Consider the following 256,947-nt stretch of genomic DNA (forward strand, 5'->3'; position numbering starts at 1 on the left):
TTATTTTCCAATGAGCTTTGTGTAAGAAAGAGCACGTTCATCATGCTCATGTTCATCAGACATGCCCTGCAGCAAGTTAGATGCAAGACCCTTGCAGAAAGGAGTTCAAAGACTTACACCAGGTAGGACCAGCCCTGCCACTGCCCACAAGCCAAGGCCAAAATGCAAGCAAAAATATCTGTCACTAATACTCTAGAAACCCCCTCCTCCCAAACCAGCTGCACAGGGACTGCACTATAAATGAAAATCTAAAATTCCATTACAGCCTCTACCCTTTACTGCCAGCACAGCACACTCCAGAACTTGTTTTAGATAGGAAAAAAAAAAGTGCTTCAAGTTTCAACAGGCCATAGGCAAAGTGCATTAGCACAACCTATCTGAAAGAGTCCTTTTTAATGTCAAGGGAGAGAAACACCTCCAGATGAATCATAAATGACTTCATTGTAGTCAGGATAAAGGCTTTGCTGGAAGAACATGCCTAGTCTGTTTTCTTTGTCAAAATGAGAATGGAAAGAGAAAGAAAACAGAGTGTCATCTCCCTTCTGATGTCTCTTGGGAGCACAGCTCAATGTTTTGAACTGGAATTTTGAGAACAGGAAAACAGGGATGAAAGATACACAATAAATCTCAGGAAGATGTTTTCTCATCTGAGCTGTGCAACGTAAAAACCCTGTGAGTGACTCTTCAAGCCACAATCACATTTGAAAAAGGGCATGGTGGAAATAAAATGAGTGTGAACTGATATATTATGCATGTCATTTATCACAAGGGAATTCTGTATTTTCATATAAATCTGACTCAACTAATCTGTAGCAGTGGTTGATTCATATGTGTATGAATATTCATAATTCTTTCGAAATTAATTGAGATATGTATTATTAATCAATTAATTTCTATTAATTAAGAAAAAGATTGCTGAAGATAGTTAAATAAAGAAGTAGCTGCATTTTATCTGGTCACATATCTGTATAATGCTAACTATTTATGCAGAAGACTGGTAATATTGATATATTTACACTGAATATATATACAACATTTGATTGCATTTTCTTAAATCTGTATTTTTTTTTAAACTCTTAAGATAAAACAGTTAGGTAATATATTTCACAATTTGCTACAGCTATATCAGATAGTTTAAAGGAGGCAAAGTCATGTCATTAAGGTTAATAAGTGATAACATTAAATTCACCAATGCAATATAACTCTGCTCAGAAGCACACACATTCTCTTAAATTCCTAAATTACATGACCATGTACCACTTTTCCCAAATTGCATAAGACAACCCTTTCCTTAAAATGACTCAGAGTTGTGGAGCTGAAACCTTTCTGCCAGATGTTATGAAGCACAGCAGTGTTCCAGGTTTCAAAAAATTACCATTTAAAACAGGCTTGACTGGCTTGTCTTCCCCCAGGAAGTTGGGGAAAAACTTTTTTTTCCCAAGTTCTTAAGAAAAGCCACACACATCTCCATCTGGAAACACTGAGTCAGAGCATTGAAAAAAAGGGCATAAACATCAAAAGAGAAAACAACACTAACTAAGTGAACTGAGGGAATATAAGTGGCAGGGAATCAAGGATATAGAAGTAAGAGGTAAAATATCCTCAATTTACCAAAACCTTAGCAGTAATTTGCCTGTTTCCCATTCTGGCAATAAAGAGTTTTGTGGGTTTCCTGCACCCTGCACTTCCCACCTCCCTCTTGTGACCCAGGCCGACATTTTTGCCAGTCATTAAACTGGGAGTCTTTGATAAACCCCAGGAAAACGTGGCAGTGCAGGTGTGTTCTGAACTGTTCAATACAATTCCCTGATTTCCACCTCTGCAAATTGTACCAGGGGGATTTTCACCAGAATCTGTTCACCTCTTTTATTCCCTTCATCACCGAGTCTCATTGCAAAGCTTCCACCATCTCCCAGTAAAATCTGGGGCTTGGGAACACTTTGCTCAGCGCACTGAGATGCCTGCTGCCTTCTGACTTCCTTCCTCTACACCCCTGGGTGTTTCATCCATTACAGTAAAATATTCCTAAATACTTGTGCTTTCTTTCACTGAATTATGAAATGGTTTGGATTGGAGGTGACCTTCAAGGTCATCTAGTTCCAACCCCCCTGCTATAGGCAGGGATATTTCCATGGACCATGGAGAGGCTCAGAGCTCCATCCAGCCTATCCTTGAACACTCCCAGGGATGGGGCATCCACAGCTTCTCTGGGCAACCTGTGCCAGTGCCTCACTATTGTCACAGGCAAAGAATTGGCTCCTAATATCCATTCTAAACCTATTTTTGTTCAGGTTAAGGCCATTCCACCTCGTCCTGTCACTATTTGCCCTTTCCAGCTCCCCTGTAGCCTATTTAGGGGCTGTAAAGTACTATGGGGAGGAAGGACCCTTCTCTTCCTCAGGCTAGGCAACCTCAATTCTCTCAGCCTCGATGCCGCTTGACTGTGAACTGCCGTGGCGACATTCCCGCGGCAGGAGAAGCCGCCGGTTCTCCCGGACTGAATCCCGCCTCGCCGGTCCCGGCGGCACCGAGAGGCGGCAGCAGAGACCGACGGGCCCCGCGGAGTCCCGGCCCCGGAGTGCCCCGCCCGGCCGCAGAACGGGTGTCGGGGGGGATTCCCCGGACCCGCCCTGGGTGACAAATCCTGGTCCCGGCACGGAGTGTCCGAGCCCACCCGCCGCCACCGGGGACACGAGCTGCGGCTCTGCGGAGCGGGGCTGGGGAACGGAGCCCGCGGCGCCCGAGAAACGGGGTCTGGCGGCGCACAGGACAAGAGAAGGCGGCCTCAGGCTCGCCGAGGTTTAGGCTGGATACTAGGAGTAATTTCTTCTCTGAAAGAGTGATCGAGCATTGGAACAGCTTGCCCAGGGAAATACTGGGATCACCATCCCTGGAAGTGGGCAGAAAGTGTGTAGGTGTGGTGCTTCGGGACATGGTTTAGCAGTGCACTTGGCAGTGACGGGTTAATGGCTGGACTCAATGTTCCTAGAGGCTTTCTCCAGCCCTAATGCTTCTATGATTTATTTGTTCAGTAACTTTCACACTGAAAAGGTGGCATGACTTCAAGCATACTATTCCTTTCCTGCCTCCAACATCCACCAAATTCCAGTTTCTCCATCTCTCTGGTTTATCATTCACCCATTCCTAGCTTTTTTTTCCCCCTCTGGCTCTATGGCCACCAATTCAATTCCATTCTTCTAATGAAAACTTATTTTCATGTCCTTCCCTGCCTGTTATTCCAAGGAATCTCTCTTCTCCCTCTATACTTCATCTCTTCCTAATGGTTGTTTCTCTCCCCACCCTTTCTGTGCTTTTCCCTTGACACGGTTGTTGACAACAGCAGACTTCTGTCATATTTAATTTTATTCTGGCTCTGGCTTTTCCAGCATCTTCCTCCTCCCCATCAGTGTTCAGCCCTAATCCCGCTGCCCAGACAGACACCTTGCCCCAAGTAGCCAGCTCCTCTCCCATGGCCATTTTGATTAGGATAGGCTCCCGTGCCTGCTGGGAGAAGAGGCACTGTCAAGGCAGGGCACAACATTCCTGTTCCAGCTCCTCAGCACACAAAAAATGGTCCTGGAAGGAAGTCTTGAAGAAGGGTCTTGTGGCTCTGGTGAGTGGGAAAGCTGCACGGAGCCACTGGAACACAGTCAGTGGAACTGGATTTTCAGAAGCTTCAGCAGCTGCATTCCCACTGTGCCTCATGGAGCTCATGTGAACCTCGAGCTTCACATTAATGCCCGCGTCATGTTACGAAATTATGGTATATCTAAAGGACAGTAAATCAAGAGTTATGGCTGCAACCCCTCCTCCCAAGGACAACACTGCCCTGATTATCAAAATAATAATAATACTGCTGAAAAGTACTGGTGCACTCATCGTGTTCTGACACTTAAAACCTCCTCTCAGAGCTACTGTGCTCTGCCTCCGAGTGACTATCAAGCCTTTAATCTAAACAGGTCAAATATAGCAACATTTCAAGCAACTGGAAACAATCTTGCAATGGAAATTGTTGGGCAACCTCAGGAACAGATGCTGCTTCTGAAACTCTTCTCTGACAGCAGTAAATTACAGGACTAAGCAGATCATTTCTTGTCAAACGTCCCTTTAGCAGGGTCAGACAGCTGTCACACTCACATAGAACTGATTTACTTGGGAAAGTGGCCTAAACACCATAAACACACAACTGAGTGGGGAAGTGAGAGACAGACACGCCTTGAAAAGCCAGTCCTCGGGCTTTGCAAAAAATTTGGCAAATTTGTCCACTAGTTAGGGTGGACAAATACAGCAACCTGTTTGTGGAGTCTAACCTGACGGAGTCAGCTACCCAGGAGGGTTTTTAAACCCTTGTTATTCATCTTGTCCTGCTACTCTGCACCTTACTCTGCCTTCAGGGGACTTCTGGAGGAGAAGGCCAGGCTCTCCCCTTCTTCACACACTTCTTCAGTCCCCAGTGCAAGAGAGGTGTGAACCAAATGGAAAGAGCCCAGTGGATAGGTGACTAGAACTTCGTTATTCAGAAACCTGGATTTGTTTAGCTTGGAAAAGAGAAGGGCAAGGTGAGGCAAGGTCTTTAGCCTGGTCTCCTGAGTAAATGGAGTCTATGTGGCCGTGCTGCCAATCAGTCCCTTTCCCAGCCAGATTTGATAAGAAATGGCATCTAGCAGGTGCTGGTGCTGCTACCTAAAGGGTGGTGATAAGGAGAATGGATCAGGATAAAGAGGATGATTCAGCATTGGTTCAGGAGCCCAGAAAGGCTGGGAGCTTTCCAACCATGAAAATGTACAGCAATTACCCAGGCACTGCCCTGAGCAAATGGCTCCAGCCTTGACTTCTGCTTGCGAGCTGCAGTTTGGATCAGAGAACTCCAGAGGTCTCTTTTCATGTGAACCTTTGTGCGAGCCTGTGTTTGCCCCTCAGCTGAATTTGTACACCCAAGTGACCCAGCAGGAAAATAGGAACACAAGCAAGGGAAGAGGATCACATCCATTGCACCTAAAACTTCAGCTGGGGAGAACTTGGGGTGCACACATGGGCAGCTGCATGAGGGGACACACCTCAGAAAAGGCCATCCAGCAGCTGAGTTATGGGGAGTCTGTGTGGGCCCAGCTGCTGAGTGACCAGAGAGTCACAGAATCCCAGAATTGCTAGGGCTGGGAGGAACCTCTGGTTATCCAGTCAGGGTCACTTAGAGCACGTGACACAGGAATGCATCCACGCAGGCTTTGAAGGTCTCCAGAGAGGGAGACTCCACAACCTCCCTGGGCAGCACGTTCAGCGCTCTGCCACCCTCAGTGTAAAGAAGTTCTCCATCATGGAGGTGGAACTTTTTGTGGTTTGGTTCATGGCCGCTGAGCACCACTGACACGGTGCCTGCTGCTGTGGCACACTGAGGGGCAGGGCACAGCACGGCTGCTGCCATAATGCCCGTGAGGGAAGCAGGTCCTTCCCGTGCTGGGCCACGGGAGCCAAGGAGCGGGGATGTGTCCTGTGGGAGCCCCTGGGGCAGCGGGACCTGGCAGGGCCGGGGAGCTCCAGCAGCGCTGAAGATGAAGCTGAGGCAGAGGCTGAGGCCAAGGACAGGGACGGGGCTGTGGCCAAGGCCACGACTGAGGTCGGGGCCAAAGCCACAGCCAGTACCCAGGAGCCAGAGCCATGCAGCACAGCTAGACTCAGAGTTAGGCTCAGGCTTACACCCAGACCCAGAGCTAAGCTCAGCTTACACCCAGACTCAGAGCCGGGCTCGGACTCACACCCAGACCCAGAGCTAGTTTCGGGCTCACACCCAGACCCAGAGCTGGGCTCGGACTCACACCCAGACCCAGAGCTAAGCTCAGCTTACATCCAGACCCAGAACCGGGCTTGGGCTTACATCAGGACCCAGAACCAGGCTCAGGCTCGGGCCCGGACCCGGGCCCGGACCCAGACCCGGACCCAGACCCTGGCTGAGGGCCCCGCGCGCGGCCCACGCGCCGCCGCCACTCCCGCCCTCCCCGCGCGCGCCTCGTGTCCGCGAATAACCCCCGGCCCGCCCCGCCGCTCTCCTGTCCCGCCGCAGCCAATCGGGAACCGCGCCCCGCCCCGCCCTCCCGGCCCCGCCCCGCCGGGCCCCCGGCCCCGCCCCCGGCCGCCGTTCCCCCAATCATTGGCCGGCGAGGCCAGCCCGCGTCACCGCCCACTCGCGGGGTAACCTTTGCCTTAGTGCGCGCAGGGCCCTGCCCCGCTGCCACCGCTGCCCAATGGCAGGCGCGGCGGGGCGGGGCCGGGCGCGCCGCAGCCAATGGGCGCGCAGGGGGCCGCGCGCGGTGCGGGGGCCGCGGTGGCTGGTGCCGCTGCCGGGTTCGGGGCGCGACCGGCCGGTGGGGCGGCCGGCGGCGAAGATGGCGGTGGCGGGGTCCGGCTGGAGCCTGGCGCGGCTGGCCGAGGCCCTGGGCTCCTCGGAGCAGGCGCTACGCCTCATCCTCTCCATCCTCATGGGTAAGGCACGGCGGGGGGAGACGAGGCTGGCGCTCCGGGCGGGGCTCCGCGCCCGCCGGGGGAACGGGCGACCCCGCCGCCGCCGTGCCGCGCTGTGGGGGGGCCGGGACCGGGCATCGCTTCGCCCGCACGGAGCCGCACCTGTCCCAGCGCCGCCGCGCCAGGCCACGTGTGCGCGCCGAGCCGGCGGGCGAGATGCCGCGGGCAGCGGCACCGCCCGTCCCGGCCGGCAGCCCGCGAAGTGCCCGCTGCGGCCGCCCCGCCAGCCCCCGCCCGCCCGGCGCGCAGGGACCCCGCTGGGTTTCCCCGCGGGAGATCGGGGTGCGGTCCTGGCAGGCCGCCTGTGGACGCGGGGCAAGGAGGAGCCTGCGAAAGACCCCTATTTGCTATTTGGGTCCGTGTCCCGGGCGCAGGAACTTTGTTTGGGATTGTCCCGCGAGTGGCCGGTGATGCGTGTGCATCCCGTGCCCCGTGAGCGGGTGTCCGCAGGGCTGTCCGCTCGGGACTCTCCGCTGCCCATCAGTGCTGCCCCGTCCGAGTGCAGGGACGTCGCTGTCCGGGGACATCACCCGTGTGTGCGGCGGTGGTGGCACCGTGCGGGAGAGGCGTGTCACCGGGGCACTACCGGGCAGGCTGGCAAAACCTTCCAGCTCCGTGCCAGGAGAACTGGGGTGATGTCCTGCGCTCCACCTGCAGCGCGAAGCGTGTTGCAAAACACAGGGTGCCTGCGCTTATGTAAACACGAGATGCTTGAGTTCCATGCGAAATGGTTAAGGCAGGGCTGGAGTTGTGATGTGGGCTGGCGATTGAGGGGGAGGTTGTAGCTCCCAAAACATTAATTCAAGTGTGTGTATACATGCTATCTGTGTAAATCTCTGCAGATCCTCAGGGAAACTTTGGGTTGTGAAAGCATTTGGTGGTGTAGTCACCTAGCAGGAAAGAAATACAAGCTTTCCTCTGAACCTGAAAGTGTATTCGAAGTGATACAGCCACAACTGTGTCATTTATCACAATAAAGTTGCTTTGGCTAACTAGAAGTACAATATTTTTAAAGGAAATGCAAGCAAGAAAAACTGTGTCACTTCATAACCGTGGTCTGCACCAGACTTATTTCTGCCTGATTTAGTTTATGATGTGTGAGATCAAACTGAGCCAAACATTCTTCCCGTGAAGGGTCGATACAGGAAACCAAACTGGTTATCGTTTAGAACTCAACGTAGAAGTTTGTTAAACCAAACTTCTACCAGGAAAAAAATGAAGAATTAGGAAACACACAGGACATGCACACAAGTCAGCGTTAATTAGTCTAGCAGCTCCCCACCTCCAAATGAGAAAAGTCCTGCTTTCCTTTCTCCCACGTCTCTCTCTGGTCCTTTAATTGTGCTCTGATTGAATTTACTTGTTTGGCAGAAGCCTAAACCAGAAAAGGCAGATAGCTCACTGCGAGGTTAGTCACCCGGATCAACCAAGGGACCAGTCTAACAAGTGCTGATGCAGAAAAGGTCCTAGAAAGTGTGTGTGGAGGCAGCCACAGCAGCAGAGATGGCTCTGCAGAATGCACCACCATCGTACTCTCCAAGTTGCTTCTTGCTAGCAGTAAGTTGGAGACACGACATTTGGGAGGGTGCTTCCTGCTCAGCGTCTTGTGGGTGTGCAGCACCAGTTCTTTGAAATGAACAGCAGATAATTATTGTCCTGATGATGATAAGAGCTGCCTGCTGCAGTCAGCAGATTAAGGAAGCGTGAGACTCCTGTGTGCTGTTACAAATGTTCAGTGTGCAGTGTCGACAGTGAGCCACTGGGATGCCACAGTGTCCCTTCCCAAGGTAGGCCACTATCTGTTTTACATAGCCTCAGTGGATCTTTAGAATTAGTATTAAAATTCTGGGGAGCAGGGTCCAGAGGACCACTCACATCTCTGCCCTGCATGCCTCAAATGGATAAACCAAAGCAGGAGGCTGGAGCTGCACTTTCCCCTGTCCTTCCTCCCTAGCTCAGTATCTTTTAATTAGATGCAGTGGCAGGCATAACTTCAGACAGAAGGCTTCAGGGCATGCAAAACAGCCTTGCCTGCAGTTTGGCACTCCTGCAGGTCATGTAGGTTGAACCACTCAGGCAGAGGGGACTGACTCCAGCTCTCCTGCTTAATGGATGGGTGAGCACTGGGTGGGAAAGCATTATACCTGTACCATGACTTTAAAAGGAAGGGCCAAACACCACTCCAGAGCAACATGAGAGTGAGAGGAGTTCCTTAGCCCCGCACAAAGAAATGTTCATTTAATTGCAGCTTAGTTTACAATCCTTTTAATCTCACTGGTAATGCAGCTAGTGCTGATGACCACTTCAGAGGATGGCATGGGGTATAAATGAAAGGCATTTCTAGAAGCTGGAAGTGGCATTAGGACGTTAAGTATGGCTTTTCCTTCGCTTCCTCCATTTCAGGTGTTTACAAAGATTCAGGAAGAAAACTATTTTTGTTGGCTGCAGTTAATACTGCTGAATTATTTCAGGACAAGGCCATGAGGGTGAAGCATAGTTCCAAAGACGGACTAAAAAGTCGTTGCCTATTTCTTCCTCTGTGATGCAGTTTCCCATCTACACGGTGCAGTTTTACTGTGACAACAGTTTCTAGGGTTTCACTTTCAGAGGATCACCACAAACAGGTAAAAATAGTCTTCTGAAAAAGAGGAAGAATCACAAAGGACTTTTCAACTTCTTACATTGATTTCTGAAGAAAGCTGAATTATTGTTGAAAAAATAGTCTGAATTTACTCTCTTGATTCAGGATAAGTGTTTGCTTAGTAATGATCTGAAATAACCAAAAGAGGTCATTTAAAGCTGTTGGCATTCTGATATGACTGAAAAAAAAATTAAATACAGGAGAGAACAAGAGAAGGCGAAAAAACATTCAAGAACTAAAACTAGAGTAGTCCTAAAGAGCACCACGTTGTTTCAGTGAACAAGTAACAGCACATTGCTGAGCAAATTATGGGGATTTTAGTCACAGTTTTGTATTTAAATCAGAGACAGGTTTATGCATGCTGCAATTTTGAAGTAGAGACTACAGCTAGAATAGAGTCCCTTACCTGGATTGTACAAGATGAAGGACTTACTGCAGACTTCCCCCACGTAAAGATTTGCATAGACAACCTTTGAAGAAAGTAATCTGCAATTTGGCAGCAGTACCAGCAGCAGGAATACCTGAAGCACAATTCTGGACCCTGCCACAATAAAAATAGTGATATATCAGTACACTTATATATATATATCAGTACACTTATACCCTGTCAATGGTGTGAGAATGTCTTTCAGAGACGAACTCCAGCTTGCACTCTTCAGTAGGTCCCAGTGTTCCCACTGGAGCTGCTCCAGTGGTGTGAAGGAGATAACAGGGTTTCTGTGCTGCTGCTCCTGTCCTCACATGAGAGGGGACACATTTCTCTCCTGCTGGCACTGCTCAAAGCATAAGCCAGGGTGCAGGAGGCCTTATGGCACTGTGTATTTAATACTTTATGTTACTCATGCTTCTTGCACGGCTGTACAATCCCAAAGAATTAAAGGTATTTATCTTACCATAATATTACACAGTGCCTTGTGAGCTACCTGCATAATATGGAGGGGAGCCAACATGCTGTTTACAGCCCTGAGCCAGAAATGACCCTGCTGGTTTGCCCAGACCTGCCAGGAAAAGCACTGGGAAAGTGTTCTTTCATTCCATGGACATAGCAGGGACCTGCAGAAAGTAACACATTCTTACCCAATGCGTGCCAGAAACCTGCTGCTTCACTTGCAAGTTGTCCTATCTCCTGCTCTTCTACCTCTCATCATTTTTATACATGCTCTGCTTCATGCTCCCTGCATCCTGAAGGTTTTTAGGCTCAGTGAAATTCTTGTGGCCACCCAAAGCTGCTGACTTATCCCAAATCAAATTCCCAGGTGGTCAGCCAAGCAGGAACCTTTCTGCAAGGCCCTGCCAAGCAACTGATTCTGATGGGTAAAGGATGGGAAAAGTTTTAAGAGGCAGCAATGTCCTGCCATAAAGCCAGCCCTGTCACAGTGTGTTTTCAGTTCAGTTTCGTGTGAAGAGAGCCCTGTTCACATGCTTTGAGACAGTTTTGTTATGCAAACTAAAGCACCAGAAGTGGACTTTCAAGGTAAACTCCTGAGCTGAATTAAAATACTCATGTTTATGCACCCAGTGTTTAACAAGGTGTGGCATTTCTGCAGTGTTAGAAACAGAAAGGAATAACTTTAGAGTTAAAATATTAGGTAAGACGGATATTTCAACACTTTTTTTTCCCCTGTTGTCCCATTCCTTTTAGTTTTAGCATTCGTATAAAAAAAATTGAGACAATTGCCCTGTTGGATGTTAACAAAGGAGGAGTTAAATGTTCAGCAAAAAAGGGAGAAGAGGAAAGCTTGAGGATGAGATAGAGCATATCAAAGGGGAAATAAAGGGAGCAGAGATGAAAAGAATCTTTCTGCTGTTCTTATTTGCAGCTTTATCTCTGGAAAAAGAGAGGCATCTTAATCACCCAGTCCAGAAGATGGCAAACTTGACAGCACTATTTTTGCTTGGGATTAGTGGAACTTTTCTCCTGCCTAATCCACCTTCTTGATGATTTAACTTCTTTTGCTCAATTAGATTCTTGCATTTGTGGACGAGCTGGGCTTTGTGCAGTGGCCCATTACTCTCCCAAATGGCCGTGGCCAAGAAGCTGAGCTTGTCCTTTCCTTCTATCTCCATGGTTCTCTTAACCAGAGATCATCCTCTTCTTCCTGTCAAGTAAAAACAAAAATAATCTCAGTTGCTAATTCCATTCTATAGAAGGTGTGTGTCTAGAGGGAAAACCCAGCTCTGTGTGCAGGCTGTTTTTCAGCTCTGTGGTGCATAGGGAAGAATGAGTTTGGATCAGAGGTTTCCTGCTGTTTTCTCCAGGAGTCTTACAGCCACTTTGCCACTCTGCTTCATCCACTCTGCTTAGGGAGCCGTGAAAGGGGAGTTTGGCAGAGTGGGAGCTGCTGGGCAGAGCCTCCTGGCAGCAAGGAGCAGGGACTCTTGTCCTGTTGCTCTGAATGGCAGAAGCAAAGCAGCGCCGCGTTTCCTGCTGCTGGCATATCCAGCTTGCCAGAAGGCAACCATAGCTCCAAAAGCTGCTCTGCTAATTCAGGCTGGTTCAGGGACGTGGTAGTAGGGCAGGAGTACTGGTGTTGTTATCAGCAGGAATTGTTTGTTGTTTAATAGATAGTTTATCAGTGTTCAGAAGGGCACGGGCTACATCAGGATGACCATTGCTACCCACTGCTGTTTGGAGGTTAAAGTTTGTATCAGCAGTATGCAACTGGCCCAGTTGTAAAACTGAGAAAATTATCCCATGCAACAAAACTGTAGGCAAACTGCAGTCCAGAGTACTGACAAGCTGCTCTAGATATCAGAAGAATTTAAGCTGATGTTGTGACTTTGGACTGGAACAGCAGCCACGTAGAGCAAGACCAGGGTTAAAGTTTATAGTTTCTAAAACCATGGATGCAGTGTGTATTATTAGTAACTCTCTATTTGCAAGGGTTCATCATTCTTTTACCTTCAGAGCAGCAGTACCCAAACCATGACATGATCTCCTTGTTAGAGCTAAAAAGGAGCACAGCTGACAAATGAGACAGGTCTCAGAAAGAGTAGGAACACTAGTTACATTGTAGTATTCAGTCATACTTTAATTATGTCTATAGAAATGGCTAGAGGGGAAAAAAATGGTAGAAATTGACTGGTTTGCAAAATATTAGTGGTTTTTAAGAGAGTGGGAGACTCTTTAAAAGGAAGGTTTTAAACCATGCATATTGATGAACAGAAGTCAATTTTGCTTTTACTGTATTTCTGATTTTTTCTCCCCTTTGCTCAGAAGGGGGAAACATTTTTCCACACTAAACCTCAGCTTTTAAACTTTTGATCTAATAAAATTTCATATTTTTTACCACTTTCCATTTCTCAAAGCCAGTTCTTCCTATGTTTTTTAAACTTCAGCAGGAAGATTGGCTCATGAACAAAGAATCCCCATTTGTATGTTTCTGAGTAAAAGGCCAGTAGAAAATACTACTTTTTTTTCTTTTTTTTCCTTAATCATGTGAATTGCTCTAATTCTTTGAGTTACTCCTGTATCCCCAGAGAGCCCGTGTGATGAACTCTCTTTGCCAATTCCCTCTTTCCCCCTCAGCTGGTGTTCAGGCCAGCAGTGGGGGTGGAAAGGGACTGAAGCAGGCTATGTAAAAAGCATGGAAGAGCGGGAAGGGAGAGGGATGGTCAGGGTAAGGCATTTTGTAGGGGAGTTTGGGACTGCTGCTTTGGAAGGGAGAGCAGGCTGGATGTGCAGGAGGGAGGTTGCCAGGCTCTGGGAGCAGAGAGCCGTGGTATGTGGGGCTGGCCAGAAAGCAGCCTGTGGCGTGGGACACAAAAGGAGGAAGGAACAGCAACAAGGAGGCAGGGAAAACCAAAAGAGGGGTGGCAGGAGACTGAGGAAATGGGGAGCAGCAGCTCGGTTTCAGGAGGCAGCAGGTACACATCTGGACGCAGCAGAACATGAGCCCAAAAGGATCTAGAAAGGAGCCCCAAAGTCCCCAACTCCAGGGCTCCCTCCCAAGGGATTTGTGGGGTTGGAGAGGGCCTTAAAATGGCTCCAGCCTGTGAGCACTGCCAGACATGTACTTAAATAACATGACAGAGTTTCTCATTTCCTCTCACAGTAGTGACTAGACTTGGCCTTGCTTGTTGGAAGCCTTCCATCCATCATACACTTCTCGGCAGAATGTGCATTTCATCACCTTTTATTACTGCTCCCTATAAAGCATGACCACCTCCTGCTACTGCTGCTCCATTAGTGCAGGTAGCAAAGCTCCATTCACTGCTCCTGATCTCAGCCAGGATGATGAGTAGTGTGGATGCCAGTATTGTGGGATGTGACGAATTTCCCCTTTTTCTGAGCAGCGTAAGAGGACACGCCTGCAAAGCAGAGCAATAAAGTTACAAGATGCCAGAATTAAAGTGGCTTCTTGTATCCCAGTTCAGCGCCTTCTGCACATGCCTTTAGAAAAGGGAATTGCAACACTTCCTGTGCCACTGTGCATTAAGACATTATATTTACTGTCTGCTATGTGGCAGTGCTTATTGCATGCTTCATGAAACTCACCTAGACAACAGAATTTAATTGAATTGTGGTGTTCTGTGTGACGCTTCTCACTGTACTACCAGAGTGCTTCACAAATATTTACTTCTCACTCGAGCCACAGATGAATAATCTGGAGGCATTCCTAACTTAGACTAGGAGCTACCTCACAGAAAATGCAAGGAAAAAAACCCTTCCACTTTTCTTAGCTGCTCCATATGAAATGCTTCTGACTGATTTTTTTTTCCAAAAATACCACATGCGTAGTACCAGTGGATTTTAGTTACAGCTTTGTGTACCCAGTAGTTCACAAATCAGATGCAAATCCAAAGTTGCAGAGTTAGAAAAGCGAGAGTATCTTACTGGAGGTCACCTGAGGAGATCTGAAATTAAAGCTGAAAGAACTCATTGAGGTGGGAGTAGGACTGAGGTTTTTTGGACATTGTAATGGTATTAACCATAAAGTTTTTCTCTTCCCCCTCCCTTTTTTTTTTTTTTTTAAATCTAGCTTCTTGCCATGTTCATTGTGTTTGTCACATAATTTGGAAATGAATCACAGGCTAAAGTGTGATTCATGTATTTAAGCATTATCCATCTCATATATTGAATGAGGCCAGAAAATGTAATCCTGTAATTTTTTGCACTTCAATGTCAGTTTTGCTATAATAATGTTCCCGTTAAAGTATTTTCTTCTGTACAGAGTAATTCATCTGGAGTCTGTCTCCCAAGATGCAAATGCAGTATCAGGAATTAACACTATGCCCTGTGTTGATAATGTGTGATGCAAAGTACATGTTCAGAAAAGCTGTAGTTTGGTTCATGACAAATACTTGTCTAAGCTTATTTACAACTCTTCCTTTTTTTTTTTTCTCTCTCAGGATATCCTTTTGCCTTGTTCCAGCGCTACTTCCTCTTCCAGAAGGAGACCTACCTCGTTCACCTCTACAACGTGTTCACAGGACTCTCAATTGCTTACTTCAATTTTGGTAAGCTGAGGTTGGGAAGAGAGAGCTGCCTGGCCCAGGGCAAGCTGCAATTTGGGAGGGAGGACCTATACATCTAATTTCTATTTCTCATCTCTCTCTTTCTTTTTCCTGCCCACAGGGACGCAGTTTTTTCACTCCCTGATATGTGTCCTAATCCAGTTCCTGATCCTGAGACTAATGGGTCGCACAATCACTGCCGTCATCACCACCTTTCTCTTTCAGATGGTAAACCCTCTTTTTTTTATTCCTTGGGTTTGTACAAGGGAGGCCTCTGCTCAGTTTAGCACTTCAGTAGCAACTGCGGGTGGAAAAGTGAAGGCAGATCAAAACCAGCTGGAGGAATTAGTTTGAATAACCCAAACAATGGTTTCTTTCAGACATACCTTATGGCTGGATATTACTTCACAGCCACAGAGCATTATGACATCAAGTGGACAATGCCACATTGTGTCTTGACACTTAAGTTGATTGGTGAGTGACACCTCTCTTCTCTTTCTTGCACTCTGCAACCTGTGCCCATCCCAGGGCTTCAAGTTTTCACTGTTTCTCATCTCTAGGTCTGGCCATTGATTACTATGATGGAGGAAAAGATCCGGTGAGTTAGCCACCATTTCTCCATCATTCCATGCTGTCCCAGTGAGCTAGAGATCAGAAAATCAAGTTCAAAGGATATGAGTTAGCAAGCTGCACTGTTAGGTAAAAGCCACAGCTGAGAGGGGAGCCTCTGGGAGTGTTTGAGGGCACTGAATTCTAGACTGGAACAGAGACAGTAGTGATTAGAGATGGACAGAAGTTGTTCCAGTTATGTCAGAATATTACTCTGCACCCTTCCAAATTTCCCACCATCTCCTTCCCCCAAATCTATTGCTTTAGATTCCCAATACCTGATGCTCTGTGTCTTGTGGGTAGCATAGCTTTAACTTGCAGACAATCAGTACTGGATCTCAGTTCCCATCTTCCTTTCCTTTGATTAATCTTACCATGTGCTTGTCAATGGTTGCCCTTTACCATTTGTTAGGACCCTGCTTTTAAGCTCAGAGAAACAGAGAATTGCACAGCACAGTGTGTGGGAGAGGGCACTACACATGCTACAGTCCCTCAAATCCTGCTCCAAGTACCTCCATTCCCCATCTCCTGTTAGAGGCCTGACCAAGTCTGTAGCATCCATAGAATCATTGCTGACTGCAGGAAAATGAGGTCAAGATGAAACTTCCTGAGCTGAAGCTTCAAGTATTTAAAAACAATTTTGGCATCAAGAAGTAGGATTTGTAGCACAATAAGGTCTTGGGAGAGTACATGGAATTGCAGTCAGAGACTGGAATAGGTCAGATACTGCAGTGCTCCTACTATGCCTACTCTGCTGCCAGGGATGCATGTCAGTGGATCCCTTCCATGCTGGGAGCTTATTTGGGAATAGACACCTGTGCAACTGGTCTCAACCATTGGATCTTGTTGCTGTTTGGAAGGGGTGGGCATAGAGAGGGGCTGGGGAGAGGAATGGACATGAAGTACAAAGTGTAAAGTTCCATGTCCCTGGGAAGCAAGAACTGAAACAAAAAAGAAACTGAAAACCAGAAAGGAGGCAGGGCGAGGACATAATACCCAGAGCTGGATGAATCCCCTGGGATAATGTTAATGCCACTCCCTTTGGTGCAGGAGTTCCTGACCCCTGAGCAGCGGCGATTTGCTGTTCGGGGGGTTCCTACCTTGCTGGAGATCTCAGGATTCTCCTATTTCTATGGTGCCTTCATGGTTGGGCCTCAGTTCTCCATGACAGACTATCAGAAACTGGCAAGGGGTGAGATGACTGACGTTCCAGGCCAGAGACCCAATAGGTAATACAAAGCTGCTTGGCTTCTCCCCTTCCTACGATCCTAGAATGCCGACTCCTCCACGTTCCCTGCAGCAGACTGCCTTCTTACCTGGACACAGAACTACCGTGGCCAGGAGTGATCTATGAGACAAGGCAGTCTTTCAAAAGTCACTCGTAACTCTGCTTAACGTCCCAGCATTGTTCCAGGGCATGAACATCAACAATCATTTGACATCTTTAGTACAGACTCAGTTCCAGCCTGGTGATGTTTGCATCCCAGCTTCCAAATGGAGGCAGCTGCTGCAGTGGAATGTGGTGACTCCCTGTCGCTGTTTCCCCCACCTCCTCCTCTCCACCTCTGTTTTTAAAACTATGAGTTTGATGGTCTCTTTCCAAGGCATTTCCTTGACCTTGGTATTTTTCTTTCTCAGTTTCGTGCCTGCTCTCAAGCGCCTGAGCCTGGGTCTCTTGTTTCTGGTAACCTACACCTTGTCGAGCCCATACATCTCTGACGAGTACCTCACCTCAGATGACTATATGGTATGCATTCACTTGGCCTTGTGGGGTGGGGAAGAATTCCACTTCTCTGGTGGGCACTGCATCTACAAGAGTGGAATTATTTTTCTATTTCTTTGTTTTTATTTTTGCCTCAATTTAAAAATAAGTCAGCAACTAGTGATAAGATTTTCCACAGCTAATTTGGCTTTACTGCCTGTTGTGATGATTCCACCTGATGGAGAACAGAAATCTGTTGAGCAGAACTGAAACAAATGAAAACTTTTACAAATAGATAATTGATCTTAAATGCTACTGTTGGTTTTCATATGTATTTTATGACCTTTTAATGACTTTCCATTTAACCATTATGTGCAAAGAATTTCACTAGAGTAAATCGTAAGGCTTACCATAATCTTTGATGTTCTTGGAAAGCTCCTAACAAATAATTCCTACTGGCAGATTATCAGCAAGCATTTTGATTATGCTAATCTCAGAGTCTTCCCAAACTCTACCTATTTCAGTATAGCTAAATATTACCAAAGGAAAGAGAATGATGTGTTAAATTTGCATAAGCCTGGCAGCCCAGCGTGTATGTCTTAACACAGATTAAACAAAAGATGGTGATGAAATACCTTGTGTCATAATGGCCACTCAACTCCAGGTTTTATTTTTACTCTGTTTCTCTCTTATCTCTGCAGGAGAAGCCTTTCTGGTTCCGTTGTGGTTACATATTGATCTGGGGCAAAGTTATACTCTACAAATACGTAACTTGCTGGCTTGTTACGGTGAGTCTAGATGTCATTCCAGAAGCAAAAGACAAATGAATAAAGGTCCCAGCCTCTTAGACTTAGCACTAAATGGAAGAAATCCAAATATCTGGGGATCAGTGCAGGTCAGTTCAGCTTGCTTTAAGTTAGCAAAGGCTAGCTAACCAAAAGGGAGTTTTTAATCCATATGTTCCATCTGTAGTGATGCTCTCAACACAGTGATAGTCAGCACTTCCTCAGCTCTGCTTCTCCAGCAAAAATAGGGCAATATTTTCATCTTGTCTTTCTTGTGCATTTTCTGACAGGAAGGTGTCTGCATCCTTGTTGGTCTGGGGTACAATGGGAAAGACCAGAATGGAAAGCCTTTGTGGAATGCCTGTGCCAACATGAAGGTCTGGCTGTATGAGACAACACCTTTGTTCACAGGGACCATTGCTTCTTTCAACATCAACACCAATGCTTGGGTGGCCCGGTGAGCAGGACAAAATTCTCCTTCTATAATGTGTCAATTCTGTTCTGTCAGCAGAACCAAGACCTAAGGCTAAGCAGGAGCACTAGAGGAAGAATCTGCCAGTTTTCAGTTTGTGCACCTTTTCCCATGTTTTGCTGCTGTGCCTTTAGAAACAGGTTATTGGGGTACTGGGTCAGAGAGATCTGTTAATTCACCTGGAATGGCAGTTCATTAATAAAGGCAAGCAGCTGATGGCAGCAGAGACTAGAATGGGACTACAGCAAGCCCTTGGGGCTGCCTGCCAGCTCAGCCAGCCAGAGCTGCTCTGACAGCTGCTTCCTGCATCATGGCTCTTGGTGCTCCCCACTCCAAACTCAGATGGGTTTTGGTTCAGCGCTTGCTGGGACCCACAACCAAATTGTATGTACTGACCCCCTTCTTCTCCCTTATAGCTGGGATTTCTTTAAGACTGTTTGGATGTAGGTTTTGCCCTGGTCATGCTGTTCCTGCCAGCACAGGGCATGCAAAGGCATTGGGTCCCCTGGGCCCTTCATCCCTGACACAGCAGGGGAGGGCAGAGGATAACCTGCAAGCACTTTGTTTCTTTTCTGCTCTAGCTACATCTTCAAGCGCCTGAAGTTCCTGGGCAACAAACTGCTGTCACAGGCCCTGGCCCTGTTCTTCCTGGCCATCTGGCACGGGTTGCACTCTGGCTACCTGGTGTGCTTTCAGATGGAGCTGCTGATAGTCATCGTGGAAAGACAGGTGTGCTTTATGTCTGACTTACCAGAACAGGGAGGCCTGTGTTAGCCTCTGCCTCTGGGTCTGGAAAGTGCCACGCTGAAGGCTTTATTTGCATCAAATATCAAAAATAGCTGCTAGCTTTGGAATTGGTTTTCAAGCATGGCAGGGTTTAGTTCTCAAGAGTTTAGTAGGTTGCTACTTTCTGCATGGGCCAACCATAAATGTATTGCAGAAGCTGACAGGGAGAGAACTGGAAAACCTGGCATGTGAGCAGAAGGCAGCTGAAGTGCTTGGCAGCTGGAAAGACTGGAGGACAAACACATGAGCTGAATGCCTCTGTTAAATCTCCTAGTACTGCAGGAACAATATCCCTTATTAAAATGTATTTTCTCAATTAAAACTTTGGCCAGGACAGGGGATTTAGCTACTTTTTTGGACTACCTGCTTACTAAAACACATTTTACACAGCTGGATAGAGAACTTTGGCCCCAGAACCTGCATATACAGCCACAGGACATCCAACTGTTGAGAATTCTGGTTTTTCTCTTTAAATTAGGCCATGAACCTTGTTCGGGATAGTCCTGCCCTAAGCACCTTGGCCTCCATCACTGTCTTGCGGCCCATCTTCTACGTGCTGCAGCAGACTAACCACTGGATGTTCATGGGTTACTCCCTGGTGCCATTCTGCCTTTTCACCTGGGACAAATGGATGAAGGTATTTAGAAGCCACAAACAGATGACCCCACATGGTCAACGCTGTTCCCTCCATCCTCTCCCCTGGGTTCTTGGCACAAAGCTGGTTGCTGATCCCCAACCCTGCCTTTCTCTTTACAGGTGTACAGGTCTATTTATTTCTTCGGCCACGTGTTGTTCTTCACCTTACTGCTGGTGTTGCCTTACATTCGCAGATCAATCGTGCCACGGAAAGAAAAGCTAAAAAGAGCAGAATAACAGCCAAACGGTAAGGCTGTACGAGGGAGAGACCAGGAGGTAAAGTGGGGCAGCAGTGCTGCAGCCCAAGGTGAAAGGCAAACACGGAATCAACCAAAGCAAATATAGGGCACCTCTGTTTTTCAGATTGTACCGCCTGTGCATTCGTAGGAGTTGATCTGACACTCCGGAAGCAAAGCATCACCTGCCAAGTTTGCTGTGTTGAAGTCTGACTATTTTTCAACGCAAGGAGGGGGAAGGAGAAAGCACAGGGTCAGAGACCCGAAAGGAGGGGATGCGAGCGAGCCTCCTTGAGCCCCTCCACCTTCTGTCCGTTGCCTTATCTCTGCCGCCCCGCGGCCGGCGCTCGACTCTCCGCTGACACCCCATGATTGTACCACACTCACGGCAGGTGCTGCGTTGGATTGGAGCCACCTTCTGACTTTTCTACGTTTGTCATCTAAGATAAAAATTGCTCCTGGTCTTTTTAACATCGGCTTCAGCTCCTTTCCTCTCGGGTGCCTCGGTGTGGGAGTGTGAACTGTCACATGCCGCCGAGCAAGGCGATTCTACAGGACCAAGTGACACCAGGGCGAGCAGGGCACAGCTAAGAATTCCACTTCTGTGTGACAAATTCGGGCCAAGTCCCTGCTATAAGGGGATCCAGCCTGCCCACACGTGAAAAATGAGAAAGTAAAATTCACGAGCGCTTTTTACTCAAAAAAGGTACCTTTAATAGGAGGAAAAAGGGTCAGTGGGGCAGTCTGTTTAAAGTCTCATTGCTTCAGAAGCTACAAGGACGAAGTTGAATTGTTTTCCAGGAGCCCAAAGATGCACCAGGTCCACACCCAAGTCAAAGAGCCCTTCCAGAATGTGAAGTCACTGTATACAAGTCCATCATGACAACAGTAGCAGCAGAAGCTCATACTATTCCCCACACTTCCTCAAAAGCAGTAGTAATTTTAGCACACGTCAGGGCAGCAGAAAGGGGATAGTTGCTGATGGAGACCATCTTTTCTGTATAGTCAACATTGACCTGGGAGAAGAGGAGGGGAAAATAGAACAAAACAAAAAATTACCAAGTTGCAAAAAGTTTTCACTGAGCCCCATCTCCATTAGTACAAGAAAGACAAAGAGCCACTGGAGAGGGACCAGCAGAGGCTAGACAGATTACTGGGACATGGAACCATCTTTATGAGGAGAGTCTGCAGGGCCTGTTTTATCTGGGGAAGGGAAGACTGAGAGGGGATCCCGTTAATGCACATAAATATCTCAAGGGTGGGTGCCTAGGGGGTGGTGCCAGACTCTTTCCTCTGGTGCCCAGCAACAGGGCAAGGAGCAGCAGCCATAAACTAAAACACAAGAACTTTCACCACAACATGAGGAAGAACTTCTTTACTCTGAGGGCGGCAGAGCACTGAACAGGCTGCCCAGGGAGGTTGTGGAGTCTCCCTCTCTGGAGACATTCAAAATCCACCTAGATGTGTTCCTCTGTCACCTGCTCCAGGTGACCCTGCCTTGATAGGGGGTTGGACTGGATGATCTCCAGAGATCTCTTCCAACACTAACAACTACAGAGGCACAGTATTTCCTCAGCAGGGAAACTGCCAGCCTTCCCTTGGGAGGGACAACAGTCCCAAGTGTTGCAGTTTGGGCCTTTTTTGACAAGCATACAGGGGAAAATAGGGGGCTGGGTGGAGGGGAAACCAAGCCAAAAAGGGCAGATAAAACCTCCATATTCAGAACAAGACTGAAACCTTTTCACAGCCCCAGGTAAGGGACACACACACTTACCGAGCCGTGGGCAAAAGCTCCCACCACAATGACAACTGGATCTGCCGCAGGAACCAGCTCACGCAGATCTGACACCTGTGATGCTGCAAAAGAGGTGCCAATCTTCATACAGCCCACGGGCAGATGGTCAGTCACTGGGTTTTTAATCACCTGCAGAAAGCAGAAAATTAATAGGGGTGTAGAGGAAACAGACCCTGACACATAGCTAGATCTACTGTTTGCTAAAAGCAACAGACAAACAGAAAATTCATCAGCTGTTTGCAGGCTGCATCAGGAGCTCATGACTGGTGCATCTGGAGCAGTCCATCCTCATTGTCCTTGGTGGTGCTGTCATTCCACAGCCAACACTTTGTACTCAGTTCGACATCACAGACTGCCCTCACCCAAAGACCAAATCCCCTTGGGGTACACATCCTGTTTCCCTGTCCCCCTGATTACCCACCAAGTACACTCAGGTCCTTGGGCAAAACCAGTCCCAGATGGGTTGAGGTATGCCCAGGATACAGGTGATGTAGAGGTAGATGAGCCTTGGCTGTGGGGAGCAGTACAATGAATAGCAGAGCTCCCCATGAGCAGCAGTGCAACTCCTGGGTAATCCAAAATCAAAAAAGTCCACGAGACCTTCTCCAAATGACAGTAGGCACTATGGAATGGCCAGGAGAAGCTGAGGCACAGCACTGCTCCCAGAAGAGCATCCCAAGCATCACCTTCTCCTGCAAAGAAGCCATGAAGGACTCACTGGGCAGCAGGGTCAGGATCCCCAGGCACAGGGACAGAACAAACCCCAGCAGGTGTGTCCAAGTGTTGCCAGTCTCAGTGTGTGGCTGGAAGATGTTCTTGAAACGGGCACAGAGGGATGGCACGGAGGACCTATAGTTCCCTTTAGGAAACTCTGTCTCATCTTGGCTAGCAAGCAGGCTGCTGCTGGGATTTAAAACCCCTCTCCTTTGGAGAGTCCAGATTTTCCACAGAAAGTTACAACACACATTTAAGTCATGGTTAGTTCTTCTTTGCTTCTGGGAGTGTTGCTGACCTGCCTGCTGACCTTTGTCCTCGGGCAGATGCACTGGCTAGGGCCAAGCCTTCTCTGCCAAGGTGACATCACCATCAGCTTCCTCAGGCTGCTGCTTTTCTGGCATTTCCAGCACCAAGGGTAGTTCTTCATGTGAGAAATCTGATATCCTGATTAATCCTTTGTCCCTGTGGTTAATCCAGTCTTCCCCTCTGTGACTGCAGAAGCCATTCCAGTTAATTACATCTTCATTTCCACCTCTCTCTGCCTTTTTAAAAGCTGTACCCGAAAAGTGTCAATGTCCAGGTGTGGCAGTCAGGTTCACTTGAGGAAACAGATCCCTCAGCTCCAAGGACAGGTGTGTTTGGGGTTTCCTTCCTGCAGCAGCAGCTCCTGGCCAGGTAGCACGTGGGAGAGCCCCCCTGGAACCAGCACCCCCAGCAAGGATGGGATAGAATTGCAGCCACACCCGCAACCAAAAAAACCCCACACCTCCCCCACAAAAAAATCCCTCCTGCATTGCCATTAGAATGTTGCAACATTAGCTGTGAGCAGTTACAGAGTATTTACCTTCAGCAGTTTCTGGGGCCCATCAGCTGCTCTAACACTGAGCTTATGCAGCAGCTGAACTGACAAAGAGAAAACAAGAAAAAAAAATCACTTAAGCTGCATGGGGATTTGCTGCACGAATCCCATGCTCTGCCTGAGCTGAGCTACACAAAAAGCCCACTTTTAGAGTTCCCATCACAGTCTGAAAATACTTATTTTGCTGACAGCACAGCCTCCTGCAGGCACTCCCCACTGTGCTAAGGAGCACACAGCTAGGGCATGCATCCTGCAACATCCCAGAAAGATGCTTTCACTTCTGTGCTCTTTTCTCACTTTCACATTTTATGGCCACGGCCAGTTTTTGACTTTTCCCTTAGTTCCCCCAGTCCTGATCACCTTCCTGCATTATTATATAGCTGGTAGAGAGTTTACCATATCAATCACATACCCATAAGTCCACAGAATCGATCAAAAGTTCTTGGGATTCTGGTTTGGGGATTGATTTCAATGAGAACATTCTTCCTGGTGTGGATGTAAACCTGCAGGAGCCCAGCCCGGTTCAGGGGGCTGTCCATCAGCATCAGGAGACTCTGAAAGCCAAAAGCACACGGTAGTGGAAATAGAAAGGCACAAGAGAGAGAATTCTAGGGAAAATGGGCGGTTAGCCCCCACAGATGCAGAAGGGACCGATGTCGAGGCTGAAAGCTCATCCCACTATGGGATGTGAGGCTATAACGCTAAGAAATCAAGCCCAGACCCAAACAGCGACTCAACCCAAAACCCACCAGCGTAGCGGGGGAGGCCAAACTCGCCCCCGGGCTCCAAGATCACAAGCGGACCCGCGGACCCTCGGGACGATGGCCCGGAGCCGCCGTGCCGGGTACCCCGGGCAGCCCGGGCCGCCGCAGGCGCGCCGCTCCCCGCGGGTACCTGGTGCGTGATGTCGGGCCGCACCTCCCCGGGGTCCCGGCCGTTCCGCAGCAGCAGCGCCTTGTGCTTGTCGCAGTTGAGCAGCTCGAACGTCTTCCCCACCTACGGGCAAAGCACCGACAGGTCAGCGGGGAGCGAGAGCATCCCCAGCGCGGCCCGGCCGGACCCGCCCCGATCTCCCGCCGCCCGCACCTTCACGGTCTCCAGGCTCGCCCCCTCCAGCACGACCAGGAGCCGGCGCTTCCCGCAGGACCGCTTGGCCTCCACCGAGCGCCCTTCATCATCTTCATCCTCCTCCCGCGCGTCCCCACGTGCCCGCCTGGGCGCCGCCATTTTGTCACGCGGCCCCGCCGGCCCCGCCCCGGCCCCGCCCTTCCCGCCGCGGCCACCCAAGATGGCGCCGGGGCGCGCCCCCTATCTAGCTCCGGCCGGACCCGCTTCCGGAGCGCCTCGGCCGCCGCGCCGGAAGGCGAGTGCTGGGGGCGGGAAGGGGCAGCGGGGGCGCTCCTGGCGCCGCGGTTTCCCGCCGGAGCGGCACGGCGGTCGCTCCTTCCGGTGTCCTTCCCGGCGGGGGCGGCGGCGGGGCGGCCATGGCGCAGAACCTGAAGGACTTGGCGGGGCGGCTGCCGACCGGGCCCCGCGGCGTCGGCACCGCGCTTAAGCTGCTGCTGGGCGCCGGTGCCCTGGCCTATGGCGTGCGAGAGTCCGTCTTCATTGGTGAGTGGAGTTCCCCCTAACCCCTCGGATCCTTCATGCCCGCCACCCGTGCTGACCGAGCCTCCGCTCTCTCCCCGCAGTGGAGGGCGGCCAGCGCGCCATCTTCTTCAACCGCATCGGCGGCGTGCAGCAGGACACCATCCTGGCCGAGGGGCTGCACTTCAGGTAGGGCCCGGCCCCCCCGGCCCCCTCCCGGGCCCGGCGGGGCCCTCGCCCCTAACGCGGCTCCGCTCCCGCAGGATCCCCTGGTTCCAGTATCCCATCATCTACGACATCCGAGCGCGGCCGCGGAAAATCTCCTCCCCCACCGGTTCCAAAGGTGAGACACAGGGGCCTCGAGGGGGGAGGCACGGGACTGGAATTCCGCCATAGTGTTGGCGCTTCTCACACAATTATGGAACGCTAAAGGCTTGGAATAGACCTTAAAAATCGTTTAGTCACAGTCTCGTGCCGCGGATAGCGACTCCTTGCACCAGACCAGGTTGCTCAAAGCCCTGTCCGACCTGGTCATGAACAGCTCCCGGGCTGGGCCATCCACAGCTTCCCTGCACAACCCGTCCCAGTGCCTCACCAGCCTCTCCGTAAAGGATTTCCTCCTAATTCCAACCAGAACGCCCCGTGGGTGCCGCTGCTCCTTGTCCTTGTCCCATCCCGGCTGAGGGCTGCGGGGGCTCTCCCTGTGCCCCAGCCCTGACCCGGCTGTGCCCGCAGACCTGCAGATGGTGAACATTTCCCTGCGGGTGCTGACGCGGCCCAACGCGGCCGAGCTGCCCAGCATGTACCAGCGCCTGGGGCTGGACTACGAGGAGCGAGTGCTGCCCTCCATCGTCAACGAGGTGCTCAAGAGCGTCGTGGCCAAGTTCAACGCCTCGCAGCTCATCACGCAGAGGGCCCAGGTGAGCCCGGCCCGGAGCTGCTGGGTGGGGGGAGCAGGGGAGGGAAGGGTGGCTGTGCTCAGCTGGGGAGTGCATCCTCATGGGAAACGTGTCCTACGTACAGTTTGATTCCAGTACAGGTATAAATACTGTGTTGGCAGCTTCCCAGGAGTAAATTGGGTGTGTTGGTGCACAGAGTGCACCAGAATGTAACATTAGGGGAGAAGGAGCCGGTTTGCTTAATTGTCCACAGGTGTCAGTGGACCAGCCTTTTAAAATACAGATCTTGCAAAGACTGTCAGAGCAAATTAAGCAGTTTTGAAAGATCTGAAAAACAATGGGAATGAGCAGTTAACAAAGCACTAACTTGTCAGTGATGGATGCTTCAGAAGGTCACAGATAACTTCTGTTCACTATCACAGAAAGGGTCAGGTTGGAAGGGACCACAGAGGGTCATCTGGTCCAGCCTCCCTGCTCAAGCAAGGTCATCCCAGAGCACATGGCACAGGATTGCATCCAGATGGTCCTGGAATGTCTCTAGTGAGGGAGACTCCACAAGCTCCTTGGGCAGCCTGTTACAGTGCTCAGTCACCTGCACAGTAAAGAAGTTATTTTTCATATTCAGGTGGAGCTTCTTGTGTCCTGGTTTCTGCCCATTGCCTCTTGTTTTATTGTTTGACATCACTGAGAAGACCCTGGCTTAGTTGTCTTGGCACCCTCCCTGCAGGCACTGATTAGAAAAGACTTGGACTGTTCTCTGGGGGAGTGTTGCAAAATATTAGAAACATCTAGCTTTAAAATGCCTGTTGTGAAAGTTTGTATTGTAATAATTTGCCAGGGATTCTGAGAGCTCTCATCCCTTTAGAGCTGGTGCAGAGAGGGTGTGCTGCTCTTGTTGTAAAAGGTGTTAGAGGAGATCCTGCAGGACCAGGACAGTGCTGAAGAGGAAAAGTTGTTAGATGAAATACAAAGCATCTCTCAGCTATCGCAGACCACATCTCTCATCCATGTCAAAAGAACCAAAGAGTAGAACTGAGTGTCTTTAGGTTTTGTTGTAAGAAATTATCTGCATCCCCCTGGTGAGGGGCTTCAGGGTTTTGTGCTCATCCACATGGAGTGCACTGCAGGGATTTGTTGGTCTTCATGTAGAAAGAGAATGCATGGAGAGGATGGGACAGCAAGGAGTATCTGTGAGGGTTTCAGCTGTGCTGGAAGCAAAAGCTGTTAAGCACCTGTGATCTCAGATGAGAATCATTCTTTGATCTCTGAAATTTTGGAACAAACTGAGTTACATTTGCCTTTTTGTCATGTATCCATCCAGTGCTTTTTATTATAAAGTTGTGTGGCATTGAAGGGATTGATAGAAAAAAAATCAGTGATTTCATGTAATTGTGCACTCACAGTTCCCTCAGGAAAGGTTTCTGCCACTCTTTAGAGTTCTGCTCATAAACTGCTGCAGTAAAAGTAAAAGCAAATGCTCTGCTGGTCAAGCATGTGATACTGTAGCAATAGTTTCTGTTTAAGTCAATATTTGGTGCAGGACTTGTCAGGCTACCTGAAAAAGGTGCTGGGAAGTAAGAGTAGAATAAATCAAAGTGCCTAACAGCAACACCCAGCCAAAGCAGCCAAAAAAAGCGGAGTAGCTACACGAGACAAGTAGCTACTGTATTAAGAGATGTGATACAGGTTAAAAAAATTATGTGGTCATTTCTTTTTTTTGTGTTGTAGTACAGTTATGAAAGCACAGCCTGCAAACAGTGGCAAAACCAGGGTGGATAAAGAAAGGCTTATTGCCAAAACTGTGGGAACTATGGAACTGGATGTAGCAGGATGTGAAAGCAAAAGATGCTTTCAAGGTTTTTTACTTTCACAGTGTTACTTGCATAGAGCAGTTTAGTAGTAACTGTAAATGAGCTGTAATAGAGTTTTGAAAATGCTTTTTGTGGCTGTGGATATGTTACTCAGAGGTGGTGTTGATGTCCATGGTTTGGAGCTGGGGTTGGGGAATGTCTCTCCCAACGCTGTGAGGAGCAGTTGTGCTTTGTTTTTGGAGTGCTCAGAAAGTGAGAGCACCCTGTGCTTGGGACTACTCTTGTTGCTGTGTGTGTGTTTCAGGTGTCTCTGCTCATTAGGAGAGAGCTGACAGAGAGAGCCAAGGATTTCAGCCTCATCCTGGATGATGTGGCTATCACAGAGCTCAGTTTCAGCCGTGAATACACAGCTGCTGTGGAGGCTAAGCAAGTGGGTGAGTTCCACTGGTGCCTGACAAGGGTGGATTGCCTTTGCCTTTTCACTGAGCTATTAAACAAGGAGGTGAAATTTGGGCTAGTGTGTCACTGCTGTGTCACTGTATAAGTTCAGGCACAGGGTTACAAATCTCTAAGCCTCCTTAGTAACAGAGCTGAACAGGTTTATTTTGTAAGTGTTACCAGAAAGCCGTAGCTAATGGGATAGACCGCAGGAGGGACTGAGTTCCCAAAACTAAGGTTCCTCTTCAGACTGGGACTCTGTCACTCACTGTGGGGGATACATGTGGAGGCTCTGGGTGCTGTGGGTTTTACTCAAGAGAAGGTAAAGTGCTCTCAGGTATGTTTTGTACTTGGATGTGGTCCCAGAATGTTACTGGTTCTTTGGGAAGCAGAGCCCCTGGTCTCAGCTGTCAGGTTCTGATGGAAGAGACAATGTGTTTCCAATGCCCGTGTCCCTTCTCCCTGCAGCCCAGCAGGAGGCACAACGTGCCCAGTTCCTGGTGGAGAAGGCCAAGCAGGAGCAGAAGCAGAAGATAGTTCAGGCTGAAGGAGAAGCGACAGCTGCCAAGATGATATCCTGCTTCAGGAGATTTTGTGGGATGTGGCTTGTGAGCTTGGCAGTGCTGAGGATCTGTCACACTGGGCTCATGCTTAGGAGACTGTGATCTGTTGATAGCTCCAGTAGGTCACTGTTCTTTTTTCCCTTCCTGCAGTCGGCTGGAGCGAGGTTTGTCTGAGGTTACAGGCCATGGGCCTGCGCTCCTTGTTGTAAAGTTTAACTTTCATTGGCTGTGTGTGACCATAATCCATAATGCTCTTACCTGCGCAGGTGAAAATATGCCTACCCAAAGGCTCATGTTACTGGGAAAGAGATTGCTTTTTACCCACTGAGATGTTCTTTAATATGGCTTAGGAAGAATTCCTTGAGGGTAGGTAGCTTCTGTTTGTGAGATTTTCCTTAACTTTGGTTCCCTTGTACCTCGGGGAAGCTCTCAGCAGGAATCCAGGCTACATCAAGCTACGTAAGATCCGAGCTGCTCAAAACATCTCAAAAACGGTGAGCATTTGGGCACAGAATTCCCTTTGTCCTTTTGCAGTCCCTGTGTCCCCCCAGCCCAGTGGCCACATGATGAATTTAAGGCGAATGTGATCTGCCCTGTCCTGATCTTTGTTCCTGCCCAGCCCTTCTCTGCTCAAGTAGAGCTTAAGACTTAGCAAGGATCTGCAATTAGATGTGAGGCTCAGAGTTCATGCCCTTCATATGACATGGCCAGATCCACATCAGATTCCATCACCCACCCTCTGCTGCAGCCACCCAAAGCTTCTGGTTAGCTGCAGCTGAGAAAGGGGGACAGATAAATGTGGGATCAAAGGTCTTTGTGACAGAGATACAGAATGAACGCTTATTTTAGAATGTCTGATGGCTCTGGGATGGGAACTCAGGAACTAGGGAGTTGTTTTGGGGAATTGCATTGATTTAAATGAGATCTTAAGTAATTAACAAGAGTGCTGTATCTGGACGGGGAGGTGGGTTCCTGGTGCTGTTCTTCCATGTCCATTTTTAGTCCTGGATGCCATGTCTGTAATGTATTTCTTTTTCAGATTGCTGCCTCGCAAAACCGTGTGTATCTCACAGCAGATAACTTGGTACTGAACCTGCAGGATGAGGCCTTCACCAGGTAAAGGGGCTGGGTGCCTGGGTTTGTCTGCATCCTACCTGGGAAGCTGCTCCCCTTTCTGGAGCTCTCTCAGGATCTTTTTCTGAGAGGACCCCAATGTCAGAGGATATAGCCAAGTAGGGAGCAGCCTCTCCTACTGTGGGAATGGGGTTGTTTGTTAAATCTCATCAATTTACTCTTGGTTTTTTTTCTTTCCCACCCTGCACCCCTTACTGCATCTGCTGACACAGAGGAAGGTAAGGCACTGCATGTTTTGATCCCTTTGTTAGTACTGGAACCAGGGTGTTGCTGTTTCCTGGTGCCTGGCATGTTTCTGGCCTGGGCCATTTTGGCCCCAGCAAGTTTATTCCAGTCCCCACCTCAATTCCCATTTGTGATGTGAAACTTGAAGTTTTCCTTGCAGGGAGCCACACAAACATGTACATGGAGTGTGCAGTAATTGGAGCTCCATGTGTGCCTCGTAGGGAGCCTTGCATGGGAAAGGCAGCAGTAACTGTGGAGCCTTCTCTGAGCTACCACATGCGCAGGGCATCCTGTGGTTATGGCAGACAGGGCTGTGAGGAGACAGGAAGATGATCTTGGGAATCTGCGGTGGTTTGGGCTGATGATCTCTAGGGAAGATGCTTTTATTATTGTCCAAAAGCTTTCCAGTTCATGTGAGACCACTCCATCTCCTGCTTTCAGAGCTGTCAGGGAATTTGGTGGCTTTGTCTAATCTGTCCAGTGTTTACTGAAAAAGGCAGTGCCAGCTGAGCTAACAGGATGCAGCTGAAAGCTTAGATTTCTCAGAACTGAGAAGGGAAACCAGACTTGGTTTCTTTTCTCTGGGATCTTTGATTATAACATCCTTTTTCCTCACTTCTGACCAGATTCTGTTACATTTGTTCCAGAAGATTTAAGGGGCTTGGGAAAAAAAAACACCTGCCTAATAGGAAGGACTTGGAAGTCCAGATCCTTTGGGTGTGACCCATACCTCAGAATCCACATTGAGGGGCTGGTACAGCTTTGCTTGTCCTTTCTGGTGACTTGTACTGATGACTCCCTTCTGTCTCCCTTTCAGTGACAGCCTCCTACCCAAAGGCAAGAAATGAAAGAAGCTGAAGATTCCTAGAACCAGCGTTGCTGACCAGCAGAAGATAAGAGTGAGGATCTTTGAACTCCCTCCACTAGTATTGTTTGTCCTCACTATGAAGTTTTTAATCCAGTAGCCAGATTTTGTCCCCATGCCTCTGCTCCATCTGTGGTGATTCAGTTACAGGAATGGGCTCTGCCTCTAGGTAGCTGCAATTCCTTCCTCATCCCACCAGTTAAATTTGGAGAGGGGGCAAAGGGGCTTACTGGTATTAACCCATGTGGATATTTGCCTCTAATCTTCATTAATATTTAGATTTCTGTAGGATATCAAATTATTTTCTGGCCAAGTGAGGGAGTTCTTCTGCCATCAGCACCAGGCTTTTTTTTCTAGTAAATTTTGATTCTCTCTCACTCTTGATCCCAAGAGAACCTGGGACTGAATTCAGGACAATGCCATTCGTTGGGTGCCTGTCACTGCTGGAATATCTTACTTGTGTCACTGTCTGCTCAGTGATGCTTTCAGATATTTGTAAAAATTAAAGAAAAAAAAACAACCAAATTTTTATTGTGTCTAAGTGTGCTTAGTGCATGGGGAAGAAAGTGGTTATTTTATGTAGTGAGAGATGGAACAGAGATTTTATTTGGTTGAAATTGGAATGAGGATGATGAAGGGAAAGGAACAAAAGAAAGAAATTCACTCCGGGTCACTGGCAGATCATCACAGTGTGGGGAGAGAGGAGAGATGTTTGGATGCTCACAGAGCTGTGTGGGTGACCAGGCTGGTTCCTTAGCTGCCTGTGAGGAGGGGCTGCAGATGAGGGTAGGTTTACCTGCTTTTCCAGGTCACAGCAGCATCTCTATGCTGTGTCCTGGCCTCCATTGTTACACCTTGGGCTTTTTCCCCTCTCTGCTTTCCTGGCTGAAAAGAGAAGGAGGAATCTTCCTCCACTGACTACACTGACTAAACTCTGCTTCTGTTTCAACAGCAAGATCTTGTGTCCTTTAGGGGGAGCTTATTTGCTGTTTCTCTGGGGTGCTCTATACCAAGATTTAAGGCTTTGAGGTTATCAAAGCCACGTAGAATCATAGAATGTCCTGAGTTGGAAGGAACTCACAAGGATGAAGTCCGGGGCAACCTAGAAGTTAAACTTCAGGTGAGAGCATTGTCTAAACACATCTTGAACAGAGACAGACTCAAGGTTATGGCTGCTCCCCTGGGGAGCTTGGCCACCCTGTAAATTATTCTTTTTTTCTGATATCCAACCTGAACTTTCCCCTGTGCAGCTTTGAGCTATTCCCTGTGTCCTGTTGCTGGACACCAAAGAAAAGAGATCAGCACCCCCCTTCTGCTGCCCCTGATGAGAAGGTGTTAGGTCAGCCCTTGGTCTTCTCCAAGCTGAATTAACTTTGTATCCTCAGCTGCTCCTTGTAAGTGACACATTTCCTTACTGTCTTTGTTGCCCTCCTTTGGACACATTATAATTATTTTTATATCCTCCTTGTATTGTGGAGCTTGAAGCTGCACCCAGTGATGGTGGGGCTGGAGCTGAGTGCAGTGGGACCCTCACTTCTTTGGCCAGCTCTGTGCTAGCACAGCCCAGCACAACACACCTGGCAGGGCCTGCCATCACTCAGAATGCCCAGAGCCTTTTCTGCAGGGCTGCACCCCAGTCTCATCCTTCAGTCTGTGTTCACATCCAGGATTGCAGCATTCTGGGTGCAGAATCTGGCATTTGCTCTTGTTCAGTTTTGTGTGGATGAAATTGTGGCTGTGTGCTGAATGCTGTCCAGAGGGATATGGTGACACTATCTAAAGCTTTGCCAAAAAAAAAAACAACAAAAAAAACCCACCCATATCTGCCTTCCCTTTGACTACTAGGTGGGTAGCCTTGTTGTGAAAGGTTATTAAATTTGTAAGGCATGACTTTGCCTTCAAGAACTTGCATGCACTTTGATCAACGACTGCGTTGTCTTTCAAGTCTTTTCCTTGATAACTTCCAGACTAATTTTCTCCACAGTTTTACCAGGCACCAAAGTGAAACTGATTGACTTGTAATTACCAAGATCTTCTTTCTTGCCCTTCTTGAAAACTGGGACAACATTTGCCAACCTCCATGTCAACTTATACATATTACCAAGGCTGCTGATTAATAACTGAGAGAGGTTTCACAGTTACATGACCACCTCTTCAGTACCCTGGGAGGAATCTCACTGGGCCCCATAGACTTAGGTGCATCCAGTTGCAGCAGCAAATCCCTTACAAGTTCCAGGTCAGCTGGGAGTTCATCATTCCCCCAGCCATGGCCAACCCCCCCATCATCAGTGTCAGAGGAAGAAGCAAAGGCAGCATTAAATGTCTCAGCTTCATCACTGTTTGGGGATGAGGTGACCCACCTCGTCAAGTGACAAACCTTTACTCTTCCTTCTGCTCTTAACATACTTTAAAATGCCTATTTTTACTCATCATAGTACCAACCAGCTTCAACTCAAGCTTGGGCTTTTTTTCCCTAGAGTGGCAAGGAGCATGTCTGTCCCCCTGCATAATCTGTCCTTTCCAAAGTCCATACACTTTCTGCTGAGTTGCAGAAGGAGCTCCTTGCTCAGCCAAGCCAGCCCTCAGCCTCACTGGCTGGACTTCAGACACATTGTAACTGCCTGTTCCTGTGTTCCTGAAAAGAGGACCCGTAAAAAGTGAGCAGCTTTTATGTACCCCACTGTCCTCTAAAGCAGATTCCATGGGGACCTTACCAACTGCTTCCCTGCAGCCTAAAGTCTGCTCTCCCCAGGTCCAGGGCAGTAGCTTTACTTAGAGTTTTTCTCCTATCTCAAGGACTTTCAACTCAGCTGTTTCATGATCATGATGGTCAAGACAGCCACCCCAGAGACCATGTCTGTTTACAACCAACCATCTCTTTTTACAAACGACTCCAACTTGAGCTCTCCAGGGAAGAAAAGAGGCCTTTAGGGACTTCTTCCTCTGGTGAAGTAGAGCACAAGATCTTTAAAGGAACAGATAAAATCTGTGGATTCCTAGTTTGAAGCTTACTGGCAATCCAAGCCATAACTAATACCTATATATTTGGACTTGCAGCATCACGGAAGCACAAATTCTTTGAACCAGCTTTGAAAATTCATTCTCAAATAGTCGCCCCAAAGTATTTGTGTGTAACAGATCCTATGTAAAGGAGAGTAAACTGCTGTACAGACAGTGCTGTATTTCTTGATGTGCAGTCAGGAAAGTCCTTGTTCAGTCTAAATTTTTTGTAGACCGGACATTATGGGCACATCAAGCTCAGGATTTGAACACAAAGAAGGTTCTCAGTAACCTTGTTCCACAAGATGTCTTCATTTTCAGGCTTCAGGTAGTGTTTAAGCTAACCCTTGGTATGCCTTGCTTTAGGCTGTGGCAGCTGTTTAAGAAGGAAGACAGTGGGTCCTGTCCTTTGAAGCTACCCAGGGGTCTCAGGCAAAGGTAGATGTTTCCTTAGGCTAGGACTTTAGCCCCTTCCCATTACTTACAAAAGGGTATCTGGCATTGTGAAACACAGCGTGTCCCTCCACCCATTTTTACTTCTGCCCCTTATTTCCCCCACTGCCCCTTTCCTGTTTCTTCCTCTAGTGGCAATGGAATGGCAGAGCCAGCTGGGAAATGCACACACAGGCCTATGGGCTCACAGGCTAAGGGAAGCTGAAGGCTGGCACACACAAAGAGGCTCTGCTCACAAAGTCTCTTCTGCCTTCCAAATGCTTCCAAGCAACTTTCTTGCCATATCAAATGACAGCAAGCAGTGTCCTTCCTCCCAATGCATTGTGTATAAATCCTGGTGGGAAGGGGGCCCTGGAAGCCTTTGAACCAGGCTGCTGCTGGCAGTGGCAGTGTTACCAGCACAAGGTCAGAGCAACTGTGGCTTTGTCTGTTCACATTTTGAAAACCCACAAGTAAAATTTAGATATAAAAGCCGTGTCAGAGCTTGTCACACCTGACTTTCCGTGCTCAGGCTTCCCTGCTGACCACCAACACTTGAGCCTCACAGCAAGAGGCCACCATAATTGGTCACAGCTTCTGTTCAGAAGCCTGAAGGCAACATGAAATCAGGAAAACTAAGCTGGAGCCACCCTTCTGAGTCTTTTCAGGTCTGCAGGTAAAATCAGAAGTACAGCTAACACTCGGAGAAGAACACCTTTTGGGACCTGGTAGCCAAACAAACACAAGTTTATTTACAAACAAAACAGAAAACATGGCCATCACATCAAATTCTGGTATATTTACAGCATTCTGGTGAAGGATGGGATAGCAAAAGGATAAGAGGGGCAGAAGGTTGGTATTAAGGTAGGAGGAAGTCTCCTGTTGAATTGCAGAGGAGCTGAGCTGAAACAGGCCCAAACCTTCATACTTGAAAAGCTGAGGCTTCAGGGAACATGAACAGGATAAACTAACTCACAGCACTGGGCAGAGATGTAGTTCCTGGAGTGACCTTCCTTAGCTCTTGGCTGAGAATTCCTCTGAAGCTGACACAGCAGAGGTGGGTTTGGGCCTGGTGCTCAGGGAGCAAGGGAAGGAGGGGTGTGACCTTTTCCTGCTAATGGATGATGAGAGGGCAGTGCTTTGCTGGCCTGCACAGGCAAGGGACCATGGAGTCGGTCAGCTGAGATACTGTCTCCATGGGTCACTGAAAGCTGGCACAGGAGAGAAGGGGAAGGCTTTGTTCCAGTCCAAGAGCAAGGAATGCAAGACAGGCCAGCTGGGATGTGAGCTCCAGTCCTGCAGCCCAGGTTCAAACCCCCATGGGCTACCTGCAATGTATGATTATTTTTTCTTTAGTGAGCCTTTCAGCTTCTTCTCTGAGGAGCGTTGTTTCCGCACCTTCTCCTCCTTTTTCCCCAAGTTCTCATACACTGTTGACTCCTCTTTCTGCCTGTAAGACCAGGGAAAAAGTGAGGAAGAGGAAAAAGCCAGCCAAGCCAGCAGGCAGACTTGCCAGGGGCAGGCAGAGCTGGGTCTCTGCTGTGGGTGAGCTCTTACTTGGAGGGTTTTCGGGAAACCTTGGGGTGTGCATTCCTCACTGCAGGGGGGTAGGCGATGTTCCCATACTCACACTCGTTTGGCTTGCCTTTCTGAGACTGCAGGAGAGGAAAAACAGGCTTAGAAGAGGGTGATCTGGAGGCACCATGGAAGAGGTCTGGTTAAAGCCCACTTTGTGCCAGGATCTCAGTGGAAGCTGGTGGATTGCTGAAGTGCCTGGGCTCAGCACACTGCCACTGCCAGAGGTGAGCAGCAGGTGCAAATGCAGCCTTGTACAGGAGGCAGCAGTGGGGCAACAAATCTCTGGAGGCACTAGAATGCCTAAAAGTCCCAAATCTCTGTTAAAGAATATTAAAACAGCAGGAGCTACAGCATGCTGCCAAAAGCTACAAGGAAAGAGAAAAGACACCACTTATGAAATAGCAGGAAAATTTTGCAGCTGCAAAACTAGGATGTGAAAGACAAAGAGGAAAGAAGAGGCAAGGAAAGTCTTTGCTTGTCCTAACAAAGTTTGTAACAAAACAGCACTTGGTGATATTATTCAGAACATAGTTAAAGTAACTGCATTAAAATTTAACTGCTGTCCAGCAGTTCAGAAGGGATTGGTACTTGAACTGCTAATGAACTTGTCCCTTGAATTTAAAAGTCTTAGAAGAGAGGAACAGGGACACAGCTCTTACTGTACCATTGTAGTCTGTGTAAGTCTCAGTGTTAGCTCAAAGCTTCTGAAACAGAACACTTGAGCTCAGAGCCAGCAGCATGCAGGGCTTAGACTGACAGGGCAGCAGAGCCCCTTTGCTCTCACCTGGATAATTTCCAGCTTTTTCTTGGTTGCCTCTATGAACTGGCAGATGGCCATGTAGATGAACTTGTACTGGGCCTCTGTCTGCACCATCCCAGATCGCTGGGCCCTCACCATCTGGATGGTCTTCTGGATGTCAATGTCGCAGTCCAGCCCTAGCAAGGAGCACCAGAAAAGCTTGTGGACATATTCACTGCCCCCTCCCCCAGTTCTCTACCAAAAGCAGCCACAGCAGAGGACAGACAAGAAGTTTCCACTCCTTCCATACTCTTTATTCCTGTATGAAGCTCCTATCTCTCCCCCCGCTCAGTATCTTTGATGTCTGGCCTTGGAGGAAAAGCCAAAGCTCAGGGAAGGCTAAAGCTGTAAGAAGTGGATATGGTACAGAGATCCAGCAGAACAACTTTCTTAAAGCTGTGGCAGGATCTTCTCCCTCTGACAGCTGATAGTTTTCATCCCTCTGCAGCTGAACTCAAAGGCAAAGCCCTACTGGGTAGCCCAGTTCATTTTGAGTCCTCTTACCCTTGGTGGAGATTGTTTCCACTATCATATCAATGACGATGATAGTCCCAGTGCGGCCAATCCCAGCGCTGCAAGGAGAGGACAAGCAGAGGTCAGAGCAAGACAGCTCCTGAAACAAGATGCAGCTGCTTCTGGGGCAGGATGTGCCTCTTGTAGCAGCTTTCAGCAATGCCACAAAAGAGTCACGTGTTCAACAGGTAGAGGGTTTGGTGTGGGGGCACCGAAGAAGAAAAAAGCAAATACTGGGACTGGCATATGCTTCACTCATAAATCCTGGGGTACAGCTGGAAGCAGCAGGACAGATTTTCTGTATCTCACCCCAGATAAGGGATAGAGGATGCTTCAAACTCCAGCCTCTGTACCAACCTGCAGTGTACCAGAATAGGCCCTGCGTTGGGGATGCTCTCTTGCTTCTGGTTTATCTGGTCAAGGAAGCTGAGGACTCCTCCCGGCTCGCTGGGTACGCCATGGTCAGGCCAGCTCAGGTACTGGTATTGCCAGATCTCACGCACAGCCTTGCCCTGAGAAGTGCAAAGCACCCCACTGGTAAAACTGCAACCCAGTCCTGTCCCTGGCCTCTGTCCCAGGGAGAGGTGAGTCTGGAGCCAGAGAGAATCTGTCTCCTGCCCACTTCTTGGTGATTCCACCAGTGTGATTCCAGCCCAAACCAGGTGGGAACACCACCCCCAAGAATGCTGAAACAGCAGCATCCAGGAGTTCCCAGGTTTGGGTGTTTGGTGGCTGTGAGACCCAGGGGTTGGATGGCAGCCCTTGGTCAGACACACTCACGTTATCCTTCGGGCACACGCAGAGGTGCCGCAGTTTGTACTCCAGCGCGTCGTGCTCCCCAGCGTTCTGCACAAGGTAGGGACCGTACTCCTTGGTGCTGCCCAGCTCTGGCCAGTAAGGCACACATTTGTTCTGTGTGGGCAGAGAGGGCAGCGTGAGGATGGGCAGAAGGCAGGAGAGACAGAAAAAGCAGAGCAATGGTTGAAAGGGAAGAGAGACACCTCCAGACTGCTTCTTACCCGGCCTTTTTCCACCTCCCGTGTTGTCATCACGATAATGCGTGTGTTCTCCTGCCACACCATTTGCCACAAGTCATTGACTGTGGCGTCCAGGCAGCCCTGGCTGGCGATGTAGGTCTTGGTGCACTCATCTGGGCTGATCAGGGTGTTCTGAGTGCAGACAGGGGAGGGTCAGGAGGGCTGCAGGAGCAGCAGACCTTGCCCTGCTTTGGCACTGTTCTGGACAGGCACACAGCCGTCTTTCAAGAATCTCACCTTGACATAGTTGGCATTGATGTAGTCAGATCCGGGTATATTTGGGTCCCTTCCCTGGAGGATGACTCTGGAGTGATCAACTGGGGTGCAGTGAAAGAATGAACAGTGCAATGAGATACTCCATGCACAGCCACACAGAGCTTCTCACTGCTCTGTGCCACCTCAGTCATGATTCCCAGGGATGCCCCATAGCCTCAGCTCTCCCTCTGGGTTCAGACCAATCTCACTCCATCCTCCCATCTCTCTGCCTCTGTGATGGACCATAGAATCTGATGCAACCCTCCCTCCTTCCTTCAAGGACAGGAAAAGGCTGTGCCCTTCCTCATCAGCTCTTAAACCATCAGTGCCATACACCTTGTAACCTGCTCTGGAGGGCAGGGATGGCTTGGAGGGAGGGATGACTTGGACAGCTCTTCATTGCCTGTCTGTCCATTTATTTTTTTTTATAGTGGAGAAGCAAGACTCACAGGGCAATATGTTCTTGTATCGGTTCTTGCTCTTATTTTCGGGTCTCTGGCCCTCATGACGGTCAAACAGGTGCTTGGCTTCCTGTTTTTGCAGGCTCTGAGAGCAGAAGAAAGAACAGTCATGGCAAGGTCACAATGTATGACAGGGGAGGTGGGCACTAGGAGGCACAGTGGTGGTGGCTCTGATGACACATGGGCACGCTGTGGGGGAGCAGAGAAGTGAAAACCAAACCTAGACTTGAGAAGTCTAAGGCTTGTGCCCTTACTGTCTTGGTGACTCACTCTCCCAACCATAAAAAAGCGCATTTCTACATCACTGGGTTCACTTAAAGATGAGACTCATTCCCCAGGGGAACTGGTTCCAAACAGACACTTCTTTCAGAAATAAATTGACAAGACACAAGAAATTTGTGTACAGGAAGAAATCGAGGATGGAGAATGAGGTGGTGCATGCAGAATTCCCAAAAAGCCAAATAATGTCCCCCCACAGTTTCTTACATCAAATTCCTCCCAGAATCCAGCCTTGGACGTCTCCTCAGACAGACTTGTCTTCTTGTTCAGTTCGTGCACTCTGTTCTCAATGTCAGCAGCATTCACCCTCGTAGCATAGTAGGGCTGGGGATGGGGAAACACAACAGGTGAGAGAGAGCGAGAGAGAGAGAGAGATGCTGCTGGAGAGCAAAGTGTCCTCTGTGCACCATGGAAAAAAGAAGGAAAGGGACATAAAGCAGAAAAAAACAACAAATCAGTCCCCCCGCAAAGGGCGTCTAAAAAACAGGAAACTGGACTTACCTGCTTCAGGTACACAAAAGAACCAGACATCTCCTCAATTCCAATCTTCTTGAAGTGCTCCACCAGATCTGTCAAACTGTCAAACATCTCAGCCCCTCCAATTGTGTAGCGTCCATTCTAAACAGAGGAAGAATGTGTAATGTCTCACTCATAACACTCAGAATCCTGGAATAGTTTGGGTTGGAAGGCATCATAAAAGGCTGCTAATTCCAAACCCCCTGCCATGGGCAGGGACACCATCCACTAGCCTGGGTTGCCCAGAGCTCCCTCCAGCCTCACCTCAAACACTTCCAAGAATGGGGCATCCATAGTTTCTCTGGGAAACCTGAGCCAGTGTTTCACCAACCTCACAGTATTTTTTCCTATTATTCCATCTAAACCTGCCCTATTTCAGTTTGAAGGCATTCCCCCTTGCTCTATCACTCCATGCCCTTGTAAAAAGTCCCTCTCCAGCTTTCCCATGAGATTCCTTTGGGTACTGGAATGTGCTGTAAGATCTCCCCAGAGCTTTCTCCAGGCTGCAAACTCCCACTCTCTCCACCTGTCCCATGAATAAAGCTGGTGAAAGGCAGGAAAAAGGCAATGCTGGGGTGCAGATCCATAGGCACCACCCTGCATCATCTAGGAAAGCACTTCCTCTGGCAGGGAGGAGAGAGAGGTTGTCCTGAGCACACGGAGTTCATGGCACTGTGCTCTCAGCGGATCAAAGCCCAGAGAAGGTGTATTGCCCTCCTATCCCATTTAAGGCCAGTTGCCTTCTCTCCATGGAATCTCATCATCCCACATGAAAAAACAGGAGAAATTGTCACCGCCATTTTGGTATCATCCATCAGACCACTGCCTCTCCTGCCCTCCCGCTGCTCACCTCACACATGATCTTGATGTGTGTGACTTTGAGCCGCGCCCCAGAGGCACCGGCTGCCCCCGCTGCAGCATCAGAGCCAGGCTTAGGCTGGTCAGTGAGCACAGACAAGACAAAGTCCCCAGGTTTGCTGAGGCTCTCCCGCACCAAAAAGGTCCAAGGGGTAGCTTTGGCCTGGAGCAGGGACTCGGCTGCAGGGCCTGACAGATGCCCATGGTACCACCTAAGGAAAAACAAGAGAGAGTTAAAAGAGAGGTGGGATGTGGAAAGTGGATGCCCTTGAGCTGATGAGTGAAAAACAGCAGCACTGGGGAGGGAGGAAGAAAGGAAGGGGGAGACAGAGAGGAAGGAAGGAGGAGCAGGATCTTGGGAAAAGCAGATGAGACAGAAAGTGGAGAGCTGGGCAGAGGAGGAAAGTGCAAGGGATGAGGTAGAGACAGAAGGGACCTAGGGAGCAGAAGGCTGGTACTGGAGGACGCAGTGGGAAAGCACCAAGCGTGACCCGTTGTGTGACACACACAAAGGCACAGGTAAGTAATACTTTCTGCCTGGAACACCAGTTGGGAGAGGGCAGTCTGTGTGTTTCAGCACCTCACAGTATTATTGGGACTCTTTGGCTCTGGAAACTCAAACACCAGGGAAACAAAAAAAAGGCCCACTGAGTCAGAAACTCTCCCATCAGATTTAGCAGCACCCAGATGGTTGTGCTGAGATCAGATCCGTTAAAGAACCATTCCAGCAACTCCTCTTTCTGAAACTCAGTCACCTCTTCACTCAAAGGACAATTCCCATTCTCTGAGCACATCACACTGCAGCAATCACCCTGGCCATTGGAGTGAGCACCAGGAGCTGATCCATGTGCACATTCCTGTCCTCAATACAAATACTCAGCAGCTCCTTCTCCTCCTAGCACAAGGTCAGGAGCATCCCCATTTGACCAAGGTGTTCCCTGCCTCGCCATCAGGATGTGGGAATGGATTTACTTCCATGGAGCAGCTAACAGGGAAGGCCTGGCCTGGTGAACTTCACACTGTTAGGGGGCTATTTGTTCCCATGAACTGAGATGGAGTTCAGGAGGCCACAGCCCAGTCACAGAGGCAACCAGGGCATTTATTCATTCTCCCCTGCCTCTCGTCAGAGCAAGGGGTTGCTCCACATACAGCCCAGTTATTACTGGGCTCAGCAAGTAACTTTTGCTGACCCTCACCTCATGCACTGCAAGAAGCAGCTGGTGACACTCAGTGCACAGCTGTCATTAATTTCTGAACCTCCTCTGAGAATTGTTCAGCCACCATGTGCTCAGGTGCCACCTTGGCATCGGTTGGCCCCTCCTGCCCATCAAAGAGGTCTCCCAGCCCCCCCTCCCCACAGAGAGGAGGGGGTTAATGGGTCCCATTCCTCCCTCCCCCAGCAAAGCCCAGCTCTTCAAAGCCACGTGACGGAAAATCACTTGGGGAGAGAGTGAGAGGAGCTTTCGTAAGAGCCCGAGGGGGGAGGGGGTAAGTTTCCAACCGCAGGAGGAAGGGAGGAAACTGCAGGGCCACGAAGCAATGGCCTTGACTGGAGAGGACAGCCAGCAGCAGACCTGACCCCGAGCAAGCTGGGGTGTTCAGCAGAGAGGCTGAAACCCCGATGTTTCAGCCTCTCTGCTCGCTGCCTCCAGGTGCCCAAGGAGGACCTGTGCAAGAAGGACTTGTCACCCCAGAGCAGGGCATGACAGCTCCCCCGAGCTGCATCAAAGGGCCTGAAAGCAAAACGCAAGGGCAAAGCCACCTGATTTGATTTAGGAACTTGGTGTCAGAGACACATGCAAAGCGGGGACAGGAAGGAGACTAAGCAGGCCAGGAATAGCAGGGGAACATGGTCCTGCTCGCAGCTACGTGAGTCACCCAGGCCTAGAATAACCAGGGAGGTTTGGGGCACAACTGAGGGCTTCCACACAACGCGTCCCTTCACAGACCACTGCAGACCCACAGCGGACACCGCAACCTTTTCTTTCAAAAACAGCGTATAAATAGCAAAAGCAACCGGAAACCAGAAGTAAAAATAGATCCCTGCTAGGTCTGCTGTGATGGATCAAGGTACACACAGCTATTCCTGGGGATGCTGCCCCCATGGACACAGAGGAGGTTAAGAAAGGCAGGAGGCATTTTTGGCAGGATTTGCTCTGGGGATGCCGGCAGGACAGAAAGAGGCCATGAAACATTTAATCACAGGCACAGCAGCTCCGTGCTGTCCCTGTACCTCTCTGTCGTGGGGTCAGAACAGTTGAGCGGGTATCTCAAGTCGATGATGGTTCCATCTTTGTCCTGCAGCGAGCCCTGTTGCTGTGTGTAGTACTCCACCAGTTCTGACAAGGTGGCGAACTTCTCCCCTCCATACAGGTCATAGAAATCCCCAGTATTCTGGATGCGGATGTGGGTTACCTGATCACCAACCCTGTGGAATAAAGCACAAGGCAGTCCAATGAGGTGGTTGGGAAAGGGGCAGGAAGGTGTTCTACACTACCTCCCACCATGGAACCAGAGCAAACCATCTCTGTGAATGAAGATGACTGGAAAGAGAAGCTCCTTGGACGACTTGAGGGAGGGTCTAGAAGACACTGGGAAGCTGAGGTCATTTTACAGCTTGAGAAGAACTCAGAGGGACAGAGGCAGGATGAAGAAGACGCCAGAGGACATGTGAGGATCTAGGCAATCTGTGTATGTAACACTGCAAAGACAGAAGCTGGGGTCCAAGTTACTGACCGGACTGAAAGGGAAAAATCCCCCTGATTCCTCCGACTAGGTCTGGCCAGGAAGCTCCCATGGACACCTCGTCCCTTCAGTAAGGCTTCAGCTTCCAGCCCACTCAGGTCACGGTGAAACCACCTAGCAGAGAAAATAACAGCAAGACCAAGTGAATAAAAAAAAGCCAGGCACTATTGTGGAGATCTGTAGGGTGCAGAATGGTCCCCAGCCAGCATCCCTATGTGAAAGCCAGCAGCAGCAGCATCCCTTCCTGCCTGATGCCTGCCCCAGCCTATGGATGGTTCCCATGAGAGATACGGCTTCCAGGGCCATCCTTGCCCTCATCCATCCTACTTCCCTGGTCCCATTCCTCACACACACAGACCTCTCAGACCCTCTTACCTCACCATTGCGGAGGGAGAAAGCAGAGGCGGCCAAGTGGCTGCCACCAAAGCAACCCAAAAAACACAGAGGAAAAATCAGTTTGCGCTGGAAGGGAAAGGGAAGTCGGAGGTCTGTGCAGGGGCACCCAACGCCACGCTGTTCCTGCGCCTCTTGGGAGCTGGCCATGTATCTCTCCAGGAGCTGACTGTCAGTCCATTCAGGCCCTCTCCATGCACCTCTCCCTGCACAGGTGCCTTGCTCCCTGGCCCGCTGTGCAGCGCTGCTGGGCAGGGGCAGGCGCGAGCCCGAACACCGCAGGGCACGCACGGCTCCGGGAACAGGAAGCGCTCTGAGCCATCCACTCCGCAGCCCCGAGCTGCTTTGCATACACTTCTGCTTCTCCTTTTGTGTCTTTCCTCCCCATAGCCCCTATTATTTTTGGGTCCCTGTCTTTAGCACCCAAGGGCTGACTCTTCGCATGCATTTTGGGTTCTGGCCACGTTCACAAAACTCAGTTCTGCTCGTCCTCTGCTCCCCTTTTCCTCCAAAAGGCCAACGAGAAACACAAATGGTCCCAAATGTCCTACACGCTCTGTACAGGCACAGGGGGAAATCTGTGTGAACCCAGAGCTGCAGACTTCAAGGTCCAGGCTAGTGCTCTGAGCACAGCAGTGCCTGCCTGAAACCAGCCTGCCACAGGATGGGACTGACATGGGCAGCGATAGCTCAAAAGGGATGGGGAGGTTGGGAGAGGGTGGTGAAGCCGCTCAGGAACGAGGCAGAGACCAGGACAAACAGCTACAGGGAGCCCACAAAGCACTGAGGGAGCTGAGCCGAGGACCTTCAAAATCCTGGCACCCCACACTGAGGCCAAAACTGACAACGTGCACAACCAGGTACAAGAAGAAGGAAAACCATTCCAGTCACCTGGCTGCTTCCAGCTGTGGCACATGACTGCCCTGCCCACAGCACTGGCTTCAAGGTCTGCAGGTCTGGTGAAAGAATGGGAGCTAAGCCGTGGCCTAAGAGTGCAATCCAGCTGGCAAAGGAGCCTGGCTTTTCCCTGGGGCCATCTCAGCTACCCTGTGCGATGTGGGCAGCAGCAACAGCAAGAGCCTTGCTCATTTCAAGCAGCAGCAGCAGCTGCAGACTTCTCCACATACCACCAGACTGGGAAATCCTGCAAAAAGATGAACAGGCTGCTAAGCTGAGACTTAGACAAAAACTCGTGGCCAAGACAGAAACCAGCAACAAAGGGAAGTACAGGAGAGACGAGTGGGAAGCTAAACTTCATTGCTAGAAAGGCAACCCAGGCACCTCCAGCAGCTTCCTTAGAAATGCTTCTGGTTTCATGCACATGGTGAGCTGGGGTGTGGTGAGCTGCAGGCAGCCAGAGGTACTGACTTAGAACTGATATTAAAAACCAAGGAGATTTTAAACGCACGGGAGCAACTCAAGGGAACAACTTCTGCACAAAGTTGTAGAAGTTGCACCAGAAAGGCGGCACCTAAATCAGTCTAGCGGGAACAGGAAATAAGTGTTGTTTATTGCCAAGGGAGAAAAGGCAGGAACTTCCAGGGAGCAGTCCTAAAAAATAATTCCTGATATCAAAATCATATTAGAGTATGCTGAGTTGATAAGAAGCCAAGGCAGACAAAAACCAAAACTTAGGCATCCCTGCACCCTACACTGAAGGAGAAAATCTGTCTGAGGAATTGAACATTAGCTGGACACAGGGGAACAGGGAAAGAACAAGGCAGCAAAGAGCCCAGACCAGGATAAGAAAGGGTGAGAGAGCACTTATCCCATGTAACTCAGCATCCTCCAGAAGGACATGCCACAGGGTGCAGTGTAATCTCTTGACAGTATTTTTGTGGACAAAAATCCCATATCACATAATTTACAGGATGAGTTTATGCTTCTGCTTGCTTTCATTTTAGGAAAGGAGTGGATGCATGCAGCTGCCCTGGTGTCTTTGATCTGGGCCATCCAAATAAAAACTATCAGTAAGAGAGGGAAATGTCACCAGAGAAGCCATCAGTCGGTATCTTCGAGGCTGCTCTCCCAAATGGCTGCAGCACAGAACAGCTGAGCCACTAAATATAATAAGACTATAATTGAGCCACTAAAACACTTTTTTAATATAATTAAGAGGTCAAGAGATTTCAGCAAAGAGACTACTCTTACACTGTTTGGCTTTCAGTACAACACAGGTGTTAGAACCTCATCTTGTAAATCCCTCGTGGAAGCAGGCCACAGCTAGCACAGTAACAAATTTACAGTAGAAGATAAATGAAATAGCTAATTAAAAACCACACATCTGGATTGCTGCAAGAAAAAAAGGCCCTGAGAAACTGGAAAGGATCCAGCATAATGCCACTAATGCAGTGAAGAGCCTGGAACACAGCAGAGAGCAAGCTGGGTTTATTCAACTTGAAGAAAAGATGCTTAAGGAGGGATTTAACACTTGTCTGAGACAAGCTAAAAGGGGCCGTGGGGGTTTAGAGCTGATAAGTCAGGTTCTTTTTTGTGGGACACAACCAAAAGACAAGAGGCAACAGGCATGACTTGCAGCAAGGGAAATTCTGATTAGGTATCAGGAAAAACTGCACACGTGCTCCCCCACAAGGGGGTTCAGCACTTGCCACAGGTCTCCAGTGCAGCAGAGGAGCCTCCACCCTGGCAGGCGTCAGGACTCGGCCAAATGGGGCCCTGAGACACCTGAGCCAGTTTTGGGCAGCAGGGGTGGGACTAGGCAGGGCAGAGGTCAAACTGGTTGTCAAAGGAAGAGCAGAGAGAAAGATTGTGTACAGAGTTTCTTTTGCCTTTGTACTTCCTAAGCCTCTGTTCGCAGCTACTTGTAGTCAGCTGTCAAATGCATAACAAATTTTGCACCCTTTGGCAAAGAGCTCCATTGCTCAGGTACAGAAACACCCCCTCCTTTGACTCACTTATAACCTGCTCCCTGCCTCTTTTTTAGCACCAGGTTGTTGTAAAGAAAGGAAAATCTGCGGTTCCTGTTTCTCTCCCCCTGCTCCAAGCTATTTGTGGTAACAGACCTGAAACTTACATATCCATCCTCAGGCTGAAGACTCCAGCCCTACTAAGGGGTTCTTTTTGTACAGAACTATTCTACACCTCTGACCACCTTTGCTGTCTCTCTCAGAGATATTTCCGATTCTGGCATTTTGATTTGGAGATAAGAGTGAAGGTGGGCACAGAAATGTGGTGTTCACAATGCTGGTGAGTCATGGACAGTGGTGATTTCTGATGTTCACTACAACCAAGAATTAAGCTAACAACCGCATGGACTTCTATAATCAAAGAGAGGTTACCATTAGTTCACAGTCATTGTTTCATATGCAATTTTTGTATTATTTTTCTGTATGAACATTGTTTTACATAAGCCTTTTCATCTGCTGTTCTACTGCCCACTCATTCACTGCCATTAGGTCTTTCTGAAATTACTCACAAGTCAACTCCCACCCTATTATCCTGAATAACTTTCTACCATCATCCAATTTTCTCACCTCACCAGTATTCCCAGGTCACTTGGGAATATACTGAACAGCCTGTATTTCAGATAAGGCCCCTGTGATCTGACCACTGATGACTTCCCTTTGCTGTAAAAATGGGATGTTAATTCCCAGTTTCCATTTACTATTCTCTAGTATTTCTTTACTCAAGAAAATCTTTATCTTCTTTTTTTTATCCTGTGATTTCAGCCTTTATTTAAAGACTTTGATGAGAGAGTCTTTGCCAAATTCTTTAAAGCCAAGCAAACTGTACTGCCCAGACCTGCCTTATCCATATGTTTCCTAAGTCCCTCAAAACCCTCCAGTTTTACAGGACCATATTTACCTTTACAAAAGCAGATGCTGGCACTTTAGTATCACATTCATTGCTCTTCCCATTATACTGTGCACCCTCCTGTTCAGATAATGACTTTATTGTTCCATGCTTCTCTCACATTTGGGGGGGAGCTAATTTGGAGCCCTTTTTGAGAATGAGCATTGCATTTGTTAATCTTCTTCTTGTAAATCTCAGCACAGAGATGATTTCAGACAGGAGGTTTTGCACTTCTGTACAGAAGTCTGCTGTAGTTCAGTCATTAGTGCAGAGCAAAGGCTGCCTGGGGGTGGGCTGATGGACCATCCTCCTGTGACCTGCCAAAGCCACACGCTCTCCATCAGGCCTTGGGGCTCCAGCACAGGGCCGGACCACTGTGGTTGCCCAAATTCTTACCAGAGAGTAATGCCAGTGTGAATCCCATTTCCTGACACCCTTCCAGAGCAGGATACCTGTTTGGACTGACTGTGAGGATGGTATGTCCTGCTTTTTGTTCCATAAAGGGCTAGGAAAGACTGCAGCAAATAAAGGAATAACCAGCATTTCAAAGGCCAGGCAGCTGACATCTCTCTCTGCAAAACCATTCAGAGACGCTGCAGCTGCAGGGTGGCAGAGGAACTGCAGCACACTGGGCATCACAAACCCTGCTTGCACGTTTATCAGAGTAAGAAGGAGCAACAGTATGTAAAGCACAGCGAGCTCCAATCCTCTGGCTACCTCTAATAGGCAGCTCCTATTAGAAACTGGGTGGTTTTCCCTTCTGTGCCTAATTCCTACTGCTGCTATTTTTATTTTTCTCACCAACAACTCTTGTTTTCTTGCCCTAACTAGCATTCACAGCACTCACCCACGGGATGGCATCAGGGTCTTGTCTCTCAGATCCCCACTGATGGAGGCCTGACAGGAGCTGGTGGAGGAAGTACCACAGCCCTCAACCAAGGGGGTCCTACTAAAGAAAATAAAGCAATATTGGAATTACCAAGAAAGGACGTTGAAACGGATTTGGGAGGGAGATCAAAGACCTGGATAGAGGAGGGGTGGCGTGGCACCCTGGCGGCGGGGCGGGATGCTCATGGCGGTGAGTGCCGGGGCGCTGGAGCAGCAGCTGGCCGTGCCTGCGGGTGCAGCACCTCCCGTGACTCACCTGAGCCCGATCCGCACAGGCGAAGCCCCGAACTCCGCCTGCTCCCAGGCAGAATAAGGAGGAGGCAGCTCCAGGTCAGGCAAACCTCAGGCCTCAAGCCGCGGGCTTAATTTTCACCATTTGCAAAGCACTTCCTGGACTGCAGTTAATGAATAATCAAAGGGGTGGGGGAAGGCCAAGGCCAGGCTCGGAGAGGTAGATGGAGACGGAAGGGACCGACTGCTCTTCCTGCCTCCCATCCACTGAGCTCACGCCCTCGCTGGCTGCATTCCTGCCCGCTTTGTAACTGGGAGCACAGAACGCCCGACGCAGCTCCCTCACACCTGGCTTGCAGCTCCCTGCTCTCCCAGGCCTGGCTCCTTCACTCTCAGCCCTTTTCCCCTGTTCCTGTCGCCAAGGTCCTCAATTCTTCCAAGGACAACAGGGACAGAGGGCAGGTGGCTACAAGCAGACATACCTGATGTCCCTCTGAATGACACTGCAAAGAAAACACTGCAAAGGAGCAAGGCTGCACCACTAGGTTGATCCCTCTGCAGCCCGAAAAAAAAGGTGAGATAAAAATTTTATGTTGTTTATGTTGTTGTAATCCAGGCTGCAGCCAAACGGGGCAAGCCCAGCCCTCCCACGCTCGGCCGCTCCCTTCTGCATCTCTCCGCTGCCTTTTTCACTAAGGATAATGTGCTGGATTGCACATTCAGCCACAAAACAAGGGAGCAGGAGTAAATTAGCACTGACCCTGCTGCGACAGGGGCCTCAATGGCACTTACAACACTTGCTGAACAGCACTAGATCATGTTGAGGGACACATTATGCTTCAAACAGCACGTCTGAAAATGCTTGCCCTTGTAAAGTGCTTAACACCTGGCTCTCTGACACCAGATCCTAGGGCTTCACACCGAGGCTCTGCACAAACCTTTTTGCAGAACATGGTGCATACCGGGCCTCCCAAAAGAGCGTCACAAGTGTCATGCAGAGAGCACTGCTGTACCTGCCTCTGCACCAGGGAGCAGCACTGCCGAGCTCACGGCCATTCATGAAACACGGGCATTTTCAACACACGCTTTATTCGGGAGCAGACACGCGAGCAGACACGGAGCATCCCATTCCTTCCAGGACCGCGTCTCGCTTGTTCAATGCCCCATTCCCAGGGCTGACAGGACGCGCACCTTGGAAGCGGGGCACCAGCCGGAGCACCGGGAGAGCTCCGCGGGCTCAGGAGGCAGCAACTCCGCCGGTGCCGGCCCCGTGCGGCGGCAGCGTCATGGGCGGCAGGAACATGGCCTTGAGCTTGCCGGACATGCTGGCGATTTCGGGGTCCTGCGACTCGTAGGACTTGATCAGCCGGGCGAATTTCAGGACGCCTGCAAGGGAAGGGGGTGGACGGGACGCCCCGCTGCCCAGGCGGGCCCGGAGCATCCCGCCCGGCGGGGGAACAACCCACCTTCGCCGTCGCTGCTGAACCCGTAGGCCTTGATCACGTCCTGCTGGATCTGGGTGGCCACGGGCAGCAGGAACTGCAGCATCTTGCCCATGTCGTTGCAGGCGTTGTCCCGAGCCTCCTCCATGCGCTGCGCGTTCTCGGGCGCCCCGAATGCCTTGATCACCTCCGCCAGCACGGCTGCGGGACACGGGCACTCAGCCGCCCGCCGGCCTCCCGCACGCAGCGGCGCGGCACGGGCCCTCGGCCGCCGGCCCGCCCGGGACACGGGCCCACCCGGGACACGGACCCGCCCGCACTCACCCTTCGCCTGCTCCGCGCTCAGCGCCGACGGCACCGGGGGCTGCGCGGAGGCCGCCATGGGGCGCGGCGGGGCGGCCGCGGCTGCTGCCCCACACCGACGGGCACCGGCTCCAGCCCGGCCCCGCCCGAGCGCGCCTGCGCCTCCCCGCCCCGATCTGTCATTGCACCGCCTGTGGGAGCGGCTTCCCGCGGGCGCGGGAAACCTGCTGGACAAATTCTAAAAGAGCTGAAATCACTGCCGGAAACGGCGCACGGGCGAGGACCCCCTCCGGGCCGACCCACCCCGAGGTGAGGGCGAGGGCCGCTCTTCTCCTGGGCAGTTTTCCCTGCGGGTCCCCGAACGGGTGCCGCCCGCCTGCCCCGCTCAAAGCCGATACCGGCGGTCTCCGGTGCCGCCAAACGGGCCAGCCGTGCCGTCCGGACCGTATGCAAATTTCTCGCTTCTCATTGGCCCGCCGCGAGCACGCCCCGCCCCTCCCGTTGTTGCCGGGCTCCCGCACGCCTTTCCCGAGGCGGTGCCCACTTCCAGCCTCTCCCACTTTTCACCGGGAGTGTGTCTGCCCTTCTCCCCCTGGCCCCACTGCAAAGAAATGAACACACCAGAGTCCCGTTTCTGAAAGGGTTTTTTTGTCTTTTTTTTTTCCTTTTTTAAGAGCTTCATATATATATTTATATATATAAATTATTAGAATGTGTGTCAGGGCTCGGGAGTGCGTGGGAAACATCTTTTGGGTGGTTGTTTTTTTTTCTTTTCCATAGCTGGGTTGTTGGTTGTTTTTTCCTTTAATGGTTAAGTAAATATATATATATATGGGGGACCAATCGAGAGATACAACTGTGAAATCAGAACACGCACGCAGGGGCAAGGGAGTCACAAGTTGCTACATAAAACTGCCACGTCTAATAGGATGTGCATGAGTTAAAGTACATCAATTAGGAGGGGTGAGGGAAAAGGGGCAGCCACCATCTTACAGACAGTCCCAGGACGCAGTGTCACCGCTGGGCCATGCCAGCTCTCCCCACGGGGCTCAGAGGGGTCACGGTGCTGATGGCAGTCTCCAAAACAGTCTGCTGGTGCTTAGCACCTCATGGCCGCGCCCCTTCCCATCAGCTGGGGACAGCACAGCCCCCATCCTGCAAACAGTCCGGCGGTGCTTTGCACCCCGATGGCTGGGACCGGACCCTCCGCAGGCAGGAGAGGCCGCTCAGCAAGGGACCTGGAACGCTTTGTTTGCATCTGAAGGGATGTTGGGAGAATGGGAAGCTGCTCTGGGTAATCTGAAAAAGTTCCACGTTGCTTTTCTGTATCGCTAAGCAGTATCTTACAGTTAAAGGGGGGGATGGGGTGTTGAGGAGGAATCTTGAAAAAAGGCTCTTTTGTGTTTGCAGTTATTTCTTGGCTGCACCTCCTCCTGCAGAAGCAGAAAAGGCAGGAGCATCCTGTACATGAAGTCCTGCAATGCTCTGCACTTTTTATTTAATGCAACTGTTCCCCCAAAACAAAGGATGGAGCTCCTGCCACCCTGACTTCATGTCAGTCTATGTCTTTCTGAGCTCTGTGCAGTGCTGATTCTCTTCTCTTCAGAGCTCAGCTGAAACCACGTACCAATCGCTTCAGGTCTATTATTGGTGCATCAGGCCCTCCCCATTTGCTCTCCTCCACTTTTCCCAGGATGCCATCCCATATTTTTTGTCATCTTCTCTTGCACTTTACTGCATGGTGGGATCAGGATGTGTCACTTTGCAGCTTCCCCTCCCCAGGATTTGGTTGATTAATTGCTCCTCTTGAGAGAAAGACATGATGATGTCACACTGACAGTGGAAGTCCATTTAAAGGGGTTTGTCACTTTCCTTCTTCAGGTGGCTAGGATAAAAAAGAGGAACAAGGTGATAGTGAAAGGAAAAAAAGGCAATTTATGCCATTCCCTGCATTTGTTCATCTGGACCCACAAAACACTGCTGGCTTGGGAGGTTTTGTAGATCCTTGGAGTAGGAGATACTGTTGAAAAGGTACAACATTCCACCTCTCTCTTTCCCAGTGTGCCTCCCCATGCACTTGGGAATTCCTAATCTTGGCAAAACCCTTATAAATGTTTTGTATTTTGGCAGGGGTATGGGTTAGTCACAACTGCATTAACATGTGTGAAACATATAAAAGTTATCTCCCCCCTCAGAGGGGAGGAGCTGAGATCTCCCAAGGGATTGAATAGCCACTTGCCAAGCAGACCTTCCTGGTGGCCAGCCACAGCTGCGCCCCGTGGCAAAGCATCCCTGTTCCCGGTGTGGGCTTGGCCACAGCCACCCGCTCCAGGGGCAATGCTTCCCTGCTCCCGCTGCCTGTGCCAGCCCCACGCCAGGGCTGGGCCTGGAGGCGTTCCTGTGAGGAGAGAGCAGCTCCACACACCTGTAGTAGTCCTCCTGCGTGGGGAGCGGCACACCGTGCAGGGGGTGGTGGGCGTGGAGCCACTGCTGCTGCTCCAGAGCCAGGCGCTGCAGCTCGGCCGACTGCGCGTGCATGGCCTGCAGCTGGTGCGCCGCCGACATGGGCGCCGACAGCGAGCCCGGCAGGTCCCTGTAGGGCGCGGCTGCAGCCACAGTGACACAGAGAAGAGCCCAGTTAATGCTCCATCCAAGGCCCCACAGCTCAGCCAAGACCCTGCTGCACCCCCATTCCCCCATTCCCACGTGCAGGACCTGCTCACCGGCCTGTCCTGACCTGTTTAACAGATCTTAGTCTGGTCCTGTGACGCCCCTGCCCCTCGGAACTCTGCTGATGCTCTCTGGAGGAGAACAGCAGTCCCTGTGAAGTTCCTTACCAAAGAGCTGGTGGCGCAGCACTTCATTCTCATGTAGAGGGTGAGGCAGGAGAGGGTTGGGGATGGTTCCAGCTGGGTATGGTATCCGGGTGAGGTGTGAACCCGAGGCAAGCGGGTCGATTAGAGGGTGAACAGAGGCTGAGGCTGGGAAGAAAAGATACCACAAGATAATTGTCCCAGGCTTTGTAGCAAGTAACACAGAGACAGGCACAAGGCCTCACAAAACAGATATGGAGGGAGGATCAGAGTGTGTTAGGGATGGGATGATTTCACAGCTAAACAACATAGTGTCATCTCCTTCTGAGTGTTACTGTTTTTGCCTGCATCGAACTGCATGTGAACTAGTCTGGCAGAGCTCTGTCCCTACACTCAGGAAGAAATACTGTTCTTTAGAAGTTCAGCAGAGTTCTGCAAGGACCTGCTCTGCAATCAGATCTGCACCCCATATCACGCCCATCTGTCACCCCCAATCGCCATTCATGTGCATACTTGTACTGGGTGCTTTCTTTTCCAGGTCTTATCCAGCACAGATTCTGTTTCTAGTGGTTTGGACTCCCAGCCAGACTAAGGTGCCCAGCCATGGATGGTAGGGAAAATGGACACTCACTTGTACCTTGTGCCATCTCTGAGCAGTTGCTCAGAGCCGGCATCTGTGACTGACACCAGACCCCACTGACCGCTCACAGCACCTGAGCAGGCACAACACTTTTTTCCTATTGCACTGTAGCTTGGGCTTTACTTCCCTGAGATTTTCATCTTTAAACATTTTATCTTGCTTTCCTGCAGGATGTGGAAATGGAAGGGACCACCCTTCAATTCTGAAGAACAGCAGCCTCCAGTTCCTTATGATTAGCCCACCTCCTATCCCATCCCATCCCATCCTACTATCTGCAGCCACTGAGAACCAGCATTTCATTAGTCCTAAGGACACTGCCAAAACTGTTCTAGCAGGGCTCCTCCTCCCTCTGCAGACTCCAGTGTAAGGAATGCAGTTCACAGCAGCACCACCCAGGCAGTCAGCGGGACTACAGCACTTGTACTGTGGCCCCACAGATCCACAACAAAAGGACACAGGGCAAACAATTTTCCTGGCCACTGATCAGCAGTGTCAGTGCCTTTGGTGGGAGGGGAGTAGGAAAAAGGAAGAATGACCATGATGTTGGGCTCTTCTGGCTGAAGATCTACGGCCTCAAAGTTTAATCTTGTCAGCTTTTAGGGTTCCCCAGGGCCAGAGGGAGGGAGCGCAAGGAAGGCACAGTAGGACAGAAATCAGGGCTTTGCGCAGGGCACCAGCACCACACAGCCCTTACCTGCGTGTATGGCATCCTGCTGGTGCAGATGGAGGTGGGAGTGGATGTGGGAATGCTGATGATGATGAGGTGTCACATTGAGCATCTGCAGCCGGGCCAGAGGGTCGTTGCTGAGCGCGGCCACCCGCTCGGCGTGCTGGCGTTCGGCCGCCAGGCGCTCGGCGTAGGACATGTCGGGACGAAGGGTGGGGCCGGCTGCCAGCGCCAGCCTCTCCCGCTCCAAGTGGCCTAGCCCTGGGTGGAAGGGAAAAGCGGGATGAAGGCCGGGGGCCGTCTGCAGACTCAGCCCGCCGTGGCGTGGGAAGGGATCCATGGCAGCGGCGGGCACGGCGTGGAGCTGCTCCAACTCGGCCGGTTTGACTTCAAAGCCAGGCTTGAGGCGTTCGCGCAGGTCCCGGTCCCTCAGGTCTCGTTCGCGGGCCTCGCGCTCGCGCAGCTCCCGCTCCCGCGTGGCCGGATCGCTGCTGTAGATGGCTGGCACGTTGTAGCCCAGCAGGCCCGGGTCCACGGCGCCCAGGGGCACGTAGAAAGGGTGGTTGCGGTTGCTGGGGGACATGACGTGGGGCCGGGCGTACTCGCTAAGGGTGCGCAGAGCCGGGGTGTCGGGGCCCAGGTATGGGGGAACAGTCGCTACAGCACTGCCCTGCTCGAAGGAGGGGCGGTGGGGAACCGGCCCGAGGGAGGAGCACTCGACCGGACGGCCCTCCTGGGCCATCTTCTGCAAAAGAGCAGAGAGACCGGCTTCAGGGTCCCAGCGGGGAGCGGCCGAGGGGGCCCTCGAGCATCCGCCCTGGCTGCGCGGCGGCAGTGGGGCTCCCAGACCTACCACACTCCTCTCCAGCTCCCGCTCCTTCTCCCGCTCCCGCTCCTTCTCCCGCTCCCGTTCCCGTTCCCGCTCCTTCTCTTCGCGGGCCTTCTGCTCAGCCTCTCGACGCACTTTCTCCACCAAGTCTGCTCTTTTCTTGGCCAGCTTAGAGCCATCAAGGGGCACAAAGTACAGGTCTGTGCGGGAGCAGGAGTTGAAGCCACGGTCCAGGTGTTTGTTGAATCTGGGGATGAGAGGGGAAGCCTGTCAGTGCTGACAGGGCTGGTGAGCCAGGGACAGCTACTGTGGGAATGTGAAGAGCATCATGAAAAAGGCAAAAGGGCACAGCTGCACCTCAGGCTTGGGGTGATTTCCTCTTCCCTGCCCCATACAGGCCCTCCCCATCCTTTGGAGAAATCAGTCTCCCCTCACCTGGCTGACTGGCTGGCATGGCTCGGCACATCCACCACCTTGGGGGGCGGCGAGGGGCTGCGAGCAGGGGGCACGGGGCTCTCCGGGGGCTCGTACTCCTCCGACGGCTCCTGCTTGATCTGAGCAGCGCTGAGGGGCAGCGGGGGTGGCGGCGGGGCCGGGGCAGCCATGCTCCCTGGCAAGGGTGGTGGGGCAGAGGGGGCGGGTGAGGGGGCTTTGTAGCCCCCCGCCACAGGGGAAGAGGCCACCCGGTAGCCAGGAGGGGTGGCTGCACGGAAAGGGGCAGCCGAGGAAGTGGGCGGTGAGCCCGGCTTGTAGGGGGCTGGGGGCTGGAAAGTGGGGACAGGGGAGGCTGCCCGCTTCCCATAGGGGGCCACAGCTGATGGGGGTACCGGGGGCGAGACCGTCTTGTAGGGGGCTGCAGAGGGGGAGGCCATGGTGGCGATGACGGTGGAGAGGGTGGTGGCAGCAGAGGTGACCGGAGGGCCGGCCCCATGAGCAGGGGACGGGGGTGGCGGCGGGGGAAAGGTGTAGGTGGCAGGACTCTGCCCCGGTGGGTGCGTGCACATGCTGGGGTAGCTTCCCTGGGAAGAGGCAGCAGAGGAGGACGAGGAAGAGGATGAGGACGAGGAGGAGGAGGAGGAAGAGGGGGCAGCGGCCGCGGTGGCGGAGGGAGCCTGGCTGTAGGCAGCCTGGCTGTGGGGAGGGTAGAGGCGCAGCCCGTAGGTGGGATGGGAAGGGTGATGGCTGCTGGACTCCAGGCCGTGGGGGTAGCCCCCGGGGGGCTGGGGAGGAGCTGTGGCTGCTGGGGACACGCCCCCGCTGCTCCCGTGACCGTGGTGGTGCTGCTGGGGAGGCTGCTGGTGATGGGGGGACTGGCCAGGGAAAGGCGCGGCGGGGTGGGAGCCGGCATTGCCCAGGGGGCGGCTGTAAGGGGGCGGCCCCTGGCTCCAGACGGGCTGCGAGGGCAGGGAGGGCTGGGTGTACTTGGGGGGCTGGCTGGAGACGGAGAGGCCGCTGGGCGGGGGGAAGGAGTGCCCGTAGGAAGCGCTGTAGCTGGGCAGGGGCTGGCCCGCCGAGGGCTGCGGGTACTGGGCAGAGGAGCTGGAGGGCGGCAGCGGTGGCGGCGCGTACGGGTAGCGGGAGGGGGCCAGGGCCGGTGCCTTGTCCTGCCCCATGCTGTGGGGCGAGGGCAGGTGGCCGCTCAGGGCCTGCCCCACCATCCCTGGGGAGCTGGAGGCGGCCACTGCGTTGTTGAGGGGGCGCAGGGCCGGCGGGGGAGGCAGGTTGGAGGAGACGTGGGGGAAGGAAGGGGCCGAGGCCGGGGGGGCGGCCGGGGGGTTGGCTGGGGGCGTCTTTTGAGGGGGGAGCCCTCCTCCCACCGACGCCAGCGAGATTGGGGTGGTAGGGGGTGGATTGTGCTTGGCGCTGAGGGGCTGCTCACGAGCCCCTGGTGCTGGGAGCCCTCCCACTCCACCTGCAATTTTGGCCCCAACCTGGACCACATTGGCCGCAGGATAAAGGGGAGTGTGGGAGGAAGAGGAGGAGGAAGAGGAAGAGGATGAGCAGGAGGCAGGCGGAGCGGAAGGGGCAGCAACAGCAGAGGAGGAGGAAGAGGAGGAGGAGGAGGCAGGTGTCTGTGGGGCCTGAGCCTGGAAAATGCGTGAGGCCTGGCCCTCCAGCTGGGAATGGTAACTCCCTGCCGGGGGTCCCTGGGGGTGCACCTCGCCCGGGAGCCCAAAGCTGGGCTCTGGCGGGCGGGCCAGGCTGTCGGGAGGGGCAGCTCCCGGCGGGCTCTCGGGGAACAGCGGGGGGTGGTGGTAGGAGTGAGACGGCCCCTGGGACAGCACGGAAGAGGAGTCAGAGTCGTTCTCCACGCTCCCAGGGCTGTAGACACTGGGCGAGGTGCTCCTGTTATCCTGGTCGATGTCCCGCGGGTCGCTGCTCATCTCATCATTGAAGCTGTGGCCGTCAAGGCTGTCAACATCGGATGGGGATGGAGGACAGGGCAACTCCTGAAGTAGGAAGGAGGAGGAAAGGGGCATTATGAGGCCTCCCAGACCACACATGACACACTTCAAGTCCCCAGAGAACTTGTTTTCTGACCTTTCTCTGCTAACCCCAGCACTAGAAAACCTCACAGAGGAAAGGAGACATTGTCTGGCAAGGTACACATAACACCAGTCCTCCTGCCTCCTTTCCAGTGCTCCCAGGTCCTTCATGAGCATTCCATGTTCAGGAAGAAGGTAACAATGGGTACCTTGTGTAAAGAGGCAGTGAGGGAGGGCAGGAACTGTTACACACAAGGCTGAGAGGGAATAGATACAACATGGGCGATGGGCTGATGGGCTGTTGGCCAGGACATGGTATTACCAGTGGCATGGAGCCGCACATGCCACAGTGTGCTGTCCCAGCACAGACCCCAGACCCAGAATTGCTCTTCTTGCCCCTGCAGAGCTCTCCCTGGTCAAGGAGACCAGCTCCCACCCAGACCCCTCTCACTGTTCCACTCCTTACTTCCAGGAGTTCCCCCTGTGCTTCCCAAGCCCTGCTCCTCCCCACCACCTGCTGCCTCAGACAATGTGCACTGGTGATTAGCAGTCATCATGGGTGAGGGGAACTAACAAGTGCCACTCTAAACAAGGGAGGCTAAGCTGAAAAAATACCACTGCTGAGCTGAACAGACTGTCCATGTGGAAAAATTACAGAAGTGGAACCAAGGTGGTTGAATTATAAGGACCTCTTAACACGAGCAAGCATCCCCATGTTTGCAGGCCTTTAAGGGCAGTTCCCTGAACAGTCTAACAGGGAATGGAGAAGCACAAGAGCTGAGTCTTCCCACCACCCAACCACCAATCCAGCCTGGTGCTGTCAGTGTTTGGAAGAGCCCTGCCACGGCTCTATGTGTGCATGAGCAGGTGTTGCATGACTGTCACCTGGAACCCACCATGACTTAAGCGCCTCCATGTCACACTGTGCTGGGGATCAGAAGGGACTGACTCCAGCCCAACCTGCGGCTGTGCATGGAGCCAGGCTCTTAGCACTAAGCTGGAAAAGGCAGGGCACATCCCCAGCTCTGACAACATAGCAGCCCCCTGAACACAAGGCAAATGAGACAGAGAGCCTCCATGTGCTCAGTCATCACTCCTGGTGCCATTTTTGTAGATGCCATTTAGGTTGGAAGAGCTGCAGTGGAAAACCCCCGAGGTGTGGAGGCTCCCAAGCAGCCAGAACCTCGAGCAGCACAGACAGGGAACTGCAGACTCCTTTGCTCTGGACTGGGCACATGCCAGCAATCACAGCAGGGAGAGCTCACCTCAGTTTTGGTTTTTTTGGGAGCGTTGGTGTCCTCCCCTTCACTCTCTGAGATCTCTTCTGTTCGGCCCTGCTTGCTGCTCTTGGGGGTGCAGGATTCCTCCAACCGGCCTTTCTGCAAGGAGACAAGGAGAACATGGAGCTGGAGGGTCGTGGGGAAATCTTCCAACCCCACAGGTCTTCAGAGACTGCAGGTAAGACACAGCTACCATGGGACATGTGTCAATGACACTAGCAGACCAACACGGACCCGGCATACGGCAAAAATGAGCACTAAAAGGGTCTGGTGAGACTGGACACCAGTTCTTGGGAAAGTGCAAGATGGTGAGGATGAGAGCAAAGAGGGATTCGGCCCATTTCAGAAAGCTAACCCAGCACGGGCTACTTGTGGATCTCTTTTGGACTGTGTCTCTGGATCCTCAAAGGGATCCCACCCAATCTGGCAGTCCTTGGCCACCCACACTTGTGTTCCAGCTGGTATTACCTTTGTCGCTTGTCGGGATTTCTCAGCCTTGCCATCACTGCTGGAGGTGCTGACACCACCGGGGGAAGCTCGGCCCCGTGACCTGAGCTCCTCTCGGGGCCCCGGAGTCTCTTTCTTCCGTCCACTCCGCATTGACATCTAAGAGAGGGATCACTGTGTCAGTCCTGCTTTGCTTCTCCCACTGCCCCTGCTCTGTGCCCAGCCTCCCAAAGCCCCTGAACCCCTTGCACTCCACTGTGCCAAACTCATGGCCACCACCTCTGCAGGGAGCCTCAGTTCCAACCCACACCTCCAGCCTGGCTCTTGTGTCCCACTCCCCTGTCCCGCCCCACGTACCGAGTCCTTGTTCTGTCGTGTCTTCATTCTTTTGGGTGTGGGACCCCCATTCTCCTTGGCCCGGTTTGATGAAAACATAAATTTTTATGACTCCACAACCCCCTTCGGCTGTTTCCGAGGAGATGGAGGTGGGCAGCTCTTCTGGAAGGGGGAATTACACCAGCCAGGCAATGAGATCCCTCTGGATCCTGAAAAGCAGACAAGCAGATGAGGGGGGAGACAGACTGAGTGAACTATAGAACACTCTTTCATGGTTTGCTATAGAAATATGACAAAATTATTATTGTTTCCATATTTAGAGACTCGAGTCTGTTCACCAAGAATGCAATAAACTCTCCCATCAGTGTGGGAAAAGATTTGCCCACTGCCATATTCGATTTCCAATTTCTGGGAGTGATATGTGCATGATGCCAGGTATTCATTTTTAATGGCTTCAAACTGAAAGAAGGCAGATTTAAATTAGATAACTAGGAAGAAACTCTTTTACTCTGAGGGTGATGAGGTACTGGAACAGGTTGCCTCAGGGATCCCCCAACCCTGTAGTGTTCAAGGCTAGTCTGGATGGGGTTTTGAATAACTCTTGTGGAAGATGCCCCTGTCCATGGCAGGGATGTTGGAAGTAGATGATCTTTAAGGCTCCTCTTAATCCAAGCCATTCTGTGATTATCTCATTCCATGATTTGGGCCCCAATAACGCTGCTTTGGAGGATGCAAGAAGGAACAGTTATCAGGATGTTATCTGTCTTCCAGAGTAATTTTAGTATTTTCCTTTCCTTGGGAAAAAAATAACAGGAAAGTGTTTAGATATGTTCCAAATTACAATTTTTCTGACTTTGTTAGGTCATCTTCACTCTTGTTGTCAGTGCAGAAAGTTCCACCACCCTTACCTGGCCATGTGCTGCCATCCGCTAGCCCTGTGTCATCTGTCATTCAGCAAAGTGGCCTTTGCTGAAGGGCACTGTACAGCCCTGCCCTCTCCAGAGCACATCCACATGCACTCGTGCACCATCACGTTATGCAGGAAATGTGACAAGTCTTGCTCGGGCTGTTCCATGCCCAAGGTACACAAATAGGTGCGAGGAAACACATTTAGCTCTGTTTTTTACTCGACACCATCACCAGCTCTGTTTAGCCTGGCGTGCCTGCCAGGGTCTCCTCCTCCTCAACACTTGATGTTTCTGTGTACCAGACCGAGTCACACCCAGGGATGCAGAGTACATCCTTACACTTTGCAGCTGCAGGAAGATTTCTGAGACCCCTCCGGAACAATTTACAGTTTTGTGCCATGTCCAAAAGCATTTTATTGTAGAATTTAACACCCTGTTGTATCACACAGTTCCTACCCTGGACTATGAAAGTACCATGTTTGTGTTAGCCTGGGAACTGGAGGAAATTATTCAGGGATACTGCTCCTGAGGTTAGCCTGCTTGAATCCAGCAAGCTAAAGACCTTTTGCACTGCTCTGCACTGCACACACATAACCAAAAAGACTTTATCCTTCCCAAGCCTGTCATCTGAGTTGCTATACTCAGCCTCTGGAATGGACAATCTGAAAGACAAGGGAATGTGTCCCATGGAAGAAGCACCAGCAGAAAAAAGCCACAACTACTGGGTTTTATTCTCTCATCTGAAAGCACAGAGGAATTTTGTGAATAAGAAGCCTATGGATTTGGGGCTCCCGAAGACCATCCCACACCTGGAAAAATCACCTTCCAGCCAAGCAGTGCAGGAGCAATCTGGATGACTTCCATTCCTCTGAGAAGGGAGCTGAAAACAGGGATCAGAGCAAAAGCACCCAACAGGAGAACTCTCAGATGTCCTGTGCAGCCCTGTTGCTGGACTGTGTGGCCCCAGGGTCACTGCTTTCCACTGTCTTCATCTGCCTGACCATGAAATGGGAGTGATGACACTGGCCTGTCTCTCCTGGGGCTCCACATCTTCCCTGACCAACGCTTACAGAAACCCATCCGGAAGGTACTTAGGAAAATCAGGGGATTGTTTGTTTTAATTCCATTAATATTTTATTTGACCTTCATCACAAGAGCCCCAGGGGGACTCATCCAGCATTAATTCCCACACACATCAATTCATTAACTGAGACCTCTTCTTTAATAGGAAAATAGCTGATGGTGGTTTGTAACTGACCTAATGGAGGCAGAGCCCACTCCCAATCCCCACCCGTTCTTGTTTACAGGCTCATGTTTCTGTCTCGCTTTGGCCTTTGGTTGCTAATTCAGCCAGTTACACTGATGCTGTTTCAGATGAACATCCAGTATCAACATTTCTTATGTGAAACAAACAACTGTCATACCTAAGGTGATCCTAATTTAACTCAACTTTGACTCATGCCATGGTGGCAACCTGCAAGCATTAGCTCAGTCTGAAGGCACAGCAGCAGCAGCAGCAGGCTACCAGTGTCACTGCTCCCTGCATTCCACAGGGATGCCACCCACGCCTCCCACACCAAAGCCAGAGTGATAATGCAGCACACAGGTCACACAATTACCATCCTCTTCCCAGAGAAGTCAGTCAGCAGGGAAATAACATGCAGCCAACCACATGAAACTTCCCTTTTTCAAAGGGATACCCACTCCGTACTTATTCCAACCGCTGAATATGCAGTAAGAAACAAAGCCAGAAACAACCAGTGGTATTTCAAGAGACATAATCAACCACTGACTGAGGCAGAAGTTTCTGTCACTTAGACAGTGAAGACTTTACTAAAATATGTAAGAGAACTGATGCACACATTATTAGTATAGCAGTATAGCAACTGTTATGGCCAGATGAGAGGATCACAAATCTATCTTCTAATTTTAACATCTATGAAATTAAAGCCTGCAATGCGAGCCTGTACAACTAGTAAGTTACACCTCACCCTTCCCATCACTGAAGATCCCTGCCATGTCTCTGAAGGGTTCTTAGGGCTCCATGGTTTTGGTTAGGAGGTGAGACGTGACAGGCCTGCTGTGGAAGGGTTAACCTTTCCCTGGCCCTGTGAAGCCTTCACAGGTTCAGCTGAGTTATGAGGCATTGCAAATTGCAATTTTCTGTTTGTGTTTCATACAGCCCAGCTTGGCTTGGCTTATTGCCAAACCCCTCCATATTCTCCTGTAAGCCCTGGTGAAGTCTCCTGCGAGCAACACACACTCAACAGGCATCCCCCACATGGCATTCAAAATGGATCCTGCTCCTCCTCCTCCTCCTCCTCAGCTCCAAGTAATTCTCCTTCCCAAAGCCTGGACTGTCCTGCACCACCAGCCAGAAGCATACAAGGTTCAGCTTTTCTTTTGTTGAAGGACACAGATGGGTTCTCTCCTCCCCAGGCTGTCATGTGGAGCAATTCTCCCAGGTTACCAAACTGGAAACAAGTCCATCTCAAATGAGAAGCACTCAGGTTTTACCTCTTAGAAAGCAAGCTGAATGTTTGTCCTTGGCTCAGGAGAGCATTTACACATTAGGCTGTGGCTTTGAGGAAATAAACTTTCCTAGACTGCAACAGAAGCAGAGGAAATGGGAACCAAGTTCCTGGGGTGGTATTTGAGGGCTTGGCCAGAAGTGTAAATGACAAACCAAAGCTCTGCACACGCTGGGGCTGCAGGCAGGGCTGCACCCAGCACATCTCCAGCAGCCAGGACACGTTTCCACTGAGACCAGGAAGACAGGGAGATGCTGCCAGAGCCATGCAGGGTTTTGACACTTCAGCAGGTGCTCAGTGGCAGAGCAAGCCTCAGGATGCACAGCCCAAGTCCAGGGCTCCAGCCTGCTTGAGAAGATCAAACACCAGCCAAGGTCCAGCTAGCCCTCTCTAGGGCCAGTGCCAGCAGAAGGGAGAGATGAAGGCTCGTGCATCAGTGTCATTTAAGAAAAAGAGCTAACATTAGCCCCTTTTTGGTTTATTTACTACAGACAAAGCCAGCTTCCACTAGATGCTAGTCCATGCAAGTAGATGCTCATCCATGGAAGTTTGGAGCAAGGAATCAGTGGAATGCCTGCTTTAACCTAAGTACAGATGTTCTGAAGTGCAAACCTCTTGTCTTCTTCATTTGGGAATTGTTTAAAGTACACAGTGACTACTCTTTAAGTCATTTTCTGAAATGTAGGAATCACATCCAAAATCCTACATGAAATCCAAGGTATTTGGTATGCAAAGGCAGGGATTCAGAAGTCAGATGTGAGAATTAAACTGAGTCTGCTTCTCTGCAATTCAATAGCTCTCTGTTCCCATCCTGTTTTTTCTCTTCCCACTTCTACAAAGAGATGGACTAGAACTGGAGGGAGGAACCAGGGTGGCAAAACGAACACAGCTGCTTTTTAACACATTGCAGATGCTGAAAAGTGTCCTGAAAATAAGCTGGAATGTTAACTGATGGATCCCTCTTGATGGGTAAAGATCACTAAGAAGAAGAGTAGTATGTGTGTATATATATATGACTGCTCAATGAATGATGGGATGATAGTCCCAAATATTTTTAACTCCTGTCTCAATCTGCCTCATTTTTTAAAATGAAGGGAATTTTTCCAGAAATGTAATCAGTTTTAATGATTGTGCACGATCCTGAAAACATTAAGTTTTGTCCCAGACACTACAATCAGACAACATGAAGTACAGCATTTCCCAATGGCTAATTACCTGATTTCATGTTTGAACCCTGGCATTTCACTATGGGGCATGATGGAGAAAGAAAGGGAAGGAAGAGGAAGGGCACCATGTTCAGTGTTGGACAGCAATGAGAAAACAGGCCAAGGTTGAGGTTGCACGTCACCATCTTTCGATACATACCTGGAGTGTGACCTTCCTGTAAAAGGGAAAATGATTCTGCAAGCAAAGGGATTAGGATGCCAAAATGGTTGAATACCATTATGGCAAACATTTGTGGCTAATACTATCTTGGGTGTGAATATTGCCATGACTGGCAAATCTTCTATATTCAGTAAATCTTGTTAAGAATAAATACACGAAGGTATACAAATGAAAGGTAGTTTTCAAACAAAGGCATTTTCCTATCTCCTACAAAGTAACTACAACACTGGGTGGATGCAGGGGCTGTGAACACAGGCTGGGAAGTGAATTAATCAAAGAACAGGACTCCTGCAGGGCACTCTCATGCAGGTCACTGCACCCAGAGACCCCAGGATCAGAGCACATGCCTTCCAGTCCTCTGCAGAGCCCTCCACAAGGGCTGGGACAGGCACATCCAACCTCCAGCAGCCATCAGGCACGGGCAGGAAGGGCTGAGACCTGCCCTGCCAGCCAGGTTTGGCAGCTCAGTGTTATGTGGCAAACTCAGGCAGAAACACCTACGACACAAGTGCAAACTCTGACTACTGCTCAAGAGGTCAAAATATAAATCCAGTATGAAAATAGTGACAGCTGTCAATTTTTGTTATTTTCCATAAAGACACAGATTTCATACTGGCAGTGTACTGGAATTTCACTGGATTCTTCTGTCTTCAAAATATAATAGCATAGAATGGGTCGCTATGTGATGTGTTAAAATAAATATTAACAATAAATGTAAATGTATGCTTTCAGAAACTCCACTCTGTGCCAGAGGGTGAATCACACACACTTTTAATACACAAGCTGAATGGACTCTCTCGATTTACATCTATCTTTCTATGTAAGAGCTGATTCACAATCCCATCTTAAGAAGTCAGGTTTGAGATCACCTGAGGAAACTGAACGTGAACAAGTCCAAGGGACCCAATGAGATGCATCCCAGGGTCTTGAGGGAGCTGGCTGACATGGTTGCCAAGCCAGTCTCCATCATATTTGATAACTGGATGGATGGCTCCATCCAGAGTTACAGTCCACAGTTCAATGTCAAATTGGAAACCTTGAACCAGTGGTGTCCCGCAAGGATCTGCGACCGATATATTTAATATCCTCATCAATGACACAGATGGTGGGATAGAGTGCACTCTCTGCAAGCTTGCAGATGACACCAAGTCAAGTGGTTGATAGGCTAAAGGGGAGAGATGCCATTCAGAGGGACCTTGACAGGATTGAGGAGTGGAAGCACGTGACACTCATGAAATTCAACAAGGTGAAGCGCAGGTCCTGCACATGGGTCAAGGCAATCACCAGGATCAGTATAGACTGGGGAATGAAGAGGCTGGGAGCAGCCCTGTGGCAAAAATCTTGCAATACAGGTGGACAAAAAATGTCCTAAGCTGCATCAAAAACAGCACTGGCAGCAGGGTGAGGGAGGGAATTCTGCCCCTTTGCTCTGCCCTGGCAAGACCCCAGCTGGAGTGCTGCAGCCAGCTCTGGGGTCTCCAGCGCAGCAAGGACAGGGATCTGGGACAATTCCCTGAAAGGAGGGGGTAGCCAGGTGGGGATCAGCCTCTTCTCCCAGGCAACAAGTAATGGGACGAGAGGAAATGGCCTCAAGCTGTGCCAGGGGAGGTTCAGGCTGGACATCAGGAAGCATTTCTTCATTGAAGGGGTGGTGAGGCCTTGGAATGGGCTGCCCAGGGCAACAGTGGAATCACCATCCTGGGAAGTGTTCAAGAAATGACCAGACATGGCACTCAGTGCTATGGCTTAGTTGACAAAGTGATGTTTGGCCAATGGTTGGATTCGATGATCATGGAAGTCTTTTCCAACCTTAATGGTTCTGTGATTCTGAGATTCTAAGCATGAAAAGGTGGCTTATAAGAAAGGTAGAGTGACAATTTTTACCAGAGCCTGCAGTGACAGGACAAGGGGCAATGGTTTTAAACTGAAAGAGGGCAGATTTAAATTGAGTATGAGGAAGAAACTCTTTTCTATGAGGGTGGTGAGACACAGGAACAGGTTTCCCAGAGAAGCTGTGGATGTTCCAACCCTGTAAGTGTTCAAGGCCAAGTTGCAAGGGACCAGGAACAACCTGGTCCAGTGGAAGGTGTCCTTGCCCATGGCAGGAGGGATGAACTGGATGATGTTTAAGGCCCCTTTCAATCCACACCAGTCCATCATTGTATAAAATATCCTAAAATTATTTTAAAATAACACCTCCCATGCAAAAAAAAAGATTCATCTTGAGGCAACAGCTTCAATCCTTCTTATATGTACTTGTTGGCAAATTCACTTATCAGGCTACCTATGTGCTCTTTCTCTGCTGTAAAATAATAAATAAAAATTAAAATGCTCCCGCTTCAGGAAAGGGTGCCAAATAAGAATACTAAAAATAACTGTGCAGAGCACTGGCAGTCTTAGGAGATAAAGCTAGTTTACATTTTATTAAGCCTATATTAATGTTTTGTTTTCTTAATTTTGCACAACCATGAGGAACAAGAATGTTATTTTGAGTATGAAAACTAATTCTGGAATCTCCATTCAAATAAAAATGTATCTGTTAAAAAAAAATTATGATTAACAGACTGAAATAATAGAGCTAAAGCAAGGTAATAAATAATAAAAATATTCATGCATTTAACAATAGCTTAATTTACAGCATAGAAGAAGATATTAATTTTTACAAAAGCAACTGAAAATAAAGTTTGATTCACTAAATGAAGGTTAGATGTACTAAAGAAGGTTATGTTAATCGTAAAACAATTCCTGAGGGCACAGTAAAATAACTGTTAAGTATGTAACAGATTTACTTAAAAATCCCAGCAGAATCATTCTGTCTCCCCAGAGGAGGGCTTCCAGATCTCTCAGAGATACAGGCTGGCAGAGCCCAGTGCTGGATCAGAAAAAAATCCACACTGGGCTCTGCCTTCTGCAAGTGGGATGGAGCCTAGAGATGCATGATCCAGAGGAAGGACACATCACATTCCCCACACTCACTATTTTATGAAGTGCAGCATCTTCTATATTTGCAACACCCGAGCACACCTTACCTGTGGAGCTGTTAGGGGCCCAGGGTCTGTGTTACACCTCACAGCCCTCTTCTGATACACAGAGGTCCCTTTGCTAAGAATGCAAAGCAAATTACTCAGAGACATCACAGGATGGTTGCCCAGAGACTCAAAGGAGGATGCCAGAGCTGGAAGGGACATCCAGACTCTGAGCTGACAGTGCAACTCACAGTGATATCCTTTGGATATAAAGTGATATAAAGTGATACCCTTTGGATATAAGAGGCAGATCCATGAAATGGCACCTCGGCATCCAGCAGCCATTGAGAAAGTAAACTGCATGCTAGAATTTCCTGAGGAGAACATCATTATGCCCCCACACAAACCTATGGCTTTCCCACATCTTGAAATGTGTGTGCAATTCTGCTTCTTCCATAGGAACCAGAAGGGGCAATGAAGAGGCATGACTGAGCGGGTTAGACATCTCTGTCCACAGAAAAGGTTACTGAAGTGAGGATGTGACTGGGGACCTAAAGCCATATATAAAAATTAGAGGTTAGGTAGGAAATATTTTTTTACTGTCTTTTCCAGTACAAATTTGATGACCCTCAAACAACACTACAAAGAAACATGTTCAAAAACAATTAAAAAGAGTAGTTCCTGAAACAGGTAGCTGCAGAATTTCCAATTAAAGGACACTATGGGTGCTAGAAGGTTCTACGTGTTTGATGGGAGACTGGAGAGTTTCATTCAAGAGAGAATCACTGGCACTTTCTGGATAGCTAGAAACAGCTGGAAGCTGTAGGAGTATCAGAGGAAAATGGCACAGGATTGGATTGGACTAGATTAGATAAGATTAGAAAATTACATTATTAGATTAATGGTTGGACTCAATGATCCCGGAGGTCTTTTCCAACCTAAGGATTCCATGACTTTGCAGCCACTGACCCAAGGGACACACTTTAGATTCTCTGTTTGCAGGGATTCATGACTGACAGCAAAGACAACACGATGAAGATGGACAGACACATCCAGAAGGAAAGAAGTGAACTAGGGACAGGGAAATGGCCAGAGGAACAGCAGTACAGCAGATATGAGTCGCTGGTAAACTTCGAGTCACTCCCAGGCTTGGGATCCCACAACTTCTCCTTGGTCTACTGGCCAAGCACTGGCCAAGTGGGATGATCCTGCTCTCATCCCTCATCTCTCATCCCAGAAGTCTGAAAAGACTTCTAAGAAGGCTTTTCTGGAATGAGTGAAATTCACCAGTGCACAGAGAAAGGAATATTTTTCAGGAGCAGGAAAAGAGAGGTGATTTTCACCTGACTGTACCCAGGATTGGTAAGGCAATTATGGGAGTAGTGCATGCCATTTTTACCTGTGTACTCCTAAAAGGATGCTGACAAATTGAGAAATGTGATTAACTCCTCCCCCTTATAACCTTAAGCTAAATAAATATGGCTTACCTGAGAAAATGTTAAAAGACTTGAAGATGGCCTATGAGCACTACAAAGGAAGATTTCTGACAGCTCTTTAACCTACACAACAAAGACCCCCATATCCAATGGATAAACCCAGACAAATCGAACAGAGGAATGGCGCAAAATTTGAAAAGCAGGAGAAATTATTCACTTGAAAAACTTGCATAGGAGTGCAAGTAGTGTATCACTGAATTTTTAAGGGTTTTCTTTTATTTTATTGTAAAATAAATGCTCTTAATATTTTCTGCACAGACCATCCAGTTGATGAGAACAGGTTTTTCAATACTAAACTCATTAGCAGTCATAGAATTTGGCCAAAAGGTGATGGGGTCTAGCTAGCTCTGGTGAAAATGGACTTTGAAGGCCATGGTCTAGCAATTTATGAGGAAAGCCTGATGGATAACCATGACTGGATAAACCATTCTTCATGGAGGGTGGGCCCTCTTTATGTGTCTGGCAAACCCTGAATAATTCTGAGGTGAATCACTTCATCTGTTGCACTGCCTGAAAGAAAAAAAAAGAGCAGTATATCCAAAATACTGTGCTATAGATACACTTTATATCCAATACACTCTGCTATATATATCAATATAAAATTTAATAACTATATAACATTATATTTTATACAAGATATATTATATTCTACAAACTACCATATATATTGTGATATACACACACACATAAATATATATACACACATAAAGTAAATCCAATTCACTATCCAAACAGAAGAAGGTTGCTCAAATGCAACCTTCACTTAAGTGATCTATAGTGCAGAAAGACCTTGTGGAAGAAACAGGCTATCACCAAGTGCACTGTACAGCAGGGAAGTACAAGACTAAAATTTTCCAGCTAAACTCTCTGTGATGAAGAATGTCACCAGGGCAAGAGACATGAAGTAAGATTGAGAGCAACCAGCTCCCCTTCTTCAGCAAAGCCCAGACAGGCCATCATTGGCTGAAATTGCCTGGAGAAGATATTGCAGTTAGCCTTTGGTTTGTAGGTGAAAATACTGCCACAACGATCAATCAAACATTGATATTTTTACAGGAGGAGACAACAACAAATCAGTGTTTGCTGCCACAACAGACACAGAAAACAGACAGTCAGAAACTTCTGCGGGATTATCATAGCTGGAAGCCAAGCATTGCTTCTGAAGGGATCGCTTCCTCACAAAGTTGACTTCTGTTGAACTTGGCCAAGTTATCCCCAAACATCTGAAGCCCAAACAGCCAACCAGACTGGTAGGGAGGTGAAGCTCAAGCCACTTGAAGTGGAAACATCCCCTTGTGTTTCACCATTCTCCATACACACCTCACTGACAACGTGGGCTGTGGGCCCACCACTGCCCAGCACGTGCCTGGAAGGACAGAAAGATTCTCCAGTGTTCATCTCAACGGGACAAAGAGCAGTGGGACATGCACCTGGCCAGCCCGGCCACACAGGCCTGGGCACTGCTGAGCCTCAGGAGGTCAGGGAAGGCACTGAGAGGGAGCACCTCATGTCCATGTTAAACCATCCGCTGCGACCAGACTCCAGCAGGGACCTCGGGAATTAATTCTGCAGAGAATATCTACCCTAGGTGTGCTCTCTTGGTTAAGAGCATGACTTCTTCAGAGATGCCTTCACTTTTGAACAGTCAGAACTTGTGTTGCCTTCTCCTTCAGCCTTTAAGAAGTTTGTAAAGCACTGCTATTTTGTACTTCACCAGACATAGTCTTCAAGAAGTACAGATGGAAGAGATAAAATGATAAACAAGAAATATATATGTCATGCTTCCAAAGCATCTCCTAATGGAGGAAGAATGAGACCAGAAAATCCAATGAAGGCAAGAAAATAGTTTATTTGTCCAAAAGACACTGGGAGAAATAAATGAACTGGGGAAGATAAAGTCTGACAGAAGAGAAAACCAGGTTCTCAAAAGAAAAGGGATTACACAAGGAGCAAAAATATAAGATGGACTAACATTCAGGTAGGTATTTAAGGAGGGGCACAGCTGAACATGTGCACAAACCAATTCCAGAGACTGCATTTGCAAACATTATTACACCCCAGACCTGGTAAATAAATAAACCTTCCCTACACAGCTCTGTATTCCACATGGACTGCTCCTCTCAACTCCACCTCCATCCCAAGAAAAACACTGATAAACATGAGAAGGCTCCAGGACAAACTGGGAAGGTGTACAAGGAGTGACAGGAGCTGAACTTTGGGAGGAGAAAAACCTGCCTGATGTTTTTCACCCACAAAATAAATCAGGATGGAATATTTCAGTTGGAAGGGACCTACAATGATCACCTGGTCTGACTGGACTAGATGCTCCTCCTCCTCCTCTTGAAGAACAAGACAGATCAGGCTGCTTTTAGTGCAGCAATCTCACCATGCTATAGAATCACAGTTCCTTGCATGACCATTATCATTTTGGAATACAAGTACATCCACAAGAAATGTCATCATAACTCCTTGTTTCAGGCAAACCTAAAGGTGAGAATGCAAGAACCTTTCAGAGGTATCCAAGGGGTACAAAACCCAGGGGAGGAGGCAAATGCACATGAAGAGAGGTAAAGGCAGGTCACTGCAGCAGGTTAAACCTGTTCATCTTGTTCATTAAGATTCACTGCACATTTAATTTTCAAATGTTTGGAGGTTTTTATAATTTCCAGCATGAACCATGGTACTACAAGTTCACTCTGGCCATGCTTGAAAAGCTCCATCATGAATCATAACGGGGAAAATCTGGTTTCAAAGATCAGGTCATTCCTAAGAAGCTGGGGAAACACACAAATGATTGGTTGTGCCATCACTAATGACAGACACAAAATAACATCAACAACTTGGCCAAGAAACAGGACAAGAGAGAACGAGAATAATTCCAAATGAACAATTTGATCATTCACATTTACAAGTGTCCCATCCATGGGTAATGGAGCTCCAGCCCCTTGGGGATGTGTGTGCAGCACAGCAGTGATTCACAACACCCTGGGGCTTAGAAGAAAAGGGAGTCCAGCTTTCAACTCAGACAGCTGTGGCATTCTCCAGTGGGAGGTCAAGGCTGAACTCTGCAGCTTTAGGCAGCTCACACCTGAAGGGCGTGTAACCGTGCTCCAGCACTCAGGTGGACACAAAATGAACGGCATTTCCAACTTCTCCTTCGCTCTCCTGCTGCACACCTCAGGATAATGGCCCACCACTTTCTCCTCACTTTTTTAAGGCTGGAAAGCATAGCAGCTCCGATTCAATCCACCCAGTACAACCAGAAATAATGACGACAGATTTGGGTGCCGAGCTCGGTAAGGGCACGCTGCTTCTCAAGGCACAGCCCAGAAAAAAAAAGACCCTGCAGACAAAAGCCCTACAAATTCTTACAGTAGCCATCCTGGCAAATGAGGAATCGGCTGCGGAACTCAAGGCAGCCACGGCACTGAGGCAAACGCAAGGAAAGACACTGCCCATCTGGAAAGCAACTTCGGGAACGTACAATAGCTATCAGGGCACAACTCTACGGCGAGCAAAGGCGGCGTGCAAAGTAATGCCACGGTGACCAAATGGCTGCCACTTCAACAGCACAGCGGCCACTCGGCAAAATACAGCCGGCAATTCGCCGGGCAACAGCAGCCGGGCCGGCCACAGGCCAGCAAGCCAGAACAGCCACCGGCTCCATGGCATAGCCAAAAGGGCGACGTGGGAATGCCACCTCTCCAGGAATCCTGAATAACAAACGGACAACCAGCCGGACACACCGAGGATCTGGGCCGTTTCAAGCGGAGCGCAGCCGCCACCGCGATGCCACCCAGCCGTAAGGGGTCTGGCCAGCGCCCCGGTCCCCGGGCGGCACCCTGGCGTGCCACAGGAGGGGCAGCGGCGAGGGGCGAATCCCACCCGCGCCCGCTGCAGCCACAGCGGGGAGAGCCGAGGCTCTTTTCGGTCCCGCGATGGAAACGCTATTCCCAGCTCCTCCTGCCCGCTCCCCGGCCGCACCTGGGCAAGCGGGGACAATACGGGCCCCCGTCGAAGGCAGGCGGGGCGGGAGCCGGTCCCGTCGGGCGCTGTGCCGCCCCGCTCCCCGCACGGCGCCGGGCCGCAAACTCCCAACTCCCGCCGCCCGCGCCCCCCGGGCCCTGCCCCCGCCGAACTTCCCGCCGCAGGGAAGGGGGGCTCCGCGGGCGCTGACGTCACGCCGGGCGCGCGGCGGGGGGTGTCCCCGCCCCGGGACCCCCGCGGCGGGCGCGGAGCCCCGCGCGACCCCCGCCCCCTGTTCCGAGGGAAGGCGCCGCGCCGCCGTCCAGCTCCAGCGCAGCGCAGCCCGGGCGGGCGGCGAGCCCCGGGCGGGCAGCGCCCCCCGGCGATGCCGGAGCGCCCCCAGCCGCGGCCGGGACCCCCGCCCCGCCGAGCCCCCGTGCCCCGCGGCGCTGTCCCGGCTCCTTGCCGGCCCCTCGGCGCATCCGCGCCGGGGCAGGGACCGCCGGGGACCCTTCCCCAGCGCTGCGGGGGTTAATCGCACTCTCGCCCCTCCTGCCCCCCCCAAGTTTGGTGCTTCCCCCCCCCGCGCCGCCTCGCTCCCCATCCCGACAGACGGACCGGAGGGCTAAAATCCAGCCGCGAAAGAATGCAGCGAGTGGGCGACAATGACAAGCGGGGCGGGAGCGGCTGGGAGCGGGCGAGGGACTCACCGGCGGCTCCTGAGGGGAGGTCGAATGAAGGGAGGAATGGAGGCGGCGAGGAGCGGGGGGCAGGGATTTAAACGCTGCCCCCCCTTCTCTTTTTTTTTTTTTCTTTTTTTTTTTTTCCCTTTTCCTCCCTCCTCCTTTTCCGCGCTCCCTCGTTTCCTCTCGCGGCTCCGGAATAACCGGTCGGTGGCAGGGACAGCGGCTCCGGGAGGGGGGGTGCGGCGGGGAGCGGGGCCCCCCCGCCCCGCGGCTGTGTCGCCCCCTCTCCCGCCGCGCTCAGGCGCCTCCGCCTGCGCCCCGCCGCCCTCCCATCGCTCCCACCGCTGCCCGCCTTAGCCACCTCCCATTTCCGAAGGGCCCAGAACGAGCCCCCTCCCCCGCCCCTCCGCTCCGCGCTCGCCGCCGCCCCTCCCCGCGAAACACCCCACACAGCCCGCACCCCCCAACCCACCCGTGGGCAGCGTGGGACGGGGGAGGAGGAGACGCGGGCGCGGGGCGAGCAACCGGCCCGGCCCCCGCCGCGGCCGCGGCCGCGCCCCGCACCGCTGGGCCCCCGGCGCCGGCACAAAGGCCGGGCGAAGCGGGGCAGAGAGAGCCCGGCGGGGCGTTTTTGGCAGGACGGGCCCGGGGCGGCCGAGGGCTGCGGGGGGGCGGCGGCCGGCCGGGGCTGCGGCGGGGCCTCCCGGGGGGCGGGGGCGGCGGCCGCCCGACGGGCGCTGCTCATCGGCGTGCGGCCGCGCGCGCATCCATGCCCCGATCCCGCTTCCCATCCCCCGCCCGGTTGCCAGGCAACGGCACAAAGGGAGCGCGAGCCTCGTGCGGGGGCCGCTCCGCACTGCCCGCACCGGGCCCGGCCCCCCCGGCACCCGCGCACGCACACACGGCGGCGGCGAGCGGGGCCCCCCGGGTGACTGGCGCACGGCAGCGGCGGGATGCGGGATCCGGCTGGCGCGGGCCTCGCCCGAGCGGCGCCACATCGCCCCCCCGCCGCCTGCCGCGGCCGCGCGGTGCGGGGGTGCGGCGGGGCTCAGCCACGGAAACGTGAAACATTCCCCCACGGCTGCTCAGAAACGCGGCTGCCTCCCCTCGCTGGCCAAGTTCATGGCGTCCATGGCCATTTTGGAGAAGCTGCTGTCGGAGGAAGGGCTTTGGGAGGGAAGGCGGGAGCCCACCGGCTCTGTCAGCCGGCCAGCCCGGCGAGGGGCTAATCCAGCTCCAGCCGCTGCCTGCTGCGGGAGGACGGCCCGCGGAGCGCGGGCTGGGGGCCGAGGAGATGCCACAAGTGCTGCCCCTCCTGCCCCTTTAGCTGCAGAAGGCACGGCAGTCGTGGGGGCAAACCTGGAGCTGTCTCACAGGCATGAACACGGCTGTGTGTTTAAATAAGGGAGCCTTAGTGTGCAGATGGGCAAGTTTCACTCTGATGGCCTTCAAGCATAATCCCAAAATATTTCCTCGGCAGGACCTCTCAGCAAGCAGGCTGGATGGCGTGCTCTCCATGGGCTTTTATTCAGCAATTCTCATTGTCCCTTACATGGCTCTGAGCACTATTTACTGTACGGCGTCCAAATTCAGCACTGAATACAGATGTGGTCCTCTCCTCGTGGGGCTTTCAGCAGTGCCATTCACCCCAAGGCTTTTAAAATCATTACGAGCAATGTCCCTTCTGAGCCGATGGCTCCCAAGTGTTCCACACCCACTTCCCAGGGGTACCCTGCCATTTCGGGGCCTCGCTATTTATCCTGGATGCAAATATCTTGGTGCCTCTCGTTCCCAAGCCAGCCCCACTGGCATGCAGCACCCTGTTGCACAACATCAGCATGTTTCATGTCTCTAGCTCTCATTCATTCTCACATCCACCCTTCTCCCCAGCCTGCCTCTTTGTCCTGCCCCTTGCAGGGAGCCTCTGCCCTGCCAGCAGTAATCCTGAAGTGCTGTGGTTCCCTAGGACTCCCTGGTTCCCACACCTGGCATGGGAGATTGAAAAAGCCATGGCTAACATTTGCAAAAATGCTCGCTGGCTTTTGTGTGGTCAGCCCAAAAGATTTCACCATCCTGTTGGAGAGGTGCCGTGTGGAAGAGAGCACCCTGTGGATGCCAAGCACAGGGGTAAGCGTTATCTCCTTCACAAAGTGCCTGGCCAAGCTGAGCCCCAGACAAGAAGACAGAACATTATTATTGCTGCTGAGGTGGTGGCATTTGCAGTTGTCACGGCTGCTTCAAACTGTCGCCTTTAGGAGCTGACAGCCTTGTGTCCTGAGCTCGCAGTGCGTGTGACCCTTAGAGGCCAGTGATGATTCATGAAGGAGGAAGATCATGTCAAGATCCTTGTTCTCGGGATGCTAAACAAAATACCCAGATCCCCAAGGTTTGTGGTTTGAGGAAAAGCCTCTGTGGCAGCTACAGTGGTTGGTATTGCTGAGATCTTCTGGATGAGTAACGTGTGACACCAAGTTTATGTAACCACAGTGTCAAGCCCCAAATGGTTTTCATGTCATCATCTTCCACAACCAGGTCAGTTGCTTCAGTTCAAAAGCCTGACTTAAATTTATTATCAAGATTTTTAGTGTCGTTTGTTATTTCAACAAGTGAAGAGGCGGAGACTTCAATACCTTATGAAAATCATACTAGGCTTTGGTTTATTCCAAGAAGCCAGCCAAAGGTGGCCTGCGCTCTTAGTTTATGAAGAGACATCAGAGGCGATTCAAAAGAGAAGCAGGACCAGGGCAACCATTCCGTTTCTCCACTTATAAATGCTCACAGCCCAATTGCTGCTAGGTCAGGCCACACTCTGCTCTGTTTCAGGGCGGTAAGCACAGGTGGGAAACAGACAAGAGAACCACGAGTGTTTGTGTGTGTTCCTGCAGCAGGACCAAGGTGGGCTGGCTGCAGAACGTGGGAAATAAGCGAACCTCACCTTTGAAATCAACAGATTGAAGGGCTTGGCAAACCAGGAGCATTATAGCTGTCTCCTCAGGATGGATATATGAGCTGGGAGTCTGTGAGCCAGGCAGGAGCCAAACTTCCTCGGGTGTAGCTGGCTCTCCCTTGGATTAGGGAGATAGGACGCGCCACCTCTCCAGCCACACCATCCCACTGCTTTCCAGTTCTACCAGGGGACAAACAGCTGCCTGCAAAAGGAGAGGCCCTGGCTGGGATGTAGCCTTCTTAGGGAAATACAGCACAAGAGAGGTGCTGATAGTCCTGTGGGGGAGGGAATGAGATAAGGTAGGTGCTGGAGCTCCTGGCATACAAGGGGAGGCTGAAAGAGCTGTTTCTTTCAGCCTGAAGTAAAGAGAAGTTAGGAGGTCACCAATTACTCTTTGGCTTTTTTTTTTTTTTTCGCTTTGGTGTGGAGGGCTACAGAGAAGTGACAGCCAAATTCTTCTGACAGATACACAGTGAAATGCCTATGAAATTTGCAAGTGACTAGATAAAGGGAAAACCTCCTCCCTAAAGGTAGTTCAGCACTGACACAGGTTTCAGGAGGGGCTGGGGAATCTCTTCACCTTGAGATGGTTAGAAACTGCCTGGCCAAGGCCCCAGACAGCCTCATCTAGGTCTGGAGCTAGCCCTGCTGTTAGCAGGGGTTTGAAGTCTAGACCTCCAAACATCTCATCTGGATCTTCCTGTGAAACTCTTAAAACTGGGGCTCTAATGGAGCTCCACTGCCCTTTTGACACACAGCATATGGTAGTCTCCTTGATGGAAGGAATAAGGAAGCAAGTTATAGCTGCTTCCACACCCAGATACACCATGCTGTAGTATGCTGATTTTTGCCTACAGAGAGAGCTTCATAATGTCCTCCTGCCAGCCTGTCCAAGCTGTCTGTATTTAGTCTTCCAGGAGCAGAGACAAATACTCTTCTTTTGATTAAGCTGCACAGCACCTCATAGGAATTACCCAGCACCCAAATTTTTGGACTTCTTGTCAGATGTTCATCAAAACGGTGTCTCTGACAGCCTCCTGTATGAAAGATATTGGTTTCTCAAGGCTGGACAACATCTCACTGTTCTTAAGACAGATGAGATCATACTGGAGAAATTCGGTAGCTCTTCATCATTAAGTCTTTTCTCTGCACCCTGCAACAAGCCTAATTCAGTGACACCTCCCCTTCCAGCTCATTTATGGGTGCACACACGTATTTAGAAAAAAAATAGAAAAATTCTGCAGGCTTTGGGGGGGGGGGGGGGGGGGCAGGGGGGAAGAGGCAGTAGCTAATGTTAAATTATCCTTTTAAGAGCTGTACATTGCTCTGCAAATGTAATTTAAACAGAGTATGATTTGAGATGTAAAAGAAAGCAAATCCCACAAATGTTTCCATTCACAGATAGCGTCATGTTGCCAGCCCATCCCCGCGCTGTTACTCGTACTCCGGCTGCGTTCACGTTACAGCACAGCAATCTGATGGAGACATCAGCTCGTACAACAGGAGTGCTCACTCAGGTGCCGGATCGGCCGAGGGCTTGGACATTCCTGCCACAAAGAAACGGGAACCAACTCTCTGCCGCTGAGCCAAAGGGAAAGCAGCATTTGCATCTTCGGATGCACTGGACGAGGACAAATATCTGCAGTGACCCAAACAAACATGCCAGCATCTCGTATTCCTTCTGTACATTGTGCTAGCAGCGACGAACTCTTTTGATTTAGAAACGGCGCCAAGGTGGGGTACTGCTATGGCGGGATGTGCTCCCGTCCCCTCAGGGCTTCCACTCACCTTCCCTGACACAGGGACGTGGTGATGCCTCCCTGGCAGAGACTCTCGCCTGACAAATTCTTCATGTACACCACTTCCCTGCTGTTGCAGCCTGGCTGCGTTTAAATGGACAACGCCGGCTACCTTGGGCGCTTAATTGCCTTCCTTGCGCAGAAAAGGACGAATGGGAGGGGCGGGGGGAAGGGGAGATGCTCTTGGGAATATGGAACGTAACAAAGTTTTGGTTTTTTTTTTTTTCCCAAAAAACCTGCCCTGATTGCTAAGCAGTAGCCATACTGTTCACAAAACCCCAGTATCTAAAACAAAGGAGCAGTGAGGTGTACAGCGGGAAAAGACAGCCCACTGGCTGTACCCAAAATGCACATTTCTGCAGGAAAAGGGCGCTGTCAGGCACAGAAGCGCTTTTGCGGGGGGCAGGACGGCGGGGAAGGGGCTGGGGGCCCACAGGAGCCGCGGGGCGGGGGAAGATGGAGCGGAGCCTTCCCGGCGGCACCGGACTACAGCTCCCAGCGAGCAGGGGCGGGAGCCGCGCTGCAGCCGGGCACCGGCAGCGATTCCTGCCGCTGGGATGTGTGCCGTGCGCTGGTGATGCCCTGGAAACCAATCCTGGCTCTAGCCTAGCATTCTCCCTCCCACCGTCTTCTCCGTTCTGGGCATGTGTGCCAAAGTCTTTGTCTTCCCTTCTTGGACTTAGTCCTTAATCTATGCTGTTTTGTAAAGGATCAGCAGTGAAATGTCAGTGGTTTAAAGTTTTGGGTTTTAAAGTCTGCGTTAGGACACAGTCCAGGGGGATTGGGACTTGCTGAGCAACCCCAGAAACAAACTCAGACAAGAGTTAAGCAAGGGTCTGGAAACTTTCTGTAGAGAGGTGGGTCGGAGCTGAGTGTGCCCAAGAATATAGTAGGGCTACTGACGTGAATATAATGGTGGGCAAGGTGGTTTTATCATTTATTCTCCAGTTGTATTTCTCACAGTAGCACCCCCAACCCCCCACCTTCCTTTGAGTCAGTGCAGAACAGAGCTGTTTATTGAGCAAGCACTGGGATTTGCTGGCACCCAGCCTGCTGGGGCACTGCCTGGAGCATGGGCAGCTTTCCCCAAGTAATGCTGAGTTGCCCCTGTGAAAAAAGATGGAGCTGAGAGAGACTACCCATCCCACCTACACCTCCAGTCACTGCCCTACAAACCCCTGCTGGGGGAGGATGACCAGCGTTTTCTCTCTCAAAGACTTGCCATTTCTCTCCACCCTCTGGGTCCTGCAGACGGCTGGGGGCCCACCCTGAGGCCTTTACATCAGTGCACAGCAGATCTTCATGCAACACGGTTTGGTGAAGATGACAGGGGTAAGTCATCACACACGCCTTCCCTTTGGTGCTTCCCAGCTGGCGGCCAACAGAGCGGTCTGGCTGTGGGACAAAGCTGTGACAGCAGGTGAGGGTAGCTGGGCCTTCTCTTCCCCTTGCCAGTCCCCTCTCCCTTTTTTTTTGTTACCTTTCTGTGTGAGCATCTCCTGCTCTGGTGGCAAAATGTCCCCACTTCCCCCACACTGGTAACTAGAGATAAACATCAGGCCAAGTCAGGCAACTCAGGTGTGAAACACATTTTAATAGAGTTTAGGGATCTGTAGTTTGTCTGTTGCTCAGCTGAGCAGGGGCTGTCCAGAAGGTGAAGCAGACATCATGGGCAGAGGGGAGGGTGAAGGAGTGCAAGAGGGAAGGGAACAGAGAGAGAAAAGTCACAAGAAGCAGATGAGAGCGTGGGTTTGTTTACGGATGTGCTTTAATCTATTGCCCCGCAGTTCTGTGTGCTGAGCCAGACACTGACAGCACGCACACACACGCAAACACACTCACACATACGCAGGGTGGGACAGCAGTGCCACAGACTGACAGCACACACACACGCAAACACACACACACCAGGGTGGGACAGCAGTGCCACAGACTGACAGCACACACACACGCAAACACACACACACCAGGGTGGGACAGCAGTGCCACCGACTGACAGCACACACACACGCAAACACACACACACCAGGGTGGGACAGCAGTGCCACAGACTGACAGCACACACACACGCAAACACACACACACCAGGGTGGGACAGCAGTGCCACAGACTGACAGCACACACACACGCAAACACACACACACCAGGGTGGGACAGCAGTGCCACCGACTGACAGCACACACACACGCAAACACACACACACCCACCAGGGTGGGACAGCAGTGCCACAGACTGACAGCACACACACACACACACACACCCACCAGGGTGGGACAGCAGTGCCACAGACTGACAGCACACACACACACACACACACACACACACACACCAGGGTGGGACAGCAGTGCACAGACTGACAGCACACACACACACACACACACACACCAGGGTGGGACAGCAGTGCCACAGACTGACAGCACACACACACACACACACCAGGGTGGGACAGCAGTGCACAGACTGACAGCACACACACACACACACACACACACACACACACCAGGGTGGGACAGCAGTGCACAGACTGACAGCACACACACACACACACACACACCAGGGTGGGACAGCAGTGCCACAGACTGACAGCACACACACCCAGGGTGGGACAGCAGTGCACCTCAACACCAAGCTGCTGGCAAGCACAGCCCAACACAGCACAGTCCAACACGACACTGGCAGGGCTCAGTGCAGACACATGCCCGGGGCACAGGGACGCTGTAGGCCAGGACACAGGCACACACCCACACACAAGCACAACGAGAGCGAGCGCTGGCAGCGCCCGGCTGGACGCGGCCGCAGTGTCCGAGCACACGGATGGTCACCGCACATGCTTCAGCACCAGGGACACGCTGGGCACCCGCTCCCGTGGTCTGGCACGGAGCAGAGAGACCCAGGTGAGGCCCTGCACAAACAACAGAGACACACAATGCCTAGGTCCAGGAATGCTTATGAGCCCACAGCAAGGGACAGGGTGTGGGCCGCTCTCTCATCCTTCGCCTGGGTACAGCTAGCCAGGGACACCTGAACTCGAGGGGTTTCGAGGTGAGAGGACACCAGGTGACAGAGTGGGGAGAAAGAGCAAAAAAGGGAGCAGTGGAGGGAAAGGGGGGTTCAGAGTCTGTGAGGTGGGAAAGAGCAGCAGGGTGGCTGTGCCCTGGGGACAATGTTCAAAGAACACTTGGGTTGCGGAAGTTGTGTCCGGCGAAGCGTGCTTCGTCGCCAAGCTCTTCCTCAATCCTGCAGGAGAGAGACAGCACACATCGGGCCCTTGCAGTGAGGGAGCATTGGAGGCACCAGGGCCCTGGAGAGGCAGCTTATCAGCAGGAAGCTGACATGTGCCCGAGAGCTCAGCTCCTGCCAGCTGCTGTGACTGCAGGGCTGCACCTCATGCCAAGGAGGAGGAAAGGAGTCTGCCCCAGAGGCCTCCCCAGGATCCTACTGTCATCTCTGTGCCTTCTCTTTGTAACATTTCACCCACAAGCTCCATCCACCCTCGGGCTTTCAGCTTCTCCCACCCAGTTGGTCACTCCCCTATTCTCTCTTCTGCATTCCCAGCCCTGGAGCCCCTTACCTCATGAGCTGGTTGTACTTAGCCAGGCGTTCAGACCTGCAGGGAGCACCCGTCTTTATCTGTAAAGCATTCCCCAAAGCAAACACTGTAAGACACTGTTATGACTTGCACCAGTTCCTCATGGCAGGGTAGGGGATTCTGTTTTGACACCCCTTGGCTTTTCTCCAGGCCTGTGCACAGCCTGGTTTCACCTACCTGCCCAGTGCACAGTCCTACGACCAGATCAGCAATGAAGGTGTCTTCGGTCTCCCCAGACCGGTGGCTTACCATCACACCCCATCCATTCTCCTGGGCCAACTTGCAGCTGCAAGGAGTGAGAAATGCAGTCAGCAGCTCCTACTCCTACAATTACCAGCTGCACAGGGTAAGATTCGGGCACACTCTGCTCCCACTCTCAGCATCCTACACTTTGGCAGAGACACAAGTCTGTTCACCCAGTGCATGGTGTGCCACCTGGCTGTGGTTCATCACCAGCCCATTCACAGGACAACAAGGGCAGTGGGCTGGACTCACGCTTGGATGGCCTCTGTGACAGATCCAATCTGGTTGACTTTGAGCAGGAGGCAGTTGCAGGCTTTCTCTTCAACAGCCCGCTCGATGCGCTTGGGGTTTGTCACTGTCAGGTCATCTCCCACTATCTGAATCCCCACATTGGCAGTGAACTTAGACCAGGCCTCCCAGTCATCCTGGTCAAAGGGATCCTCAATGGAGACCACTGAAAGGACAGCCAAAGAGGCACGAGTCACAGCTGCCTCCCTTCCCACCCCTGAAACACAGAGGGTTTGTGCCTGGTCGCTGTGCAGCACCAGTGCTGATCCCCTGCGGCCCCGCGCAGCACCTCACCTGGATAATCCCGTACAAAGCTTTGGTAGAGGTCTCCCAGCTCATCTCCAGAGATATAGCGGCTTGGGTCATCCGGGGACTTGAAGTCCAGGTCGTATTTGCCGTCCCGGTAGAACTCGGAGGCTGCCACATCCATGCCGATGACGATCTTGTCCGTGTAGCCCGCCTTGTCAATGGCTTCCTTGAGCAGCTCCAGAGCTGAGGGGAGAACCAGAGTCAGGAGAGTCAGCCCGTGCAGAGAGCTCTGCCTCTCGGTGGGAGCCTCCCTTGGGAAGGGCCCCAGAGCCACCGAGAGTCTGGTGGTGTGATGGAGAACTAGAAGGGAGCCCAGAACACAACAGAAATGCCAAGGAGCTGTAGGGGCTGTGTCCAAAGGGACAAGGAGGAATCAAAGTGCAATTCCACAGCTCAAAGACAAGTTTGTGGAAAGCTTTGTAAAAACATGCACATCATAAAAGGTTTGTATGGAGAGGCTGTGACAGATCAAGGTCACCCCAAGGAGAAGGAGCTCAGAAACATTCCCTAACACAGGAGGTCAATGACACTGAGGCATCATCTTTTGAATCAGTCCAGGGAATGCTGTGAGCTGGGCATAGGGACCCGTAGCATTGCAGGCAGGGGTACCCCATCTCTGTAGGGCTCTCACCTTCGCTATTTTCCAGGATGTTGGGAGCAAAGCCTCCCTCATCACCCACATTGGTAGCATCTTTGCCATACTTCTCCTTGATGACGCTCTTGAGGTTGTGATAGACCTCAGCCCCGATGCGCATGGCATCGCGGAAGCTTTCAGCTCCCACAGGCAGGATCATGAACTCCTGCATGGCCAGTTTGTTGCCTGCGTGGGAACCTCCATTGATCACGTTGAAAGCCTGGAAGAGTCCATGAGAGAGTCAGACCGGTCTTGGCACCCCTGAGAGGTGGCTCTCAGATGGGTCACCATGCCCACACATGCCACATCCCACAGGGTAATGTAAGCACATCAGCTTCAACCATCAGACCAAAGACACGTAAGCCTGGAGTCTTCCCTCCAGCAGTGGCTCAAACCACATGGTTAGGGAGGATTTTCCCACCTGTTTCCCTCTCAGAGATCTCCTGAGTCATGTGGGTTATCTATGCTCTGTTTATCTGCACCTGTTTATCAACAATGCTGTCAATCTCTCTTCCAGGACTTTTCTTCTTGACCCCGAGAAAATTTTAGCATCCACAATTCCCTTTGGGAAAGAGTTTCTCCAAGGCAGGTTCCCCTTGGTGTGAAGACCCATATGCCCTTGTATTGAACTGTGCCCCAGAGGGTTCACATGATGCCCTCTGCTTCTTGTGCTAAGAATGAGATCTTCAGTCAGCCCCTCACCACAACCTCTCCTCTATCCTCCTCAAGCTCCTTTTTTCCCATTGAAACTTGACAAATCTCAGGCCTTGGTTTGCTTGCCTGAAAACTGCAGTGCACTCAGCTGATGTTTCAATCCCATATCCCTTCCTTATCTACCTCCCAACACCTCTGAAGTTTCTTTTGGGAACAACACTCTTTTGGAGGTTCTGAAGGTGGATGTCAAGGAGGGAAGAGTCTTACTGGCACGGGCAGGATGAGGTCGGAGTTGCCGGCCAGGTCAGCGATGTGCCGGTACAGAGGCACATCCTTCTCTGCAGCTCCCGCCTTGCACACGGCCAGAGAAACTCCCAGGATAGCATTGGCACCAAACTTGGCTGTGGGCAAAGGAGGAGATTGACTTTTCAGGCGGCAACATCCTGCCCAGTGGGTGGGTGCCCTTGCCAGCCCAGCCTTGCTTGGGCAGTGCCCCCCACTCCAGCCCTGCAGCCTCCCATGCCCGTAATTTCCCGGCCAAAAAGAAGGATGGATTACATTTGTTCTCTGTGCCGTCCATCTCAAGCATCAGATTGTCTATCTTCTCTTGATCCACAACAGAGAGGCCCTGCAAGAAAGGAACAGCTCCTGAGAAGGGGATGACTGGAAGAGCTGCTGGGTCTGGTGTGCGGGAGAGGAGGCGTTGATGGAGAAGCTGGAGGTAAAAGGACTTTTTCAGCTTGTGGGGGAACATATACACACAAAGCTCTGGAAACTGGTGCCGTGGTATTTAGTCAGGTTAGGTAACCCTGATGGTGTTTCTGCAGTGCAGTGTGGATGTACCCATGGTGGAGAGGGGGTCAGCTGCAGCCCAGGCAAGGCCACGCATTGCTGGGGACACAGGACACCCTGGGGGGTTTCCCAGCCTTTTGGCAGCTTCCAGGGAGCTTTGTGGTGGTGCTGTGGTCACACAGAAGCTAGGCAGAACAACAGAACATGCTCAGCCTCAAGCAAGCGAATGTAGACTGGACGGAGCCATCCCCAGGAGTGAGGTGGAGAGCAAGATTAGACCCAGCACAGGCAGCTCTCCACCGTGCTGGGTATTTTTCAGCGGCAAGAGAGAACTGTGCTCTCAGCCAGAGCCAGCCATGGGCTGCATGGTGTGTAATATGTGGCTTTGGCTCAGCTCTCCTCAAAGCAGGCTCCAGGTCTTCAGGTGTAAACAGGCTGCAGATGTGACACCACTGCTCTGCAAGCTGTGCCAGACCCTGCACGGTGCAACCATTGCTCATCACACCAGGATGAGGCCACAGACGTGTGGATGTGGTTCAGTGCTTGAGGGGGAGCACAGCTGAAGGAGGGGGTGAGCTCTACAGGGAGCACCGAGGGGACGAGTTAGGTGCACAGATGCTGCGGTGGAGCAGGAAGAGTTAAATCCTTTCCTCCCAGAGAAAAGATTGCTGTGGACACACACAGGCATGGAGGGCAGGAGGGGTGTGCCTGGGTTCACAGAGAGCATCGCTGTGTCTGTTAACCCAGTGAGATGAAGGGAGCAGAGACAGAGATCGGGGGACAGAGATGGACCAGAGTAAGCGTTGGACAAGGGAGAACAAAGAGAAATCCTTACAGAGCCCACGAGAGCTGGGGCGACAGTGCTGTTGATATGATCCACGGCCTGCAGGACCCCTAAAGAAGGGAATAGGCAGAGAAAGAAAGAGAGAGAGAGAGAGAGAGAGAGAGAGTGAGGCAGAGAGAAGAGTGGAAAGAGGGAGGGAGAGGACCGATAGAGAGACAGAGAGAGGGAGACAGCAAGGGAAGATCGAGGCCTGATCTTTCACTTTACACTAGCTCTGTGCCTCTGTGGTCTCCCTGAGGGACACATCCGTGTCACACCAGTGGGTGGGCAGTGCCCTCCAGCAAGGCCCCACACAGAGGCAGCCCCGAGGATGAGCTGTGGAGCAGGCATCTCCCCACCTTTTCCAAGGAAACGTGACTTGTCATTGTCTCGCAGCTCCAGCGCTTCGTAGATACCAGTGGATGCTCCACTGGGGACTGCTGCTCGAAACATGCCTGGGAAACAGCAAAACAGGGGTGTGAAACAAGCAGAGGGTGAAGAGGAAAAGCACTCATGCACCCGTTTCTGCCCTGCTTTCATAGGAAAGGATGCAGCAACTGCTTGTGCAAATGGATGGCCTCGCTGGCTGGCTGCTCATGGCTGGTCTCCCTAGAGGGGGAGCACCTCAGGGGCAGAAATAGATGGCACCCAGGGCTTCCAGGCTGAGGAACTTGGATGTCAGGCACCCAGAGATTCACACTGATCCCAAAACTGTGTGTGATGGATGGAAGTTCTTCAGCCCTCCTCCTAGTTCGAGAAGCAGCCTGACTCACAGCCACCCTCAGCTTCCTCCCCCTCAGACTGAGGTTTCTGCCTCACTGAAGAAGGAAGACAATGGTTGCATGCCTGCTCTGGCCTCTCTCTGCTCCTCACCCCTCAGCCCAAGCAGTTTTGGGGTTCCATGCAAATGCAGCTCCTCCAGCTGAGCCCCACGTACGGACATAGCTGCACAGAGACCTCAGGAACAAAGCTTTATCCCTGCCAGAAGCATGGCCATGGATGTGCTACCAAACATCTACCGTGCCCCAGGGCTAAAAGCACAGCTGCAGCAGGGGTACCATGAGAAGATGCAGACATTTATGATAAAAAGGCCTTCAGTCCCTGCTATGGGCAAGCACGTGGCTCAGGTCACATGCAGGACAGCCAGCTGTCTTGTCATGGTTTGCCTGGCATGTGTGCAGGGTTGCTGAGCACAGGCAGAATTTTGGTCTCTGCCTCTTCTCCTGACTTGTTTGCTGGGGTCCACCTGTGAGGAGCCTCCACGCTCTTGGCATGACAGGCTGCTGCACAGCACCAGCTCTGCCGGGGTGGGCAGGGCCTGCCCTCCATCCCTTATCTCACCCTCATACCTTTGTGTGTGTAGAGGTCCACCTCAACGGTGGGGTTCCCACGGGAGTCCAGGATCTCACGGGCATGGATCCTCTCGACCGCCATGGTGAGTCTGTGGAGAGGAGAGAACAGGGTACGTTCAGCTCTGAGAGGCTCCAGGATGTGGTGCTCACCCCTTCTATGTCTAGACTGACAGAGAGAAGGGAATTCAAGGAAAAGTGACTGTAAAAATTTGGGCTAAAACTATTTGCCCCAGGAAATTTAGAAATTCACCCAGACTACAGGAATCTACGAACATTTTTCCAGGAACTGGAAAACTGGAACTATTTGAATTTGCTCTGTCCCTCTGCTGCAGCTGACAAACTAGGGGCACTCTGCCTCTCCCTGCGTCACAGCACAGCGCCCGACACAAGCCTGGATGGCAGGGATTGGGAGGGTGCCACGGCAGCAGAGAGGGAGGGATCAGCTGGCACAGCGGGGAGGTGCCCCTGGCTCTGGTGTCAAGTACGGGGCAGCAGCTCCTGGCATCTCCTGTCCCCTTGCCGGGAGGCGAGGACAGCGCCTGCCAGCCAGACAGCAAGCGGCTGCTGTGTCCCTGTGCAGCGCAGGGGAGCCAGCCCAGCGTGATGGGCAGGGCAGGGGCAGCCAGCCAGGGGGGCCCAGCCCCTCTCCAGCCCATGCAGGGGAGCCATCCCCGCCTGGCTGTCCCACACCCCAGCCTGGCTGTCCCACACCCCAGCCATGTCCCCCCTGCCATGTGCCTGCTCAGTGTCCCCATGTCCCCGTGAGCTGCGGGGTCAGGCTGTGCCAAGGCAGCGGGAGCATGGAGCCTGGCAGCCTGAGGAGCCATCTTGCTGAGGCCATGGTGCCTCAGACGTGGCAAAGAGGGCTCTGAAGGGAAGGGACACCTGACCTAGCTACCAACCCTTTGCCCTATTCCTGAGGCAGGGAAGCAGATGAGGTTGCGCTGGATCTCTGTTGGGTGGAGGGGTGAGGAAGCCTAGCATTTTGGGGCACCTGGTTAAACCTGAAGTAGAACCATTTTGGTTAAACCTGAAGTAGAAAACATGCTGGTGGGTAATGATGGCTGTTTGAAAGAGCTTCTCTTGCTGCAGTTTGCTCTCCAGGAGTTACAAATCAGCTCGTCATGCCACCTTCTCTTTCCCCTGGCTGTGAGGCTGTGCTGACGGGGTGCTGCATTGAGGTGTGTCACTTGTCATTGTCCCCCCATGCTCCCAGCGCTGACAAGTTTTTCTCCCCTGGCACCCACAGATGATTCCCTCAGCCCTGAGCAGGGCTGGCAGAGGCCAGAGTAGCCATGGAGCCCCAGCCAGGACATCCCCATGGCATGTCTGGGCAAGGGTACAGCCAGCCCAGGGCCTCAGCACCAGGGCAGGGAAAATGAGCTTGAACCAGCACATCCCAGCATCGAGGGGAGCTGAGAAGCAGGATGGGGAAACTGGAGCCAGCACCCGATGCCACTGCCCCGGGTGGGTGGAAATCACAAGGGTGTGGGGAATGGTGCTGCTGCTCTGAAGCTTCAGCCAGAGCTTCTCCTGTGGGGAGTTGTGGTCAGCGACTCCAGGGTTCCCTGGAGCCTGCACAGGGCCCTCCACCATGTCCATCTGGGCTGGGATCCCCCATCAGCCGCTTTGGCAGCGCTCCTCACGCCATCTGGCACACGCCACAGGAACTTCCTCCAGAGTCGTGCCGGCGCAGCCAGCCGTGAGCTTCCTTGCAGCAGTGTCCTGGCCGTGCCTCCACAGCCTCCACAGGGTACAGAGGGACAGGACCCCGCTTAAAGCCATCTTTGACAGCACGGCCGTGCCAGATGCTGTGGCTCTCTGCTTATCTGGTCACGTTGCCCCTGGTCACATCCCTGTGGCTACATCCACCTGCCCCTCTTGGAGCCAGATCCAAGGAAGCCAAATGACAAGCCCAAATCCAGCCTTGCCTGCCCCTCCCCATCACTTACATGACCTCCTCTCCCTTGTAGTCCTTTAAGCCTTTTCTCCACTTGTGTTTCTGCCCCGTGCCCCCTGCGTTTGCTCTCTTTTGAACAGAAGCACCCTGAAATCCCTGCTATCAGCTGCACTGGTCTGAAAGGAGGTCAGAGGCGGATAAGCTGGGATAAGGGATTGGGATGGAGCCATAGCTGGGAAGCCACAGACCACATCCAGGAAGAGAGAGGAGGCTGTGCAGCCCCCGTGAACAGGGGCTGGGCACCGTACGCTGGGAGGCTGGTGCTGCTGCAATGCCTTCCCGTGGAGCTGGCGCTGGCAGCAATTCCCTGTCCCTGCCGGGCCGGCACGGTGGAGACCCTTCCCACCAGTCCCGTGTGCCACTGCCATCCCCCGGGCTGGGCACTGCTCCCGGGAAGCCCGCACTGCTGCAGTGTCGTGACTGATGCAGCTCTTGCTTGCCTGACTGTCACTCCTCTCCGTGCTCTCCCCCTCCCCTGTGGTGTGGGGCTGTGCAAATAGGAAAACATCCCCTTTTCTCCCTCCCTCCCCGCTGTCCCTGAGCGCCCGCGTTTATGTCAACACCTCGGGGGGCTGGGGGGCCGCTCCGAGGCTGGATCCTTTCCCCAGCCGTGCCCAGACGGAGCGCTGCCTTCTCCCCATTAGCACCCCTCCCCCGGGAAAGCTCCATCCCGCAGCACCTCCCGACAGTGTCCTTGGGAGCAGCACCTATCCTCGCTGGTCGCCCCCCACTCCTGCAATTCCCTGGGCTCACGTCTGAAATGATGATTGCCGGGAGGGGAAAGGGGGGGCTTGGGAAGGAGGGAGTACCTGAAATTAAAATAGGAAAGAAAAGTCAGAAGGATGGGGGTGAGGAGACAGAGGTGGGAGGAGCAGGGGGAGGAAGCGAGGGGAGTTGAGTTGTTAATGCCGCTCGCCGTGGTCCTTCTCGGCAGGGACCCCAAAGTGCGTGTGGGGTTTGGAGGGCACAAGGGGGGCAGCAGAAACAGGCACGCAGTGAGGGGGCTGCTGGCCGTGGGGAGACACTTACCTTCCTAGGGCAGGGCTGGACGAAAAATTGAGAAAGTGCTGGTAGAAAGGAGAGAGGACGGAGCTGAGGAGGGATGCAGGACCTCAAGGGGAGATGATGTGTCCTCTAAGCCAACGGTGGCGGCAGCAGCAGGATGGAGACGCCCCTGATAGGGCCGGGACAGCAGCATGTGACCCAGAGCTGCGATGAGTCAGGATTTAGCAAAGCTTTGCAAACAGCACGTAGGGGATGGAGAGACAGAGAGAGGCAGGCAGCAAGGGATAGACGTAGACAGATGAGGGTGAGAAAGCCAGGGAATAGGAGTGGGTGTGCAGGATAAACAATCCCAGTCACTCCAGGCTCATTAATTATTTTTATTCAAATCAGAAAATCTTGCAGGGTTTTTGGGAATCAAATTGAACCACAGGACCTGTAACTCTCCCCTTTCCCCTCTCAGGCCTACTGAGAATAGAACACAGTGCAGTGACTGCAAAAACACTGCAGTGCCTCAGGGCAGCTTCCAGGACCAGGGTGGGTAGCACTCCTCTTTTCTCCAGAGGTAAAACGAGGTGAAGCTGGTACCTACAGCTCTCACTTTCTCAGCCTCACAAACGAGGAGAGGCATCACTACATCTTGACAGCCTCTGGGAACAGGTGTTAAAAACGGGTCACTCAGGCACTGTATCCTCAAGAGATTCTTGCATTTCCTGAAGAAGGGAGGAGGGAGAAGTTAATGACTTCATGCCAATGTCTCTTCCCCGTTCACCACCCTCTTTTGCGAGTGGGGTCAGGAATGGCAGCAGGGTGGCATGCTGGCAACCACAGCCAGGTTGCAAAGCCTGGTCTCTTTTTCAGCCTCTTGTGCTCTTGGGACTGACATCCCTCACCCTTCTCCTCATGTCATATGGTGGAGGAGAGCCTTTATCAGCATGCTTGGTCCTTTTTCTTTCTCTCCACCTCCTTCTAATCCCTGCACTGCGTTGTTCTCACCTTTTCTTTTTCTTTTTCTTTTTCCTTCCTTGTCTGTCGCATTTTCTCGGCCTCTTCCTGCTCCTCCTCCTCGACGGTTTCCTTGTCGAGGCGCTGCAGCCGTGGCAGCCAGGACAGGACCTGCAGCCGGTAGTCGGGTTCTTGGGCACACGGATTGTCCATCAGCACCAGCGCCTGCAGCATGGGCAGCACCTGCAGCTTTCCCACCTCCTCAAAGCTTTTGATCCCATTGTTCCTGAGGAAAAGGAAGCACAGAGAGCAGGGCAAGGAGACCCATGCGAGTAGTGAAATCCCTTTGGAACAAGAAGTGGACGTGACAGAAAAAGCAAAACTTAGCAGCATGAGGTACCTTAGGCATTAGACCACAGATCTGTTACCTAAGATGCAGATCTGTCTGCAGCTCCCCAGACTGAGGCACAAAAAGGACATCTCCTCTGGATTCCTCTGTGCTCAGCCAGCCTTTGAACCGTGTGACATCACCATGGCAAACACCGGGAACTAAAGGGCATTTGCAGGCAGAACACAGAGAACAGGATTTGAGGGACCCAACTGACTTATGGCAAGGAAGGAAAAGCCTGAGGTGGGGTATGAGAAGGACTGGAGAGGCTGATATTTTCTAAGAAGCCCAGGAAAGGCTCTGGCTGTTACAGCCTGGACAGCTGCTGAACACAAGTTAAGGACGGTAAATATCAAATACCCATCTCAACCAGGTCTTCAGCTTCCAAAACACCCCCAGAAAATCCCAAAGAGCTAAATGGCAGTGCAGTCTGATGAAGGGATCTCTGGTCCCAACACAGAGCAGGGAGGACCCACCGTAGGTTGAGGTACTGCAGGCACTTCATGCTAGCAGAGAATCCATCCAGGGCCTCCAGCTTGTTGTCACGCAGGTGCAGAATCTCCAGCTGCTCCAACTCCTCAAGGCCTTCAAGGCTGCAAATGGTGTTCTTGGCCTGAGCCAGGGAGGCAGGAAGACAGAAGGAAAATAGGGACACACAGGAGAGGGAACAGCAGTTATTTCTGGCCTTTAAATCTCTTTCTATCCTTCAGACCCCTACCAGTCATAACACAGCCTTGTCTGAAGCTCAATCAGATAGCTCAGAGTATTGGCCAAATGGGTTCTCAGAATTCAGATTCAAGGACCAAAAGTTTGCTGAAAAAGTGTTTCCTGAAGCATTGCTTGGTGCCTGAGATAAAACCATCCCATGTGAACACTCCATTGCCAGCACAGCAGGCCTTCCCAAGGCAGTGCCAAATCTGAGCCTCAGAGAGCAACAGCATGGAGGGGAAAACACAACACTGAGCCTACAATTAATGTATTTAAAGGATGAGTAACAGCCCCTCTCAGTCACACAGTCCATGTAGTCCAGGCACCTTCCAGTAGCTGCTTCTCTTGTGGGGAAAATCTATGACCAAGAAGTCCCTTCACAGAATTCACAGAATGACTGGGTTGGAAGAGACCTTAAAGATCATCGAGTTCAACCCATGCCCTAACACTTCAACTAAACCATGGCACTGAGTGCCACATCCAGTTTTTCTTAAACACATTCAGGGATGGTGACTCCACCACCTCCCTGGGCAGACCATTCCAGAACTTTATCACCCTTTCTGTAAAAAACTTCTTCCTAATATCCAGCCTATATTTCCCTTGGCACTGCTTAAGCCTGTGTCCTCTCGTTCGGTCAGCTGCTGCCTGGTGAAAGAGACAAACCCCACCTGACTACAACCACCTTTCAGAAGTTGTAGGGAGTGATAAGGTCACCTCTGAGCCTCCTTTTCTCCAGGCTAAACATCTTTCAGTCATTCCTTACAGGATTTGCGTTCCAAGCCCCTCACCAGCTTTGCTTCCCTCCTCTGGATGCGCTCAAGTGTCTCAACATCCTTCCCAAACTGAGGGGCCAGAACTGGACACAGCACTTCCACTCCTCTGGGCTGTGTCCTACCTCAGGAAAAATTCCCCATCACTGAATTTCATTCACTTCGCTGGGATGTGGATTAACGAAGCAGGGAAATGGAAGCTCTGAATTTCAGGTACTGGTTTCAGAGCAGGATTTCGGCTGGAAAAGGCCACTAGAGGTCTCCTGCCCAAGCGGAGGCTTCCCGCAGTGCCAGCACCCACGCTCTGCTCTGCTCGGTCGGGCTGCTCAGCGTCTTGTGCGGCCAAGTTTGGAGCATCCCTGGTAATTGTCGGCTCCCCGCCACGTTCTCCAGCCTGGGCTGAGCAGGGCTTTCCTTGCCGACGTGCCTCGGGGCTGCAGTCGCTAAGGATGCTGAGATCTGAATGGAAAATGGGGTGAGAGGTGCTCTTGCGCTCTCTCTTCCCCATAGGCACCCAAGCAATGACCTGGGCAATGCCTGAGACTGAAAAAGGGGCACAGGCTGAACTGGTGGGATAGGAGAACACTTCAGGGCTGAGTCATTCAGGATGCAGACATTTTGTAGTAAAGGAGGATTTTCATAGAAACTGGACAAAGAAGAAACTGGACCAGCTGGGCCAAGTAAAAGGAGTAACACCAGGACAAAAAGAGGAAAGTTGGGTACTTAGTGAAGGCCACATGAGCAGATTTATCAGACAGGAAGGATTAGGACATTGTACCTCAGTGAAAATTGTGAGCTGGTGTGGGTGGGGAGCTCACTGATCACTGGTTCACAAAAGGCATAGTAACCACCCAACACTCTCACTTTCTTCATCACTTCAGTGTGAATTGTTTTACCAGCTCTAGCCTTGCCAGCACTTGCAGGACAATGCAGAATGAATATTTTTCAGAGTTGATCCATTTTTCTCCCCTAAATCAAACAACATTCTGTCTGACACACCACCACCTTCCCATGGATACCAGTTCTTCACCCAGATGTGATGCCACTGTTCCTTATGGAAAGTTACCACACATTGCCCATGATTTCCTCTCCCCATCCTGCACACTCCCTCTTTTTCAGGTCAGCCTTCGCCACCACTGCTGCACCATGAGCAGGAGCCAACACAGCCCTACTGTGACCCTCAAAAATGATGCAAGTGCCACATGGCACATACCCAGCTTGTAGTCTTCCAAGCACATTTTTTACATATGAAATTTCATCTGTGGCTATGTCATACATTAACCAAACGCGGTTCAATTACTTACATTGAGCCCTTTGTCTTGAACCCTGTCTTGGCATGTGATCCTTGAGGAATCAGCTGCACTTACCCAAGGCTGAAATAACACCAAAGTCTTTACAGAGAAACCAAAGCATTACTGGGGGAGATTTCCCTGCAAAACAATTTAATGGGCGGGTAGACATGGGAGACAAATTCAAGCCCCACAGATTCTTGGGAGTCGGTTGTTCTAGTTTTAACAATCATCCCTTGCAACTTTCCTGTTTCACATGGGCAGCTCAGAAACCTCCCAGTCATGCCAGGAACCTTCCTTCAGCAGAGGTGCTCTGTTTGCTTCCCTGCAATAACTCACTAAAGTGAGTAGGTATGCTTTGAAATTCTGTATTGTATCTAGTGACTGATCCACTTCATCCATCCTTGGAGCACCTCCAGTCATAAAATCCCAGTTTCCCATCAGAAAATTTCAGGCAAATCTCAGCAAGCAATCTCCTCAGAGTTTTCTGCCAGGGAATCTTGATGAAAAGAAGCCACATAGTTTTTCAAAGCCTTTATCATATTTAATTGCTTTCAAGAGGTAGTGACTCAAGACATCTGTTTAGTCTTTGCAAGCTGTAGCACAGTGTGATCTGTGGGACTAAGCCATACATACTTTCTTCATTTGCATCTCTAGGAGTAAATGCTTCCTTGAAGTAATTGTTTATGATATTAAGAAACTGCTTCTCCTATCTTAGTTTCACTGCAATATTGAATCAATTTCTTTTTTGGCAGCTGTAGGTGTGAATCACCTGTAGGTGTGCTGGCTTTAAACCAGTGTTTGATTAGGCCCATCAGAGAAGAGAAAGAGGCATTGCCTCCCTTTGTCACCCAAAGGGCAAAGCTGTTGCTTTGCCCATGATCTCCAGAGGTCCCAGGGCACACGGAATACAAAGGCTGCCCAACACTGCCTAAAGGGAAAGCTGCCCTCCTGCAGGAGGGAAGAACCTGATGCACTCAACATGGACTCCTCTGAGATTCCTGGTTCATGGCCACTTCCTTTGTGCTATGTGGGCTGCAGGTGCTGGGATTTGCAGCAGCTCTGTCCCACTCCCCGGGCTGGTGATCCCTTACCAGGTAGAGCTTCTTGAGCTTGGAAACACCGAGCCCTGCTGTGGTGCTCATCTTGTTCCCTCGCAGCTCCAGGACTTGCAGGCTGAACAAATGGTCGTGACTCAGGCCCAGCACTGTCTCGATTTTATTTTCTGAGTGCCAGAGGAAAAAGAAACAAGAAAGTTAATCCCACCTTTCCAAGAGAGTGTCCCCACAAGACAGGTAGCCTGTATCACCTTTCAGGCTGAGGTTGGTTAGGAGGGGGTGAGTAATGCCCTCAAAATCCACGATGCGGTTGCGATCAAAGCTGATGACTTGGAGGTAGGGCAGCTCCTGCATGCTGGCACTGGTGAGCAGATTCCTGTCCACCTTCAGCCAAAGCAGCTGGGTTAGGCTGCTCAGGGGGGCCAAATCTTTCAGCTTGTTCTTCGACAAATCCACATACCGCAGGTGAATGAAGTGTTCGAGGAGGCTGATGTCTGTCAGGCCCCTGAGGGAGAGTGAATGTGAATAAAATATCTCTCATATTTCCCCACTACCATCTTTTTGGTAGGAGGGCAACCACCTCTCCTACTTCCCTGCTGTCCTAGGAAGCCCTGCTGAGAAAAGGAAGAAAAAGGCAGGTGATAGGGATCAGCCTGTCAGAAAAGATGAATGGTAAGATTGAATCTGCTTTCCTGACAGAGGGAGTACTTATTCCCATTGAATTCTATCTGTCAGGACAGGGCACAACCAGAGCAGAGACAAGGGTAAGTTTTGGGGAAGGGTCTGTTAGACAATAGTGTCAGGATAAAGGACTGTGTGGAAGGACTTTTCTAGTGGAAAAAATAGTGGTTGAGAGGCCAATGAGGCTGCTGAAAGAAACAGGCTTAATGGGGCCTTAGGTGGCTCTGCTGGGGAGGCTGAGGCTCCAAACTGTCCCAAGGCCATTGTGGCACAGTACTTACAGCTGTGTGCCTGTGTACTTACAGCTGCCTGCCTTAAAGGTTAGCAGCTGGGAGGACAGATGTCAACGGATATTTCTCAAAGTGCCTGTAGGGAGGTCACTCTGTTCAGCCCCCCTAGCAGAGCACAGTCCAGAGCGATGGGCAGGCTGCCCTCAGCCTTGGGGACACTGATGCTCCCAGCAGTGTGTCTGGCCGTGCTGGAGGCAGTGCCCAGCCAGGGCTGAGGATGGACAGGCTGTGCTGAGGCACGGCTGGAATCCAGGTAGCCGCAGAGCAGGGCCTGGATACGCTCCCTTCCCACATGGCCGATCACCAGCTTGTGGCACAGCGGCTCCATGGCCATGGAGTGAGGGGCTTCTGCCGGGTCAGGCATTGCACACTCACTTGTCTTTGGCTTCAAACTTCACATAGGCGTGGGCCAGCCCGTTGCCGGTCTTACAGAGGAGAGACAGGCCCTCCTTGAAGTGTTCCTCCGTCAAGGGACAGGGCGGCGGCTCCTGGGAGAGAAGGAGAGAGCACGACGCCAACGCTGGCCCAGCCACAGCCGGGCGGTGCTGAGGGGCTCCCCCTCACCTCTTCTTCCTTCTCCTTCTCCTTTTCCTCCTCTTCCTCCTCCTCCTTCTCCTCGCCCTCTTCCTTCTCCTCGCCCTCTTCCCTCTCCTCCTCGTCCTCCATGCTCCCGCGGCAGGCCGCGCTTGCCGCCTCCCGCGGCGGCCGCTCGAGGCCCGGCCGCTGCCATGGGAACGGGGGCGGGCCCGCCGCTGTGCCCAGCGCCGCGGCCCCGGGGCTGGGCAAGCTCCGAGCGTGTCCCGCCCTCACCACCGGCGCTTTGCGATCCCACTGCGCCTTCCCGGCTGGGTGACATCTGCGGGTATTAGCGTATGCCGGGAACCGAAGGTTTTTTCGGTGGGAAGGGACCTGTGTGCGCACCCAGCTCAGAACGGGGCGGGTTCAAAGTCAGGCAGGGCTGCACAGGGTGGTGGGCACTGGGGCGGTGAATGCCTAATTAACTCTTAATTTACCCTCTAGTAAATATTTAATTAACATGTTGAGCAGAATTAGCCTTGGGCTCTGCATGAAGCCTCCCCGAATATGAGCATGTGGATGCCGGGAAGGGAGTTTTGGGGTGCACTGCTCCATGTCCATCCTCCAGGCTGTGGAGCTGGGAAGGGTTGAGGTTTCCCGTGCCCAGCCGATGCCAACAGCACTGGGTGTTTACCAGCCAGGAATGCTACTCAGAGCTGATGGTCAGCAGTGGTTTGCAGTTAATCCAAAGTCCAAGGCTCTGCTCCCTTTCCCTTCATTGCCCTTTGCTCCTTTGCAGTACCTGGATAAGGTTAGTGCTGGCTAAGCTGGTCCAGGCAGAGCTGCTCACACAACCATCAGCCTGTGCTCAGGGCTGCGCGGCGAGCTGCCCCCTGCCTTGTCCTGCCAGGCTCCCTGGTGCCGAGCCCTTCTCCTGTGCTACACATCTGAATGTCAATCTGAGCTCACCCCCTGTTCATTATCACACAACCACAGGTTGGTTTGGATCGGAAGGAACCTCAAAAATGTGCTCAACTCAATACCCCTGCCACCGGCAGGGATGCCACCCACCAGACCAGGTTGCCGAGGGCTCCATCCAACCTGGCCTTGAACAGGTCCAAGGATGGAGCAGCCACAACTTCTCCAGGGAACCTGTTTCAGTACCTCATCACCCTCAGAGTAAAGAAGTAATCTACATATGAACACTTTCTTTCCTGCCTTTGCTTCCTGCTCTAAACAGTCCTAATTACAGAAGGAAACACAAAGCTTTAAACTAGAGAAATTTTATTTAGATTATATATATCCCAAACCTAATTATATTGATAATTAGGGAGAGTATGTGCTTAAAGCTGGCACACCCTCAGAGGAGCACAGGGTGAGGATGGCAGGAGAGGGAGCCCCAGCAGCACCCACCAGGCTGCTTTCAGGCCCGTCCCAGGAGCATCAGCCCAATAAAGGCCCATTTCGAGGGGCACAGGAGCACAGCGGCGGGTGGGAACCCAAATGAAGGACTCAGAGAAAGGAACACCCTGTCCAGCCCCATCCCAGGAGCCTCAGCCCCGGAGCACCTTTAGGATTAGGGGTGCAGCTGTCTGCAGGGGTGTGGGACACAGGACGAGATGCAGGGGAAGAGCATTTGGGGATTGCACAGGACTCATCAGGGAGTGGTTAGGGCAGGAGCCAGGGGTGATCTAGGGCACACAGAGAAACAAGTATCGCATACAGGAACAGAAAGGGCCAGTCATGTGTCAATGGTTTGTGATGATTTGTCCATGTCCTGCACCTGATCGGCGTAGCCTGTCGGGTCTCCTCATTAAACTCCTTTTGCACTTTGCCCTGCGTGAGGAACTCGTGGTCAGAGCACCACAGGGAGCTGCTGCTGGGGGCTGGAGAGGCCGGGATTGAGGGGCAGCCCCTGGGCACTGCCTGAGCCCAGCTGCTGGACGGAGACACCCTGTACACGTGTGTAAATACTGCTGTAATACACAGAGGCTCACTGTGCACCTCTGTCCTGCTCAGCTGGAGCAGAGAGTGGGGTGAGGCTGCCTCTGCTGAGTGGGAGGGCTCTGTGTGGGTGGATGTGTGTGGCCAGCCAGGGCCATGTTTAAGTGCAATATATTCAAAATCACAGAATATTCTGAGTTTAAAGGGATACCCACAAGGACCATTGAGTCCAACATGTGTGTGTGGTGCCTTCTGGGAATACAAGCTCAGCCTGGCTATTGTTTGGGGCTGAGGATGCGGAGCCATCGCAGCCTCTCTCAGGCTGTCACATCTGGCACAGTGCATTTTTCTCCAACAGCAACCTGTTTAACAGCCAACCACTACAATTTGCTGTGAGGATCTGGCAGTATTTCCACTCCAGAAAGCTGCAGTCCTGCCAGGAAGCAGACAAAAAGAAGAGAAACAAGATCTGGCACTCCTGCTGATATAGAAATTATTTTCCATGAGTTTATTCCTCATTAAATGAATGTTTTCATGCCCCTGCATTCTCTCAAAGCAGCAAGATCAATGGCCAGCTCCCATCTGTTTTCTTCTATATAGGTCACTCTCCTGGGCTGTTGTGCTGTGGGCAGGGCAGACAGGAGCTGACAGCAGAGCTGCAGCCGCTGGCCCAGCCCTGAGTGATTGTACCCAGTCCCTGCAACCTTAGGAGCACCGTGTGTCCCTGCTGCATCACTGCTGCTCTGGTCTGGGTGACCCAAGAGCCCCAGACTACAGCCACGGCCCACCAGCCTCACAAACATGTGCTCTGATTGTAGAAAACAGTTTTCAGATTTTTTTTTGCCTTTGAATTATCCTCCTCCTTTCTCCATCACTCCACACAAATACAGAGCAGGGAGCTGCCACCTCCTTGCTGCTGTCAGGCTCTTCCTTCTCAGAGCACCTGATATCCTGGGAAGGCGATCCCTCCCATGCAGCTGGGCAGCAGGAAGCTCTCCCAGCAGCAGTAGGGCACGAGTCCCCACAGCATCAGGCTTTTTCCTCCTGGCTCCTCAGCTCCAGCCCCTTATCCCTCAGGTGATGCTGGCACTAGCAGCTGGAACACTGCCCATAGGCTCCCAAGGATGCACCGCCTCACAAACAAGCTCCTCCTTGTGAGGCACTGCTTTTTCATCATCCTCAGTACTACCAAAAAAAAACCCCAGCATCTGGGAAGTGACATCAAGTCTTGTTTCCTCACCCACCAGCACATGGCTGAAAGCAGGCAGCAAGCACTGCCCCAACACAGGGCCTAAGCAAAATCCTTCCCTGCAGAGACTGAGCTGCTCCACTCTACATGTAATGAGCAAAGTCAATTTCCAGTACAGGCAAAGAGCAGGGGTGAGCACATTACTGAGCCTGCCAGGGAAGAGTGGCTCACTGGTGGAGCAGCCAGGTGCTCCAGCAGCCACTGGAATAGACACAGATATATCAGAATCACCACAGGCCCAAAGAAGAGCTGGTATATGACAGAAGCAAGATGCAGGTAGAACCTGTGCAGTGCCTATGGGGGCAACAGTGGGGTCTCAGACAAAAGCCCACAAAACCCTCTCTACAACCAGCCACCTCCACAAGCAGTAAGTTCTCTAGGCTGCTTGTCCCCAAGATGCTTCCAAACAAGATCCAGGACACACCTTTGCTTTTTCTGTTTTCCATTTATTGTTCAGTACGGGACACAGGTGAGGTAAGACATCTCACAAGGATCTAAGCTGACAGGTTCCTTGCTGATGGAGCTGAGGGATGCAAGACTCTGGTTCCTTTTCCTCCCCGCAGCACCAGCGGCCCCCTCTCCCTGCAGGGCTGCAGGGAAAGGGAGAGATACTGGCCAGGTGGGCTGTGGGCTCTGAACAGGTCAGGGGGAAACTGAGGGTTCAGCTCAGCCAGGAGACTGCCAAGACTCTGCTGAGACAGCTCCTGCTAACAGGACTCTGACGTGGTGGGGGTGGTTAGCAGAACATCTACAACAATGACTGTGGAGGGGGAAAGCCTCGGGGAGGCCTCCGTACTGAGACGTGTGCAACAAAAGGTCCCTTCTTGCTTCCATTCCTTAACCACAAGGGACAGCTCCTCATGGGGTGCTTCAGTGTTTGGCATTGATAATATCCACGAACTCTGGCTTGAGAGAAGCTCCGCCAACAAGGAAGCCATCCACATCGTGCTGAGAGGCCAGCTCCTTACAGTTGCTGCCAGTGACAGAGCCTAAGGAGGGAGCAGTGGTTTAAGGTCAGAGGTGCCAGCTCTAGGAAAATGGAGCCAGGGCAAAGGCAGGACTGGCAAGGTACCAGCCACCTCTTGCAGACAGCAAGCCTGTCTCCCATTTATCCAAGCAAGCTACCCAAACAAGCTAGAAGGTGATTCTTTATGCTCTCAAAGTCAAGAGTTTCCTCGCCAGGGAGAGAATGATGTACAACTTCAGCAACAGGTAGAGAAACTAAGCACTTCCTGCCCTGGAAAGTCCTCCAGACTCACTCACCTCCATAGATAATCCTAGTTGACTGAGCAACAGCATCAGACACGTGGCTTTTCAGCCACCCCCGCAGCTTCTCATGAACTTCCTGAGCCTGCAATACAACGCAGGAATCACACTGAGGCCTGAGCCATGCTGCACACAGTTCCCTTCCAAAGACAAGGGAGCAGATATTCTCTAAGTCACTAAGAATCTCCAGGAGATTCTCACTAAGAATCTTCAGGAAGGTTTCCTGAGGGGAAGGGTCAGTTGCTCATTTAATCAGCCACCTCTCCACTCATACCTGTTGGGGAGTTGCAGTTTTACCAGTTCCAATAGCCCAGACTGGCTCATAGGCAAGCACCACTTTACCCCAGTCCTTCACATTATCTAGGGAAGAGGGAGAAGGTAGAGGTGAGCACAATACCCCCATACTGGAAAACACAGGGCTGGAAAGTGGCTAAAAAAACCCCAAACCAACCATTTATTTTTCCTCTTACCAGCAATAGCCTTGGTCTGTTCAAAAACCACCTTCTCTGTTATGCCAGCTTCTCTCTCATCCAGCTTCTCTCCAATACAGGCAATGACTCCAAGGCCCTCAGCCAGAGCATGAGCCACCTTCTGCCCAATCAACTGGGAATGGAAAAGAAACAAGGCACCCAATAAAACAGGTTGGAGGTCTGTTTTAACTGCTCACTTTGCCCGTCTTTGCAGACCCATCTAAGCTGGACCATGTCTCCATTCTATGAGGGCACTCACCTCATCAGACTCTCCAAAAACATGCCTTCGCTCTGAGTGGCCTAGGATCACCCATGCAGCTCCAATATCCTTGATCATTGCCGGGCTGGGGAGAAAGGAGATGACTCACTGGAGGAAATTCACATCCCAGAGGCACCCTGACTTGACTCCGTGGCTCACCTGATCTCTCCTGTGAAAGCTCCCTTTGGTACCTTGTAACAGTTCTGTGCTGCCACACCAATCTTTGCATCGAGCTTCTGACGGGCAAAGTCTAGGTAGATGGAGGGGGCTCCACAAACCACCTCTGCAAGGCAAAGCACCCTGTTACCCTTGTGCCAGGAGAAGGGAAGAAACTGTACCCGGCCACTGATCCCGGCCCCAAGAGGTCATCCCTCTCTCCTGGGAAGGCACAACCCGCCCCCCTCACTGACATTTGGGGGCCCCTCTGCCACAGGACAATCCCTGCTATCCGATAACTCAGCAGCAGGAGGAAAGCCCTTTCCAGGGGCTGGACACGCGATACCGGGCCGACGGCCAGGTCACTGGGGTCCCTTGGAAAGTGCCCACATAAAAAATCGGGCGAGAATCACACCCTGCAGCCCGGGCCTGGCCGAACCGGGAAGAGCCGGGTTGTGCCTGGGTTCTAACCGGGCACGGCGGCAGGGCGGGGGCAGCGCAGCCCGGCTGCAGCGCGGCGCTGCGAGAGCCCCGCTCCCAGGTGCGGGGCCAGGCCGAGGGAGGCGCGGGGTCCCGGGCCCGCGGGGTCTGCGGGGATCGGCCGGGGGCGCCCCGGGGCTCGGCCGCACGTGGCGGCCGGGCCTGCGGGAACCCGGATCCGGTTTCGCGGGGATATTTAGCGCCGCTGCCGCGGGGTTATATTTAGGCCCCCGCCGCCCTCTGACATTTGCCGCTCCCCCGCGCGGGCCCGGGCCCGGTCCCCGGCTCCGCAGGGCCGTGTGGGACGTGCGCTACGTGCGGGCCGCGCCCTCACCGGTGTCGGCGGAGAGCTTGGCGCTGTTCAGCGTGTGGATGAGCTCGCCCAGGCTCTTCTTGTCGCCGTTCATCTTCCAGTTGCCCCCCACGAAGAACTTCCTGTGCGCCATGGCGGGAACGAGCGGGAGCGGGGCCGGCACCGGAGGAGACGCGAAGGTCAGCGGCGGCAGCGCGAGCGGCGACCGGCGCCCCTTTATAGGCCGGCAGCGGCCGAGGCCCTGCCCCCCGCGTGCCCCGCCCCAGACCACGCCCCGCGGCGCAGCCCCGCCCCCTGCCCCACCCGCGCTCCCGCGGCCCGCGGGGTCAGAGCGGAGCCAGGGCGGTATTTCGACTTTTATTTTGTCCCTCGTGTATTTTGGCATGGCAAGGGCACACAAGGGGAAGCGCTGCTCGTGGCCCGCCTTGCTGCCCGCCCCACGCCCCCGCCCGACAGGGCGGGCTGGAGGAACCCCCCCCCAGTCACAAGCCACACGTACACACAAGCCTCCTCCTCTCCTTCCGGACAGCAAGGAGGTGGCATCATCCCACCAAGCAGCGAAGCACTAGGGCTGTGTGTCACGGGGGTGAGGACAGTGAGGACATTTCCTATAGAAACAGATATTCCCAACCCCCCAAACTCCCTTCACTCATGTCCACAGGGGCTCCAGCCCCCAGCCGATTAGTCAGTGAACTCTTGTCTTCCCGTGTCTCCACAGAGAGGCTGTGAAGGGACTGGGGAAAGGAGCAGGGACGAGGAGGACCCTGCTCCCACCCTCACTGCCCCCACCCCTTTTCCCCCCCACACCTTCAGCCCGCTCTCCCCCCACCACACACAGCAAGAGGATGTTCTAGCTGGGAATCCGCTGGTAGAAGTAGATGTAGCCCAGGTCCTTGGGGGGCTTCTCAGAAGCACAGACTTTCTGGTCGTTGTAGATCACCCACCTGCAACAGGCACAAGAGGAGCTCAGGAATGCCATTCCATGGCTAAGACACAACTTGATTGCGCTCACCTGGTCTCAGCCCCAACCCCCCAAGACCTCCAAGGAAATGGGGCAGGATGGGGATTTAAACCAGACCCTCAGTTCCCTTACACTGTGGAAAAGCTTACCTGCCATCTTTCTTGATGTGACAAACATAATGTCCGCACATAGTTGAAGTGCCCATGTGGCTGATGAAGGCAAACAGCTGATATTCTTGAAAGAAGGAGGGAAGAGAGGATTGTCAGGGAAAGAGGAAAGATGTCTTACTCCCTAACACCCTGTGCCAGGCCCCTTCTAGAGAAGGATCCCTGAAGGAAGCTTTGCTGGGTAATAATTTAGAACTTGATCCCCATCATGTGTGACTGTGAGTGCTCTTAAGGCCAAGCACACAGGGAAATAGGAGATGCTAACTTCCATTTAGCCTTCTCCCAACTTTTTATTTGGGCCATGGGTGCTGGATGGGTAAGGCAGGGATTTCACCTCCCTACAGCATCCAGCAGCACTGGCACAAATCCTGCTTTTTGCAGTGGGAACCAAAAGGGCAAAAAAAGCCTCCTAGCACCACTGGATAAAAGCAGCACAGCCCCTCCTGTCTTTCACTTGATGGCACTTCCCCAGCCTCTCTCTTATTGGCTTCCATGTAATCCTCATCCAGCCTGAAGGGTCAAGAATACTTTGCCATTCCTTCCCTCTTCCTCCCTGCTTCCACCTCTACAACCAGACCAGCTCTGCAATAGCTGCTGCTGCTAAAACCTGCAGCACTGCATGGATCAGGAACGACAAAAAATGTTGAGTTTGCACCCCAAAATCCCCATTCCTCTGGCTTGGAACTCACTTCCAGGCCCATCGCGAACTTTGGGACCCACGGGGACGGATTCAGAGATGGACTCGGCTGCCGAGCGCCCCTCTGAGATATCCATAGCAGCTTCTGCATCGAGGTCATCAATGTGACTGAAGATCCAATCCACAGCACGCTCCAGACTGTTGTTCTGGAAGGAAAAAGAAGACAGTGAACTTGGGAATTCCTGTTCCTGGGAAAATCCTTGCGCTCTGATGTCGCCCGTGCCTCTCACCGTGGCTCTAAGCGCTTTCATCGCCTGGTCCCGGGAGAAGCCCATGGAGACAATGGTGGCCACACTGTCTTCTGAAGGAGGGTCTGGGCAGGCAATAGTTGACCCCGGCCCACTGGATCCAGGGAGAACTAACGGGTTAGCAAAGTCTGCAGCAGAAAACACAACACAGCTCAGAGTAATCGGATCTCTCCAAGAGGGGACAGCCCAAGTCCAAACTACTTCAGTTTTCCACTGTGGTAGTAGGACACAAGAACAGCCCAGAGGCAGTAAGCTTCAGCATGGCCATGGCCTCGTACCTGGATCGTCCATGTGTGACATGACCCAGTTCATGGCCGCCTCAACCCCACTGTTCCCTGTGTAATACACGGCTTTGCGGCAGGCATCCATGGGAAAGCCCATTTCCACTAGCTGGATAATCACCGACTCGTCCAGCATGGGTGCTGTGGGGAGACACACGTTAGAGCCACCCACTCCCACCCATCCCTGCTGGCTCCATTTCATCTCGTGTCACACAGCCTCCAAAGCCACCACCTCCTAGCTTTATTTCACACCAAGTTCCATCTCTTGGCTTTTCTCAGCCATCTTTCTTCTTCAGTCTCACACACAGGCAAAAAACAAAATTATTCAACCCAGGAACTCAGGAGCACTGGCTCTTCCGCAGGATCTGAACCCGACCTCCTGCTGTGGTTTGTGAAAATTAAATACCCCTACCAATTAAATCCTGTATAAATCCCAGCTCTGCCTCCTCTAAATGCAGTGGACACGCCACCCCATCTTGCACAGAACAGGAATCAACAAACCCCCTTGCATAACACCCTTGCATAACAGGCATGCAAGGGAGGCAGCTGGCAATCGCTGACAAAAGGACAGGGAAAGTCTGAGCAAGTGGGAAACTGCTAGCATGGGACACAAGGCAAGGAGAGCAAGGAAATGAGTCAGGCATCAGGAAGAGAGGAGGAGAATCACTAACATGTCGGAGAGGAGAAGTGAGGGGAGCAGAAGGAGTCGTCGTCCTCGTTGCCATAGAACCCCAGGCTACCTTTGGGCTCATCTGGTGTCACCAGTGGGGGTGCGATGTCTGGCATTTCCTCTTCTCCTTCCTGCAGCCCCGTTCCCTGCAGTGCAGAGATATCCAGCTCCTCTGGCATTTCAATGGAAACATCTGCAAGATATGGTCTTGCTCAGCCTCCATGCAGAGGCAGAAACAAAGGACTTGGCTGGGAGATCTGGAAGGGTAAGTCCCTGGGGATGCTTGCAGCAACTTTTGGGATTGTGACTTTCCTCCTAGCAGTAATGACCACAATATCCATATGTGACTCTCAGTACCTATATGCTCTGTACTTCTCATCCTCCTTACCGAGCTTTTTGGGCACCCAGTCCAGACCGAAAGTGAACTTCTTGATCTGGATGACCAGATAATCTGGGAAAGAGGCGAACCGCGTCGTTCTGGAAGAGACACGGAACATTTTTAAACACCTTGTCAGCAGAGACTGAGGGCATCTAGCTGATCCAAGAAATCAGTGAGTAGGGCAGAGACATGTCCTGAGCAAGTTGGGGGATATTCCTGTCTGTGCAGCTTGTCTGTGCTGAGCTTAAAGCTCCTCAAATACAGAACCATTTCTAAGGCAGAAGTCCTAACAAGATGAGATGGAATGCAAATCTTGGAGATGAGAAAAAATAGTACCTATTCTCTACCTTCCAATCTTGTATTTTACAAGCCTGGTCAGATTTTGTTTAATTCAAGTCTAACCCTTAAGGAATGTAGTGGAAATAACAGCTTTTATTAGACCAACAGATACACCTGCAGGAACTGTCAAGAGCACTTTTTTGGATATGAAACAGAAGCAGTGAATTTTAATAAGTTAACTGAATTTGATTAAATATTATTTAGTTAGACAATTTGAGAGAGAAACTGTTTGGAAGCTATGAAACAGAGGGGAACATTTGTGAAGGAAAAAGCACCTGTAAGTAAGACAGATACTCATTACCAGGTGATAACTGCAACGTACTGTAGAACTAAATTAAGTGACAGTAAAGTGTTTCAATACAACTCAGAAAAAATTAAAACAAAATGTTACTTTTCAGTGTGATGTTTGTTTATAGTAGCTATTGTTTAATAATGGAGTATTTGTTTAATAATTAAATTAATTAATTACCCCATTAATAATGGAGTATAGAAAAGCACTTCCAACTCTTGATGACTTTCATTGCAAAAGAACACTCAGCATCACAGCAGAAAGCTGCTTACATTTGTAGTCTTGTCACTTCAATTTTGCACTGTTGCATGTGCTACAAGCAGTGAGAAAAATTAAAGCTGTTTTTAAAACCTTGCTACTAGCATTTAAACTAGCATTCTTTTGAAGAACTCGTGCATCTGTTACACTCAGTGTTCTGCTCAAATCTTCACAGTTAAAAACTTGAAGAAATTTTAGAGATAGTGCAAGATCAGCGTCATCATACAGTCAGTACAGATTTCAAAGCTAAATTTTAAATTTACAGTAAAAGATACTATTTTCTGAAATATCACTGTGTTTTCATAGCCTCTCAGCAACTGAAATCTGATGGCTAGGACTTCACTAGCAGTGCTGTTCTGCCTACTGAAGGTAACATCCAGCACTGATGGACTGATCCCCTCTCTGCTTCAGTGTTCTATGGACCCAGGGTGTGGAGGACTACAAAGCTTCAATAATGTTCTTCCCCCAGGCCACTACAAGAGGTCCCCAGAGATGCAGCTAGCTATGGCCAGCTCATCACAGCTTAGCTAGGACACACTTACTTGAGAGCCACAGACTTGGCCTGCAAGGCTGTGCTCCAGAAATCATCCACCTGCTCTGGAGCTCCATAGGCCTCTAGGCAGGAGCTGAAAGGCACCTTGGCTCGCACCAGCTCAGGCAGCGGCTGCTTCTCCTCCTCTGCCTGCCTCTTCTTCTCCTCATACTCCAGCAGTTCATCTAGAGAATAAAGCAGGGGAGTCAAAGACCACTTCTAGGTACCTACAAAGTGACTGGTGTAAGCTACAGCCAGGGGCAGAGCAGGCCATAGATACAGGCCATGGAGAACGGAGCACAGCTTCCAGAGCACAGTTCTGCTACTGCAGTCACTCCTGTTGTGCTGCTAAATCACAGCCCAGCTTGTGGTAGCCGAGGGAGAGGCTCTAGAGGGACATCACTGTGTCACACCACCTCTGAAGATATCAGCCTGATCCCACAAAAGCAGGAGAAGGACCTGGCCTCAGAAGTGGCAAAGAAGTCCCTCTTTCATTTAAGGAGTTCTCTAAGAATAGTACAATACACAAACCCAGAGCTTGCTACTGTTGTGGTGTTGGCACATTACTGACCTTTGTTGAGTGCAGCATCCATGGGCACAGGCAGCTGCATAATGTAGTCCACACGCTGGGTATATTTCACCTTTTCTGTGGCCAGGCACTTCAGCTTCTCCTCCACCAGAAAACGGAAGACCTCGTTAGGGTTCTCCGAGCTGCGGCAGTTCCTCTGGAGAAGGAGAAATCAGAAGGACAGATGTAATAGCAGAGTGGCACAGAAAATTATCTGCAGTACCAGTCATGTCACACAGCACATGGCTGAAGAGTAGTCACTTCTGTACCCAGTACCCTGGAAAAGACAGCAAAGAGGAAACTTAAAGCCAGCTTCTGTGCTCCAGGAAGCCATGGCATTCCTGCTCCTAGAGAAGGAACTTTACACCTCCAGCTGTGCCACTCCCAAAAAGGATTTCTCCATGGAATCAGCCCTGAAAACATGGCCAAGCACCTCTCCTTCTCACCCTGGCAGGTGCTAGACAGCCCATTTCCCTGAGTTCTCTCCCTCTCTCTGCTTTGACTGCCAGCTTCTCACCTCTTGCTATGGGAAGAAAATCAAGCTGGACTTTTCCATGATTTGCCAGACAGACTCAACCATTACCTCCACCATGTTGATGAAGTGCAGAAAGAATTCCTGGGCATCCTGCTGTCGGTTAGTGGAAAATTCTGGGTGCCCCTTTCCAATGAGGGATTTGAACATGCGTGGAGCAATGCCATTTTGCACACCCTGCAAAGAACAATGTGGAAGAGGAAGGTGGTCATAATTTGCCAAGCATGTGTCCTGGCATGTAGCACTCTACTCTTAGCCATGCTTTTCTTCAGGTGACAGGCCTTGCAAGAAGCTCCAGCACATGTTTTCAGAAAGAAGACGTGGCATACACAATACCTCATGCAACACACACATCAAGAGGATGCCATGTCCAAGCCTCACCTTCTGATCAGGCTGCTGCTCCCCATCTGCAGAAGCTGGCCTTGAATACTCCCCAGAAAGCAGTCCATGGCCCAGTTTGGCTCTGGAAGGACAAAGTCCTGTCAGTATCAATGTTTCTTCAATCTCACATGCTCCAGGAGCCACATCAACCCATCCAACTTTAACACTGCCATGGGATGTCAGTCTCACAGATAAATGCTCTCTCTGCTGCACCAGGTGAGATTATCTTATCGTGGTCTGCTCTCTCTGGCCCCTGGAGACATCACTGACTTCAAAGTTATCAGGGCTTTAGGGTGCCAATCTCCACCACTGCTTGCACACTGAGCAGAACAAGAAGGAACAGCTGGTGCTGAGCCACAGAGCAGCTGTGCAAGAGCCAAGCTGAGCTGCAGCCTGACGGGGGAACGGAGCAGTGTCTGACCGTGCAGGAGACAGCAGGGCACAGAGAAATTGTCTGAGCCAGAAATAGCACTGCTCTGAGCAGACTGGTCACGTTTTCCCAGAGGAAAGATTGACTGCATCAGGCACTTAATGGACAACAGTGTGTGTTCAGTGATTTACTCCTATGCCCAGAACCTCCTGATATTCCATTTCACTCCAGTCCTTCCCATCACTATTGCCATATTGCCATTTGTCTGGAACCAAATGTTACCAATTCCTCCCTTTGCCCAAGCAATCACCTTTCTGGCTGTCTCACCTTAATCCCCTCTCGGTGAACACCTGACTCCAGGCTGCCCAAATTTAGAATCCTCCTGTACCACTGAACTCCTTGTCCACAAATGCCACCTTCCATTCCTCCACCCCAAACTTCCACATGCTTGTTTGACAGCAGCTGCAGCACAGACTAGACGTACTTGAAATGCAACCCCCTCCCAAATCTTGTTTTCCTCCTTCTGCATACTCTCCTGCACAGTACCTCTTGAGGGAAGCCTATTTAGGCACACATAAGTTATCTAGTGAGAATACAGCTGCCTAAACCTATGTCTCCCCCTTTACAATCTCCCTCCATTGAAGAAAGCAAGCCCCTTTTAACTGTTATGCAGACAGAAGCTGCCTCCCAGAAATCCCCTCAGTTTAACAGGCACAACACACATAATACATTTCAGAGCCTCTCATGAACACAGGGTGCACTCTGTCCTCTCCATCTAGGGCATTCAGCTGAACTTCCTTGGCTTAGATCCTCATTGATTATTGAGGATCAGTGTCTCTGGTGACAGGCAAGGAAAGAGAGGTGAGGCTGGAGGGAGAACCCTGGAGCAAAGGAGCACAGAGGGGATGCATCCAGGCAGTCTCAGCCTTCCTTCTCTCATCAAAATTCTACGTACACTTGTGTGCTGAAGTCCTGTGTGGGGTCCGAAGGTGCACTTTGGAATATCTTCTCCAGCTTGTCCACATACCTGCAGAGCAAAACACAGCAATCTAAGGGATAAGCAGCTTCCTCTGGTAAAGATGCAGCTCTGAGCATGATTACTGCCACAGAAGCACCCAGCCCAAGGGGACCTTTGTACTGATCCCAGCCTAGTGGAAAGGAGTGATTAAGCTCACTTACTTTCTCTGGAAGTCTGGGATACTGAACAGCACCTGCATCACAGAATTGAGGTAGCAACTGTTGCCCAGGTTACGGATACCAGTGTAGCCAGGCCCATAGAGGGGCTTGAGCTGAACACCAGACTCCTGGATGAGCTCCCACTCGCCAATGCGCTGGTTCATGTCTATTTCCAGTTCTGTCATCGTCTTGTCTGTCTGCAGAGGGAAAGAACAGGAAAATCCTCAAAGAAGGCTCAAGGCAATATCAGAGGTGTGAAAAGGGCAATGATGTAGAGAAATAGAGTCAATCCATTCTGGTTTATTCTGTAAGTAGAGGAGGAAGAAACAAGAGTTGTTTCCATATATATGAACACCTGAGACAGAAAGAGGAAGGAAAAGCAATATGGGAGAAATCTGAACCATTCCCTAGAAAGAGGCATGGAAACCACACACTAACAAAAAAAGCTCAGCACCTGAGAGCCTCCCTGCCCACACTGACACATAACCCCAGGGAAATAATCCTGAGGGACATGAAAGAAAAGCAAAATGGACAATCAAAGAAGAGAGGCAGATGAGACAACTCTGTGTGACAAAAAACCCCAGCGTTTCTTGACCAGGAATGGTTCTGCATAGACACAGAAAGTTGGGATCTAGCAAAGACACCTCAGAGCTGATTCTCTCTCCCTCTGGGCCTATGGAGGATACCACTTCCTCCTCACCTTCTGCATCTTGAGCATGTCAATCCCGAAGTGTGCCAGGTGTTCTGCCAGGTTGGGATCCAACACCATGTCATCCTCATCATAGGAGTAGACATCTATGCAGGAAAACAGAAAAAAAAAGGAACTTATAATGGCCTGTGATCTCAAATTCACAGCTGGATAAAGAAAGTGCTCAGAACTGGGAGTTTTGACAAACTGAGCCATTGGACTTTCTGCCCTTTCTCAGCAGAATAACATCAACAGACAGAATGGTGTTCTAAATCCTCCTAAACACATGACAAGACAACTTTGTCACTGATCAGGGTACAGAGGTACACTTATGCCAGGAGTAATGAAAGTGGGTTACTGTGCCATATACTCTCCGCTCAGGATTTGAACACACAATTCTTTGATGAACACCCCAACACAGAAAATCAAATGGCAACCTGGATAACTATTATAAAAGCTCCCAATTACAAGGGAGGGGCAGAGGAAGGCAAGGCCTTTTTATCAGCTCGTTCTTTGCCTCACACAAGCAGCAGGTCAGAGAGGCAAAGTTCACAGTGGGATGACACTGCGCGCTGCAGGTCACAAGATGGCCAACACCACCCTGATACCTGCAGGAGATCTGCGTCAGCCTGAGAGGTGCCTGGCCTCCCTAAGCCTGGGAGGAGCCCCGTTCTCACCAGCCCCATCAGGAGTGATTGTTCCCAGTTTCACAGCCAGCGGGTAGCCGGTTTCTCGGTAGTGCTCGACCGCGTGGTTGTTGCCGCCGCTGCCGTCGAAGTAGCGCCGACCGCAGAGGATGGCTCCGTCGGTCATGTTCAGCCACAGGTTCTCCTTCATGTCACACTTGCTGCACTTCCAGCCACTATTGACAAGGAGCACAGAAAAAGAGATCAGAGGGAAAACATCTGGGTTCTACCTCCCAAGCCCTCACCATTGCTGCCCCCTGCAATATCCGTAAGTGATCTCATTCCTCTTCTACTACAGAACACTGAGAATCCTGACATACCCTAGTGTGCCATCTCCTCAGAATCTACTGTGACAAGGAGTCAGGACTCAGGACATCCCTCTGGCTGTCCAGAGACCCTGGCACAGAGCCCAAAATGCCTGTGGTTTTGATTATGACCCGTGGAGCAACTTAGCAACCTTAGATGAAGATCTGCAAGCCACAACAAATTAGGTAGAATGACAGTGAATTTATCACGAGGTGAAAAAGTAGATTTTGGGGTTTTTTAGAATGGAGATTCAGGGGGCAAGACGGAGGAATCTGGGTATGTCCTGTCTTTCTCCTTCTTCTTCTTGGCCTCCATCTTCTGCTGTGATGTTCAGACTGGTTTAGAGTAGAAGCTCACTGTCTAACATAGGTGATAGGTATTGGAAAGTAATTGTAAACATTGTATATGTAGTTTTTAGTATAAAGACATAACACCGCTCCAGGGGCAGGCAGAATGCCTCGGACTGTCTTGCTGAGCAGACCTTGGCAGGTCAAGAGAAAGAATTTTATAGCTAAGATACAATAAACAACCTTGAGACCGAGAAATGAAGAGCCCTGACTCCTTCTTCAAGCACTGGGCTGGGAAAAGAGATTTTCTAACTTTTCTCAGGGTCACTCTGACCAGCTAGAGACCCCAACAACAAAGCACACCTGGAGACTTCCACAAGAAGCCTCATCTGCTGCTGCAGCCCAGCACAGGAGAAGGGCCTGGGACAGAGTGACACAGCAAGTTGCAGTACAATGCTCACCACGGTGGGATGCGGACGTCGTTCTGAAGCTGGTGCAGGGAAAAAGCGTGCTTGGAAACGCGGCGAACCTCCCCATCCCAGGCCTGCACCTCCTGCTTCCGTGAGGCTGAGTCTGCTGTCAGGATGGCCTCGATCGCACTGGCAATCTGCAACCAGGACAGCAGGAGAAAACATGAAGGGCTGGCCTACCAGGGTAAGGGCACAAGAAGCTTCCAGTGCCACAGCACTCCACATTTAGGGAAGTTGGCTGGGACTTTTGGGAGCCTCAGTCACAACAAGGCAGAACTCTGTAATATACATATATATACATTATGTATATACAGCACTGTGTAAGTGCAGAGCAATCCTGGTGACTGCCAGCTGAGACTTCACAGCATCTCTGCAGGATCCCCTTTACAGGGCAGTTTCCTTCTCTGTAATGGTACATTTCCTCATCAACAGTAACCACAGCCCTCCAGCCAAACATACCCTGTCTTTGACCATGTCTGGTAGTCCCTCCAGCCCATCACGCGGAATATCCAAATGGTCCGGCAAAATCACTATTTTTACATCTTCATCATATTCAAACTTTTCTTCTGTGATATCAAATCCGCCTTCTACACCTACAAGAAGAAAAATCATTGTGGTAACAGGTGAAAGCAAAGAGCTTGGAAAGCTTCTTTCCCCACAGCTTACATGAAATAAGACATTATGACTAAGACAACAATCTAAACCAGTGATCCGCAATCTTTCTCCCACTTCTGGATCCCAGAGCTTCTGCTGGTGCTGTGGACTTCACAGGAACAATTACAAGCCTAGTGACAATAGATTTTGTTTTTCCCAGCTCTTTTTACAGATGCTTAAAAACAATCTCCAGGCTCTGGCTACAAGCAGGAAGAAAACCAAACCTCCTCTAGAGAGGCATTGGCCAGAAGAGAGCCAAGATAAAGCACGGGTGTTCAACCTCAACCAGAATACTCAAGAGAATGAATGGAGATGTGCATGAAGAGATCATCTTGTAAGCCAGGGCAAAGGTCAGGTCTCTCAGCATATTTAAGAAGTCTGCCTCTCTTTCTTGCCTTTTCTAGAAAGGACAGTCTAGAGTCCTGCACTCAAGCAAGAAGAACCAGGAGCTCCTCTGGAACCAGAACATCCAGAATTGCAGAAAAAGTCTGAGCAAAGGTACAGTGATAGTGGTTTCTATGTCCACCTAGCTGTGCTCTCCAGAGGTTGCACCAGAAACTGGAGATCCATGCATAAAAGGTTATTTGCCAGTTGTACAGAGTCATCATGGATGCCCACCAAAACATCTGCAGTTTCTGCAGATTCCCTCACCTACAGTTTTTGGATTATATAGGTACTCAGAGGAAAAGCTTGGCCTTCTCTGTTCTGCAGATATTCACATCCTACATCCCAAAAGGAAACAGGCAGAAGACACATGGCTTATTAGCAGCCTAAACCCCCTGTGTTTTTAAACTGAATTTCATTTATTCCCGGAAAAATTGCACGCTGTGACTGCAATAATCTCTGCAACAAATATCTGAACATCTGCAGCTGCAACAAATCTCTGAAGGGAAGAAAAGCTTTTGCTGCTCAGTGTCTCTGCCTCAAGAATCCTGTGCGCAACACAGTTCTGATAATCACTACTGTATTTCCTTAAAACATTCTTGTCAGAAATATCCAGTCCCATGACATCTCCTGCAACTCCCTCCTTAGATACCTACAATTTTTACACTATGCACAAACTGCTATGTATGAACACAATGATTTGAGAAAACAGTCACCAGCATCATGCAACAACATACCTAGATAATCCTCTTCTGTGCCTCTCCAGCACAGCCTAGAGATTTCCTGTCACCACTTCACAGAGTAAACCAATACACAACCCTCCAGGGCATTACACAATTTCTGAACCCTAAACAAACTAAACCAGACTGGTGAGGTCCCCTCAGGTGGTTTTGTGAACCTTCTGAGGCTCCAGATGAGGAAGAGGGTCTATAGGCACCAGCTTGCCCTGAGGTACACTGCCTCCCTTTCCATGGTGCTACCTAAGCACCACACACCACAAAAGTCCATCCACAAACGTGCAGGCATAGGAGGCAAGCACTGCAGATCTTTCATTGAGAGGGGAAAGTGAGGCACAGAGAGATCAAGGGCTACATTTTGTCCACAAATCTTTCTAGTACTTTAAAAAATCTCCCGTGTCAGAATTTGCTATACCACCACAGTTCACCTAAAACAAACATAAAAAAAACTTCTCCTCAACTTGAGACCACTGTCTCACAGGGCCAATACTTTCTTTTATTCTCTCCTGCTCCATTCACACCACTAAGCTGTTATCACAGGCAGGTATTTGCCAACCCACTGACAACACTTGGTGAAAGACCTTTGTAGAATTCAGGGTGCAGAAATAACTCATAATGCAGACCAGGCCTCATCTCTCCCAAAGCAGCATAATCATACTTATACATTAAAGCACTGGTTATCTGAAGAAACAGAGACTCCACCCTCAATTTTGCTAGGAGTGATCTTTGGGGCTCTATTCAGCTCACCAGCAAAACAGGGAGCAGCTGCCAGTCTTAATAGAGGTGTTTGTGCTCTGGCAGTAGACGAGTTACTGGGCGTCTACACCAGGGAAAAAGTGAGCCAAAATCAAGACATTCGCAGTCCAGATTCTGGATTTCCCTCTAGTGGTCAGCTTCTAGCAAGCCAAGAACCTATTACTGCTACAAATGTTCCTGTTCCTTCCTTTATGTGTCTCCATAATGGCTCAGAAATTACCAGCTGAGACTGCTCCAAATAAGCAGTGTCTCCACTGATTGCCACGACAGCCCTCTCAGTCGGTGAAAGACAGTAATGGGAACACCAGCCTTGCTCTTCCAAAAAATTGAATATTTAAAGTATTTTTTATGTTTTAATGGTCATATGCATTTCCTCCAGTATCAGCCTTATAAGACCTAATGAACCAAAACACAGCATTTCTCATTAATTTCTTCACCATCTGTATCAATAATGCTAGTTCAATATCAGAGGAGTTTAAAAAGTATTTTATCTGCCAGGACCTTCAAGCTTACTTTCCTCAGACATAAATTTTCTCAAACTTACTTCAGCCCCATGCTGGGACACTGTCTTTAAGCAACGGTCCCAGTCTGGTGATCCCCACACCAAGCTGAGCCAGGCATGCAGGGTCATGGCAGAGGATAATAAACATATTTATCCACGGAAAACAAGATGCAACTTTGGACACAGAACACTACCACCACCTTAATGACTGTTCTACAGACACTGCTCACACGAGCCACACTGGAAAACATGAAGTCTGAATTTGGCCAGGGATACTAGCCAAGAAGAGTAAAGCAGAAGAGACAAACCAGGCAGCCCCTGGCTGAACACAGGGATCACACAGTACACAGCTGCTTCCTTACCAATGGCCAAGCGAGTTGGTTTCTTCCTCGGGGGGTCCCCAGCACTGGAGTTGGTGTCTTCTTCCTTCTGTGGCATTGAGAAGAAACAAGGAAATAAGAGTTAAGGGGACAGGCATGCTGTGGTAAGCCTTAGGGATTGAAATCAAGCTACTCTGAAAACAAAAGGAAACCAGGCAGAAGCAACGTGGGCAATCCATACAACTCAGCACAAGCAGAACTGAAGCACTGGTGTCCCTCAGCTCACCAGGAAAAACAACAGCTGTATCTGAGGAGAGAAAACTCTGTATCTGATGGAATACACAGACACTGCCCAGCTCTCAATTTCAGAACAAGGTTGAGTGCATGTATTTTTATTTTTTACCGGTTTACGTGTTCTTTTGAGGTGCAGGTAGACCCGCTGGCCTGTTTTCTGATAGTGCTTTTCCACATACTGCTTCCCAAAGCCCAGGAACGTGTTCATGCAGATATACAAGCCGCCATCTGACTCCTGGAAAGAAGGACGGACAAAACTGAAGGGAGGTGGTCAGGAATGGCATTCCAGCTGCTAGGATAGGCATGGCAGGCTAGTCATTATTCATTAAGTCATGGCAACAGCTCATTCCTACACAACAGCCACAAGTAGCTAGTAAGAAATGGGATGGCAAGCCCCAGCCTGGCTGTCCCAGAAGAACAGGTACTCCTGTCATGATGATGTATTTGAAAAACTATTTGTGTGTTCATTTATGGCAGGATGCTACCAAATCAGGAAAGCCTGAGTTTCCGTAAGAGTTTACCTTGTAAAAGACCCCTAGCACACACAGTTTACAAGTTCAGAGCATGGTACAATCATTACCAGCAAAACTGTGGCACCCTGTCCAAACACATGACTCCTAGTGCCATAGGGAATGCTGCCAAGCTAGTGTGAGGAAGGTTAACAGACCACTGTTTACTTTTGCTGTTGTGTTCAAAAGCCTGTGAGCAGCTCGGAAACAGACACAGATTGTGCCCCCACCACCCCATCAGCAGCTGGAAAACGCCACTCTCATTCAGCAGATACCCTTTGCAAACTGAAGGGGCGGCGGACCCAAATTCAGGAGCTGGAAAGGAGGGAAACCAGTCAGAAGCTTTCAGAAGCTGCTGGGACTGAGACAGAGCGGGCAGAGCAGGGTCAGGCATCCCTGTGGAGCTCGGGGAGGGAAGAGGGCCAGGATGCCATGTGCCGCTGCCCCGAAGGGCCCGTATCTCAGCCCAGCTCTGCGGGATGGGGCTGAGCCCGGACGGGCGCCCGCCAAGAGGCGCAAGGGGCTCCTCGCCCTCCCGCTGCCTTCGCCGCCCCTTAGGTCCCCTTAGGCCGAGCGGGGGAAGCGCAGGAAGCGCAGGGATGCCAGCGGGGTGGAGATGGCTGGAGAAGGGACCACTGCCATCTTAATGACACAGCACGGCCTCGTCCCCCGCCCGCCAGGCCAGGCCGCGCGGCAAGGCCGGGGAGATGGCTCAGACCCGGGCAGGGCGGGACCCCCGGCCCGCCCCCCGCCGCCGAGGGCGGGCCCGGGACGCGCCCGACCCCCCGCCCCCCGCTGGACTACAAGTCCAGGCGAGCGCGGCACGGAGGGTTCGGCCCGGGGGCGCTCCCTCTCCAGGGGCTGCCGGCGGGCCGGGTCCCCGCTGATCGGGGTGAGCGCCCTGCCCACGCCCGCCCCGGCCCCCGAACTACAGCGCCCAGCGCGCCGCGGGCAGGCGGGGCACGCCGCGGGGCACGCCGGGCGTAGTAGTCCACCAGGGCCCTGCGCGCCACCCGGGAACGGCCGCCGCGGCCACCGGGGAACCACAAATCCCGTGAGGCCACGCGCGGGCGGCGCCCCGGCTGGCGGCGGGGTGGGAGCCGGCCGCGGCGGGAGCAGCCCGGGCGAGCGGGCGGGCCGGCGGCGGGGCGCGCTTACCGGCGTGTCGAAGGAGAAGGCGCACTCGTCCTTGTGGACGCGGTCGCCGGCCTTGGGCACCCGGATGGACGGCAACACCGACAGCAGCGCCTCACTCAGCTCCGCCATGACAGCGGCTCACCGCGGCACCGCCCACAACCCCGCCCCGCCCAATCGCAGACCGGCGCGGTCAGGCGGGTCCTAACCAATCGGCAGCGAGGCTGGAGGCCGGACTCGCCCTGCCGACCCGCCGGCTCGCTCAATCGCAACCGTTCTCCGGCCATGGCGGGAGGCGGTGCCGGGCTCCTCCACCAATAACGGCGTACCGAGGGGTGAGGGGGCGGGACAATCTCCGAAGATTGACAGCCGGGCGAGGCGGGACGTGACGGGCGGGGACTGCGGAGCCGACGGGCTGGCGGGGCGGGGAGGTGGGCGTGGCGCAGCGAGCCCCGCCCCCTGCCCAGCGACCAATGGGCTGCGGCCCCGCCCGGCGCGCGGGAGATTCGAACGGCGCGTTCGGCGGGGCCGGGCTGCAGTGCGGCCGCCGCCGCCATGGGCGCCTCCGGCAGCGCCCCCGCCGCCATGGGCGCCTCCGGCAGCGCCCCCGCTACCCCGGCCGCGCCCCGCAACAAGCACCTGGCTCACGTCACCGACCCCCGCTCCCCCACCGCCGGCATCCTGCGCACCCCCATCGAGGTAGGCGCCCCTCGGCCGCCGCTTCCCCCTGCGTGGCTCCGGCCCCCCGCCCCCACGGCTGCCCTCTCCGCAGGTGGTGAGCTCCCCGGCGGGCAGCCCGCAGCCCAGCCCCGCCGAGGCGCCGGCGGGCACCGGCCAGGAGCGGGACCCACGGTCACCCACGCCCGGCATCTCCCGCACGCCCATGAGAGCCGTGTCGAGTGGTGAGTGAAGCGGCCGTGGGCGGGCGGGTTGGGGTCTGCCTGACTCTGAGGCTCACCCCGGTCCCCTCCGTCCCTGGCAGACAGCGTGGACCGCCTGGTGAAGCAGCTCAGCGAGGCCTTCGGGGCCGAGACCGCGGCCCCCGAGCCGGCGCCTCCCGCAGCGGCGGGCCCCGCCGAGGAGCCGGCCCAGCGGAGCTCCCCACCCGCGAGTCAAGGGGCGGAGAGGCCGCCGTCGCCCAGCACGGCCCGGCCCGCCCGCCCGGCTGGACACGGCCTCGCCTCGGGTAAGTGCTCGGTGCGAGGGTGACGGGGCTCCGTGTGCCCGGAGAGCTGCCGGGATGGGCCGTGAGCAATCGGGGCTCTCGGCACCGCCTGGTTGGGGCGCCTTCTCAGGCGTGCTCTCCGCCAGAGCCTGTCCCACCCCCAGTTCGGCTGCGTCCCACCGCCGGCAGCCTCTGCGGCCCGGACACCCTCTGGGAACTGCTATCGAACAGATTTCTGTCCAGGCATGAGAAATTGGTTTTAAACGGTATTCAAAATCTAGAGGTATGCAACAGCTCTTCCCCACTCTCAGGTGGGTGTGTGACTGTGGAAGCCTGTCCAGAGGGACCTTACAGGTTTACACTGGGAAGAGCTGTGGAGCAAGGGTGGGCAGCACATCTCTGTGCTAAGGCTGAGCAGTGCTAAGAGACTTTAATACAGACTGTGTTTAAGACAGCTCTGTGCTGAGCACTGCTCCTCAGAGAAGTGGCTGAGAACTGTTCAGCCAGGAGAGGAAAACGCTCAGGGGATATCTTGTTAATAGATACAAGTACCTGAGGGAAGGGAGAGCCAGGCTCTTTTCAGAGGTGCCCAGTGATGGGACCAGAGGCCAAGGGAACAGAATGGTACACAGGAAACTCCTGAATATCAAGAAACACTTTTTTTTTCACCATGAGGGTGACCAGGGAGTGGAACAGGTTGCTCAGAGAGGTTGCAGAATCTCTCTCTCTTGAGATATTCAAGAGACACCTGAACATGGTCCTGGACAATGGGCTTTAGGTGACCCTGCTGGAGTAGGTCTTCTAGAATTCACTTCCATCATCAACCTTTCTGTGATCCCTTTGCCTCAAAGCCCCTGGGTAAGTTTTTGATAAAGGCCATGAGGCATTTAAAATCCAGGACCTTTGAGCCTTGTTGTGATGTGCTGGTGCGTTTCCTTTTGTCAACTAGTGAGCAAGCCCTTGAGACACAAGCCCAACAACAAATTAATGGCAACATCTGGAGGAACTGGCCGCTCTCCCCTCAGCATTCTACGAGATGATAATTCCCCCAGTGCTCCTGCCCCTCGCCAGGTAAAGCTTAATGGGTCGTGCTGAGGGAGGGAGATTGAGCTAAAAAAAAAAGCCAAATTCTTAAATTTCTGTGTTTGTTATGGTCCCAGTTGAGAATTGTGGCCTCCTAGACCTGTAGAGACTAGAAACTTCCCAAATGTTTTTCTGTGGGTCAGTCTTGTCACTAAATGCCTCTGAGTCTTGTTCAGTGTCTGTCTTTGGCCTTAACGTGAAATTGTCAGTTTCAGTTCATTCTTTCTCTCTGGGCTGTCGAAAAAAGTCACTCTTCTTTGTTGTCACAAGAGAGTCCAAGCTGAATGGCCTGAAAATAGGCTACATATTCTGCTGAGAATTAACTAACCTTTGATCAACTTGTGTTTTATACTCTGTGGTTGGGTTTTTTTATTTCTCTAGGGCAAGAGGCACACACTGGGAGAGAACCTTGGGGAGAAGAAGGAAATGGATCTGAGCAGAAGCCTTAAATCTGGGAACTGTGCTTGGAGTGACTTGAACAAGGAGAACGAGCAGTGCCCTTTTGTGGAGAACTAGACATTTCTTTTTTAAGGATGTTGCTATAATTTGCTCCTATGTTTTGAGAATTTTCTAGAGGGAAGAAATCCTACAATAGACTGAAACCCCAAAGCAGTGGTCACATTTCTCACCTATCCCTGCTGGGGTAAGATTTCTCCCTCCTCTTCCCAGTTTGTCATGTGTTATGTACAGCACAGTCTTTGTCTCTTTTACTGTATATCAGCTGTGTTGGTTTTTCCATAGAGTTTTTATCTCTAGTAAATAAATTTTTGTTCAACCTTTGCTGACTGTATGTCCTGATGTTGTGCTTGCTCAGCACAATATTTTCTCTGGGACAAGGGCTCAGGGGCAAATAGTTCAGCCTTCCATTAGCCTTAATACTGCCTTGTCCCCTGCCTGGGGCATGCTGAAGGGTATGGCCTTGAATCCATGTACAACGGTGTGAGCTGGGAAGCTGCAGCTCCCTGCAGGAAGCTGATGTGTATCCAGTGTCACCTCTGGAGCTGTACTGCTCCTACACTGGCCTGAAACTGAGTTAGGCAAGGGTCTGTGTGAGGGTGAGATCTAAAATAATGTGAGACAATATTGTGCATTGATATTGACCTTCTGTTGGTAAGTTACTAAACCTTGTTGAACTCCAGCTCTCCCAGCAGAGCCTGGGTCCCCCCAGGATGTTGCTCTGAGCCAACAAGTGGAATAGGGGCTGAAAAAAATGGTTGTGTAACTGAGCTAAAATACCCAAGCTTTGAAAGGATGCACTTGCATCTCACTATCCCAACTCCAGCCTCTTCTCACCTACAGCATGTGAGGAACACCCTCCCCTGGGGCTGTGAGCTGAAGCAAGGGCTGTGGATGAGGTGTTGACTGGTTGAGACCAGCAGGCAATAGTCACAGGAAAGGAGTTCTGTTTGCAGTAGCTCATTGCAATGCTGGAAAGAACACAGCCTGCAGTGCTTCTGTGAGCTTTCTTTATTTGCCTGGGCTATGAAGATCTAAACAGACTTGAAAACATGGGCTGATGGCTACTGGTTAGACAGGGTCACCACACAATGCAGGAGTGAGGCAAAGAGGGAAGGAACAGCAAGAAGCAGACAACAAATATGAATAAATATAATATTCCCTGATATTCTGGCAGGTCTTGAGGGCTACCTTTCTGCCATTTATGCATAGATAAGACTTGAACTAAGAAAAGAATAAATATATTCCCTGCTATTCTGGCAGGTCTGAAGGCTGCCTTTCCCCCTTTATGCATAGATAGGACTTGAGCTAAGTGTTCCCTGGTGAAAATGAGCCAAATTTACTCTAGCTTTGTTTGAGGTGGTGCCATAGAAATCTCAAATCCAGTGTGTCTCGGGCTGTCTGCATGGATACAGGACAGCTGCACAGAGAAGTCAGGTAGAGTTAAAGCAGGGAGAGAGCTTAGTTTGGGGTGGGCATTGCATGAGGGGTCCGGAGGAGGAGGAGGGGTACCAGTGTGGGCAGAGGTGTTTGAAGGAAGGTGCAGGGTGTCTGAATTGTACTGCAAAGTCCTGAGACGTAAAGAACAGGTCTTCAAGCCTGCACAAGGCTGGAAACCGCTGGGGCTGTTTAGAGATGGAGAGAAGGGCCAGTGCCTCTGCTCCTGCTCCCCAGCTCCCCCTGCTTCTCCTCCCTGATCTCCTTTCACTCTGGGAGACTCCTACAAGTGACCTGTGTCTAGAGACAAGTGGGGTGGTAGGTAGGCATTTCTGTTGTGCTCAGCTGCTGATGCTGTGTTGCATGGGCTCGGGCTGTGGGCCGTGCTTCCGCTGCTCCTCCCCTCCCCACTGCCGTCCTCAGTTCCAGATCTTGAGGAAACTGTCCCAGGAGCCAGTGGCAACGGCCATGCCATCCGCCGTCACCCCCAGGCAGCTCACTCTGTTGTCGTGGCCAGAAAGGATTCCTGTGGAGGGAAGGAAGAGGTCAGGCACTGAAGGGGGGCCCTGTGAGAAGTGACAAGGTGGCCCTGCTGAGGGGACGCGTGGCACAAGCTGTGCCCACGTGCTGTGTGCAGCCCTGTCTGCTCCTGCACAACCTCTTGCAGTCAGTACGCGGAGAACAGGAGCAAATGTGCCAAAGAACTTTTGTGTGTGGTGTACAACCAGCACCCAAGGGGTTCTTGGGAAGGTAAAGCCAGCTGGACCTCATAGAACTGCTTTCACCCTGGCCAGCTGAACCTTGTAAAACTGCTTTCACCCTGGACAGCTCACTCCTCATGCAATGCTTTCACCTGGCCAGCCGACCCCTCATGAAACTGCTTTCACCCTGGACAGCTAGAACTGCTTTCACCTGGCCAGCTGAATCCTCAGAACTGCTTTCACCCTGGCCAGTTGAACTTCATACAACTGCTTTCACCCTGAAGTGATGGTAAGACTAAGATAGGATGGGGTCCTTGGTAAGGCTGAGAAACAGCAGTGCTGTTGGTGGGCTGTGTTTCATGACTTTTCAGAAGGTAAGGGCCGCATCTGAAAGAAAAGTGCTGTGATCTGTGTATGAGCATCACAGAGTACTCAAAGATGTTGGATGGAAGCCCAGGTGCACGCTTGGCTTGGTGCCTGGCCACCAAGTGGCACTGTGAGTACCTGGAACTGGCAGACTAGGAGGAAGTAGGATATTCTATAGCAGTTTTAGCTAATGGGAACCTTCTTGTCCCCCTTGATCAACATTGTTTAAAGGCTTGACTTCCTTAACAATTAAAACCAATATCTCTTCTAGGCCAGTGAGAGTTGTTGGCCTAGTTCTGGTGTGCTCCCTAAGCACGAGGGAGCTTTGCTGGGTTTCAGTCACTATAGGATGTCTTCCTATGTTTAGGAAAAATAAATGCCTCATTATCCCTGAGGCAGGGAGGGGAGGAGAGACCTTGAGGAGGCACTGACCCACACGCTCTGCTTTCAGGGAGTCCCAGATGTTGCAGTTGAAGTCGTCGTAGCCGGCGAAGAGGAGGCGGCCGCTGCGGGAGAGCGCAATGGAGGTGATGCCGCAGATGATGGTCTCGTGGGAGTACATGATCAGCTCCTGGTCCGCCCGCAGGTCGAACAGGCGGCACGTGGCGTCGTCGGAGCCGGTGCAGATGGCCTCGCCGTTGGGGAAGAACTGGGGAGGGCACACACCGTGTTTGAGTGAGGCTCTCCTCAGATCCCAATGGAATTCCTCAGCTCCTCACCCCCCCTGCTAAGCACGGGGAAGCCACAGAGGCAGGAAAACCTGGTGGGACCAGACACTGGATGGTGGAATTTGAGTCTGCTGAAGGGGGAGACTGATACTTCTCATAAGGCCTAATAAACCCCTTCCACTCCAAGAAAACAAATGGCCTAATCTGTTGCAAGATATCTCAGTGCTTGAGGAAGGATTATTTTAATTCCAGCTGTTAGGCTGGGCCTTGACAAGTGTCCACCCATTATCGCCCACCTGAGGTCTTCCTCTGTCTGATCCTCATACCCCAGCTTTCTCATAAATGCTCATTTTCTGTGGTCTTGCTCTGAGGAGTAAATAAAGAGCTCCTCAGGAGCAGGTATGGCAGAAAACCATGTGGCTGGCAAGGTAGCCATGAGAAAGGTTTCACTAATTGATGTTAGTGGAGGGTGGTTTGAGCAGCAGACTGCAGGAAGCTGGCATTTGGTGAGCTACAAGGAATAGTCTGCCACGTGTCTTGTCCTGCCATCTCTGCAGCTCTGGGGGAGGTGCTTCCTCCCAAATGTCTGAGCTGCCTCCCATCAAAATTTGATCTTCAGAAGATCCCCCTGTGATCCCACTTCTTCTGTCTGGAGCTGACCTCAGCTGAGTTAGGTATTCCTGCTGCCTCACTTGCATCCTGTGCTAGGGCTGCTGGAGTGTGCCTGAAGAGCAGCTGCCAACAGCTGTTGAAGCAAAGCTGGACCAGCCCCTGTGTCAGGGTGCTCAGCTCCACAGACCACGGTGTGCTGCCTGTCCAAGACTTGGATGCTTTGCTGCCTGAGGAGAACCCTCCTCCAAACTTCAGTGAACTTGGGCACTCCCTGCTTCAGGCTGGATATGGGGCCACGGTCTAAGACCCCTGTTACCCTGCTGACTGTGACAGCTTCTTTCAACCTTGTCCCAGGGCTCTTTTGGAGCTGTCCCACCCCCCATTCTCCTCCCCAGCCCTGTGCAGAGGGTACGTACGGAGATGGCGTTGATGTCGGACTCGTGCCCAGAGAAGGTCTGGCGGCAGGAGCCCTCCCGCACATCCCACAGTTTGGCAGTAGCATCACAAGCCCCCGAGATGAAGAGTTTGAAGTCAGGGGAGACGGCCAAGCTCATGCAGTCTCCAGTGTGACCAATGAACACAGTCTTCTGCTGCCCTGTCTCGATGTCCCAGAGCGCGCTGCAGGAGGGGACAGGAGAGGAGAGGGGCTCTCAGAGCCAGCCCAGGCAGAGCAGACCCACAGCCAGGCTGAGGAGTGTCCCACTCACAAACAAAAGGAGGGAAGCCATGGTTACTGCACGGGAAAATGGGTGAGAGCATCCCTGGAATCAGCTGTACACAACAGGAGATATCTTCACAGCTGTTGTTGGCAGTACCTTTGCCAAAACAGAGTTAGACTAAGGCTGGGGGGGTGTGAAGTTTGGCATATAAGTGTGACAGCTGAAGGGAATACTGAGAGACAGTAAGAGGGACACAAACAACAAAAAATAGCAAACAGCTGAGAAAAGTCTTCTGTGTCCATGCTCGTAAGGTGCAAAGCTCTTGTTCAGTGGGATCCCACAGCACAGCCAGACAATCAAACCCCGTGTAACCCTGATCTCTGACGGAAATGCCACATTTCCTTGGCCAAAAGGTTCATCCAAAGCAGGTATTGGGATGGGTGGGGTAAATAAAGACTCAGGACTGTTCAGAGTCACAGCACAGCGAGCCCTGAGAACCAGGAACCAAAGGATCAAGGCTGTGCCTCTGCAGTGTCCCATGCACAGAGGGCAGGACTTGACAAGTGGAGAAGGTATGGGTGCTCCACATAAAATTAAAACTCTTTTTGTCCTGGTATAAATGACACTGTGAGAACTGTTGACATGGTCCCTACTGCTTGACCTCGCCTCAGCTGAGGGAAGAAGCACCTGCTCTGCCAAGGAAGGAAGAATGGAAGGGGCTTCCTAAGGTGCTCCATGTGGCCTCCCCATGCAGGAGGAATTCCTCCTTAGATAGTGGAGGGCTGAAGAGCACAAGGACTGCACTTGCTGCTGTGCTAAGAGCAGAGATCATGGCACCAGGATGCAGGAGGGAGCACTCACCATGTGGTATCTCCAGAGCTAGTCACAATGTTGTTGTCATCAAGAAATCGGCAGCAGGAGAGGTATCCTGGGAAGGGGAGCAAGCAAACATGAGAAATGGGGCAGGGACAGAAGGGTGAAGTTTGGAAGCAGGGGGCACCCAGTGGCAGGCAGGCAGTGCACACACCTGTGTGGGCTGAGAGCTCCCTGCTCACTTTGACGCTGCCTTCACGGGACTTGAGGCTGTAGATGGAGCACATGTTGTCAAGGCCTCCACAGGCCACAAAGTTGCCAGAGGGGGCATAGGCACAGGTCATGACCCAGGAGGAGCGCAAAGGGATGGCATGGACCTGGGGGACCAGAAACCGTGTCAGGGCTCTTGGCAGCAGAGAGAGCAGGTCAAGGACACCATCTCCACGAGGAACCACTCCAGCATTCCGGTTTGCAGCCACCTGGCTCCTACCTTGTTAGTTGTGTATGTGTCCCACACAATCAGTTTCCCATCTTGTGAGGCACTGACCATAAGTCTGTGAGAAAGGAACAAGGTCAGGTTAGTGGCCTTCTTCCCATCAGAGCCTTCCTGCCCCTCACACCCATGTGCTGTCCTGCAGCCAGCAGGCCAGCAGCAGCTCTCACTTGGAGTCTGTGGACCAGTGCAAGGCGTAGATCTTGGCCAGGTGTCCCCGCAGGGTCCTTCGGGTCCGCATCTGGATGCGTCCAACGACCTCCACTCCAGACACAATCTAGAGAAAGAGTGGTGGGAGAGAAAGAATTTATCTTGGACTACCAGTACTGCTTTCCACACCTCTGCCTCCTAACTCCTTCCTGACTGGGCACCAGCCCCTCAGAGTGGCGCTTGCTTGCCCAGACCGCCTTGTCCCTTACCTGAGCAAGCGTTGTGTCTGCACAGGCTTTCCGGGCATCCTGGAGAAGAGACAACAGCAGATGAGACAGATTGAAAACATGCAGGAAAGGTGATGACAAGCGAAATTTGGGGTCATTTTCTGAGGGCTACTAGAAGTAGGAACTGTGGATTGTGGCCAGCAATCTTTGTCTGCAATTAAGATACCTTGACACCAGTCAATTGTCAGGGACGTGAGCCAAAATTTGCTCAGCATCCTGTTTGCTGTGCTACATCCTTTCCATAGACCCTCCCACCTGACAGGTCTCAGAGACAGAGGAGATCCTGGGGATTCATGACACTTGTGGGACCCCTGTCCCTGTTCCTCTCCCTTTCCCCCACCATGGTGGGAAGATCTCCATTAGCATTTAAAGGGCTGTGGAGAGCTGCAGAGGTCTCCTAGACTGTAGATGGAGAAAGCCCAACTCCACCTTGTGGCTGAGGAGGAAAGTTTGGGCATGCATTGTGGGGTAGACACGCTCTCAGCAGCTCCATGGCTGTTGCCAGCATTACCGCAATCTGCTTCTTCAGCTGCTCAGCCTCCTGCTTCATCTGCTCCATTTCCCCCATCTTTCTGACCTAGGGGTGGCTCCTCCACGTGGGGCAGCCTGGACTCTGGGGAGACAGATCAAAGGAGAGAGGTGTGAGTTAGATAGGACACCAGTGTGACTGCTCAGTTACAGAAATGTAGGTATTCTGACAAAGGATTGGTGACCATTTCTTGGCTGAATACTCAGTAATGTTGCGCTGTATCTGGCCACAACCCTTAGCACTTGGGAAGATTGTGCTGGGCCTGGCCAAAAGTCCACTTTGTCTTGGATCCTGCTTACACATACACACACAGAAGCTAAAGAACTCCAGAGCCTCTTGCTGCTGTTCTGGCCACATTTGTCCACTCATTTTTAACCTCTGCATTCCAAGCCTTGGGTCCTCTTTATCAGCTTCTCCCTGTTCATAGCCAAGCTGTCCATCTCAGCTCCAGGAGGAAGAAACTTGATGAGGGAGCCCATTGGCTATTTCCCACTGTTTGTCCTAAGCAAAGCCTCACCAGGCAGGACAAACCAACTCTCTGACCACCAAGGAAATCTACGGGGCTGTCGAAGTTCTCTCTCAGAGTTCCCTTCTAGTTTCACATCAAAAACCAAACCAAAACAAACAAAAAACCAAACCAAAATAAAACAAAAAGAAAGGCTGATGCCTGGGGAAGGATCTAAGAATAGCATAAGCCGATAGGGGTACATCTCCTACTTGCCCAGCCCCAGCTTTTCACTGACGTCCAAAGCTAGAGCAGCATTACTGTATGCAAGTCCTTGATGTTCTTTTCTTCTGTGCATTTGTCCACACCATTTTTGTGCCCATGCCAAGTTCAGCCTCCTCAGTGCCCCACGGTGATGACTTCCACAGCTGGGTGGCAGGCTCTGCAAAGAAGTTCCTGCTTCCATCACTTCCCGGTGGCACTGGTTCCACTTGACAGTAGCTGTAGCTTGAGTTGGAATAATCAGCAAATAACTGGTCTCTATTCACCTCTGCATCACTCGGTATTTCATACATCTTTGTTATATCTGTCCCTTTTCCAGACTGCAGAGCAAACTTAGTCATTCCTCCCGTGTAAGCTGTTACATCCTATTATCTCTGCTGTTCTGTGAGCTTTGTTTCAGTTGTTTATGGAGCAGAGATGATACGTTTTTGCAGGGAGAGCAGGGAGCCAGAATGGTAATCCATATTCAAGATGCAGGTGCACTGTATCAATATACAGCATCTCTGTTTTGTCCTCTTTCTTGTTATGTGCATTCAAATCTTCACCAGTGATTCTAGCATCTCCCACTTTTCTAGAAAAACGTGATCTTTAATTGCTCCAACATTTCACCTGGATAGATGTGAGTGTCCAGATGTGCTCCAGGTGTTGCCCAAGAAATGTTCCAGCAGCATCTGCAAATTTCTCCCAGTTCCTGTGGGTCACATCACTTCCATCCCTGTTGCCTGAAGGCCTCATTTCCTCTGGTCAGTGAGGCTTTGGGTCCTTCCATGCCACACTTGCTCTCTTGCTGTGGGCAAGCACATCAGACAGCTCCCAAGTCCCACCTTTGCTGGCTGCTTGGTACAGCACTTTGAGTTTCCTTGAAGAATTCCTTCCCTTGAGTGTCTCCACAGCTTTCCTTTGATCCCCCAGGCACAGTGAGTATTTGCTTGTTCAATGATTCCTGAGGCATGGCTTTGAGTGCAGGAAGGAGAACGAGACACAGGTTTCCCCTGGCTCCTGGGAGGCTATCCCAGCAGGAAGCTATTTCAGGATATGCTTTGCAGAGGGAGACTTGTGCCTGCTGCCTGCAAGGCTGGACAGAGGCACAGCCCTGCTCCCTGCTCACTGCTCATGCACGGGATGGGGCTGCCAGCCCAGGAAACGGGGAGGGAGCAGGAGGGCAGCGCTGCCAGGGCCCAGAGCAATGTGCCACAGCCCCACTGGCCTGGGGCTGCCAGCCTCAGCTCCTTCAGCTACCCTGAAGGACAGGAACAGACCAGCACCTCAGCTGGGCCCATTCCACTGGTTTTTCTTCTCTCATTCCAACAGAGCAGCGATGAGGGGCACTTCCCCTCCTTTGGGAAAGGGCTGGCATTCCACTCCACCTCCCAGCTGTCTGACAGAGCAGGGAGATGCTGGGGAAGGCCTTGCAGCTTTCAGTCAGAGGCTGCACATCCTCCTTTTGCTGGGTGTTTGCCCCTCATTTTCAGTGTACAGTCAGGCTGCAAGGCTCCATCCTGCTCTGGTCACAGCCTATGGCACACCAAGTGGAACATCTGAACTTCCAGCCACCCTGTGCAGCCAGCCCTACCATTGTGGCCCACACTTTGCCCTTCCTCAGTGTTCCTTAGGACTGATCCATTGATCCTAAGCACTGGATTGTCGTTTCCTGCTAGGTAACCTCCTCCCTCTGACTCTCTCCTTCCAGCCTCCTTTGCTTGGTTCCCCAGTTCTTCAGACTGTTATTTCATACACCTTTGGCTCTCTGAGATCACTCTCCATCCACCTGCCCTGATTTTTATTTGTAGACTTCTGGTTTTGCCCACCCAGACCTACATAGAAATGGGAACCTTGTTCTCCCTTCCCTCCAATTTCTGCTCCCAGTGAAGCTGGCTGTACACATCCTCCTCATTACCCATCGGATCCCAGTCTTCCTTTCACTGCTCCTGCTTTTTCACTACTCTCTTCCCTTCTCTGGTTGTTTCTCAACTCTGGCACTAGCAAGGGAATGCCAGTTCACTGCTCTGTAAAGCTGCATGACCAGCTGAGGGGCTTTCGGAGCCATAGGCAGATCAAACAGCAGGGGCAGGATGTTGAGGACGGATAAAAAGGGCTAAATATAGAGAAGGTGCAGCTCAGGACTGTGTCCGAACCTTTAAATCCCTCTGAGGGAACACTCACTCTAAATGAAGTTGGGAATTGTTCTCAGCCTCAGAAGGACAAGGAGCCACAGATGAGTGATAATAATAGCTCCATCTTTGCCTGTCGCCTCCGTCCGTCACGTCCCAGTGCAATTTGTGGAGAGTGAGGTGTCCCCAGCGTAGTGCAGCTGCCTCCCAGGAGGAGCAGGGCAGGTGTGCAAAAGAGCAGCTCGTTATGATCATGTAAATTTAGGGCAGGAAATGGGAGGAACAAAATGGGAGAAGAACAGAGGAAAGGGAAATGGAGTTTGGCCAAGGCATGTTCCTGCCTTGACCAGCAGGACCTTAGGGATACACATTCCTAGTGGATCTAAGGATCAGCTCACAGCTGCTCATGGTGGTTGCCCAGGCTAGTTTTAATGGGAAAGGCTTTTAAATGGTGCACACTTGGTGCTTTCTGGAAGTAAGGGCTCTTTCAGGGGAATGCTAAGCAGAAGAGGAAACCAAGTCCTTAGGTACCTTTGAAAGAAACAATTCACCACTCTCAGCACAGCTACTGACAGGAAGACCTTGGCACCAGCACTGTTCCAGAGTTTTGCCTCCTGCAAGGACCACCAGGAGCAAGCAGGGCACAGCCAAACAGAGCTTGGGCTTGGCTGGTTCATGCCAGCCCTGTTCTGAGCTCTGAGCTGTGCTCAGCTAGTTCACAGCTCTTGGCTTTGGAAATCACGTTTCATTTCTTCTGCTCTCCAACACAACAGTTCTTCCCCTTCTTGCCTTTTCTAACAAATTTCTTGCTGCAGCACTCCTGTCTGTGGGCAACCAAACCCATCCTGAGTCCTTTGGGGCTCATAGCAGATCAAATGCCTCTGCAGTGGTGCAAGATGGAGGGGGACCTGGAATCATTCATCTTCTGCCTTTTGCTGCCACACCCTGACTTTTCAGAGCAGTGGCCACATCCCTTGCACGATGCCATGGAGGTGGCCCAGCTTGCTCCCTGGGGGCTGTCCCTCCAAGTCACCTGCATGACTCCCTGGTGGGGATAAGGGTGCAAGGAATGGGTGGGAAAAAGAGGCAAGGTGAACCCTCTTATTGTCTGCTCCTGGGTAGCTCCCCCACACTGAGGAAGGAGTGGTCACTCTGTGAAATGTTGGGAGAGGGCTGTGAATAATGGAGCAGGGAAAGGGGCAAGAAGAAGGACTCAGTGGGAACAGGCAGTGTCCCTGGGTCTCCGTGTAATCCCTGACCAGCTTCACAGGCTCGCCCTGGTGACCCTGGGCTCCTTGCAGAGCCGGATACAGAGATGATCTCTCTCTCCTGTGATGGAGATCAAAGGTCAGGGTAAAATTACCCTGCTCTGCTCCTTGCTTTCTGAGGCTCCTTCTCCAGCCAGAACAGCAGCCAGCTGCAAAGAGGTGTGCACAGGGTGCACTGGGAGCACAGGGCTGTGTTCAGGCATTGAGTGCCAGGTCGATCAGGGGAGGTGTTACCCTCCCACTCCAGCCTGGAAACTGGTGAGATTTACCTGCCAAGTGGAGAACAAGCAACCCCATCCCAATGCAAATCCCCTCCATCACTGTAAAGACACCTCAGTGCTAACCCAACTCCTTTCCATGATCTTACCCTCCCTCATTCTCTGATGGGATGAGCCCTTGTTCAGACTCCCCACATCATTGCTCTAAGAAACTCGGTCCCAATGCCAGTTTCACCAAGGTGACCTCAGGCATCGCAAGGCAGCAAACTTACCAGGGTCTGTAGAGCAAAGTGGGTTGCAGTCCCCTCTGGATGGGACCCTGACAGCCTGCCTCCCTTGCTGAGAATGGCTCCTCACTGCCCAAAAGTCCCTCGTACCTCTGCAGTCTCCAGGCAGTCCCGTTTGTCCAGCCAGCGAGTCCCTTGCTCCCTCTCTGCTCCTCAGCCTCTCCCAGGACTGATCTCCCCATGGGGAGCTGGAAGGCTGTGCACGGGAGGGGTTGGGGGAGGGCTGATTCCAGGAGCAGCGTCAGGCAAATTAAATCAGACACCAGAGACTTGGGGAAATCGGATTGGGACGTAATGCAAAGCAGGTGGATGGGGAGGGGTGAAAAGAGAGAGTAGCACACTGCTCCTGAAGGGAAAGAAACAATCCCAGGCGGATTTGACTCCCTCTGTTTATATCAGCAACAAACTAATAAAGTGAAGATTAGCCAGAACAGCCTAGGATTATCAGACACCAGGGCAGGGCTTGCTGTACCTCACAGTCACAGGAATTCCTGTTTTCCCAGGGACAGCACGCCACTCGTGTCCTGGGCAGGGCGGAAAGAGGGATGATGCCACCAGAGAGGGCCTGCAAAGGGAAAACCAATGGCAGGGCCACCACACCCTCTCTTGGCTGCAAACGGGGCTCTGGATGGGGAGAACAGAAGTGGGCACAGGGGCCAGGGGTGGCAAAAGATTTGGTGGCATGCCTTTTGGCAGCCACTTTAGTGGGATGCTGCGAGGGGATTATCTTGGCCTCAATCTCTTTTAATCTCTCCCGCAGCTTTGGCCCAAGCCTGAGATAAATACCTTTTAACGGATCTCATCTGACGTCAGGAGGCCATCAGTCTAATCACCCAGGCCACCTTTGGGCAAAGCAAGCCAGAGATGTGGACACTGGCCCCTCACCCCCAACATGTCCTCATCAACCAGGAACCAGCCAGCATCCCCAACCAATCATTGGGATGGACATGTGGGTGCTGGGATGTGACAGGCCTCTCGCCAGGGAGAGGGAATTTGAAATGCACAATCAAACGTTTTCCTGGGACCCTGGGGAGGGGATGGGAAGCAAAAAGGGTTGCCAGCACAGATTTCCCAGGCCTGCATGTTAAGAAGCGTCAGGACTCAGATTAAGGAAGGACTTCCCTTCCCATGGAGCAGGGGCCCTCTGCCAACAGTGACAAGGGGATCACTCACCCATCTCTTACACCACAGGCCCTGGTTCTACAGATTTCTTCCACTTGAACTGCACTGGGGGTCTCCATGCACAACTCATCAAGGCTTGAGTATGTCATGACCACAGATTGATCTCTTGCTCTAATGCTTCCCAGGAAAAGGGTCACTGCTCTTTTAGATACTCTATATCCACCCCATTCAATTCCTATTTGGCTACAATATAATCCCATCTCGGGACACTAATCCCCTGGGCAGTGACAGCAGATTGTCTTTCTATCAGGGTGGAAAATGATAAACAAAATCTCTCTTCTGCTTTCAGGGACAATTTAGTGCATGGAGACGGGGAAAAAATGAAAACAAAAAAAAAAAAGGGAGGTCTTGCTACAGGGAAACGTGTGTGTACAGTGCTTTTTCTTAAAAGCACTCCTCACCCTTTCCACATTAGCCACGTCACAGCTGACTTTCTCTCTTGCTCTCCCTTATTGGAAGTAGCTGACATCTGGGTAAATACTCTGTTATCTTTCACTGAGGGCTCAATCTCCTCCCATCATTTGTTAATTAAATTTCAATCAGAAACAAGTGTGCATGTCTTCCTTGGAATACAGACTCAAGCTCCCATCAATATCTGTGTCCAGCATTTGGCTTTTATTCCATCTATTCACAGTCCTTCACCTCTCCTGTCTCAGGTCACTTTGCAAGGTTCTGGAGTTTGCAGGTGCTTAGGAAATTCAAAGGCTTTAGAGCTCCTGAATGAGACAGGCCACACTGAAAGACTCCAGGCTCCTCCTCCCCCTGTCAGATTTAGCCTGGATAACCAAGAAGTTGGCACTGAGAGGAGTGGGTGAGAAAACCTTGTCTTCGTACCTCTCAGTGAGACAAACACGGTGAGGCAGTGAAGAAAGTTCCTGGTGTCACTGACTTCCACACTGTGTCCTTCTCCCATTTTTCAGCTGCTGGGACACCACAGAGAAGAAAGCTGCACCCCTCCCCATCACTACGGCTCTACCACACTATGACACTGCCCCAGGCCTCCGTGGTCTCGGTCCTCCCGTGACCTGCCAGGCCAGGCTGTGTGACAGTCCACAGGGCCCCATGCACTCAGAACTCATCTCTGGCCCGTAGCACCTTGGGCTGCTGCTTCCTGTCCAAGCCAGGCTTGTGTCTCTGATCTGCAGGCTTGGCTGCACGGCTGGGAGCACGAGGCTCTGAGGAGGATCTGCTGCTGCCATCAGCTCCCTGATGTTTATCTCCATCAGGCTGGTCCTGCTCCATGGCCCTCTGCTCCATCAGCTCCATTGCCTTTACCCGTTCCTGCAGCCATGGAGACAGAAATGATGTGAATCCTCCCTGCTGGGGTCTCGATGAAACACATCCAACCCACCTCTCCAGAGCCCAATCCCCTTCTGCAGGACCCATCCCAGGCTGGCCCCTCCACCACACACCCTGTCCAAGGGCAACCCCCAGGTGCTGCACGGTGCCCTGCCCCAAGGGAAAGCCCAGAAGCTGTTCCTCAGTGGGATTTGATCTCACTTGGAGGTACTTTGTCCCTTCAGCATGCCCTTCACCTGCTCAGCGTGCTCCGGGGAGTGCGTGTACCAGAGGGCAATGGCGCAGCGCCTGCCGCGCCTCACGGCCCACACGCCGTGGGGGTTCTCCTTGCCAGAGCTGAAGGCCACCAGCCTCCCACACTTGGGACGCACCTCAGCCTGCCAGGAGAGAGACAAGAGACTGTGAAGCCAGCAGACCCCTGTTCTGGATGACACAATCCTTCTACAGAGGTCACACACCCTGTGGGAACGTGGAAGTGCAGAGAGCTGCTAGGCATCTACAGCCAGTCTGTGAGCAAGGCAGGCCTTGGAGAGGGACAGAGAGAATCAGTGGGGCAACAAAGGTCACAAACACCCACAGACTGGAAGAGCCTGGAAATTCTCAGCTAGGAAAGAGTCAAACTCTCCTCTGTCTGAGATTTGCCTCAATTTCCCTTTAGCTGTCCCTATTTGAATCTGACACTGTACCAGCACAGGATTGTTTTTTGGAGTGGTGGGATCCGATAACCAACCGGTTTCCTCCTGCACAGACTAAGTCTCGCCCTCAGTTCTCTCTCCCTCTTTGGGCCAGTCCCAGACTTACTGTGACAGTCACAGTGTCCATTTCAGTGAAGAAAAGGCCTCCACCTTGGAAGTCATCATTGAGGTAGAGAATGCCACTGTGGACAAAAAGAAAGAGAACATATGTAGGGTGAAGCTTATTCCTCCCAGGTGCTTCCCCACACTCCTTTTCACAGGTTGAAAAGCAAGTAGACCAGTTAGCAGGAGAATCCATCTGAGGGTGTTAAATACAGCAGTGCCTAGCTCAGGGGAGTCCCTGAGCTGCAAGCCACAGGAGGCTGGGAGAGTATGCCAGGGAATTAGCTCTACACACTTGTCCCGTTTTATTTTGGCTTGTTCTTAATCCCCTGCAGCATGCATCTGTGGCACTGCTGTGACAATGCCCTGGGCTTGACAGACCTTGTTTCTAACCTGTTGTTTATGTTTCAAGGTTGGGAATAATCCAACTCCCGGAAGAGGAGACTGATCAGCAAAGAAAGCCATGTCTTAACAGCCAAGGAATTTCAGGGTAACATCAGAATTGGAATGATCAAAAGGCGCCTGGTGCATGTAGAAAAGAAAATTAAACCAAGAAACTTCTTTACTAAAGTTATACAAAAAGAGAAGTAGTGAGGACACTGTACAGCACAGGTGAGTCCACAGTCGAGTAGGTGAAAGAATGGGCCACAAACTGCCCAGGTTCTTCTTGGTATTCAATTAAGCTGATAGAAAACAACAGAGGAACAACAGAGGCTCTTAGTTAATGGGACAGAGAGGAAGACATACAAATGAACACAGTGGTTGCTGAAGCAACGTGAAGGACATAAATGCAGTGAGAGGATTACCAGCCCTGGAACCCAGGAAGTTGTAGCTCTTCTGCCACAGGGCTTTAGTAAGGCTGTGAAGCCAGAGGGGTGACACGAGTGGAGAAAAGCAAGGACAGCTCTCTCACGTCCAAAGGGACAGGAAGGCAGGGATAATGGTTGAAGCATAAACAGTGTTATCCTGACCTCAATAGTCTGCAGGGCTTTAGACTCCATTTCTGAGAAGGGTAATTGGAGGACAAGAAGCAAATGGAAAATGGTCTTAAAATGTAACATTGGGGTACTAAAAGCAGATTGGGCTACCCACATAATGTTTGAAAAAATAGTGCATTTTCCAAGAAAACACTACATGCTCAATCTCAGCAGTCTGGACTGTGGTAAAAGGACTCAGAATGGTGCCATAGGGGAAATTTCTAATGAAAAGAGAAGGTGAAGATGAGCATGACCAGCACACAGGGACCAGTGCACTGCTGGCATCCAAAGGAGTGCACCCAGAACGGCATCACTGGAGCTCATGGGCCCCTGGGTCCAATCCTGCTCAATATCATCATTAATGCCCATAGCAGAGATTCACAGGAAAGATCCAGGAAGTTTGGAACACAGGCACTTCATTCAAAAGGACACTGTAAGAGCTCAGCCCTTAAGCTGGTTGGGCAGTCACAGCTCGAGCTGCAAGAGGACAGGGATGCTCCCAAAAATAGCTCAGTGGCATAGAATCCCCAGAAGGTATTTTACCATCCATTCAAGTGGAAGTCAGAGAACCCAGGGAGCAGTGAAGGGACAGGACAGCTTTCTCACAGGAGGGACAGAGATCTAACTGGTTAAACAACAAAGTCTAGTAACTTTACAATCTGGTTATACTAAGTAAACACTGGTATGTGAAGGGAAACAACTCAGTGATAATGGAATTCCCTCTAAGTCCCATATCTTCATCGTAGCTGCATAGAGATTTCTGCTCTGGATACAGCTACCATTCAAAGAAAAGACAAGTAAAATTTCTGGATGCTCAGGGATGAGATGGCAAGTAGGAGGAATCAGCTGTAGTGAACTGACCTCATCTGGCTGCAGTGTGCAACAACTGGCATCACCATTAAACTATATTTCAGGTTCTTTCACAGAGGAGTAACAAAACCTGCCACAGGCTGGAAAAAACATAAGCTCTCACATGGAATGGAAAAACCCAACATAAAGTATTTGCAGTGAATCTTGAGAGAATAGGCACTGAAGTACACTGCTCAAACAAAAGGAATCCAAGGAGCCTGACTATCCCTTTCCTGTAATTCATAGAATTGTGTAAAAGATGGAACTCAACTACGAGAAACAGCCTGTCAAAAGGGCTGGCAGCTGACTCTAGTACTGTGGCAGACCCACAAGATAACAGCTTGATATTATGGTTCTAATCTTTGCAGCCTCCCAGCCTCATTCTGCTCTCTGTTAAAGCAAAAGGGCAGGTCTTCCCAGCCCAGGGAAGGTGTTTCACTCCTATTCAGCTCCTTCTGAAGCTGCTGATGCAGCCTTCTGCCTGATGCTACAGATCTCGATGGCTTTGAGCCAACCATCAGCAGGTTTCTATAAGCTAAGCTCATCCTCTGATGGGGCCAGGGATATCTTCACATGATCTAATGCAGGTGCTCTTACCTGTAGTCCCTGTACACATAGGCAGGAGGTTCTTTCCAGCACTCTTGCCCCTCAGGATCCAAGAGACAATTGTCAGCATGGACAGGATGACTAAGATCCATGCGACCTTCCTGTTCCCCTGAAAATACACAAAAACGAATATGGACATTTTCAGCCTCAAGAAAGGATAAAGCAGAGAGAAAGGGGTACAGTGAGAATAAAAGGAGGATATTTTCCTGAGAGCACATGGCTGGGAGTGAGGAGACTCTCTGGGAGACAGGGATTAACAAGATGAAAGGTTCTTTACCGTCTACAGCTCTGCGGCACACAAGGTGTGTGAATGAAAAATGGAGTTTCTTTCCAGGAGTGAAATAGGACTCGATGATTCTCCGAGATTTCTCACTAGCCTGCAGAAGCAATTTGGCCTCTCTCCATTCCACGTCCCCATTTTGGGCCAGCTACAAGTGAAAAACAAGTCTGTTACAATACTTACAAAGACACTCTAAGAACTGATACACGTACACAGCACAGAAGAAGAGACCTTTGTCTCCTGTGGTCCCTCAGGCAAGAAAAGAAGACATTTTCTCATTTAATTATAACTCAGGAGTACAACTTTGCAGCACAGCAATTATTTCCTTCTCCTTGGCCCATGAAGCCACATCTGGAAAGCTGCATCATTTTGGATCTCCCACTACACAAGAGATACTCAGAGACTGAAGTGAGTCTTGAATGAAGAGTCCTAAGATGGCAGGAATGTTGGAACACATGACTTAGAAAAAGAGGCTGAAAGATTTGGCTTTCTTCAGTCTAGAGAAGAGAAGGCCAAAGGAACATCTAAGTACAGCCTCCTGTCACCTAAAAGAGGGTTACAGAGGAAATGGAGACAGTGTCTCCTCAAAGAGACTCACTGAAAAGAGGCAGCCGACAAAAGCTGCAGCAAGGGAAATTTTGGCTAGATATGAAGAAAAATTTCACCCTCACAAGACTGGTACAGCTCAAAAAAAGGTGCCCAGAGAGGCTGGAGAATCCCCACCCTTGGAAATGTTCAGAACTTGCCTAGGCAAAGAATCGAGGGAATTCATCTAGCTTTGGAATTAGACATGCTGCAAGCTGGAGGTCAGATTGGAGCTCTCAAGAGGCTCCTTCTACCTTAATTTATTCTCCAGCTCTAAACTAAGCATGTCTGTAAGGCTACCCTCACAGGGACAAGCAGTCCCCAAACCCTGCCTCACAGAAGAGAAAGCACTTGTCAAGCCTTCCACGTACAACATCCCTGAATGTGACTGAGGAGGAAGCAGGCCAGAGGAGACCACAAGTGTTGTGAGGGAGACAGCACACCCATGACACCACGCAGAGTGCAATCCACAGAAGAAAACACTCAGGTGGCAAACTCTCTTTCTGCACAATTAAGAAGACAGCAGACTCACAGATGCATTTTACCTGCACGGCCTTCAAAACAGTTAACCCTTCAAATCTCTCATGTGGGGTGTGAGGCGACCGCCTTGCCCGGTACCCATCTCCTGCTTCCCCTGCTGCCTGGAACACAAGGATACAGATGACATGCATTAGGCTGCCAGCTCTCCTCCATGCAAACCCTACTGCCCTGCCTGCTGAGGAGGAAAGTACACAGACAGGAGTTCTTACAGGGTCCTGGCCTCACCTTTGTCAGTCGGAGAAGGTCCTTACACTCAGACTCTGTCAGCACTCTGTCGAACACAACCCGCTGGGTTCCATTCATCTGCTGGGAATCCATCGTGACAGCAATGCCCTCAAAAGGCAAAGCACCTGTTGAGAAGCAAGCACAGACAGGCATGATGAGGCTTTGGACAAGAATCCCTCAGACACCAACCCCCCGCCTGGATAAGGAAGTGGAGAGACACTCTACATTCTCTGAGAAGACAGGACAGCTCCCCAGAAGAGCCCGCTCCTCGCAGACCCCTCACATGCTTCAGGGGAACCAGAGCACCAGCTGGGGATGCTGGCCTACAGCACGTGCTTCAGGAACCAGCAGACACTTGGGACTTGCTGGGAGAGCAGCAGGGAGCTGGGGGAAGTTGAGTGCACTGTGGATTGCAGCAGCAGAGCAGGTCCAGCCTACTGGAGTGAGGCTCTGGAGAAAAGAAGCAGGTAAACACCTCCATCAACCCTCCTTTCAATCATCTTTCATCAACATCTTATCCAAAAATTATCTCTGGTAAATCTTTTTGCTTTCTTCACCCCAAAGAGAAGCACTGGATATTAGCTGATGATTTAGCTTTTTGATCTTTGGCCTTTTTTCCCACCCTCTCTGACCTCTGGATGATGAGGAATGCCCTCATCAGGCCCTTAGAAGGCTCTGCTCTCACAAGTGCCACAGCAGAGAACCACTCAGGGTCATTTCAAGCAAAGACTCCATGACTGAGCCCTTCAAGAGGCTCTGCATCCACACATAAGAATAGGGGACCACAAGAGCACGAGACTCTGCACTGCAACCTGCATCAATCAGCCACAAACCCCTCGGACTTCTGCTTTTCAGGGAAACACTTGCCCAAGCTACATTGTCTGCTTCCAGTTTCCATTTCTTGCCCCCTCCCTTCGTGTCCCTTTCAGAAAAGTGTTGATTGAAGTTGGGCTGGTGGAGCTGAACCAGGTTTGGTGTAGACACTGCTAGCACACTGAACAGAGATCTGCATGTCCATGGGCTTGTCACACATTCAGGCTGTCCTCAGCTTCTCCAGCCACAGTGCCCTTTGAGTTTGCATGCCAGAGATGTACGCAGTGAGATTTTGCAAGATTACACATGCACCAAAGAGGAAGAAAAGAACAGTGAGAAGACTTGCTGAGCCATTCAAGTCAGTCTGCATCTACGCTAGCATTCAAATGTCTGAGAGTGGAAGACAGCATTTAGCCTGAGTAAGTCTGGCTGACTGCATCCAAGACCTCCTTCAAGCTCTTTTACTCACCCCTCTTCTCCCTCTCTTCCACATCCAGAGTTTCCTGCTTTTGCTTCTCCTGATCCTCTCTCGGGAGCGAGGGAAAAAGCAGAGACCAGGGCTGTCAGTACACAGAGCTGTGCCCAACGCTCCTCTGTAGCAGCATTTCACATCCTTCCCATTCCTTTTGTGCCCATTTCTCTAGGTATTACTGTTCCTTGTACCACCCCTACTTATACTGCAGTCCTAGCTGACCTGCCCAATCTTACCTGTGTTTCTCCCTTAGGTTTTCAGGAATCAGCTCATCTGGAGTCCAAAGATCCTGTAAGGAAAAAAACCACAGGTGGTTCAGTACACAACAAACCTTGCACTGCTTCTTCAGTGAGTATCAGACCAACCACTGTGGCCCACTTCTCAAGACAGACAAATTGAGCCAATGCCTATGGTTACAGCAGCCATTTCAAATTAACTTCAGTCCTGGAGCAGAAGAAGGGTCTTAAAGATCCACCTCATAAGGACTTGGGGGTCCTCCTCATCAGCATCTGGTCATGGCCTACTAAATGAATTCTGACAACTGAGACTGTGAACAATTGATGAAACCATGGCAGGAAGATTAAAATTATATTGTTACTTACAGGGTCATGAAAAGTTTCTCCCAGATGCTCCACTGCATAATAAATCAACTTCTTCTCCATCAAAGATCTCTGCACATAATGCTGAATACTCTAAGGAAGAAAAGAGACTGTCAAACAACCACCTCACAAAAGACAACCCCATCCCTGTCCAGGGCAGAAGCCTGTCCCATCCCACTGCTGTGCAAAATTAATGCCTGTTTTTGGCCTCAAGGGACACTGACTGTGACAGACTAAACTCCAGTTTCTTCAGTCCTGGCCTTGGCACATGTCAGCAGTGAAACACCTTCCCCTTTCTGTCTCTTGGACTGTGATCCTGCCTGTAGGACAGGGGAGGAGCAGCAGGGACAGACCTGGAGCTGTACCTACCTGTCTGGCTGTGACAGCCGCATCCTCTCCCAGCTCTGTGCGATACTGCTTCATCTTCTGCAACATGGGCTCGTCCGTGGGATAGAACAGCAAGTAGGAAGCAGCACATTCAGCAGCCAGTGTCTGGTTCCCAACTTGTGCAGGGACAGAGGAGAACAAACACAGATGTCTCTGAGAGACTTGGGCAGGAATGTGCACAGGCCAGCAGCACCCAGCAGCTGGCCTTACACCAACACACACCAGCCCTGCCTAGCAGGGCCTCCACCCAGCCATGGGAATGACCCTGGTACAGAACAGGCATGCCTTTAATACTGACTGGGAGCTGGTTTAGAAGAAACAGAATAAAAGTAAGTGTATTTTGAAAGAGAGATGGTCCCACTTCCCTCATGCAACAGACAAGATGAGGGGTCTAGCAGCATCTTTCCAGTGGTCTAACAGAGGAAATAAGAGTTGGGTCAGCGTGGGGAGGAGCAGGGGTATGCAAAAGGGATGTGTGAAGTGACAGAGTGACAGGATGACCAGTGTCATGCCAGGCTATCAGTTCAGCAGGTAGGGATGCCTCAGAAGGAACACCTCTGCTGAGGTGAGATGTGTGTGCAGCCTCTAGGCAGGAAGTGGGAGCCTGCCCTGGAGCCAGGTACTGAAAAGGAGGGTATAGAACACTCAGCAAGTAGCTGGAACAAGGTCCTGAAAAAGTGTGCCGGAGGAAAGACGTGGAAACAGCCTCACACCACAGAACCTGGGCAATGAGACTGAATGAGACCACAAGGGACATCTCCCAAGGTGGCCACAGTCCTGAACAGAGGTTCTGGGAAGAGTTAGGGGGCAAACAGAAGTAGAGCTCAGGTCAGTGTGCCGTTCTTCCCCATGACAAGCTGCCCTCCAGGATCAGAGGCAAAGGACAAGTGTAGGGGTGCCACAGCACAACCTGCTGGTTTGTGGCTCTGCTCACCCTGGCTGTAGGCAAACTGCAGCAAATCAAGATGAGAGGGTATGAAATCTTCTGTGGCAGAAATTCTCCCCGGCTTTGTGGCAATTTCCAGGACGCACTGCTGCCTGCACTTCAAAACCTGAATATAATGGGCTGCAAGAGAGAGGAGCAAGAAAGGCAGTAGCACACACTTCTTCCAGACAGGAGTGCTGGGCGATGGGATGTGCCCAGGGTGGGGAGCACAGCCTTCCTATCCAACCCTCCCTGCCTCTAACACTACCTGCAATGGCTTCATACAGGCCAGGCTGCATTTTCTCCTCCTCATCCTCATCCTCCCGAGGCCCTTCACACAGGGCACGACACTCTTCCAGTGCTGACAGGGCCTCTGAGAGTGACTCCTCCAGCCTGGCCACAGCCTGCAGGTACTCATCTGCATCATAGTGCTGCACACCAGTCTCATATGCTTCCTGTGAAGGACAGATCCAGGTCCCCTCATCAGTGTGGGTGATACCAAAGGATGCCCTGAGACTTCTGAATCGCTCATAGCATGGTGCTGACATAAAGGGGCCCGCCTGCTCATGCACAGTCAACCAAACAGTGACAGCAAATCCCACACTAAAGCCAAATAAATGTCATCAAAAAGTCTCTCTGTCACACTTGCAGTGGTTTGTCCTCACCTGGAAGAGAAGGCTGCAGGGAGATCTTCATGCAGCCTTTCAGACACAAAGGGGTCTGAGCAAGACTTTAGACCAAGGCCTGTAGTGACAGTATTAAACTGAAAAAGTGTTTTGATGGAAGATAAAATATTTTTTGGACTGGAGATAAGATACTTTGATGATAACTGTTAGAAAACACTGAAGCAGGTTGCCCAGAGAAGCTGTGGATGTCCCATCCCTCAAAGTGTTCCAAGACCAGGTTGGATGGGGCTTTGAGCAGCCTGATCTAGTGGAAGGTGTCCCTCCCTATGGCAGGGAACCTGCATTAGGTGATCATTAAAGGTTCCTTCTGGGCTAAATCTCTCTATGATTCTGTGTATGGGGGCCTGTCTCAAGCCATGGCCTTTGTGTGGGAACAGATCAGGGTCCCAGACCGGTCCCTAGGGTGGACTAAGAGCTGCTCATGCGTGGCTCTGCACTGAGCCCTCACCCAGTGTGGCGTGGCCTCCAGGTCCTGGAAGCTGTCTGACTTCACCCCTGACATACGCCGGTACTTCTCGATGTCCTCCCGCATTTGGAGGTGCTGGGGATTAGCCACGAAGAAGGTGTGAGCGGCAGACACGGCCTGATCCAGCTTCTTCAGCTGAGGAGAAAAGGCAGCGGCGCCTGTCATGCTCCTGCAGGTCTCTGCTGTTCATGCCCACCCCTCACCCCAGCTGCTTCCCGGCTTCACAGAATCACAGAATGGGTCAGACTGGAGGAGGCCACAGTGGGTCATCTGCTCCAACCTCTCGTCCTACAGCACATGGCACCAGATTGCATCCAGATGGTTTTGGAATGTCTCCGGTGAGGGAGATTCCACAACTGCTCTGAGCAATCTGTTCCAGTGTATGGTCACCCGCATAGCAAAGTTCCTCCTAATATTCCACCTAAAGCTGGAACTTCATGGGCACCAGTTTCTGCCTGTTGCCTCTTGTAGTGGCTGGCACCAGTGAGAAGAACCTGGCTCCATTCCCCTGGCAACCCCCCTGCAGATATTTACGCGCATCAGTAAGGTTCCCTCGAGGCTGAGGGAAAGGCGCTCACCCCCCGGCTGCCCGGCGACGCTCCAGGAGAGCCGTGCCACGCCCGTCCCCTGCCGGGACAGCACCCCGGGAGGCGCACACTCCCACCCGCGCCCGGGCCGGTGCCCACCTGGAAGAAGGCCACCTGCAGGTAGTTGTAGGGCTCCCTGCGCTCGAAGTCGCGGCGCACGGCGCGGCTGGCGCGGTGCGCGGAGGGCGCGGGGCGCAGCCGCCGGCCCAGGCACTGCTGCAGGCACCGGGCGCGCTGCAGCACCGGCCCGAGCAGCGCGGCCTCCCAGCGCCCGGGCCCGCCGCCCAAGGGCTCCTGGCGGGCGCAGGCGGCGCGGCAGGCGCGGCGGGCGGCCCGCAGCCCCGCGTAGCTGTGCAGGGCGCGCTGCAGCAGCTCGGCCGCCCGCGCCCAGTCCCGCGCCAGGTACGCCCTCACGCCGTCCGCGTACAGCAGGTCGAACGGCACCAGCCGGCCCGGCGACGTGGCGGCCGCGGCGGCGGCCAGCAGGCTGAGGCACAGCAGCGAGGCCATGGCTCCGCGAGGAGAAGGCGGAGGAGGAGGAGAAGGGGTCCTGGCGGGCCCCGGGCTCGGCCCACCCCGGGGGCGGCGCCGGTCCGGGGCCGCGGTGGGCGGGAAGGCTCGGCCCAGGTCCCGCTGTGCCGGCCGAGAGCCGCCGCTGCCTCGGGGGCTCCGGTGCTGCCGCCGCCGCTGTGTCTGACGGGCCCCTGGTCCGGGCGGCCTCCCCAGCGCGAACCCTCCCTTTGGGGTGGGTCACTCAAATGCCTCCAAGGACGCCTGTCCTTGGAGTCACGCTTGGACACTTCATACTCCCATCACACGGAGAACTGCCTTGGGCATGACAGGCTACCTATCTCCCTCTGACACTGACCCCCTGGGACAATGCCAAACCTTTGCCCTTGGCTGGAATGACAGCCAACACCAGCCAGAAGGTCCATCTCCCACACGGTACTCTCGCACCTCCCTGCCAAGAATTGTGTCTGGGGCAGGAGCCTGTTCCAGACCTCACCACTCCCAGCTTTGCTGGTGGGGGGCAGTTGAGGGGGACTTCCCTCAGAAGCCTCTGTCAGCTTTCCTGTTTGGCTGAGAAGTTTGGGCCATCTGAAGTTTCACACAAAGTTTGCACTGGAATCAACAGCTTGCACTGGTGAAATAAGATGTTAAGGGTCAGGATCTTCTTGGAGAGAATTTAATTCTTTCCAAGCCTGGAGTTGCTTCAAAGCAAAACCTTTTGCTGAGCAGTGTTAAAAACTTGAGGCCTCTCCTGCTTAGCACCACATCTGAAATGGACAAAAGACCTTTCACCCAGTCTCCCATGACAACTCCTCTAAGGGCATCATTCACTTTCCTGCTGCTAAGCATCTGCTGCCTTTCAGAGAAACTGACAAGGAAGGATGAAGAGGGAGGAAAGGAGCCTCGCACATTTTGCATTTCCCTTCCAGAAGCCTGTGAAGCTTCATTAAACACCGGGCCAATAATTTTGTTTCTATGGAAACAAAATTATTACTAATATAGTATTTTAAAAACAGACACACGATTGACACTCCAAATATAGAATTTTAATACCATTCTGTGCCTGCCTTGTCTCTTAGGGCAGAGCGGATGCGAGGGTGGAGTTCACAAAGGGACGGGACTGGCAAGGGTGCCAAGTGGCGGTGGCAGCGGTGGATGTGTTTGTAACCTGAGAGCAGGCACAGGCTGTCTGTCCATCCGTTGTGCTCCCTTCTGCGGATCTGTCCCACTTCTCTTTCCCCCACCAGCATGGGGTGCCGTGTTTTCTGCCTGCCGGCGAGAAAGATGAGAATGCAAATTAGTGATTGGGTCCCGGGACAAAGGGAACGCTTGAAGTTTTATTTAAAAACTGTGATGGCACTGAATGTTTTTGATGCTGTCCCTCATACTTTGGGGTCCTGGAAGGTCTGTGGCTCGCAGGCCTCTGGGGTCCTTTCACATGGCACCTGCTCTCCATCCTGCAGATGCCAGACTTCGTTGCCAAGCACGGAGCAGCGCCGTGGCCGGTCGGAATTCTCCTCCTCCCTGCTGCCGAGGGAAAGGCGGCGGTCGCGGCGTGATGCGAGCAGGAGACGGGAGTGCCGTGGGCTGCAGGCTGGGCTGGGCTGCGGTGTCTCGTCGATGAACGTGGTGATCTCATCTCGGAAGAAGCAGGCGCTGGAGCTGGAGCCCCGGGGCAACAGCCCCCCCTCCAGAAACTGCCGTAGGGTCGTCAGCTCATCTTCCGGGGGCCGCCGGCGGTGCTGGTAGTCATGCAGCTGGGGAGGCAAGAAACCGGGGCCCCCGGGCTTGCGGGGGGTGGGAATGCGGATGTCGTCAGATGAAGACCACTTGTGTAGGAAGGATGGAGCAGAGCGGTGGGCGGAGAAGATGTTAGTCTCATCATGTGACATTCTCCGTGAGATAGGGACCTGGAAAACAGAGGAGGGGGCAGGTGATGGAAGACTTGAAGAGTCAGAACAGGAAGGGAGTAGCTGAGGTTTGCAGAGAAGAGAGTCAAGAGGACACAAAGGCGTGGGAACCTGACAGAGGAGGAAGTGGGTTGTGGGGCTGCCCCGCTAGCTCTTGGCTCACCTGCAGGTAATGCACCTTGTCCTGCGGCAACAACATGTGGTGCATGGGCAGCAGCTTGATGTCCCGGGAGTCCCGCTTCGCAGCTGCGGCGCCGTTCGCATCGAATCTCACTTTGCAGATCCTGCCATCTCCATAATCATCACACACACCATCTGTTGGCAAAGAGGAGAACGGCAGTCAACACTTTTCAGTCAGAAGAGGAGCATTATCAGGGCACCTGGACACCATCCTAATGCTTATCTGACTTGAGCTGCCCTACTTGCAGCCCTCAGGGCACACCTCTGAACGAGGACCTTGTCTTTCTGCTTGCAGCAGCACTAAAGCACCCACTCAGTGCCCTATTTCTTCTGTCTTGCCTTTGAATTGCTCACTGCCAGGTCTTGGACCCTTGAATGAGCGAGTTGGGCTGAGGCCCAGCATGTCACTTGGGTTGTGGTTTGGCAGCCACACACAATGTATCTATGCTTGCAACTAGTGAGAAGGATGTTGCACTAATGCTTCCTGGATGCTAGTCCTAAGGCGGCGAGCGGCAGAGCCCTCCACAGAATAAATTTTCTCGTGGTTGCTGACTTCAAGCTGTAACATGAATGTCACCGAGCCACCTGCAACACCACAAGATCCTTTTCCCAAAGACGCCCCCTCTTTCCTCTGTAGTCTTTTGGGGAGGTTGGTTACTGAAGAGAGGTGACTGTGGGTTGGTGAGGAGCTTACCATCCTCTGTGTCTTCCTCAGACATGATGGCCACGCACTGCTCCCACACGGTGCGGAGATCTGCTCGGTAGCGCTCGCAGGACCAGATGAAAGAGGGGAGCAGCAAGGTCTGCACCATGGAACACCAGAGCACAGCCAGAACCATCCAGGTGGGGGCCGTATCATAGCGCAGGCTGAAAAAGCTCACGACCTTTAAGGCAAGAAAAAGCAACAATGCCAAGGAGACAGAAGTAGGGATCCAGGCAGAAAGGTAATGCGAATCAATTCTGTAGCAGAACATAATCTGTCTCTAAAGGATTCATCCACTAATTATCCTGTGTCCCCTTGAAAACCTGCTCCTGGGGTCTTGCCCCAGGTTTGCTGGACCATATTCCAAGCTGTCATATCTCTAACATGAGACCTGGTGCTAGCATCCCTTCTTCCTGTGCTCGTTACCAGCTGGAGCTAAATAGGTGCTAACAAAGGACACAGCCGCTGGGGAAAAAAATAATCTGTGACTCAGCCTCTCCCCTTTTAAGAGTTCTTTTTGAGAACTTCTCCAGCTCTCCAATTTTGCACAGAATCGACTGGCTAGCCAAAACCTGAATGCTGCCTACAGCCACACAAGCAGAAGGAAAAAGACAACTGGATGCATCAGCTGTTAAAGCTGGTGTATCAGAAGCAAACTGGAGAAATAGAAATCTCATTGTTTTTACAAGTAAGTTTGCAGAATAATTTCCTCTCCTCTTAGCCACTTAAAACTTGCACAGTGGTTTTAGCTGTGTGGTGTGTATTCCCCAGGCTAAGATTTAAGAAAATGCTGCTGCGGAAGGATGAGAGAATTACTGCAATCTTTTTAAAACCACCGCTCAGAATAACACAGATTCAGATGCGGCAGTTCTGCGGCTGGTGGGACAGGAGAGATCCTTCTCTAAAACTTGAGAGAAAAGCAAATCTGCTTCAACTGCAGACTCTGAAGGCAAAAGGGAGAAGTGGATGCTTACCAAGATAGGCACCCCAGTGAGCGTGTCATACAGGAAGACAATGGCGCTTATGAGGTTGGTCATCTGCAAGGAGGTCTTGGCTGACTCGGAGCCGTCCAGTGAAGACCTCCTTTTGCCTCGTACATCCTCCACCACAATGGCTGGCACATTGAAAGTGGTGTGTGCTGATGAAGAGCAGGACGACGCTTCTTCTGCCCTCTGATGGTGGCACCGCCGGCGTCTCCTGTGCGCCCACAGGGTTTGGTAGAAGGTGATACCCACGCACACCAAGCCCATGACGATTCCTCCGAGCAGCAGGAGGCTAAAGCAGACGCCGAAGCCCAGCCCTATTTTGCTGACAATGAACTGGCAGCCACGGGCGTAGTAGCGCTCGCCGTTGTTGTGCCAGCCGATGGAGGGCAGGGTGGAGAGGATGAACGACACCATCCAGATCCCCATGACTGCGTGCAGAGCCTGCTTCTTGGCATTGCTCAGGCGGTAGTTGACCGGCCACCTCACCATCCACATGCGGTGGTAGGAGAGGGAGGCCACTGTGAAGCAGGTGGCCAGCGCCAGGGTGTAGTAGGTGGAGACAAAGACCTTGCAGATGCTTTCGTTCCAGTCGTAGTCGGAGGACTCGCGCCGCAGCTGCACCACGGCATAGGTGGTGAGGGGTACTGCTGCCATAAGGATGTGTGTGCCAGCAAGGAAGCACAGCAGCAGCTCCAGAGGCTTGTGTTTCTGTTGTTTGGCCGTGATGCTGAGGATAATCCAAGAGTTGGCCAACAGAGCTAACATCCCACATGCCAGCCACCACAGCGAGTTGTTGTGCAAGGTGGACTCTGATTCAGAGTCCCCCATGCTGCCAACCCTGCTAGACTGCACCCTGCCTCTGCTGCTGGGATATTGTAAGAGGGTGAGTGGGACTCAGCACTGGGGGAGCCACGTCTCTCCTCATCTGCTGCTGCAGTGTGAGTTGTTTGCACGCTGGAAGGGTTTCTCAAGGCATTGCCACCAGGTGCCAGCCAGAACAGCCGTCAACTGTCTCGCTTCCAGTCTTCCCTTTCCCTTCTATTTGATTATATTTCTTCCCCTTGTTCTAACTTTTTCATCTGTTTTTTTTCCCTTGTTCTCTTTCTTTTTCTTTCTTTCACCTTTTTTCTCTCTCATGAACACTTGCCAGTGCTTCTTCCCTCACTTGCTTGGGCTCACTTTTTTTTTTTCCTCCCCATCTATTACATCACTCTCCTCCACTCTTCTCCCAGATAAAAAGCTCTCCTTACTTCATGTGCCCACCAGACACCTTCTGACTCAGAGGCCACCTTCTGCTGGGACTGGTGAAGGCCACACACAAACAGGGACTTCTAGGGACTCCAAACACTTCGGCAGAAGCAAGTGCCTTCTTCCCAGTGTCCTAGGGAATGAGGAGCTAGGCAAGAGTTTCAGAGATGACAGGAAAAAGAGCAGAGGTCCCGATGAAAAAGTGAGGGTAGTGCATACACTGAGTGTAATTCCTCTCTCACCAAATGCCACTGCACTGGTGGCCAGGTAGAGGTTCCTGCCAAGGCTGCCAGAGAGCTATCAACGAAGAGGGAAGGGTGAGAAACAAGATTCAAAGGGCTCCCTACCCAAGACCTCACTGCTCTCTCACTACATTGTCCTTTTCACTGTTCTCTTTTTGCTGGTCTTTAAAGCTCTCCTGCGCAGGGCACAGCTGGCAAACAATAAGGAGATGGCAGGGAGGGGAAGATCCTTTTCAAAGGTTCCCTTGGAGATTCAGGGCATGAGTTTCACTGTAGAAGAGAGAAAAGAGAAAAAGTAATTTAAGATCATTCTATCTTCCCAGATCTCTCCCTCTCTCTCTCTCTCTCTCTCTCTCTCTCTCTCTCCTTGCCCACACTAACACCTTGTCATGATTTAGACAGTGTGGAGCATTCCCTATGTCTTTCAGGAAACAGAAGAGCCAAATTTGCACCAGTCCCTGCACAGCTCAGGCTGGACTCTGGTCCCCACCAACTCAAGCCAGTGCTGCTGAGACATACCATGCTCCCTGCCCTTCCAGTCCTAGGCTCCCTACCTAAAGTGTTGCTAATGCCATTTCTGGCATGGAAGGTCTGATCTGCATCATCCCTTGCAATTCCAGCCCTGCCATCCCCATGCATGTGCTGCTACACCCCTTGTTTCAGCTGTACAGCTCCCACAGCTCCAACAGTCTTTGGACCTCAGCTTCTCTCTGCCAATGATCTGGTTTTTAACCTGCTGCTCCCATCCATGGGCACATTCCACCATTCCAATGGTACCCTGCCATTCCACCTTCTTGACACACAAGTCTTTCAGCCATCTGTTTCTGCTGGAGCAGTTCTGGTCTCCAGGGACCCCCACAGTCACAAACCCAGGGAACAAGACTACTAATTCCTGAGACTCCTTACCTTTGTCTTCCCTGGTCCTACCAGTCAGACCCCCTTCTGTGTCTTCATCCATAGGGGACACCCAAGCAGTATATTCCAGGAAGGTACTGGCCTGTTCTGTGTCTTGACCAGCGCAGATGTAAACTTAATCTCTATGTTGATGGCTCAGTACCCAGCCTGAGCTAATGGCTCAGTTCCCACCCCCCCTTCCTTCTGCCTCTCCGTATTTTCTCACCCTCTCTGTGACCACCTGAGGCTTTGCCTCCTTTCCTCCCTGCTTGGAGCAGTTTGCCATGACTGGACTGGCGATGCCCCCATTCTACTCTGTTTCATCTTTTCCCCCCCAGTATCACCACTCTTGCAGTTAGGCCTGTGGCCTCTGGAGACAGTTACCGAACTACCCGTCTCTGATAATCCCAAGGGAATTAATTTCCTCGCAGCTTCTCCTTCTGCCGCCCTTCCCACCCCAGCTTGTTCTGCTGGCCCACACCGGTCCCTCGATGAGGCTGGAATCCTCCTGCTTCTGCTGCCTCTGGGGCCCAATTCTGCTCCAAGCTGTGGTTCTCCCGCTGGCAGAGACCGGAGTGCCCCCGAGCTAAGGCAGGATGCCCAGGTCGGGGAAACCCGTCCTCACCTGGCCGCGCTCCCTGGTGCGCCCCACCGCCCATCCCACAGCGGGGGAGAGCTCGGGAGCCGCTCGCGGGGCCGCCGATGCAGGGGAGGCGCGGGAGGGGGCTCGCAGGGGAAGGTGACCCAGAATGGTTGCAAAGGAGCGCGCACAGAACCGGGCTGCCGGGAGACGCGGCCGGCCGGGCCGAGCCGCGCCGCTGCCCCGCCGCCCCCCCGGCCCCCGCTCGGCGGCCCGGCCACGGCGGGGCTCCGGCCGTCCCGAGCCTCGCCTCGCCCGGCGGCGGCGGCGGAGCGCAGCGGCTCGGCCGGGGCTGGGCTGGGCTGGGCGGGGGCCGCGGAGCCCGCGGGGCGCCCCGGGGCGCGGCCGTGCCCGGCGGCGGCGGCGCCGCCCTGCGCCCGGCGGAGCGGGGGCCGCCGGCGGCGGCGGAGCGGGGGCCGATCGCGGCGGCGGCGGCGGGGGCCGGGGGACCCATCTTACCTCTCGCCGGAGCAAGCGCTGCCATGGCGACGGGCGCCCCGCGCGGCTGTGCGCGCCTCTGCCCGGCTGTGCCGGCCCCCGGCCCGGCCGCCGCCGCAGCTCCGGCCGCCGCAGGCTGCCGCCCCGGCCCCGCGCTCCGGCCACCGCCGGGCGGGGCTCGGCGAGGGGCGAGGGGCGGGGAGCGCCGGCGGGGGACGGCGGCGGGAGCACCGCCGGGCCGAGCAGCCAGGGGGCGGGACGGGCGGACGGGCGCGGGAGCCGCCGCCCCGGCACCGGCCCCCGCCCCGGCAGCACCGGCCCCTCCGCCGCTCCCGACGGGGCGGGCTGCGGCCGGCCGCGCTCCCGGAGCCCGGCTCGGACACGGCCCAGGCTCGGCGGCTCCCCGTCGTGTGCAGCCCTCCTGCCCCACGGGCCGGGGCCGCCCCACAGGGCACTTGCAGGACAAGAAGCGCCGGCTCCCTTTCCCAGAGCGGGATGTGAGGGGGCACCCGGGCCGTGCGAGATGTGGGGGAGATGGCTGCGAAGTGAGGGGAAAGGCAAAGAGCTGGTGCTGCAAAGGGTGCTTGGAGGGCAAGGCGCCCAGGGCATCGGATGTCCAGGGTGCCTTTGCACAGCTGCTCTGGTGGCCTCTTCCATCACCAACCAACAGTGTGGTCCTACACGCAGGGAAAAGGCAGAAGAGAGGACAGGAGATAGAGTGGAAGTAGTGCTCAGAGCAATGGTTTGGCCATGTCAGAGGGGTAAAGCTCCCCCTCCGGCTGCGTCACCTCAGCCAGGGCAATCCTGGCTAGAAAGTCTTCACAAGACAAAAGACATCTCATTTTCCTGTTACCCGTCTTGCTGCTGGAGTGAAGGCACCAATACCTTCCTTATCTTCATTCATTTTAGGGCTTGTTGTCTGCCAATATCTGTATCCTCCTTTCCTCCATCAGAACTGGGATAGGAATCCATGTTGGTGGTCAGTTAGGGCACAGCTGCATTAGCACCTCAGTTTGGATTAGGAGAACACGAACAATTTAGGTGAAAGGACCTGCAAGATATGCAGCAAATGTGCTCTGACCACTATGAGAATTCAGCTTTGCTTTGGGCTAGGACTAGTCTGAAGTAAGTCCCCAGACATTTACAGTGTGGCCAAAAAGTCTTCATCATCAGCTGTTTCCCTCTGCAGATCTGCTCCTGCTTCGCCATCCTGTCTGCTAAAGTGGATCTACTGATCCAGGATCTGCTCTGTTTTATCACCCTGCTGACAGGACAGATTTCATTTATCATTCTCAGTATTGGCTGAGGTGACCCCAAGTGTCTTAGATAGCAAAGAATTTCATCTAAGATTGGTAGGATCAGCAGAGGGAGAGGCTCCTGAGGAAGAAAGCTGGATGTACTGCTGGTTCTCGTGCCCAGGGGCAGCAGCCAAGGCAGTTCCAGAGGTAAAAAAGAGAATTGCACTGCAATGGCTGTCGTGAGTAGGGTCGCTTTTGGAGACAGTGAATAGAACGAGGAACCACTAGAATAGATCCAGCTTGATATTAGGTAGGTGGTAAGAGATATTTTTGAGGAAGATAGGTGGTGACAATGCTGCCATGATCTGGCTTTTCCCACAGAGGAACAGTCTTGAGGTGGTTCAGCTCAGTTGCCAGTCCAGCAACAGCAGGAGCCAAAGAAGAGAGAAGGGACAGTAGTGTCCCCCCTCTGTCACTTTTCAACCTCTATCATTTGCAGGAGGTTTATGCCTTGAAGTGAGAAGGTCTATATCCACAAATGTAAACATTTGTGCAGCTTCAATTGTGTCATTTGGATGAATTGCTTAATGTGATAACTTCCACATCACTGTCCTCTTCTGATTCAGGAGTTGAGTCTCCTTAGTATAAGTTGTTAGCCTGCTTGTGTGGGCGAATAAATCCTCGTGTTCTCTCAGGGAAACAGCAAACCAAGCTTCCAGCACTTTCTGTACTGCCTGCCTGCCTCTTCTCCACACAGGAAGGGACAACCTGGAGCCGAGCATCTCTTCATGGCTTAGGCTACACCTGACAGCAATTGGTGAGCAGAGCTGGATGAGAACAGTCCTCCAGTCTCAAGGAAGCTTCTTGTGTTTGTAAATTAGTCTTAGGGTTATTACTTTGAGTTAAAGAAAAAAAGTTGAAGATTTACTGTGAACAGAACAAACTCTGTTGGAAGAAGAGCTCTTACCCTAGGGCTGTCACACTCCCAAGCAGATGCTTGTCCATCCATCTCATCTAAATGTATTTTAAAGATTGCCAGACATCTGGTTTCACTGGTTTTTATAAGAGGGGCGTTGTAATTGTGTATATGCTGTATATTGACAATGCACATGCAAAGGAGCACCAATACTCAGACCTGGAAATCCTGAAGCCTCACAGTGCAGAGTTCCCTGTGTCTCTAAGAAGTCCAGGCTAGAAATGTGACCCTACCCTCCCCAAGACTGATCTCTTAAGAGGACTGACACAGCTGGGAGCAATTTTTAATTCCTACAGAGTCAGGCTTTAGTCCAACCAGCAACCTGCTGTCAAAAGTCTCAGCTCACTAAAATAGTCCAAGGCATCCAGGCCTGAAGAAACAGTGTTGTTACAATGTCAGGGTATGAAATGGTTTCTGGAAAAGTTCACTGCATAAAGATCAGTTATTTCTGGACAGCAGCTCTGCAGGTCCAGGGAAATGCACTTCCCAGAGGTACCTTGGATCCTTAAAGGAACAGAGCTCATTAACCAAGGAACAAACAGCAGAATCCTAAAAGCAGAAGCATTTACACGACAGCCAAATGCGCTTCACAGGGTTTTGATGGCTTGCAGCTCTTACTCAGGACTTTGATAGGGACCATGGGAGGTTTCATATGTTTCTCACAGATCATGGATGCAATTAAATCCACCCTTAGAGCCCCAACATGACTTACACAGCCTCCTGCGAGGCTACGTTGGTGTGCTTGCAAGCAGATTTCCTGGCATCCTTCCTGGCTCTCTGAGCAGGGTGTGGTTAATGGCTAACAAGAGCCCAGCCAAGCATCTCCCTCCAGTGACAGCGACTGCAATGTAGATTTGTCATATCCAAACCTTGGGTTCTATTTCTAGCACCATACAGCAAGATTTAGTGAGATTTCTCGGATATTTCATCTGCAAAATGGGCAATTGATAATAGCTCTCATGAGGGGACAGATGACTAGTGCTGGTTATGAGCTTCACAGAAATACTTAGGGCTCACAATGTAAAAACTAGGATTTGGACTTGGGGATGCCTATTTACCACTGAGTGTTTTTACTTACACAACCAGGCACCCTCAAAATATTTTCTTTTCTCTGTCATGTACATAAATATTTGTATATGATGTTTGCCATGAGAAAAAGAAATTGCCAGGGTAGCCTGGTCAAATATATGCTGTTGTGATGCTGCATGCTATTTTGCAGAGCTGTGTATGTCCTCCTTCTTCCCCCCATCCCTCTTCCCATCCAGTGCAATGCTTTGTGTGCTCTTCTCTCCTGAGTGTTAGGGACCCCTTTTTCATCCCTCTTGCTCTTGTGGCATCACTGGTATCCCAGCTCAGTGAATTCCAGTCTGTAAGAGATGTAAAACTGTCATTTCAGAATTTAATTATGCTGCTTTCCAAAATTACCGAACACTTACTTGTTTGTTCTCATACACAGAAGAGATAATTAGGAGCTCTTGAATCATTAGTCTGGGAACCCACAATATCTGGAAGGAGCTAAAATTACTTCTTTGCTTTAAATTTGTAGCACTGAATTGCAATTTTCATTTTACCTCTAGCTTCTCTAGGTATGTTTGAAGTTTCCCAAGGCCAGAACAATCATTTAATTCAAACAGAGCCTGGGCTTTCAGGAGCAGTGCTGACATGCTGGCTGCAGCTGGCCCGTGCCAGGGAAGCTCTCTGGCTCCCCTCGATGTTTCAGGTGGCGTGCTGGCCCCTCGGGAGCCACGGTCCCCATGCAGCCAGCGCTGCTGTTCCTGCTGTCCATGCCCAGTCCTCATCTCCACACAGCACACGGACAAGCTCAGAGGAGGGACTTCCCAGCACTGGAGCCTGAAACAGGCACCTTGACACGAGCCAGCTGGTGCTGAAGCATTGAGGAACTGGGATTTCTCCTTTCTTCCTTTTTGATGCCTTGCCAGTGAGGCAATTTCTGCCACCACCTCTTATTCTGCTGTCCTTTCATTCTCCAAATCTGGAAGTACCTCTAAGACTTGGCCAAGCTGGCTGGAAAATGAACTGAAGGAGAGCCAAAGGCTTCTTCAAGGGGATGCCAAGGAAGGATGCTGACATGCATGAGGCAAAGGCTGTGGTTTGGGTGTGCTGCTCAGAGGTGAGTGCACTTAGAGACCCTAGGCTTCCTCCTAGGAAACACACACTTGGGAATACTCTCAGAAAGGGGCCAGTCCAAAGCTGAACATCTTGGAAGAGTCTGGTACTCCAGCTCTGCCCTCACCTTTGAGAAGGGTGGATGGAAGCAACTCTTTCTCTGCAGCAGTGTTAGGCTAATGAGCCATTCAAATGGGCACTGAACACTGCCCTTCCTCTCCCATCGCCCCCCCTTCCCATCCCCAAGATAAAGAGGAATTAGAAGAGGCTGAAGTGCACAGCTTTTTCCCTTCTAGACCTTGGGAACATGGAAAGAAGCACGCAGGGTCATTTGGCTCTGAAGGCTGAGGGATGCGAGTGCTCTGCTGCAGAGCCTGCGGGGAGCATGAGTCACATGGATCGGCTCGGCAGATCCGGGCTGACAGCATCCACCAAATCACCGCCTCACGCTGCACTCACAGGGCAGAGACAAACTGGCAGGCAGGAGGGGCTGGGGGAGGCAGCGCTGTGGGACGGGGTTATTTCAGCCCGGGTGTTTCTGGCTCAGCAGAACTGGACAGGGCAGCGTATCCTCAGCTGTGCCCAACCTCCTCCCTCCACTGGAGCGAGGAGGTCTGTGGATCCTGACTGAGGACCATGCATTGGAGCTGGGTCCAAAGGACTGGAGCCTGTGCTTCTCCCTTCTGCAGCCCAGGAACATGGGGAACTGTAGTACCAGAAACACTGATGTAATAGGAAAATTCAGCACTTCACATATTTTTCCAAACTCATGCTTTCTGCAGTGTTTCCACATCACTACACAGGGCTCTTGCTGATGTTGTCATTTAGTGAGTATTGCCATGTATGCCATCATCTCAGGGCTACTCTGATGAGCTGTCACCACATGATAAAATAAGTCTGTCACTGTGTTTGCTGCTTTGCAGAGTTGTTTATTGCTGTGGTTTGTGCTATTGCATAATGTAGATACACCCTTGTCACACCTAGCAAAGGGAGAAGCCCCCAACACTTCCTGAGAAGGAGAACCAGGATATGTGGAAGACAGCCTGCAAAGTCCTGGCTTGGGCAAGATGTATCTGCACTCCATTCCAGCTGGGAACTCATCTGCTTTGACACGTTTTGTGCAAATTTTTTCTTATCTGGTTTGAATCTCTACCTCTGTGCTGCCTTGAAGCCCACACTGAAGCTTTCAGTGTTGCACTCACATGGAAAGCAAAGCCCAACCAGGACCTCCTCTGAGGATGACTTTTCTCTCAATCAGGGCAGTCTGTGCATCTAGGGAACAAAGGAGGAAAATGAAAAGACACAGACAGGAGAGCTGCCAAAAAAAGAGAGATTTATAAGATTAGAACTTACAGTGGTTTATGCTTGCAGGTGAGCTTCAAGTAGAGTAGGGCAGGGTCACAACTTTTGAGATCAGGAGAGCCACTGAGGAATTGTGCAGTGTTGAGGAAGGCTGATCATTTTTGTTACACTCGTGCAGATGGGAGAACTGGAAGCTGTGCATCTGTGGATGCAGCTGAGCACTTAGAGACACCCCAGTGGCACCACCACATCTGCTGCCACGCCAGCCAGGCCACCTGGGACCTTCTGCATGGATGGCAGGGCTGTGAGCCTGAGTGCTCTTTGCAGGTGGGTCCCAGCTGCCCAGCTGTGCTTGGGGACAGAACCTTTGGTCACTTGTGAGGACTCAGTGTGCCTCTGCCAGCCTGTGCAAGAGAGGAGAGCTGCATCCTGGCTTTGACAGCTGTCAAGCAGCTCAGGCACCTCCGAGTTCTCCCAGCACTGCTGCTGGCATTGTCTGCTGCACATGCATTTTATCCTGGACAGGCCAGCTTTGATGGACCCTGTGCTGAGAAGAAATTAACTCTGCACTGGCTGAAACTGGGACACAAGGTTTTTAATAAGCCCTATTAGCTCAGTCTTTTATTGTCAGGCTGATTCTCTTGCTGAAGAAGTCAAGGCTGGTGTTTTTGGGTGAAGAAGTGGTTGGTTCAGCTGTCAGAACCCCAGGTGAGCATCTGAACTGCTGGAGATGGCTGTAGTGCTAAAGGAGTTCCCAACAAATGTTCACCCAGCCTGATTTTTTTGTCCCATCCAGGTATCAGGTGGTACAGGACAATCCCTGTGCTCCAGATACCCATGTGAGTTTGGGAACTCAAGCAGTTCTTTAAGGTGAAGAGTCTGGAGTGCAGAAACAGGGGTAGTTTTTTGTTGAGGGGATTGTGCCAAGCAGTTTGTCATGACCATTACACAGACCACCCCTGACTTTGCTCTCATTTTCCCACATAGAGCTCCTAAAATGGACGTGTCCTTAAGCCATGATGATGCCTTGTTTAGCAGATTGATGGCTCCCAAGGTATCCTGGCAGTTCAGGGGCAGGACAGGAGCAGGAGGAGCAGCTGCATGCACCAGGACATGCAGGTTTTTCCCAATTAATGTAGTCATGTGCATGCAAGCACGAGCTCTGGGAAGGAAAGTGACGTTGGTGTGGGCCTCTGTCACTCCTGTTTGAGTGAGGATGACAATGGAGGAGCAGGCCTGACACCAGTGGGGCCCACACCTGCTGCCACAGCTGCCTGGGGCTGTGTCCCCACCCCAGGGCTTGTGGGCGGGAGGATTCCCCGGGCTCACAGGTGCTGCCTGGGCCTGTCTGTTGTCTGACGGTAACAGCGTGGTGCTGGCGTGACAGACACACAGAAAACCCCTCCTCCAGCAGCAGCACGCATCCCTCTGAGGGTCTTCACCACAGGGAGCCCTTCCCACAGCCACTGCCCCTCTGTGCCTGTCCCCAGCAAGGCCAGCACAGACAAACAAACCAGGACTGCAGCCAGTGACAGCTGTAGGACCTCAAGGCCTTTTCGACCTGCCACTAGCAGACTGACAGCGGAGTAACTTCTTTAAACACAAGACTTCTGTGTACATATTTTAACAGCATTTTTCTTTCAGGACATTCTGTCATCTCTGCAACATGCTTTTAGTTCCATCTGAAATTTCCTGGGCTTTTCACTCCCTCTTCTCATCTCCTTGAGCCAAAAAAAAGGGGGTCATTTGGTGAGAAACAATTCCAGTGGCCTTCTCAGAAGCATCTGCTTTCTGCACTCTGTGGGACTAGGCAGTTCAAGGCTGGTTTGTTCTCCTAGGCAATTACTTTCTCATACCATTCCCAAACTTACCTTCTAGATCAACATTCAGAACTTCTTCAGGCTGTGACTTCCAGAATCTATTGGTATCCTGGGCTACCCTCCTGATAAAATTAGTACTGAATTATCCCACTGATTGTGCTGTTTTTACTTGTTTGTTAGCTTGTTGTGGGAGAGGTGACAGCTACAGGCTGACAGATAGATATGGGGGAGCAGGTATGTAGGTCTAGGGGTAGATATGTAGGGCACAGAGTGCCCAGGAAAGGCAAAGGAGCATGGACACAGAGGTTTCACAGAGAGCAAAGAGCTGGTGCATTAAGGAAGGCTCATGGCAGCCAGGGAGGTTGGAGACAGTGAAAAATCAGCATTTCACATCCTAGCAGGAAAGAGAGAAATGTGAATTTGAACCAGACAAGAGTGCCTCAGAAAAAAATGTAGTCCAGCTTGCAAAAAATAACTCCCAACCCCAAAGTAATTTATTGTCGCTGGGGCAGATAAAAGAAGTGCATAAAATTGGTTCCACAAGAAGGTCAAATTAAGTACATGAACAAAATGCAAGCATATTATATATATGTGTGTGTGTATATATACACATATCTTCTGTTCAGCGTCTCTCATTATAGAACTGAGGATCAATCATAACCCCTCGGGGTTTCTTGTCTGGTCCATTGGCTCCTAGCCAGACAACCTCCCTCCATGGCTTTAGACTGGGGGAATGATGAAGGAATAAAGAATTTCATTAGAACAGAGAATGGGAGATGGATTCACAGAGCACTGTGGGCTGCCAGGTGGTTATGTACAGGCAGAGACTTCATCAGTCCTTGTGATGTCAGTGCTTCAGTGTCACTTTCTCAGCCGGCTGCAAGAGAAAAGTACTACGTGAGTACCACCCCCCACTTGTTTTTTGCATAGAGAATGACTGCCTGCCTCTGTAGCTGGGGATGCAAACAGTTACTTGAGCATCCACACGGCTGCAGTTTGGGTTTCAGTTACACTGAGCTGCTTACTTGGCAAAGAGAGTTAGAGAACAACTGTATCAGCACTTGTACTGCACAGATTTATCTAGATTTCGATGTATCTGTACCGACTTTGTCCTCTCTTTATGGGGATTATTTTTTAACCTTGATAAAATGTAGGTGAAAACAAGGTGAATTCTTTGACACGTTATGCTCTTCACCACATATACATCCCAGCTGTGATGCAGTATTTGCCAATAAACATTCTCGCTGAATTCTTGGTGACAGTGAAAAAAAATTAGGTGAAACTATCACAATTTGCCAATGTCACTGGTGAAAATGAAGCAGAAGTTCTGCACCCAAACATTCATTGAGCTTGTTCATGCAGCCATTTATACTTCCCTTTGTGCTCCCCTTCCAGTGACAGAATGGCTGTCAGTGTTTCCAACATCTGCTTCTGATGCCTGATACCATATAAGCTTAAAGACATGGAAGAGGGCAGCTTCTCTGCTGAGAAATCCTTGCTCCCATGAAAAGGGTCATGACATGATGGTGTATTTTATTTCACATCACCCAAGGCCTTGAGGAAAGGGTACAAATCAGACTGTTCTGTGATTTTTTTTTTCCCCTCCTCTTTTGTTACTCCTGGGAGGTTATTGGCAATTTTCACCAAACGCAGTCCAGCAATGCTCTAGCAGAGCTGGAATTAAATTATGGACATCATGGATTTTTAAAATTTATGTTTCATCTTTGTACTTGGTTTTGTGCCTTCCACCTCCACAACCTTGATATCCAGATCTCAGATTCACTGTGGACCCTACTGAAGGACTTTAGAATTCCTGCTTGGGTTCGGCTAACATCTCTCAACACCAAGATAATTTGAGTGAAACAACTCTGCTCAAAAGTTTTCCAGCTACAGTGCTACCATGGGTGTGGGATTTAGCACAGCTCATAACTCTTAAGCAGGATTTAACATGAGTAAGAGCTGAAAATGCTGAAATGCAGCTGTACCGTTTCACCAAAGAGGCTCAAGTTCAAATTCGCCCCGCTCAGTCATCCCGCTCCTCTCTCTTGAAAACAGTCTTTGCCCATTTTGGGTGCCCTCATTGCCACTTACTGTTGACACTGACATGTCTTGTTTTCCAGCAAGTGTTGTCTTGCTTGTGCCATCCTTTTTGCTCGTTGCTGCCAGGAGAGAAGGGACAAAGAACAATTGGATATTTTTATGCTTCAAATGCTTTCTCTGAAGTTGGTAGTAAAGTGCTGTCTGACATCTGCAGACTGCCCATCTCAAAAATTTGCCTTGAGTCTAAGGATTGACCCACTGTCTGTCCTGTCCTGCACCCAGACAGGAAATCTGACTCCTCCTGTGGTTTGGAGAGGCAGTAATCTCTGCACCTTTCACAGGGACCGTGGCACTCACCCTTCTCCGCTGCCAGCGTACACCACTGATGATGCACAGGCACCCAAGGGCAAACGCCAATAAACTGCCTCCAATGCTTGCTCCAATAATCACATTGATAATCCAAACAGAAGCTTCCTCTGTGGGAGGATACAAATATTTAGACACAGAAACAAATAGAATTTTATAGCTTTAGGGTCGGGGCAGGGATGTGATGCTAATTTCCATACCCACGTGGTAGTGAAAGCTGATCTTTTTGTCACTGCCTTCTATGAGGTGACAGCTCCACAGCCCTGCAGTGCTGATGGTCACCTCCAGCTTTACTTCACGCTGCTTTGATTTCTTAATGTCCATCTTGGAGCCATTCACAGGTTCCCAGCTCAAGTAGGCATCGGGTGCAAGCAGTCCAGAGACCTGGCAGGTCAGGGTCACACTGGCCCCTCTGGAGAGTGGCCCAGCAGGGTCAGCTGAGACTGTAAAGGCAAGACAAGGACATGTGAGTGAGGGCGTGGGAGGATGGGGCCATCCCCATGCTTTTGGGGCTTGCAAGTTTCTGTAGCTCTTCCTCTTCATGACCCACTTCTCTTCCTTCCTCTCACCTTTCATCACCACCAGCTCTATCTTGCTCTGTGCATGTCTTCTTTCGTACTCCAGCTGGCACTGGTACTGGCCAGAGTGATTGAAATGGACCTTGGGGAGCTTCACTTCTATGGTACTTTCAGGTTTGCTTTCAGGTATCTCAAACAACAAGTTGTTGCTTTTTTTAGTCTCATGCAGCTGTCCTTCTGCTGTGATGTTGAAATCAAGCAGCTCATGAGATTCTGCACCTTCCTGTTGTTTCCAATTTAGCTGTCCTGTGAAACCTTTTTTCCATTTTATCTTCTGGGAGTTCAGACGCCAGGACAAGATGACAGCACTATCAACAGTTGCATACTTTCTTTCCAAATCTGGATTCTGAAAACCTGAATTTAGTAGAGACAAGAAATACAGAGGCAGGAAAAGCCATGATTACGCTTCCCCGTGTCTGTCCTTGATCCGGAGTGAGGCATGCTGCACTCAGTTTAAAAAGGACTTGGAGAAAAGCCATGACATCTTCCAGGAAGGTTAAACAGAGAAAGAATAAGACAGCAGAAAGATCCAAAGCTTCCAAGCACAGCAGAGCTGAGAAGAACAGACCCCGAGGAAAGGAGAATCTTCTCCTCACCAAGCCTGGAGAGAAAAATAAGTGCAAGAGTAGAACAGAGCTCAGGCAGCAGAACAAGCCCCAAGCTGCATTGCTGGAAGCCCTGGGAAGTCAACCCTGGAGCACCAGTGCTTGGAATGTGGAGGTTAAAAGTTAAACTCATGAGCTGAAGGGAGCAGTGGTTCCCAAGCCTGTGTGTGAGTTCCATTTCTGTTGTCACATACCTAATACCTTCACAGCAAAGGAGATGTTCTGATTAATCAATGGAGAGTCTGAATGGATCTGACACACCCAGGTCCCACTGTCCATAGTCTCCAGTTTCTTTAAATTCACTATGTATTCTTGAAGGTTCTTCTTCTGTATTTCTGGTGTCACTCTGTTATTGTTACTGTCAAACAATGTGATGCTGAGATCAGGTAGAGGACTGGGTGAATTTTGAGTTAAAATCAGCTTAGGCACTTCATTTTGCAGAAAATGCCCATCCAAAGAGATTGCCACTGTAAAAAGAAAATGCACAGGCAGTAAGTAAGTTCCTGGAAGAGAGACACAAGTGTTACAGCAAAGAGAACATGGAGACACTGTGCTCTGGAGATGGAGGAGAAATGAACCGTGATAGCCCGAGACAGAAGACATGCAGCTGGATAAAGAATCCCAGCAGAGAGGTCTCCCCAAGCTCTAGGGTCCCCATCCCTCCTGATGGCCAAAAGGCCTGCACTCACTCACAGTTAACGATGTGCAGTGAGGTGTGGACTTTGTGAGTGCCGTATTCACAGGTGTAGATGCCGGCGTCGGAGAGCTTCAAATCCCTCACGCTCAGTTGTTTGTACTGCATCTTGATGTCAGACCGGCCAGTAATGAAAGTTGATTCTTTTGAAAAAATAGGCTTGGTTAGGAGGGAAGAGGTTTCTCAGCTGTGTGAAGGGAGAAGGGGTAATGAATGGGAAGCCTTACTTTTCCAATATTTCAGCTTATTTTCCATATACCATAGAAGAGTATCAGAGTACTTCCATCTCACAACTGAGTCCCGAGGTAATTGTGATTCAGGAAGTATGCCTGTGCAGTTCAGGGTCACCTCCCCTCCTACAAGCCCAGTCTGGAATTCATTTTTCGGAACCATACTGGAGGTCAGGCCTGAAAGTCAATGCCCACCCAAAAAAAGGCGTAAGTTCACTTTCTGAAGGGTGGCTCAGTAAAAAATTCCCAGCCCTTCAAAAATACGTTGATATTTTTCCTCCCTTTCCCAGACAATGAAATTATCCTCAATTTCTGAATTTGTCACTCCTTTATATCATCAATCAATCAATCAAGCTCTTTTATTACCTGATTATTCTTTTTCACATACACTCAGAAAAAAGGGAAAATACCAGTAGTTATGGCGGACTGACCATCATTTATAATTTTGAAATTTCGACACTTTTACTGAGACAACCCTTTTCCACTGGATAAGACTTAGTTATTCTACTGGTAGCAAATGAAGGACAGCATATGTCAGCCCTCCTTCACTCCCCAGTCAACACTTGATGCAGCACTGACAAATTTGCTCACACCTTCTTCCAGTTTTTGCATGAATGAAGACTGAAAATACAAAAAAATGAAGAAATAAAGTAAAAAAAGAAAGAAAGAAGGCTGTCCTAATGTCAGGCTCCTGTTCCTGGGAGGAGGATTATGTGACAGTAAAAGAAATAGGTTGTATAAGGTTGAAGAAACATTAGGAGTTGTTTCTTGGGAAAATAATTTCCTTTCCTTCACTGTGAAGAAGGTTTCTGCAGGAGACATTAAGAAAGAGATGGAGTTGCCAGAGAAAAGATTGGGAATAACAGGATTGTGATCTCCTGCCTCACTGCTGGTAAGCTCTTAGAGATGCTTAACCTGCAAATCCCTGAGGTGACGTGAGTACTGAAGAGCTACAGAAGTGTAAAATTAAAAGTTTACATGAGTTTAACGTAGGGCTTGCCAGAAGTTACGTCCCTCTAAGAGGTCACCTGCAACAGTACCCAAACAAGTTTTCGGTAATTGCACATTGGACTACAGAAGTTTATGATTTTGTCTTTAATTGTGAAATTAGAAATGTTACTAAGAAGTTGGTATCTTTCGCTTTTCATTTGGTTCTAGGATGCACAAAAGATTTCCAATGTTTTCTCTGTGACCAGAGGAATCAAAGCTGAGTATCTGAAAAATGCAGGCTTGGCCTTATTCACTGTCTTTCTTTTCTTGGAAAATGAGCACTAAAAAATCCACCAAAGCTTATAACATTAGCAGTCAAGCTAAGCAAGCCAGTGGCATTCCATTTGCAAGGGCAAATCTGTGATGAGATTCTGAAGATCACATCACAGATGTGGTTACGCATCACAGATATGTTTTTTCCCCAGACAGCTGGAGGCAATGTGGAGGGCATATTTTCCTCTCTGCTTGGTGTGTATCCTGGTTCTCACAGGACCCCACTCCTGCATCTCTGTGGGGCAGCTCCCCAAACCCTGGTTTTGGCTGGCAGGCTCAGCAGGCGGGCTGGGAACAACCTGAGTCCCAAAGCTAAACCGTGTGAGGAAACTTACAGAACACATCAGAAAGATCCTGGAAATACACCGAGGGTTGTGAGGCTTGTGAAAAGGCTGTGAGAACCAGGAGGGTTTGCAGGGCCCAGGACTCACCCAGATGCAGAAGCAGGAGGGCAGCACGCGTGCAGCTCAGGGCTGTGCCACTCAACTCCATCGCTGGGAATGCTCCTCCCCTCCCCGGAGAGCAGGGCTGGAAATGCTGCCACTGCCAAGGGATCCTATCCTGGAAGACCCAAATGCTCTGTTAGTAATGTTTGATTATTCAGACCTCCATGGATGGGACTTGTGTTCCCAGTCAGCTCCCACCATCCCTCAGCACAGGAAAATGGAAGCTTTTTGGGAAAGTCACCAGAGCCTTTTGTTTCAGCAAAGAATCCATCTGCAGCGTGCCCCTGGAGTTTGGTAATAAACATTTCATTTTACTCATCCCTAGGTTTCTGGCATTCATCAGGCAGCAGCTGTTTATACTGCCAAGAGTTCTGTGCTTTTTTACTTCTCTATGGTGGGTTATCATCACTCTTGCAGAGATTAAAGCAAAACACATACAGGGCTGCATTAGTGAGAGCACAGCCAGCTCTGCTGGAAGTAGAGTGAAGTAATTATTTCTCTCTATTTGGCACACCTGAGGTCTCATCTAGGATACAGGGTACAGTTTTGGGCCCCCAGTACAAGAAGGGTGCCAACAAACTCTTTGGAGTTCAGTGGTGAGCTGGTGACATGGTGAGGAAGTTGGAGCACCTGACATACAGGGAGAGGCAGAAAATTGGGCTTGACAGGGAGAAGGGAGTCAAAGTGGGATCTAATTTCAGTTTCCCATTATCTAATGGATATTACCTAGAAGAATAAGCCACATTCTTCTCAGATGTGCCCAGGGGAGGAGCAGGAGGCAGCAGCCATATGTTGAGCAGGGAAATGTTGACTAGATAGAAGGAAAACTTTCTTCCCACTGAAGGTGGTTCAGCAGTGGAATAGATGCCAAGAGATGCCAGGCAATCTCCACCATTGGAGACGCTCAGAAGTTGCTTTGTCAAGCCCTGAGCAACATGTTGTAGTTTTATAGTCAACTCAGCTCTGAGTAGGAGAACTAACTGGAGACCTCCCAGTGTCCCTTGCTATCTAAATATTTCTGTGTAATTTTGTGATGCTATGATTAAAGCCATCTTTAGGCTGTTATTATTATTTTTCTTCAGGTTTGGGCTTTTTTTAAAAACTTGTTACCTTAAAAATCTCAATAACCAGCAAGTCGAATGTTGGAAAGAACAGAATTCTGCTTGAATTCTTAGGACTATTCAATGAAAAGTATGGGGAGAAGGGAGGAATGAGGTCCACAAGAAGAAGTTGCACTAATGGTAGCAAAACCTTAATGGTCATGCTAAGGTGAGTTATCAAATTAGATGCAGTATCTGACTGTAGCAAAAGCCAAGAGCTGGTAAGAGCTGCAGCTGGGTGGGGTGACAAGGTGAGGGGGATCATGGCTGCTGGCACAAGGAAGCTACTGAGCTCTCCATCCCTAAACCAAGGCATAAACCACAGAAGGGAAGCCAAGCAGCTTAAGTGCCCTGGGGAGTGAGCAAGCCAGTGAGGTGACCTCACTTCTCTGGAAGCAGGCGGTCCCCATGTCAGGCGTGTGACAGACTGAAGGCTGGAGTCTTAATGGGATTAAACTCAAAAGAAATGCATGAATAATTTTCCACAGTATTTATATGTACGATGTGCAATATTAAGTGTAATATATTCTATTAGAGGATAATTTAATACCGAAATTAATTTAATGATCAGAGCATGTGGAGCTATCAAAGAGTAGATGAAAACATCAGCACTACATTTAAATGGAGATCAGGTCAGCACAACATCTGACATCCAGACCCATGTACAGACATGCACAGATGAAAAATATGTGTGCAAGAACAAGACAGCAGCCATATGCACCATCAGAAGAGAAACAGGTGGCAAAGACACAGTCAGAGGAGACTTGTGGCTTGCCTCGTGCAAAACAAAAAACCCACCCCAGGCCAGGAAATATTCGCATGAGCTGTTTTCTGCGAAAATTGTAAAACAAAGGAGCGAGTGCGGATGATTGGAGATCGCTCCTAACAAGATGCAGAGGCAGTGATGAAGCAGTTTGCTGGGTTAAGCTGCAGAATAAAGAAAGGGGCACTAACAAGGCATCTGTATGCATCTCACTCCGAAGGAACATCGATAACTGAGAACTGGCACGGGGCCCTGAGTAAGATCCATTCCTGAGGTGACAGGAGGAACCTCATCCCTGCTGTGAAATCTCGCATCACCTGTTCCTGTGGGATGAAAAAGTCAGCCCCCACTTGAAAGTAATATCTGTGAATTAACAGTTCAGTGATGGGTTTCAAATTTTTTAAGTCATTAAACTTTATATAAAACCTGAAGGTAATGGAACAAGTAAAAATTAATGAAATTGCTGAGTCACTCCTCATAATTTTGTTTTGACTGGGAATCTCTATTCTCCTGTCATATGGCTTCAGTTTATTCTTTGTCTTCTTGCTTCCTGGTTATTGAGCAAAACCACACAACCAGAGCACTGTGGGACTGGTGAACTGCTGACCTTGTGCATCTTGGTAGATGCAGATTGATGCATCTTTGTTCTTCTGTTTCTTCTCTTGGTTTCACATCTTCTGCATCCCCACTTTGTTCACACTAATCTTTGTATTTCTGTGGCAGATCTCCACAGTGTGATGTTACCACCTACATGCTACAAATCAGTGGGGGAAAATGGGTTGCCTTCAGCTAGGATTTCTTTTACACAATTTCCCTCTCTCCCTGCTTATTTCTGCTTCTCATGCATGCCACTTCCTATTCCCCCCTGCCTTTCTATCTCCTTCTGCCTCCCTCCAGGCCAGATCCCAGGCAAGGCTGCTCCAGAGTTTACAGATCTCAGAGAGCAAGGCTCCGCTGTGTTAAGCGAGCAAGCTGCTCTCATTAGCGGATGCTCGTAGCAGACCCACAGCCTCCTTACAGGCAGCCCAGCTGCATCTTACGGTGGTACTCATAAATTAAGCGGTGTCACAGAATGTCCCCAGGCACTGGAACATACTCATCAGTCCTGTTAAATTGCTAGTACATTTCCTGACACATTTTTGGCCGGGGACAACTCTCCCTCTCCCGAGCAACTCTTGGGATGCATTTAGGTGTTAGCATGGGCCAGGGACCTCTCCCATTAGGTGGCTGGCATGTGGCCAGTTCATTTTGGAGGTTAAGTGAGTTTAATAGCCCAGACCATCTCATGCCAGCTGGCCTCTGTGCCAGAAACAGTCCAGGCATACTTGATTTATTAGCACATCTAGCAACGGAGGAGCAGGGCTCCCTCCCAAGTGAACATTGATTTCCTTTTCATTTTAACTTCCCCCTCTTATTAAACTGGTTTAATTTCCTTCTTGACTTATTTTAATGATCCTTGCTTCTCTGAGGGATAGGAAAAGGAGAGCTGAGGTAGTGAGTGAGCTTGCTTCAGAGAATAATGCCTGCAGGACCAAGTCATGCCTGGAGAACATCTGCTTGGGAGCAGGGCTGGCAGCCCCTCAGTACTGAACCCCAGTGGGTGATGGCAACAGAGACCTCTCCACAGGCTGGCGCTGGCATGACACAGGAGGAAACTTAAATTTAAAAAACCCCAACAAATAAAAACTCAGCAACCGCTCCTGATGCAGAGCAGGCCATCTTCTCTGTGTTTTCCTGCGCCTCTTTCTCGCAGTGTGGTTTTGGTTTCTCCTCTCGCTGTTGTTTGTGGCTGTGCTTTTGATCTGGCAGCAGCTCGTTCTGTCAGGGTGGGGGGCCCCCAGCCCTCCCTCCCTCCCCACAGGGCTCCGCACCTCGGCTTCCGCTGCTGCGGCATTTCGGCATTTCCCCTGCGCTGCCTGCCGGGCCAGGGCCCAGGGATGCGGCTGCGCCTTGCCCTGCTCGAGAGTTAGCCTCAGCTGTGGGGCTCTGGGCTAAAGGGCTTCACCTCTCTTCCTCTCAGTTTAAAACTCTGAAACAAAGCTGACTTGGCTCTTTTACCAAATAGTGGTTTCTTTGAATTTACTCCTTGACGTTAAAGCAAACGTCAGGCGAGCAGCGGGCAGGGAGAGAGACGAAGTGCAATGAAAATAGCCAGCAGAGAGCAAAGTTATGACAGCAGTGAGGATCATTTCATGGTCCCTACTGTCCCCCTGGACTGTTTGACCCTCCCTGCATTTCCTCCTGAGCATCTCTGCTCATCCAAGAGCAGATGCCAGCCCCCCCTTGGAGCCCCTGGGAGAGGAAGGCGCTGGAGAAGGATCCATGGGGTCACACGAGTGAAAGCCTAGTACTTAAAAAAGCAGGAATCGAACCTACCCTAGAGGAATCAAAACCCTCCATACTTCCTTTATATTACTTTCTAGTAGGGTCAGCTAAACAAGCTATCCCGAAAATGATAGTTCAACTCCTTCCCCTGCTAATGAACCCCCAGGAAAAACTAATCTTTATCACTAGCTTATTCCTAGGAACAACCATTACTATCTCAAGTAACCACTGAATTATGGCCTGGACTGGCCTTGAAATCAACACACTCGCCATCCTGCCGTTAATCTCAAAATCCCACCACCCACGAGCCATTGAAGCTGCCACTAAATCCTCCCCAGGAGAGGTCCCACCATCAGGACAAGGAGGGTGGGGATGTCGCTGTGTCAGCACCAGCTAAGCTCCCCTCAGCCATGAGGTACCCCATGCCCAGTGACATGCCTGGAACCACGTGGAGGCCGCGAGAAGTGGCTCCAACTCCGCAGCCCAGGCTGCTCCCTTCTGGGCAGAGGGGAAGCCAAGACCTGCCAAAGCCCCCAGAGGCTGTGACTAATCAAGGCACTGTGAGGCACTCTGAAATCAGCTCCTTCATCAGCCTTCCAAGCCCTGTATGTGCTTGGGATGACATTTGGGTATCACCCCTCCTTAATTTTCCTCTGGTGAATACAGGGTCCCCACGAGAGGCTGTGACAGATCAGGTGGGCACTGTCCCTGCGTGCTCAAGAACCTCTAGTGGGGATGAGGTGGATGCTCAGTTTGGATGAGCCAAGCCCTGCTGTGCTGCAGGCAGACATGTTTGTGAGACACTGGGGAGGACAAAGGAAAGCCAAGGGAGACCTCATCACAGCCTTTCAGTACTTAAAGGGATCTTATAAAAAAGAGGAAGAGCAACTTTTTAGATGATCAGATAGTGATAAGAGAAGGAAGAACAGTTTTAAGCTGAGAGCTGGTTTAGATCAAATGATCAAATGTGTCAGGAAGAAATCTTTTACTCAGAGACCGATGAGGCACAGGCTGCCCAGAGAAGCTGTGGCTGCTCCATCCCTGGAGGTGTTCAAGGCCAGGCTGGAAGGGGCTTTGAGTGACCTGATCTAGTGGAGGGTGTCCCTGCTTGTGCAGGGGTGTTGAAATTAGATGTTTTCTAAAGGTCCCTTCCAACCCAAGCCATCCTGTGATCGTATGATTCCAACCTGCACCAGGGGCTGTTGAGTTCATAGTGGAGAACACTGAGCAGTAACCTGAGCTCAGCCCTCATGTGGAGGAATATCTGAGGTGGCTGATGGAGGCTGAGCAGGATATGCCACCTGAAAGTTGAAAAATTCAACCAGAAATGAAAGTCCTGCTCTCAACAGCACAGCAGCCGGCGTAAGGGGAAAGCAGATCCCTTTTATGTTGTCCTGAAATTGCAAGGATCCCTCTTTTTCCAAGAAATCCTGCTCACTCAGCCCTGAGCTAATGGATCAGGCTGCATTGGCAGCTAGTGTCAGGCAGTGAGCCAGTCAGCCTGGATTAGCAGAACAGACCCCTCCAGTCTCAGCACGTACAGATGTAAGTAGACATCCTTACTTAGCTAGAGACTGGCATCTTCTTATTTTTGCAGGCTTTTTTTAGAATAAAGTTCCCCTTCCTGCAGGGTACGTGGAGAAGGTGATAGCAAGTGGCAGCTGGTAGAGGGCTGCTTCCCAATGCATTTGCAGCCCTTGGGGATACGCAGTCACCAGTGACAGGCCCTCATATAGGACATATTTCCCTATATATGGGTTTAAAAGATCTATGAGATCCCCAGGCTCTGAGCTTTTCATAACTTCCTTTTTTTATGCCCCTTTCAGCGAAAATTCCAGGGAGTCAAACAGTTTTTAGCTAAAATTAAAAGGCCTTGGAGAATTGCACAGCCAGAAGTATTATCTAGTCAAAGGTTTAAGATGGTTTTACAACAGACCTTTAAGCGGGGCAAAACCAATCCATCCGTGCCGAAACAGCAACTTGAGCGGAGTAATAAAGTTCATAGCATTAAAAAACCCGAAAACAGGCTGGCCTCTTAGCAGAAGAAAGAGTTTCCTTACCTCTTTTCTCTCAGCCTCTGTGTTTCTGGCTCCTTGTGTTTGTCACCTGCCGTAGTTGATCTCACCCAACTACAGCTGAAACAAAAGAGGAACGAAGTTGATGTTCACGAGCAGATGTAGGGCTGGCCTTGATGTCTCCTCCTCTCCAGCCAGAACGACAGCAGCAAGGTCTTGCCGCCCGTCCAGGCTCTGCTGACACCCACCAACTCCTCTGGGCAGAGGGTGATTTTCCAAAGGCACGTGATTTCCACTCTGGGTGTGGGCAGAAATGGACCTGGGCGGAAGGCGAGCCATGGCAGCGGCGGGGAGGATGAGTGTGCGGAACAGAGAGAGCCTATTGGCCACGGGGCAGCTGATGGAGGCCCTGACGGGGCTGAAACCTCGACATGGACGGCTGGGAGCTGGTCCTGCTCCGCTGGGGAGGAAAGCTGACAAACAGCAGGTTAGCTGAGCAGATCCACACCCAGCGCACGCCTCCCGCACTCTGTAAGAGCCACCTGAGCTCCATTTCCCAGCCTGTCTCCTGCACCACCACTAACGGGAGGCACCTCTGAGGGCTGACCCCAGCCCCACCTGTCTGTGTAGTTTGTCTGAGATTTAGGGTGACATGAGGGAATATTTTCTTTATAGCAGTGGTGGCTTTTCCTTGGCTGTCGGCCAGCACCCACCCAGCTGCTCTCTCATTCCCCCTCAGCAAGGCAGAGGGAGAAGATGTGAAAAACCTTCTCAGGTCAGGATAAGGACAAGGAGATCTCCCCCCAGCTACTGTCATGGGCAAAACTGACTTAACCTGGGGAAAGGTTAATTTAATTTTTGGCAAATTAAAAACAAACAAATAGATTTATGGCTAATTAAAAACAAACAAACATAGTGATAAATTTTAAAAAACCCAACAGCTTTAAAAAGCTTCTCCCACCCCTCTTTTCTCCTCAGATTGAACTTCACAACTTCACACCTGACTCTTCTACCCCTCCTTCCTCCCCCAAAGTGTCACAGGAGGTAGGTCATAGGAGTCGTGGTCGGTTCATAGCACTTCATCTCTGCTGCTTCTTCCTGCTTATGCTGTTCCTCTGCTGCACTGTGGGGTCCTTCAAGAAATGCTCTGATGTGGATTCCTCCCATGGACTGCAGTTCTTCATGTTCATCTTGACATTAGAAAGACCTTTTTGACAGTGAAAACAATCAGTCACCAGAACAACCTCCCCAGGGACGTGACAGAGTTGCCATTGCTGGAGGCTTTCAAGGTGTGATTGGGCAGGGTGCTAGATAATCTCATCCAGGAGGCCAGTGTGGGTCCTCCATAGGCCACAGCTCCTGCCAGAAAACCCATTCCAGTGCAGACTCTCCATGGACTGCAAGGGAATCTCGGCTCTGGCACCTGGAGCATCTCTTGTCCCTCCTTCTCCCCTGATCTTGGTGCCTGCTGGGCTGCTTCTCCCACGTATTGTCCTTCCTGTCTCCCACAGCCGCTGTGCACAGCTCTTTACCCTTTGTTAAACACGCTGTCACAAAGGTGCCACCAGCACCACTGATGAGCTCAGCCTTGGTCTGCAGTGGGTCTGCTCTGGGGCTGTCTGGAGGGGGCTCTGACGGGCATGGGGCAGCTCCTCACGTCCCACAGAAGCCGCTGATGCAGCCTCTCCAGTACCAAAACCTCGCCCTGTAAAGCCAGTGTGAGGTTACTCTTCAGTAACCTGAACCAACCTGCACCACGACCGAATCTCAGCTGTTTCCCTTCTCTGTAGGGTGGAGGAGGGGGCTTTTGTGGTTTCCCACCCACATTTGGTCTCTCTCTCTCTCTCTCTGAATCCCAGCCTCAGCCAAGGTGGCGGAAACCCACTGAGCCCCAGACATGGCTGAGATTTCATCTCTGCGCCACCCACTCTCCTCCTTTTGGCAGTGCCTTGCCCCTGTGTGTGAGGATGGGGCTGTGAGGTGCCACCAGGCTCTGGGGGCAGCAGGGACAGACAGCCACAGCAGAGAGACTCACAATGTGCCACCAGCTGTGACAGACAGACAACCACCGTGATCAGACCTCCAACAAGAGTTCTCCATTGATTGGGACTTTGGAGAAAGATGATGTCCTGCTTCAGAGAGGAAGCCACCTGCACGAGACAGGACCTTCCCAGTGTGGGATACAAACTGGGATGGGATGGGATGGGATGGGATGGGACGGGATGCGATGCGATGCGATGCGATGCGATGCGATGCGATGCGATGGGCACTCTGCTAGTGTCCAGAACTTGGGAATGCCCTTTTCTGAGGCACTCTGAGCTCTCTGGCAAGAACCAGACATAGCGCATCAGCATCTTCAAAACTCTGTCACATGTGTCAAATAGAAATGTCCTTTCTGCTCCCCAGCTGCCAGAGAGGGGATGTCCTGTGGGAAAAAACAGCGATAAGAAAACTCAGGTTGGGATTGTAAGGCTTTGGCATGTCAGTGCTTGGGGATCTGAGGCATTGAGCTGATGCTTCAGTTTGTACAGATTCTGGCTCGCGTTTTGTCTCCCCAGCACGCTGTAATGCAGAAACACTGGCTTGTTTTTAAACAGTTGGTTTATGTCACTGCAAATATCTACCAGAAATAGCATTCCCTGAAGGGGTAAGGCTTGCAAAATGCACTTGAACTTGCTGCAGAGTTGCAAGGAGAAGCAGGGCTGTAGTCTGAGGTGACAAAGCCTCAGGCTTGTCACGTTGTGAGAATGCCTGTTCTGGATCCACTGTCACCCTACGGTGGGGATCCATCTCTTGGAGCTGCTGCAGCTGTGCGGGGAACAGGTGCCTCTGGGACCAAGGGTCACAGCGTGCAGTGACGTGTTTGTATCTCTTTCATCCAAGCATCTCAAAGCACTTTGCAAGCATTAATTAAACATCAGAATCCAGAAGGGATGAATAATATTAGCCAGTCAGTCTCTCTTCTGAATGTAATATTCCTCATAAATATTTAACTGGTTTTTAGGTTCTTGGCAAGTCTGGTTCTCACCTGGCTGGGGCAGTTGCTGTACTGCACCCCTGGGGAAAGGGAGCTCATCCAGCAGCACACAGTGACCCCCCAGCACAGCGAGAACAGCCTGAGCACTGCACACAGCTCTGCCCCCACCAAGCAGGGGCTGTCATGTTTCCCTGCTTTATCCCCTGCAGAGACACTCTGCGCTGTCTCTCTTTACTCTAATCCCATCACCAGCAATATTTTTGCAAGCTCGTGTCGGAGAGAAACAGATCCTCTCAGCGGAGAGCAGCAGCTTCCAGGCTGTGCTGGGTGATGGTCACAGCCTGCAGAGACACTGAGGGTCTCCAAGAAAGTGAGAGATAAAGGGAGAAAAGGGCCTCAGAAACCAAATGTGGAGAAAGACCTTTTAACTGGCTGCACTGGAAAGCCAAGATGCCTCCAGAGATCATCTCCTTAAAGCCAAGTTCCCTGCACATCAGTGAAGGCTCTCTGTAGACTGAAAGATGAGATACCCAGATGTGTTGGAAAATTAGTGATTGCCAAGTGGCATTGGAGAGAAGGAAGGACAAGTGTTTGATGCAGCATAAAAACCAGATCTTGAGGCACCTGACTATCAGCAGCTTCAAAGGCCAGGAGCGTTCTCTTTGCAGCAGAATAGCTGACACCTGGTGAGCCTCTCGAGGGGCATTTTGGTGCCTGATGTGGGAGCTAGAAACAACAAGCTGGCTGCTGAGGGGGCCAGTGATGCACCCCAGCACAGCTGTGTTCCTCAGAAATGGGGAACTCTGGGGAGAGACACCTGTCTGCAGGAACTTGGAGGCCTGAACTGGGAAGAAAGGGCTCTCCAAGCAGATATCAGAAAGGTTCATGTGCTGATCACAGTGGAAAATCAGGAACCCCCCCAGAGAGGTCCTTCATGAGCAAGGGGGTCCCCTGTATTTAGTCAGGAGGGGTGGAGCCTGATGTAGCAAGACGAGTCCGGTGTCCTGGGAAATCAGGAGTGCTTGGAGGGCACTGACAGAGGAATCAAGAATGGAACCCGCAGAAGTGTGTCACCAAAAGTGACGGAGGGTAAAGCAAGCCCAACCAAGCCCAAGCCCATGTTAAGGACATGAGAGAAACGCCAACAGGCAGGGGGCAGGTGCCTGGGGGAGTTTTTAGGAACCTATACAGGATGCAATATTTCTTTACTGTCTCACTATTGCTGGCCTTGGCAAAAGCGAGGGGCAGAGGCTGGTGGAGGGGCTGTCCTGACGCGCAGCCGGCGGTGTGTCAGCGCCGCAGAATCCCGCGCCCGGTGCGCTAGGTGGCGGCATCGGCTCGGGACACGGAGCCGGGAGGGACCAGGAGCTGTCCCCGCACAGCTCTGCCCGCCCTGCGAGCCCGAGGAACCGCAGAGGGGTTTGTGTGGGAAGGAACCCCAAAGATCATCCACTCCGACATCCTGCCCTGGGCAGCAACGCCTTCCAATAGACCGGGATCCTTGAGCGCTGCCAGGGATGGGGAATCCACAGCTTCTCTGGGAAACGTGTGCCAGTGCCTCTCCACCCTCACAGCATAGAGTTTCTTCCCAATATCTCATTTTGAAGGGCTGGGGACTACCTGAGCACAGGGTCCTAACTGAGCTCCGGACAGCCCCCAAAGCTCGTTAGGGAGTTTGCTGACGTGTCCCCCTTGGTACAAATCCTGTGTCATTTTACATACAAAGTGGGAATGCTGAGCTGGTGACAAGAAAGAAGACACACAGCGCTTGTAAAAGAAGAGGAACCTCAGCAAGAATGAGAATGACCAAATCCTTGCAAAATCTGCTCTTGTGTGTGATTTCCCGTGTTTCTGGGCTCCAGGAGTGTCCTATGTCCTCCTGCCACGGGACCCTCTGAGACCCCTGCATTCAGGTGGCAGTGACACCCTTTAAAGAGCACTCCATATGACAGCTCTTGGAGGGAGAGGCATTGAACTGGCAGGCCAGAGGGATGGAAGCCTGGGAGAGAAACTCTTGGGCATGATGGGATCCACAAGTACAAAAAGACCATCCCAGATGCTTTAGAGCTTCGTGGGAGGCACAAGATGCACTACCCACAACAACAGCATTCCTGTAAGGAGCTTGGTTTGACAGTTTTGCCTTTAGAAGGCAAAAGTAAAACCCTACATATTTTGGGTTTGTTCATCAAAGTGTTGAAACAACAGAAGCAGAGTACTAAGTCGTAGATTTTTTTTGCAGGATTGGTGCTGATATTGTTCCCATAAATTTGCCAAGCAAATATAAAACTCAGTATGCCTTAGTAGCCTACATAATTTGATATCTGGTTTTAACATTTTGTTGTTTTGAAAAGGCTGTGCAGAATGCACAAAGACCACAATAGATCTATTTTTCTTGTAGCTCTTTTGTCAGATTATGCTATTTGCTAGAATTTAGCCTCTCACTGTAAATCCCTCAGAAGTCTGGGTTGCAGAACATCTGGACCTAGTTATGATTTTTTCTAATGATGCTGATCTTTCTTACTGAAAAAATATTAGTTTGGGATTAAAGGTTGTCTTCCAATTCCTTTTGGAGGAGTCCTACGCAAAGGAATTTGCATGTGTAACACTTTCTTTGCATTCCTTAAGCCCTCCTCTCTGCTAAAAGGGAATCCACTGGATTTCCTATATTTTTTTAAAGTTTCCATCCACTGTGCAATGAGTTTTCGTGGCAAGGTCTAGATAGCTGGGGAGCTACAGAGTTGGCTTCTGTGAGAAGCTGCCAGAGTCTTCCCCCATGTCTGACACAGCCAAAGCCAGCTGGCTCCAAGACACTGATGGCCAAGGCTGAGCCTCCAGTGATGGCGGTAGAGCCTCTGGGACAACATGGTCAAGTGGGATGAAAAGAACATGAACAACTGCAGCCAGAGAGAGGAGTGAGGATATGTGAGAGAATCAGCCCTGCAGACACCAAGGTTGGTGCAGGAGGAAGGGCAGGAGTGCTCCAGGTGCCAGAGCACAGATTCCCTGCAGAAACCAAGGTCAGTGCAGGTGGAAGGGCAGGAATGCTCCAGGTGCCAGAGCACAGATTCCCTGCAGACACCAAGGTCAGTGCAGGAGTGCTCCAGGTGCCAGAGCACAGATTCCCTGCAGCCTGTGGTGCAGACCATGGTGAGGCAGGACACTCTCCTGCAGCCCATGCAGGTCCATGGGGGAGCAGAGATGCACCTGCAGCCCATGGAGAACCTCACAGTTAAGCAGGTGGATGCCTGATGGAGGCTGTGACCCCATGGGAAGCCCACACTGGAGCAGAGCCCTGGTTGGACTTGTGGCCCTGTGGAGAGAGAAGCCCACCCTGGAGCAGGTGTGCTGGTGGGACTGGTGACCCCAGAGGGAACCCATGCTGGAGCAGTTTGTGAAAAACTGCAGCCTATGGGATGGACGCAAATTTGAGAAGTTAAGGGAGGGCTCTCTCCTGCAGGAGGAACCCCACACTGGAGCAGGGGAGAGTGTGAGGAGTCCTTCCTCTGAAGGGGAAGGAGTGCCAGAGATAACACCTGATGAAGTGACAGCAACCCCCATTCTTTGTCTCCCTGTGCTGCTGTGGGGAAGAAAGTACAGAAAATTGGGAGTGAAGTTAAGCCTTGGAAGAATGGAGTGGTGGGATGGGGGTCTTTTAAGATTTGAGTTTATTTTCTCAATATCCTGCTTGGATTTGATTTGATTTAATTGGTAATATATTCAGGTAATTTCCCCATGGCGAGTCTGTTTTGATGTGATGATAATCAGTGAGAGATCTCTCCCTGCCCTTATCTGGACCAATGAGCCTCTTTTTATACTTTCTGCCTCCCATCCAGTTAGAGAAAGGAGTGATGGACCCAGACAGGGTCAAATGACCACATTCTGGTATGTTGAAAATATTTATTTGAGTTTTGCACCTGCAACTGTATCCTTATGGAAAAGCATCAGGTCTCTTTCTGTCATATGTCATTTGCTTAATTTCCTGTTTCTATTTATTGACTCCACTTGAAACAGGTTTCCAGATTTGTTTGCTTTATTGTGCAGACTCTTGGTCCTTCCACCTCAACTCCACTGACTTGCCTTGTGCCATCTTGATTTGGGAATATTTTCCTACATATAGGAATAGTTTCTAGGAAGGAAAACTTAAACTGTGTAAACACTTCCAGGCTTTTGCTCACTGTAACTGCACCATGTCAGACATCTGCCTATCATGACAGGCACAGTGAACAGCTGGCTACAAGCTCAGTGTTGTTCAACTTCTTTCAGAGAGGCAGACAAAACACGGAAGGGCTGGATGGAAGTGAAGCAGAGAAAGGCTCTGTGTCTCATGTAAGCCAGCACTGCTCCCCTGCTGGGCTGCTGCCTCCTCTTCCAAAGGGCCTGAGCAGAGGTGACCATGCACAGAGCTGGGCCTGCCCAAACTGTCTGAGGAATGTCCCAAAATCTGGGATTTGTACCTGGAAGGCAGTGAGTCACGAGGGGATGGGGAAATAACAAAAAAGGGGCTGTGATAAAATGTGGTAAAATAACGGCCATCCAAGGTAGGATGGATTTGGGAGGCCCTCTTTTCCCAGCCTTTGTGATGGGAGAAAAGAAAATGGTGAAAGTGGAAAGCTTTTAGTTCAAAACGGAGAGAGGAACCATTTTCACACAGTGAATAAGCAGATCTGAGGACGGATTGCCAGAGGAAGTCAGAGAGTACAAGGAACCAGGGAGGTTTAGAGACAGACCAGGCACACATCTGAGCAATGAGAACATCCAGGCTGTCACAGGCAGTGCTGAAAGTGGTACCCACAGGAGGAGAGAGCATCCCATTGTGTGTGAGAAGAGAGAGCAAACCACTGTCAGGCACTGAGAGAATGTGATGTGATCCTGGTGGATATTGGATTGCCCCTCAGCCCCACAGGGGTTAAACTTTTCTCTACCTCCAAAGCATCTGGCAGAGAGAGGGGATTGAGCTAGACAGATCACTCCCACCTGAAAAATAAAGGCAGCATTATCATTTGCCTAGGAAGATGCTGGTACCACGCTGGACTGTCTTGCCTTTTGTTGGTTCTGCTCCAGGGTCTGCCTGAAATTGCATGGGATGGTTGAAGCAGACAAATCTAACTCGCAGCTCTGCTGCATTTCTCTAGCAAGACACCTCTCCTCTTTCAGTGGAGAAAGAGGTGTCATTTTCAGTAAAACACATGGATAGCTGAGTAGCTAAAGAGCTGAGGAGTCCAGATGTGCTCCCTGGAGTGGACTACTTGTGACTTTTGGGTTACTGCAGTCTAAGGACACCTGAGTGCATTCACTACCTGAGTGCCTGAACCTTTTGGGGAGGGAAGGTGGGAGCCACACCGTAAGAAGGTCTGTTCATGTGCCTGCTGAAATAATGAAAAGCTGTTCTGGCTGTGGTGACGTTCTCTCAAGTCAAGAGAATCTTCCATCCTGGACAGGGAGCAGCCTCAGCGTGGGGCCCATAAGGGAGAAATCCCACGTGTGACTCTCATTACCAAGTGGTTCTTCTGGGGCTGCATTCAGTACCACAGTCCTCCATGGCTGCTCAAAGGGGACCTGAAGAGCATTCTGTGACTGCATGAAACTTAAACACATTGAAGGTCTGGAGAGGTGGGGCCTGGCAGACTCATGCTTACATTGCTAAGTGCATCCTTAAAAGAGCCATAATGCCACTTGTCGAACTTTCAGGAAAATGTGAGGACTAAAGGAATAAATGAATGAATGAACAAGGACAGTCAGATGGCAGGAAAAAAAAGAAAAGAAGGCTCTGAAATGCAGCAAAAAGGAAAGACTGAACCTGTGATTCTTCCTTCTCTAGTGGCATTTAATTTCCCCTTCCTCGCTGTGAAAATGTCAGAAACGAAAAGGAACTTCAGTAAAACAGAACTGAAAGAGAAAGAGAAGGCAGCAAAAGCCTTAGAAATGGCTTCACACAGGCAGAGGTACACCCAGCTCTGTCAAATAGGCGCGTTCCTCCACAAGCACACACAGGGGTCAGTGGGCCTTTTCATCACATGAATTTATTTTAAGTTCTAAAATGATTTTCTAATAAGTTAAAATGCTCAAAATGTGCAACAGGGCAGTGAGCAGGGCAGTGCAGGGAGAGGGAGAGGAGAAGAGAGTCAGCATGGGGAGAAAAACACTGTCAGACTGCAGGGGAGATGGATTCCAGCCATGTCCTGCATCCAAGGTTTCCACCAGAGAAATCCTGAGAGGGAGGCCACGAAGGAGGGGCAGAGAGTGGCACAGACATGTGGCACTGAAGCAGGCAGTAGCTGCTGGCTCAAATACTGCCAGCAGCTCCACAGCATCTCTGCTGCTGGCCACCCGACTGCAGCGGCGAGTCTGCCTCGCCCTGCCTGCAGCCTGCAGCCCCTCTGCAGGCACAGAGCTCCAGGGCCCCCAGCCCTGCCCATGCCATCCCCAGCCCTCCTGCAGAGAGGGCTCTGCACGGTGCCCATCCCTCTCTCTCTGTGTGGCACATGCAGTTTCACCCTGCCATGCAGACCGGCCCCCATGCCCTGCTTCCATCAGCACTCCGTTTGCTGCATCTTCCCTTTCTGCTTCTCCTCCATGGGCTTCCAGGGCACACTGGCTGCAAACATCCCCTCCAGGGCTGGGAAGGCAGGAGACTGTGCCTGAAAGGGAAGCAAGGGGCCACATCAGACATGGGGGAGAGACTGAATGGCACAGGTCTGGGCTTCTCCCTGCCGTGGAGGACAGTCCTACTGCTTGCAAGCAGAAGGCTCCCATTCCCTGCCAGAGCAGGGAAGGAGACATTCTCTGAGACATGCAATCCCTTCTGGGGAAGGCTGGCTCAGCACAATCCTCTGTGGTGTGATGGGCATAAGGAATAACAAAGACAGGACCTGGCTAAGGGAGAGCAATCACTGATCTGGGCAATGGTCAGGCCACTGTCAGGTTTGATGTATGTCAAATTGTACAACGCCTTTTTGGAGAGGTAATAAAGGCATGAAGGCTTGTGCAAAACGAGATAAGAACAAATTAGAGACAGAACCACACAAGTGACTTTCTAGGCAGTGAAAAAGAGGTTGATCTCAGGGCTCCTGATAGCAGTATAGGGTTACACACAGACAGTACAGCAAGAAGGATGAGATTAGCTAGAGAATGGCATGGTAGGTGTGATCTCAGCTAAGAGGAAGGGACTGGGGTTTGCTGACAGGTTTCTGCCAGGCTGAAGGGAAATGAAAAGCACAAGTCTTCAAAGACCAGTCATTATTGGCACAGAGAGTGTGAAAGTGCTAATGAGTTAGGCTGCTGATAAAGTTGAGGAGCCTCATTTGGAAGAAAGAGGATGAGAATATCATGCAAGACACAGATATTTTAGGAGAAGGCAGCACTAACCTGAGTGACAGGATCAATGAAATGCAACAGTACTGATCAGACATTGATAGGATCAGGGGATTGGAATGGGAATTCCTAATGTGTGGGCAGCAGCCCATCGGGTGTGCACGATACACCACGGGGAGCAGGACCAGCAAATGCAGTCTCAGAGGATGCCAGCAGAGAGAGAGAGAGAACCAGAGAAGAGCTGATATCTCTGCTCCAGGCACCACCTCACCTGCACTCTGAGGGAGGGTGAGCCCACAGGGAGCCTGTGCAGGGGAGGGTGTGGATCACAGAACCAGAGGGTGGCTGGGGTCGGAAGGACCTTTGGAGATGATCCAGTCCTGCTAAAGCAGGGCCATCCAGAGCTGGATGAGGAACTCCCATGGATAGAGGAGCTCTGCTGCCACATGGGAGCCTGGCTTGCTCAGCACACCAGGGCCTTGGGGTCAAATGCAAATGCTTTGGGACTTTGAATATCCTGAATATCCTGGTGGGATGGGAGCTGTTTAAGCAAACAGCTGGACACCCATTTATAGGTACACTGTTAAGGGGTTCCCGTCCCAGGTTTTGGGGCAGAAAGGTTGATTCTGATCACCTTGCCCTGGCCTTGCACACTTTAGAGAGTCTCACAGAAAGTGTAAATTTGTGCCTCATATTATCCTTTACCATCAGTGCTGATTAAGGAGGGATGACGAAGAACCTGTCACGAGCCGCTCTTGCACTACCCACAGTGGTTTCTTTAAAATTTCCACCTTGCTTCTTTTGTGATGCTGCCTGCCTTCAGCCTCCAGCCACTGGGGCTTGCTGAGACTTCTCATCAATTTTGTCACATCCCTCGTGCTCAGCTCGAGGCAGTTTCAAGGCTCCCAGCTCTTTCACCAGGGTAAGCTCTTCCAAACTTATCTCGCTCTCATCGCCCAGCCCCTTCCCCACCAGAATTGTCATCATGGGCCCTTTCCATGAGACTAAGTAGGAGGCAGCTGCATCACAGCTACTCCCTTGTCTGCAAAAGGAAACCCTGAAGGATGATTTTGCCACATTATTAATTTGCAGAGCAATAATATGAAAACTTCAGGGAAACAGTCTGACTTGTTTGCACAGTTTTTTCCGTTGACGTGCTGGGGAGGGATTAGTCCTGGCCTGGTCTTGAGGGATCATAGAGGCAAAGGTACAAGGCAGAGTTTTCAGAGGACAAGATACTGGAACAAGCTGAGCAAATGAAGGGCAGTGAGTTGCAGGAAGCTGAGAGCTGAGGTGTGAGGGCTGAGCCAGAAACAGCAGCCCTGCATCAATATCCATGTCTGGGCACCAGCAGGCATTGGTACAGAACAGGAGATGGCCACATTAAAGCATCCAGCTAAGGAACGAGAGAGAGGACATCTACGAAAGCCTGGCAACTGACCCTCCTCTACTACAGCATGGCTTGATCTCTGGGGCAATAAACATGAAGCTTTTCAAAGCTTATGAGGTTTTCTTCCTTCTCTGAGGTGTCTGAGCTGCCCCTGAGGAATGCTGTGGTTAGCCAGACCTGCCAATGCCCAGGTACAATGTGCCAGTGCCACAGCTTTCCCTGTGTGTCCATGACACCATCAGCAGGCTGCTCCAGCCCCACACCTCCTCTGGCCACTGTGTCCCCAGCACCTTTCACTGCTGTCTCTGGAGTAATCTGGGAAAGGTCAAATAAGGGTGGAGAAATAACAGGAGTGGGGTCATGGACACTTACCCTTTTCTGTAGGGCCAGAGCCACGACACAAACGGCAAGCAGGAGGAAGAGGGTGAGTGTGAGCCCAAAGGTAATCTGCCCACTAAAGATGGAGGGAGCGCTGGAGACCTGGGCACCTGTGGGGAGGAGCCACAGTGAGGAAGGAAGGGATGGTTGATTCTGCACAAGGAAAGGGTGGGACTGCACAGCAACAGGCAAAATAGGAAAGAGGTAGGCAGGGAATTGGAAGGAGCAGCATGAGGAACTGGTGACAGCTAAGAAGATGGGATCCAAGTGGTGCAAGGGGAGAAGGACAGGATGAGGCTGAGAGAGGAAAGGGCAGCAGAGAGCTGAGCAGGGTGAGGAGAAGAAGAGGTTGTTTGCAGAGCCATGGGGGACAGTACCTGTGATCTGCAGGTCGTACTCCACTGCTCCCAGTCTGCCTTCTGGGCCATGCACGCTGCATTCCCAGGTGCCCGTGTCCTTTTGTGACACTTGGGGTATTTCCAAGGTAGGTCCCACCCGGGAGCTGTGGCCCTCCAAGCCACGGGGAGTAGCCAGAGCCAGCTTGCTCTTAGTGGGGGCTGAGTCAAGGTGAGTCCAGTGGAAACGCTCATGTCCCTGGGCGTGTGTGAGGCTGCAGATGAGCAGCAAACGAGTCCCCTCAGAAACTGGTCCTTGGATGCTCGGAGTCACTGTGGCAAAGGGAAAAAAACAACCTCAGGAAAGCCCACAGGCATGTCCACATCTCTTCCTAGTCCATTCTTCTGCTCTTGCATATTTTCTTTATTACTCCCTCTACATTATTTTTTTATCTTTCTCATTCTTAAGAGGAATAATCACATCACCCAGGAAAGCCCCTGATTCCAGCAGAGTCCAGTGCAATGCAGTGCAATGCCCTGAACAGAGATCTTGTTTCCTTCCCCCAGGGCAGGAACCCATGACCAGGAGCTCATTGCACAGACAGGTGGGGGTGTTTGTCCGCAGTGAGGGACCCCAGTCTCTCCTCTCACCTGTAAGCACGGCCAAGGTCACGTCCCTGCTGACTGTCCTGTGTCCCACCGAGACAGCACAGCGGTACTGCCCTGCATCGCCTGGCCCCACCACGGGGAGATGCAGGGGGAAGCTTCTGCTGCTCAGGTTCTGGGAGGTGCCCCTGTCTTCCAAATGTCCTCCGGCAAGATGGCTCCAGTGGGCTGCCACCACCCTCATCCCAAGGGCACTGGGAAGGTAGCTCAGAGTGCAGGGTAGATCGGCTGCAGAGCCAGCTGCTGCATAGACCACAGGGCTGCTTGGGCCGTCAAAACCTGAGCCAGGGAAAGAAGGCAATATGGGGTGGTGCCTGGAAAGAGCTCCTCAGGGACGTGACTGACCTGGGAAGTGAGGAAAGGTAGGAGCTGGGGCCATGGGGGTTAGTCAGTCACATCAAAGGGATCAGCCTGGGGATGCTGGGGTATCAGCACAGAGGCTGAGCTCACCCAGAATTTGCAGGTTGAAGGTGGCAGAAATGATCTCCTTATCAGAGTAGCGAAGCTGGCAGCGCCAGGAGCCCGCGTCGCTCATGGCTGGATGGAGGATGGAGAGAGTCCCGGACAAGGAGCAGAAGGTCCTGGAGGTGGGGCCCAGGTGCTCCCTGTGGAACCAGCACGTCTCCACAAGGCTGGCCCGGTGGCTGGAGTTGCAGCTCATCGAGAGCATCTCACTTTCTATCACAGGACTGGGAGGACTGAGGGTCACTGCAAAAAGAAGGGTTTGGGTTGGGGGGGAGCTGAGATCATAGGGGAGCCACCAAAGCAGCCCTTTGTGTCTGCGCTGCCCCAGCTTTATCCCTCAGGCAGCTCTCCCTGCAGAGCTGAGGGCAGACAGCAGCAAACTGCACTTTCCAGAGGGTGCTGCCTGTGCCAAACACGGCCCTGCCAAACACGGCATCCCCACCCCATCCCACCTTTACAACCTCCCTGGTCCCAAAACCGCCATTCCCCAGGTTTTCCATCCTGTCCTACCTGTGATCACCCCCAGCTCCACGAGGCAGCTGTGCACCTCTGTCCTGTATTTCACCTGTGCCTCGTAGAGCCCCGCGTCCTCGCTGCGCACCGGGACAATCCGCAGGGAGAAGTTGCCATTGCGCAGGGCGGAGTCCTGGAGCGACACCCGGGGCTTCATGAGCTGGGCTGTCTTCTGCAGGCCCGAGTAGCCCACCTCCAGCACCACGTGGGGCTCCAGGTGCACGCTGCAAGCAGGACAGGGAGCAGCTCATGCCAGAGGCAAACACGAGATCAAGGGAGGGGGCAGGAAGGAGGGAATATGGGGAAGGAAGGAATATGGGCAAGGAGGGAACATGGGAAAGGAGAAATGGGGCCCAAAAGGCCTCCAACCCCCCCATTGCTCCAGAAGGACTCGTGTCTCTTGTGGCCCTGGCATACCTTCCCCCATGCCTCTTCCACAGCACGGATATCTTGTCAGGCAGCTGCTTTGAGCTCTCCCTTGTCTTTCTGGGGCCCAAGTGGCAGGGCAGCACGGCTGAACTCCCCTCTCTGACCCACACTTTCTGCTCCCTGTTTCTCCCCTCCAATAATCCTTGTAGGATGTGGCCAGCTGTAACAAGATGGAGAGTTGAGCAGAGAGCAGGATTCGGTGTTATCCCACTCTGGGGTGGGGATGCCATCTTTGCCAGGCTGGGTTAGGATACAGCATGATACCTGGCCACCTTCTGTGGAGTTGGAAGGGCAGAAATTCTCCCTTCCAGCCATTTCAGGGATAAAGTAACACCCAGACTCAGATTTCTGAGCTACTCTGCCCTCCCCAGTATGTTCGGCCCCTCTTACCAGTGAAAGGCAGCAGAGTGAAGATGAGGAACAGCAGCAGGGACACCAGCCTCATGGTGGCATCCAGGAGAGGGGCTGCTTCTCACTCAGCTCTGGGCTTAAGGAGGTCCAAAGCTTGAAGAGATCAGCAAAAATGAGGCATGGGCAAAGAAGGTTGTCAGAAAGGGTGGGTGAGCACGGAGGGGTCAGTGGGATGAGCTTGCTCTCCTGCTCTCTCTCTGCCTCTGATCAAAGCATTTCCCTCAATGCCTTTATAGTGCAGGTGGGCAGCGAGTTTCCTCGTATCACTGCGAGGATGCGTCACGACCAAGAAAGCAGCAGAGCCCGAGGCACGTGAGGGCAGAGAGGGAGGGACCAGAGACACTGCTCTAAGCATCTTTTAGTGGAAATTCTCTGGGTCGCTGTTGTTTTTCTTACATGTTTCGCTTCTATATAGCCAGTGGAAAAAGTGTAGAAGACACTTCCCAGCAAGTACCCTTCATGTTTTTCTTTCATCTCTTGCCTTTTTTGGTTTGATCTTCCCGTCTCTTACAGGTTCTCTCTAATTCTTTCAGGGGCTTTTGAGAACATGTTGGTCTTTTTTTTCTGCTGTTCTTTCTTTTGTTGGTTTTCTTATTATTATAATTTTTTTTCCCCTTCTTTAATCTTTCCAATGTGCTGACTTCTTGGCTTTTTCTCATTGGTCAGTTCACAGGCAGCGTGAGGAAAGGCTAATGCTCCATGCTAAGCTCCAACCAGGACACATGTGACTCAACAATCTAGAATCCATAGTATGGGACACACCTGAGGTGGTCCAAGGAGGCAGAGGGGAGCATCCAAAGGGGAAAAATAAGCCCTGAAAAGATGAGCTGCGTGCTGTGGCACTGTGAGGAGCGTGAGGAAGGAAGCCTCCTGCTCCCGCAGCTCTGGGGGAAACCCACTCGAGCTCATGTGCTGAGGGGGCTCATCCTGGCCCCATGCAGCTGCTGACCTTTGCACAGGACAATACATTTCCATCCACGTGCCTCATCCTGGGCCCCTTTTTGTCTCAGAGAACCCCCACTGTTGTGGTTCACAGTTTCCAGCTACCCACTGGCTCTGACTCTTTCAGGTTATCAGCCCTTTGTGATGAGTGTCAGACAGCCAAGCCCCTCAGTGGTTCCTCCACCAAGGGCTTGGGCTTTTTCTGAGGCTGAGGGAAGGGAGGTGACTCATAGTGGCTGCTCTTGACTGTAGAAGGAATTCTTATTTGCTCTCTGGTTTTCCTCAGTTGTGTGGTGGAGGTGGAAGATAAAAGCGAGCCAGTGCTTTGCTTTCCCTCAGCAGAGCTCTGTTGTAGGGACAGCTCTCAGGTCTTTCATCCCACGTGGCTCCTCAGCCTCCTGAGCAGTGGGGCTGGTGTTCAGGTGTGGCCTTGTGTGCCTCCATGCCCCTGAGGGCTGCTCTGCAGTGGCCCTTCATGCCCTCTTGTGTAACACTGCCCAGGGGATGGCATGAGAGAAGAGGAGACAAGTGAAGATGGGGGAGAACTTGTGACAGTTGTCGGGAGGTGTTTTTTCCTCCTGTTCAAGAAAAACAGTTTGTGGTGACCAGTTCAGGCAGAAAACATCAAGTTCTCTTTCCCTTGAATCAGCAGCGCAAGAATGGTGTGAGTGTGTGGGTGCAGAGAGAGAGAGAGAAATTGAGAGAGAGAGAGAGGAGGGAGCTGAACTGTGGTGGGGAGACACGTAGGGCTCCACAGTCCAGCAGCCTCTGCTCCCCCTGTCCTGGCTTTTCCAGGGGACACACCAAGCTCACTGCTCTCCCCTTCATTTCAGCCCTCCCTGCACTCGTAGCCTTGGCACCCTGGCACTGTGCCCCTCTCGCCCCCCAGACCATCCTGAGTGGAATCTGTGCCCTGGGAAAAGCTTGTCCCTTGTAAGGACCAGCAAAGGAGAGGATGTGCTTCCATCCCCAGAGGCGCTCCCGAGGGACTGATGGACAGCCTGGAAAATGCTGGGCATTGCCTGGCATTGGGGGGACATCTGGGGCTCATTGTGCTGAGTGAGCACGTTGTGAAATGAAGGTTTTGGAGGCACTTTTTTACTCAGCACCAGGCTATCTTTAGCAGAGCCACGGTGACGTTTCTGCCTAACGACCCACTTTAACTGCTGACTCCTCGAGTGGCATTTTCGTCATCTCCCAGAACAGGACATCGGCGCAGAGACAGCAGTGACCGGAGCAACATCAGCATGGGAACCTCTTCCCAGAAGTGCCTGTGTGAGTCCCCTGGGCTGGGAGGCTGCCAGGCACCTGTGGGACTCTGCAGAGCCATGGGAAATGCCAGGCAGGCTGCACGGGAGTGCCAGGGGCAGGGGGACGGAGCCCAGCTCACCAAATGTTCCTTCAGGAGCAGTGCCAGGCGTTAGGAGTTCCAGCCAGGCGCACCCAGAGCAGATCTCGGAATCTCTGCTGGTCAGAGTGACCTCAAGATGGGTTAGAAAGTCTCTTTTCCCAGCCTGGCAGTCGAAGAAGGAGTCAGAGCTCTTCAGTTCTCATTCTCAAGGTTGTTTATTGTATCTTATCTACAAAATTCTTTCTTGTGGCCTGCCGAGGTCCGCTCAGCAGGACAGTCAGAGGCACTCTGCCTCCCCCGGGGCAGTGTTACCTTTTTATACTAAAAACTACGTGTACAACATTTACAATAACTTTCCAATACCTATCACCTATGTTAGACAGTGAGCTTCTACTCTAAACCAATCTAAAAGTGCCAACATCACAGCAGAAGATGGAGGCCAAGAAGAAGAAGGAGAAAGGCTGGACACACCCAGATTCCTCCATCTTGCCCCCTGAACCCCTGTTCTGAAAACTCTAAAAATCTATTTTTCACCCCATGACAAACTAATTATTATTCTACTTAGACTTTCATGGCTTGCAGATCTTCATATAAGGTTGGTAATTTGCTCCATGGGTCACAATCAAACTCACAGGTATCTTGGGCTCTGTGCCAGGGTCTCTGAGACCCCTGGCAGGGGTCCTGGCAATCCAGGACAGCCAGAGGGATGTCCTGAATTCCGACGAGCAGACACCTTGTGCATGACCTTAATACATGGCTTTTCTTGTCTGTCTTGGCATGTCTTACAGATGCAAACCACCCTGACCAAGAAAAATAGGAGTAGAAAACACTGTTCTGCAGTATCACCAAGTTAGTGTCGCTGAAGAAATTTTTGGTTGTGTTTCCAGATTGCTGTGGTACCATATTTTCCTCTGAGACATTCCACTTTCTCATTTTGGTCCTTGCAGCATCAAGTGTGAAGCTGGTCACAATCCTCTGCTTTATGCTGACTTTGTGAGGTGCTGCAGAATTTATTTGTAGGCCATAGCTGATGTAAGGAACCACGCTGTGGGTTATCAGCTGGCCTGGGTGTTCCTGAGATAGAGCACCCCGCAGAAGGAGCTCCTGTAAAACCTCCTGACTGCTGTTTGCCCAGCGCAAAAGCAAACACAGCAAGCAAAAACAAGTCACTTACTAATAAGAGATAACTAATAACTCCATGGCAAGGGACTGTAAACAGAAAGCAGCCACACCTGGGGAAACAGAAGGGAAAGTCTGGCAGGGACGTGGTGTGAGCAAGAGCTGCTGGGCAGGTTGGTACTCAACAGGCGCCTGCACGGGCAGCAGGGATCCAGGGATCAGGCTAGGATTAACTGCAACACTTCTGGCACTGCCTGGGGAGCTTAGGGGCTAAAAGACATCTGAGGTCAGCTGCAGAGGGGAAGGAGTGGAGCTGCCCCTCTCTGGGCACTGGGGACAGATGCAGAGGTCCCCAGGCCACCACCCTGCTGCAGCGGAGCACTGAAACAGAAAGAGGCAGTGCCCACGTCTTTGCAGGCTTTGTGTGAAATGCAGAGTGGGGAAACACATCCAAACAGCACCCCTGGGGTAGTGGGGCATTGAAATATCACCCCTGGGGTAGTGGGATGCCAGCCACTCCGCCCACACAGAGAGCCATGGTGGTTTCCACCAAGGCACCAACCTGAGATGCGTTCTGTGTGTGAGATTAAGTTGAGGGTGGGCACAAACTTCCTTTTTTTGAGGGAGGAAGTGGCTGCTCCAGTCTTCCTTCTGTCCCTCCGTGATGCCTGGAAGCAGCAAATTTTCCCCCTAGGGGCGAGATATACCACATGTCAGAGGGATCCACTCATCCGGGGTGAGGGTGCCAAAAAGGAGTGAGGAGAAGAGGATTGGAAAGGAGAAAGTTCACATCACTCAGCAGGTCTGGGTGAAACCAAAATGTGCCCCTGCAGAAGTTCATGGAGTAGGAAGAGTGACTGGATGCCTGACTTGGAGGATTTTCTGAAAAGGGTTTTTTCCAGGTTTTTAGAGGGTTTGCTGGATGGGCAGTGCCTGAGTCACCCCAGGTCTCTGATATGGTGCTGAAGAGAATCTAGCAGTGGCCTGTTTCCCGGAATCCCACAGGAACACCTTTAGGAATGGTAGCTTTATGGGGTTTCTGGACAAATCTGCAGCCTCTGTCTACAGTGCTATAGGCAAGCACCCTTTGTATGACAATCCTCAGCAGACAGCTGAATACCCCAGAGAAACCTGAATTAGAAAGTCAGGAACAGCACTGGGAGGTGCTGGCTGAAGCCATGGGCTGCATTTCTGCTAAAAAAAAAAAAAATCCTGGTAATTTAATTACTGAAGAGGATCTGCAGCACTCATGGGCATGTTTGGCAGCTGGCAACTTGAATCTGGCCAGCATTCGCTGTGGAGAAGTGTGAAACTATTCTTTTCCAAAAGACCCTTCCTGCAGGAAAGATGGGATGCTGCTGCAGGATCTCCTTCAGTTGTCCAAAATTACCTGTGGAGATGTTGATGGCTCATCAGTGCCTTGGCCAGTATCTAGTTAAGTGATGTCTTTGATGCCACAGCCCCTGTGTTTTGCAACACAGAGGGTGAGGTGGATTAACTACAAAAATCCATGCAGCAGGCTGGGTTACATTTTGACTCATCTTTCATTGCAGCATTCATGCTTTCAATGCAATGGAAAAATGTGCAACAGCCTCCCAAACATGCCAGGGCTGCAGTGGGTTCTCTCAAGGGCAAAGGGGTACCCAGGAGCTCAACATGTGGTGGCAAGGTGGTGTCAGGACAGGCTCTGAGGCTGATGCTGGACATGCAGTGAAACCAGGGCACCCACATTCCCCCAACAGACTGCAAAACATCCCCTTCTCAGGTGTGGCCTCTTTGGTTTTCAGTCCCTTCACAGTTTTGCAGGGAGACTGTACAACTGCTTTTCCTGGAGATGTTTTGGCCTGTGGGACCTCCAGAACAGATGTGGGTTGTGTCTGCTGGCCTTAAGACCCAGCAGCAGATCTGGGGGAACAATAAATTTCTCCTGAAGCCAAGAGAGAAAGTTTGATCCACATATTCCAGGCTCATATCCCCATTGCTGCTGTTTCTCTCATGTGAGAGTATGGAATTCCCTCAGAGAAAAATCACCACAAAAGGGTGTGCCTTCTGCTCCTGGGGCTCAGACCCTTTCTGGGCCCTGCTCTGGGCAGCACCATGGCTCTGTCCAACACAGAGGAGGCACCTTGGTCATGTCTCAGATGCTGCTGCTCAGGGCTCAGAGGGGTCTGGCTCTGGGCTTAGCTCCATGTGTGTCCTGAGGAGCTGTGAAAAGTAGATGTGATCCATGTGCTGTGTTTTCATCGTGCATGGTGGCAGGAGAACAGGAGCCCATGGTGCACTGCATCTCTGGAAGCTGCAGGCAAACATTTCATAAATAGTGAATATGCTGTTCCTTTCTTAGTGGGAAAGCTAGATATGGAAAGTGTAGGGTAACTAAAGGAGCATGTGATGCTATGAGAAATCATTTGCAGAAGAGTACAGCCACAGGGAAGGTTGCTGTGGGTGATGGCACAGCAAGGGAGAGCACAGCAGTGCTCCAGAATAGTCCTGAAGAGAACAAAGTCTCTGATTTGGTGATCCCCAGCCACTTGGCTCTGAACAAAAAATTGCTAGGGAAGGAGATGGTGCATTTTTAAACTCAAAGGGCTCATTGTAAATCAAAATGGATTTATTCCTTCATAGCTGAGTTTTCAGCTGGATCAATTCTCTGCTGCTCATCAGTGTTGACAAAAGACAGGCAGCAGGAGAGATGGAAGGGAGGATGGGATTGCCCCTCTCTGCAGCACCACCCATTTGTGCTGGGTTAACACGATGATGTGCCAGACTGCAGTTCAGAGGGTGCTGGCAGCTGAGCTGTTCCTTCAGTTTCCTCTCCACTTGGCGCCTCAGGGCAGGTAGCACCCTGTGTACTTCTGTGGGATATCTCCTACTGCCCCACAGGCAAAAGGCCCACAAACCCAAACAAACCCTCCTGTTTGTCAGCCCCAGCATCGCAGGGAGATTCAGGTGGGAAGGCATCTCTGGGTCCCCACTCCACCCCTCTGCCCCCAGCAGGTGATTCTCAGACCAGACTGGGCTGCTCAGGGCCTGGCCCAGGTGCATCCTGAGCACCCCAATTGCGGATAATCACTGCTGGCTGAGCTCCTGCCTTCAGCACTGCCAAGAGTCCTGGCTGGCTCTGAGTGCCCCCATTCTTACCATGCTGGGAAAGGACTGGCACATTCAACAGGCTTTCCTGGTGTAAGGGCTGGCCCTTAATCATCCTCAGAGAAGCTGGGACCAAAGAGCTGGAACTATGAATGGACTTGAAAATTCCCAGGGAGGGGTGGGGTCTCCTGTGTCACTATGAGAGATCTGGGTTCCCAAAATGGAGAGCAAACTGAATATTAGAAAGTTGGTCACTGGGGCGCAATTGAGGTGACAGGGAGTAAACATGGTTTTAAGCTTGATTTTTTTTTTTTTTTTTTTTTTTTTTTGTGTCATTCATAATTTTTCCTGGTTCTAAGAAGCTTCTGTTTGCAGACATCAGATCCCATTCTCCAGGAGGAGCACACTCTGAGCAGCAATTCTCTCTCCTGTGACAGGTTTCTCTGCCAGGTTTTCCTCTGAAAGCCACAAAAGACCCAAGGACTCTCTTTAGCTGCACAGCGTGTGAGAGAGCAGAAGATAAAACAGCTAATGCTTTTGTGGCCTGTGTAAATACTTCAGACCCTTTGCTGAGGAGATGAAAGTCTCCTGGAAATTCAGACTATGTGAGCTTCCAGTGCTGGGCTGCCACAGGATTTGTTCAACATCCAAATGCCCATGGATGTCTTATACTGCCAAGACATGGTGAGGAGGCTTCAGAGCCCTGCAGGTGAGACTGTCCCTGCTGGCAGGGTGCATCTGTTTGGCAAGGTTCAGGGGAAGCCACTGCCTCCTCAGAGCCCTGGTAAAGTCACACTTGGAATTCAAACCTAAGGCTCTGTGTTGAGGAACCAAGTATGTGGATCACACTTCCAGAAGAGAATACAGTATCCTGGGAAGACAAGACTCCAGGGAGGGAGAGGGATGGATGATAACATGCTGTATAAAATGGGATCTCAAAGAGTGAACAGATTGTGTTACCTCTGTTTACAGCACAAGTTACTGGAATGTGTCCATATTTCGAAAAAGGATGTGGAAAAATGGAAAAGGATTTAGAAGATTGGTACAAAAAAAATCTCACTTGAGAGCCTGGGGATCTTGCTTTGAAACGAATGAACTTGAGGTGTTTGATTTCTTCTACATAATCTGAAGAAAACAGTGGTGAGCTCGGGCAGCAACTTTACTGCAAACAAACAAAAATTAATGTTATGTGTCACAAAGACTGTATAATTCTTGTTAGAGGATGATGTGGAGGCCAGGAGTACAAATGAGTTCAAACACAGATGGGGTTATTTGTGGAGGATCAGTTCCTCTCTGGCTTTCAAATATGCTGACCTGGTGTGAGTGGCAGCTGAGGATGTCCCTGACTCTTGCACAATCCATCTTTCATATTCTTTTCCCATGAGCAGAAGATGTGAGCAGGAGGCAGGCTCTCCACTCCAGCAGAGGAACACACAGATGAGCAGAGGCTCTAAATTAAACCCCAAAATCTGCCTGGAAAGGAGGTGCATGCTACTCTTGTCGTGGCCTCTTCACCACCTGCAGATGGTGAGCCACCATGTTAACATGAAACGTGGTCAGTGGCATCCCTTGCTCAGCCCCAGGATATGGGACTCCACAGGATTAAGGAAACTGAGCCAGGCAATCGCCACCATAAGAATAAATCAGTATCTGCTCAGATTTCTCCAGGATTTTCCCTTACTCACAGCCCTGACTGGAAGGGCTCCCAGAGAGATGGTGTGTGCCCTTTTCAAGACTCAGAAGTAAAAGCCAGCTTGTCTTGCTCTGCAAGAAAACTCCACTGGAGGGAAACCATGGATGAGCATGGCTGCTGAGCTGAGGCACACGAGGAACAGGGAAAAGCAAGGAAAAAGCTCCTGGACTCAGATGAAGTGAGGTGGTGGTGGTGGCATGTGGGTGTGGGGACTTTCCTCTGAGTTTGGCAGGGACTGCCTGTTTTTTCCCTAGCTACAGGTGCTCAGAGGGCTCATTTGTTCCAGCCCTGAAGGAGATACAGGAGTTTCTATGTTTTCTTTTATTTTTTTTCAATTGTTATAATTTTCTCCTGTATGTTGCTTATTAAGTCAAAATAAAAGTCACTCTGAAGAACTGCTAACCCCAAGGGCTCTGTGTGTCCCCTGTCTGAACTGTAAAACCAGATCAGCTTGTGCAGAGGAGGAAATACAGACAAAACGCTCCAGCCATGAGCCAAGGTAAAGTTCAGAAGCCTTAATAATGGAAAAGGAGGCTACAGTCATACTGGCACAAGTGTAGTTATTTAAACGGGGAAAAAAAATTAAACCAAGCCAAGAGCAACAGCATTTCCTGGTCTGTGAAAAACAAATGTTTGGGGTCAATATAAAAAAAGCAGGGGTCCTCAAAGTGAAGTGGCATACTCATTCAAGGGTCAGAAGATGATCTGGAAGCCTTCCCAGGTTCTTGAGGGCGGGATTCCACCTTGCAGCTGTTTTCATGAGGAAACAGATCCAAGAGATGCTCTTCCAAGCTTGCCTTCCTGTCTCAGTGCCACAGGGAATGACAGCCCCTTGGCTACACACTCACTGCCCCTGGCACAATTTCTGATAGTATGGTTCTTCGTGGGGCTCTAGGACAGACCAAGGTAAAATTTTGGTTTAAAAGGAGGAGGAAGAAAAAAATGTGAGTGTGTAACTAGAACAGGGAATAACTAAAATGACTTCCATGGCATGTTCCTACAGATTGGGCACAGCTGAGAGGATGATAAACTGTGCTGCGGGTGGAAAGGACAGAAAACTTTTAAAATTCTATTGCTGCCATGTAGAACTGAAGCTGTGAACGGTGAGAAAACCAGGCCCTACCTCCTAAGGGTGGGACAGTCAAACTCCAGTCCTCTACCCAGGGGATCCAATAAGGGAAGGAACACTTCTGGGAAAGGGTCCAAAATCCATATGTGCCTTTCTAGTGGAGGTCCCTTGGTCTTATCTCGAGCTGTCTAGGCAAAGGACTGTGCCTCCTGGAGCCAGAGAGACACCTGTGTGCGTTCAAACCATCCTGGGGACAGCAGCCAGGGCCAGTCTGACCTGAGTGACCACACAGGGACCTCTCAGCTCTCCACGTTCACCTGGTGGGTGAGCAGAGCCATTCCCAGCTCCAGCCCGCCCTGTGCCGGCATTTCGGGCGCAGGGACGCGGGGATGAAGCCGGCTCCAGTCTGCGCTCGGGGACACGCGGGGCCGGGCGCCACCAGGGGGCCCTTGGAGCGCCGTGAGGGCTCCAGCCGAGCCTCTCCCGGGATAAATCTGTCCCAGGGGAGCAAGAAAGGCAGCATGGGGCGCGCCCTGCACGCTGAGAGGTCTGAGCCACGTTTGGGTGCGCTGCCTGCTCTCCCTGGCTGCTGCTGTGCTTCAGTGCGAAAAACGCCAGTCACTTGTTTTTAAAATTTTTAAAAGTTTAATGGTAATAAAATGGTTAAAAAGAATAGTAACACAATTAGAGTAAAAACAGTTTGGACAATTTGAATTAGGACAATATGAGACAATAAAAACAAAGAGTTACAGACGTCCAGGTACCTTTTTCGGGGCAGCATGAGCCCCCAAAAGGACACTCGATAACAGAGGATTAACCCTTAAAAACAACAGCCTGTTGCATATTCATACACCTCATACATGATGCATAAATTCCATTCAAACACAGGGTTCTGTCTGGTCATCATCAACTTTTTCCTCTGAATCCTAACAGCGCCTTCGAGGTGGGAAGAAGTTCGTTTCTTCTGATAAGAGGGCAATAAATTCTTAAATTCTTTTTCTCTGAAAGATTTAGGTGCCCTGTGGCTGCTATCTCGCTGCGAGTCCTTTCTGTTAAACAAAGCATCTTACATAGCATAGTTTCTATTTTAACAATTTTTATAACCTAAAACTATATTTAACACAGTACTTAAGAGAATTAATACAGCATTACTTTCTAACACAACACACATAATATTCATTTTAATATTTGCGAAAAGCCAATCATAAAATACATGCGTTTTTCACATTCAGCTTGGGAAAAGAGATTGGGCTCAGCCTTTGTGCCCCAAGTTCAGGCAGGAGGACTTGGTCCTGCTGGGGGTCACTCCGGAGTCCTCAAGGATAAGAACATGTGCAGCACTAAGTGTTGTGCTGTGCAGCAGCTGGGACACCACAGGTGTCACCTCTCTGTCCCAGCCCTGTGACACCCCCTGTCTGCAGCCTGGAATCCCATCTGTGGGCTTTTCACACTTGGAAGGAAAAGCATAAACAGCCCTGGGAGCACCTGGAGAGATCCTGCCACAGATGGGAGATCTGATCTGGAGTCATAATTTGATCTGCAAGCCCTTTAAAGCATAGAGAAACTGAGGCACAAGAGGATCCTCTGCCAGTGAGGAACTAGAGTCAGCATGGCACACCATCAGCAATGCCATAGCAGAATGCTTATTGCCACAGCTATGGAAAGGGATTCACAGACCCTGAAGCAGTCTGTATTTTCTTTAGTTATGAGCAAAACCTCCTGACTCATTTGAATTACAAGGCTGGCTTTTCCAAACATCCCCACTGAATCTTCTGTGAAATTTACCTTGTGAAGAAACATCAAATTCCCGGCTCAAATCTGGATCCATATTTACCATGCTGCTGTCCTAGAAGCTCAGGAGGTTTGTTGGAGCCATATTCAACAGCTTCAGCTCTTTTCAAAACTGGATCTGACACAGGAAAATATTTATAAGTACTAAGAAACTTCCCAAAAGAAAACAGAAACCAGGTATAAGTTTTCTGGTGTGCTGATGGAGAAGGCTACCTGGGGTTGTGCTGGGCCTATGCTGGGAAGTGCTGTCCAGCAAAGACCTTTTTGTGCCGCCCAAGGATGCTTCAGCCAAGGGGCTTCAAAAGTTTACATTGCAAATTGTGCAGCCTAGTAAATGCATCCTAAAATGATGCATGGATTGTTTGTTGTAAGACCTGGGAAAGTCTAAGCCATGACTCCACCTGAGCTGCCAGTGAGGTATTGGCAGACACAGGTAATCACAGGGCTTTGGAAACTGGCTTTTTTTGCTACATCTTACACCTTTTACTGGTTGCAGGATCTTCTGTCTTGGATGCAGGGAGCCCTGGTAACATTTTGTACTTAGGGACAAGATCCTTCACTGCAGGACATGTAGCAAACACCCTGCTGACATAAACCACTGCGTGGCTGAAGGAACTGAACTGAGGATAAAGCACCTTGAACCCAGACAGGACCCTGGAGAGGCTGACCTGGATGCTTTGAGATGCAGAGTTTAAGATACTTGGTAGAGAAGGGGAGCAATAAATGCCATTTCAAAAAGCACCAGAGGTGTACAGAATGTGCAGCTCCCACAGCCCCCTGGTGACAAGCAGCATCAGTCAGATGTCACCCACAGCACACACAGGAGTTGTGTGCTCTTCTGAGACAGGAAAGCACCTTCTTCTGTGTCTAATAAGAAATGCTTTCCTCAAGAGCAAAGCTGTGCTTGGTGGCACCACGCTGGGCCCATGCTGTGTGGCTGAGATCCTTGAACACTTGGAGACCTTGGGTCTGTCCTCACTCCTGTGACTGTCCAGGATTTGCTAAAACCATAAAAGCTCACCAGGAAATAGTACTGGGTTTGCATGGCAAGGTTTTAGTCATGGAGGGGCTCCAGGGGTGGTTTCTGTGAGAAATTGTGTGTGATGAACTGGCTGCAAATCCCTGCACTGCTGGAGGGGAGGAGATGGAGAAAATTGGGAGTGAAAGTGAGCCCAGGAAGAAGAGAGGGGTGAGAGGAAGGTGTTTTAAGATTTGGCTTTATTTTCTCATCATCCTGTTCTGATCTGGTTGTTAATAAATTAAATTAAATTTTCCCCAAGTCGGGTCTGGTTTGCCTGTGACAATAACTGGTGAATGATCTCTCCCTGCCCTGATCTTGACCCGTGAAGCTTCCTTGGCATGAGCCTTTACTGTATCTTCTATCGCCCATCCTGTTGAGGAGGGAAGCATTAGAGCAGCTTTGATGGATTTCTGGGGTCCCTCTGGGGTCAGCTCAGCACAGAAGGAAACCCCAAATTCACCCACTGAGGAGACATCTGCAATGTGTCCTGAGCCTGAGCCCACACATGCAAGCACAGACTCCTTCCCTGAGACAGCAGACTGGAGCAGCCACGAGCACGGCTGTCTTTGACTCTGTGTCTGAAATAAGGGAGAGAGGTGGGAGGGAAAAGTACACGGGCTTCCCAAGGATCTGGGAAGGAGAGTGCTTTCAGCTTCCCATATGGCATTTGGGACCTTGCAGAGCAATGTGTCCCCTAACCAGAGGGACTAAAGAGCCCCTGATCCCGGGGGGAGAGGAGGAATAATTGGTCTTCACTGGATTTTTAAAGCTAGAGCAACAAGGTGATTGTGGACTTTCCTGAAGCAAGAAGGGTTTTCCTCCCAGACCAGCAGTGCTAGAGGGCTCACTTTTTCCAGGTCTGAAGGAGGGTTCACAGCTCTGCCCGTGTGATGGTTTTGATTATTCCAGTCTTGTATCATTTGTTGAGTTAAAACTGGTGTGAAAGACAAAGAAGCTGGGCAGAGGGGATCATTTGCCTAAGGGGAAACGAGAAGGTGATAGCTATAAGATACAAAGAGCATTCATCTCTGGGCTCAGCACTTCAAAATATCTTCAGACTCAGCTCACATCTTCAATGGCAGGCCTCTATTTCTTCACGTATCACAGAAACTGGTAGGTGGAAAGGGACATCTCAAGATCCCCAACTCTCTTGGTCACTCAGAGCTGATCCCAGAGCTACATCTGGTTTTATTCACCCAGCAAGGCAGCGTTGTTGGTCACCTGCAGCAGCCAGAGCTGTCCCCATAGGTTTGGCACCCCTTTCCCAACCACAGCAGCCCTCAGGAGGTTTGCTCATCACTCTGGTGGGCCCAGATCCCACCTGTCCAGTGATCCCTGCCAGGGAGCAAGGGGTCACTCGCTCATCCAGGGACAGGGACCCAGCTAAGACCTCCTCACAGGTGGCTCTACCTGCTCTCTGCACGGTGCCAGCGTTTGCTTTTCCTGACCACACCAAGGGGCCATCAGAAGCAGAAATTGTCACTCTAGAGGGAAGTTTAGCAGAGCCTGCAAGAGCACGACTGCGACTCCTCCACAATTCCCTCAAAGCAAGCAGACCTGGAGGAGGAGGAGGAGGAGGAGGAGGAGGAGGAGGAAGAAGGAAATCTCCGACACTGCTTGGCTGGCAGGAGCAGCTCTGCTGTGAGCTCGCAGCAGGTTCCATGGGAAGCAAGGAGGGGACAGCTGAGGGAGTTCTGCCCCAGCTGATGAGGTTAACAGATGGCCACAGGAATTAAATGAAATGAGCGGAGAATTAGCACAGGGACGAGGAAGGCAAATAAGGCCCCGAAAAGGCTTCATCATTTCTGGGGAATCACTGGTGAACACAGGCTTTGTTCTTACCCTGCTGACACCAGCACCACTCGACTGATCTCATTGTGGGAGAAGAATTAGGCTGAAAGATGGATAAACCTGCAGGCTCGGACACAAACCAAGCACACAGGCAGGCTGGAAATGAGGCACAGTGCAAAGCCCTGCATCCTCAACTGCTTCTGGAAACCTGTGCCACTGCCTGCTGGGCTCACTCTGTCAGCCAAAATACCACTGGATTCAGCATGGATCTTCGTACATCTGCAGGAGGGGAAGAAACTATGTGATTTTCTGTGTTATCTGTAGCCCTCACCTCAAGTCAGAGATGATGCCCTGCAGGTCACCAACATGGAAAAAAACCCAAAGCAGATATTTTTCTATTTCTATATCTCTAGCTGTATCTTCTAACTATGCACAGACAATGACAAAGGTGTTCAATAAAAATGAGTTAAGTGGAAGAAATAGTAGAAACTGGGGAATCAAGTGGCTGGAGAAGCTGCCTGGCAGCCCTTTGTCACTTCCCTCTGTCCTGCAGTATTTCCCTCAGAGGAAAGGAAGGCTCACATTGCTAGTGCTGGCCTAACAATCAGCTGCTGCCCCACTTCCTTCTGGATGACTGCCGGGATAGAGCCAGTGGTACTGCTGCTGCATCCACATAGGAAGCAGAGATGGAATTATGCCTCCATAACTTCTCATTAGCCAGCACATTTTTCACTACCCCCAGCCAGGCGCTGCACGGGTGGTGGGGAGGAAGTATGAAAACCCTAATCTGCCTGTGCAGAGATGCTATCACCCGCTGATAATTCGGCTTCAGCGCCGAGCAGTAAAAGCTGGCTGCCAAGCAGAAAGTTTGGGGAAGTCCTGAGGACTTGCCCAAATCTGGAGCAGAGACTAGAATCTGTAAAATTTTTTTATTTTTTTTTTAATGGTGGAACGCCGCGGCACCTGCGCGGCTCCGAGGTACGCGCGGGCTGGAGCAGCCCGTGGATCCCATGGATCCCGGCGGGAGCAGGCAGGGGCGGAGCGGGTCCCTGGCAGGCAGCAGGAGCTGCTCTCGCACCGCGGCTCCCGGGACAAGGAGCCCCCGCTGGCTGCGGCTCCAGGGCCGGCAGCTCCACCGGGAGCGGGCTGCGGGATGCAGGGTGTCCCCACAGGCAGCAGCCCTGTCCCTGTCCCTGTGCCCAGCCCCGCGCCGGGAGAGAATGCCGGCGGATGCTCTGCCCCTCTGGAGACGAGCGAGCGCTGTCGCTCGCAGAGGCCGATCCGCAGCCGGAGCAGCACAAAGCCGCTGACGCCGACACAAAAGTTGGGATTATTTACAGCTCCCGGTGGCTCCTTGCGCGGCTGCCAAAGCGCGGGTTCAAAGAGGAGAAACACGAACGGCAGCTCTAAAGGTCTGCTCCGACAAAAAGACAAACGCTTGACAGCTCTCCCCAAGGCAGCCAAAGGCGGGACAAAAGCGGAGCTGCCGCCGCTCGGAGCGCTCCCCTCGCCGCGCTCCCCTCGCCGCGGCCGGAGCCGGGTGAGCCACGCCGGGAGGGGCAGGGCAGGGCTGCAGCCACAGCTCCCTTCCCTTCCCAAACCTGCTGCCCAACAGCGCTTCCAGAGACTCAGGACAGCCCTGGAGCTTCATCCTGCGTCTGTGCCGTGCCCTCGCAGGACCCCAACAAGGCGCCCCCAAACACCCAACACACGCCCCTGGATCACCTCCATCTCCCCTCCGCACCCGCTGCCGGCTGGCCGCCCCCTCTGCCCACAACTCCCACCGAGCCCCGCAGGATGAGAACGCACAGCCACGCGCAACCAGCGGTTTGAAACATTTTTAAACGCTTTTATTTACAGTGCTTGTTGAAAACAATATATATATTTATATCTATCATCCTCGTGATGTCTGTGCCATAGAAAACGCTGTGGCTATATTGCCGTTAATTTACAAAAAATGGTCACAAGAAAAATCTGAAAGGGAAAAAATGGAAATCAACGTTTGGTCCCCAATTGTGTCTCTCTTGATTTGTTTTAAAAAAGCCTCCAAATTAAAAAAAATACACAGCTCAGATGAAATTCATATATAAAAGCAACCCTTATCTTCCGAAAAATTCACGAGGGCCAGCTTGCTGTCATGTAAACTTGGAAAAAAAAGAGAAAAGCTTAAAATAAATCCTGTCTCCGTGTGTTGCTTAATAGAACCATTATTTGCTTGTAATATTCTTTGTCTCTCAGGGTTCAGCGGGAAAGCTGCAGGATGAGAAGAGGCCTGGGGCCAGGGAACGCACCATGAGAGAGATCTGTGCCCGCACCTCCTGGCTCAGGGAGGAGCTCGGGCAGCAGGGCCGGGGGGCGGGAGCGCTCAAGAATCTCACACCAGTGACAAAAACAGGCGGGCAGGTGACAAGGGGACAGGTGACAAGGGGACGGGAGGGGCTTTGCCACGTGAAGCGCCTGGCGAGGTTGTGTGCCCAGGAAACCATGAGATTCTTGAGGGAAGAGGAGCACTGGGAAGTGGGGTGCAGTGAAGGGATGCAGGGATGGGGATAATTCAGCTGGGGAATGATGTCATGGACGGACCAGGTCTTTGGGTGAGAAGGGAACCGCTGTCTTCCCCGTCTGAGAGCGTTTCTAATCTTTCCTCATCTGAGATTGTGTGAAGCCAGAGGCTAACGGGCAGTGCAAGCACAGGCTGGAATGGAGGAGGAGAGATGGACGGAACAGGGGAGATGGGAGGGGAGGACTCAAGCTTTAGAGCCATTTTCTGTCTTCTGTCTCTTTGGATCCACTTCATCCTGCATCAGCCACAGAGAGGAAAAAGAAGGGAGTTACCATCAGTCACCACCCCAAGGTACATTATTTCTCCACAGAATTGTTAACTGCTGCTCCTTCCTCCATATGGAAATCTCTGTTAGGCCCACCCCAAATCCACTCCCCTCTAAAGCACCCTGGAGTGCCGGAGACAGCTGGTTAAGATGTGGGCAGTTCCACCCAGAGGGACAACACGCCCATACTGTTACTTCCCGGAGGTGTAAGAAGCCGAGGCTCACACCACTCCAGACAGACCTCAGGGTCTGCCCTTATGTGGAAGATCAGACCCTTCAGTCACCTCACCCTTACAAGTCCACCTCCTGGCCTGAAGCCCAGCGGTCACAGGTAGTCCAGAGGTCACTGCCAAGCACAACCTCCAGCACCTCGACTCTCGCACTTTGTCAGCACCACTGGTGCTGGTGGAAGGACCTGGAGTCTACAAGGAGCACCCAGTGATTTACAATCCCCTTCCCAGATCAGATTTGTTTACCCATCTGCTCCTAAAGCAGTGAGGCCCAAGGCCTATTTGAGATTCTCAGCAGCGGCATCCACATGGATTTGATCAACAAACGGCAAGCAGCCCCATTCCCTCTCCCCTCCATTATTCTCACACTACTGCTCACCTTCTCCTCCTCTGCAGATCGTTTCTCTGCGTGGCCATCCTGCTCCTGCCCATTCTCATCTGCTTCTAAGCACAAGCAAGAAAGGAAAATCATGGGTTAAACTGAAGCAGCATTTAAGGAAATGTAATCTCACAGTCAAGAGGGATCAGAGAGAGAATTTCCCTCCACAATCCTTTATTCCTCCATGGCCTCCTATTCCTTTAATTTTCCCTACCTTCCTCCTCATCACCACCTTCTTCTTCATCCACATCATCGGGATTCTCTTCATCGTCCTCGTCAGCTCCGTTCTCCTCATCCTGAATGAAACAAACCGGTCAGAGCAGAAATTGGTGCCAGGATGACATTTCCACGTGCTCTTCGTTACAAGCACAACAAATTCCAGAGCTCCAGCCACTCCAGGTATGCATTTGACTGCATTGCTGCTCTGACACCGTTATTCCCACCAGCCCTCCTTCACAAAGCCCATCCTTCCAGTCCATGCCCAACAACACGAAGCTCCTTGCCTCACATCCCGATGAGCTGCTGCCATCCCTCCCAACAACCGCAGCATCTCTCTGATTACAGGCTAATGACTTAGCCGAGGCTCACGGTACATCTGCTCCCAGATCCCTGCCGACCTCCATCAATCTGTGCCTTTCCTCACTGCTCCTCCCCCACCTCCTCCAACACACGCTCCCTGTGGCCCTGCGCCCACTGGGGTATTCCGGGGTGCACATCTCCCGTGCCACATTCTCCCACTTGTTCCCGGCTTCCTTCCCTACTCTGACCTTTTTTCTCCCCGATGAGCTGTGCTTACTACACCAAGTCCTTCAAGGCTCCTTCTCCACAATTATCCAGGAGCTCACTACTCTCCCTTTACCTCTACGTGGATCTCCCTTGGCCTGCCCTCTTTCTTCATCTCCCATATTCCCTTCCTATTTGCTGCCCACAGCGAGCACAAAAACCTCCCCGACGTCACCAAATCCGTCCCTCAGAAGAGCCTCACCTCTACTATCTCCTTCTTCTTTTCTTTGTGGACTGCTTTCTCTTCGAGTTTTTCCTTCTTTTCTTTCCTTTCCTAGATATGAAACGAGGTGCGGGGGGGAGGGGGGGAGGAAAACCAACAACATTCCGGCGGTCAGCGGCAATAAAAGAATAAAGGACGGGGATGCCTAGACAAAGAAGGCTGGGAGGAGAGGCGGCATAGCGGGCGAGGAGGAGACATATTAGGCGTTAAATCCGCCCGCCTGACAAAGGAAAACAGCGCAGCGAACGCGCGTCACAGCTACTTTTAGCCCGCACACGCGTGTGGAAACCAGAAGAGGCACGGAAGAGTTTTAACGATTTATTACCAAAAAAAAAAAAAAAAAAAAAAGGCAACCTTGCCCGTAGGATTGAGGCGTTTCCGGACCTCTCTCTCTCTCCATTCCACCCCTCCCTCCTCCTTCCCCCGCCACCCGAGGGCCCGCGCTTTGCTTTGTGTCCACACAACTTTCGCCCTGCTCCGCCGTGACACCGACACCGCTTCCCGGCCCCCCCCGCTCCCGCCGACCCCGCTCCGAGCGGAGCCGAACCCAGCGCGCGCTCGCGCCGCCCGGCCAATGGGGGGCGGGGGCGGGGCGGGGGGCGCGAGGGCCCTCGGGGCCCCCCCCGCCCCGCCCCCGCCCCCCCATTGGCCGGGCGGCGCGCGAAGGGGCCGCGCGCGCCCCCCGCCGCCAGGGCACCTCACGGAGCCCCCGGCCCCCCCGCCCACTTCCCCCGCCGAGCCCGCTCCCTCCCCTTCCCTCCCGCCGGGAGCGCCGCCGGTTGCGAGGGTGGGCAGAGGGGAGCGGGAGGGGAGGGAGGTGTCTCACCTTAGCGCTCAGCTCCGCCGGTGCCTCCTCAACGCGTTTTTCCGACATCCTGGCCCCCCGGTTGCGAAGGGAAGAGGCCGGTGGGAAGCGTGCGAGGGAGGGAGGGAGGACGAGAGCGAGAAGGGGTCAGCGGCGGGAGCGCAAAGTCCCAGCGGTCCGCAGGCGGCGGCAGGATCCCGCCCCGGGGGCCAAAGTACCAGGGTCTCCCGCGGTGGGGGGATCCGCCGGGGCAGGGGATTTATACAGCGCCGGTGACGAGGGAAGGAGGGACCTGGGGAGGGAGGAGAGAGGGACGGGAGGCGGAGGAGGGAGGGGAGAGGGACGGGCCGCTAGAACAATGTGCGCTCAGCCGCGGCCGCCCGGCAGCGGGGGCGCACCGCGGGTCCCCGCAAGGCGCCGCACGACCCCGTCGAGGCCAGCCGAAAGCCCCGCTCCGCGCCGAGGTGCTGCGGCTCCGACGGGAAGTGTCCTGGGAGGGGAGGGGAGCCGAGCCCTCTGCCCGCAGCACGCCCGGGGAGCCGCCCGTACAGGCTGGCAGGCTCTCCAGGAGGAATCCGGGGGAGGCGAGAAGCGGCGCTGCGGGGCCGTGTGGGAGGGCAGCGCTGGCGACACGCGGCCTCCTGCCTGGAATTTTCCACTCCAGCTGCCCGCCCTTCCTCCGCTGGAAGCGCTCCCGGCGGCGGGGCTCCTCCCGCCCCTCCCCTTCTCCCCCCGCCTGCCCGCCCAGCGCCGGCCGCTTTTCCCGCGCTCTGCGCGCGGCGGACGGAGTGGGCGGGGCCTCGGGCAGGGGTGGGCGGTGCTTCGCGGAGGGAGTGGGCGGGGCAGCCGCCGGCGGCGGGGGGGCGGATTAGCGATCGCATCCCCCGGTCCCCATATAAGGAGGGGCTGGGGCAGGGACGCCTGATTGGGCCATTCAAATGAGCTGTCTGCCTGGCAACAGGTTTCCCATTGGCTGGCGGCGGGCAGCGCGCCGGCGAGGCGGGGGCGCGGGGCTCTTTGGCGCAGTGCGAGGCGGGAGGGGCCGCTGGCACGTGGGGCGGCGGGAAGGCGCGCGAGGGCGCGGGAATTGTCCGGCTCGGCTCGGCTCGGCTCGGCTGGCACCGACCTCCCGCTCCCGGGCACCGGGCGGGCAGCGCACGGCGGGCTACACTGACCCCTGCCGCCCGCCCGGCTCGGGCCCGAAGTCCGGCTGACATTCTGCCAGTGCCTCCCTCCGGGCTGGGAAGGATCATCGCCCAACTACCCGGTCTCCCTTTAACCAAAGGCCCTTCCTGCAGAACCGCAGGTGGTGACTTCTAACTGCAGGGATTTGTTCCTAATGAAACAAATGTTCCTGTAGGTTCTCCTCAGCCCTTTGGTTACCAGCTTGAGCAGACTGGGATGACTAAATTCCCTTCACCTTTCCCAGAGGGTTTCTGTTGTCCCGCTCTTAGTCACAGGCTCATACAAAAGAAAAAAAAGAAAATAAATCTGCACAAATTTGCAGGCCTACCAACATACCAACTGAGCATGTACATTTGTACATGTGAAAAAAGCCAATCACTTGTTTTTAAAATTTTAAAAGTTTAATAGTAATAAAATGGTTATAAAAGTCCTAATACAATTAGAGTAATAATAATTTGGACAATTTTAATTAGGGCAATATAAGACAACAGAGACAAAGAGTTACAGACGTCCAGGTACCTTTTTCGGGGCAGCACGAGCCCAAAAAAGGACACCCGTTAACAGAGGATTAACCCTTAAAAACAACAGTCTGTTGCGTATTCATACACTTCATACATGATGCATAAATTCCATTCAAATACAGAGTTCTGTCTGGTCATCGTCAACTTCTTCCTCATAATCCTAACAGTGCCTTCGAGGCGGGAAGAAGTTTGCTTCTTCTGATAAGAGGGCAATAAATTCTTTTTCTCTGAAAGATTTAGGTGTCCTGTGGCTGCTATCTTGCTGCAAGTCCTTTCTTTACAAAAAATAAGTATCTTACATAGCACAGTTTCTGTTCTAACATTTTTTATGGCCTAAAACTATATTTAACACACTACTTAAGAGAATTAATACAACATTACTTTCTAACACAACACATATTTAATATTTGCGAAAAGCCAATCATACAATATGCATTTGTCACATACACGTGTATGCAGTGATTCTCGCAGGTGCAAGGCAAGGTTATTAACCCATCTAGTTGGAAAACGTATTGAGGTGCAGAAGCCCTTCTTGTCCTCCAGACACAAACTCAGCCTCTGTGCAAAGTCAGGATTTAGAGCTGGTGCTCTTGAGTTTAATTGAATGTGTCTCACTTTGAGCATTTAACAGCAAAAGCCATTGGTATTCGTGGAACATAGGGCACTGAGTACGTATCTCCTGAAGGAAGGTATGAAAGGGATTGGATAAATTGTGATCTGTGTGACAGGGAGGTAGAAGGTCCCCACCTTGCCATCTTGTCTCCTCCACAGCTACAGCTGCTTCTCTCATGATCTGACTAATTGACGTTCTTCCCAGCTACACACAGTGCGGAGTGCCTGCTCCAAAACAGTCCTGTAACTCTAGACACACACACATCTAGACTAGTACCAAAATAAACCAAATTATGAAAAGGCATGCACTAATTTTTCTTTTCCCCTACTGTTTCACAAAACCCATCTGGCCAATTTCTCAGGTCTAGCTGCTCTCAGCATTCCAGCCCTGGTTTGGCTCAAGTACCCCTCTTTCATCCTTCTCTTTTGCATGAAGAAAATCTTAATTTCTAGATATACATCTAAAAATAGGACCCAAAATAATCCATATAGTGGCCAGATGTTGTTCCTCTCTGCTTCTGTTTGTCACAAGGTGTGTGGCTCATTGCTCTGCTGTTCTCCTCACCGATCCAGGATTTTTTTTCCAGGATCCTTTTCCTTTACACACTCAACCACTGAAAACACAAAATTACATTGACACATATCCCTTGGCAAAGACATCTTCACATTAATGCACAAACAGGCCGTGACACAACATCCTAGAGGGGAGAAAGCAAAGGATTATGTTCAGAGACGTTCCCGTGCCCCAAGCTCCACGTTGACACAGACTGCGCACCCACGGATGCAAACAGACAAACACCTGTTTGTGCAAGGGGAGCTTGTTTCCAGCAACCTGTGGGATGGAGCTGTGGGGTCAGCCCTGCAAGCTGGCATGGCAGCAGCGAGCTCTCCTTTCCTCCCCAGCACCTGCAGCCTGCAACCTCACGTTGTCCCTTCCGTGCTCCTTACCCTGTCCCCTTTGCAATTTCCCCCTCATCTGCTGCTTCTTGGCATTTGTCTCCTACCTGTGTTCTTGGAGCACTCTTCCCATGGCTCTCTCCCTGGCTTCTTTGTGACATCCTGTATCTTACAAAATTCATCTCACATCCCTCCTTTGTTTTCCGCATGTCCCATTTTGCCCTGCATGATTGTATCTACTATGCTTTTCCCCTAAATTCCAACGTGAAATTCTTCTTCGTATCTTGTGACCTTCCTGTCTCTGCATTCTGACTCTTCCTGCCCTTTGGATCCCGGTGGTGAGACTCCCTGGGCTTCTAGTGTGCAGCTGCTTCCCTCAAGCCCTGAGGGTATCCACTGACTGTCTCACCTAGCTCTTCCCTGTGACTCCTGCTCCTCCACCTGATCCGTGCCACTCTGCATTTCGCCTGCCAGATCGATCTGCAGCTTTCCTCTGCTCCTCTCTCCCATCTGTGCTCTCCCCTTTGTTGCAAACGCAAGTACACTCATTGTGCGCTCTGCAGATGCCCGTCCCTGCTCTGTGTGTTCTCTGGGCTTTGTCTGCAGCTGCTTTGCCAGCTCAGCAGAATATATTCCATCCTTTTCGGGGACTTGCATCCTCAGACAAAATGAGGGAGCTGCAGAAGTTACATGACGGATCATTGTGTGGAACAGACACTGTCTGTGTCTGCCTGCAGCCCAGACAACAATGGGAATGTCATTTTCTCCATCCAGTGTCCCAATTTTGGTGCTGTACCCTGTTTGTGCTTGGTGTTTATGTGGGTGTGTGCGTGTGTTTAGGTGCAGTACATACCTGTTTGTGTACAGAGGGGATATTTTCCCTCTGTTACACTCTCTGACTGCTGTGAGTGTGGAAAGCATGGTACTTTTCTGCTGAGGCGTGCACTGAGCTCACCAGCATGTGCCATCATACGTGAGCACGTGGCTGAGATGTGTTTGGGCTTTCATGCGTGGCATCTATTCTTCTGCTCCCAGCAAATGCGGGGTGAATGCACCTAGAAGCAATTATTTATGCATTTTGGTCTATTACCTTGCTAGTCATGTCACTGTGTTCTGATGGGGGGCACAGGGGACTTTAGTGTTTGTTTTGAAGGCTGAACTAACTAACTGCGAGCCATTTTCTGAGCAAAAGCAAAACACAATAACTGGATATTTTAAGAATTATATTGACTGAGCTAACTTCTAAGTGGTTCCAAACCACTTCCAAACTATTTGCTGATTAACAAAAGAGCAGGAGGATGTGAATTTGCATTAAATTTTCTTAGATTTACATAAATACAAAATATCTGTCCTTTCACTCAGAGCAAAAGTAGCAAAATCTCAGTGTGCAGAGGGAATGTGTTTGAATGCATTTATGTATTTAACCCACGCCATTCATCTTGCTGTACTGTGTCCATTAAAAGTCCCGGCAGATAATCCGCTTTGTTCTTCTTTCACGATGCCCTATACCGAATTTAAGAGGAAATACCCAAGAATTCAACGTACCGGCCAACTTTGCATTGGGAAATGGCTTCCTGAGAGGCAGCATATTTAAATAAGCCCTGCAGGAGGGCTGGGAAGCAGGGTAGGTAGCACAAGGAGAAGGAGCAAGAGGAGGAGAAGGGAATGACGAGGGGTGACACAGCCTGTCAGAAGACTGGAAACAGGAGGGATGTTTTCAATCGTGATTTTTTGTGAGCCTCTCTTTGCTAACGCGGCACAGATGGAGGTCGCGGTTCTCGCTCACAGTGTGACAGACACACTCTTAACACGAGCAAAATATTCTGAAAGTAATCGCTGCCACACAGCGCAAGCTGCAGCCACCACAAGCTGGCTGCAGCATCCCAAACACGAATTTTCGCGTTTGAGGATCAAATCAGAGCTGTCCTTCACTGAGGGTGCCCTTCGCTGAGGTCAGAGCTGGTTGTTGGGTGAGGATTGCGTAAGAGGCACAGCGCAGGGAGCCAATGGGGAGATGGCTGTGGGCAGCTCCGGCTCCTGCTAACGAGGCTTTCTTTGTCTGCAGGCGGCCGCGGGGCCCCGCTGCTGTTTCTGCCTCCCGGGCCAATGTGCCGGCAGCAGGTACAAGGCTGGTGTCTCACCCTGCCTTTATTGCCTTCCCCCCGTGGTGCTCGGTTCGCTTTGCGGCCCGGCCGTGCCGCCGGGGGGCCGCGGGCGGGGCTGGGCCGGGCCGGGCCGGGCCTGGCCGGGACAGGGGCAGGGGCGCCGTTCATCGCTGCCGTTCGTTGCTGCCCGCTCTGCCCTTCGCTCGCCCCCTGCCCTTCCCCGCCCCCGGCACAACCTGGGCAGCTCCGAGGGAGAAAAGAGAGAGAAGGGAAACGGAGAGACATAATGGGTTTGATTCACAGCGAAAAGAGAAGCGGCCTGAATGGAGAGTGCGAGGGGAGCAAGATGGGAGCCCTGCTTCTCTTTCACATCCCAATGGCCATCCCCTTGGAGCACATCGGGCATAACGCGGGGGGTGCTGGCAGAAACCTCTCCTAGGAACACTGCAGCGGCAGATCCTGCATCCCTCAGACCTTGTCGCATTCCACGAAAAGGTTGCCGTTCTAATTCCTCCTTCCAGGGTTTCACCGGCGTGACGCTCTGCAAGCAAGGCTCCCTCGAGGTTTGCTGAACTGGCAATGGCCCCGGCAATGCAGCCTTTGGTAAGGTGTCCATCAGGGGTAAGGAGTGCTGTAAGGCTGCAGAAATACCCAGGGACAGGCACAGCCTCAGCCCCCACCCTCACAAACCCAGCCCTGGGGTTGCTCTTGCAGAGGAGCAGCATTAGGGACAGAAAAGGGATCTGCAGAGCAGCGCTTGTTCCAGACTCTTTTCTGTTCCTTTCCCCTCTGTGTTTGAAGGCAGCAATGCCTGACTTACAATTTGGAAAAACTGAGAGAGCCCTACCATCTCTGGGACATTGCAGGAGTGGGAGGATCACTGGTATCCAGGGGACAGCAATTTATTTTATCCCAGATCTGGGGAAAAGAAAAAAGAAAGAAAAAAAAAAGAAGAAAACCGAAAGAGATGTTTACATTTCTGCCCTGGAAGATCTTTACCTCCCTTTGCATCCTGACACTTGACACACTCCAATCAAACACCAAGAGCGCCTCAGAGCAAAGGGAAAACACACCAGACAGGAAAGGCTTTCCAGACTGGAGGTCTCCAAAGGATGATTCAGGTTTGCAGAAGCAGCATCAGAGAGACTGAGGCAGCGCCAACAAGGGCTTTGTGTGAACTCCAGCACTCACAGATGAGCTCTGAGCTGGTGACAGGAGCTGTTTCAGCAGCTCACTTGTGAACAACCTCCCTCTGAGAGGTTTGGCCCTGCTTAACCCGTGCCCTGCCCACAGCACTTGTGTCCACCTCATGATCCTGCACCATTGTGCTGCTGGCAGTTCCCCTATTGTGGATGTTTTGGTTTCAGCCCCTGCAGAATGCAATTTCTGTGCACAGAAGGGACTTCTGAAGAGCCTTCTGCATGCACACAGGCAGGGGCCCTCGTGTGAGAGGTTTCTTTCTCAATACCAAGCTGTTCTGAGACCTGCTGGAGCAAGAAGTGTTGCCAGGTCCTCTATGCATTCCACACATGAACCATGCTACTGGGTCATTTTCCTCTGTCAGACTCCAAAATCCAAGGACACGGCTCCCGCCACAACTCAGGAGCTCAATTTCCCAACCAAATCTTGCAACCTGCTATTTCCAGTCCTCTGGCACGGGTCCATGCTGGCTCCTGCACACCGTGGGCCGGATGCAAGAGTCAACAGAGGCAGCACTGAGGAAGCGTGCCCTGGGCTGGAGCTGGGATGAGTCATTGCTCCCTTCCCTGTAATCCAGTGGGGCTGAAGGCAGCCAGCATTCCCCAGAAATGGTGACACAGATGTCATCCCCCTGCTTTCCGGAGATTCCCCACCACTGCTGTGGGTGCATACAAGTACCTACTCTTTGCCTGTGATTCCCAGTGGCTGTCCAGGATCAGTGAAGACCCACAGCTGGCTCACAAAGTACCCTGCCTGCTTCCACCAGCAGAGCAGTGCGTGCACTCGCTGTCCATGTGCTCAGCGTGGCCCAGCGGCTCTCTGGGTGCCTCCTGCATGCCCATGCCGTGCAGGAAGCCTGGGATGATAAGTGCTGCCTCTGCAGCAGCCAGGCAACGCTGTGGACTCTGGCTGGGAACCAGCTGGCCACGAGCCACAGGGGTTACTACAGAATCACAGAATATTCTGAGTTGGAAGAGACCCATCAGGATCCTGGAGTCCAGCTCCTGGCCCTGCACAGGGCCATTACCAAGGGTCACACCAGGTGCCTGAGGGTGTTGTCCAAGCACATCTTGAACTCTGTCAGGCTTGGTGCTGTGGCTGCTTTCCTGGGCAGCCCGTTCCAGTGCCCAGCTACCCCCTGGGTGAAAAACCTTTGCCTGATATCCAGCCTAGACCTCCCCTTACACAGCTTCAGGCCATTCCCACGGGTCCTATCACTGGTCCGCAGAGAGAAGGGATCATTGCCGGCCCCCGCTCTGCCCCTGCTGGGGAAGCTGTGCGGAGCGATGGGGCCTGCCTGGTGCCTCTGTTACCATCCTCCCATTGCCATTGCCGTTCCCGTTCCCGTTCCCATTCCCGGGCTGCCCGGCGGGAGCTGCGGCCCGGGGGCGCTGCCCGCGGGGGGCGCCAGGGGGCGCTGTGCCGGCGGCCCCGCCTCGCCGGCGCCCTCCCCCGGGGCGGGCGCGCATGCGCGGCGCGGGCGGGGCGGGGGCAGCGCGGTGCGGGGCGCGATGGGCGCGGAGGCGTGAGCGGCCCGGGGGCTCGGGCTGCGCCGAACCGGGACCGCCGACACCGGCAGGCACGGCGGGGCACGGGCGGGCCGGGAGCGGGGGCGGGGGGGGGGGGGCGCTGCCATCACCTGCCCGGGCTGGCGGCGGGGCGGGGCGGGGCAGGGCAGGGGGGGCGGCTCCGGCGCTCCGCCCCTGCCCGCCCTCAGGCCGGCTGCGCTCACCGCCCTGTCCCCTCCGCAGAGGCCGCCCCCGAGCGAGGGAAGCATGTTCCGGCTGATGAGGGATGGCGAGCCGGAGGACCCCATGTTTGCCATGTGAGTCGGGGTGGGCATCCTGCGGGGCGAGCGGGAGGGAGGGCTGCGGCACGGAGCGGCCCCGGGGAGGCGAGCGCTGCCCCCGCGTCCCGCCGGGCGGGCTGAGGCCGGGCGGGCCCGGGGAGCGGCGCGGCGGCGCGGCCGGCTGGGCACAGACACGCACATCCTCCGGAGGGACAGCGCCGCGAGGAACGGGGGTCGCGTCCGCCGCGTTCCTGCGATACTGGAGCGTGGTCTTGGAGGGAAGCGTAATAAAGTAGGCCAAAAGGCATCGCAGCTGTCTTGAGAGGAAGAGAGGGCTGGAATAATAACTAATCTTTTTCTTTGCGCAAGGATTTTTTTTTTTCATTATGCAAAGTAGGGTTGCAGTTGAGATAGATAAAATCTGCTGCTCTGTCCAGTGTTTGTTGCTGTTCTGCACAGGAAGTCATTAATGGAGCTGGAGAAGGCTGCTGAAACAGTTGTCAAGTTGTGAGGAACAAAGTAAAGAGAAAACAACGAGTAGTTTTGAAACACGGGTATTGAAATCTAACAAAGGTCCCAAGAACTCTTCCTGGGATTCCTTTCACTGAATGTTTTTGTTTCCGTCCTCAGTACAGAAATTGGATGCTATTGATAAATTTTGGCAGTGACACTAAGTTGGCAGCCCTTGCCAAAGTGGATAAGGAATCGACTGTAGTACAGGAAGAATTTGATTATGTTAGACAAGACACTACTAGAAATTTGGTGAAATTTATGTGTGTAGAAGAATAGTCAATTTTTTGCTTATGAAATCAATAGTAAGCCAGAATTTTATGAGCTTTGAGGAGATTAGCAGGAGAGGAGACCTTGATGTCCCAGTTAGTCACCGAATGACAGCGTGTTCTCATTTACATGGCAGGTATGAGTCTAGCTTTTATTATGGGAAGCATTTCCAGTAGAGACAGAAAAGTATTGGTTTTAAGTAGTGGGTCCTTCTGTCATCTCAGGAAGAGCCTGTGCTATTAATGCTGAAGAGGGATAATTGCAGGCTACAGGATGTGCAGGAAAAAGCTATGGTATTTCCCAGAAGTTTCTTATTGTGGCCACCCTATTCTGTGGCTCTTTATCCTTCCCCTCCTTTTCCTCCTCTTGCTTCACCAACCTGTGTGAGTGCGTGCAGCCCTCAAAGTGGAGGCTGCAAAAGTATGGAAAACCAGTTGGGGATCCCAGTTATTGTCCCCTTTCTCCCTCAAATCTGGAAAAGCTGTATGTGGTCTCAAACCCCGGAGGGGCAGAGGGGTGTCAGGCCATGCAGTCCATTCTGGAGTCTTGCATTTCACTGTTTGTGTCCGTGTACATGGAGGGCTGAGAGGATGATATGTGGGATCTCCTGCTCCCTGGTCCATTAAGTGTAGCCAGGCAGGTCTTTGTGCACCTCCCTACAAAAGATGTTAGAGCACTGAGGTTCTGGAGTGCCCTTGGCCACACTCGGCTCCAGAGCAGTACTGAAGCAGGACGCCAACCTGCTTCTGAGCAGACAGAAATGAGTACCTGAGAGGGCTTCTGTGCCATGAAACCTTCTCTCACAAGAAATGGGGTGGGATCCAGAGATCCCTTGCAGCCCCAGTAATCACCATGGGCAGCACAGACCTCTCAGGATCGTGAATTTCAGCTCGGGACGGGACGCGCGGTTGTGTAAGAACACCACAGAGCTGGGAGGAGCGGATTAGATGGGATTTTGTCCTCACCCTTGTTCTGTGCACCTCTCCCACAGGGATCCTTTTGCCATGCACCGGCAGCACATGAACCGCATGCTGTCCGGGAGTTTCGGCTTCGGGCCGCTCCTGGGCATCACCGATGGCAGCACCCCCGGCGCTCGCCAGGCTGGCCGCAGGATGCAGGTAACAGGGGCTGAGTGCAGCCAGGATCCCTCACACTCGTCTCTGTTTCTGTCTCCCGCCCTTCCTGGGCCGGGCACCCCCTCTCCTCCACACAGGTGGTTTTATCACTGCTTAAATCTCCTAGGCAGTGGTGATCTGGTCCTGCTCTTTGTTCCACCTGTATTGAGGTGTTGAATGCAGCTGTGTTCTAGGTTGGATGGGAGGAAGGGAATAAATATGTGTTGTTTATCAAAGATGTCAATTCATACAATGGGGGGAAATTTAGGAGCATCACCTCATGTCTGGTTCGTAGGGGTGATATGGCTCGAACCCCCAGGAATCCGTGGGGCGCTCTCTTGATCTGTTTGTAGAGCCTGAGTGTTCCCAGTTCTGTTTCTGAGAAGGATTACTGTGTTCTGATGGGGATCTAGTGTTTGGCTGCTGCAAAGTCATTCTCTGTTCTGTTTTTCTGTTCTCCTGGCAGGCAGGAGCTGTTTCACCCTTTGGGATGCTCGGCATGGTAAGTTTTCTGTTTTTCTGGGTCAGATTAGAGGCTTTCCAAGTAGTGGCTCCATACTGAGATTCATCAGCACTGTGTGCAACCAGTGCTAAAATGTAGCCATCTGTGAGCATGACCGGCTATCCTAGCAGGTAGGGAGGATGGGAATGTCTGAGGAGACCAGGATGAGCTTTAGATTTATAGTAAATGGAATAGGGAAGAAAGTATTGAACTGAAACTGGAAGCATCTGGTTTCTCCTGGATCTCTCATTGAGTTGTTTTATGACTTCAGGCCTTTACCTTGTTTCCCCTCTAATGTTTTAATCCTGCCTGTGAGCTGTTTTTGAAGAGAGAGTCTAACTCTGTGTGAATGGGGAGGTTGTATTTGCACCTTGACCAGAGAAAAGTCATAAAGCTGTTATAGCACAATATTTCATGGGAATTGGGACAGTTAATACTGGGAAGAGCAGGTAGTCCCTTAATAACCTCATATGTCTGAAAGGAAGCTGCAGATGTGGAGGTAATGGAGGAGCTGTGAGGATGTGAGGAAAGGACTTGGCCATCAGTAGGCAGAGGGGATTATTGCACCTCCTTTGCCAGTGGTGGAGGCTGGAGAAGCCAGCAGAATTCTCCAGGTGAACAGGACTGGAATGAGAATGCTGTGTGTACGTGAGAGCACCGCGCTCGGAGCGTGCTGATCTCCGTCCTCCACCGAAATAACACAGTGGAAATAGGTTATTCCAGATCCAGCAGCTTCAGCTGTCTTGCTCTGCACAATTGCCTCAATGAAAGAGACTCCAGCGTCCCGGAATTTTTGTAGCTCAGAGGAGGATTAATAAGACTACAAACACATCGACTTCAAAGCATAATAACATTGTGTGTGAGTACTGCTCTGCTGGAAACGAGAACAAGAGGCTACTCGAGGAAACAAAAAAAAAAAAGAAATCAGCAAGTTTGAGCTGACATTGTAATTTTGTTTACATATTGCACAATTAACCTGTGAGACCTGCTGGCCCAGGGTGTTACTGCAGCATTCAGGTTTGCAGGATGGAAAAGGCAGGTGTTTGTAGGGGAAAGTAAGCAAATTTGTTGTTATGCTAGAAAGAAAACAATCAGTGCAAATTTTCTTATGATCACTGTTAATGCACATGCTGAGATTTCTTCTCCTAACTTTGCTGAGTCCCCAAGCTTTTAAACCCCAGTGCATTGGCAGTTGGATGCAAAGTAAAAGAACAACTTTTGCCAGAACATTGGGCAATGCAACCTGAGAGAATGGAGAGAGCAGCAACCCCAAATTCTGTTTTGGTTTTGTTTTCTGTGCTACTGAAAGAACATGGAAAAAAAAAAACCAAGGTTCTTCTTCTTCTTAGGCAGCAGGTTTTTTTGCAGACAGTTTGTTGTTCTTTCCTCATGTCTCTTCCCAGACTGACTACTCTTGTGTTCTCTTTTCCTTTTTATCAGGCAGGTGGCTTTATAGATATGTTTGGGATGATGAACGACATGATTGGAAACATGGTAAGAGCCCTCCATGACCCGTTCTGTATTGAGGGGAGTGCTGAGGATGCTTCTTCCATCCCATCTCTTATCTTACTGTGCTGCTTGGGATGGACTGAGCCACACCTGCCAAGGCTGTAAGCTTTGCTTCATCACTGGGAGTCAGTGACAGAGCTTGCTCCTGAGTGCAGGGAGAGGAGAGGGGTGAGGAAGGAAGTGTGTGGGTGGACATGTTTAGCAAGAAATAAGTATTCATTTAACAGGAAAGTGTATTCTCCAGAAAAAGACACCCATGGGGATTATGTTCATCCTATTGTAACTTCTTACTTCATTGTAGAGAAGGAATTAAATGCCATCTCTTCTTCCTTTCCATCCCTTCTTTCCACCATTCCCCATTCCTTCTTGCAGGAGCATATGACAAATGGTGCTAACTGCCAGACATTTACCTCCTCAACTGTCATCTCCTATTCCAACCTGGGTGATGGGCCCAAGGTCTATCAGGAGACCTCAGAGATGCGTTCAGCACCTGGCGGGGTAAGGAGGAGGCTGCTGGCCTTTCTGTGAGAGGGAGGCTTCGTTTGGTGGCTTTGTGGGTGGCCACCTACAGCACTTTGGCTCCTCAGTCAGCTGCAGTTCAAGGAGCACATTGTGCTCTTGTGACTCACTGAACCGTGCCAAGGGCCCCTGGGAGGAAATGGGAAGAGCTGGCAGTGGGGAATCCATTCTTCCCTCTTTGTAACGTTGTGTCTGACATCCTGGGAGGGGTGGCAGTGTGAATTGCCTGAAACACTGGAGGCAGGAATCAGGGTGCCTTAGGGGGCTGGGAGAAGGAATGGAAATACTGACTCTGCATGGGAACCTGCCCCCAGATCCGTGAGACGAGACGAACCGTAAGGGACTCGGACAGCGGCTTGGAGCAGATGTCCATCGGACACCACATCAGGGAGAGGGCCCACATCATGCAGCGCTCGCGGAACCACCGCACGGGCGACCAGGAGGAGAGGCAGGACTACATCAACATGGACGAAAGTGAGTAGTGCCCGTGTCCTCCTCCTCCTCCTGCCGGCCCAGCCAGGTGCTGCTCCCCCCTGAGCCGGGCGTGTCCCTGGCAGGTGACGCGGCCGCGTTCGACGACGAGTGGCGGCGAGAGACGTCGCGCTTCCGGCCGCAGCGGGGCCTGGATTACCGGCGCCACGACGGCAGCGGCGGCCGGCGGGCCGAGGGGGCTCGTCTGGCCATCCAGGGCCCCGAGGATTCTCCCTCCAGACAGTCCCGCCGGTACGACTGGTGAACTGGAGCAGACCTGTGGGGGGTGCAGCGTGGCCACCCCCAAACCTGCCTACGCGCTCCTGTAAGTCTGAACGAGTTCCCTCCTTGTCTTCTGCTGTGTGGTTGCCTCTTACAGCCATAGGGTTATTTTTTTTTTCTTTGCCCTAATCTTACATTATTTTGAAGTTTCAGTTGCAAAGGGATTTTCCCGCTTTGAGAGAGCAGGGGAAGGCGTGAATTTGGAGAAGGTGGAAGCTGTTTAAGTGCGCTTTGTCATGAACAAAAGACCTGTGGTGTCAGCCTTAACTGATGGCTGGAATAGTATGCTGTGATGTAGGATTGCAATCTGTGGAGTGTTCATATTGTCATTGTGTAGAACTTAGAGATCATTTGCTATCCATCCAGTTTGAAATACAAGTAAGTGCAGGTGTCTGCTCTCCTGTGCTTTGAATAGGGCTCACTAGGATGTGATCTAGTGCTTGAAAAGGGACATTTTCCCCTTTTTTGATGTCTGCACATCAGGTTTAAACATGTCTTTATCTGTCTTCTGCCTTCTAGGCACCACTTATTCTGTTTATGTCTTCTGTTTCCTTTCCTCCCAGGTACAGACAGTGAAACTCTGAAGCCCCTTCAAAGCACCACTTGGACCCTCCTCAAATTTAGTATTAACCTCCCTCCCACTTAAGAATTGAAACAAAGCAACTAATCTTCTGCATTGCTCTATTTCACCCCATTTGGGTGCTGCAGTGGGGCATGGGGAATCTCACTGATGTGCAAGGAACACATTAATTGCCCATTCCCTCTCTGCTGTCCCTTGGCTCTGTTCTTTCTGCCAGTAGTGCTGGGCATGAGGAGCTGCCACCTTGCCTCTTCCATCCTTTCCACTCTTTCTGTGCTGGGTTGGGCTGGTTCTGAAGTTTGTGTTTAGTCCCCTGTGAAAGGAATATGAGGGAATTCTGCTAGAACCCCCTGTCAGTCCCCTCACCGGGACAGAGGCTTCCATTCCCCTGCTGCTCCTTGGTGCATCTGTGGAGGAGCAGAAGGATGTGTGCGTTGGAGAAGGGAGGAGCAGAACAAAAGCTGGATCAGCCTGTGGGCCCCCTGACCCCTCTTCAGTCAGCTCCCCCACTTTTTTAATTTGTGAAACTTGTAACTAGATGTTTACTGAATAAAGAAACAAACTGTAAAGAATTGGTGGATCAGTCTCTACCTTCAGCTGACCTAATTGTGCCTGCTGTGGAATTAACCAGCCTCTTTCAAGTCCTTGGAAAATTGCTGAGGAGAAACTTGGTGTGAAATTCTCAGGCTTTGTTTTCTTATAGAAAACAGCCTAACAGCCTTCCCATGTAGTCACAGAGTGAGATGATGCTCAACATGGAAATTGTGAAAGAAGACCCAAGAACTCACCATTTGCAAAAAATGCCCTCTAATTGCTGTAGTTTTGTGCACTCAAGGGAAATTGGTTGGTCTTTCTTGCTGCCTGGTCAGCTGTGCAGCCCTGAATTGGCCTCTGGGGTTCCTGCACAGACAGGGAATATTTCCATTATTTTCTCACTATATCACTGCAACCGTGGCTGACAGTATGAATGACCTTTCCTTGACTTCTTCAGTATTAGGTCAAAATTGAGAGGCATGAGGAATATAGGACCAGGGAAGGTCTCCTGGGTTCTTGGCCAGTTTTGTGCTCTGGCACACACTCTTACACAAACCTTTTCATGAGTTTATTTGGAACAGCAGGCAGGAAATCAATTCATGGCTTACACTTGGAAGTGGTGTGCTGGGATCTTGCGGTGTATCCCTCTGTTGTGCATGTGGGCACTAACAGAGGCACACCTTGCTGGGGACTGACTGTCCAGCCCTGAGAAAAGGATGAAGCATCCTCTGGAAGCTCAGGGCAGAGTGTGCAGAGTTCCACCCTTCAAGGAAGTGCAGAACAGAGCTGTGGCTGGAGCCCACTTCCCTGTGACGTTTGTCCCATGGGAAACCCCAGTAGGAGTCATCGAATAGTTTGGTTTGGAAGGGACTTCAAAGACAGCAGCCTGCTGTCCTTGGCAGTGGAGTGACTTTCTGGGGGTGTCATAGGCAAGCCCTGAAGAGAGCAAGGCTGAAGGAGGAGCTCCACAGAAAAAAGCAGGGCTTGGGAGAGGCTTCGTGGAAGTAATCCTGGGGTTGCCAGACTGTGAAAGAAGGGACTGCAACAACAGCAGCCCTCATCTCTGGCACTCTTGAGCCAGTGCAAGATGTGGCACCTGGTGCTCTGATCCAGTGAAGAACCAGCTGAGCTCAGAAAGGTGCTCACAGCATGGAGATGGTGGCAGTAACCAGCTGCCAGGTCCTGGCCGGGTTTTGAGGTGATGTCTGAGATGGAGGACAAATGTTGCATTAATAAGCAGAGAGGACTCAGTTTCTTCATGCAGAAAAGCCAAATCTTTATTGTATAGATCATATTTTATATGGATTTATTGTATAGGTCATTTTATAGGATTATCAGGAGGCAGTGTGTCAGATCTTAGCGGTGGAGAATACATTCACACTTAGTTCATTGGTCAGTACATGTATTTTGCATGTCTATCAACCTTTATAGTTAGTTTACATATTTTTTCTCCTGATTCTCTTGAGGCAGATCTTACTGTTTATGCAGGTGCTAGTTGTTTTTCACTCAAGAATAAGTTGTTGTGTTAACGAGCTCTCATACCAAGATTGTTTTCACACGGGAACTTGCAAATTACTTAGCTGCACTTAGAAGAAATGACGGGCTAGCTATTAATTTAACAGAGCAGGGCTGATTTTATGAGGCCTTTCTTTTATAATTCTTCTACCTGTCTACAACAACAGGAAGGTGGCCGTGGTGGGGATTAACATTGACCTTTGATCATGAGGATCCATTCCTCTTTGGGCATGGATTTCCTAATCTTGATCTAATCCCAAATCCCTTTATCTGGATTGAGCCTTTGCTCCCTGTTGGGTGCTGTCCTGATTACAGATTTAGGTAGGACCCTTGAGTGCTCTTCCACTGGGCAGTGGGAGGGTGATTACCTGGCTGCTGAGCCTTGCTGAGTGCTGCACACTCACTCCCAAGGTCTCAGCCTCCTCCAGGGCCAGCAGGGCACTGGTGGTCTGGGAATATGGGAAAGGCTTCAGTGAGAGGAGAACTTTGTGTTAAGGCAGGAGCCCAGGGGAGAGTTTTAGAGATGCCAAACCAGGAGTAGGGGAAGTATATTGAGAGGGTGAGCCCTTTGCCGGTCCCAGGCTGACATGGTGCCTGCACTTGTGGCTTCAGATAGCAGGAGGGTTTCTCCAAAGAAGGGAACACGCTTACCTGGGTTCATTTTTTCCAGTGAGTTACAGTTTCAAGTGAAATGTTTTGCCCTTAAAAACCATCTACCTCCTGTATCAGGGCACAGGAAAGGCTGGGATGAGACTCTTCCATTTCTGAAATGTCTCTGACAGCTGTGCCAGCAAGATGGAGAAAGAGAAGGCTGGATGTTCTCGACATGAAAATCAAACAGTATTTCTTTCAGATGGGCATGACATGGTTCCAAGTCACCCTTATCCATCCAAGGGAGACAAAATCCCTTCTTGCTCCTTCTCCCATAGCTGTCACCTTCAAATTGGATGAATTGAAGCACCAAAACAGGGCAGTTCAGTGGTACTACTGCATCTTCCTAGGGAGCAAGTAGCACATCTGAAGTGAGACAGAGGGAAGGGGAGGGGGATAGAACGAGGTGAAGATAGGCTGGAAACACTAATGGGAAGATGGATAGTATAACCTTGGATGAGAATGCACTAGCTACACACAAATAAACTAGAAACTTAGGTGGTTTTGTTGGTTGTATATTCAGTTTTCCATAACTGAAAATATATCTTGAAAATGAAGCCCATTAGGGCTAGAAGGAACTTTGTCCTTACATGTTTTTGTGGGTAGCCCTGAAGGTCTGTGCATCTCTCACAGTACTTTTTGAGGTATTGTAAAATCCTGGGAGAATTGTAGAATACTGGGGAGAAAGAAGTCTGGGAAAGTTAACCTGGTGTCAATACTTGTAAATAAAAAATTAGATGATATTCACACCTGCAAACCAGGCAAACTGACATTAAATCAAGATGAGATGCAAAATGCATTAAATTTAAAAATAAGCATTTATGTCTCAATGTTTATGATATGTGATCTCACTTCTCAAAATTGTTCCTGTCCAACAACTGTGATAATTTCTGATTAAATTATGGGTTGGGTTAACAAAGGCACCACAGCAACTCAGAGTCAGAGGTTGCAACAGCACAAGGCATTTTATCTGGCCACACAAGACTGTGTTCTGAAGTAAAACAAGTTAGTAATTATTAAAACAACAAAAAGGCCAATATTATAAATTTTAGTTCACTGATAGATTTCAAGTAATGAGGGGGAAAAGAGAGTGTAGAATATGAAATTATTTCCAGTAGGATGTTGTTGTGAAACTAATGCTCATTAGTAACTTGATTAATGATCTGAAAGAAGGTATTAAACCGGTGCTGATGAAGCTTTCAGAGGATCCAAAGAACAATGAATGTAATAAATGTTGGAAAAAGATGAGATGTTCTGAACAGTCAGTAACTATTGGTGTGTTTATTTATAAACAGTAGGTATTTTTGGCTGCACTGAATGCAGAAAAGACATTCACCCAGGGACATAAACATAGTCTGTGCTCTTTCAAGATGGAGAACTCCAAAAGGAATTGGGATTGGAAGACAACCAAAGAAATGAATGGTACTTGCATAATTCTTCCTCTTTGCAGATGGGTTGCACTGGGATGCATTACCAAGAGCAGAGGTAAAAATTCTCCCCTTTGAAGAATCACAGAATGGTTTGGGTTGGAGGGGACCTTAAAGATCATCCAGTTCCAGCCCCCCTGCCATGGGCATGGACACCTTCCTCTGGCTCAAAGCTCTATCCAACCTGGCCTTGGACACTGCCAGGGATGGGGCACCCACAGCTTCTCTGGGCAGCCTGTGCCAGTGCCTCACCATCATCACAGTAAAGGATTTCATCCCCATATCCAGCACAAACATTCTCTCTTTCAGTTTGAAGCCATCCCCCTTCTCCTGTCACTACATGCTCTTGAAAATAGTCTTCATCTTTCTTGTGGGCTCCCTTCAGGTACTGGAAGGCTGCAATTAGGTCACCCCAAAACCTTCTCTTCTCCAGACTGAACAATCCAAATTCTCTTTCATTTTCTCAGCCTTTCTTTATAGAAAGAAGGGTGCTCCATCCCTCTGATCAATTTGGTATATCAGAGTAGTGAACCAGTTGTGGGAAATCTGGGTATTGGACAGTAAAAAGGAAACCAAAGAAGACTCAAGAAGGGTGAAACAAGGATGCCTTGAAGCCTGGAAACACTGCCCAGCACTGCAGGTTAAGGTGAGCCGAACTCCTGTGTCTGAGTTCTCTCACTGGAGCACAGGCTGGCGTTACCTAAACGGGGATGAGGCTTCTGACAGCAGAGGGCTCTTCAGCCCAGCAGAAAACCTGCAGCGACCTCACCATGGAACTGGGAGTGAATGCAGACCTTGTCAGAGCAGTAGAGCACACCTCCGTTTCCCAGCCCCCCCCACTCCAAACCCCAAAAAGAATTTGGGGAGTGGGCACAGGAACGGGGGGAGGGAATTCTTGGCCACTTGAGAAGCCCAGCAATGGGATTGTACCAGTCCCTTTGGGCTTCAAAAACCTGTGAGTAGGAGAGGGAAACAGACTGGCACAGGGCTAGACTGAAGGGAAAGGTGGGAAGGGCAAAAAGAGACCTTTTGACTTGAGAAGGGCTTCAAAGCAGGTGGGACCACAAAGAGCTGCAGGGAGCTGAGCTCTCTCTGGGCACAATGGTTTGCTCAGGAAACAAACAGGCACTGCCATGGGGCTGGAATGTAAAATCCTACAGGCTCCAGTGCTGGAGAACAAAAGGATTTAAAATAGACCTCAGTCCAGTGTATAACTTAAAACTGACTTGTTTGATTTGCAGCATTTTTTTACTTTCCATAACACTCTAAAAAATGGACTTGATTTTATTTCAGCCCTGTCTTAAATGTAACTAGGATTTTTTTCCCTCCTGGGAATTTTCCTTTTTAAAGACAACACTTCAAAAACTGTTTCCATGGGGAAACTTCACTTTGGTTATTATTACTTCCACCATCTCCTCACATCTGGATGGCTTTTTAAATCCTGAGGGCACTTAATACAAACTTAGCGTGGGGGGAAAAGGTAATAAAAGGAAGGGAAATAGAGCAGACACTGCCTATCTCCAACTGCTGGTGATGTAATGTCCAGAGGTAAGCTGGGAGATTAGACACTACCCTCACCATTTTCCTCCCTTACTAATGGCAGAAAAGGAGAATAAAGATTGCAAAAGAATAAATGCTTGGGTAAATAAATAAAACCCAGCAACATGGCCAAATTGGATGAGGGTGTCACACAGGAGGATATAGGTGGCCTTGAAGGTGTCAGTAACAGCAAAAGGGCTAAAGTTTGTAGCACAGAGCGAGGAAAAGGGGCATAGGGCCTAAAATCAAGATTTTGGCTGTAAAATGGAACTTCTTTGATTATAACCATCAGAAAAGAAGAAAGACTCTGGATGACCAGAGGAGAAGACATGCAATCCAGGAGGCATTTCTGGTAGCTATAGGTGTGTGTTACTGTGCCTGTGAGAGATGCTGATCAGAGAGACTTGTGGGAGAGAACTGTGCTCATTTCTAGCCAAGAAAGCCTAAATTGAAGTGCAGGTAAGAGAGCACTTTTGCACTCTATTTGAAGAGCAAGTAAAAGAGTAAGGAGAGCTCACGGTGCACGAGGGGGCTGATTTGGTTAGTTAAGCAAAGTGAAGTCTGTCCTCAAGGGAAATAAACACCAGGGAGGAAAAACAGCTTCAGCTAGAGCCAGGCTGGCACAGGCACAAGAGAATATCAACTAGCTGTGAATTCACTTAAGCTGGAAATTAAAAAACTTTAAACCACTACAGCAGTTGGGTTCTGGGGCAGCCTGCCAAGGGCACCAGTGGGGACTATAAAATTTACCAGCTTGGGATTGGCACCTGAGAAGCTTTTGCAACGGATTGTGAGACCATAGTGGTGAGAGATCACACTTGGTCACCAGGAGCCTCCTTGCTTTTGCTCCCACCAAAGAGATCATCCGTCTTCCCACATCCTAAAACCAGTGCTAAATGCTTCAGAGGCACATACAGGCAAAGCCTTCCCAGAAACATTTTCTCCTGATCTGAAGGCGGTGGGGCTTTACTTGTCCTCAGAACAGGAGGGTGCAGCGCAGCTTTTAACATGTGCACAAGTGCTACAGGAATTCTGAACATTCTTGCTACTGTAAAAGGGTCACAGCTCTCGAATCCAGCTGATATTTTGCTGCCTATTGAATTCATCACAACAGGAATATAATTGCACACTGCACAAAGAATTTTTGCAAATGAACTCCTTTCCTTGGCAGGAGAAGAGCTTGCCACCAGCAGAGGAGGCAGACAATAGTCCAGCCTAGTTCCACACTGGATCAAGAGGGGTGCTCCTGGAAAACTGCAGAAGATGAGAGAAAAGCACCCAAAAGATGGGGTGCCTGTGGAACCAGCAGAGAAAACAGGTGGTTTTTATATGAGTATTTCAGCTAAGCAGTGACTAGTACTAGGAAAAGGGATGAGGAAAGAAGAGCCCTGCAGGTGGGAACACAAACAGACTCCCATGGAGAGAATGGCAAAAAGGGAAAGGGGTCACAGAAGGAAAGAGCAGCTATTCCAGGGCATACAAAGAAGACAAGAAGGATGTCAGAGATCTGAGACACACATTTGCAGCAGCTGACATGAGCTGTGAGATTCTTCTGACTACTCTACCTTGCTCTGCATCAGAATCCTGCAGAGGCAGGGCCCCATCCCAGGAAGGATGGCTCAGCTGTGGCAAGCAGCAGGCACAGCCCTCAGTGGCTGCTGTTAGGGGGGTCTTTGTACAAAGGTACAGCCCCACGGGCAGCAGAGGGGGACACACACCATCTGTGCCAGCTCTCCCCACAGCCCAGACTGTGGCCACCCACCTGGCACAAAGGGCCTTCAGGGGAGCACCCTGGTGCAGGAGAGGCAAGGCATCCCTGCAGGGAGCTCTGGGGACCACACAGATGTATGGTCATCCTGCAGACCAGCAGGTGCAATCTGGCTGGCATGGCCACGGCCTCTGCAGCACCACTCCTCAGCTGGCACCAGGAGCTCACAGGAGGCTGGATGCAGGTGGTGGGCACATGTCCTGCTGCTGGGCAGGGCTGCCATCCTCCCTGCTGCCCCTGACAGGCCTGAGGGGGGAAACCTGCTGTCCATCCAGGGATGTGCCCCCCAGCCAGTGTCAGTGGTGCAAAGGAGGCTTGGTAATGTGTAACAGCACTTGGGTCCACAGCAGCCCATCATTCTTCAGGGAACAAAGCACCATGCCAAAGGTCTCCTCTGGAGAACAGAGGCAAGGGCAGCCTCAGCAACCCCAGTAAAGAAAATGTTGACTCCTTCTGAGCACACAAGGACCATCTCTGACTCCAGAGGTACCTCAGCACCGAGCAGTGCAGGATGGGGAGTACCTTAGAGAAGCCCTGCAGGGTGTCTGCCCACCTGTGACACCTCTCTCCACCCTCCAGGTATGGATGGGCACTGCTGCAGGAGCCAAGCTGCTGGCAGCAGCTGCCCAGCACCTTCACCACCTTCGAGAAGGGGAGCAGCAAGGTCCCCAGAGGAAATTGTGTCCCAAGAGTGCAATAATTACCAACATTAACACCAATCCTGTGTTACCTCTTGCCACGGGGCAGCTGGAGGTGGCTGGCAAAAGTTGGACATCAGTGATGGAGCAGTTCAGGTCCTCTCCTGCCTCCTCCCTTTTCTGAACCCATGTGAGAGCCCCATGTAGGCATCCAAAGAGGGTTTACAATGAATCACTGTGCAAGAGCTATTAGACTTTCTGTGCTGGGGGTGGCAGATCTCCTGCTCCTCATTTTGGGACGGACATTTCTCTGCACCCTCTTCTACAGCCCCCTAAACCTGATTCCTTTGCAGGGCTTAATGTGTCCAGGTATTTCTGTTCTTCTCTACTCAGGCCTTTTCTTTGGAAAAAAATGGGTTAAAACATAAAGACATTTTAAAATGAAAACTTATAATGCTCAGTACTTACCTCACTCTTGCCATCTTCAAAGTGATTTATAAATGTTAACTAATTAATTAATCTTCACATCTTCTCCAACTGAAATTCAGAGTCACGGCTAAAGCGAGCAGAAAAATAAAACCCATGGTTTTCAGGTGAAGGGCAAAGGCAAACCCATGCTCCTGCCCTCTGTTTGCCATCCAGCAAGGCAATTTGCAGCAATACTTTCATTCTGCACTGCAACCCTCTCATTTATTTTTCAGTCCTACCAAAGGTCTGAAGTAATTTTATGTGCTACTTCCAGCTTTCCTTTTCTTAATGGAGGTCTTAAAAGGTGCTCCTTTTGAAAAGTAAACAAAATGGAAGACTTTCAGAACTGTGTTTAATCCCAAACTCTCCTAAAATCCATAACACAGCCAGCCTTGAGAGGGGGATACAGGCAAACGGGAAGGGGGAGCAAAGCCAATCTATGGCAAATGCTGCTCCCAGAGGATGAGCTGACCCTGGGACATGGTGGGGAGGCCATGGCTGTCAAATAACAAAGTTATGGCACAAGGACAGAGCCAGACTTGTGCCAGCTGGGACTGAGCTGTGACGATCCAAGTGTGGGCCTTCAGCACAGCCTGGGGCTGGAGTGGTGAGCCCCACCAGTCCCACGCTGGTCCACACGCTGGCTGCTGTCACCCACGTGGGAATTGGTGCTCCCAAGGCTGATGGCAGCGTGTGGCACAGAGCTCAGACACTGCTCTGTCCGGCCCTTGCTGCACAGGGCGTCACACGAGCACTGTCACACACAGCCGGCCTGGAGCTCTCAGTGCTGCCTTCCAACTCCTCCTGGGATCTGCAGCCTGGATTTAAACTGGATTCAGGGCATTGACACAGAGCCTTTGTGTCTAATAGCCACAGCTTGGTTAAAGATAGCAAAGCCCAACAGACCAGAGAGGAGATGAGGCACTCGGGGCAGGGAACTGTTACAGCTGCTCCTCCTGAGCAGCAGGTTCTGGTGGGACACAAAGATCCTCCTCCAGTACTGGTAACTTCAGCTCTCCCTGGAGGTGACACTGCTCCAGCCCAGCTCCCACTGGATGTCAGCCAGTGCCTGTTAGGACACGTTCTGTGTCCGACTGCTCAGCTCCATCCCAACCCATTCTCATCACACCCCAATGGCTTTGCAAGCAGCAAATCCTTCAAAGGGTGTGAGGTGCCAGACATGTGGCAGGTACTTGACAGGTATCTCCTCCCCTGTTGGCACCTCAGCTCCAGACTAGCCCTTCCCAGGGAGCTGAAGATCCGATACATATGGGCATTATTGTTCCTGCAGACAATCACAAACACAGCGAGCACAATGCCTCTGCTCCCTGACAGAGACAGATGAAGGTGATGTGACGCAGAGGGAAGAAGGCTCAGGTGATTTAAACAAAAGCTGGAAGCTTTGTCACAATGCCTCCCAACAATTTATGGAGGACAGGATTCATCAGGGAGGCTCCCAAATTAGTTAGGCCTCTGTAGGTGGGCATACACGACCCAGGCCCAGCTATCCCCTCATGTGCTCCAGCAGCCAGATTTGTGTCTCCCATCTGGCCAACTTCCTACCAAAACTCTCCCGCTTGGCACTTCTGGGCCAGGCAACTACAGCCAAGGTGCTCGATGGGGGAAGGTGCGGGGCTGCCCGAGCTCCTGGGAGATGCCAGCCAGCGAGAGCCATCACCCCAGGAGAGCTGGCACATCCCTGTCCCCAGCAGAGCCACCTGCTACGCCCAGCCCCGTGACCGCACACAGAGGAGCAAACAAAGCTGCTGGGGAATTCATGGCTTTGGGTTCAGGGCTTTCCCACTGACAGTCAGGGCTGTGTTACAGCAGCCTGGAATTAGCAAAGCAGGGATATTGCATTGAACCTGCCTTTTGTGGGGTTTGAGATCTGGGAAGGCACCTTGTTACCACCAAAACAGGCACAGACTCACCCCCCTCCCCTTCACAAGACTTGCTCACACCTTGGATCCAGCTCTCACCTGTCTGCACAGGGAGCTCACCAGGAGAAAACCCACCCCAGCCAGTGAACCCAGCATGGCCCCATAGAGACAAAACTCCCAGTTTCCCTTCACTGGATTATTTTTTAACGTGGTTTGCTCACACACAGGAACACAGGTTCAGGGAATCAAATTTTAGTCTTGGCACAAGGCGCAGAACCAAGCGGGGGTGGGAGTCACGGTGTCAATTTACATTTACATCAGCTACATGTCATGGAGAGGCAGTGTGACAGTGACACCCGTCTGACTCGGCTCAAAGCCAGCCCTGAGGAGGCATCCTTTGAAGAATCTGAGTTAGGTTTTTTCCTGGGCATCTCACAGGAGTCACTTTCACTGATTTGGATTTTTTTTTTTTCCAACCAGACATCACCACCACCAGAGAACAGCTTGTGCAGCATCCATCCTGTGAGAACTCACACATGTGGGCATTGACTCTGTTACCTCCACCTGTCAGGCAAGTCCCCACATCACTTTCCATTCTGTCCAGGATCACAAGACACACAGTATTGACACAAATAAGGACTTTTTCTTCAGTCTCTGGCCCTTCCTCTGAGACTACCTGCAAATCACCTTTTGAAGAGTCTAGAGGAAAATCAACCACACAAGGAACACTTTAAATAAGATTTATGATTCATTTCTGTTTTATGGACTCTCATCCCAATAGAGATACTACCTTTGAGAAGGGAACCTTTGAGAGGATATTCCACCCCAAAATGGGACAAAGGCTCTTACTGTCACAGCTTATTTTGGAACCTCCAGAACTGGTGTACAAGGCAAAGAGATGCCACCCACAGGAGCGCAGGTTTATATAGATATGTCCATAGATCTATATTTTTATTGTTTTATATATATTTATAATATATTTATATATTTTTTAAAAGAATCCCTTCAAAAACTACCCTCCCACCTAGCAAAACAAAGATTAAACAATCAAAGACTGTGTCCTGGAGCAAGGTATCCCAGGGGGTCTCATGGAGCCAGAAAGACTGCTGTGCACCAGCACCCTCTTTGCAAGCTTTGTGATGCCCTGGGGGTGCCAAGGTGACCTTGTGGCTCCTGAAATTGGCCTGTCAAAAGACAGGCAGAGAGAAAGAGAGAAACACGTGGCCGTGGCGACGGGGGCTTGGGCGGCTGGGGAAACAGCAAGGCGTACAACCTGAAGCTCAGAGTGTGAAAAGCGGCGATGAAAAGGAGGGAGACGCTGCCTGCAAGGTCGGTAAAGGAGAAAGAAAAGAGAACAAACGTGCAGGAGAGTTAGCTGGCAAGATGGGTCTCGGAGAAGAGCTCAGAAGCATCACACTTGGGACCCCTGCTACCCCTCCATCCCCCAAATCTCTCCCTCTCACCCTCCCAGTTGTGAAGGGAGATCCAGCTAGTTTGACTTAGACCAAATCTTCGTGCTGCCCCGGAGCCTGCAGGCACAGGGAAAAAGAAAGAAAAATAACAGTTCAAAGTGGTTCATATCTCACTCCCTTCCTTGGTGCACAGAGCAAAGTGCACTGGTGCTCCCCACACACTGCTCACCCCTTGGCCTTGGAGGTTTTCTTGCTCGCCTGGCGCTGGTTGGTGCCAGGGGCCGGCTCCCGGAGCTCCGTGAGGTGCTGCTCTGGGTCCTGGGACGTGGCTGCTGCAGCGGCTGCTGTCGTCACTTTAATGGTCTTCTTCAGGTTTGCCACCTGTAACAGCAGCAAAGACAGAGCCAATGTGTTTCCCAAAGCTGGAGATTTTTTGGCTATGGATTTTTACAGTTGCCCTCTCAATTTTTTTAAATTTCTTTCTAAAGGAAGCCCTGGAGCTAAGAGCTGCAAGCTCCCATCAAGCAAAAGAGCCAACATCTGTCCAGGCCCCTGCACTGCAGAGGAGTATTAAGCTGATTTAGGACTCCTCTTCAAGCACAAGTCCCTGGGGGGTCTGGCCTGGGGAGAAGGCAATGCCTCACTCCAGCAAGACTGTAACAACCACAGCACAGTGGCTCTAGCTGTTTAAAGGCAGGGCCTTTGACTGCTCCCTGCTGCAGGCACTCACCTCGCTCTCGATCTGCTGCTTCAGGGCCAGCTGCTGCTCCTTGTGCTGGTTGGCCCTGCTGACCTGCTCCTCGATGCCCGAGAGCACAACCTCGCAGCCCTGGCACCTGGAGAGGAGACACACCACTGAACAGGCCAGGGAACTGGCACAGCACAGAGACAAACGTGACAGATAGCAGATTTCAACTCCAAAATCACTGGGAAGTGACAGCTATGCCAGGCAGGGAAGATACAGGGGCAGGAGTCTGATGTAATAACGCAGGGAATTACATTATTATCTGGGAGGGGGACAGGTAACAAAGCCATGCTGGGTTAAGAACTACAGATAAACACTCATGAAGCCTCCTGCCAGCAGCCAGCGCTGTGCCAAGGCTGCTGCATCCCCATCACCCCTCCAGACACAAACAGGGGAATTATTTTGGAAAATTACTTTCGGAAAATTACTTTCCATTGGAGTATGGGAAAGGGGATCGAGTAGGTCACCTCCCAACACCACCCACCCTTAGCAACACACAAAGGATCCAGGGAAGCCAGCGGCCACTCTTTTTGCAATCTTTTTGGGGTGTTAGTACTGGGGGCTTCCTCCTCACCACTCCTGCAATGTGCGGGTGATGGTGCTAAGCTCCTCCCTCCGGATGTCCCTCCCAATGCTGTAATCCACCTCCAGGCGCTGGTTCCGTTGATCCAAGCTCCCTCGCAGCACATCTGCATACACAGCCTCAATCACCAGGTCCTCCAGCTGCCGCACGTTCTTCAGCTGCAACTGCTCCAGCAGCACCGAGTACGGGATGCACTGTGGAAACACGATGGTGACTAGCACCAGACAATCCCAGTGGGAGGAGAGCTCAGGAAAAACAGGGCCACTACCTTGATCTTGGCAGCCAGAGTGACGACTGACAGGTGCCTCAGTTTGTTCTTCTGGGCCTCTGTCAAGGGAGGGAGGTTTGCTGCTTCAGCTGTCGTCAGGGGAAAGAATGGGATATTAGAATTTATGCCTCGTTCCCCAGTTCTGCACAGAAGCACCTGTACGACACCCGTCTCTTAAGACGTCTGCACACCAATCCCCCAAGTGGTGCTTCGTCTTGCCAAGCCATCCCCATCAATTCTCAGCTCAAAAGACCTTTTCTGGGCAGCCTTTCTTCCTGCCACCCTCAACTCAGCATTTCTAGCTGTCCCATGGTTATTTATGCGAGTCTGATCCCAATGGATATCCAAGTCTCTCCCTGGCCCCTCAGAAACGTCTCTGTCAGGATGCTCTTTGGCAAGAGGCAAATGGCAGCGTCAATCTCCGCCAGGTACCCACTACTCTGGGGCCCAGAGCACAACGGGGCGTGTGTCGGGCCGGGGGCTCAGCCCTGGCTGCACGGTGGGGTCCCTGCGCCCCGGGACCCCGCGCGTTTCCCGCCCCGCGGATCCCCACCCTGCGCCGGGGGGCTCGGGGCCGGCCTCACCCAGGTAATCCGCGTAGGTGCCGTAGGCGAAGATGGTGAGGAGGCGGAACACGGGGGAGAACTCGCTGTCGGCCAGCTGCGGGGACACAGGGTCAGGCGGCGCCGCCGGGCCGCGGGCAGGGCCGGGCCGGGCCGGGCAGGGCCCGGCGGGGCCGCGGGGCGGGCGGCTCTCACCTCGCGGACGGCGGGCATGTCCAGCAGCTCCCCGAACACGTAGATGCCCGGGGCCTCCAGCACCTGGTGGATCAGGCTGGCGAGCGCGGCGCCGCGGGCCGCCTTGGCCAGCAGCAGGAACTGCTCCTGGCTCTGCCCCGTCACCTTGCCCTCGGCCGCCATGGCGGGGCGCGGCCCGGCCCGCCCGGCCGCTCGCTCGCCCCCCGCAGCCCCGGCCCGGCCGCTCCCGGCCGGCCCCGCGCACCCGCCCCACACCGCCGGCGCACGGCCGCCGCTTCCGCGTGTGACGCGCACCCGCCGCCCATTGGCGGAGCCGGCGGCTTGTCCCGCCCCCGCCGCTTCCCCATTGGCCGGGCCGGGCGCCGCGCGGCGGCGCAGTCCCGCCGCCAGGGCGCCCCCCGCTGGCGGGGCTGAGCGCTGCCGGCCGCGCAGCGCCTCGTCCGTCCCGCGGCCGCCTCGTCCCTCGGGCGCATCCCCTTGCCATTCTCGGCCATCCCGGGCCATTCCCGCCCAGCCCAGGCCACTCCCAGCCATCCCCGGTCAGCCCGGGCCATTCCCGGCCACTCCCAGCCGCCCTTGTCACCCTGCCATGGCAGCGTTCATGTCCCCGGGCCAGCACAGGCTGCGGTCTGCCTGCGGCGCAGCCTCCGCCGCCACCCGCTGGTCCCCAGCCTTTTGGCCCTGCTGGTCACTGGCACCAGCCAGCCCTCAGGTCCTTTCTGCACTGTTCTCATGCCCTGCCCTGCTCACCAGCAGCTGTTGTGTGCTCACTGCTCTCTTATTTTTCACGACCCATCCATCCTCTGTCGAAACTCCCCAAGCTGCCCGGCCACAGTGAGATGTGTCCCAGCAAGGCAATCAATGCCAGATGAACATCCACGTATTTATGGGTCTTGCCAGTCTGGTGAATATCTGCTCCTCATCCCTACACCTGGAAATGTTCGAGGCCAGGATTGATGGCGCTCTGAGCAGCGTGGTCTAATAGCACAGCTCCCTGCCTCCAGCAGGGGTGTTGGAACAAGATGATTTTTAAGGTCCCTTCCAACCCAAACCACTCTGTGATTGTATGATTAATGTTGAAATAGCTGGTGAGAAAACAGATGCACTACTATATGGCATGGGGTTTTTCACATCTCAATGATCTATTCTATAAGCACCACGCCAGAATTAAAAGAGGTGCATGGAATACCTTGTGTGTGCCCACACATCGCTCTCGTTTTTGCTTTCACACCATTAAGATCTCACTATTTTGGGGATATGTAAATGTAAAAAATCTTATGTTGCAAAGCACTGTACTTATGTATTTAAGCCGTGCATTTCTTAAATCCCTGCATGCCTCCCCTCCTCTACTGCATTAATTTTTACAAAAAAATGACTTTACTATCTGCTGAATCATTAACCATCGCACTTGTCAAGAAATGCATCCCTGATGCAGGCAGGGTATGGCCATAAAAAGATAGTTTAAACGCTCCACAAGGATAGAAATGTTTCTAGTGCACCTTAAGTACCTCTTGGTGGGTGTATGAGTTACAGCAATGCGGTCATTGCAGAGGGCACGCTTCCCTGTGCCAGGTGAAAGAGAACAGAAACTGGGGGTCATTTGGGGAAAAAAACACCCACACCTTCAGAGCTCTTTTCATCTTGTATAAATCACATGGTGGGCAGAGGTGAGGGGACTGGGAGGAGAGCAGGCAGTGTGCATTTCAATAAGAAATATTAAGCTGTTTGGCCAAGAGTTTCCAGTGCATCACCAATTTCCTCATGGCTGGCTCCTTCAGAAACTCACAAACATTTTCCATGAAATAAAAAGAGGCAACAAATTGATGGGAATCTGATACAGTCTATGCAGGCAGCCTGGTTTTGGGATGTTAAAATCTTAGAGCCATCAGGGCAAGTTTGCACTCCAGCACATGATTGCCAGCAAGAGATTTGGGCTTCAGCTGGATCAGTTTAGCACATATTAAAGGCGGTTGACTTGTGCTTTGCCAGACTTCTGTAAGTGCAACATCTTGAAATAAGTGTAACATCTTGAAGTCTTCATCTGGGTAAAGTCTACGTTTGTTAAGGTTTTACTTGCCAGTATCAACAACTCTCATCTCCTGCTTTGACTCTAGTTCTTGTCACAGCCGCTGCGGCTGAGTCACGGAGAGGGCTCCTTTGGGGCACAGTTCTGCTCCAAACACAATTTCAGAGCTAGGAAACATAACCCCTGGCTGCCTTGGGGAGTTGGATCGTTGTCTCTCAAGCTCATTTGTACAGCTCAGGGTCACTCTCTTCAGTCCCTAAGCTCCTTTAGTGTTTGGTCTCCTCACTGAGGCCACTGAGAGAAGGAGGGAACAGTGAGAACAGCCATGGTCAGTGTGAAAAACTGAACTTATAATGTTAATGATTGTGCCATGAAGATTAGGTGGACATCCCTTAAAACTAATTCCAGGCATAAGGAGCAAAACAGGTCTGAGTGCTGGGCCAGAGAAGCAAACATGTGCCTTGAGAGGGAAGGGTACCCAAAAACCCTCAGTCCTGCTCTTGTAGGGCACATTTTCATTTATGTGAACCATTCTCATTTATCTGACCATTTTAGCTTTGAGATGTCACGGTCTCCTTTGCCTCAAAAATCTGAAGCTGAGCAAAGAAACTTCTCTGATCATCTTCCACTGGTAACTGAGCATGGGCACAGTCAGTGAGCTCTCCTAGGAAAGTGCCTCACGCCCGGTGGCTCAGGGCATTGTTGGACGCTACCCTGGGTCCTCAATGAACAAAGCAGAAAGGAGCATTTCCTATGCTCCAGTCAGGTAAAATGGGACCGAGACACATATTACCCACCAGGCATTTCTTCAGGAAGATCATGATGACCCAGGGAAGCAGGAAAGTCTATCTGTATTCTCAGAGCAATCTTTGGCTTCTCCATGCAGCAGGATGAAGGGAGAGGCAGGCAGGTAATGTTGGCTGAGAGCTGTGAAGGCAGGTTGCAGGGCAGTATTGACAAGGGCACCATCTCCTCTCTGCTTTTCCCTCCCTGATTCTGTATTTAGGCCTGATTCACCTTAGCCTCACACCTGCTGTCTTCACTTACACCAGTGCAGGGTGCATTCAAATCAGGTTCAAACGTAACCCTGCTGATTTGTAGTGTTTTATTACTCTCTTCCCCACCCCCTTGCCGGCTCCTTCCATCTCAGTTTTATCTCTCTATCGATCTGTTTCTCTCACACTCTCTGACACGCTTGCTGCCTTTCATTATTAGTTAGATAAAGCCTGGCAGCCTGAGCATCCTAGCTTACATGATGCTCTCTGTCTCCTCCTCCACTTTGGCCCCAATTCCTATGGTCTGTGTGCTGGGTCCCCATGTTTTTGTCTGCTCCTTTTTTATCCTGCATCAAGGGCAAAGACCAGAAGGTCCTTTCAGTGACTCAGATCCTGCGCTCCCCAAATGAGGAGGTCATCATCTTCACGAGCGCAAAAGTCATGGGTAACATCTCCACAACTTAGCAAAACTTTGGCCTCATCCCTAGATTGGAGTGCTGGGTGTTGAAATTAAATCCCAGCCTCCTAGAGGCAGTAACTTCTGTGCTTTTGCTTTCCTCACAAAGCAAACACCTATCTTTATGGTCACAGGGAAACTGTGAAATGTGATTTTCATGTAACCAAAAGAGCCGAAAGTAGGAGGCGAAGAGTGCAGATGAAAGCAAGTCTGTACGACATTTCATAATTTTAAGATAAATCTTGTGACATGGAGACGTTCTGTGTTGTTATTTCGGAATGTTTGGGATTTCTGATCCTAGCTGTAACCACCCCCTAGCATCATCCCTCTCTTCTGATCTCGCTCTGATCTCTACAGAAAGAAACCTCCATTCTCTTTGTGCTACAGATCCACTTTCTTTCCTCTCTGCTCCCTGTCCCACTTTAAAGCTGTAGAGCTGCACGGGCTCATTCTGGGTTCTTCCTTTCTTCACCACCACAGAATCCAAATAACTTGTCAAAACGCTGAAGACATTTTTTTTCACCAGTCCCTCTCCAAACATAGCAGAGTCACATCTCATGAGATGATTTTTCACAACTGTGTGTAACACGGACTCTGAGACAAAAACACTGTAAGGACAAGGGAGGCTGGCATGACTCTCTTGGATACCAACATGATACAGAAGGCTTTTAACCCTTTAGTTTGTACTGGGCTAATGCACACAGGGCTTACACTTAAAATCAGCCCAGTATCAGCTGCTTGAGGGTAGCTGCATGATAATTCCTTCTCTGATCTGCTCTCACAGCCCTCAGGATTCTGCAGACCAGGAACTGCCTTCCAGACAGACCTCCAGTTGTGATTCAAAGACTCCAGAAGAGAGAGGATCCTGCACTTCACTAGGTAGTTTGTTTCTGTGATTAATCACTCTCCAGTGACTGGCTCTTGTTATTCTCTGCCAGAATATTTGGTAGACTTTTCTCCAGGAAAGGAGTGATACTGCAAGCAAGTCATGTCTCGTTCTGCTTTTTGATATATTAAACAGGTTGACCTCTTTAAATTACTGAGATCTCCAGCCTTCAGATCACCTTTGATTCAAAGTTATTTTTAAAATATGGAGCATAAAGCACTGAACAGTTTTCCAGCATGAAAACTGTCTTACTCATACACAGAGAGAGGTTTAATTGTCTCCTCGCTGCCATCCTCACTTCTGTCCTTACACAGACAGGAATCACTTCAGACTCATTCCTGCAGCCTGGACCACTGATTCTGTGTTCAGTTTTCTGCCTGTTGCAATCCCCACATATTTTTCAGAGCACCTCTTTTCAGGACTGGAAGTTATTCCCTGTAGACGTGGGCATTTTTTTTTTTCCTGTTTGTGGCTGTACAATTTGCTCTCAACAGTCCTTATACGAAGTTTTATGAGAATGGCCACCTTACTGAAAGGGGCAGGTCACTCTGTCCTGGTCCTATCCTCATTATTTTTACCACTCTAACAATATTTGTGCCCTCAGTAAATTGTGTCAGAAGGAACTATATCTGCTCACCAAGCACTGAATAAAATGGTGAGTCATACCTGACCCGGGACTCATTCCTGGGCATCCACATGAGAAACACTGCCACTCAATGGTGGGCTTCCAGGGATGACCTCCTTTGTGTTTACAGGGCGTTAAATGGAGTTAACCAGCTCACTTAACCTCCTGCTCTGTTAATGTTGCATAACGCTTTTTTTTCTTATCAGCATGCTTTGGGAAATTAACACTTCCAGAAGCCTGGATAGATCTGAGCCATCACCTTTCCCAAACAAACCTGTAGTCACATCAAAGACTGACACGAACAAAACAAGTTTATGCAGCAAGATTAGTTTCCTCCAAACCAGGCTGATTGGCATTAACTGGAGAATCTCATATCAGCTCTTTGTTGCTTTGCCTAGAATTTTTCAGGTCTTCTGTTTGCTCTTTACAAATATTCACAGGGCACAGTTCTCTTCCAGTCTTCTGGGATGTCTCTGATATTCCAAAGCTTATTAACCCCTTGTTTGGTGAGCAGTAGGGCAGAGGAAACTGGGTTCCCTGTGGACTTTTTTCCTGTATGTTCTGTACTTTCCAATACCTTGAGCCGGGGTCTCTTGATGGCACCCCTCCCACGGATTGCCACATCTGTGAGGGGCAATTTCTTCTACAGTCCACATCACTGGGCTCCCCCACCACTCTCTAACATTACATAGCTTTTTTACATAGCTCAGAGCTCTTTGTTACATCTCTAAAATGACACAGCTTTCCCAACATTTTCTGCTTAATTCTTCTGGCCTGCTGGATGGGCTGCTCTGACCTGTGCGGCTTTGCCCAGCAGCATGGCTACAGGCTCTGTTCCAGCACAGGCATTGGAAGCATCTCCTTCCTCTGTCAGGCTGCTGGTTTTCATACAATTTGTTGGAGCTTATTTACCTTCTAGAATCTGGTCATTTTGTCAAATCCATGGCAACTAACAGACAGACAGACAGACAGGATTCTGCAGGTAGAAAGGCAACAACGTGGGTCTCTCTTCCCTTAAGAAACAACAGTAAAGCCAGCAGCAGTGGCCTGCCTGGGCTCAGGACTCCTGGGTGTAAATGATCTGTACGTGATCACTGCCAGACAGAAATAACAGCCAGTAACACCTGATTCCATCTCTCCCCTCAAATTTCCATGTAATTTTACATTAGCTTTCTTTCGAAAAGGAAACCAAATGAGCCATTCCATTTATATCACGTAAGAGTGAGGTACAAGTGACATCAGCCCTTGAGCTCTCTGTTCCCATCATCTTGACAGCTTTCCTGATTCCCCCCACCACATCTACCAAGGTTCCCTTGGTCCCTAAAAAAATCCTGCTCTTTGTCCTCTCTCATATTTCTGACTCCTTTTGCTGCCTTCTGTAGTTTTACTCTTCAGGGAGATTTTCAGTGTTTGCGTCATTTGGATTTTCACCCTTTAGCTGACCTTTCCCTGGTTGAAATTTCTCTTCTGTTTTGTGCTTCCCAATTATACTAAACACATTCGTCAGGATTTGAAAAGGTCAGAGAGAGCCTGTGTGCCTGATGTAGCCCCTTCCAGAGCTTTCTACCTTCTGCTCCTTCCAGGTGAGGAAGCAGGGGGAGAAGCACAGAGAGCGAGACAAGCTGAGCGCCGACTTGTGCTGCTCCACCATGTCTGCACAGGGGGTTTCTCGGGATGACACAGTGAGGGATCACTGAGCAAGGTTTGTGCAGATGATTTGTACAAGTCCTGGGAGAGCTGGAATGAGAAGGCTGGAGTGTGACAGGAGCCTGGATAATCTCTGACAGAAAGCCCCATGTATATGAAATGGACAAAAGGCAGGGGGTTTGGCGTGTGCAGCCTGGTGACACACAGGGCTGTGGCATCTGACACAAACCTCGGCTGTGACACCGCTGCCCTCCTCCCACACCACGACCTCCTGGTGACAACAAGCCTTAACACAGCCCCATCCCTGTGCTGGTCCTCCAAACGCACACCGGCATCACTCCCAAACATGTGAAACACCTGTTGACTCTCCTAAACATGCTTACAAATTCACACACAAGACTCAAATATCCTGGCATGGAAAGCTTGGAGCAGCCTGGTTCATTGGCAAAGAGCTCACAGGAAATCTAGTGAAGAACTGACTCAAACCCTTCAGATATGTGTCCAAACTTGGCACAACCTGTTCTGGCCATCCTGCCGTGCTCAGGCTTGGTACTTTGTGTCCATTTGTCACCTGCTTCCATCCCTCATGCAGTGGCAGGTTGCTTCACAGCTCAGTGCTGTCTCTATTATTTCTTTCTCGTATTTTTTTTCTCCCAGGGTCAGTCACAGTCTTTCCTCATCGCTTTATGATGAAAAGTTTGATTGTTTTTGAGGATCTGAGGAAATTACTGTCTTGCTTCCTCATATTTCAGGCCCTGGAGTGGAAACTGTCTCTCTGTCATTGACTTTCTTCTCTCGCCCGTTGGTTGCTCAGCTGCTCCCTTCTGATTTGGTCTGTGCTTTCTGTTTGGTTCTTGATGGTGAAGGGAGATGTTCCCTGTGAAACGCTCGGCCCCTCAAAGGCACATCAGCTTCTTTCTTTAATTTTGCTGTCACATCCCTACCATTTCCAGACGCATCCCATCGATCCCTGGCAGAAACGCGCTTGGGGACGCGCTCAAAAGAGCCGGGCGATCCCTCAGCGGGTAAAACACACCTTGGAAGGATCCCCCTCCTCCCCCCCGCTTCCCCATCGCTCCTACCTCACCCATGTGTCCCAGGGGCTCTGCCCGTGAGGCTCGACCGAGCCCCGCCGGGGGTGCGCCTCGCTGGGGGTGCGCCTCGCCGGGGCCGCCCGCCCGTCCGTCCGTCCGTCCGTCTGCCGCCCCCCGCCCGGTACCGCGGCGGCCACGGGGGCCCGGGGCCCCGCAGCCCGGGGATGATGGATGCGGGGACGGGGGACGGGGGGCGGGACCGAGGGGCGGCATGTCCCCGCGGGCACTGCTGCGGGGCGGAAAGGCGAGGGGCGGCGGGGACGAGCCCCGGGGGGCGGCCCGGGGGAGGGGGATCCCGGGGGGCCTCCGCCCCCAAGGACGGACCGGTCCGGGGGTGGCGTTCGCCGGAGCGAGCTGGAGCGACGGGTCCCTTGGAGACACCTCTCTCCATGGCAACCTAATCGCTTCCTGTGAAGATCCCGAAATAACCGACGAGCCGGGGGAGCGGAGTCGAGCGGAGCCGAGCCGGGCCGGGCCGGGCCGGGCCGGGCGGGCGGCGGCGGGAGGCGGCGGGGGGCAGGTCCGGCGGGCCGGGAGCGGGGCTGCGGGAGCGCGGCGGGCGGGCAGGGAGCGGGAGGAGCCGTGGCCGCCGGGGCAGGGGGCTCCGGGCCGGCGGGACGCGCTGCCCCCGCCCGGCCGTGCCCTGCCCCGCCGCCCCGGCGCCCCCCGCGGGCCGCAGCGGGGCCACGGTGCCGGGCGCGCCCGTGCCAGCAGCCATGGGGTTAACGGGAGGCAGCGAGCGAGAGACACAGAGACGGAGAGAGAGAGAAAGAGGGGCTGGACCAGTCCTCGGCAGCTGTTTATTTCAAGGCATCTCTCGCTCCCTCTCCCTCAGCCAAGGCTCAGCCTCAGCAAACCTTCCTCCTCCTCCTCTTCCTCCTCCTCCTCCTCCTCTCCTTCCTTCGTCCTGGCCATGAGAAGCACGGGCAGCAGCAGCTGTGCTCCCCCAGCCCTGTGCTCCGCCGCCCCGGCTGCGCCCCGCTCGTCTCCCCGCAAGGTAAGTTCATCCTCTCGGCCCGGGCTTGGGGGACAGAGCGGGGACGGGGCTGCAGGGCCGGGGGGGAGGGGGGCTGCATGCCCGTCTCCAAGTCATCTCTCCCCGTCTCCTTCCCTGTGTCCTTTCTCCCCCTTTTTCTTTCCCCTTTCCCGATCTAGGTGCCCTGTCTCCTTCCAGCCGGCTGTCTCCTTCCTCCCCCCCTCCTTTTCCTCCTCTTTTAGTCGGGGGCAGGGGATGCCTGAGGTGCCGGGAGGGAGGGGGCACAGCCGAGGGATCGCTGCCTCTTACCCTCCAGCTCCGGGCTCCATCACAGACCTGTTGTGCTGGAGCACTGGAGCCTGCGCTGAGGAAGGCGACTTCAGCCAAATTGGCGCAGCTGGAGAAAGGAAACAGAGGGGTCAATCCCACCTCCTGCCTTGGCCAAGGGTGCACCATGCAAGAGAGAGCAATTCAGATGTGGAGACTCAGCACTTGGAGCACTTGGATGCCCGGGAACAGTAGGAAACTGGGAGGCAGAAGATTGTCAGACTCATGACATGTATTGCAGGCAGGCACTAGATGGCAGGGGACCGGCATCCTAGAGTGCTGCTTGGAATGGGGCCACACTCACAGTTCCCAAATGCAGGGAGACTTGAGCTCAGAGGACCATTGATGGGCTTCACACGCCCAATCCCTCGCTATGAAAACATCCAAATGCAGCATCACCCTTCCAGCCCTGCGTTCTGCCCCAGCCTAGGATCGCCATTCCCAGCCCGTAAGAGCTCACCCAGGCAGCCTGGCACGGGAATTCCTATCAGCAAGTCACTGAGCGCTGCAGGACCTGCACTGACTCAGGGCGAGCAGTGTGAGCCCCTCTGGGATCCTGCTGGATCCTCCTGGGTGCTGCCACCAGCCCTCTCAGCCTCAGACATCAGCCTGACGGGAGCCACTGCATTCCAGCTGCCAGCCCCCAAATTCAGCCAGCTCTGGGAGGTGCTGCCCCCAGCCCCACGCATAGCAGCAACTCTTTCCCTGGATGGGCTTGGCATCTCCACCCCAGCATTCGGATTCACAGTCCCAGCTGCCAAAACTCCTTCGAGTGCAGCAGAATTTTTCCCCTGGGTCATCTGCTCTGGGATTCCTCCCTTTCCCTGTCCCCACCCAGCCAAATCCAGCAGGGCATATCCATAACCCCTTTCCACCAACACCGGGGCTCCTGCTTCCTGCTGCCAGACCAGCAATGACTGCATCTCTGCCTCTTGGACCATGAACTCTGGGGCGTTCATGGCCCCTGAGGAAAATACAGGTGTGGTGTGCCCAGGGCATCACGCAGTGTGGGGGGGGTCTCGCTGCCAGTGCCTGAACTCGCTCTGCTCGGCGCTTGGAGAGAGCTGCTAGGTTCCGTGGTCCCAGATCACAGACTCCTATCAGTAGCTGTCACCACAGCCCTTAGTGCTGGCTGAGAGATTAAAAAATGACAGCCAAGCGAGCATTCCTTCTCTGTAAGGAGGGCTGGGTCCTCCTCAGGTTTGTTTTGATTTTTTCATCACTATTTCAAGTGGAATCGTTGCAGTGGGGGAGCTGGGCGAAGCAAGGATTTGCATGAAGCTCTCGGTGCTGCGGGGTTGCTAATGGTGAGCGTTATTCAGCCAGCAGTAAGTTTCATAATCTTGGCCCAGCTCTTGTGAATGTTCCATTTTTCAGGGTCATGAGCCTCTTTACCCTTCTTCCATCCCTTCCCCCTCTCCCCAAACTGGTTGGCAATTTCATTGTTCCAGTGGAATATATCCGTCATGTGAGGTCATCGCTGCATAAGGAGAGGTGATTGATTGCTTAGGTCGCTGGGGCCTGTCCCATGCTGGGCTTTGAATGCTGGTTTGGAGACCTTGACCCGGACTCTGTGCTCGAAGGCGAGGCGGTGTGGGGTGCGGAGGGGCACGGTGATGCATTCCCGGCAGCTCGAGCCGCCGAGCAAACAGACTGCTGCATTCTGAACTAGCTGGAGCGCTCTGAGAGCAGACAGCTTCATTCCTAGAGGCACAGTATCACAGCAGTCAAGCTCTAGATGTTACAAAAATACAGATAGATCATCATCTGCCAGCTGAGCCAGACAGAATCGGGTGCAACTCTTTTCCCATCCCCGGATGGAAAGAGCCTCTACCCGCTCCTCACTAACGCGGCTTGTGTGCGCTTGGCTTCATCCAACTGCTCTCCAGTCAGAGCTGATCTCGGCCAGGCATCGAGAAAGCTGTGAGATTCTCAGATTTTAAGGCCAGAGGGACCATTTTGATCATCAAGACTGACCTACAGCAGAGCACAGGCCAGAGAATTTCACCAATTTAATTTCCTGCGCCAAGCCCATAACTTCTGATTGAACTGTAGCATCTCTTTTAGGAATAGAGCCAGGCAAAGGCTGCAGGCAGTAGGGAACACACCACCTGCCTAGGTGAATTGTGCTGGTGTGTGACCCTCTTTATTAATAGTATTGTTCCTCATTTGAATTTGTCAAACTTCAGCATTTTGTAACAGAAGGTTACAGATTGCACTTGATGCGAGGGAGCTACAGCACACGGCTGGCACCTTGGTTCTTTTATTCCTGTGATGCCTTTTTTATTTGGATAGGATTTATCTATGGCATATGAGAATCCTGAACATGGAGAAAGAGTAAGCGAATCCTAGGTCTTTCCTGGGGCACAGCAGTATCTGAGCTCCAGAGCCCAGGGTGTCACATTCAGGGTTTATTCAGAGCTCCCTGCTCTGAGCAGGAGTGCAGCAGGCTCTGCTCCTAGCCATTAGGTAGGATGTAAATTCCCAGTCCCCCTTAGTGAACTGCTGTGTATGCTTTGGGGCATGGCTCCTGAGATCTGCTCTCTCATGTCCCAGCAGCGGCTGGTCCATGCTGCAGGAGACTTACAAAGAGGGAGGAAGCACAGATGGGTGTGGGGAACAGCAGCAGGATTCATGCTTCCATCCTGCAAATGCATGAGAGCAGCTCCTAGCAGATTAGCCCCAGTCTGGAGTGATGGTGGGGTCCATATGCAGCAGCAAAGAACAGTGTAATTCTTACTCACTGCTTTCAAGCACCAGGATTCACAAACTGAGCTCAATGAAGTGCCCCGGGGAAATAGCTTTGTCATTCACACTCTGTCATCTGTGCATCACAGGACCGGAACGCTGAGATGAGGGCTCTGTACCTACAGTGAAAGTATACAGGTTTCCTGTTCAGACTCTGGAAGTAGCCCTGTCCAGTTTTATTGGCATTAGACCTGGGAAACACATGAAAGCAAGGGCCTTGCCATGAGGTACTGGTGCAGAAATTCAATCTCTCTGCTCTGGCACACAAAGGCTTACCTAGAATGGTATAAGGTGGGATTTATACTCCCAGGTAGTGAGAGCATTGGCATCCCCTCCTCTGCTCTGAAGGCCTACCAGTTTATTCAGGATCCACACAGGGAGCTGCATGCAGAGCTGAAGGAAGGGCATGTGTTACTCTTGCCCTCCAACACAGCAGGGTTAGTGCCCAGGACACAATCCTGCTGCCGTGGCTGGCCACAGAGTGCCCCAGACATGCTTTGTCTGCCTTTTAGTCAATAATCCACAGGGACATCCATGCTCCATTTCAAACATAAACGCTCCAAGCATGCTGGAATCCAGCCTGCACTGCCTGGTATTTTCACCTGAAACATTCCTTTGCTGCCACACCCTCCATGCCATGGGAGACACCTCTGTCCAGCTCCCAGCTCCTCCACAATCAGTCCAGGGTGTGCCAGTGCAGGACACAGTCTTTGGCCACGATTAACAAACCAGAATGTGTGGACAGAGACCAACCAACTTGGCATCATCCCTGCACTCATCTGGAGCCACCTTTGGGATGGGGACATCGGGAATCACCAGCTCTTCATTCTAGGCAGGAGAACCCATGCACAGCAGTGTCTCCAGTCTGAGGCTTGCACTTCCATGTATGGGCTGTGCCCTCCTTGCACATGGGGCGGTCAGTGCTGGGGCTCACCCCTCCTCAGTTCATTCTGTAGCCATCCAGGATCTGGCTCTGTTGGGTATCTTATTCCCAAGTTTTCAACCCTGGAATTCCATAGACTGGGTGTCATTGCTGGAGCTCGCAATCTCAGCTTAGAAGAACAAGATGTCTCCATTATGAGATCTCTCAACCATGTCTCCATTATGAGATGTCCCAACAAGGAGAGCGCAGCGACCCCAGCATTCCTACCCCCAGGCACATTTCTGAGGGCAGAGCCATCTGTTAGGAGGAGTGCTAGAGCTTACACGTGCACCACTACTGTGCCACACTTCCCTGTGGGACAGGCACTGAGGTCTGCCTGCACCTGGAGAAGGTCCCCCCTGCTGGCATGGCACTGTCCAGCCCCACATCTCCTGCTTCCCGATGCAAAACAGCCCCCTGCCCCCTGAAGATTTGAGCTGTGCCACAAGCAGAGCAGGCTCTTCATCCCAGGGAACTGCTGTCCTGTGGTGAGTGCCAGGCATGGCCCCAGGCACTCCAAGCCATCTTCAAACCTCTCCTGCAACTCGTGTGCCCTCCAGCCTGGGGATTCACACAAGGAGGTTCTCCATGCTTGGAATTCCTTCCCTTTCAAAGTCCAAAATAAATTCTGTCATGGATTTCTGTTGCCAGACATGATCTTCCACGGCATCGTGATCATAATCCAGATGGCCAAGATCTCGCCAGTATCTGGGTTCAGAAGAAACTTGCTCCATTCTGCTGCCTCTCTGCAGAGCTGCATCTTAATACTGAGTCCCCTCCAAGGCTTAGAGGTTCAGGAGCAAAGAACAAAGAAATGCTGAGAATAGCTGCTCTTTTCTCCTCATCTTCATCTCAGGATCCCTCCAGAGACTGATCTTGCCCCGGAGGGAGGGGCAGGGCACATTAGCCAACAATTCTTTTTTTTTCTGTGAACTTTGTTTAAATATTTAACAGAAGGAAACTAAAAATATCCCCGGTTAATGCAGCAGGAGCTAGACAGCTACTTAGTCTTGGGTGCCCTTCCTCCCCGGCCCCTCTTCTCAGGTGTACATCACAGCAAGCCCTGGGTTCTTCCCTTAGGAAGAGGAAGTCTCCCACGCAGGAGGGGCTGCAGTTTTTGGTCAGGGCATGGGGTGAGCCGGGCGGATGGCAGTAACCCCTTGGAAGCCGGGAGGTGCAGCACAGCTGGCTGAGGGCTGGAGGAGCAGCGTTGGCCTCTGCACTGACTCCCTCAGCCCAGCATGCCTGTTTCTCCATCCCGGCAGCCGCAGGAGGGCATGACCGTGGGCTGTCGGCATTCGTGCTCTCCTTTTCACCATGATGAAGGAGCAGGCTGAACATCTCGCAGGATGTTTTCTTTCGTCCTGTGCGTGCGGTTGCAGGAGGATGCGGGGTCAGGCACACAAGAGCTCACAGGGGAAGGGCCGGCACGGCGCTGTGCCCGGCCGGGGGAAGGGGGGCAGCGGCAAGGGCAGCCGTGCCGACACCGGGCTGATGCCGGAGGGTGCCGAGCGTCCGGGGCAGAAAGGACCTGACCTCGCTCCGTGCTTGTGTTGCTCAGCCGTGGGAGACGGGAGACAAAAGGGAGGAATAGGGGAGAAAGGGAGGGATGGGACAGCGCAGAGGACATTAAGACACGGAGTGTGGGAAGGTAATTTCATGTTAGCTAAGAGCAAAGTAAATACTAAATATTTGATAGGCATATTTTTTCTCTTAAATTCTTTAGTGAGGCTGGACTTTTTCTCGCTGATTCACTCTTTCTCAGTCGTCTTGGTTTACCACTCTCATGCTTCCCCTCTCGCTCCCTCGCTCTGGCACACAATGAAGAGGCTCTTTTTTAATAAATGGATTACACACTCCACACTATAAATAAACACAGGAATTAAGATTCCAACTTGTTCCAGCGATAAGCAAACAAAGATGCTGAATCCCCCTCTCGGCCCTAAGACAGGAGAGTCCCCGGGGAAGCTGCGCATGTGCCTGGGCACGTGTGCTCCGGAGATCGCTCCCTGCTTTTGGGAGCATCTGCTAAGGCATGTGTGTCTGGGGGGACCTGGCATGGGGATGGGGACCATGCACCTCCGTGCATGGGGGGCGCGGGAGCAGGAGAGGGTGCACGTGTGTGTGCGTGGACTCTCCTTATCCTGCCAGCCGGGAGCTCACCTGGGGTGGCACACACTGCCTGCAAGGACAGAGCCGTCACCACTGCGTGGGGGGACACTGACAGCCCTCCCTTTTGGTTCCCAGTGAAGAAGATGAGACAAGATCCTGACTGAGCAAAGACACTGTTGCATCTGAGATGGAGCCCAGTGCCTGGTAGGTTCGCAGCTTCCCACACTGGCAGGTGAGGCGGGAAGAAAACAGGAGTGTGGGTGGTGGGCTGCTCCCGGCTGCTTGGCCTTTCAAAGGAGGAACGTTTAGATCAGGCTCTCTTCTTCTTCCCCCCGCCCCGCAGCAGGATGCCTCCACTCCTCTCCCGCATCCACTCCCTGCAGCTGTGGCATCTCCTCCTCGTCGTCTTGGCCGTCCCTCCTCCCGGCACATGGTCTCTCCGCTCTCGGGGCCCCGCAGCCCCTCGGCCTCTTTGCACCCGCCGCAGCCCCTCGGCCCCACGGTCCATTTGCATCTGGGAAAGGACCTCACAGCCGGAGCGGGATTCCCGCTCGGATTCCGGCTCGGATTCCCGCTCGGATTCCCGCTCGGCCGTGCCGCGCCAGCGGGCCGTGCCCGCGCGGGGAGCGGAGCTGCGGCATGTGGTGCGGCTGAGGCGCCAGGCCGCGGGCGCCCGGCCCGCCACGCCCTCGGGCTTCGAGGACGGCATGCCCTCCTCCCAGTACCCCTGGGCCATCGTGTGGGGCCCCACGGTGTCGGATGAGGACGGAGGGGACACAAACTCAGCCAACCCGGGCTTCCCGCCGCTGGGATACACCTTCGTCTCGCCGCACGGGATGGCGACGGCGCAGCCCAACTCCCACTCGCTCCTGCACAACGCGGGGCTCAACCTGCGCGAGACCCCGGCCACCCTGCGGCCCTTCCTGTTCGGGCCCCGCGGGGAAGGTAAATCTGCTGCTTTCACTCCCAGTCCCCGGCAGGAGCAGCTCCTTCTGCAAAACTCATCGGGGACCTCCCTTGCCCTGCTGCTCCCTGGGGACCCGAGGGAGCGGCCATCACAAGCCCCACTCCTCTGTCTCGCAGGTGTGGACCCCCAGCTGTACGTCACCATCACCATCTCCATAATCATTGTCCTGGTTGCCACTGGAATCATATTCAAGTTCTGGTGAGTGGGGTTTGGGCCAATGGAGGCTCTCACTGGGCCAGTGTCCGCAGGAAGACTGTGTGGGCTTGGGACCCATTTGTCCCAGGGGTGCAGATCTGGCGCTGCAATCCCTTGCAAGGTTTGGCACTCAGCCACGCTGGGCTCTAATGCTGAGTGTAGAGGGGTCCATCCCACAAACCTCTCATCAAGGGCTGGGGCTTGTCTCTTTACCTCACCCCTTGTTCTCTCCAAAGCTGGGACCGAAATCAGAAGCGCCGGCGTCACTCGGGGCAGCAGAGCAGCGGGAGGCAGCAGGAGAGCCAGCAGCCCCTCACAGACCTCTCCCCCACCACCGTCAGCATCCTGGGGCCCTACGGCGACCCCCTGACCCCCACGCCTGAGGCGGAGGAGTCCAGGAGGGTGCAGGGCCAGGAGGGTGCAGAGAAACTGGGTGGCCACGGGAAGAATGCAGCATTCCAGCTCAACCGGTGAGTGCCCAGTGAGCTGGGGCAGGAGGGGCTGGCAGGGGACAGGGGGACGGGCACACTGAGACAGGGCAAAGCTGACGTTGGCTAGCAAGAGGGGGGCTTGGGGCAGTTTAAGCACTCATTAATTCCCAATTCCCTCTTTCTCCAGAATCCCACTGGTGAACCTGTGACGCTCCCGGGAGAGGCTGAGCTGGCTCCCCCACCCTCTGTCACCGCTGGCGAGCGCGGACTCTCCCCGCCTCTGCTGCCCCAGGAAAAAAAGCAACCTCCTTGTGCCACGGCCCACCACCACCACCATCACCTTTATTAACTAACCCCACCGGGATGTGCCTGGAAAAATGGACGAGCTGGGCCTCCTTAGCCTCCTGCTGGGGGAAGGCTGGGGACCCGCCCTGCCCACGCAGGACAGGGTGACGAGAGAGCAGAATGGTGGGAGGGAAGACAGCTGGTGGTGGTGTGAAATCCTGACCTCCCCAGCCCCTCTTCTAGCATACGTGCACAGACACACTTGGATCTCCATGACTCTCTCACCAGTGCATGCCTGACATCGGGGGTAGGCAAGGTGGAAAGGCGTACCCCTGTCCCCGTGGGCCCTCACCCTCCGTGTGTCCCTTCCCGTGTCGTGTGCTTTGCAGTGAATGTCTGGAGTTCAGTGGCTGCAGGATTGCCCGCCAGGTGTCTCGGATGGTGGTGACTTCGTCTGTTCCTGAGACCTTGGCCGTTCTGAGAGTCCCAAGGGTGGGTGAAGCTTGGGCAGAAGAGGCTCACAGAGCACCTGGGCCCTCTCAACAACCCATTTCCTTGAAGGAAACATTATCTTCCCCCTAGATGGAAGATAGTCACATCTTTCCAGTTTCTCTCTGCCTAACGCTCCTTTGGGTTTTTTTCTCTTCAGCTTGTATCTCTCTTCCTCTCTCCGTCCGCAGTTTTCCCCCTCAGTTCCCACCCCCATGCCACTTCTCTTGCCAGTTAAAGTTGGAAATGATTCCTTTAGCTTTCCAAATGTTTTGATCTTTGAAAGCCTCCTTGCTGTTCCTCTGCACCCCTTCAGTCTCCTTCAGCAAGGTTTTTCTGAATAACACCAGTCTGTGATGATGCTTTCCAGAAAATCCAAGGTGAAGCCCTCTGCTCACCGTGTTTCTTAGCAAATGTCCTGCACACAGCTAAAACGTGGAATGCAGACATTGCTGGGCATGAGGAACTTGAATTTTGCTGGGCTCAGGAAGAGATTTGCTTTCAGATACTCCTGGCACAGGCAACAAGGCAGCAGACGGGACTCTGCACCTGGGATGACCGAGAGCAGTTTAGAGTTGATCCTGGGAGCACGGGAAGGGTTGCCATGTACTGCTGCTAGGTCTCTCCTGGAGTGCAAGGTGACTGGAAACCCACGAGGCAGTGCTCACCAAGAGCATGAGAGAGGGGTATCTGGGCTCCCAGATGAAGCTTCATTCAGTCCCCCAGCTGGTTAGAAACTGAAAGCAATGGCACAAGTCATCTGTCCAAATTGGTTGCCTGCGCATGTCCTTCAGGGCTGTGGTGTTCTGTGGGGCTGGCAGCCACACTGTCACTTACCTGTGTGAGCAAGATCCATGCATCTCCACCTCTTCCAGGCATGGACCCATGGGTGTCACTTTGAGGATGTGTGAGATGGCAAATTTCAGCTTAATGGCAATAGTTCCTCTTAGCTTTTATGGACAACTTCAAATCAATCAAAACCCCACACTGACAACCACTGAGGTGAAAAGATGAACATTTAGATAAGGCTGCCCCTACAGTGTACAAACACCTTTAGCTGCTGGACTGATGTGGCCAGAGGCAGGAAAATCACCCACAATTTGAAAGCCCTAATGCACTATACAAGGTCTCTGACAAAAGTGATCTTGGAGAGAGGGAAACAGCCTTTCATCCTTTATCTCTGCATAAAAAGCCTGTTCTTTATAGGACAAAGCACAGGGAATTTCATAAGAGGCCTGGTTCTGCCCGTTTACCCAGCTGAACCATTAGGTGTTCTTGGGTCCCATCTGACTCACTGTGAAGGGCATTTAAATCAGAGTGTAAATTACAATAAGCTTCCCAAAAACAGTAGAGATTTGGAGAAAATGACAGGTCAAATAAAATTACTGGCTTATTAAAAGCACAGAGTGGCTGAAAGATGTAGGTGGAAAAGGACTCTGGAGATCTCTAGTCTAAGCACAGGCTGATTCTGTGCTTACAGCAGGGGATATTAGTGCTTTACCCTAGATCGATCTGTTACTGAGCCTGTTCTTATTCAGGATCCATGCAAGGCTTGGGTGGACATTTAAGCTGCAGATGGACATGGAAGGACTAGTGGCAGTTCCTGCTCGCTGCCCCATTCATTGCTGTTCCCCCTCTCCCTGGCACGTCCCCGCTGGGGAAGGACATCTGCAGGAGGCTGCGCTGCTGATTGCTGGCAATTTGCAATACCTTCAACTGGTTGAAGTAATTTTCCAGACCAGATTAATTAGATTGTTCTTTGATCAACAGCATTTGTTGAAACAAGGCCAGAGTTTAGACTCTTCCACTTCAGTGGCTGTCCTTGGACTTTCCACATGCTGCATGGAGAGAAGGTTTGTAAGAAAGTGGCAGGGGACGACAGGAGGCATAGTGAAAACATTTTCCAACACTTGATGTGGAGAAGCCCTGAGCTCTCCTGGGAAAGTTTTTGTAAATTCTGCAAACAAATCAGATTTTGGTGGTTTGGGGTTTTTTTCCTCCCCCTTTTACATGTCTCTGGTTTTGGTAAAAGTAACTCCAGGGAGAGAAACCTTTCATGGATACTGTGGTAAGGGGAAAGCTGGTGAAGCTGTGTACAGAAAATTCTTACAACAACAGAGGCTTGGGTATAATGAACATCTTTTCTAAGAACAATTTTCCTAGCCAAATACATTTTTATGATAGTCATTCAATTTCTCACCCAAAACAGGTTAGATACAGGGAAACAACTTCATTGTTCTGCCCAAGCATTCATTGCTATGCTTTGTCCCTGGAACAAAACACTCAGAACACATGTGGACACACAAGCTTCTTCCAGTTAATAAATAATCTCACTGGATCTGTTTTCCCCATGACTGGAGCCTTATAAACCATCTTCTCCTACAGAGACTGAAGCCAGAGCATGCCTGAGGTCTTTACCCTGGCCCAGGGTAATATTTTGTAGGATGTGCACATGGATGGGTTGATAGTACCAAGTCAGGGCAGAGGACAGCTCCTTCTTAGTCACAGCCCATCAGGTTTCCCTGTCTTCTACATGAATGGAGGAGAATGATTGTTTTTTCTTTCCATTAGAAACAGAAAGTTTTTTCTTTCCATTAGAGAGAAAAGCATGCAGGGAAACCAACTGGAAGTGTTCATAGTCTTGGGCTTATTCTGCCCAACATTTCTATGCTGTTGAAAGGGAACATCCAGGCGGGCCAAGTGAGATGAAGTGACTGTGTCTCTGCTGAGCTCCTGCAGCGCCCTGGCTTTTTACCACAAGGGTGGTCTCTCTGTGGGCACAGTGGAAGGGAGGGAAGTTCCTGATTTGAAGCAGGAGCTGGAGTCTCCCTCTTTACCCAAGAGAGTGGTATGACCACAAGGCCAAATCCTGCTTGGGCTTTCCCATCTGGCTGGTTGCAGTTGGCAGGCAGGGGAGCAGACCTCTGGTGTGTGTATCCACACCTCTCCTCCAGTCCACTTTCCAGGGGCTAACATCCAGCCAAGCATCCCAAAATTCAGAGAGGGCTATCTACCTCTTCCTCAATGGCACCCAAGTGCCCTTGCAAATCTGGTCCCTTCATTTCCCACTCCACTTCCCAATGAAGAAAAATGCTTGGAAAGGAGTGGTTTGTTCATTCCCTGCAAGTTCTCAAACAGGACCACCTTGAGACTGTTCTGAATTAAACTGTTTTGTTTATCACTCTGACAAACCACATCTGTGGCACAGCCTTAGAGCTGAGACCTGCAGCACAAAAGTCCTGGGTCAAACTCCAGCTCCCCAGCTGCATCCCTGCTAATGTCCCACTGTAGTCCTGGCCCTACCCTGGCAGGACCATAGAGAGAGGTCCCCTCCCTTCACCAACTGCTGGCTCTCTACTCCTCTTTTCCTGTTGTTTTCCCTCTCCCACTGTTTTCCCTCTTCCCATTCTTGTCCTGTACCATGGTCTCCCTCCTGGTTCTCTCTCTCTTCCTACTGTTTCACTTTCCCTGCTCCTCTCTTGTTGTCCCTTTGCCACTCGGTCTCGTTCTGCCCCGTCTCCCATCCTCCCCTCCAGCCTCCTCCTGCTCCTCTGCTCAGTCTCGCTCTTCCCCTCCCCTGCCCTTGTGCGCTGTGATATATATTTTTGTAGGATTTCTCTTCTTGTGGTGAAATATTCAAATCTTGTGGGATGTTAGTTTCAACATTTTTAAATAAAACTTTGCAAAATATTGAAAGCAGACCTCTTGCATCTGTGGAAGGTGCCACACTGGAAAAACCAGGGCGGGATGAGAGGGGCACCCTGGGCAGATCCCATTGGGATGGGGGCTCACACTGCTGGCATCCCACATTCTCGTCTTGGGAGTAGAGGGGGCAATTTGGCCCCGTGTCCATCTCCCTCGGTCTCTCTGCCCACTGAAGGGGCCCTTTGGCCAACGTCCGGCATTTCCATGGGAGGTGGTGCCTGGTGGAGGACGAGCCCTCCTTCACTCCCACCGAAGCAGCTGTCCCGCCTGTGGAGCTGCTGCCTCCCAGGCACGGCCTGGGGCTGCTGGTCCCGCTGGGGGCCGGGGTGTCGGGGCGGGGTGACAGCAGCCGAGGGGAAGGGACGGAGGGAGGGACACGCAGCCCTGCAGGCGCACCAGCCTCCCTCACTGTTCCCCGCGGCTGCCTCCGCAATTTCTATTTACAGCCCTGCTGCCTCCCCTCCTGGCCACAGTGCTGCTGCTGCTGCTGCTGCTGCTGCTGGTTTCCAGGGCTGCTCTGTAATTAAGCATCCTTGTCTCCTGCAACTCCTCCACTTCCAGCGGCAATCGGGGCTGGGGCACGCCAGCCTTGATGGCCACTCCAAGGGCTGCTCCCTGGCAATGGCTGGATGCATGCTGGGGATGGGGATGGTTCCCAGCCCCTGCTCACTCTGTCCTGTCTGAGTCCTTTGGGCACTGGAGGTGTCCCAGATCCTCTGCTTTACTGTTGGAGGAAGGAGCAGGTTTTGCAGACCAGACCTGGCCTGGGACTGTGGGGTTTCTGCCACTGCTGCAGGGCCAGGCCCTCCACATGGCACCCTGCACCCTGGACAGGATCTCTGTGGTTGGTGGTGGCCCCAGGGCCATCAGAGAGCAGACACACTCCTGTGGTGGCTGTTCTGGAGTACAGGCACACAAGAGGCTGGACAGCCCCTCTTCTGCCCCTGTGCTGAGTATGGGAGGGCAGAGACCTTCACCCCTGTTCTTTAGGTGGAAGATCCTCTCCAGCCAACAGCTTTGGGGCTGGGCAAGCTGGAGAGACTTGACAGAGGTGGTGATGGGTTCTCATTGTGCTGAATTTGCACTCATGTACTCATTGGTGCACTGAGATGTTTTGCACAAACCTCATCTGCTTCCAGCCAGAGCTTCAGCCCTTCCTGCTGACTTCTCTCTGTCATCAGATGCTTTTCCTCTGGTGCCCTCTCTGCACAGGCTGGGGCTGCAGGCGCTCAGCCAAACATACCCTTTTTCACCAGGACTCACTCTCTGACTCACAGGAGAAGCTCCAGAAATTGCCCCTTATTCTTCTGGCTTCCTGAAACACTGACTGCCTGGTCTGGTCCTCTCCCATCACCACTCCCCATACATCACTCCTATCCACCTGTTGACTTCCCACCCTTCCAGTCTGGTC

General features: G+C 51.6%; 20 protein-coding genes, 1 long non-coding RNA gene and 1 other non-coding gene across 31 annotated transcripts; 5 read left to right on the forward strand and 17 right to left on the reverse strand.

The window, feature by feature from the left end:
• Positions 1-6,280: 6,280 nt before the first annotated feature.
• On the forward strand, positions 6,281-20,311 carry LPCAT3 (lysophosphatidylcholine acyltransferase 3). The gene is given in 14 exon segments (XM_054269639.1): positions 6,281-6,322; positions 6,324-6,477; positions 14,510-14,617; positions 14,736-14,842; positions 14,995-15,088; positions 15,175-15,212; positions 16,274-16,452; positions 16,862-16,970; positions 17,627-17,713; positions 18,001-18,167; positions 18,764-18,911; positions 19,447-19,605; positions 19,725-19,851; positions 19,968-20,311. Coding segments are annotated over 13 exon segments (1,509 nt in total). The 3' UTR covers positions 19,842-19,851; positions 19,968-20,311.
• A 95-nt stretch (positions 20,312-20,406) lies between these two features.
• Positions 20,407-24,450, reverse strand: EMG1 (EMG1 N1-specific pseudouridine methyltransferase). The gene is made up of 6 exons (XM_054269642.1): positions 24,298-24,450; positions 24,106-24,207; positions 23,624-23,765; positions 23,197-23,255; positions 21,615-21,764; positions 20,407-20,856 (listed from the first exon to the last, which is right to left on the reverse strand). The coding sequence occupies exons 1-6, from the start codon at positions 24,436-24,438 to the stop codon at positions 20,743-20,745; spliced, it is 708 nt and encodes a 235-aa protein (XP_054125617.1). The 5' UTR covers positions 24,439-24,450; the 3' UTR covers positions 20,407-20,742.
• A 189-nt stretch (positions 24,451-24,639) lies between these two features.
• PHB2 (prohibitin 2) lies at positions 24,640-29,651 on the forward strand. Its single transcript, XM_054269640.1, has 8 exons — positions 24,640-24,822; positions 24,903-24,987; positions 25,062-25,141; positions 25,534-25,718; positions 27,813-27,942; positions 28,415-28,518; positions 28,926-29,003; positions 29,549-29,651. The coding sequence occupies exons 1-8, from the start codon at positions 24,696-24,698 to the stop codon at positions 29,627-29,629; spliced, it is 870 nt and encodes a 289-aa protein (XP_054125615.1). The 5' UTR covers positions 24,640-24,695; the 3' UTR covers positions 29,630-29,651.
• Positions 29,652-34,896: 5,245 nt separating this feature from the next.
• PTPN6 (protein tyrosine phosphatase non-receptor type 6) lies at positions 34,897-49,591 on the reverse strand. 3 transcript variants are annotated; one of them, XM_054269636.1, is made up of 15 exons: positions 49,545-49,591; positions 43,198-43,320; positions 42,695-42,889; positions 40,454-40,673; positions 39,589-39,705; positions 39,295-39,411; positions 38,797-38,893; positions 38,330-38,409; positions 38,075-38,224; positions 37,836-37,967; positions 37,413-37,567; positions 37,047-37,114; positions 36,528-36,679; positions 35,723-35,820; positions 34,897-35,615 (listed from the first exon to the last, which is right to left on the reverse strand). In XM_054269636.1, exons 1-15 carry the CDS (start codon positions 49,589-49,591, stop codon positions 35,507-35,509), a joined length of 1,860 nt encoding a protein of 619 aa, XP_054125611.1. In that variant the 3' UTR covers positions 34,897-35,506. The 3 variants fall into 3 exon arrangements, with proteins under 3 accessions (XP_054125611.1, XP_054125612.1, XP_054125613.1); XM_054269637.1 differs by lacking the exon at positions 49,545-49,591 and adding an exon at positions 48,260-49,505; XM_054269638.1 differs by lacking the exon at positions 49,545-49,591 and adding an exon at positions 43,582-44,477.
• Positions 49,592-49,601: 10 nt separating this feature from the next.
• Positions 49,602-50,366, reverse strand: CUNH12orf57 (chromosome unknown C12orf57 homolog). The gene is made up of 3 exons (XM_054269643.1): positions 50,298-50,366; positions 49,998-50,174; positions 49,602-49,917 (listed from the first exon to the last, which is right to left on the reverse strand). Exons 1-3 carry the CDS (start codon positions 50,353-50,355, stop codon positions 49,769-49,771), a joined length of 384 nt encoding a protein of 127 aa, XP_054125618.1. The 5' UTR covers positions 50,356-50,366; the 3' UTR covers positions 49,602-49,768.
• Positions 50,367-50,474: 108 nt separating this feature from the next.
• On the reverse strand, positions 50,475-50,535 carry LOC128933249 (U7 small nuclear RNA). Its single transcript, XR_008482760.1, has one exon. It is a non-coding gene; the product is annotated as a U7 small nuclear RNA (small nuclear RNA).
• A 1,306-nt stretch (positions 50,536-51,841) lies between these two features.
• ATN1 (atrophin 1) lies at positions 51,842-73,984 on the reverse strand. Its single transcript, XM_054269752.1, has 10 exons — positions 73,738-73,984; positions 59,796-59,983; positions 59,460-59,597; positions 58,977-59,090; positions 55,661-57,675; positions 55,250-55,472; positions 54,424-55,141; positions 53,114-53,257; positions 52,702-52,882; positions 51,842-52,161 (listed from the first exon to the last, which is right to left on the reverse strand). Exons 2-10 carry the CDS (start codon positions 59,871-59,873, stop codon positions 52,128-52,130), a joined length of 3,645 nt encoding a protein of 1,214 aa, XP_054125727.1. The 5' UTR covers positions 59,874-59,983; positions 73,738-73,984; the 3' UTR covers positions 51,842-52,127.
• A 6,049-nt stretch (positions 73,985-80,033) lies between these two features.
• On the reverse strand, positions 80,034-80,838 carry LOC128933120 (uncharacterized). Its single transcript, XR_008482753.1, has 2 exons — positions 80,761-80,838; positions 80,034-80,267 (listed from the first exon to the last, which is right to left on the reverse strand). It is a non-coding gene; the product is annotated as an uncharacterized LOC128933120 (long non-coding RNA).
• A 125-nt stretch (positions 80,839-80,963) lies between these two features.
• On the reverse strand, positions 80,964-90,299 carry ENO2 (enolase 2). Its single transcript, XM_054270011.1, has 12 exons — positions 90,133-90,299; positions 87,141-87,232; positions 86,151-86,246; positions 85,804-85,862; positions 84,735-84,804; positions 84,444-84,577; positions 83,520-83,742; positions 82,874-83,071; positions 82,544-82,745; positions 82,226-82,334; positions 82,031-82,089; positions 80,964-81,696 (listed from the first exon to the last, which is right to left on the reverse strand). The coding sequence occupies exons 2-12, from the start codon at positions 87,223-87,225 to the stop codon at positions 81,627-81,629; spliced, it is 1,305 nt and encodes a 434-aa protein (XP_054125986.1). The 5' UTR covers positions 87,226-87,232; positions 90,133-90,299; the 3' UTR covers positions 80,964-81,626.
• Positions 90,300-90,493: 194 nt separating this feature from the next.
• LRRC23 (leucine rich repeat containing 23) lies at positions 90,494-96,962 on the reverse strand. The gene is made up of 7 exons (XM_054269905.1): positions 96,799-96,962; positions 96,610-96,722; positions 95,515-95,768; positions 95,300-95,430; positions 91,915-92,051; positions 91,102-91,336; positions 90,494-90,818 (listed from the first exon to the last, which is right to left on the reverse strand). The coding sequence occupies exons 1-7, from the start codon at positions 96,898-96,900 to the stop codon at positions 90,780-90,782; spliced, it is 1,011 nt and encodes a 336-aa protein (XP_054125880.1). The 5' UTR covers positions 96,901-96,962; the 3' UTR covers positions 90,494-90,779.
• A 3,406-nt stretch (positions 96,963-100,368) lies between these two features.
• Positions 100,369-103,115, reverse strand: TPI1 (triosephosphate isomerase 1). Its single transcript, XM_054269899.1, has 7 exons — positions 102,909-103,115; positions 102,098-102,221; positions 101,939-102,023; positions 101,680-101,812; positions 101,484-101,569; positions 101,207-101,294; positions 100,369-100,932 (listed from the first exon to the last, which is right to left on the reverse strand). The coding sequence occupies exons 1-7, from the start codon at positions 103,018-103,020 to the stop codon at positions 100,814-100,816; spliced, it is 747 nt and encodes a 248-aa protein (XP_054125874.1). The 5' UTR covers positions 103,021-103,115; the 3' UTR covers positions 100,369-100,813.
• A 580-nt stretch (positions 103,116-103,695) lies between these two features.
• Positions 103,696-118,625, reverse strand: USP5 (ubiquitin specific peptidase 5). 2 transcript variants are annotated; one of them, XM_054269719.1, is made up of 20 exons: positions 118,487-118,625; positions 116,929-117,054; positions 116,568-116,634; positions 113,632-113,765; positions 113,164-113,309; positions 112,101-112,285; positions 111,436-111,530; positions 110,739-110,932; positions 110,515-110,586; positions 109,190-109,271; positions 108,860-108,985; positions 108,280-108,433; positions 107,719-107,893; positions 106,300-106,388; positions 105,982-106,104; positions 105,239-105,382; positions 104,943-105,088; positions 104,705-104,858; positions 103,998-104,082; positions 103,696-103,831 (listed from the first exon to the last, which is right to left on the reverse strand). In XM_054269719.1, the coding sequence occupies exons 1-20, from the start codon at positions 118,592-118,594 to the stop codon at positions 103,738-103,740; spliced, it is 2,499 nt and encodes an 832-aa protein (XP_054125694.1). In that variant the 5' UTR covers positions 118,595-118,625; the 3' UTR covers positions 103,696-103,737. The 2 variants fall into 2 exon arrangements, with proteins under 2 accessions (XP_054125694.1, XP_054125693.1); XM_054269718.1 differs by having other exon boundaries at positions 105,913-106,104.
• A 422-nt stretch (positions 118,626-119,047) lies between these two features.
• CDCA3 (cell division cycle associated 3) lies at positions 119,048-121,390 on the forward strand. Its single transcript, XM_054270071.1, has 5 exons — positions 119,048-119,161; positions 119,235-119,364; positions 119,445-119,648; positions 120,577-120,698; positions 121,092-121,390. The coding sequence occupies exons 1-5, from the start codon at positions 119,048-119,050 to the stop codon at positions 121,224-121,226; spliced, it is 705 nt and encodes a 234-aa protein (XP_054126046.1). The 3' UTR covers positions 121,227-121,390.
• Positions 121,391-123,022: 1,632 nt separating this feature from the next.
• Positions 123,023-127,920, reverse strand: GNB3 (G protein subunit beta 3). The gene is made up of 9 exons (XM_054269915.1): positions 127,864-127,920; positions 127,335-127,373; positions 127,086-127,192; positions 126,913-126,976; positions 126,637-126,799; positions 126,471-126,537; positions 125,367-125,568; positions 124,103-124,319; positions 123,023-123,129 (listed from the first exon to the last, which is right to left on the reverse strand). The coding sequence occupies exons 1-9, from the start codon at positions 127,918-127,920 to the stop codon at positions 123,023-123,025; spliced, it is 1,023 nt and encodes a 340-aa protein (XP_054125890.1).
• A 6,379-nt stretch (positions 127,921-134,299) lies between these two features.
• Positions 134,300-145,277, reverse strand: P3H3 (prolyl 3-hydroxylase 3). Its single transcript, XM_054269840.1, has 15 exons — positions 144,867-145,277; positions 144,163-144,315; positions 143,297-143,483; positions 143,038-143,169; positions 142,086-142,219; positions 141,720-141,809; positions 141,354-141,406; positions 141,115-141,173; positions 139,833-139,957; positions 139,613-139,708; positions 138,480-138,630; positions 138,194-138,311; positions 135,775-135,850; positions 135,210-135,350; positions 134,300-134,955 (listed from the first exon to the last, which is right to left on the reverse strand). Exons 1-15 carry the CDS (start codon positions 145,275-145,277, stop codon positions 134,743-134,745), a joined length of 2,139 nt encoding a protein of 712 aa, XP_054125815.1. The 3' UTR covers positions 134,300-134,742.
• Positions 145,278-146,301: 1,024 nt separating this feature from the next.
• GPR162 (G protein-coupled receptor 162) lies at positions 146,302-152,627 on the reverse strand. Of its 2 annotated transcripts, none has more exons than XM_054269810.1 (5): positions 152,540-152,627; positions 149,045-150,816; positions 148,062-148,251; positions 147,351-147,502; positions 146,302-147,187 (listed from the first exon to the last, which is right to left on the reverse strand). In XM_054269810.1, the coding sequence occupies exons 2-5, from the start codon at positions 149,882-149,884 to the stop codon at positions 146,660-146,662; spliced, it is 1,710 nt and encodes a 569-aa protein (XP_054125785.1). In that variant the 5' UTR covers positions 149,885-150,816; positions 152,540-152,627; the 3' UTR covers positions 146,302-146,659. The 2 variants fall into 2 exon arrangements, with proteins under 2 accessions (XP_054125785.1, XP_054125784.1); XM_054269809.1 differs by lacking the exon at positions 152,540-152,627 and adding an exon at positions 152,066-152,142.
• Positions 152,062-166,249, reverse strand: LOC128933234 (T-cell surface glycoprotein CD4-like). The gene is made up of 10 exons (XM_054270158.1): positions 166,189-166,249; positions 164,492-164,671; positions 164,264-164,407; positions 163,765-164,037; positions 162,957-163,319; positions 162,588-162,830; positions 162,379-162,497; positions 162,073-162,140; positions 152,540-152,939; positions 152,062-152,451 (listed from the first exon to the last, which is right to left on the reverse strand). Exons 1-10 carry the CDS (start codon positions 166,247-166,249, stop codon positions 152,062-152,064), a joined length of 2,241 nt encoding a protein of 746 aa, XP_054126133.1.
• A 15,664-nt stretch (positions 166,250-181,913) lies between these two features.
• Positions 181,914-187,330, reverse strand: LAG3 (lymphocyte activating 3). Its single transcript, XM_054270114.1, has 8 exons — positions 187,261-187,330; positions 186,859-187,030; positions 186,439-186,665; positions 185,914-186,171; positions 185,449-185,742; positions 184,840-185,130; positions 184,457-184,572; positions 181,914-182,021 (listed from the first exon to the last, which is right to left on the reverse strand). The coding sequence occupies exons 1-8, from the start codon at positions 187,313-187,315 to the stop codon at positions 181,914-181,916; spliced, it is 1,521 nt and encodes a 506-aa protein (XP_054126089.1). The 5' UTR covers positions 187,316-187,330.
• Positions 187,331-203,799: 16,469 nt separating this feature from the next.
• PTMS (parathymosin) lies at positions 203,800-206,631 on the reverse strand. The gene is made up of 5 exons (XM_054269882.1): positions 206,418-206,631; positions 205,571-205,642; positions 204,800-204,881; positions 204,586-204,650; positions 203,800-203,946 (listed from the first exon to the last, which is right to left on the reverse strand). The coding sequence occupies exons 1-5, from the start codon at positions 206,463-206,465 to the stop codon at positions 203,896-203,898; spliced, it is 318 nt and encodes a 105-aa protein (XP_054125857.1). The 5' UTR covers positions 206,466-206,631; the 3' UTR covers positions 203,800-203,895.
• Positions 206,632-214,411: 7,780 nt separating this feature from the next.
• Positions 214,412-221,035, forward strand: MLF2 (myeloid leukemia factor 2). The gene is made up of 9 exons (XM_054270060.1): positions 214,412-214,495; positions 214,668-214,741; positions 216,477-216,603; positions 217,067-217,102; positions 218,543-218,596; positions 218,984-219,109; positions 219,445-219,604; positions 219,688-219,926; positions 220,447-221,035. The coding sequence occupies exons 2-8, from the start codon at positions 214,692-214,694 to the stop codon at positions 219,864-219,866; spliced, it is 732 nt and encodes a 243-aa protein (XP_054126035.1). The 5' UTR covers positions 214,412-214,495; positions 214,668-214,691; the 3' UTR covers positions 219,867-219,926; positions 220,447-221,035.
• A 10,583-nt stretch (positions 221,036-231,618) lies between these two features.
• Positions 231,619-234,833, reverse strand: COPS7A (COP9 signalosome subunit 7A). Its single transcript, XM_054269876.1, has 8 exons — positions 234,650-234,833; positions 234,476-234,551; positions 233,892-233,980; positions 233,615-233,817; positions 233,026-233,131; positions 232,525-232,676; positions 232,347-232,412; positions 231,619-232,205 (listed from the first exon to the last, which is right to left on the reverse strand). The coding sequence occupies exons 1-7, from the start codon at positions 234,809-234,811 to the stop codon at positions 232,373-232,375; spliced, it is 828 nt and encodes a 275-aa protein (XP_054125851.1). The 5' UTR covers positions 234,812-234,833; the 3' UTR covers positions 231,619-232,205; positions 232,347-232,372.
• Positions 234,834-241,622: 6,789 nt separating this feature from the next.
• Positions 241,623-255,527, forward strand: PIANP (PILR alpha associated neural protein). Of its 6 annotated transcripts, none has more exons than XM_054269761.1 (7): positions 241,623-242,310; positions 243,215-243,376; positions 249,600-249,668; positions 249,808-250,409; positions 250,548-250,629; positions 250,863-251,096; positions 251,245-255,527. In XM_054269761.1, exons 3-7 carry the CDS (start codon positions 249,652-249,654, stop codon positions 251,264-251,266), a joined length of 957 nt encoding a protein of 318 aa, XP_054125736.1. In that variant the 5' UTR covers positions 241,623-242,310; positions 243,215-243,376; positions 249,600-249,651; the 3' UTR covers positions 251,267-255,527. The 6 variants fall into 6 exon arrangements, with proteins under 6 accessions (XP_054125736.1, XP_054125735.1, XP_054125738.1 ...); XM_054269760.1 differs by lacking the exon at positions 241,623-242,310 and adding an exon at positions 242,850-242,899; XM_054269763.1 differs by lacking the exon at positions 241,623-242,310 and having other exon boundaries at positions 243,077-243,376; positions 249,600-249,696.
• The last annotated feature ends 1,420 nt before the right edge of the window (positions 255,528-256,947 follow it).

This window comes from Melozone crissalis, unplaced genomic scaffold (assembly GCF_028551555.1).
Source record: "Melozone crissalis strain CALT ecotype California unplaced genomic scaffold, PUWL_Pcris_2 ptg000008l_1, whole genome shotgun sequence".
Classification (NCBI taxonomy): domain Eukaryota; kingdom Metazoa; phylum Chordata; class Aves; order Passeriformes; family Passerellidae; genus Melozone; species Melozone crissalis.

Excerpts from the sequence above, each read along its gene's own strand:
- GNB3 (XM_054269915.1), bottom strand. The coding sequence starts at position 127,920 with ATGGGGGAAATGGAGCAGATGAAGCAGGAGGCTGAGCAGCTGAAGAAG. Across the intron at positions 126,538-126,636 it reads GGAGCTCTCAGCCCACACAG|GATACCTCTCCTGCTGCCGA; the intron begins GTGTGTGCACTG and ends TCCCCTTCCCAG. Across the intron at positions 125,569-126,470 it reads AGCTCTGGAGATACCACATG|CGCGCTCTGGGACATCGAGA; the intron begins GTGAGTGCTCCC and ends CCCCTCCTGCAG.
- ENO2 (XM_054270011.1), bottom strand. The coding sequence starts at position 87,225 with ATGGCGGTCGAGAGGATCCATGCCCGTGAGATCCTGGACTCCCGTGGG. Across the intron at positions 84,805-85,803 it reads CCCCAGCTCTCGTGGGCTCT|GGCCTCTCTGTTGTGGATCA; the intron begins GTAAGGATTTCT and ends CCTTTCTTGCAG. Across the intron at positions 81,697-82,030 it reads AAGTACAACCAGCTCATGAG|GATTGAGGAAGAGCTTGGCG; the intron begins GTAAGGGGCTCC and ends TCTCTCCTGCAG.
- LRRC23 (XM_054269905.1), bottom strand. The coding sequence starts at position 96,900 with ATGGAGGACGAGGAGGAGAGGGAAGAGGGCGAGGAGAAGGAAGAGGGC. Across the intron at positions 95,431-95,514 it reads AACCAACCTCAGCCTGAAAG|AAAATAAAATCGAGACAGTG; the intron begins GTGATACAGGCT and ends TCTGGCACTCAG. Across the intron at positions 92,052-95,299 it reads AGCTCAAGAAGCTCTACCTG|GCCAAGAACACCATTTGCAG; the intron begins GTAAGGGATCAC and ends TCCCTGGCTCAG.
- LOC128933234 (XM_054270158.1), bottom strand. The coding sequence starts at position 166,249 with ATGGAGTTGAGTGGCACAGCCCTGAGCTGCACGCGTGCTGCCCTCCTG. Across the intron at positions 162,498-162,587 it reads CAGCTTTCACTACCACGTGG|AGGAAGCTTCTGTTTGGATT; the intron begins GTATGGAAATTA and ends ATCCTCCCACAG. Across the intron at positions 152,940-162,072 it reads AAGACATGTCAGTGTCAACA|GAGGGCTGCACACGACGGGG; the intron begins GTAAGTGGCAAT and ends CCCGTGGGGCAG.
- USP5 (XM_054269718.1), bottom strand. The coding sequence starts at position 118,594 with ATGGCGGAGCTGAGTGAGGCGCTGCTGTCGGTGTTGCCGTCCATCCGG. Across the intron at positions 113,310-113,631 it reads CAGACATGGTCAAAGACAGG|ATTGCCAGTGCGATCGAGGC; the intron begins GTATGTTTGGCT and ends TCCTGGTTGCAG. Across the intron at positions 110,587-110,738 it reads ATCCCAGACTTCCAGAGAAA|GTATGTGGACAAGCTGGAGA; the intron begins GTAAGTGAGCTT and ends TTTGCTCTGCAG.
- PHB2 (XM_054269640.1), top strand. The coding sequence starts at position 24,696 with ATGGCGCAGAACCTGAAGGACTTGGCGGGGCGGCTGCCGACCGGGCCC. Across the intron at positions 28,519-28,925 it reads AAGCGACAGCTGCCAAGATG|CTCGGGGAAGCTCTCAGCAG; the intron begins ATATCCTGCTTC and ends GTTCCCTTGTAC. Across the intron at positions 29,004-29,548 it reads CTCAAAACATCTCAAAAACG|ATTGCTGCCTCGCAAAACCG; the intron begins GTGAGCATTTGG and ends TTTCTTTTTCAG.
- ATN1 (XM_054269752.1), bottom strand. The coding sequence starts at position 59,873 with ATGTTTTCATCAAACCGGGCCAAGGAGAATGGGGGTCCCACACCCAAA. Across the intron at positions 52,883-53,113 it reads GCTGCGCCACCAGCTCTTTG|CCGCGCCCTACAGGGACCTG; the intron begins GTAAGGAACTTC and ends CTGTGGCTGCAG. Across the intron at positions 52,162-52,701 it reads ACGCAGGAGGACTACTACAG|CCACCTGAAGAAGGAAAGTG; the intron begins GTGTGTGGAGCT and ends TTTTTATCCTAG.
- LAG3 (XM_054270114.1), bottom strand. The coding sequence starts at position 187,315 with ATGAGGCTGGTGTCCCTGCTGCTGTTCCTCATCTTCACTCTGCTGCCT. Across the intron at positions 185,131-185,448 it reads GACCTTGGCCGTGCTTACAG|TGACTCCGAGCATCCAAGGA; the intron begins GTGAGAGGAGAG and ends CCTTTGCCACAG. Across the intron at positions 184,573-184,839 it reads GTACGACCTGCAGATCACAG|GTGCCCAGGTCTCCAGCGCT; the intron begins GTACTGTCCCCC and ends TCCTCCCCACAG.
- TPI1 (XM_054269899.1), bottom strand. The coding sequence starts at position 103,020 with ATGGCGCACAGGAAGTTCTTCGTGGGGGGCAACTGGAAGATGAACGGC. Across the intron at positions 102,222-102,908 it reads CAAGCTCTCCGCCGACACCG|AGGTGGTTTGTGGAGCCCCC; the intron begins GTGAGGGCGCGG and ends TTTGCCTTGCAG. Across the intron at positions 101,570-101,679 it reads ACAGACCAAGGCTATTGCTG|ATAATGTGAAGGACTGGGGT; the intron begins GTAAGAGGAAAA and ends CCTCTTCCCTAG.
- COPS7A (XM_054269876.1), bottom strand. The coding sequence starts at position 234,811 with ATGGCGGCCGAGGGCAAGGTGACGGGGCAGAGCCAGGAGCAGTTCCTG. Across the intron at positions 233,818-233,891 it reads CTCTGGCTGCCAAGATCAAG|TGCATCCCGTACTCGGTGCT; the intron begins GTAGTGGCCCTG and ends GTGTTTCCACAG. Across the intron at positions 232,677-233,025 it reads AGCAGCAGATCGAGAGCGAG|GTGGCAAACCTGAAGAAGAC; the intron begins GTGAGTGCCTGC and ends CTGCTGTTACAG.
- PTPN6 (XM_054269636.1), bottom strand. The coding sequence starts at position 49,591 with ATGAATGGCCGTGAGCTCGGCAGTGCTGCTCCCTGGTGCAGAGGCAG. Across the intron at positions 43,321-49,544 it reads GCTCCCTGGTGCAGAGGCAG|GTGGTTTCACCGTGACCTGA; the intron begins GTACAGCAGTGC and ends TTTCTCTGCTAG. Across the intron at positions 35,616-35,722 it reads GTTTCCCGAAAACCCTCCAA|GCAGAAAGAGGAGTCAACAG; the intron begins GTAAGAGCTCAC and ends CTGGTCTTACAG.
- EMG1 (XM_054269642.1), bottom strand. The coding sequence starts at position 24,438 with ATGGCGGCGCCCAGGCGGGCACGTGGGGACGCGCGGGAGGAGGATGAA. Across the intron at positions 24,208-24,297 it reads CGAGCCTGGAGACCGTGAAG|GTGGGGAAGACGTTCGAGCT; the intron begins GTGCGGGCGGCG and ends CTTTGCCCGTAG. Across the intron at positions 20,857-21,614 it reads GAGCTTTTGCCCACGGCTCG|GTCAATGTTGACTATACAGA; the intron begins GTAAGTGTGTGT and ends CTCTTCTCCCAG.
- MLF2 (XM_054270060.1), top strand. The coding sequence starts at position 214,692 with ATGTTCCGGCTGATGAGGGATGGCGAGCCGGAGGACCCCATGTTTGCC. Across the intron at positions 214,742-216,476 it reads GAGGACCCCATGTTTGCCAT|GGATCCTTTTGCCATGCACC; the intron begins GTGAGTCGGGGT and ends CCTCTCCCACAG. Across the intron at positions 217,103-218,542 it reads CCTTTGGGATGCTCGGCATG|GCAGGTGGCTTTATAGATAT; the intron begins GTAAGTTTTCTG and ends CCTTTTTATCAG.
- P3H3 (XM_054269840.1), bottom strand. The coding sequence starts at position 145,277 with ATGGCCTCGCTGCTGTGCCTCAGCCTGCTGGCCGCCGCCGCGGCCGCC. Across the intron at positions 141,810-142,085 it reads CGGCTGTCACAGCCAGACAG|AGTATTCAGCATTATGTGCA; the intron begins GTAGGTACAGCT and ends TTTCTTCCTTAG. Across the intron at positions 135,851-138,193 it reads TATGTGTACAGGGACTACAG|TGGCATTCTCTACCTCAATG; the intron begins GTAAGAGCACCT and ends TTTTGTCCACAG.
- PTMS (XM_054269882.1), bottom strand. The coding sequence starts at position 206,465 with ATGTCGGAAAAACGCGTTGAGGAGGCACCGGCGGAGCTGAGCGCTAAG. Across the intron at positions 204,882-205,570 it reads AGAAGAAGGAGATAGTAGAG|GATGAGGAGAACGGAGCTGA; the intron begins GTGAGGCTCTTC and ends TGTTTCATTCAG. Across the intron at positions 204,651-204,799 it reads AGGTGGTGATGAGGAGGAAG|AAGCAGATGAGAATGGGCAG; the intron begins GTAGGGAAAATT and ends GCTTGTGCTTAG.
- CDCA3 (XM_054270071.1), top strand. The coding sequence starts at position 119,048 with ATGGGCGCCTCCGGCAGCGCCCCCGCTACCCCGGCCGCGCCCCGCAAC. Across the intron at positions 119,649-120,576 it reads TGGACACGGCCTCGCCTCGG|TGAGCAAGCCCTTGAGACAC; the intron begins GTAAGTGCTCGG and ends TTTGTCAACTAG. Across the intron at positions 120,699-121,091 it reads GTGCTCCTGCCCCTCGCCAG|GGCAAGAGGCACACACTGGG; the intron begins GTAAAGCTTAAT and ends TTATTTCTCTAG.
- GPR162 (XM_054269810.1), bottom strand. The coding sequence starts at position 149,884 with ATGGGGGACTCTGAATCAGAGTCCACCTTGCACAACAACTCGCTGTGG. Across the intron at positions 148,252-149,044 it reads TCACTGGGGTGCCTATCTTG|GTCGTGAGCTTTTTCAGCCT; the intron begins GTAAGCATCCAC and ends CTTGCCTTAAAG. Across the intron at positions 147,188-147,350 it reads ACAAGGTGCATTACCTGCAG|GTCCCTATCTCACGGAGAAT; the intron begins GTGAGCCAAGAG and ends TCTGTTTTCCAG.
- CUNH12orf57 (XM_054269643.1), bottom strand. The coding sequence starts at position 50,355 with ATGGCGGCCTCCGCGCAGCCCCCGGTGCCGTCGGCGCTGAGCGCGGAG. Across the intron at positions 50,175-50,297 it reads GAGCGCGGAGCAGGCGAAGG|CCGTGCTGGCGGAGGTGATC; the intron begins GTGAGTGCGGGC and ends CGTGTCCCGCAG. Across the intron at positions 49,918-49,997 it reads GTTCAGCAGCGACGGCGAAG|GCGTCCTGAAATTCGCCCGG; the intron begins GTGGGTTGTTCC and ends CTTCCCTTGCAG.
- PIANP (XM_054269761.1), top strand. Across the intron at positions 250,410-250,547 it reads GTTCGGGCCCCGCGGGGAAG|GTGTGGACCCCCAGCTGTAC; the intron begins GTAAATCTGCTG and ends TCTGTCTCGCAG. Across the intron at positions 250,630-250,862 it reads GGAATCATATTCAAGTTCTG|CTGGGACCGAAATCAGAAGC; the intron begins GTGAGTGGGGTT and ends TTCTCTCCAAAG.